Source organism: Anarhichas minor, unplaced genomic scaffold (genome assembly GCF_050575085.1).
Source record: "Anarhichas minor isolate MPS153535 unplaced genomic scaffold, ASM5057508v1 ptg000052l, whole genome shotgun sequence".
NCBI classification, from domain to species: Eukaryota; Metazoa; Chordata; class Actinopteri; order Perciformes; family Anarhichadidae; genus Anarhichas; species Anarhichas minor.
This window is the reverse complement of record NW_027466498.1, coordinates 3383776-3630000: the sequence shown is the minus strand read 5'-3', so window position 1 is coordinate 3630000 and position 246225 is coordinate 3383776. Positions and strand designations below refer to the sequence as shown.

The following is a 246225-nucleotide window of genomic DNA, read 5'->3' as shown; positions in this document are numbered from 1 at the left end:
CTCCTGGGGGAGCATGCCCCCCCCCCCAGCAGGGTTTCGGTGCTTGTCACCTTTTCACCTCTTATGAATTTGCAGGTATGTATAAACCTGTTTTAAATGTGAAATTGTTTTTGTTGATTTATGGTCAAAGATTTAGTTGCCAACTCAACATTTTGTTAAAATTTACACTACAAAAGGGAAGGCAATATGTGCACTAGCTGGATGCTACTACCTACTAAAGCTCTTATTGATGTCAGTGTTATGAATTCCTGTCAACCAGAGTATATTTATAAATGTTTATTCTTTTAATCAAACTATTGTCTCTCATTCATTTGTGTCATTTAAGGTATACTGTATGCTTTGGAATTCTCATTGTTAGTTTAAATACTACATTTTCTCACTTTTTCATGTATACACCGAGATTTCACAAAATGTTTGGTCATGGAAATTTGGTGAAAAGTCATGGAAATCCATTGGTCAAATTGTGTATGAACCCTGGGCTCTTACAGTGCCATTGCTAACAAAAAAAACAATGCACCAGTACCATAGCTGCAAGACAGCGAACACGTACATCAAAAGGATGCATTGAGTGAATATAATACCCAATGTCTCACAAAAACAAGCCCCTATGTCCAGGGTTCACAAAAGTGTTAATAAAAACAGTCCAACACACTTTTTTCAGCTTACAACATATTCTTAAGCTGCATTTCCGTTTCACGAAACGCCCACTGACCAATCACAGCACACGCTGTACCTCACTGCAGAGCTGCACATGGAAACTGAGCTGCACGTAATGCTGACGCAGCTATAGGCCGGCTAGCAGGCGCTGACACGTCAAAGAATACGTCCAACATGTCAAACTAAAGATCTGATTGGTTGAACACTATGACAATCAACAATATCGTCCCCATTCACTGAAACTGCACATGGATTCACTTGTGAGTCTGCAGGCCTCGGGCCTCTCTTCTTACCTAGAGACACAGAGGTGAAATCTGATTGGATAAAAGCTCTACTTAAAACAAGCTGCACTGGAAGCAGAGCAACTGAGGAAGACAGTCTATACAATGAGAAAATAAGCTAATGGGAAAAGAAATTACAATACATGTAGTGTATTTATGAAAAGTTATAAAATTATAAAATAGCTATAACTTTATGATTCTGTCTAGGCCAGCAGAGAAGGCCTTGCTGGCCCTGACGGCCCACCACTGGTGTACAGTATGCGGAATCTTTGACATTATCTTACAGATGATGATAATTGCTCCACAGATGACCACGAGTGTCTCCTCTGTGCTGAAGAGAGCAGACAGCGCTGATGAAATGTTAAGCAACATTTGATTTTGAGGTTTGAGTTGGTTAAAATCTTGTACAATTGAAATGTGCTTATAGTTATGGCTCACGAGTACAAGCACAAATAGCAATGCTGGTTTGAATATTTATAATAAAGAGGATATATAATTGCAAAGTAACTTGTGATATAAAGTGAAATTAAATGTGTGAGAGGCGTCATTATACCTGTCATGATGCCTCTCATATTTAGTTTCTACAGTCTGGCTTCAATTCACCACCTCACCCCAGGGGTCTCATTTTGAGCCCTGTTAATGTGTGACATTAAACGTAACATGTCCTCCAGGTTTACAGTATTTTCACCAGACTAAGCTTCCAGGTTGTGTGGACTGGCTGTGATTCACAGAGATGATTTTAAATTTTCCCACTACTCACTTGGAACTTTTTCCTCATTTGAATCACTTGTTTAAATCACAAGCCCCCTTTTACTTTGTGTTATAATCTACCGACCCCAAAATCTAACTGCTTTAAAAATTCAAGAATTCTCTTATCTTTCAGATTTTATTATGCCTTGTTTTGGTGATTTTAACATACACGATGCCCCTCTGCTTCCGCTATATTCTAATATTGCTCAGTCACTTAAAGGGACACACCGTGGACATTGTTCTCTCCTCTGGTTTGACTCTTGAAAGTGAGGTAAGACGTCCTTATGTCTTTTCAAAACCACTTTTTCTTGACCTCGATAGCAAACACTATGAGGTCAAGGAAAGGTGTTAAGGAGAATTCATAAGGATCTAGGAAGAGACAACTGCGGTGCCCAGAGAATGAACTCTCATCAAGCTACGTAATTATGATGCGACAGTAGATGCTGCTGACGTGGGTCTGCTTTCTCTTTAAACATCCATGGGCTCTGCCATGGTGAAACTGAGCGCTTAGTTCAATTTGTGACCTGTCAGCGATGACATGTTAGGTGCAATTCTTTCCATTCAATTTCTTCTATACTGTAAATGGTACTTATTAATTTGTGTTAAATATGAGTGGAAAACATTTTAAAACTCTTATTTCTGTCTGACATTAGTCATACAGAGTTAACCCAGGTGTTTTTACTGCTCTTTGGGAAATATCTGACTGATGGATATTATCAAGACTGTAACGTTATAGCTGGAGCTTTATAGTTCTCCCAATGTCAAACTATAAGTTAATTGAAATTATAACGTTACACTAATTTATATTGCTGTGAGTTAACCAGCGTTCATGCTGTTTAATTCAGCTCTTGGCTGTGTGCTATCATCGCTAACACACCACTGTTGGCCGGTGCCCATTTCATATCACAGTAGATAATGTTATCTGTATCGTATAAACATATCTTCCATGATTATTCATGTAGAGCCAAGAAATAAATGTCATCAATATGCATGTAATTCAACTGTCCAGTGAAGTTGTAATGTATCGAGTTAGCACTGCGCTGGGACCTTTTAAATGTTACTTTTCTTGTTAGCAACCAGCTTTCTTCATAAACATTATAATTTCCTATTCTTTTTTATGATCTTCAAGTATTTACTGCAGTATTCTGCTGATGTTAATTTTTTTCTGTTTAGATGGAACATCCTACCTTTAGGAGGGCCTCTATTGGGACCGTTCTGCTCAAGGCCTCTCCGGCAGGTAGCCGGAGGCCAAGCTCCTTACAGGGCAAAGAAGCCAGAGGAGGTGGATACGAAGGCCTGGGCCCTCCAAGTGTGGCGACCCTCAGTATCAGGGCAAGACTTTCCACTGGCTCTTGGAGAATGACGTGGTGACCGTTTTAACCTCACTTTGTGAACTTGCAGTACACCTTCACCCGGGAAGGCAGTGAGGTTCCACCAGGCATTTAAGGAGGCGAGGGTGAAGTCCCTCCAGCCCGGTCGTTGAATAAAAAACGATCTGATGTCTGCCTGATGCACATCTCAGATCACTAACCCACCTGCCAGCCAATCCCCTGTAAAAACATTACTAATGTGTGCATCTGTAGAGTAACATTTTCTTCACCATGCTTTCCCTAGTCACCTGAGTAACACTGCTTCCTCACTCAACATGTCTAATCTGTTGTTATCATCATGCTGTCTCATCCTCACCTTCTCTCTTCAAAACCACCTTCTGTGCTCCTGTAGTTTTTATATGCAGCTTGGCTGATTGTGTGCCTCTCACTCATGGGGCCACACTGGACCAAGACAACCCCCAGCAGCACTCGTCATGGACCAGCCTGCAGAGTCGCCGGCTCCCTACTGCTGCCTGCAGCGTGTCAGGTCCTCGCCTTGGAGGAACAGGAGGACTTGCCCGGTCCAGCCTTCCTCCCTCCCCCACCACCTGCTGACAGTATTGAGGTATGGCTGTCTGTCAAACATATGAGCCGCAGGTGTCACTGCTACCCTCCCTCATCAACTGCTGTCCGCAGTTATTAAAATGTCCTGTGTGTTTGTGTTGTTGTCTCACCAACTGCTGCCTGAGTCCTGGCAGGCAGCTCTCACTGTCGAGCAGCAACAATGGATCGATCGGGTGCTGTTTTCAAGGGAGATAAGGTGGTCTAGGCTAATCGGTGAGCTGAATCTCTGTCGGTACCCCCCCCACCAATCCATATTGATGAGGCGGCACCGACTCACCGGGGTACCTTCCCCCCCAGCTGATCTATGTGGACCGCAACTGCTGCGACAGAGACAACGTTTCGAAAACAGCTACCTTGTTTCAGGTGTGAAACTGAGACTGTTAATATTAAAACTGTAACAGTAAACAGTATTTATTTATTGTTAAGTTGAAGTGTAACAACATTGCTTCTGTTTCAGTGCCATTAATGATTGTTTTATTTTGTTCAATAATAGATTTAGATTTTATGTATAAACATGGTTCACATTTTTGGCATTTGGAGTTTTTGTTTGTGTGGTGGAGAGATGCCAGTGTGATGGGGCTATTGAATTTGATGCTTATTTTTTTGTCGTAGTCTACATGATAGAGATGATAGTTTTGTGCAGTTGCTTTCACAAAACAACAAACACTTGGACTCATTTTATAGACAAAAGAATGAATCAAGAAAATAATCAGCAGATTCATTGATAATGCGAATGATTCTTAGTTGCAGTAGAAAACTAAGTGTTGCTAGAAAAATTAAGATAAACAAGAGAATTTGTTTCTTAAGAAATATTCAAACTTAACTTCATAGTTTCACATCAACGAACATGAAAGCTATAGCCTTCTTACCTTTACTTTACCTATATAACTATATTACCTATACTCCTGTTCCTCTATGGGCATGCCTGCTGTTTGTTCTTTTGTTTGAAGTTGAAACCTTTATTTCTTGGGGTTTTACTCATTTTCCACAAAATGGACAGCATACCTATTTAAGTATTTTTTAAGACCTAATTGAGTATTATTTTTACTCCTACTATATTATAGTCCATAACGCGATTCTTACATTTTTGTTTATGAAATTAATTATTTTATGAGACAATATAATGTATGTTTGATGATTAACGAATGCTTACGTTATTCATTTAATTAATCAGCATTGAAAGAGCATTAAGTTTAAATTGTGAAACTGTATTTTTCTCTGACAGTTGTGTCTCATGAAAGGGGTTTGTAATGGAATTGGAAATATTTGAAAATGCATTGATTGTAGCATCCAGACGTCCAAAAAAAAAAAAGTCCACTGGAGCCCTGGGGTTTACAGGAAGTTGTAGCTGCCATGTCTAGCTGCTTTGTTGTAGATCCCTTGTAGGTTTCCTGCAGATTTTAGCCTAAGTGTTGCAATGGAACCGAGCTGGAGTACGTTTTTATTCCAAGTAAGTAGCACGATGCCACAGTAGTCTGAGAAACTGCACACTTGTTTTCGAAATGCCGTAAATGTTGTTGCCAGATATTTTCATTTCACTTTTTGAAATGAATTAGTTAGCCAAGCAAAACAAAGGTGTTAGCATTAGCTGCTAGCTAGCCTCGCTGTGTGGGTTGCTGTAGCAAACTGCTAACTAGCTTTATCGAACCCAAGACCTCCGGCTGTGTCTGATCTACGGAGAATACCCGAGGTCATAGTGGTTTCGGTTAAATGTTCTGGACTCTGTATCACTACACAGTGCGATGTTTGTCTCTATTCACTTAAAATTGACGTGAAGCTAATTTCTACTGTTGATGCGCGCGCGTTAGCAAATTAGCTAGTGGGTCGAGCTACTACTGTTGCATTTCGGTTTGCTAAGCTAATTGGCTAACCCGGGTACTTTTCTTGTCTGTCTTACAGCAATCGTCGCCTCAAAGGCAGTGACTTATTGTGAGTCCCAAACTTAATTATGAAGATTGAGTAAGGTAACTGCAGGGTTTTTAATGGCGTTAACATTACACCATAATGTCTCACCCGTCTATTAACTAGAAATTGGCTAACGCTAACACTGTGAATGTGAGGGTTCCTAGCACGCGGACAGCAGCGACTATAAACTACACTAAAGACTGCAAGCGTTTGGCTACAGTTTGCAAATTAGGTTAACGTTTAAGTCACCATTGACCCGACACTTCTTTACGCCAGCCACCATGTGAACTTAAACGTTTGATAGGAGGGCCTTTTGTTTTTAACATTGTTTAGGATGTGCAACTTGTCTTAAGAACTTTTCTAAATCGTGGGAAGTCACTCATTTGATCGACACACATCCTGTAAACCAAGTACGTTATCTTAGATGTTGCATTCATGGCTTTGCATTACGATTGGTGTGCAAGTAACGAAACACTGTGAAGTGTGCAAGGAGCGGAGGCTTTATGAGAATATAGAGCTGCTAAGTAGTGAACGTAATATATGAAACTATAGGTAGAGGTTACGAGACCTACTCGAATATTTATGTATTCGGTAAGTAAGTCATTCTTTTAGTTTTCATTTGTGTTAATACAGTTTTTAGTTATTGAAGTGCTGCTCCTGACGTTCAGTAACGTTAGCTGCTCTCTATATCGACAATATAGTATAACTTATTACATCTATTGCATAGCCGAGGCTGTTGTGCAGTACAAGAGTATCTATCACCAACTGACTGGGAAATGTATCTGCAATCTTGATTTATTTTTTTTGTCAAATTTGAACACAATTTTACTTCCACATATTTGATATTGTGATTACAGCATGTAGCAATTGTGTGTTGCAGTTCCCTGGATGTCATACACATCTTAGTGCTAAGAATTGTGTTGTGAGATCCGAGTTCTAGCATGGTTTACAATGTGTCATTGCTGCAGTGGGACAAAAAAACATTGCACCAGAGCCAATGAGCATCAACATAGTCTCAGTATCCAGTGTATTAATTCAAATAACATCTAGCCTAACCTCACTGGTAGCATTTTGTACTCAATCTTGCAGCTTTGACGGGCACTACTACTATTGACATTATTAGGAATAACAGGCTGTTGGTTTTTTTTAATACAGATATCTTCTGCTTTTGTTTGGAGATCCATTTAATAGGTTACATTACAATTGGTGAGATAACTATTTTTTGTAAGCCTGATCACATCTAAAGTTAAATGTCATAAGTAAGGTGAGACTTTTATTTTGAGGAAACAGTGAATCATTTGCCTTGTACAAATACCAAAATGTGATGGCCTTAAATATGTTGTCTTAATCTTAAGGATTTGACTGTCTCACTGTTGTCACAACTATCTTGTTGGTTAATCTTAAATGATGATGGCTTGTTTGACCTTTTTAAAGTCAATGCAATACATCACTTGCTGACATAATACACAAATGTGACAGCAAGTCAACAGAAATGTTATTAACCTGGTTTCTACTTGTGATTACTCACTTATGTTTCTTGTCCTGTCTAGTGTTGGAAATGATCCACTGGCCATTCCCTATTCTATCAAAAATAGGGCTCTTGATATCGTTTACAACCCATTCCCAAAGTATTTTTCCAGTAACTATCTGAAATTGAAAAAAAGTGTGATTTTTGCACTTCTGAGTGCGGGACACTGGTTTACAGCCCATAGACACTCTCAGTCAGCGTCGGAAATACACGAGGGCAAAGGGCAAAACTGCCCCTAAGAAATATAATTTTGCCCCTGATATCACTAGGAGAGGGGCAAAAAATGCCCCCGAACTTTCTAAACGAATAAATAAATGGAGCGCTTCTTAATCAGACCTCTGACTGCGAGACTGCGGTCAACTCAGCAGACACTTACATTTTAGTGCACCTATATGCTGAAATTCACGGTAAACTCATTCAAACGGCACAGATCGGGAGCGAGCGAAGGACTTTGAAAGTCAATGGAAAGATTAACGTGAGACAACATCCGGTTTCTTCAGACGAACATCCGGTTTTCATAATAAGATGCCAACAAAGTATACATATTGCATAATGGAAATTAGATTAAATGAATTATATTCACATTAAGTATAAAACATGCTACCTGCATCTCGTGAGTTAAAGGGAAAATACACCTAAATTGTGCGTAAAGTGTCTTTATTCTTTGATTTGAGGGTTGCTAATGAATAATACCTGACTGACAGTCAATTAAGATATTTTACTAAGCAAAAACTCTGAACTGAATTTGTACATTCAAATGGCACATTTTTGAAATTTTGAAGGTGCTATAAAAATATTTTTCTCAAAAATTCCACACAATGACTAATGCATAAGTTCAGGACAAAAATGGGTAATATCACAATACTTGAGGTGCTACAAAAATATCTTTCTCAATAATTCCATACAATGACTGATGTATATGTAATCAAGGCATCGTTGACTTAATAATTGTTAATAGTTGTTTAAAAAATTTAATAACAACAATAAATAACCACAAAGAAATAAGAATAAAATTGAATATGATTGTCTGATTTATGTTAGTTTTTTGTTAAAAAAATCTAAGAAAACACTTTGAATCTGTAGACTACTGCCTAATATCTTATTATTGCCATTTGATGACAATTGCTCATATATTGTAAGCCTAAATAAGTATATTTACCCAATTGCCCCCAATTTTTTGAAAATGCCCCTGGATTTCCCCCAAAAAATATGTAAATTTCCTACCCTGCTCTCAGTGGTTGATATCAGGATGCTTCAGTTGCCATGGTATTTGTGATACTTGTATAACAAAGCTAACCATACAGTTTTTAGTTCTTCTTCAATGCTAACTTGCTCCACTGCTAAAGAGGTACGGCTGGTACTGGTTACTGTTTGTGATCAGGACAGTTTGGTTTAATGGCAGACGAGGCCAGAGTACCTGGAGGTAGTGTGTAAGAGACAAGGAGACTATTTAGAGGTTTATTATGAAAGGTCCACTTGGTTCACCTCATGTGATGAAGCATATAATGAGGCAGCATTGTAATGAACTTGTTATTGTTCTCTAAGCATTGTAATGATTTTGGCGGTTTGAAGGGGTTGGACTTCCTGTCATGCTGCACTCTGAGGAAGGCCCAGTTTATATCCTAACTCCTGCCATATTCTAAGATACTTTAGTAGAGTTGTGATTATTTCTGTTTTGTGCCCTTTTTATATTCATAACAAACATATTTGGCAGCACAGTAATAGCTAAGCAATAGACTAAAGAAATCTCATGGAACAAGAAATCTAAAGCAAATTGAATTTAGTGTTTAGAAAGAAGTGGCATCATCTGAGATTTGTATGGAGATGATTAAAAGGCAGTATAATACGGCATCACTCATTTACAGACATGGTAGCATTCTATTAAATGGGACTCTGTCATGGTAAAACCATACCCTGCCTTCATTGTGGAAAAAACAAACAATGACTTGTTTAGCTTTATTTCTACTATTTCTTGTTCATTTTCATCCCCTCACTTTTTCGGTACTTTTTATCGTGGAAGGGACCTCATCCTTCAAAACAGATTTGTATCAAAATCATCAGAGCAGCGTGATAGAACAGCAGGCTGTTCTTGCTGAGAAAGAGAGGGAGCATTTGGCTGTCTTTGACTTGCATACACATATGGTAGGAGAAATGCTAATTGCAGTAATGACTGTAGTCTGAGTGCTGCTACGTGTGGCGAGTCGACACCCTGTGACGGCCCCCCAGCTAAAACACATAGCGTGGCTGCCTTCACTAAGTAGGGACAGGGCCGGCAGCAGCTTCCCCCCCCCCCCCCCCCCAAAATAGTGCATCAGTGCTTGGATGCGTGTCATTCATAAAAGAACACAGTGGGGGGAAAAGCAGCACTTGGGATCCTGGCTCCCTCAGACCACAACCCCCCCCCCCTCCTGGCTGACCGAGTTGGGATGCTTGGCTGAACCTGAAAAGCCTTGGGTCAGGTCTTTAACCCGGCCCAATGGTGATTACAGAAAAGAACAAGGCGGTCTCAATCACCACATCTCTGGGTTGACCTGTTGTAAAGTTGGTGTTTACAATGTGAGTCTCTGCTTTCTCCTTGGCCAAAATATTCATACAAGCCCCCACCTTCTGTTCGTCCTATCCCATTGGGGATCTGCCATGACCAATTGGACAATGCCTGCCAGCAGCTGCAGGCTTAAGATGTCCTCCCGACACATTTTTTTTTTTCTGCTCTTGGGTTACGTTTTCTGTGGCTGTCATTGCTCTATATTACTTCAATTACTGATTGTACATACTAATTTCCCCCTGGGGATGAATACAGTTTCTATCTATCTATTCTCTACATCATTTTTGTTTTGGCTTTTCAAACTTTCAGATGCACAATTTTCTAAATTGATGTATCCTGCAGAACACCTGCTCCACCATCCTTCACCAAACCAATTTAGTTTAGTTTGAAATTAATCTACAAGGATGAAAGCACGCTGAATCCAATGCTGAGCTGCTTCCTATGGGTTGAGACTTAATACTCTAAGCATGTTTAATGGTTATAATCTGCTAATGTACTGTATGTTTTTAAAAATGTCGTATGATGTAATGAGTTACTGCTGTATTAGGTACACCTGTTAGACATGGGCCGATATGAAAATTTAATGTCTCAATTATTCTGGCCAAAAATAATTGCGATTCCCAATATTATGCCACTAATCATCAAATAATGGTTAAAACTCAAAATAGCACTAAAACATAATTGAAATCCCTATACCTTACATTTGGATTAGAAACAAATATTTATAATTTTATAAATGAAAAAATATTGTGAGCTTGTGCTTTCTTTTAGGGTAATTCTTGTATTTATAAAAAATCGGACTATTTTTTCCACGTATGTAGTGCCAGACAGCTTTTTCAAGTCACCCGTTATGATATTCATGATTATACCAAAAATGGAAATTTCCCATGATCAACGTATTGAGTGTTTTTAATCCTTTATCGTCCCATTCAATTAGAATTGACCTCCGACAAACCCTACATTGCTGAAGCTGTTTTTAGTTTTTTTTTACATTTATTAGCATATTTATTACCAAACGATGACCCTTTCCCCTGAGAACGTATCCCATCAGGGTTTGACTTTAGGCTTTTTTTCGGGCAAGTTGCTGAGATGTTTTAGTCGATAGCCAAACTTACTTTTGAAATAGAAAAATGAAATGCAATCAAGTATAACATTTTGATCTTTTGACAGTCTACACCAGGGGTATTCAATTGAAATTCCAAAAGGTCCAGGTTGAGAGTCTCCTCGGGCAAAGGTCCGGAACATTACAATAATATCTAACTTGCGCTATTTAGTGCTATATGTATGTATGTATGTATGTATGTATGTACAGTTGTGTGAAAAAGTGTTTGCCCCCTTCCTGATTTCTTATTTTTTTGCATGTTTGTCACACTTAAATGTTTCAGATCATCAAACAAATTTAAATATTAGACAAAGATAACACAAGTAAACACAAAATGCAGTTTTTAAATGAAGGTTTTTATTATTAAGGGGGAAAAAAAATCCAAACCTACATGGCCCTGTGTGAAAAAGTGATTGCCCCCCCCCCCCCCTGTTAAAACAAATTAACTGTGGTTTATCACATCTTTGGAAAGCTGAGTTCAATTTCTTTAGCCACACCCAGGCCTGATTACTGCCACACCTGTTCTCAATCAAGAAATCACTTAAATAGGACCTGCCTGACAAAGTGAGGTAGACCAAAAGATCCTCAAAAGCTAGACATCATGCTGCGATCCAAAGAAATTCAGGAACAAATGAGAAACAAAGTAATTGAGATCTATCAGTCTGGAAAAGGTTACAAAGCCATTTCTAAAGCTTTGGGACTCCAGCGAACCACAGTGAGAGCCATTATCCACAAATGGCGAAAACATGGAACAGTGGTGAACCTTCCCAGGAGTTGCCGGCCGACCAAAATTACCCCAAGAGCGCAGCGACGACTCATCCAAGAGGTCACAAAAGACCCCAGAACAACATCCAAAGAACTGCAGGCCTCACTTGCCTCAATTAAGGTCAGTGTTCATGACTCCACCATAAGAAAGAGACTGGGCAAAAATGGCCTGCATGGCAGAGTTCCAAGACGAAAACCACTGCTGAGCAAAAAGAACATAAAGGCTCGTCTCAATTTTGCCAGAAAACATCTTGATGATCCCCAAGACTTTTGGGAAAATACTCTGTGGACTGACGAGACAAAAGTTGAACTTTTTGGAAGGTGTATGTCCCATTACATCTGGTGTAAAAGTAACACGGCATTTCAGAAAAGGAACATCATACCAACAGTAAAATATGGTGGTGGTAGTGTGATGGTCTGGGGCTGTTTTGCTGCTTCAGGACCGGGAAGACTTGCTGTGGTAAATGGAACCATGAATTCTGCTGTCTACCAAAAAATCCAGAAGGAGAATGTCCGGCCATCTGTTCGTGACCTCAAGCTGAAGCGCACTTGGGTTCTGCAGCAGGACAATGATCCAAAACACACCAGCAAGTCCACCTCTGAATGGCTTAAGAAAAACAAAATGAAGACTTTGGAGTGGCCTTGTCAAAGTCCCGACCTGAATCCGATTGAGATGCTGTGGCATGACCTTAAAAAGGCGGTTCATGCTCGAAAACCCTCCAATGTGGCTGAATTACAACAATTCTGCAAAGATGAGTGGGCCAAAATTCCTCTACAGCGCTGTAAAAGACTCATTGCCAGTTATCGCAAACGCTTGATTGCAGTTGTTGCTGCTAAGGGTGGCCCAACCAGTTATTAGGTTTAGGGGGCAATCACTTTTTCACACAGGGCCATGTAGGTTTGGATTTTTTCCCCCCTTAATAATAAAAACCTTCATTTAAAAACTGCATTTTGTGTTCACTTGTTATCTTTGTCTAATATTTAAATTTGTTTGATGATCTGAAACATTTAAGTGTGACAAACATGCAAAAAAATAAGAAATCAGGAAGGGGGCAAACACTTTTTCACACAACTGTATGTATGTATATATGTATATATATGTGTGTATATATATATATGTATATATAAACAATTTTTAATCGCATGATTTTTTTGCGATTAATCGTGATTCTGCACTACTCGGTGTGCTGACTTTATTTGAAACGTTCCACTGCTGTGCAACATGAATAAAATGTTTCAGCACATTTCAGCTAAATGTCAGTGTTCTGTTGTCATGACAGTAAGAGCATGTGAATGCAGCTCTACTGTTCATCAATATAATGCTGTAACTCCGAGGTGATGATGGTTACCCAGCGTTGTCCAGTAGTCTCTCCAGTGAGAGCAGCAGCTGGTGCACGTTGTAACGCCGTCGCTTTTGTAGTCCTCTCCTTTTCATCCAACTCGTGTATTCTTCTTGTGATGGTGCGTCTTGAGGCTCATACGTACCGTCATTCGTTGTGATCCTAAAGGTGCGTTCACACCAAACGCGACGCAAACGCACCTTGAGAACGTTCCTCAGACCGACATCTTCCACAATACTAATCAGCTGCAGTTTGTATCCACTTCGCTGTGGCATTTGTTAGCTTGTCTTGCTTTAGTTTATCTATACTTCTCCCACACGCTGCATCCAACGCAGTCTCACAAAGACTTTCCCCACCGTTGCCAGTGAGCAACGCACTTTCAAAATAATAATTTTAAAAAATGCGTTAACGCGCGATAAAATAATTGTTGCCGTTAATTAATTAATGCGTTAACTTGCCCAGCACTAATATATATATATATATATATATATATATATATATATATATATATATATATATATATATATATATATATATATATATATATATATATATAATTTTTATTTTTTTTTTTATTTTTTTTTTTGGAGAACTAATAAATATATATATTTATTTATTCAAGAAGCCTAGTTTCAGTAACAAACGTCTCTGTGTAGTCAACAACTGTCAAATCAAATAAAGAAAGAACACATCAATTATTATTCTCAGTTTTCAAATTTAACTGGATGGATTATAAATAATATATATAAATACATAAATAAATGTTCTCATTTCAAGTAAAATAATGTCTGGATTAAAGAATAACTGACATAACAAAAAGCTTTTGAAAAATGTGCATCTTAAAATAAAGTAATTCATTTTAGAAAAATGTATTTCACTGAATTGTCCTGCAGCTTTAAATTCAGTTCATTCAGGTGTGAAGTGATGTCAATAAAAAAAGCCACGATATTATATTTTTCTCATAAGATAAATTTGTGTGCAGGGACTTTATCTGTGGTTATTAAACCACTTGCTTCAGCTCTATTCTCTATGTTAACATCATTGTTGGACAGTGAATTAATGTGTTAGGATTCTGATCATATTGAGCTCTTAGGTTTATTTTCTGTGACTTCATTTCAGATGTGAGTGGATGCGTTTGCTCAAAAGAGTTGTGCTTTGTCTCGTAGTGTCGCTTCATATCACCACTTTTAATAATCGTCACGGTCTCTGAACATGTGAAACCTACTGGTTTTAAACTGTCCGTGTGAAGAATTAACCTATAAGAGTCTGTTCATTCTTGGTTAAAGACTCTGGTCCCTCTGGTCTCGCGGACCACTTTTCTCTCTTTGGAGAACGTCATGTGAAATAACTTCTCTGACTCACGTAATTATTCTCCTACTCTTCGTTCTCTCTCCTCGTCTCTCCCCCATGTGTTTACATCTCACTCGAATCAGGAAACTTGTCAGAATACCCATATTTGATTGGCTGAGCTGCATCACGTGATGTGATTTGCTCCGCTGAACAAGTGCCGTAAAGGCTAAAAAAGCTGTGCCGGTTAAAATAGAAGCACTCCGTCAAAATTTAATAATTCTCAATTATCTATTAGGTCCTGGCTGGGTCGTAATTAGAGACCCCTGTTCTTACGGGTGCCTTAAACCGGCCCTGCCATCTATTAAGCATACTTAAAGCTTTGTCTATACTGTAGCGCGAGCCTCCGCAGATGGCGCACAAGCTCCGAGTGTGCACCGAGGTGTTTATGCTCAATGCACTGTTCGTTGCATTATTCTCCGAAACTCGGAAGGGCGTACAAACTAAATGAACTGTGAAGAATGAAAAATGCACGCATAGATATGCCCAATGACTGTAGGTGTAACTGGCAAAAAGCCATAAACAAACCTCCACAATGCTGAGGAGGTTTTTATTGATTAAATGCACTATAAAGAAACAAAGAAGAATATCCTGTAAACATTTGATTTGGCTGCAAAAAACTCAAATATAGATTTTAAGTATTTCAAAATGAAGTGGCGTATTGCATACATGTACATGGTGCTTTTATCAGTTAACTATTTGTGAGAGTCATGTGATCGTGCATGCCGTGCACAAAAAGTTAAACAAATTCAGAGGTGCAGGACCACGCACTGGCCGTGATTACGTCATTTTGTGGCCCGCATGCCTCGCACCGGCTTGACTACGTCGAGTATAAACAAAGCTTTAGTGAACCCATGGTGTGAATAGTCTGCTGGTAAAATCCTACTTAATCATTCATTTGATAGCCAGTATGCAGTACATACTGATTAAGTATGCAATGGTGGCTTGTTGGAGCTAGAATGTTATCAGGGCTTGACATTACGCTTTGTCAGCTAGTTGCCCTTCTGACAAATAGCTGAGGTGTTTAACTTACTACTTACTTACTTGTCCGAAATAGAAAATATGGGCCTATTGATGAACAATTCGACCACGAAAACGTCAGAAATTCAAAATGTTGTCCTTAAACGTTGTTACTGTCATCTATAGTGTTATTTTGCATAAAATACACAATTCAAAGGATTAGGAAATGCATGATTATATTTTTCTTTAAATATTGGCTTTGATAAAAAATGTAGTATTTTTTTAATGTATTATAAGCTGCTTATAACTATTGTCAAATGTTGCATAATTCCCTCTCTATCTATTTTATGTTGCTGTGAAAACAACTGGATTTATACGTTTTTCACCAAAAACTACATTCTATAAGATTACATTTGAACATATTAAGAAAATGTTGTGTTTTACCTTTGTCCAATACTAATTTTTACAGTTTGGAGCTTGAAGCCCCCATTAGCTCTGTTATTTAGCCAAGCAGGAGAGTGCTGCTAACAGGGATGGTATCGTTAGGAATTTATCCATACTTATCAATACTTCTTATCGGTTTGCTTCTTTAATCGAGGCTCTTATAGGTTCTTTTTCATTTCTAAATAATTTCTTATGAATGTATTATTCAAAAATAATTAAATAGAGAACAGGATTGGGATGTATTTACATCTTAGATGTAACTAAATGTTTCTAGAGCAGCAACAGTAATGTTTACAACAGCAAAGTCACTTTATGAAGTCATTATTATCTCACTGGAAACAAATGACATGTCAATAAGATAATTCATTTTACTGAGTGAAGTCTATAAAGAATGAAGAGCACAGACATGAACCAGTGTCCTCCCTCTGTGATTCACTGTCTGCAGGTACCGCTGGTAGAGTTTGTCTCTGCCAGCAGATACGTTTACAACAATTATAAGATTTGCAGCAGACTAAGCCTAACAGTTGGACTACATATAGACAGCTGTTATTTTAGCTTGTTGCTGTGCTTGTGTAAACAGTGGCGGTGGATGAGAGACTTCAGACAGAGCCCATTGAAATATCGCTTTTCTTCATGTTCACATTATTTTTATGCATGTTGAACAGGTGTATTGATAAAATACTGACTTTTTAGTCTGGAATGTTTTATTGCACTTCCAGTAACGAGAGTAGTTGTCATAGTTATCTTTACTTAAAGTGGTTCACTTCGCCGTCTCCATCACGTCGTTGTAGCTCTGCTGTTTGCTGGCTCACAGAGAGCTCAGGCAGAGACTGCAGCGTGATAATGCTTAACACCAAAATGCTAGAAACGACCGAAAACAGAACCAATAACATAGCAGATTATCAATACTTCAATTTAATTTATTTTTTATACCCCAAAATCACAAATTTGCCTCAGAGGGCTTTACAATCTGTACACATATGACATCCTCTGTCCCAGGACCCTCACATTGGAACAGGAAAAACTCCCCCAAAAACCCTTTAACAGGGAAGGAAGATATCTTAGGGAGAGCAACAGAGGCGGGATCCCTCTACCAGGATGGACAGAAGTGCAATAGATGTCATGTGTAATTCAATTTATTATTAATGAAAACTCCACGTACAAGCACAATTTGGAAACCTTTTTTATCCAATTTCTCCTCTCCAAACATCTTAGTTTGCACATATTTAGATAAGAGAAGTATTTTTCTGGTGGTGTGCTCACGAACCCCTTTAATAAGTTCAGTGTTTGGACCGCTGTTATTATAGAATCCTGCTTACGTCCGTGGTTGCCAGTAAGTGGCGCTATGAGTTAATCAGTGGTGGGCCGTCAGGGCCTGCAAGGCCTTCTCTGCTGGCCTAAACAGAATCACAAAGCTATATCTATTTTAGAATTTAATAATTTTTCTTAAATACACACTACATGTATAATAATTTATAAAAATATTTTTCCCATCTTATTTTCTCATTGCACAGCTACTGTCTTCCTCAGTTGCTCTGCTTCCAGTGCAGCTTGTTTAAGTAGAGCTTTTATCCAATCAGATTTCATCTCTGTGTCTCTAGGTAAGAAGAGAGGCCCGAGGCCTGCAGACTCACAAGTGAATCCATGTGCAGTTTAAGTGAATTGGGACGATATTGTTGATTGTCATAGTGTTCAACCAATCAGATCTTTAGTTTGAGATGTTGGGCGTATTCTTTGACGTGCCAGAGCCTGCTAGCTGGCCTAAGTACGTCAGCATTATGTGCAGCTCAGTTTCCAAGTGCAGCTCTGCAGTGAGGTACAGCGTGTGCTGTGATTGGTCAGTGGGCGAGCACGTGACTATCGTGAAACGAAACTTAACAGCAGAGGCTTAGTCAGTGTTGTGAATCACATCACGTGATGCAGCTCAGCCAATTAAATATGGGCATTCTGACAAGTTTCCTGACTCGAGTGAGATGTACCACACACCGTGACACATGGGGGAGAGACGAGGAAAGACATTGCAGAGCAGTACGTTTAATGTTCAAGTTGTGAAAGTAAAATCATAAGACATCTCTTTGTGCCGCGGCTTGTCATTAATGAATGATGGTGGGTCCCACAGCCAGACCAGCTGAGAACCACTGTCAAAATGCAGAAGCTTAACTTCAGGAAAATATAATGTTTTCCACATTGGAAAACATTATATTTTCCTGAAGTTAAGCTTCTGCATTTTCCAAATGCTCTAGTACTATTCAAACGTATTGTAAGCCTCGTACTGAACGGTCTAATATGAATACGTACATAGTTACAGCCTTAGAAATGAAAAATAAGTGTGGCGCAATCATGTGGTTATAAGGTGGTAGTTCAGCTGCAGGACAGCAGTGAAGGCCTAGGTATAAAATGCACAGCCCGCCACTGGAGTTAATATTGGCATGCAGACACTCATCAAGCATGTCAAGTTTGGGACAGTTTTGGCAAAGTACAGTCGAGTTACAACAGCTTGATGTATGATGGCGAACCATGTAAAATGGCCGGCACACCAAGTCCACGTCGTTCGATGAAACCTCAAGCTTTTAGTAAGTTTTAATCGCTAACAGCTGTTTGTGTGGCGTCTCTTCCTGTTTCCTTCACCTACATTCCCCTGTCCCTCCATGTACAGCTTCTTATCGCCCTCTATGTACCAACATACATTTATAACAAATACCACACATATTACAGTTACAATCAATGTTGCATATATGTGTGTATATATATATGTATGTGTATGCATACATGTGTATGTATGTATTGTGGCAACCCGGGGGACGTGGAGGCAAAATTCAGAGATAAAACAGGAGACTCGGAGACAGTAACCATAGAACAAAAAGTGTCCTTTAATAAACAGGGTAGGGTAAAGCGGGATAGGGTCGCTCAACAAAAGATTCCTCCCGGTCGGGGTCTTTGGCCTTCGGTCTACACCCAGTGTGAGACGATTCCTCCGTCCTGTTTGGGCAGAGCAGAGGAGATAGGTGAGTCCGCTGAATTACCTCCGGTCTGCTGTCTCCTCTCCAGAGGTTCAGGAGATCCTTGTATCCTCTGCCCAGTCTGTCTGCCGCTCCTGCTTCACAGCCCTGGGAACATATGCTCATTCTAATTAGCTCGTGGGCTGCAGGTGTGACCACTGACACGTGCCTAGTGGCTGCAGCACCTGCACCGGATTGTATACTCCCTCTATCACCTCCCCCAACCTGAGCTTGGGGATCCGCCTCCTGTGCTGTGTCTGCTCGGCTTTTCCCCCTGGTTTGCCACACACCCCTCCACCAGCTCCAGGTGGGGGCTAGAAGCATCGAGAATTGTCTAATCAACCAAAAATTTCGCGGATCCCCTCCAGTACCTGGGGGGCCGTGGACCCCCTGTTGAAGACCTCTGGTTTAGAGCATAGACCCCTAAGACTTTTTTTAAGTCTACATGTGATACATCTGCTAACCAAATTTTATACATCTAGGTAGTGCTGGGCGGTATATCAGACTGCAATTTTCGCCACGACTGCCTTGCTTGCCAAATTCCAAGATCTTACCAGTACCCCAAGCACCTCCTTTTCGCGATGAGAGACGTACGATAATAATAATAAACATTAGAATAACAATAGGTCCTCCGCTCTGACTACGTCGGTGCTCGGGCCCTAATTAGACTTGCAAATAAAAATATCCCCATGGTTGAAATTATAAGATAGAAAGTAGAAATTACGAGATAGAAAGTCAGAACTACGAGATAGAAAGTATGACTTTTAATATCATATATATATATTATATATATTATATATATATTATATATATATATATTATATATATTATATATATATTATATATATATATATTATATATATTATATATATATATATATATATATATATAGAAAGTCTAAATTCTAAGATACTTTAACACAACAGTCATAGAAGCAGCTCTTCATAGGTTACCCTACATTTGACATAGAAATGCATTGTGAGTACATTGAAGACTACTTTAAACGTGGATTTACAACACATGAAATACTTCACGTGGGGTTGTACTCGGCAAACGCACCCTTGAAAGGATTTTAAGCAAGAAGCAGCTCTGGCGTAGAAAGAATAAAACCGATGTGGCTGAGGTAGCAACCTTCCTTGAACAACAACTGGAAACATCTGGTCAGTGTCATTGTTACAGATGGATGCACCAAACGTGCCATGGGAATGTTTTTGTTGTCAAGTCTAACTTTTCATCTTTTTTTGTAAATAAAAATGTTGCTGCCAGAAATGGGCTTCCATATAAAAGGCATGATTGTCTTAAAATTGAAGTCTATGCTGCTTTACAGTGTACAGTGACCATAAACTACATCTCCCACAATGCATGTAGACTTTGTGACCTGCAAAATGACGGCATCCTGCCGCTAGACGAGATTTATATTATAATAACAAATGTGCGTAAATATATTTTTACATTTATATAACTGCATGTACAATATTTTTACACTTGAATAAACAATAATCAAATGCAGAGTTATTTAACAATATGTTAGGAAGTAGTTACATTTATATAGTCTTACAGTTACAACGGCCCTTTGACGGCAACCATAATGCTGATGTGGCCCTGAGTGAAAATGAGTTTGACACCCCTGTCCTCTATAACTGCTGTTGCTAACGTTGCTAGCTCTCCTGCTGACTTCAACACGGATCTGTTGCTCATAATGTGTCATTATCAGACTAGCGGCTAGAAAGCCATAATGCCGATCTCCAGATATTTTTACTGAATATTCTGCAGTAAAACTTTTATTACACTCAGATGGTTAAATCCATGGACTCCCTGGCCATTTTATATCCAAAATGCTCCCACTGCCAATTAACAGCACTTTAATAAGGCTGGAGTGTTGGTTCCCTCTGAAATGTTTACAAGTCTTCAGGTGAGTGGCACGACTCCCACACATACACACAATGTGTTTCAATGCAGGAATCAGGACACCATGGATATCACAGCCTCTTCATTTGTATCGTTATTAAACTGGGATTTACATATTCCCAGTTATTACAAAATGGTTAATCCCAACATCCCTAATTGAAATACAAAAGGATATAGTTCATGTAATATATTTTTGATAATTGGCGTTCATGTATCGATGCAATATTGCCCCATATAACGACATTTATCACGGTTATCTGGTAATTCAATAAATAGTCTATGAAATAACTTCATGGTAAAGCCTATTTATGTATACTCCTGTGTGCTTTGAAAAACTTGACAAACAAAAAGTACTCAGTATTCAGAACTTCAGTGCAAAATTAACTAATTAAATAAATCTAGGCCTCACCTACATCTCATCTAAATAAAAATGTGTAACAAATGTAATTCAGGTGATAAATGCAGCATTTTACAGGACAGGTAGCTAACATCAAGGCCCATATTAATGGATACACTCCATGGTCCGAATCAACTTCATGTAAGTCCTACATAACCCTGCTGATTAAGATATTGAGTTGGTTATGATAACAGAGGTTAGCTGTGGAGAGAAATTTTGTTCTACTTTTAGACCTGCTTTGTTCACATTCGGTGTAAAAGCAATATACAAGTGATGGCCATGTAGTGTGCAAACATCAACCATTCATTTACATGTCTGTTGTCTGGGTGTGTGCGCTGCTTCTCCATAGATTTGATTTATCCGTTAACCGTTGTATGTAGTACAACAGAGGTACTGTTTCTACATGTGGCCAAATACACTGTTAACACTTTTCTGTATTCTGTCATCGGCCCCCGCTCTAAATATGCTTGTAGTGGGGGCCGATGTGTGGCAAACTTTGCAGAACATGGTTTTCTGGTCCGTGTCTGACTTTGATACGAGCTCTCCTTGGTTTGGAGCATGCTGTGCTCTCTCGAAGCAAAACAGCTGTTCTCTCCAGCTTCGCTGCGCTCTAGCTCCTACATGCAAAGAACGTAAAGAATCGACCAAATTACCTACATTTTGCTGACATCACGATAGAAACGTTATCGAACAAAAACACAAAAGACATTTTTATTTCATTTGACAGTATATCGTCATATCGCCCAGCCCTACTGTATAAAACATCAATTGATATGCTCTCCTCAAAACCACAAGACTTCATTGCCAGACTCTGCAATTTTACCTCATGAATCATTGTAAAACGCACCTCATTCAAACTCGGAAGGAATCTCATCAAAACTGTTGAACAGTGGAAAGACTAACCAAGACAATCAACAAGTCTACAGAAGCTTGGCATTAGTAGTTTTAATGATGTATTATGAGCTGCTTCGAGCTAGTGTGAGGAAGTTAAACGGGTCGTAATTCCCTCTCCAATATCTATTTCATATTGCTGTGAATACGCAGTGTTTCCCATTATTACCTAGACTCTTGAGGACCACCAAGTCTATTCTGTCCTGCCACAGTTTCATAATGAACGGAAAATAGTTCTACACTCAATGGATAGGCTGGTTTGGCTCTCCCCATGCGCGTTTCCTCCACAGTGGACAGTGACCGGCTCCAGTTGGGCTCTGAAAATGAAAGTGGCTCGTGTCAGCGTTACAGCTCTCTGTCTGCGGGGAGCGACGGGAGTTCCGTTTTCCTGGCGTGACTGTCCTCGGTACCGTCTTAAAACATGGAGCCCGTCTCATTTACAGTGCTTCGTGAGTGTAACTTCTTTGCTGTGTCATCATCATTCATATTTATGCAACCTATACACAACCAATGTGTTTATGATTAAGTTATTTTCTAGAACTCAGAATAAAGTAAAAGTCCTGCATTCAAAATGTAGCTTAAGTAGAAGTACAAAATTATTGGCATTCAATTTTTTTACTAAAAGTATACTCATTATGTAGATGCCCATATCCAATAATATATTTATGGTAGGCCTAGATCACTGATGTACTAATATGATAATCACTTTTAATGTCGCAGCTGGTAAAGGTGGAGCTCATTCAATTTTATTTTAGAAAGCATTAATGCCGATTTGTCAATCGCACATTTTTTACTGATTAACAGCTGATAATGTTGAGTACCGCGAATAGATCACATTTCATTTTCACCTCCCCGATCAAACAACTGCATGAGGCATTCCACCTGCCCGAGCACAGAGTTTACTTGCCCCAGGCAAGCGTTAATGTTGAGTAAAGTCTGCATCACAGCTTTCATTTGTTCATTATTTCATATAGTGTCAGTGTTTTGTATATCTGTGGAGAGTAGGGCTTTCCTCAATCAAAGAAATTCTTTGACTCTCTAACAACACTCACTTGATTTTATCGACAGACTTTAAAAATTTGTGGAGTTTCTCCTCAAATAATCATGCAAAAGCACCACTTTAAATCTTCTGATTACTAAAGATGGGCTCATTTGTTTCTTGGAAATAAGTAATTCAACATGAAAAGAGCCTAAAGAACAACTAATGGACTAGAGAGATCTTAGTCGACCTAGACCAAAACGACCTATTAGTTGACGAATTGACTAAATGTTGGTGGATAGAGGAGTATGTTGGAGTATGTTGAAACCAAGAGACTTCCATATACTTTATCTGCTCTCCTGATAGCCAATATTTTACTCTTTTTGAGCAGAAACACTCCCTCCTTCCCGCTCTATTGGTCCTTAACTTTAAATGTGGTTTGAGGATGTGTATTAACATAATTTTACATGGCTCCATCTTTCTCATTACAGCAGGCCAATGAGGCTCTGCATCACCAGCACCAAGTAGCCGGGAACAGCCTCTTGCCCTTGCTCAGTTCTGGAACGGAACCACCTGATCAGAAACCAGTGCTGCCCATTCCCTTGGACCAGAAACCCCCCGTCAGTGCTGCAGAACTTCTTAAAGACAATGTGGCTAGTGGGACTGGGGGAGGAGGTGGTGGGGGGCCTCTAGTTGCTGTGGTCAAAAAGGAGCCTAAATCAAAGACACCCTTCATCTGTGGCTACTGCAACAAGGCTTTCCGGGACAGCTACCACCTCCGGCGGCACGAGTCTTGCCACACTGGGATTAAGATGGTTTCGCGGCCTAAGAAGACACAAACAGCCCCCACCATGGTGCCGCTCATATCCACTGTACCACGTGAGAACAGTGGAAACCCTTCATACATTACTACTATAGCTGGTATCCTGACTACAGCTACCACATCCACATCCACATCCACAGGCACCAGCATCATGACGCCAATGCAACACCAACAGCAGCAGAGCATCCCTAAGAAACCCCCCAAACCAGTGAAAAAGAATCACGGTTGCGACATGTGTGGTAAGGCCTTCAGAGATGTTTACCACCTCAACCGCCACAAGCTGTCGCACTCTGATGAGAAGCCGTTTGAGTGTCCCATCTGCCAGCAGAGGTTTAAGAGGAAGGATCGCATGACATACCATGTCCGTTCCCATGATGGTGGAGTTCACAAGCCTTACATCTGCTCTGTCTGTGGGAAGGGCTTCTCCAGGTATGTGGACATAATTTATTTTAACCTGACTGCTGATCTTTGCTAATAGAATGAGAGGAGTGTAGCAAATCAGTGTAATGTTGTTTTCACTTATTTTGACTCTGTGTCCTAAATGCAACACTATCAGGTTGAGGTGGACAAAGAATGGATCAGTTTTCGATCAGCTTCTTTTCAGCCGATACTTATCCGTTAATGTAAAATTTGTTTAAATCTAAAATAATTCATTGTGTCTATTCAGCAAATTATTTTACAATAAAGTCTGGAAGTCTGGTCTGAAATTAGTTTCCTGTAAAATGGTGTTGTTTGATTATCAATCTTGCTGTTGAAAGAACTCACTGATAGTTTGTGTGGAATTTGAATTGATTGTTTTTCTGACCAATAGTTAGACATATTTTTAATGCTTGGACATGTTGTACATACTATGAATTTGTTTTTTTCTTCATATCCTCTTTAGTTACAATCCTGTATTTTTTTTTTTTTCATTTTTTGACCATTGACGCTAGAAATAATGTAGTGCAAATATTCCACCAGTTCCTGTATCCACTATGTGGCGCAAGAGAACACGTGAAGAGAAAACATGCATTATGTTGCTCTATATCAAGTATAGACCACCTCATTTAAATGTCATGTAAATCGGATTCCGTTTGTCACATAACGCTGTCTTCTTGTTGCCAGTAGGTGGCGCTATGACTTTGAGTGACAATTGGCTTGTAGACCTCCTCAGGCCATGACTGTTATCAAGTATGGCAAATTTGGGACAGATTTGAGCAAGTCCAGTGGAGTTACATCAGCTTGTTTTTTAATCGCGAATCACGTACAATGGGTACACGGGTACGCCATTCCATCAAACGTAAAGCATTGAGTAACTTTTAATTGCAAAGGTCTTTAGATTATACTGACCAAATTTGAAGTGGACCTGACAAAGTCCCTAGGAGGAGTTCGTTAAAGTATAGTGACTAGAAATCATGGGAAAATTCACACAAAAATCAAAATGGCCGACTTCCCGTTAATTTTAGAGCATTGTCCCAAGACACTTTTCTTTAAGTCTCCATGTGATACATGTGCCTACCAAAATTCATACATGTAGGTCAAATGTAGCGCTGGGGCTGCGTTTTTGAATATTTGTAGGGGGCGCTATCGAGTCAATTTGAAAGGGTCAAGCCAAAAAGCCATATGAAATATTTATTTCCATAACCTATGACACCTGTGCAAAGTCCCAAGGCCTGTTGAGCATCCTAAGCCAGAGAAAAATAAGCTTCATTTTTCATGGCGAATGACGCATTGCCACGGCAAAATAGTCCACCGCTTCCTGTATCCGCTGTGTGGCTCTACAAACACGCACCAACATGCATTATGTTGCTCTATATCAAGGATAAATCACATTGTGTAAAAGTCATGTAAATCAAATGCTGTTTGTCAGAAAACGCAGATTTCCTTGGCCAGCAGGTGGCGCTGTGAGTATTAGGGGAAATTAGCTTGTAGACATTCTCAGGACATGAGTGTTATCAAGCACGGGAAGTTTGGGACAAGTCCAGCTGAGTTGCATCAGCTTTTTTCATGGGGCTTAGCCCGCTACGGCTAAGCCGGAATGGCTAAGCCATTCCATCAAACGTAAAGCTTTTGATAACTTTTAATCACAACGGTCTTGACATTGTACTGACCAAATTTAAAGTGGATCTGACAAAGTCCCTAGGAGGAGTTCGTTAAAGTATAGCGACTAGAAATAGGACAAGAATCTATGGAAAAATGACACAAACATCGAATTGGCCGACATGCGGTATAGTTTGGAGCATAGTCCCAAGAGACTTTTTTTAAGTTTTAAACATGTCCCTACCAAGTTTCATACATGTACCTGAAACGCAGCACTGGGGCTACTCTTTTGAAATATTGTAGTGGGTGCTATGGAGACAATTTACAACAACCAAGCCAAAAACCCATGCAAAATAGGTCTTCCCATCACTTACAACACATGTACAAAGTTCCATGAGTTTTTGAGCATCCCAAGCCACTGAACCATCAGCTTCTTTTTCATGGCGAATGATGCGTTGTCACAGCAACAGCGTTCAATGAAAACTCACAATATTCATGATGAAGCATCTTCAATGTCTTAAGGCTTTCCTTACCAAATTTGAGACTGATCTGGTCAACTTTCTAGGAGGAGTAAATAAAAGTATAAAATGTGACATTTCCTTTTGCCAGTAGGTGGCGCTATGAGTTATTGAAAATGTTGACATGGATGTATGCTCAGACTTGAAGTAGCATCATGCAAATGTAATTTTTTGCAGATTGAATAATGTACCTTTGAGTTATAACAACTCTATTGTTCATGCCGAATGAGGCCGCCACACCAGGTCAAGGTTCTTCCATGAAAACTCATGAATTTGATGACTTTTCATCACAAAGTTCTGAAGAGCATCCTGGCAAAATTTGAAGTCGATCCCATTAATTCTGTAGGAGTTCGTTAAAGTACAAAGGCTGAAAAATACAAAAAGTGACAAAAAAAAGCACATCGCGGGTTTACTGTAGCGCCCCCTAGTGGTTGAATGAAATAAAAATGTTAGGGTGTGTTACAGGATGCGATGTGCACATATGCTGCAAATTTGTTGATTTTAGGACAAATGGTTGAGAAGTTATAGAAGTTACTGATATATAAGCCACGCCCCTAAGATGTTTATTGTCTTCTAAGCACAAAGATATATCAAAAAGTCTTTGATAACTTTTGATGTAGATCAAATAATGATTCAGAGCAAATTTGGTAGCGTTTGCAAAAATGTGTTTTTCACAAAATTCAAAATGGCGGAAAATGTAAGTAGGCGGAGCTAAGGGTCTGAGATGCTTTTTTGGTAGAGCTAGCGGCCATTTTGAATTTCAATCCTTCGCCATGAACAAATAAACTGATGTAACTCGACTGAGTTACATCAGTTTATTTGTTCATGGCGAAGGATTGAAATTCGCCGAGCTGCCACGTCGCCGCATTTAACAATGTCTTACAATCTTCACAATGAAGCATTATCAACGTCTTAAGGCTTTTCTGACAACATTTGAGAGGGATCTGATTAATCTGTGAGGAGCAGGATGTAAAAGTATACAACCTACAACTTCCTGTCGCCACTAGGTGACACTATTACTATGACTCTAAATTGTCCCATAGATGTGTTCAGGGTCAGGATGTTATGACATGAGAGATTTGCCGCAGATTAGACAATTTACGGCCGAGTTACAACTTCCTGTTTTATTTTGCAGATTGAATAATGTACCTTTGAGTTATAACAACTGCCCTAATCTCTTATGTCAATGAAATAATGCCACGAGTAAAGCCAAAGGATTTCCATTTTCTTCCTTGTCTTCATCTCACCCTGCAGACCGGATCACCTAAGCTGTCATGTCAAGCATGTCCATTCCTCAGAGAGGCCATTTAAGTGCCAAGTAACGGTAAGAGTCATCACTGTCCTCTCTGCAAAAAGCAAAAATGCTCACCTATATGCACATTTTGATATTTCACTCTAGTCTTTTCCTGCATGTGCTTTTGTCTGTATCGGAAAGCATCAATAAATGTTTTACTTTTTTACAAGCAAGGAGCTTACTTTTGTCTGTTGTTGATGAAAGTTGTTGATAGTCACATGGTCATGTGTTAAGAGTAAAAAAACGATATTCACTGGTTTCTGTCCCAGGCCTGTACCTCTGCCTTCGCTACCAAAGACCGTCTGCGCTCCCACATGATCAGGCATGAAGGCAAAGTGACCTGCAACATCTGTGGCAAAATGCTAAGCGCTGCCTACATCACAAGTCACCTCAAGACGCACGGCCAGGCCAGCTTCAGCAACCCATGTAACAATAAAGGTAGGCAAGAGTGTCCTTTTACTTCTCGTAAAGCTCCTCACTACTTACTCCACCTTTTCACTTAACACTTAATCACTGGCAAAACCCAGCCCATCCACACATATGGAGACTTCCCAAACCATTGACATATTGGATACATTATTTGTCATGATACTGATTGGGGGTTTCTGTCAATATACCCCACTCGTTCAGCTGTGATTTAATGTACAGTGGACCTGGGCTACACACTATCAATGGCTGCTCCAGAAGTCAATTGTTCCTTCAGTTAGTGCCCTAACTGATCTGACATCAGCTTACAAGTTGAAATGTGGTTTTTAAGTTTTAAACCTGTAAAAGCATTTTTTCTGCTTGCAGTTTGTGTAGTAGAACTGCAGTCTTCACCCTTTTTTATGAGGAGCAGGCTTCTCAAAAACTGTTCAGGGCGTGGTGACCATTCCAATTACCCAATAGTTATGACTTTCTAAGTGTCCTGTCACCCTTACTGAATACAAGTCAGATACAGCTGCTGGATACAAGTGTACTTTTCAGGCAGAGTGTGTTGAGAGAACTCTGCTGCCGTTGCGTTTTTTCATGCGGAGCATCCTGTTGCAACCATTGGGTTTGAGCTCCGTAATTCATCCCCATGCACGATGCTTAGAGTAATCAGTGTCTCTCCATAGGAGTCCTGCCTATTACAGTGCAAATAGCTAATGTGTGCATGTTCCATTCACTTACATTACGGTGCATTCAACCTCTAAACCAGAGGTCTTCAACAGGGGGTCCACGACCCCTAGGGGTACTGCAGGGGGGTCGTGACATTTTTGGTAGATTAGACAATTTTTCATATTTCTTTTATTTAAAAAAAAATAAACATTTTTTTTCCCCAAACATGAATCTGTCCATTATTTTAATAGTTCAGTATTGTATGAAAGATAACAGGTATCTTTATGCATGGGAGTGGCACTAATATGCCTTCACTCATTTTTTGTTTTTTTGAGTTCGTAGCCTGTGTGCTGCTGTCGTTTTCCTGCTAAGCTAGTTTAGCATAGCCTCCCAGAACACACCCGGTGCCTCAGCTGTGTTTTGTTTTGGGGTTTTTTTGTTCCGGGTTCAGCCCGCACACAGCCCGTTGTCTCCTACGTGAGCGCAGTCTACCGAAAACATTATATTTCCCACAATTTAAGCTTCTGCATTTTCCAAATTATTATTATTCAAATGTATTGTTCGGTTCATAAGCCTCATACCGAACGGTTTAATATGAATACGTGTATTGTTACACCCCTAGAAACGAATAATAACCGTAGCTGTGGCGCCATCATGAGGTGATTAGGAGGTGGTTCAACTGTAGGAAGACGGCACAGAAGGCCCAGGTATAAAATGCACGGCCCGCCTCTGATATATAGTACGGGGTCCCTGCTCCATCTCTCTATCAGTTTGGGGGTCCTTGGCCTGAAAAACGTTGAAGACCCCTGCTCTAAACAGTAAAAATGAGCATTGGGCAAAGGTACATTACCTAATCATGATGTGTTCAATTTAATTTTGTGAAATTAAGTATTTGATAAACTTGAATTAATCCAGTTGTTTGAGGGAGAGTTTCTCACAGCAATATAAATAAGAAATTCAAGCTCTAAGCAGCTCATTTGAATTGTGTTTATGCAAATACCCAGCATAGATCATAGTAACAGTCATGTTTAACATTTCAAATTTTGGCTTTTTTTTGTCAAATTCTCCATTGATTTTTAAAAATCTATTTATGCCTACATTTTCCATTTCAGACAAGTAAGTTTAGCTATTGTACATGTAGAACAAGTGTAATGTCAAACCTGGGGGTGTGGAATCTGAAAGGTGTGGGTGTTAAAGACGTTATTCAGCTGCATTACAGGAATTGTATGATTCAGCAATTTTGGAGCTTGACCCAGGGACAACAAGTCTGTCTCTGCTGCTACCATTGTAACCAATTTTTTTTATCTGTCTTTTGTATATCCCCAACTTAATGAAAGTGGCCTACCACTTAAAAGGAGAAGATGTGTTAGATGTCAGGAATAAGCTACGATAAACTAATTAATGGTGTATGTATGTATATATGAAGCCCCTGATAAAATGTTAAGTATTTAACACCCCATTCCCATGCCACATACACACAAGTTAACCATGCCAACTGTTGAAGCTGACTCCCAGATGATGGCACTGCTGCCCTGTGCTCTTGTAACCCTATGTCTGTATTTCTGAATAGGCATAAGTGACTGGCAGTGGAACCACTCAGGGCCACGAAAAGGTAATCCAGTAGCTAGTAGCAGAAACCCCGAAGTACTGAATTCTAACCTCTGCAAAACATAAGTGGCCAGTTTTTCTTCACGCACCATGTCACACAAGTACAGAAGCATTTCTTTTCTCTGAGGACTGTTGTAATTAAGGTTCTTAATTCTGCTAATATAAGGTTAAATTTCATGAAGCAGGATCAGTAGATCATTTAAATGAACCACACACTGGACCATAAACACTACCTGACCATCAGAGGTCATCTTGCACTACTCGGCTGTCCATTCTGTCCTGACTTTGACCAGATTGAACAGCTTTTTATTTACCTACTCTTCAAATGGAACAATAATAATAACAAAAATGATGATATCCCAGTTGAAATAGGGTCATAACTGACCCAGCTGCGAGCTAGCCACCTCACAGCATAGGTGAGACAAGTTGATGATGACCCTGTGATGTACTGGCCCTGAACTCAGCCGGGATGGTCAAATTGGCAGCCCTGCAGTATAGTGTGCATCCAGCCTTAGGCATACACAGAGCTTAAGTTGTCCTTCATAATGTGTTACTGTTTCAAATGAAATTTCTGAATTCAAACTAATGGACAGTTAGCTGGTTAGTCTATTGATCCTGCTTTTTGAATTTACCCCTCAGGTGAGTTGACGGTAGGAGAGATTTTAAATAACTCCTTCCAAGTCCTAATTGACAACTCTCACAAAGGTAGGTTTCTTCAACAATATTATTACAGTTGACATAATGCATTAATGGTGTATTGACATTTTCAGTGACCGAGCTTAACAGCCAAGGAGCTGAGAGGGCTGTTGACTTTCCCTGTTTTGGAGGGGTAGTATATTTCCACGAGGTTGACCAGCCATAACTCTACCCTTATCTGTCTTTGTTTTAAACAGATGGCAACACTGTGCACAACATCTCGGCCACTACGACGCCGGTCACCAATGCGGCAGCAATAACCTCGGCCCTGAATCGCGGTGGCATTGCCAGCAATCCCGTCACCATCGCTGCTCAGATGAACATCGGCACCAGTACGGTCAACATCACGTCACAGGTCAACCTGCAGCACCCCATCACCATCACTGGCCCTGTGAACCTGGCCTCCGTCAACATCCCCACAACGGCACACATGAATATCGTCCACCCGGTGGCCATCACCACTCCCATGGCCATGAATATCACCGGGCCACTCAACATTACCATGAGGTCCATGGAGAGCATGCCTTTTCTATCCCAAGTTCTGCCTTCCTCCCCTCCTTGGTAGAGCTTCTCGTAGTCTATGTAAGAGCCGATAATGTTTTAACTGCCTAATAATGGATGAGCCTGTCACATCTTAGTAAAACTGCCCTTTTGATGGGTTGATAGTGTTAAACTTGAAAAGGTAATAACTGATGTAATTCAACCACATAGATAGTAACCAATGATTGTTACTTGCAGGAGTGATTACTGCATAATTTGTGAATTTTGAATTTTGTTTGTATTTATAGGAGAAAACATATTTCAAGTATCCGTAATCATGATAGAAAAATAATAGTTTTGAGTGCTTACAGTCATTCATTGCAGAGTATTAGCCAACATACAACATAGTAAAGTGAGATACGTTTTAGAGTCTGTCAGATGAATGGTCACTTTTAGGGATGGGCAACATGGATACACCTGTCAATCATAGTACGAGTTTGATCTTATTTTGTTTTAGATATTGTAATATAGGACATTTCTAGAAATCTAATAGAGAAAGGTTTCATTGATACCAGATGGGACTTTCTGTTCTTAGCTAACCCAGTGAATTTATTTCTTGACAAATCAAGGTACTTCATCACATTGATGCAAAACTTCTGTAAATCAAAATATTACCATAAAGCAGTCCTGCTCATAGATATGCGACATTGCCCACACTGGCCTAATATACCAAAATGGAGGGATACCTCAGTGTAAACGGTAACATTTCTAACAAATATCAAGTTATTGTCATCTCAAATGTATCATATGGCTCAGCCCGAATCCACGTTGTTACTCACTGCCGTAGTTTGTTGTGTCGGTCAAGTCTTTCTCATTCCTACTAGTTGGGTTTCTGAGGGCCATGTCATTCTCAAATATGAACAGATAAACTGGTTTGACAAAAAATGTCATAACTTCATTCATTTTTCTCTGTTATCAACCACATTTCAGTGTTCATCAGGTCTAGAGCTGTCAATGCGTGATCCAAGAATGGAACTCCAGTTGTGTGATAACAGGAGATCCTATGGGGGGAGGAGAATTAACACCACTTCACGCATGCGAGTGGCCTCCAATCTCCACCAGCTGACAAAGACCATGAAATATAGTTGAAAGCGCTGAAAAATAGCCAGCAAATGGTCCTGAGGTCCAGATTACTTCTTCAAGGTGAAGCGTCTTCAGGCTCGGATAAACCTCATTTTGTGCAGATATTCCGTGTACATAATATTTTATGCCAAAGATTTTCTAAGTATCGTGTTTTCCCCTAAATGTTATATTTTAAAAGATAAGGGGAAAACCTTTAAACGGCATTTGGACCATCATAGGACACTTCAATTCTCCTCTTGGAAACCCAGAGTAATGAAATTGGCGCCTCAGGTGGGGCTGTCTTCCCCCTGTCTGCCTGACTCATGTTCTATCAGAAGCCAACAATACCCATTATCATTGCAATAATAATTCTCCTATTTTTAATATGTGATAATGTGTATATTAATGTTAAATTGTTGGCATTACTAGTAGTACACAGGAACAAGTTTCATTATACTCTTTAACCAAAAGAGTATTTGCTTCCACTTTGGTGTAAAATTATTTGGCAGTTATTACAACACCAGCTGCTGCATTGTCGCCCGTGTTTTGTTTTTTAATCCTTTGCGCCCCCCCCCCCCCCCCCCCCCCCCCCCCTTCACACTAGGGTAGTTTGCTGTATGGTGACAGATAGCTGAGGGTGAGCCAGCTCGTTGTGCAGCAGTGTTGGCCTTAAACACATAATATGCCTTGGAGAGGCAGCTTTCAGAGCCCTGCTCCACAATTCTTTCAGCTCTATTCAGCTGCTGAAGGACGAGCCTCTTAAAAGCGGCCACTTAACGATTTCTTCAACTGGGCATCTGACTTCAAATCTGGGTGAAATGTGAGGCCTTACTTGACCTTTAGGCTTTGGTAAACAGCTCCTTGAGTTAGTGTATTGCCATATTCTTACATGCTTCCTCTTAAGGCATATTTTGTAAGGTTTTTTTCTGTTATTTTAGTAGACTTATCAGTATTTGATAGTTTATGTATTTTAAAGTTTCATCGCAAAATACAAAGGAGAGAGAGTGAGTTTAGCCTCTGTTTACCCCCCCATGTCTGTGTTTTAAACTTGCAGTCAGTCGACACTGCTGGCTACTCTACACAAGTCTATCGGTCACAGCTGTTTGAGAATGTTTGTATGTATTTATACCATGCCAGTTGAAGGTACAGCTAAGAGGAAACATCTCGTACTGAAAGCATGTCCCTTAAAATGGCAGTATTATCAAAGGTCAAATAATCAGAAATGTTGATTACTGAAGACATTTGAACTCGAGGTCCCAGTGGTATGTTTACTTTAGCAGGTATAGGATCCCCGTCACTGTCACGTAGACTCAGGAAGGTTACTGAGAATAGTCTTTTAAACCATGTTCAGCTTTTCACACACTGGTCATTTCTTTGTAAATATGAAACACTTATTTTATTGCCTATTACCTGTGTGAGAGGGAGCATCTCTACTTACCATAGGCTAGCAATGCAAGAACTATATCACCACTGAAGTGGCCATCCAAGGAGAGAGAACCCATCAGAGACTAATTAACTGATAAGGCTTGTGTTGCTTTAAGTTGTCAACAAATCCCATAAAAAGGCCAAAAAGCTACTAATATTACTAACTAATATCTGTGTAGCTACGGTTTGACACAGCTTATGCCGCCAATACCATAGAATTCTATTGTTATCCAACAACAATTGAAAACGCATTGAGGAGCCATACCATCTTCATTGACGTGACCACTGAGTGCAGTTGATTCCTGTCCTCTGCCCCACACGGTGCGCCTCCTCTGAGACTAAACCTGAAGCCACGGGGTTCTTTGAGGATCAGCGGTGCTCTGTTCTCATTGAAGGAACATGTCAGTCAGCGCAGCAGCAGGCCTCTTGTTTATATTTTTATTAGCTTTTGGAAAACAGTTTAGTGGCACAGTGTTGGCAATATCCGATTATGTCCCAGGGTTCCCTGGTGGAGTGAGTCTTGAGGAACACAAGTGAATTAGTTAGTAGATGTGAAGCCTGTTTGTAGTTCAGGGACTTTTTCAGTGCAGGAACTCTGAACACTGGCAGCAGACTGTAGGCTGTGCACACTACAGAAGAGTGGTACTTAGAGGGGCATTTCACTTTGGTGGAATGAGTCAATGATCATAGTTCACCTGGCCACATCTTCACATTGGCTGCCCAGATGTTTGGCCCCTTAGTTTCATTGTGTGCATGCCACACAGTCCACCAAGGGAGATGTTCTCATGTGTAATGGCATTATGATCTTGAAATTTGATTAATTTCCCATCTGTACTTTTTATTTTATTTGTGTCAATGTTGCGTGTGGATGACTGAGCTTGTCCAGTGTAGGTTTGAGTTCAACAACCATTATTAGAAGGCTAGTGACTTTTTATGAAAACAAAACACTAAAAAAAAATTAGGATGAAAGAAGGTGTGTGATGTCATTTGTCCTTCTCCAGTTGCCGTAAACAAGTGTGCCTGAAATATTTTTGCAAGACTTTTCCACACGTTGACGCTTCCTCCTGTAGATGTGCTGTGTGATGGAACAGTGTGAGGGAAGCCTTCAGAGGGCCCAAACTATGTTGTGATGAGTTCATTCTTTCTAAACCTGCGGAGAGAAGTTCTGCTACTTCAGGAACAACTTTTTATTTGGGTCAAGGTCGTGTAGATGTATCAATGACATTTAACTATTTAGTTTCATTTTTTTTTTTTTTTCTTTTTACTCCAACCGTATGTGAAAAACATTATTTGGCCAAATAATGATTTGGAAGATTCTTTTTATTTTTCTGTGAAGTTTGTATGATGAATTTGGCAGATGTGAAGGCAAATGAATGTATATCTTTGTACAAAGCATTTAGTTCAGAGGACATGTTAGTTATGACAGACACATGCAAGACAAAATAACCTTTTATAAATCTTTTTGTATTAGAACATTAACAATGGTAAGTTTTGTATATACGAAGGCTAGGCTTTCTGATTAGCAGAAAGGTAAAACATTCCTACATTTTTTTTAAATGTATGTCCATTGAGAATAATTATGTAAAGATATGCGCATTGTTTTATGTGCCTTTTTATTTGGGTTTGTCTAAATAAAAGAAAACAATAAAGCATGATTTTGGACTGTCCATGCTGAGTCTCAGAGGAAAGTCAATCCTCTCCATCTCAGCTGAATCTCTGGAGCGACTCCCCTGCACTCAAGACACTCCCCTCGATCAGGAGAGCGTTACTCCTTTCTGCTTTTAGTTGCTTTTCCTGGCTTTAGTCGAGGCTTCTGGGAGGCTGAGGTGGTTGCTGAAGTCCCCGGTCTTTCTGGATGTTTCTTATCTCCAGACTCCTCAGTGTCTTCACCGGCTCACTGGCTCACAGTTGGCCTGCTCATGATGAAAGTGCCTCTGTGACTTTGCTTGTTGGAGTGGATTGTGGGGGATTTTGTGCCAAACCATGGTCTGTATGTGACGACAAAAACATTTTGGTGTTTTTTTTCATTCTTTAACTATTAAACTTGGAAAATGTGATGTGCTGTGTGAAGTGTCTTTGTTTGACATTCAGTGGTTAACTGACACCTGAATGAGCAAAGATCTGATGCTGTACAATGTAAAGGAATAAAGGAATCTAGTTTACTGTCACCATTCTGTATTGTGTGTGGACCTAATTCTCCACATGCTTGTCTGTTTTTTTCTGATTTGGGTTCGGTCCCTAAGCTAGCGTTTACTGTTTAAACATGCCTTTGCACAAAGAACGGTCCATGAATAAGTGATTTTCCCAGTTTGGTGTGGAAGAACTTGATTGTCCTGCTCGGAGGCCGACCTCAACCCCATCCAACACCTGTGGCAGGAAGTGGATTACCGACAGAGCTGGGCCTGATCACATAGTTTTGGCCATGTAGGGTAACAGTTTAAAGAATAAAAGCACAGTAAGCTTATTTTCTTTCTTTTTTATTGATATTAGGCATCAATTAAGCATTTACAAATGTCTTTCAGACAATGTGCATGTGCAGATTTTCAGATGCTAATTTTTGTTATACACGTATAGAACAAGGAACAAAAGAAAACTAACTAGGGAGTGAACTATTACATTCATTGATTTATGAAAATACAATCGGGTCTATGGGGTGTCCTGTATGTAACCCATTTTTCCCAATACGACAAAAATTGTTCCAGTTTGTAGTTGACAGATGCTGTTATCTTCTCCATTTTGTAAATGTCCATTGTAATGTCCATCCATGTGTTCAGAGTGGGACTCTCTTGTGACAACCATTTCCTGGTAAGAGTCTTTTTGCTGGCCACCTGGTACATTCATTAAATATTTGTCTCTTTTTGACAGTGTTTCAGGTAAATATCCAAGATACATGGTCTTACTTTCTAGAGGTATTTCACCTTCAAAAATGTTTTGTAGGGCCATGTGTGTCCCTCTCCAATAGTCTGTGATAACAGGGCAATCCCAAAACATATGGTGATGGTTTGCACATCCTCTCCAGCAAACAGGAGGGTTACTATCATAGTGGCATTTCTGAGAGGGTGTAATAAAATACCTGATCACATGTTTCCACCCAAACTCTCTGCGAGCTGGTACACTTCCATTGAGTTTTCCATATTACTGTCCATTCTTCTTCAGATATAGTTATTCCTCCCTCCTGCTCCCATTTAGTTTTAATATAGGTTAAATGTGTTTTAAAGTTTAACAGACATTTGAGATGATTTTACTGCCTATATCTGAGTTATAAGCTTTTCTAAACAGTTCTATCAGGTGTGTACTCTTAGTCATGTTTTTCGTCTTCATATTCACATAATGCGATCTGCAAGTATCAATAGAAGTCCTGTTTTTCTAGTGAGTCTGGGCCTGATCACATAGCGAAACTTTAAGAGTTTCAAAACTTAGCAGTGTGTCTCCTTTCATTATGTTGCATATGGCTGTTATTCCTGTAGCTGTCCAATCCCTAAATCTAGCATCACATTTATTTGGTGTGAAGTCAGAATCATATGCACACCATTTAAGTGTTACCATATCTCCCTCTAGTTTGTGTTCTCTTATAATGGTTTTCCATACTTCAGCCATGAAGTATGGAAAACCAATAAAGTAGTATTTATGTGGCCTTGTAGATTATCAGCTAGCATTGCCTGTATGGGGGTGGAAGTTATTTTCTCTTCAATGTTTTTCCATTGAGCCCATTATAAGATGGGTTGCACCAGCATATTACCGCTCTCATCTGTGCTGCTATAAATAGTAAATAGTAATCTCTAAGAGAAGGTAGGCCCCATCCTCCCTGTTCTTTAGGTAGTTGTAAGGTTTTGAGACGGACCCTGGGTCTTTTACCTGTCCAAATATATCTAGATAACATCTTGTCCCATTCATTAAATTGGTTTTGGTTAATCTCTATTGGTAGAGTTTGAAATAGATAAAGTACTCTGGGCGGTATATTCATCTTAATGGATTCAATCCTTGCCGTGAAATTTAGGAAAGGAATTGTGTTCCATCTGGCTATGTCTTCCTTAATTTTTCTTATTAGTGGATCATAGTTATAGTCTGCAAGTTTTGTAAGATCTTTTGTAATATTGATGCCCAGATATTTGAAGGATGTTTGCCATGCAAAGGATATTTATTTTCAATTTCTCTTGGTGGGCTATGAGAGTAACTGGGTTTTGCCCACGTTAATCTTGTACCCTGATAGTTTACCATACTGTTCAAATGACTGCATCAGTTTAGGTAAAGGAACTAATAATATAACCTTGCTCCTTGGGGGTGTATGTGTGTGCATTAGCTCACAAACAATCCCTTCAGGGTTTAAAGGTGTACTTTTTACAATTGTATATCTCACTTTAATAAAGAGAGCACTCAAAAGAAACCATTTCATTAAAAGAATGGTTTAAATGAAATAACAGAGTCCAAGTCAACAGACTTATAGTTCCTGGTATGGTAAAAAGCTCTATAAACAATGGATCCTACTTTTCCCATAATGCAACTTGATATAAGATATAACACTTCTATAAGCGTCCTTTGGCATTTATGTGTTGTCATCACATAAAGAATGGTTCATGCATCACACATTCCTCCTGCAGCTGACACTGAATAATATCAATGCAGCAGGACCGCAGGAACAAACTCACAACTGGGTCACACTTGAGAGTCTGGTTGATTCAGTTGAGCCTTTTTCAAGCTCAATTCAAGCATCCACAATGACATGGTTTGTGAATCTGAATAGGCCCTGCAGAATTATGCCGACTAATCTCAAGGATGTCAATTCACATGGAACTAATTCTACATGGGGTTTGTACTGACTATTTTGCAGTTCATCAAAGAAATGGATTTTTGCTGAGTAAGCATGGCAGATATAGGCAGGAGAGTCCCAGTAACAATTATGTACTGTTCTCTCTATGTGTTTTACTTCCTAAGTGTTAACATAGATAAACAGCCAGCCAAACTCCTTTTCAAGAGCCAGGAATGCGAGCGTGCTTGCTCCTTTATTGATTTCGTACATCTTAAATCAGGTTGACAACGTTGAATCGGAGTGAAACTAGAAAAGAAAATACAAAACATCTTAATTGAATGCAATATGAATAACTGATAAATATAAACAGCCTTATGTTCACATTTACTTAACAAAAGTCACCATTTTTACTCAGTCAACACATGAAGAACATAAAACACTTACAGCCATTGCTTTCTGAGGAATTCAGATGAAGGATTACTGTGGATTAAACATGGGATACCACACAGCTACCATGCTCCCTGCAGTTTACAGCTCTCAACTTCCTACTTCCTGCTTCTCACTTCCTGCTTCATTACGGGTGTCAAAATAAAAGCGCTACACCCATTTATGCATGAAACAATGTAAACACATTTCAACAGTTAACTTATTCAGGACAGAACAAATTACATTACTCCATTTCCAACTGTACAACTAATCCCATCAAGAAACGGTGAAACGGTAGCCAACAAACAGCAGTTTGACTGTTTGGCTGAACTATGCAGAGTGTAAGTGGAGTAAGAATGGACCTTTCAATGCATATAAATGATACAACTGCTCTACTCTACTGAATCAGGCACAGATTAAAGTCAAACTTATTATAAAGCTGAAGATTGTGTTTAACTTGGAAACAGTGACAGGGTGACTGCTTGCGGGTGCAGAGTGGTAGGCAGCCTGTTGCAGCAGCTCTCTCACTACCATTCCTTGTTTTTGGACTTTGGTTAACTTTACGTCTTGTAAATCATGAGATCTTGTGTAAGCTTGTTTGCTCTAGAGAGTTTTGTCATGTGGTACAAAAACAAGAATCAGTTTCCTCAGTGTGTATAACAGGCTTCTGAAGTCTGTAGTAGCGTGTACTGGTGAGGCCAGCAGTCTCTACAAGCTCTGTGCTCCAGATACCAGAGGCAATAGAAAGCCTATAGTAGGTGTTGCTCACACCTAAAGAAAGATCTCCTATGCATGGTAAAGATAAATGAATGAAATATGAGAATTTCTATTCTGTTAAAGAAACAAACATGAAAAACAATCAATGTAAGAGCCAAATTCAATTTACATGTTTAACTCTAATCACATCTGTTTGTCACTTACGTGTATTTCTTACCATAACAAATGACAACAAAATCCTTGTAACATTCAAAGTACAGACTGCCGTCACTTTAAGGACACTTTGCGACAGTTAGTTACGTTTATCTGGAGCAGAATGGAGCCGCACAGTTTTCCGACCGTGTTATATGGAACGTGCTATGTGGATTATGTTGTGGAACAATGTGTGGATTAACCTGTGGATCTTTAAAGTGTGTCGAGGTAATCGGCGTACTTTTAGGAAGAAAGGAAGTTGTTTCACTAACTTGTACGAGAGAAATCGGATCAATAAAACACGTGTTTCACCTACGAGCGGTGTCGGTGCATAGGACCAGAAACACGCGTCAATTTAAGGTTTACACTGTACTAAAGGTTTGGACACTACAATCAAGATTGTTGAAAGTGTAAATATTTGCTAATTGATTCTTTTGACCTCCATGGCCATACTCTCTGCAAATCTAAAAAACCTTAGTCTAGCAAACAAACATTACATAATGTAAAACAAAGTCATTATTTCTCCCATTGAAAAAATAACAAGACTGTTCATACAAATGCGAAGCAAAGTTTTTTGTGTGCATCAGAAGTATATTTGTGAATCTCAGTGTATGTGTGTATTCTGTTTACATAATGATACATTGTGGAGAATAATTTATTATAATGTGAACACAAAATGTGAACCCTTATGTTGGAGAGTGATCTGACCACATACTGGTTTTACAACCTCTAGTGCTGCTTGAAAGGCTGTTTCACCAAAAAAGTCAAGGGCCCCTTACTAGCACTACTGTTACAGAGCTTTCAACTGATAACAAGTTGTCTCCACGGCAAAAGAGAAAACTGCAGAAGAACAACCGCTGAAGGCTTCAAAAGCTGAACAGATGTTGAGTTAAGAATAATCATTGGATTTTTACAGTCCCCGACCACAATCAGCATAACACCACTCAGCTAACAGGAAGGAACTCTCAAGGTCAACTACAAACATGTCTCTGTTCACAGTTATTCCCACAAATAAAAATAGAGTTCTGAGAGACACACTTTAAAGGATAAGTGGATAGGAAGTAGGTCAGGCCCTTTTAACTATCATTTAAAAGGGCTTTATATATAATGTTGATCCATACCCTTAGTCTTCCTCAAAAGAAGACGAAAGCAGCAACACAAATAGATTCTTCGGCCTTGTCCACAGTTGCAGTGAACATGCTGTATTAACCTGTTCTTCATGGCACAATGAAGAACACACAATTTAGGTGGCACCTTCTAAGGACTGCTGAAAGCTTTGCTCCACTGAACCTACAAACACTGGATGGAATGGAAATGGATCCATGTGACTGACAAGTTTGGGGAGACTGATGAAAGAGGCAGACTCCAGGAACAGAGTCATTCAGTAAAACAGCAGCAGGACTCATTCATTTCTATAGGATCCATACTAATTCATTCATTCTCTGCTCATTCACATGTGGAGACAATTCTATTGGAAAGCACTACTTGTGATGTCAGGTAGTGGCTTCACCCAAGAGTCACACCTTCACCGCTTCTTTCAGTTGTCGTGATTTGTGGTCAAAAACAATGAAGCCCAGCTCAGTTCCAGATGTCATTTCTCCTCAGATCTGAGCTCCATGATCTTCTGTCTGTCTGTCTGTTTCTCCGTCTCTTGTTTACAAACACACACACACGCGAGTAAACCGTGCTTATAACAATAGCTTTCACATTCTTACCTGCATTTCGTAGTTTACAGTTCCTAAGCACGGACACGATGACCAGCAGGTTTCCCAGGGCGGTGGTGAAGATCAGCACGCTCGCTTGTCTTTTCCATTACCAGCCTGTGTAGTGGGAACGCCAGTCTCACTATGCACCTGCTACGACCCCTCACTTGTTTTTCTACAAGAGACTCTGATCCTTTCTTAAGGCAAACATAGGTATGCTGGTTAATAAAAAGATATAAATTTAAACTAGCCCTCTATAGAAGTGCGTGAAAACAGCAATGAGACCACAATATAGTCACACTAGTTCTCAATATGCTGATGTGAGTTTCAAACATTTAGACATATTTAAACAAATAGATATAGTTGATGGTGATATTATGATAAATCAAACTCCAACAAAAGTGAGTCACAAAATGAGTTTTAATAACCTGAGAAGTGGGAGGCTCAGATGATGAACCAGAGTGAGCCTCTCCATGAACTGCATTATATCGAGACAATGTGATGGTCTTCTTGGAATTTCGTGCCCCCACAGAATGGCTGCCATGGCGAGTGACTACATTTCGGAGATCTAGAGAGGAGTAAGGCTGAGAACCACCTGCCAATGGAGAAGCTGCTGAAGCTGTGTCTGTGAGAAGCTGGATGTTTTGCTGTTTGAGTTTGATGTCAATTCGTATCAATTCCCTGGGGATGTGAAAATTACATGTGAATGAGTAAATTAATTTCAGTTTCAGCACTTTTACTACTTATCTTCCTCCTCCTAAAATTTTCAATGTAGAAACAGGAGGAAACTAATATTTTTTGCAGATGACTCCATCGTGGAGCCCTGCCATTGAAGCAGTATGTGGCATCCAATATCAAGGTGGGAGGAGAAAAGGTGGGACAGGAAAGGTAGAAGCAACAGAAGAGGAAAGGATGCTCGGATGAAGGGATGCTTGTGCATGGATTTTTAGTGACGTCTGGGGAAAAATAATCGCTGTATGAGATGTCTAATTTCTGGAACAGAAAGAGCTTGAAGAGAGTGAAAGGGCTTATGTGTATGGCTGGGCTTCTCTGACCGTGGGATGTGCCATGACTACACGAGGCTCGGATAGTGAGAGGTGTTTTGCTGTGAGATTGTGAACAATGAAACGTTTTCCTTTTTTATCAGACTGATGGAAAGGGACATTGTGAGTCACACTCAGTTTTGTAGTCAATCCTGCGGTGTAGGCTGCTAGTCCTTGTTAAGAAAGAGTTTTCCATTTGTTGTGGGGACATTTTCAGTAAAAAATAAAGTGAATGCAATGGATCTTCACATCCTGTCCATCCTGGACAAGGAAGCAAGCCTGACTGGTTCTTTGGTACAAATATATTCAGAGATTTGGAGAAAAAGGAGAGCAGATGGTCTTTTCTCATACGTTGGGGGTCTCCAGAGACACCGGGGACACGTTTATGATGAAAAGCCATTAAAAAGTGCATTTTGCATAGAATGTGAACTTTTACAGTATGCTTTAGTCTCACAGATGTTTAGTCAGTCTATAATGGGACCATGTTATTTAACTGTCAGAGCTTTACACTTAGGATCTTGTTGGCATTCTCCAGCAGTTTATTCTCACAATAACCAGTTTCCATACATCACCAAACTCATCTCTATTAAGCATCAAGGGGTATTCAAAATGACAACCAGTGAACAGCTGTGATGATCTGTCAGGATGGATTCTTCTCAGAATTGAAGACAAATGACATGGTGCATAAGAACCTTTTTATTTTCTGCACTGAATTGGAAAAAACCCAGTAAAACAAAACCCACTCACTTTCTGCAGAAAGGGGACATAACGACACTGCTTAATGTCTTTGAACATTAGAAATTCATCAAAACATTAACAGATGAAAGAAATGTACAAAAAGATTCCCTCATTACATTAAAATTCTGGGATGTAAAGTTTGGATTTAATACAGTGCAAAATGTGTCTATATTAATAGAAATGGCATTCAGTCAGTCAGTGGCAGAGGAGGAATTATAATTGATATTCCATAAGTCAGTGTCGACATTTACGTCAAACAGTCCAACAGAAAAACTCAAAGGAAGTTCAGGATTGCAATTACATATCTACAAAATCTAGCTATGTACACTGTACAGAGATTTAAACATACATCTGTTACAAAGAGAAGAGGAGATTATAGTACAATACAGTGACTATCTGAAGCAGTCTGCCCTGTTGGCTAGATGTTCACTAAGCCATTCATGACCTGGATAAGGGTTTGACTTCTGTCTGCAGACATGGTGAACATGCTACAGAGTAACAGAAAACACCGGGATGCAGTGCCGCTAAAATGTGTCTGCTCAGCATGGCTTTTTCCCAAATAATGATGTCGCATTTAACAGATCAAAGAAATGGCGGTAAACCAGATCAAACGTGGAAAGCTAGCGCTTGTCAATTATTTTGCCAAAAGTTTTCAACTCTGTAGTGGCAGATAAAATGATTTAATCATTTAATAGTAATGGTCACTATATACATGTATGTGTCAACCACTATTGTTAACAGCAGCTGATAACATTTGGTAACGAGATAAGATGACAATCTTCATATTTATATCAAACTTCCACTTAAATTTGATCTCGCTCCGATAGAGTTGGCTGACCACCTCAAGACATTTTGGGGGTTACAAATGAAATATACTGTGAAAAAAAAAAAGTACTGTGCCTTATCTGTATATAAGATAATCATTTTCTTGGCTTGCGCACACAAATATAAAGCATGAAGGTCACATTGAACACTTTGGGCTAGTGAGATGATGGCTTGATGGGCGGTTTGATTTATTTTTGGGAAAGGAGCAAGCACATTCCACATTAAAACAAATAAATGGCTTTTTGAAATGTGGCCAGAACATTGTTTAATACTTATTCACCAGTAAGGTCATACTATTTTACAAAGTCTGTACAGGCTTGGAGTATTACAAAGTTTACAAATCCAAGGAGGACAATGGGAAAATGGGGATTTATGTCCTTTTTTATTATAAGAAAGAATTGGTCCAATGGGCTTCTGTGAAGGAGTAGGGAACCAAACAATCCTTTCACTTCTCCTTCTTCAAATTCTCTCGACTGCATCTGTACATTTCAATCTCTTTTGGATTAGTCTTTCTCATTCACATTCTCTATTCTATTCTTTTCACATTACAAATGACCCCTTTATGAACAGGAAGGATACTTTTGATGGATCTGCACAGCGGAGAGGACGGACAACACACTGAGTTTGTCGATCATGCTAAAACTCAACAGTCCCATTTCTGGACAGACTGTTCTAAGATCGTTGTTATAGTCTATGGTTGTAAACTATAACAATGCATTGCTGTATCTAGCATTGCTGACAAAGCATTTCTTCCTGTAATAACATCCAATTGTGCATCTCCTTTCATCTGTTTCGATGTTTGGCTCCTTCTCGTCAATTATACATCCCATACTGTACTGTACTGGTCAATCAATCACACCTCAGTCTGCTGCTGTGAGTCAGTGATGATAGTCACCCCTCGACGAAGCTCGTCCATACTGTCAAAGTCGCTGCCATGTTCAGAGTCACCCAGCCCGCAGGGCGCGGACATGTCCGAGGCTGATGATGCACCAACAGACAGTCGCATATTTAGAGACACAGAGTCATCAGTGTCCCCATTTCCTGGGCTTACGCCACTCATTGAAGAGCTGAAGTCCCCGTGGGGGGCCTCTCCAACGGGCAGCTGGTGGGGAGGCAAGTATTGACTGGGGTGGAAGTGTGGCCGGGCATGCTGACACCCGGTGCTGCCAGAGCTCAGGGTGCTTTCTTTGGAGACTGGTGGGTTGGTGGGCAGTGGCGTGTAGGGCTCAGCATAGTCCTCAACTGTGGGCAGCGGAGGTGGCAGCTGGTCTTGGCTCAAGAACTCTTCTTCGTGGGGAGGGGGGTAGTCGCTGTCAATGTCATAGCCTCCCAGGTAGTAGTCTGACTCCAGTTCACGGGTGCTTCCTCCAAGGCGGGGAGCTGAGCCTGCTACATCACTGGCAGGACCTGCCTCATAGCCTGGCACCTCTTCAATGTCTGACAACCTGGTGCTCGGCATCCAGTCAGATGTGTCCCAGTGATATGCTGGACAGTAGAAGGGGAGATGGTTAATAACAATCTAGACAGTGGAAAAAGACAATAACAAGGTAGTCTCCGCAATGTAGAGCTTTGCAGCAGAGAAGCCTTATTATGCACCAGGAATACAAACAATACACAGGTGTTGAAGGTTAGGTACATGACAAGGCAAACCTGTTCCGAAAAACATGTTAGGTCTTTGTGTCATGCACAACAGGAGCCTTTGAGGGTCGGGGTCACAGCATGCTGAGGTATATGAAGACTTGCAGCACTCAAGCCATGTTGACAGGTTCAAGAAACACAGCAACATTGGATTCGGGATGTTGACAGGATACTTCAAATACCTGGTACATGTTCCTATTGGTCAATGTACCAACAATCATCAGTGGATTGTTGGTTCCGATGCACCCTGTACCACTTAAAAACTCCATGCAAATACTTAAACATGTAGTATGAATACAAAGATAAAGTTTATATTTAGTCAGCTTAGTAGCTGTGTCACATTGCAGCAGCGAGACTACCATCACCACAATACTCACATGCTGTGTTTTTCTTTCTAATTTCAACATTTGCTTTCCTGAGAAGTGACCGATTGCAGATAATGACTGGTCAGTCTCAGAAGCAAAAGCAGAAGTAGTGTGATATTGTTATTGCGCCAGAAAAACTTAGAGGTAGGAGGCTGTGGTGGAAGATCTGGGTGTCTAATTGTGACATAGGTGACTGCAGACCACAATCTTACCCTAACTTTATCTACAGTGTTTTACTGCCTGATCAACTTCACTAAACTACAACCGGTCGTAGATAAGACAACAGTCATATCAATCATTTTTGGCTATTTTGGGTTGTTTTGCAAAGCATTGACTAACAATTATTGGACATGTCATTCTGCCATGCAGTCAGATCAGAAAATGCTCATATGGCTCATTTTGGAAGAAGACAAACTAGGTTGTAATACTAATGTGTGCTGTCAAATCAACCATCAGGCAGTTGCACTCAAATAGCCCATAGAACTACTATTTTTATATCATAAGTCTTTATGCAACGTATATGCGACTGCAAAACTCATCATGTTCAGACTGCAAACAGCCAACTATGCGTGGTGTAAATGACTTACATTTAATTGGTCCCGCTTTTGCGAAGCATCTACTGATGTCCACCAAAATGCAAAAGAAATAGTAAATACAGAGCATCACATGATTTTCTGACTTTGCAGGTTGATGAAGGCAGCATAAGAAGAGACAAGCAAGTCGTTTGGGGATCCTACATTCTAACATTACAAAACATTGGTTTTCTCCTCCAAGCAAAGCCAGCTTGCATTTCTTATTTGTCTGCAATGGGACTCAGTTGGGGTCTGCTAAGGTGTTAGCATTGAGCACTGCAGCCAACAATCTACTGACATAGCATAAATGCTGTATCTCTGACCAAAAGGACAATGTACCAACAACTCTGCAGATTAATTAAACTGAAGGCAAAGTTCATTTAAGAGCAAATGGTGAGTGAAGCAATGACAAATCAAACCAAAAGACATCCATGCATGAAAGCAGAACACAAACCAGGGTAAGACTGAGGCTGTGCAAACTTCATCTCGCAACAACTGGTACAGTACCATCACTGAGCTGGAAGTAAAAATCCAAACAAAGTGACATGGTGGGATGCAGTAAGATGAGAGTTGCAGGCAAACAGTTGTTGGGGAGGGGGTAGAGTGACATCCCTGGGCTGCACAACACAATGAGTGGCAAAGAAGCTGTGGGAGGGGTGGGAAATCACATGAAATCACACATACGCACACAAACCTCCGACCCGGAGAGGGGGATGAGCAGTGGAATTAATCAATGACAGAGAAGTAGAAAGATACAGGGGGTAGACAAAATAATTTCAGTCAGGATAGTCTAGATAAGAGATGAAAAGTGCTGATTCCACATTTAATTTTCAAGCAGACTATCTGGGGTCACTGCTTGACTATAGTTGACCATCTGGTTGTAGATGGTGTTTTGATGCTACCGGTGGTGGGGCAAGGTGGAACTTGGATGTTGGTTTCTGTTTGCTTGGAGTAGTTGCAGGTGCAGCTAATGTGATATTAAGGGGCGATTGGCTTTCCTGCAGAAGGATGGGAGGAGTGGTAGCTTTAGGCCCAAACATGCCCTACAGAGTTTTCTGTAAACAAACTCAAAGCCTTGTGTGTATCCTTGAGGTCTAACAAATGTGTTGAATTCCTTCCTCATGAAATGAAGCCGATTTTTAAACAAATACAAACACCTGTACTGTTTATATCCATGTCTACCAGTTACAGGTTGTTTTCTTCGCTGCCTTTTTCTGGTGAAATACTACATTTCTCAACATATTACTGTCATGAAACCAAACGGTGAAAGTGGAGATTTTGACTTGATGCTGGCACTAGAAAACAGGTCAACAAAATTGAATGGAATGGAACTTAATGGAAATATGGTTGAGACATTTTGTTCTGGACCAAATATATATATAGACTGATCTACCAGCATCTTCATCATTAGGCCCTGGTGACAGTAGGCTAAAACAATGTGTTGAACACCGAAACATATACTAACTGTTTTGACAAAAAAACGACAACAAACACATACAGAGTTGAAAAATGCAGCTAATATGACTCATATTTTTAAGCAGTCTTTAAAATGTAGGTTCTGTTAAATCACTAACAAAGTTATTTTCATTGTGTGATTGTTATTTTGTCTACTCGCTGCAGATAGATAGAGATAGAGAAAAAGATAGATGGAAGTGGGTAGGTAGGGGGGGCTCTGGTAGTTCACCTCTGCTGTAGGTTTGACCATGGTCCATGACTGACACTGTCAGATGGAAGAACAACATAACATAGAGCCCTTTAGCATTGGATCATGAGTCTGCTTCTCGAAATGTAATTTTACAGGATAAAAGATCATTTAGGTTGGAGGTGCTGTGGGAATTTGGGTGAGTCTCTAAATTGCTTTTGTTTTGTTATCATTTTCAATCATAGCTCACATTTCCCCTAAAATATCCTTCCAGTTCTCTGCTTTGATTCTCAGAAACAGATGAAAACTGAATCAGAATCTGATTGGGAATTCAGAAGCAAAAGTGTGAACAAGCACCTCATCATTATACCCACATTGCTACTGTTCAACAACTACAACTCTTCTGAGCTCATGGGAGCTGTAGTTGTCATAGAGACTGTATCTGTGTGTGTGTGTGTGTGTGTGTGTGTGTGTGTGTGTGTGTGTGTGGGGAGAGACTGCCTGTGTGTGTCACAGCCACCACTAGGAACTCCAGTTCCTTCTATTAAGTTCCTCTGGAGTTTGTCCCTTTCTCTCTTGTCTTTGTATGTATCTTTGCCTAAGTTTGCAAAGAATGAATATGCACCTATAACAAATCTGCATCTGTTTGATGCACTTGCCTCTTTCCATTTACTTTGTTTGCATCTGTGCACTATTTAACATGTTCTTAGCTTTCTGTCAAAACATCCAATTGGTGAGGAGGCTGCATGGTTGACTTACTAAGTGTCTGACACCAGGGTTTGCCTCCCATAGTGATAAACAACCTATGTATGTTGTTTTTGGTATGAGGACTTAATATGGTTCAAATCATCAAGTGTTCAACTTTTACTTTCCAGCACAGTGGTAGAGGCTGAAGTAACAAAGCATACTGACAGACTGTAATGTTAAAGCTTTTCACAAAGAGCAATAAATGAAACCACCTGTGTCACGGATGGCCAACCATGAGCCGCCATGAGAAGCTTACATTCTGCAAGTTCTCATTCCAACCAAAGACTCCACTCAAGGATTTACTCCACTTGAGGGAGTGGAGTAAAATGGAAGCACTCGTCATTGAAATCACTTACTGAGGTCATCAGTGAAACATGGTTAGCAGCCACTGCTCTGTGGAGAAATAATGGAAGAAGAGCTAACCTGGAAGAGAGTTGGACTGACTAACCACTGACTGTGAGAAAGGAGAAAATAAATATAAATATAGGGAGCTAACTTATATGTACAGTGCCCATAAGAGTCCACTTACTACTGAAAGATACAGTATGTGTGTGTTTTTTGCTTTACAGTAACTGCAGACACCTCTGATGACCAGACTGAGACAAAAGAGTGAGAGGAGAGACACAGAGGGGATAAGACATGGTACCTTCACTTTCGATTGTGTCGACTGCATCATTGACCAGTCGAATGACGGTCACTATGGAGGCTTGTGGAGGAAGAAAAGGAGATAAGTTTTGAAATACAGTCATCCAAAGTGAAAAATGCTCTTCATGGCATTAGTGGCACCTGTGGCATTGCTTACAGCTTACAGCTGCATTGCTGTCCTGCCTGCAGAGGGGAGACCTGGTCTGCCACCGGCACAGTCAAGACTTCTTGCTGATTTTGATGTTTGGGGGCAATTTGCATACAACATTGTTCATATACTGTATATGGAGATACTTTAGGTTGAAATTAAATCAGCAAATAAAACTGCCAAACAAAGATAATTACCTTCAAAAATGTAAAGAAAACCACATGAGAAGAAAACAATAAAGACGATAAACACCAACAACACAACACTACGCAGACACTGGTGACACCAGTCAGACTTTAACAGGAATGAATATGGCAACAGTATCTATATGGCTAATTCATATAGTTAATCAATTGATGATTAGGGGCAAAAAAAACGTTTTTGAATGATGATCATTCTGAAAAGTAAAACAATGAATCTCATGGTTTGCAAACAAAATCTAGTGAGAACAGGACGATGCAATGAAAGTGAAACAGAAAATCAAATACACAGTTCCAGCACAAAGGCCACGACGACCAACACCACACTGTGAAGCGGTCTACACCCCTTAGCTTCTTCAAGGTTTATAATGATGCTGTTGTGATATCATTATGATTTGCAGTTGTGAGAAAACATTTGAGAATACATTCCCGCATGATTTTGCAGCAATAAGAGCAAATGGATAAAACATGCAAGCATAAATGTCTGAAACCTTTGGAGGCAGCAACACTCATTTCCACTCACAACATGTGGTTGCACAGAATCGACAACATATTGTCGATTCTGCTAATCTTCAAGTGTGTTAACGGATAATAAAAAAGGTCCTTGGCTAAAATCGCCCCAACTGAGGTAACCTAAACTTCCTATCTGACCTGAGGAAAGACCATGGGGTTATTAAAATCAGTTAAGGCTTGATGATGGTACCAGAGGAGATTCATCCTCTGGAAACAATGAATATCCACAGCAAAGTTTAAGTACCTCAAAGATACAAGCATACAAGCATTCATTCTATTGCTCTTTCAGTCTGCACGTAGCCAGGTACGCTGCTGCTCTGTTCTGTTCTAAAAACGTTATCTTGTCTCCAAATTTAGTCTTGAGATTTTTTTGAAAAGAAATCTACCATTTTGATTTTGAATGTGTTGTCAATTCATCAAAACAATGGCTACTTGAATGCTTTCAGAGACCCTCTAACTGGACAAGAGCTAACAGGCCATTTCCACTACTGGAACTACACATTACCTAAACTGTCGCCAATGTACACATTCTAATTTTGTTTCCACTGTACTCTCCTCTTTGGAGGTGAATAAATTTCAGCAGTGCTCAGAAGTGGTACTAAATCCAAGTTCTCAGGGGACGGAATGGTTAGATAGGTACTGCAAACAAATATACAGGCAATATTCTGATTCAGAATACCCAACATGTCGCCAGGTCTGAATTCTCCGAGTTTTTATCAAGTTTAGTCCTTAAAACAGAAAAAGGTTATTTTAATAGTCATGTGGATGTCGATAATGATAGCCTTAGATAGTGTTAATCTCATTATTAGATTTGACTGGCTTCTATCAGTGGATATGGTGCTCCACCAATCTGGAAAAATCTTAGTAAGGCCATGTCCACACTACTCCGTTTCCATTCAAGACGCATATGTTTTACTACGTTTACACTGAGCGTCCACACTACGCTGGCGTTTTCGAGCACCGAAAACGGAGGAGTTTGAAAATGCTCCCGAGGACGGATAAGTTTGAAAACTCCGGGGTTGCCTCTTCATGTGGACGGTCGAAAACGGATAAGTTTACAAACGATAAGTTTACAAACGAAACCACACCCACGTTCGCTACTTGATTGGTTCTTAGCAGTCACAACGTGTCCTTCCTTGATTCGTCACGCCCCTATCACGTGACCCTTTCCCGGAAGATCGCAAAAAACATTGATTACCGATCGACTACCAGGTTAATTCAACATGGACAACTGATTACAGGTGTTGTCTTTACTAGCAGCTGTTGTCCAGTTAAAGTCTGCATTATTACGGAGGAAGCAGCTGTTATTGGAGCGATCAGTGACCAGCGGCGTTATCAGACCTACGGAGCGACCGTCTGAAGTCACGGTTAGCGGCTTTAGGGAGGACGATGGACACTAAACGGAGGACTTTCCTTTTCTTATTAATGAAAATAATTGTTCTCCACATCTATTGTGAAGTCCACAGATAAAATGTAAAGGAACAAAACATGAATTGCTCTCCAGTAGACTTCAGCCACCAGCAGAGCTACGAGTGAGAACAGACTGTTGTCTACGAAACGGAGAGGAAACGAGTGAGAGACGTGTGTTGACCACATTTATGGACCCATAATCTAGTAAACCTTTATGTGTAAGTGTTGATTTTAAAGTAAATTTGATGTGAGAGAGAGAGAGAGAGAGCGCAAGACCTGCAGCGTTGTAACTAAGTCTGAAAAATAAAACTTCTAAAACTTTCCACGAAATGTGTCTGTCTGAGTTTATAGAGGAAGATTTTAGAGAAGATCTTAAGTATCAAGCACGACCTTTCATTATTAAAGACTACTTTATTACTCTGTCGTATTATTTTAACTAAGCAACCAATCTACTTCCTGTTTACACCGGCACCATCACGCATGCCCAGTGTACGTGAATAGTCACGTGATATTAATTTTCAGCCGTGTTAGTCTGGACGGAGATCATTTCGAAAACAATGCTGAAACGCCGTGTGGACGGAGATCATTTTCAAATGAAAACGGAGTAGTATGGATGAGCCTAAGTCTGGCGAGGTATTATATGTATAGTATAAACATATAAGAAGGCCCTCCGTAATGCCAGAGCAGCCTCATCATTAATAGACAAATAAGAACAACCCCAGGTTTCTCTTCAGCACTGTAGCCAGACTGACAGAGAGTCACAGCTCTGTTGAGCCGAGTATTCCTATAGACCTCAGTAGTAATGACTTCATGAACTTCTTCAATGATTTAAATTATTAGAGACAAGATTAATAATCTCCTGCCCTCAAACGGTACCAATTTATCTTTAAACAGGAACCCGAGAGACAGCAGCATGTGTACTAACCAAGACTAAGAAAACAGATCATATTACTGCCATATTAGCTTCTCTGCACTGGCTCCCTGTAAAATCCATTATAGAATTTAAATGCTGCAATCTCAATTACTCCAGATATTCATTGTTTTCTCACAAATGTATCACAACGCAGTCTTAAGGATAACACATGTTTTGCATGGATACTAATGAGTATAATTGGCAACAGAAGAGAGAGACACCCAGTGGAACCAAATAACAAACTAGCAGACAAAGCATTTCAAAATAACCACATTCAAAAGAAGAGAAACACCAAGAAACTGGGGTATTCTGAGAACCCTGAACCACTCTTGCTGCAGGTGCAAAGTGTGTGTCTTACCATTATCATCACAGGAGTCAGACTGGAAGGAGCTCAGTGATTGGACCTCAGAGTTACTGCTTTTGTTGCTCCCAGAAAAACACGTTACTTCTTCTGCCATGTCAACCATTTTACCTGATGGGAGAGGGGGGGGTCAGGAGGTACGAGGCCAAATACTTCTAATAACGTAGTCAAATTATTATCATTAGTCACGTTTCTGTTACTAATACTGCTACTATTACTGCTTTTATTCATATTTATTATAAAAATAAGTAAAAGTAGTAGTAATAATAGTATTTGTGCTACTACTACTTTTACTACTTTCATTAAATGAATTATTTCTGTCATATAGACTGACTATGTTGTAATTGTATTATGTTGTTCATTCTGTACACATGACATCTATCACACATCTGTCCATCCTGGGGGGGGGGGGTTGTATACTGTACAGATTGTAAAGCCTGATGAGGCAAATTTGTGATACTGGTCTTTACAAATGAAATGGATTTTAAGTAAATGGTAATAATTTAGCATCAATAAAGATTTGTGCTGGGCAACAATTAAAATCTTTAATCGTTGTCCAGCACTAATATATATACCCTTATACATATGTATATGGATATATATTAGTGCTGGGCACAATTTAAATGAATCATTGCTTTTTTGGTATTGTGGTCAGACACATATGCAACGCTGATTACCGTAATATGTGTGGTATTTGTTATGTACGTTGGTACATAGAGGGTGATAAGAAGCTGTACATGGAGGGACTTAGGACCCAGGGGAATGTAGGTGAAGCATGGAACCTGTAGTCTGTACCGTGGCAGTAACGTGCATGAGGAAGTTATGCTAATAAAGAGTTGCAGTTAAGAGCAGTTTGTTCTCACGTGCTTATATGTTCATTTAAAAACACGACAATATGTATTTTGATATTGTCACGTTTGATCCTGTAACGAGACGATCACGCGCGCGTGTGTGTGTGCGTGCGTGCGTGTGTGTGAGACAGGAGGGACCGACGGTGACGGAGTGAAGGGGGGTTCCGGACCGGGTATGTCACCGGGGGGGGGGCAGCAGCAGCAGGAAGTGACGCCACACAAACACAGCTGTTCACCGCTCGCTGCCCGGTTCTTGTGTTAAAAATGTCCGCTTAATAGTAAAAAAAAAAAACTGCGTTACAGCGCGATGAAATAATTGTCGCCGTTAATTAATAAATGCGTTAACGCGTTAACTTGCCCAGCAGTAATAAAAATACATCAAACCCAGTAAGTCTAAGGAGGAAAAAATAATTGTGCACAGGAAGTAGTAGCTTGTGCTTTTATATGAATCATTGGCATGCATAAATTAACAGAACATAATGTTGAACCATATTGTTTATTAGTAACAAAATAATGTAAGATCAAAGGGTCTCATCTCATGTTCAGAAATTCTTCAGAAACTTCTTTGTTTCTGAAGAATTCATTAATTACTCTCCCAAATCAAGCATGTTACAGCTGTTGTTTCAATGCACCAGAGACGTATTTAATCAGCATTGCATATCCGTCTTCAGCCATGTATTTAATTCCTTTTTCTTTGTATACGGAGCATCTTCAACAAGAGAAATCTTTGAGTTCTATCTTATCTCATTTCCACGGTGTAGCACTGGGCAGTATCACAAACTTACCCGTCATTGAAGGACTCGAATCAGGGCAGAACAACTTGATCAGGACTTCCACGCTCAATTTATTTACATTTTGACTTTTGTTAATTAAAACAACAAGTCTGAATTGTATCTGGTGCAAAAGTGCATGAAGTCCAAGCGTCACATTTAGATGACCCTGTCCATGCTTTAACATTTATTTTGCACTACATAAAGTTACACAGTGGCACCTAATGAACAAAGCTGTCCAAAGACATTTTGAATGAATGTGATAACAATTTTATCAATCAATATAATATTTAACTTCAGCAGCCTTCCAAATACCAAAGCAGAGCTGCTAGACTGCTGTCCCCCTAGAGGACACAAAAAACTGTCCCTGATTTACTAACTCTAACTTATTCTAATTGTATATTCTCACATCAGCAGGTAGTAAAAAGCACACACACGCACACACTCACCCTCATCATCCCATGGGCTCTTGCGTATGGAGTCACAGTCTGAGCGACAGGGCGACACTGGCGGCAGGTTGGGGGCCACACTGCACACCACCACCCCCCTCCTGGTGGTTCCCGACAGGATCCTTGGTGACTCTGGGTGAAAGGTGCTCATCTCGGTATGCTCCACACCGCGTCCGTCCACCATCTTCTCCAGCGTGGACCGCGGGTCTCCTTGGAAACAGGGCGTGTATGCCATGGGCCTCACAGGGACCTGTGGAGGTCCCACCATCCCACCCCCTCCCACTACAGTGGCCCCCAGCCCCGGCTCAGAGTACAGGTTGAGAGGGTCTCCTGGTGTGCAGTTAAATGGAACACCGTTGGCCTTGTTGAGGAGTGCTGCAGTGGCTGGGTCCTGGACCAGAGACAGGTTGTTCCGAGAGTAGCTCTTCTGGAAAACCTTCTTTCGGAAAGCGATGAAGAGGATGATGAGGGTGATGATGACCAAAAGCACCACAGCGATTCCGATCAGCTCCTCTTTACCGACCACAGTGTGACCGGCCTGCATGTCTGGGACGACAACGGGCCGAAGACCACAGCGCTGGCCCACGAAGCCCGCTGTGCAGTTACAGTAGAAGGAACCATAAGTGTTGACGCAGAGGCCACCGTTCTCACACTCACCCTCTGGATTGCTGCGGTCACATTCGTTCACATCTTCCTCACAGCTGCAGCATGGAGGGATGGGGAAGAAAGAGGAGAAAGATCTGGAGTGAGATGATAGTGCATGAATACCTTGTGACTGCTCAGTTACCTGCTCACAGATGGATTGCTTTATACCAGCCAGAGAGTGAGAGAGTAAGAGATGCACTGCGGATAGATTGGAGAAGAAGAAGTCCCTGTGTGGGCTCACAACACAATCCCGTGTTCTCTGTCCATTAAGCTGCTGTGTGCAGTTTCCAGTGCAATTTAGCTTTAAACTATTTTAAAGAGAGTGTAAGAGGGTAAATAATGTTGATGAAGAGTGTAGTTCTTGATTTTGGAAAGGACACTTGCTCATCCATCCAGTTTTATAAAAGATCTTAGCTTTTTTTAATTTACAAATCGGTGGCTCAGTCATTACAAACTCCCAAAGCCACAAACCTCCATTTCAAATTATATTAGAGTTCCCAAAGTTAACAAAGCCGTTAGGTTTGCTGTCTACATGTCAAAGTGTCCTCCTGCAAGATACTGAACCTGAACTGCTGTGCGTATGAATGTTTATGGCTGCTGATGAGCAGGTGGCACTTTGTATGGCAGCCTCTGCCACCAGAATGGGTAAATGCTGATTTGCGTTGTCGCTAAGGCCGGAAAATGTTTTATAAATGCAAACCATTTACCATTTCATTACCATGGGATTTCATGATTATTTTTAAACTTATATCTTTTTCCAGAATCAGTCTCCCTGTTTCTCTGGATAATTTCTTCTGCAGAAAGTAGTTCCAGACTCTTTCAATGAGCAGCACAATCTAACTTCCATTCACCCGTGTTGGAGACGGGAAGGAGACAGATATTTCCAAACCTGGACAAATAAAACCAAAAGTCATGTAACAAAATAGATTTGACTCAGAATGTGGGAGAATCAATCCTTTAAGGTCCTTAAGTTCAGCTTTGTGTGTTTGGACTGGAACTCACATCAGACCCTTGAAGCCCCTCCTGCAGCTGCAGAGGAAGGCGTTGCCGATGGGCTTACATATGCCACCGTTCTGACATGGGTTGGGAACACACGCCGTTATCTCCATCTCACAGCGCCCTCCGGTGTACAGGGGGTGACAGCTGCATGAGAACCCTGGCAGACAGACAGAAGATACACTTCATTAAGAATCCAGAGCAGTCAGTGCACTGTTCACAAGTCAAACACACACGGCCCTTTAAAAAGATCACATGAGTATACTCACACAGCATAATGAAGACACACACACACATGCTCACACGGGAATGGGTCTGACACACACCACTTTAAATCACAAAATACGCAAAAGAAAACGCTGAGGAATTAGCATTTTTCATTGTGTGAACACAATACATCTGAGTCAAACACTGCGCTGTGCAAAGGACAACAGTGGGCTGCTGCAATTCCCACGGTGCTTTGCTCATTACAGTGTAAATGAAGGAGCATGTGGCATGTGGGAGGTCTTCCAGCAGTGTTTAGTAAGGCTACTGTAACCTGTGCTGACATTTCTACCATCAGCTGTTGATCACAAGTCTTCCTTAATAACCTCTTGATGTCCTCTTCTCTCTCTCTTTGAGTGGCGATAGATGAGTCTGGATTTATATGCTCTGTATGAAAAGTGCCTGGCTTTGGTAACGTTTTTATCTTGTATATTGTTTATCGTTGTTGTTGTCCGCTGCTGCTGGCTGAGGGCTACCAAACGAAATTTTGTTGTATCACTACAATGACAATAAAAAACTCTTTATCTTATCAACTCTTATTCCAATTAAATAACATAATAAAAAATAATCACTTTCAATACTTACTACAGCTGTAGGAACCCAAAATAAACAATCTTACTGTGATTTAATTGCAATAAACGGATATACAGGATGTAGAAATAGCTACATAATGATGCAGATTTTCTTTTAAAGTCCGAATTGATGCAGTCGGGTCTGTCTACAAGACGACAGGCAAACAACTTTTAAAATGCTTGTTTTCTGAATGGAGCTGGATCAGTGCTGCTAACATCGTAGCTGCTCCATCAACACTCAAAATAACATCATACGGCAGCGTTGTTATTGTTTCTACCATATAGTTTGTACAAATGTATTTACACACATAGTTTGTTCCGGTCTCTACTAATATGAGGTGCCGTAGAGCTTTTACCTCCATTTCTGATTCAACAGCAGGACGTCAGGGATGACGAGAGGACAATCTCAGCGCTGATAGGCTTTCACAGCGTAGCGCGAATTTTTTGCTCGAGTTGAAATATTTCAACAACGCGAAAGAGGCGAATGGCGTAATGCGATTTCGCATCTCCTCGGGTCCATTCGCATCTTTGCATTGACTTTGTATGCAATCTCGTCGCGCAAACAATTAGCTTGGATTGTGCTTCCTGTTACTCACCCCCAGAAGGCAGGCTGGTGCAAGTGGCTCCATTGCGACAGGGCTGCTGCAGGCAGGCGTCGGGATAGAGGATGCAGCCCAGCTTCAGCTCCGTCAGTCCTACCACCTCCGCATAGCGCGAGCGTTTGTTCTGCAGCGGCAGCTCGTTGTTGTTCAACATGACCGAGTCTAGGCAGCCCTGGAAACCCTCAAGCACCCGCGGGTCCTTCTGGGAGTCCACGAGGCTGCGAGAGTTGGGGTGCTGCACCTGAGGAGAGAAGGGTCAGAGATGAATTCATGAACTTCCAAAGACAGCCTCAAGATGTGATGACTGACCACCTGTCATTCACAAGAAGAGAAGACAATGAACCAAAAACACAGACACACAGTATTTGTGAGAAATCTCAGGTAAGTCATGCATTTCCTTTCACTAAACATTCAACTTTGAAAATGTTCAGTGTAAATTCTGTGGTAGAATTAGTAGTTTGTAGGCTACATACTGCACACGCCTTTTAGTGAGGCTAATTATTAGGGAATATTAGGGCATAACTACCTCCTACCACTTTAGATAATTATTAAGCACAATGTGTAATACATGCTCGGTCTCAAATATGCAAAGCACATGGTAAATAGAAACAGCTGTAAATGGTCTCCTACATTTTTAGTTTGCAGACAGAAATGTGCATGTTGTAAATCAATGACGGAGTGTTAAATGCATTTAACAACCTGGTTCTTATTTTCATAGACATTACAACAACAGACCAGTTCCACAAACCAGTTATTTGGAAGTGAAAATAAAGATGCGTTTCAGCTAGAAAGTCATCTATCTTTTATTTATTTTTTAGATTTGTAGGTGTGCACGCTGCTGTTCTCCCTTATATGACCATCTGAAACCTCAGTGATAGCTGCAGCTCCTCAGGGACTGACCAGTGCTCCAAAGTAGATGGTTCTGTCTGGAGCAAGTGGTTGTATGAATGGTGGTCCACGTCGACGCTCAACGTAGCTGTCATCCAGCGCCAGGCTGCTGAAGTTGCGATTTAGCTCCAGTGCCACCGTGTGCCAGCTGCCATCATTGATACGACGGCCGGAGATGCCCAACATGTCGGGACTGTCGCCACCACCACTGCCAAGGCCACAGGCCAGCTGGAACCACAGCTTCCCCTCTTCCAGCTACACACACACACACACACACACACACACACACACACACACACACACACACACACACACACACACACACACACACACACACACACACACACACACACACACACACACACACACACACACACACACACACACACTCTGTCGTTGTCTGTTCTCACAGTATATCTGTGTAATCAGGCAGTTCATTTAATGACAGTTGTCTTTTTTGTCTTCTATCAAAGTAGAAGACAAAAAAAAGAAAGGTTTTATCAAATTTTGGAATGATCCTGTTAAATAATAAGTTTCACAGCACAGCAGTGATGTGTGTAGTGTGAGAGCTGGCAGCTCATTCAAACAGTTCAAATCCCTTGTTAGGATCACTTTCATAGCTAGTGTATATGCAAATTTCCATTAGCAGCTGTGCAGAACAAGCATGATTCTGCAGCTTTACAAAATGTTAACTGCAGAATTTGGTTAGTGTTCTGAAAAGTAACAAAAATGTCTGATTAATACCATACCGAATGACAAAACGGCATCCACCGTATACAAAAGGATCTTTATGGCAAATGTTTTAAACAGAAACAACTGCTGTCTAATCAAACAATGTTAATGTTCTACTGATATATTATTATTTCTTTACTTAGCCTGGCTACATCTCAACTGCTAAATCTCTCAGGAGTCATCTAGTTGTCTGACATATCTGTCAAATATATCTAATCATTACAACTAAATAGAAGTTGATAATTCAATTTGTAATAACTTTAACATTAATATAAGCCAATATTTCTGTCAATGTGTTTGTATTTTAAAGGATGAGCCCACAAAGAGCAGAGCAGTAGCTGTTGCTGTGTGTGTTGGTGTGTGTACCTTGAGCACAGTGCAGGGCTCAGTGTGTGTGTGTTGGTGTGTGTACCTTGAGCACAGTGCAGGGCTCAGTGTGTGTGTACATAATGATTCCTCTGCTTTGCAGTGTTCGGATCCTGAGGCTAACTTTCAGCTCCGGCTGCAGCCGCTCAGACAGTCTGTACTTGATGTAGCTGTTTCCTGAGAAACTCAGAGACGAATGGCCTGGACCCGCCCCCCACACAAACAGACACATGGGTTAATGAATCACATTCCAGAGCAGGTATTCATGACATCGCAAGCACATTTAAATGTTGTTGTTGCAAGTATTATTTTCACACATCAAAACTATTCACCCAGACTTGAAAATGTAGTGTGTTCCCTCTCTTTCTCACTCACCTGCACACTCTCCCAGTTTGCCTGGTGGACACTGACACGCGTAGCGCCCTCTGGTGGCCTCAACTGAAACACATTGCATGTCTGCTGGACACGGCTGGTCCTCGCACTGTTCGGACAGGACAGCACAGTTGGCATCTGTAAAAGCACGCACGCACACAAGGACAGAGATAAAATACACTTATCATACTGCCATAAAGAACACGAACTGAAAGAAAAACAGAGGAAACATTATCAACATGTAATATTGATCTGAAAACCGGCACTGAAATAGAATTAACTGAATGAATAGATAGATCAATAAACCATTTGAACCATTTCCTCAACTGGTTTAGAGAAACACCACCTATATGTATTAGGGGTGGGGGAAAAAATCGATACAGCATAGTATCGCGATATTGTACGGACGCCAAGTATCGATCTTTTATTATATAAACTATAAAAAAATATAAAAAAGAATTACTAGAAAAATCAAATCAATTGCTTTTTCAGTCCACTAGATGGTGCTGAGTTGTTTTCTGGTGAGGTCAGCAAAGGTCCCGGGTCAGCGTGATTGGTAGGAAGTTGGTCAAAACAAAGATAGAGACATCTGGCCTCACAACGGGGTAAAATCTACCAACAGTAGGCAGGCTCATGGGGAGAGTGCAGCGCATAACTGTCTCTCTGCCCTCGATGTCCACGCATCGCAAGTTATACTGAGTTATATAACTCTTATATCCTACTTATATAAGTTATAGTTCATATACTGAGTCCACACGTTTGCATTTAGTTAAGTTGGACTATGTAGTAATACAAACAGTTCAGTTTGTCAGGTTCATGCAACATTTATGACATTGTTGGTCAGTCTGTCTGTTTGACAATCCTATTTTGCTGCAATAAAATTGATTGAAGTGAGATGAACAGACTGAAAACTTTATCTTATTCGATAAAACATGTTGACACAGTTTTCCTTTGGGGACATAATTTGAAGTTGAAAAAAAGCAATAAATCGCAATATAGGCCTATGTTATCGCAATACTCAGAATATCGCAGTATCGTGATAATATCGTATCGTGACCCAAGTATCGTGATAATATCGTATCGCGGGACCTCTGGTGATTCCCACCCATAATATGTGTGTGTGTGTATATATATATATATATATATATATATATATATATATATATATATATATATATATATATATATATATATATATACACACACACACAGTTGTGTGAAAGTGTTTGCCCCCTTCCTGATTTCTTATTTTTTTGCATGTTTGTCACACTTAAATGTTTCAGATCATCAAACAAATTTAAATATTAGACAAAGATAACACAAGTAAACACAAAATGCAGTTTTTAAATGAAGGTTTTTATTATTAAGAAAAAAAAAAAATCCAAACCTACATGGCCCTGTGTGAAAAAGTGATTGCCCCCCCTGTTAAAACCTCTTTAGCCCGAGCGAAGCCCAATTGGGCTTCCAGTACCGGTACCTAGGTTCCGAATGGACTTTTCATCAAATAATATGAAAAATGGCCCAGACATGTAAAATACCGAAAAAAAAAAAATCATCATGCCGGTCTTTTTACGCAATTATACACAGTATACACAAACTAATTCAATACACTAGAAGATTTATCACAATATCAGGATTTTTCTGCAAAAAATCCGCCAACTATGCAGCAGAAATTCATCTTTCATCACAAAGCCGGCAGCGAAAATGGCCGAAGGAGACATGAAATCGCACGAGGGCTCGATGCGGCGTCGACCCAGCGTGTCCAAATAGACCTCCGGCAAAGCATTCAAAGGTCACAGGACAAACCCCAAGAAACCGCACACTGCTCTCGAGAAATAAAATTGAAAATCTACATACCTTTTGGCGATTTTCGTCCAGAAAAAAACAGTTAATCCATTGAAAGCTGCTGCAGCGCTGTAGTGCATTTCCTGCTCTGTCTGCCTGCATTGAAATGAACGTGCTGTGACCTGGCATGCGAAAATGGCCCGCATTCTTCGCCTGGAGCAACCTATTTTTCGCATGGGGGTCGAGCCCACCTTATCAAGATTTTTACTGACTAATGTCCCTCAGCATTCCAAATAACACCCCTGACGGCTTTCAATGGACTATTCCGGACCCAACGACGTGTCATATACCTAAATCGGCCAATCACAGGCCTTACAAATCTCACATACACACTGAGTCAGAGCAGGTTTTTTTCATGAATGACACATATGACATCTGGAAATAACTGAACATGGCTGAAAATTATTGCAAACTGCTTTATTATGATGTATTGAACACTCTTAGTGATAAAGCAAGTGAATATATAGTTAATATGTAGTTATATAGTATATAAAATGAGTATACAGCAATGCAACAGCTGGTTCCGAAAATCAAAATTTTGATTTTTATGACCATGTATGCTGGCCTGCTTCACTCAATCGAAGTAAAATATGTTGTGGGGACATGTAACACGTGTTGTTCTATGACTTTTGTGTGGTTTTAGGCCAAGTTAGGCATTATTTAAAAAAAAAAAGTTCAATAAAAGTGCTTTTTTTCAGGCGAAACTTGAACTTTTTTCAATTTCAGCTGTGCCATAAGTGTATCAGTTATTAACCAGTAACATATACACAATATTTCCACAATTTAACACATCTCACAAGTGTTACCAGTATTCTAGCATAAAAATTATTAAAATAGACCTTGTAGTTAGAGCTTGGACTCTCTATGGGTATGTGTATGCAATTTCTGAGCAGAGGGCTAAAAATAGGGCTAGGGCTTAAGAGGTTTTTAAAACATAAATTAACTGTGGTTTATCACATCTTTGGAAAGCTGAGTTCAATTTCTCTAGCCACACCCAGGCCTGATTACTGCCACACCTGTTCTCAATCAAGAAATCACTTAAATAGGACCTACCTGACAAAGTGAGGTAGACCAAAAGATCCTCAAAAGCTAGACATCATGCTGCGATCCAAAGAAATTCAGGAACAAATGAGAAACAAAGTAATTGAGATCTATCAGTCTGGAAAAGGTTACAAAGCCATTTCTAAAGCTTTGGGACTCCAGCGAACCACAATGAGAGCCATTATCCACAAATGGCGAAAACATGGAACAGTGGTGAACCTTCCCAGGAAGCTGGCCGACCAAAATTACCCCATGAGCGCAGCGACGACTCATCCAAGAGGTCACAAAAGACCCCAGAACAACATCCAAAGAACTGCAGGCCTCACTTGCCTCAATTAAGGTCAGTGTTCATAACGCCACCATAAGAAAGAGACTGGGCAAAAATGGCCTGCATGGCAGAGTTCCAAGACGAAAACCACTGCTGAGCAAAAAGAACATAAAGGCTCGTCTCAGTTTTGCCAGAAAACATCTTGATGATCCCCAAGACTTTTGGGAAAATACTCTGTGGACTGACGAGACAAAAGTTTAACTTTTTGGAAGGTGTATGTCCCATTACATCTGGCGTAAAAGTAACACGGCATTTCAGAAAAGGAACATCATACCAACAGTAAAATATGGTGGTGGTAGTGTGATGGTCTGGGGCTGTTTTGCTGCTTCAGGACCTGGAAGACTTGCTGTGGTAAATGGAACCATGAATTCTGCTGTCTACCAAAAAATCCTGAAGGAGAATGTCCGGCCTTCTGTTCGTGACCTCAAGCTGAAGCGCACTTGGGTTCTGCAGCAGGACAATGATCCAAAACACACCAGCAAGTCCACCTCTGAATGGCTTAAGAAAAACAAAATGAAGACTTTGGAGTGGCCTAGTCAAAGTCCCGACCTGAATCCGATTGAGATACTGTGGCATGACCTTAAAAAGGCGGTTCATGCTCGAAAACCCTCCAATGTGGCTGAATTACAACAATTCTGCAAAGATGAGTGGGCCAAAATTCCTCTACAGCGCTGTAAAAGACTCATTGCCAGTTATCGCAAACGCTTGATTGCAGTTGTTGCTGCTAAGGGTGGCCCAACCAGTTATTAGGTTTAGGGGGCAATCACTTTTTCACACAGGGCCATGTAGGTTTGGATTTTTTTCCCCCCTTAATAATAAAAACCTTCATTTAAAAACTGCATTTTGTGTTTACTTGTGTTATCTTTGTCTAATATTTAAATTTGTTTGATGATCTGAAACATTCAAGTGTGACAAACATGCAAAAAAATAAGAAATCAGGAAGGGGGCAAACACTTTTTCACACAACTGTATATGTGGTGGGCCGTCAGGGCCTGCAAGGCCTTCTCTGCTGGCCTAAACAGAATCACAAAGTTATAGCTATTTTATAATTTAATAATGTTTCTTAAATACACACTACATGTATTATAATTTATAAAAATATTTTTCCCATTATCTTATTTTCTCATTGCACAGCTACTGTCTTCCTCAGTTGCTCTGCTTCCAGTGCAGCTTGTTTTAAGTAGAGCTTTTATCCAATCAGATTTCACCTCTGTGTCTCTAGGTAAGAAGAGAGGCCCGAGGCCTGCAGACTCACAAGTGCATCCATGTGCAGTTTAAGTGAATGGGAACGATATTGTTGATTGTCATAGTGTTCAACCAATCAGATCTTTAGTTTGAGATGTTGGGCGTATTCTTTGACGTGCCAGAGCCTGCTAGCTGGCCTAAGTACGTCAGCATTACGTGTAGCTCAATTTTCAGGTGCAGCTCTGCAGTGAGGTGCAGAGTGTGCTGTGATTGGTCAGTGGGCGAGCACGTGACTATCTTGAAACAAAATTTAACAGCAGAGGCTTAGTCGGTGTAGTAAGAGTTCAAATTGAAAGCTATGGAAGAAATTATAACATTTTTTGCATGTTGCTTGGTGTAGATTCTTTATTTTTTTACCTAGCTTTGTTTTTTTAACACTCAATGGCTGAAGGAGGAGAAACGGATTGAGTTGGGATTTAACTGTGGGATTAAACTCTTTGTCAACAGAGAAAGGAGGATGGAGTTTGTCTTTAAGTGAACAGCATTTGGTAAGTCAACTGTGTTTGTTTTTTTACATCTAATATCTGAATGGCCCTTGAGTGTGTAGCAGAATGCGTGTTGCTGCTGCTGTTTTCCCATTAAGCTAGTTAGCGTAGACTCCCAGAACACTTGTGGAGCTCCAGCTGTTTTTTGTTGTGGTTTTTTTGTTCCGGTTCAAAGGTCACGCAGCCCGTTGTCTCCTACATGAGCGCAGAAAACATTCTATTTCCTACAATTTAAGCTTCTGCATTTTCCAAATGCACTAGTATTATTCAAACGTATTGTTCGGTTCGTAAGCCTCGTATCGAACGGTTTTATATGAGTACGTGTAGTTACACCCCTAGAAACGAATAATAACCGTAGCTGTGGCGCCATCATGAGGTTATAAGGTGGTATTTCAGCTGCAGGACAGCAGTGAAGGCCTAGGTATAATATGCACAGCCCGCCACTGAAACAACCCTCTTAACCCAGTGAGCCACGGTCGCCCCCAAAGATTATAGAGGACAATCTTAAGTATCAAGCACGACCTTTTAGTATTAAAGAGTATAGTAATACTTTCTGTAATCTACTGATTTTTAGGCCTGTTAATATGGGCGGAAATCATTTTGTTTTCGTCTGAAAACCCCGGGTTTAAACGGAAACATATTAATGTGGATGTGGAACACACTAAATAAAAAATACTATCACTCACCGTTGCACGTGCAGCGCGAGGTCCGGTGGAAGCGTGGTGAAACAAAGCTGACCCGTGGTGTACTGTACGTAGCCAGGCCGTGCGAGTCCAGGATGATGCTCTGTTCACACTGCGCCCCGCGACACTCCAGTCCAGAGCAGTTCTTATCTAGGATAGCCGACACTCTGAGGACCTCCTCTAGCTGCCGGCGTGATGCGCTCAGTTTCTGGGTGAGGTAAGCCGCCTTGTAGTACCCGCCCGCTGCTGTTTCCACAGCAATGAGCATGTCCAGTTGTTGCGTTCCGCCGACTGGCTGCAGACTGAGCAGGTGCAGCGTGTCCCACTGCTGCGATGCAGCGGCCTGCCGCAGAACCTTCAACACGCTCTTCAGGTGCAGCCCCACAAAGTCTTGTGGTGCCACGCTCTCAAAGCGCACAGTAACCGCCTCACGCAGCATCTCCGGTGTTGCCTGCTCCACGTGCACGCTCACAGGCACGGGTACGGCGAAGCGTCCATCACTAACGCTGGCGTTGAGGGAGTACCTGCCTGCGTCCAACCCGCCCAGGGCGATGATCTTACCATCACGAGGACTGATCTTAAAGAGACTACGCTGGGCTGGGGGGGCGTGGCCAAACGTCAGCACGTCATAGGGGTCAGCGTCGGTGGCATGCAGCTGGCCAATCACACCACCTGGAAACTCGTCCTCCATAGTGACGATATGAACCTCCAGTGGAAAGGCCACGGGCCGGTGAAGGCTCTCCTCAATCACCCTGACTGTTAGCATGGAGGAGGAGGACAGACGAGGCTTCCCCGAGTCTGTGACCTGGGAGGAGGAGGAGGAGGAACAGGGAGAGAAAAGCTGATTATTAGAAAAGATGGAGAAGATGCATTAAAAAGAAAATGGGGATAAGGAAATAAAAGATGACAGGATAAATGACTTACTTCAATGGTCAGGAAGTTCATTAAGACTGCATTCACACTAAACGCCAGTAAAAACACTGGGAAACACAAAGAGGGGATTCTATACAAAACAGACAGATTGTGGAAGATATCCACTTGATCTGTACTCAGACTGCTGAAACCTCACATTAGCATTTTTATACGGTACAATGCGGGTAATTATGTCGTCCCTAAGGAGATATTGTTTCACTGTCAATTCCACTCAAATCTGAAAGAGTATTGCCACAAAAAAGAATACAAAAGTTTCCATTATTCCAAAGTTTGACATTATGTAAATGTTACACACTGAATGATGACGATGTGCATTCAGTTTTCCAGATGATTGTATTATACTGTGAATACAACAAGACAGTCTCAGATGAATATCTGCTTCTGCGATCTCGACTGTCCTATCTGGTCTAGCTCGCTTATTTTAGACAAGAATTACAGTGCCAGTCAAACAAAACCCGCTACTGCCACCTATTGGCAAAAATGAGTATCGCCCTGCAGCTACTTTAGGTGAAAGTAGGTGAGTTTAAAAGTCACACAAAGCGTTTTAAAGGATAATAACCAGAAGATAATAGTGAGGGGGGGCAAGGTGATGAGACAAACTAATACAATAACAATTGTGCAAATAATTGTACCCATTCAAATGTCCAGGGTGCCACATAAAGAATCGGGAGAGCTTCCATTTGTCCACAATGAACAAGCCATGATAGTTCTTGCTAATTGGTCATTGTGAACAGCTTATTTAAACTTCTAATTATTTATTTTACAGCATTCACGGATTCACTATTCTTGAAACTGAAGTGATGCTAGAGAAGAGACGCAGTTTGCTCTACCTGGATCATAATAGCATATTCAGTTGCCAGGTCCCTCCTGAACACTTGATTGGCCACCAGCGTTCCATCTTTCTCCAGCACAAACTCTCCGCCTTTATTTCCTGACACGATGCGGAAGTCAAAGGGCTCGCCATTGTGTGAGGAGTCCTGATCGTTGACAGACAACTGCAGGATGCTGGTGCCGATTGGCTTGTTTTCCTGGGGGAGGGACACGCCATTAGAAAGACCTAACTGTTGGGGATACATTATGCATGGTCACAATATGATGTATCAAACTAAATGGTCATTTCATTTTTAGAACCTTGTTGAATTCTTAGCTCCTGGGCATATCATTGAGTCATTGGTATTGCCACCTGTCAGTCCCTCCAAGAAATCATGTTGGCAAGACAAATGGTCATGCAAATTAGTTGACTTCAATCAATTGTGCTCTGTTCTTGTAGTTTCCACTTGCACTTTCCTTGCACTTTGTGTTCCTTTCCCTCCACTACAGCTCAGCACACAAACCCTGTCCAGGGAATTTTGTCACTTTGGATGATGTCACCTTGATTTATCTAACTCAGACTCAGACGATTGAAGCATCACATTGGTTCCAAATCAACGTTGGCATACATTCTTTTCACAGAATGAGGGCTGTGGAATTTGAGTCCGAATTTGAGTCCGATATTTGTGTGATTATGATGGCCTATGTTCAGGGCCATGATTTGTGTGCTGCCACTGCAGTTGGGATTGTTTTTACCAAACAAAAAGAGCCACCAATGACTAGTGTCCATCTTGTCTTTATGTTTCAGTAAATATCATGTTAATCATGAGGTCTACCTGTATGACAGTAGTGAGGTTGGCCGGGGAGAACGTGGGCGGGTTGTCATTGATGTCAGAGATGTCTATGTTGACCATCACAGTGGAGGACATGGGTGGGATTCCACTGTCCAGAGCTCTGATGGCCAACGAGTAGCTGGGAACCTAGAAGGACAGACACAATGGAAGATATATAGAAGAGTAACACAAAATATAAAGGATGTCCCCCATGGGCTTCTGAAGGCAAATTTGAAAGCCTGGATTTCAGTTATCATGGCAGTTAGTTGAGCCAGAAAATACAGAGTTCTGAACTGGGGTTGGACGCACCGATAGCAACCACACAGTATATCCTCATGTGTGTGGAAAATGAGGCCGTAGAGGATCACATAAAAAATGCTGGACAACAACAGGATGATGATTTTACTATTCTTATAGACTTCCCTTGTGGTGAAAATGCACACTTTGTCCTGAGGGTGGAAGTAAAGGACAGGAAAATCTAACACTATTAATGTGCTCATGACATTGCCATACAGTCTTCCTTTTAGATTCATCTTGTGAATAAATGGGCTGATGTCTTTCTGTGACTGAGAATCCTCAACCACGGGCCTGCTGTAGCCAGAAGCCCAGGCTCCCTTTCACGTTCTGTCCGCACTGGAATTTACAAATGGTCAAAGTTCCTTTTACGGGACGATTCCAGTTCATTAGAGCTCAGCCTTATTGTTATCTTTATCATTTGAAATACACTCTAGGCTATAAGCCAATAGCTCTGAGATCTGGTGACACTGTCTATTTATCCATATAAGCTGAACCAGTTCTTCTGGAGGTCAAACTGAAAGTGACACACCTGCAATGTCACTAATAATCCCTCATTGCACAGGGAATCAGTGTGTACATATCCTAGGTGGAAGTGTGTACACTGTGATGATGTTTACCGTTGGTGGTTTGTCTAACCTGGAGATTGTTTCTAACCAGTCTGATCTTCTGACTGCAGAAAGACTTGTTTTATGATGTTGCTATTTTACCAAATCTTAGCAAATATAACTTGGAGAGTACGGTGTTGCATTGGATAGAAATGATGGAAAATAACTAGGACATATATGAGCTATATCATTATATATTAAAAGACGACACATGTCAATGTTGTGTTCACAGTTTGTTCCCAAAACGACGACTGTTGTTGCATTTATATACAGATATATACAGATATATATACAGACAGATTGCCAATGTTCCAGTGGTAATTTGTGATCATATTTAATCTCCGACGCTTAATCAAGTCGTCTGTCTACCATCACTTGGATACGTATTAAGAAAACAGCACTGAGATGAAGATAAAAGGCTTCTTGATAGGTTTGTGCTCCTCCCAAACTGATTCGACAATGTTTAAGTTCACACACTCTCAGTCTGCTCTAAACCCGCTGCAGGATATTTCTCCATATTGCTTTATAATAAAAAGCTAATGAAGCATGCTGAGGAGAAATGCCAAGGCAGCAAGAAAACATTATTCTGCTGCCTGAGACATATGAAGAAATAAATGTCAGTAGTAAACAACTCTGACCTGCTTAGCAGAGAGAGGGGGAGAAAATAGAAGAAGGAAAAAACACACCCATGCACATAGTAGTATTAACACACAGACATCAGCTCTGCACACAGTGACACAGAGAGAGAGAGAGCTGCTGCTCTCTGTGTGATAACCCCACACACACACTTCATCAGCCAAATGCTTTGATCCTACACACGCCCCTGCTCTCTCTGAGCACGTTCAGACAGCTCATCCACTGCACTCGTGAATACTTTATGATGGGCATATGAACACTTCTGAAGTTTTCAAGCACTGCGGAGGAGGAGACGAGGAAGAAAAGAGCTCAGAGGAGGAGGGGAGGCAGGCAGGGCTGCTCATGCCTTCCATCTTTATTCCTGCTGCATATTAAAGAGCTCATACTTAGAGCTGCTTTGTGCATGTGCTTCCTGTTCAAGTGTGATTAGTTGCCATCTGGTCAGGGATCAATTTTACAGCGTGAGCTCATCAGCTGCCAGCAGGCTCCTTCTTTACATCAAAGATGAGCAACCATGAGAGCTCACACCTAAGTAGCTCCTCTTATACACTGGCTGTTCATGGTCAGCTGATATAAACAGTCATCACATCATATCATCTGTTGCATAAAACACAAAGTAAGAAGCTAGATTCTCAGTATTCTCAGTATGTAGGTTATAACAGCTGAAATCCTGCATGAATAACGTGACCATTCGTCCTGGACTGCTGCCATTATTTCTAGATAACCTTAGTGTTGGCTGCTTATGGTTCCAGTTTAAGGTTGATATAATATCAAATTAAAAATATACATGTTCACTGAGCTACAAGATTGACAAATCTTGTATCATTTATTTGAATCTCTTGTCCCTTTTTTTGCATTAGCAAGGGGTACTGTGCAAAACATTCATGTAGAAGCTCTCCGTTGCTTCCACCTGTTCAAATTGCAGCTGTTGCCGGTTGCAGATTATATCATCTGTTACTAATAAACGTTAAGGCTGGAAGAAAACGAAGCTCTGCTTTGCTTTAGCTTGTTGCAGACACATGTACATTAGATGTTTTAAAATGAATAATCAACATAAATATCATGATATGCAATCAAGTGTTTTTACAGTTACACTTTTTTCAACTGCCAACGCACTGAAATGACACATAAAGCACAATTATTGAGACTGACCCTCAAATTAAAACCTCAGTCTCCAAAACTCTGAACTCATTTCCTGCTTTGTACCAAAAAGCAATTAAACATGTCACTTTCTCAACACAGGTCTCTACATCAGACGCAGGCATTTAGTGACTTGTTCGTCTTTCAAAGCAGTGCCATTCAAAATGCAACACCCATGGACCAACTGTCCAAAACAGGTGTCACCTGACCAAACACCTGACAGTTGGTCCATGGGTGTTGCATTTTGAATGGCACTGCTTTGAAAGACAAACAAGTCACTAAATTCCTGTGTCTGATGTAGAGAACTGTGTTGAGAAAGTGACATGTCAGTGTCAGTCTCAATTATTGTGCTGTATGTGTCATTTTAGTGTGTGAGCAATTGCAAATGTCTTTAACCAAGATTCCAGTGTGTTGCACTCATGGAACATAAGCTATAGCTGTTATTTTAGTTTAACATACATATTGCACTATATTTAACGCTAACAGTTGATCTCATGCTGACCTAACTATAGGTTACAAAGCTGTACTTTACTGCTACAATCAAGTGCGACTGTGATGCTATTTCTAGAGGTTAGAAGTGTGTGTATTTGTGTGTGTGTCCTCACTGTCTCACGGTCCAGTGGCTTGTTGACCTTGATGACCCCACGGAGGGGGTCAATGAAGAACTGGCTGTCTCGGTCTCCACTGACAACGGAGTAGAGAATGGCTCCATTCAGCTGACTATCAACGTCCTCTGCTACCAGCTGAAAACATACAAACATACACACACACACACACACACACACACACACACACACACACTTGCAGGCTGAGTGACTGTTTCACTGTCCTATACTGACACAAATGCTTTTAAAAAGCAAACTGGATGAAATATTTTTCATCCATATATTACAGATTCCTCATAAGCTGTATAGATACGAGCCTTCTCTGCCAGCACACAGCTATATATGGGCACGACACTGGAGTCCCTTATAAAGTCCGTTATGAAGCTCAGGTGATATTGGTTGGACTTGATCCAAACTTTACCAACCCAAACACACAGCTCTGAGGTGACTGGAATAGTTGTGAAGGGTAGAACAGACTAACAGAGTACAGTATGAGGCTGAACAGACATCAGCAGCACTTTACAGTGATGCTCGGGGACTAATAATCCAAGCTGCTGCTATGCTTCGTTGGTTTATTAATATAGAGGACCCTTCTGGAAACAACAGGCCTGGGTTTGCGCTGCATTTTGATGATTTCTATTACAATTCATGGCCAAATACATTTCACAGATATTACAGTATGTTGCAGTGCCTATTTATGCTGCTTTGTAGCATTAATTATGTATGTTTTAACCCATTTTCTGAAAATACCATTTTCTTTCCATCACTGCTGGCCATTTTCAATTTTCCATTTTCCAAAGCATGCTGTACTTTTCCTTCGCTACCTGTCAGGCAGCCATCAGAGTTAATTCATGTGAGAAGATTATAAAAATAAAAAAATTAGAGGAAGTTAAAACATGTTTAGGAAATGCATTTTTCGGCAATGCTACATTATCGTTGTGCAGTAAAGTAAAATGGGCTGCACGGTGTGTCGCTTCAAAGCAAGAGGGGCTGGGGTTCAATTCCCAGACTAGACGGGCCTTCTGTGTGGAGTTTGCATGTTCTCCCCGTGTCAGCGTGGGTTCTCTCCGGGTTCTCCGGACAATTGATGACTCTAAATTGCCCGTAGGTGTGAATGTGAGTGTGAATGGTTGTCTGTCTCTGTGTGTCAGCCCTGTGATAGTCTGGCAACCGGTCCAGGTGAACCCTGCCTTCAGAGCCGCATGTCGGCAGTAGTAGAATTACAAAATGCAGAATTTAACTCCACAACAACTGCTAGTATAGACAACAAGATCAGCAACGCTTGTAATCAGTTATCCATGTTGAATTAAAAACTGGTAGTCGATCAATAATCAAGGCTGTTGTTTGTGGTCTTCCACAAAAAGGGTGATAGGGGCGTGACGAATCAGGGAAGGACATGTCGTGACTGCTAAGAACCAATCAAGTAGCCAATGCGGATGTCTAAGTGTACTTCTCAAGTCTCTTAATTGCATCCCCGTTTCCCTCACTTGCGTCCTTTCCTTGCGTCTTAGTCCCTCCCACCAGGGATGCATGGAGGAAACCATGCGAGGAGAGAGGAACGAGGAGATATGTTTTAGGAGACATGAGACGTCCCTTCCTCATTTGCGTCACGTGAAGCGACGTCTGTTTCTGATGACGGTGCCGATGATCACAGCTGATCAGCTGTCAGTCGGCTTTAACAGCTGGAGAGACTTTTGATAAGTTTGTGTGTGTTCACATGATCACTGTACTTAATAACAGTAACTAATAATACTAATAACTAATAAAGATACACAGTGATCACCACTGTAGAGGTGTTTCTCTCTGTAGTCTGTTAACAAACTGTGTCCTGTGTTCTGTTTATAAGCACAGGATCCATTTCTACCGGCGGAATGCGATCGTCTTATTTATGAATTATTTGCGTCTGTACGTTTTGAAATTGTGACTGTGGCATCATTATTAAATAACCCAGAATATGATTATTGTTTCTCTTAAATGATAAAACTCATCAAACACTCAGGAATGATGTAAAAAGTGTTTCGTCTCTCCAGCTCTCTCTGACTTTAATTGTATTCATAATAAAAGTTATTGAGGGAAATATCAGATCATGAAAACACAAATCTTTCTAATAAATGTAGAAAGTTGTTTGTGGTCCTTTTGTTGTTCAGAGTACAATGAACATTTATTTAAACCAGACGGTGAATCAGAAACCTAATCAAACATAAACTAGAGTTTAATCTGTGATCCGTCTTCACTCTGGTATGAAACTCCAGTCAGTCAGTCCGATCGGCTGCAGCGTCCAATCACATAACTGATGAACAATGAGGGTGCGTGGAAGTCCTGGAAGTCTGTTCTCGTGGTTCCTCGCTCATGGCTCCTCCGAGGTCCATCCTCCATCCTCGCTCCTCAGAGCTACATTAGAGCTTTGGGATGGCCGTCAATATGGCGGCGCAGAAACAACTTCCGGTTCAAGCGAGGAGCGAGGTAACGACAATTAAGAGACTTGAGAAGTACCCTAAGTCATCGTTCCCAAACTGATGCATTTACGCCCGTCCACATTAACAGGTAACCCCGGAGTTTTCAAATTTATCGGGAGCGTTTTTAAACTGATCTGTTTTTGGTGCTCTAATACTCCGGCCTAGTGTGGAGGCTCAGTGTAACGTAGCAAAAGATATGCATTTTAAAATGGAAACGTAGTTGTGTGGACATGGCCTCAGGCATCCTCACATATATGCAGGCAAAACGTGACTCTGACTGGAACCTACCTGGACTACAGACTCTCCAGTGGTAGCATCCTCTGACACCACTGCAGCGTAGAGGTCACGGCTGAACATGGGTGCGTTGTCATTGACATCTGTCAGGTTTATGTTGACTGTCGTAATTGCACTCAATGGTGGCGTGCCGCCATCACAAGCCTCCACTGTTAGAAAGTAGTCCCTGCAGGTCTCATAGTCCAGGGGCTGGGCAACTAAAATGGCACCTGAACAAGGTGAGGAGAGAGAGGGAACAAAAATATGCATTTGAGTAAAGACAGAATTTATATCAAAATAGAATCTAAGAAAAGAAACATTTCTAAAGGTTGCAGTGTTCATATGTGCGACAATATGGAATGTGTTATAATGAACATCAAGTGTGAATAAAATGAGGGATGACAAGTGTAGAGCGGTGGTTAGCACACTCACCGGTCAGTGGGTGGATGTGGAACTTCCCATGCTCATTTCCTGATCGGATACTGTAAGTGATCTCAGCATTGGTCCCGATGTCCTTGCTGGCAGCATAAATTCTCAGGACCTCGGTGCCCACTCCCACATCCTCCGGCACTGTAGCAAGCTGATCACGGCGCTCAAACACAGGTGGGTTGTCATTGATGTCCAGCACAGTGATAGTGACATTGACCGATGAGGAGAGGGGCAAGGGTGAACCCTGGTCAGACGCATGGACTGTTATCTGATAAGCCGGCTGGACCTCGCGGTCGAGAATGCGTTCCAGGACCACGATGCCTGAGGACTTATCGATAGAGAAGGAGCCTCCTGCAGAGTCGGCCAGGGAGTAGACCACCATACGGCCTGGACCTGCTGTAAAGCCAGAAAAAGAGTGTCAGGTAGGTTTAAAGAGGTTTAAAGGCCTCAGAGTGCCTGAAACTGAATATTTGTTGGATCTTCTAACTGTGTCTTCCAATGACTGCTGCTTCTGACAAATGTTGTATATTATAACTCTATAGTGATTGGCCAGGTGGAGGTGTGAAAGTAGGCAGGGTTTGGCTCTTCTCTCTTAAGCCCTGTCTACACATTTACAGATTTTTTTTTTTTAAAGAAATATTTTCTTCTCCGTTTTAAAATAAAATTCTGTCCACACAACCTTGAGTTTACAAAATATCTCCGTCCAGACTAGAACGCAAAGAATGACTCCAAACGCTCGCCGGGCCAGTAGGTGGCAATAAAAGCTTTGTCAACGGTTAACTCAATTAACAGAGAAGAAGATTCCTGAGCATGCCCAGTGAGCTTATTCACCTTTGACGTTGTAAACAAATAGTAAACAATAGTAAAGCAGTAGCTTATTATCATTATTTGATTTGTACAAATGTTATTTACAGTGCTATGGCGAAACTACATCTCAGTGGCTGTTTGGCCATAAAGTGGTGCAGTGATATAAAGTTCAAATGTAAAGTAGTCATTAGACCAAGCAGTGCCAACAACACATAAACATTCCAGTGGTCGAGCGTCTCTGTTATCGTTTCTGGCGCATGCTCATTACACAAAGCAACAATGGGCATGCGCGAATTAGGGAGATGCCGTCGTTTCCCAAACGCTCCGTTTTACATGTCCACACACATACAAAGACGAAGACATTTTCTAAATATCCGTTTTAGTGACCTAAAAAATATCTGTTTCGATAACTATCTGTATATGTGTAGACAGGGCATACACCTCTTCTAAGAACTACTTCTGTCACTTTTCATGTGATAAACCAAGAATACACAATAAATGTTTTCAAAGAGAGCAAGGGTGCTCCGGGGTCCCCATCTGTACATTTAATTGAGTCAAGACTTTAAAGACACAGACAAACAATACATTATTATTTATATACACCTTTTTCTGTTCTCTCTGTACTTGGGCTCTCTTCTCTCTACTCTCTTTGTGTCTGCCTCTGCTTCCATTTTAACCCTAAAACATAGCATATTTTCATATTTGAAGCACAACTTGCAGCAGTGGTACCACCAGTAGTAGTAGCCGTAATAGTAGTAGTAGTGTCACCTTCATCAGGGTCTATGGCCTGAATGCGGGTGAGCAGGGCTTTGGTGGCGGTGTCTTCATAGACACTGGCAGTGTACTGTGACAGGGTGAAGATGGGTGGGTTGTCATTCACATCAGTTACTGCCAGTTGCACCTCAGCACGGCACCATCGTCCACCACCATCAGTTGCCTGGGCAACGAGCCAGTAGTAGGGTGTCATCTCATGATCAAGACTCATAGATGACTTGACCTCACCTGGACAGGTTAAAAACAACTTGTGAAACATTAAGAGATGGAGCCATACAGTGCCATGAGAGAGTCACAAATGGATGCTTACACAAATGTAAGCATCCAAAGGAATAACTGTGCGTTTAACTGCGTAAGCTGTGATAAGCTGGTGGCCTGGCTCCATTTCACTGCTGCAAGCTCTCTAAAAACTAATGCTCCAAGAGAAGCCATTCTGCATGCTTACCAGTGTCCGGGTCAATGCTGAAGTCCTGGGATCCAGGACCATGTAAGGAGTACTGGATCCAGGCACTGACGCCTACATCAGCATCTGTAGCTCCAATCCTCAGCAGCACACTGTTTACTGGGAGGTCCTCTGAAATGGAGGCAGTGTACACAGCCTGCAGACACACATGTACACACACAGCAAAGAAACAAAGAATACAGTTACACTGTGAAAAGTTGGTGCAGCTTCTACAATGGCTACATTTACAGTGAGCTAAGTCAAATAAAGGACAAGGCATCTCAAACAACAAATAAATAAAAAAGAACAACATGCGGTTCTATTCCTCACATGGTCACAGATGGGGCTGTTGTCATTGGTGTCTATCACTGTCACCTCCACCGTTGCCTGGGAAACAAAGAGTCCATCGCTAGCGGTGACATTGATGACGTAGAGGTTGCGTTCCTCCCTGTCCAGTGGCCACTTTACATACATCTTCCATTCACCCTGAACCAGACCGAGCGCAAACACACCACGATAGTTCCCACCTGGACAACACACAAGCAGACAGAGAGACAGGCACAGTGAGATCCAGGATCAGTGGAAAAGGTTTCAGACATGTAGGCATACATGGACTTTATGACCAGTTTCTCCACAAATTGCTGATCACTGTTCATTCTTTTTTTCAAGTGAGGTCTTAAGTCATCACATTCAGATTGTAGTCTGACTCAAGTCCTGGTCCGTGACTCCAGCTCACACCTCTGTTGTATTGTATGGTGTTAGTCTTATTCCATCCACACCTTTAAGTAAACTAGGGCAAACAGCTTCACACACAATCATATGATTAATGCCCACACATTTACAATAAAGACAATTTCTTGAACCACCGCACCCAAGGAAGTAACAGTTTGATAAAAAATCTGCTTGTGGCTGCTTTAAGTGGACGGCACAGGGAAATGAATGTTGCAGCAGTGGATAAAGGTTGGACCATAACACTGCGGATTTATCACCGTACTGGCCGGCTGCTGACCCATATATCTGGAATGTCAAGTTGAAGAGGCACAATACTCCACATAAACATGGTCTACAGTGTCTACAGGGTGACTATCACTGCAATGTGAGGAAAAGGAAGTTTTAGTAAATAAATCACAATAACAGGGACAATGACAAAGGAACATCAACTCAGTCAAATTCAAAACTAGTTTGAAAATTTTAAATTTTACTAATAAAGAATTAGTCATCTGCTTGTCAAGTGGAGAGAGAGTGCATCTTAATTTTCGGGTTAGAGATCTTTAAAGGTTTAATAAAACTAGGAGTATAGGATGTATGGAGGCCGAGGAGGCTCAATGTTTCAATTACGGGACCCAGACAGTACCTGGGTAAGGAGAGATGGGAGAGGTATGCACATGATTGAATAAGAGGAAATAAACAGAGGGAAGAGAGGGTCGAAGGTTAAGGTGTGGCCCTCCTCACAAACCTAAGTTAACTAGTTAACTTCTTGTCACTAGCAAGGACCCCACCACAAAAGATAGATATTAAAGGTTTAATGAAATGAACAGCGTCGCATATTGAAGATAGATGAATGGATGTGAGGAAGGGGATGAACGTGGTGGGAGGAGGTCGTCTATCTGTGACAGATGAATGAAGGTAAACCAACTGAAATCTCAAATCAAACTCCTCTCAATATTTCATCAGCGCTGTCTGAGGAGAGGGCTCGACCACCGACACTCGTGGTCAGCTCGGCACAGTGGTTGTAGAAATCCAAGACATCAAATATCATTAAAGAATTGCAGATCAGAACGTCAATACTTTTCAATAACAGCTTCTAATAATGTGCTTATGTAACTAAGTATGAGTTTTGTTTTTATATAGTTTATGCTTAAAATCACAGTAGTTAACATGACTTTATTTACTCATTTATGGTTTATTCAATAGGGATAGATACAGTCTACTGTATACAGACAACCTGAAAACAGCTATCTGATTAGCGTGCACTATGGTGACTGTCACACTCTGCCTTCTCCAGTCACCTCACCTGGCACATATTCACCACCTGCACATATGGATTGTGTAAATTACAAATGTGTGGAAATAAAGACAGCGACAGCTCCATATCCTCATTATGAGTCCTGATCATTAAGCTGGCCAAGTTCACCTTAACAAAACTTCTATAAATAAATAAATTGTGTCATCTACTTCCATTTTTTAATGATAACCAGGGTTGGGGATCCACTGATTGTCGAACATTTTTGAAACAGCCATGATTTCTATAAACATATACACACTGTGGTGACACTCATGTAATGCTGCATTATGGATGCACTGTCACTGCTAGAGGACTAAGTAAGTAAAGAAATTAAGGGGGAACGAGTGTTCAGGGACCACCTCAACCACAAACACCTCCATTTATGTGTCCGGAAAAATCTTTTTGTTGGTCATGAACAGATATTGTGGAAAGCAAGAACTATAAAAACATTGGCACTGGATGATAAAAAAAACTTAATTGGACAAAATCCAGGGTTTTGCAGAAATCCAGTGTCAATGTCTGCTGATACAGTTGCAGTGCAATAACAAATATTTACAGTGGTACTCACTAGTGATGTGGTAGCTGACTTGACGGTTAACGGCAGAGCTGTCATCATCTCTGGTGTTCAGCACAGCCACCACCTCGCCTGGCGGGTCACTCTCCTGAACTGAACCAAAGTAGCTTTGCTCCAGGAACCTGGGGGGGTTGTCATTGATGTCTGACACTGCTACGGTCACAGTGGTGGTACCGGAAAGAGATAGGGTCTCCCCAAGGTCTGAGGCTACTACCGTGAATATGTAAGATGGGTTGGTCTCATGGTCCAAGTCCTTGCGTGTGGAGATCCAGCCTGTGTTGCTGTCAATGCTAAAGGTGTCAACCAATGTATCTAAATCCCCATCTGACTGGATTAATGTCCCAAGACTGTATGTTACCTGGCCATTGGCCCCTGAGTCTGGGTCTAGTGCTTGGACTTTAATGATTCTGGTTCCAATTGACATTCCTTCCATAACTGTGGCCTCATAGGAGTTTGCCTCAAACGCTGGTTTGTTGTCATTTAGATCCAACACTTTGACTTCAACATTAACAGAAGTCACAGAATCCAGCTTAGCCTGTTGTACAGTGGCAGTGAGTTTCAAATGGTATTCTTTTATCACCTCATGGTCCAAAAGCTTATCAAGCTTGATCACACCTGTATCCTTATCCACCACAAACACCACATTTTCGTTGTTTTCTCCGGTCTCTCCGTTAACCAGGGCAAAAGTAGCAGAAAGCGAGGTATATCCAGGAGAAGTGTTGAGGCGCACAGTCCCTATGCCTGAACCTATGGGGGTGTCCTCTGGCATGCTAAATAAGTATTGATGTTGGCTGAAGGAAGGAATGAAGGCATCTGGAGAAAGTACATGGATGTAGACAGACACTAGAGAGTGCCGGACTGGATTTCCTCCATCCACAGCCTTTACAAAAAAAGATAATACAGAGTTCCTCAAGTGGCTGAAGCTGCCTTTAGTCACCATCCAACCGTTGTCTGGGTCTATCTCCAAAATGTCCACCACAGGGACATGAGCCTCACTGTAAAGTGAATATGTCACTTTGGCGTTAGTGCCATCATCAGGATCATAAGCCTGAATCTGTGTCACCAAAAAACCTTTAGCCACATCAGATTTGACTGAAGCTCTGTACTCTGTGGCACGGAAGCAAGGGACATTATCATTATCATCTGACAGAGTAACTTGTACTGTACAGTAAGAGACCCGTCCACCTGGGTCCTGGGCTGCCACTGTCAGAACAATGTCCTTATTGTCTGGGTCCTCACGATCAAGCTTTTCTACAGTGGTGATCTGTCCATTTGCATCAATGCTGAATTGGTCCTTGCCCACATCATTAACAAAGGAATAAATGATGTGACCCAACACTCCAGGGTCTGCATCTGTTGCCTTTACCTGAAATTAAAAAACGTTTTATAATACAGACACAAAAATGTATAGTTACGTACTATATTATCAATGTGCGAAATTATGCAAACACAAAAACATATTTGAATGAATTTCAATAGCACTTACTTGTATAACTTTGGTTCCCACAGCAGCATTCTCTTTTAACTCTGCCTCATACATATTCTGTCCAAACACTGGACTATACAGGTTGGCCCACAGCACCTTAACGTGAACCTGTGCAGTGCTGGTGAACACCCCATCAGACACTGAAACATTGAGGCTGAAGACAGGCTCCATTCTTTGCTTATGGTGGCTGGACAATGTGATGATTCCTGTACTTTTGTCCATCACAAAGTTCATTCTTTCATTTCCTGACAAAATGCTGTATTCCAACTTTTCAAAATCGGAGCTATCAGCATCTGAGGCATGGACACAGGTAACAAAGTGACCCTTTGGTGCTAACTCATTCACATAGGCCTCATACAGTAGCTGATTGAAAATGGGTGGATTGTCATTCATGTCATTCACTACAACTATGACTGATACTTCACTACTCAATGGTGGGAAGCCGTTATCGGTGGCCCTGACAATGAAGTCATACTTTTGGATAACTTCATGGTCTAGCATACGTGCTGTCAGGATTAATCCACTGCTACTATCAATGTGAAAGTAGTCTGTGCTGTTATGCACATCTGAGAATATCTGGTAATGGACAACATTGTTCTTCTCTGAGTCTTTGTCAGTCGCAATGACTTGAAGTGCTGGAGTTCCAATCATGGCTGTTTCAGACAAAACTACCCTGTAGGACATTTTCTGGAATATAGGTGGGTTATCATTTACATCCTGGACAACCACATCTACATCAACCTCAGCACGGGCACCAGTCAGATAGTCTGTGGCTCTGATGGTCAGGTGGTAAGATGCTGTGGCTTCATAGTCCAAAGAGTGGATGACACTTATAACTCCAGTATCAAAACCAATGTCAAACTGAAGAGATTGGTCTCCATCAACTATAGTATAGATCATGTTTTGACCTTCAGGACTAGTGGCATTGATGCCGATAATTGGTGTGTGCACAGCCACATCCTCATTCACAGAAACAGAATAAAATGATTTGTCAAAGACAGGCATGGCTTTGTTGACTACTGTGATGGGGAACTCTATAGTAGTTGAGAGAGGTGGATAACCACCATCTCTGGCATGGATCACCATCTGGTATTCCATATTGGACAAGTCTGACTCAAAAGCCCTCTTGAGGCTGAGACCACCTGTCTGCTGGTTAATCTCAAAGTGACCATGGTCATCCTTGAGATAGTAAGAAACCTCTCCATTAACCCCTTGGTCACCATCTACTGCCATGACCCTGAAAATGGGTGATCCTGGCTCAGCTTCTACTTGAACAGCTGCATAATAAGGAAGTCCAACAAACACAGGGGCGTTATCATTTATGTCCTCAACGTGGACTCGAACCATAACTCTGGCCACGTGCAGATGGTCGTGCTCCCTTCTTGCCTCAACAACCAGTTCGTAGAACTCACGCTCCTCACGGTCAAAGGGTATACCTGTGGTTTGAATTACACCAGAAGTTGGACGAATTCTGAAGCTCGTGCCAGCATTCAACAAGGTGTACTTCAATGGTTCATTGAGATGGTTTCCCACGGCATTGACCACAGCTACTTTGGTGATATTTGATACATTCTCTTGAATGGATGAAGAGTAAAGGTTATGAGTAAAGCTGAGACCAGAGTCCAGAGCCTCTCGAACAAGAATGGTCACCAGAGCTGTGCTGGAAAATTTCCCATCTGAAACTTTGACACTGAAGCGGAAACGTTCTTTGGAGAAGTTGTTGTGTTTGACTGTAATAACTCCACTGGAAGGTTTGATGGCAAAGTGCTGCAGTACTCCATCAGTCAGAGAGTAGGTGAGCTCTGTAGGGACATCTTTGTCCGGGTCTATGGCTGAAACCTGCAAAGCTTCTACTCCCATATAGGTGGGGAGTAGCAGAACTGTTTCATAGGCATTCTGGGTGAAGCGAGGCGGTGAATCATTTGTGTCAATCACTTGTATTGTGACCTCTGTTGGACTGTCTGCAGTCAACTGTGGCTTGCCATTGTCTCTCACATGAACGTGGAAGTGGAACGTGGCAAATGTCTCATGGTCTAGATTAGCAATGGTTCTGATGGAGCCAGTACCTGAGTCCACTGTGAAGAATATCTTTGCAGTGTCCTCAACAATCTGGTAGACTAACAGAGCATTTTGGTTGCGGTCCACATCAGTGGCCTTGATTACGAGAGGTGAGTCATCTGAGTTCAAGACCACGCTGTTGACTGGTGCTGCCTCGCTGATGCTGCCATGATAGCGAAGTTGCTGGAAAACTGGTGGGTTATCATTCTCATCCACTACCTGAATTAACAGAGTAGCATTAGAAGCCATGCCAGCCATGTTGGTAGCCTGGACTATCAAGGTGTAAGATGCTGTAGTCTCATAGTCTAAACGCTTTTGGGTAGAAATGACTCCACTGTACTGATTTAACTGAAAAACATGATCTGTGTTGCCCTGCTTGATATCATAAGTAAGGGTGGACTGGCTGACTGCACTGACTGTGGTAACGGAGGTCCCCATCACGGCCTTCTCTGTGATTTCAGCCTGGTATTCAGGCTGAGGGAACTTTGGGCCGGCATTGTCAGAGAGGGTGACAGCAATGCGCACTATAGTGGTGGTGGACAGGGGAGGGGAGCCATTGTCAGTGACTCTCACAGTGAGAACATAATGGCCTATGCTGGACAAGTCCAGGTCACAAGCAACAGTGATGATACCCAAAACTGGTTCAATATGGAATGCATTTCCAGTGTTTCCTGTTGGAAGATCAAATACAATTTAAACAATGTGGTAGTTCTTTTAAGGGTAAATATTTACCATTTCAAGTATTAAGCTGTCAGAGGTGCCTACCTGCTTCAATGGAGTAGTGTAGCTCTGCGTTCACGCCTTTGTCTTTGTCCAAGGCAGTCACCTGGACCACAGCTGATCCCACTGCTGCTGACTCATAGACTGAGCCTTCATACAGCGCACTGGTAAAGATGGGTACATGGTCATTTATATCCTCCACTTCTATTAGCACACGGGCCAGGTTCTTCCTGTATGGGAACTCTTGGTCTTTCACCTGTGGAGAAAACAGAAAGACAATCAAAAAAAGTCATCCCCCATGGTCACAATGAAAAGTAAGTAAAAGTAAAATCTGATAATTATGTAACTGTTAAATCTAAAATGTGCCCATTGTCCAAAGTATAACAAACACAAAAACAGAAATCCTACTCTTTCACTTTCCTTTCCCACACGTATTTGCCCAAATTTTACATTTTTGATATTAGTAGTTTACTACTGGATAAGCAGATCAGTATAAAAGTATCCTCTTTCCTCTCCTAATTAGTTGGAAAACAAATTGAAATGTATTAGCCCATTAAATTCCCCTGTGGAATTAGCCTGTTACACTGCAATCAGGTCTACATCTTGGCACATACTAAACATAAAATATCAAGTGCAAGTTCCTCCAGGAAACATTTGGACAGTTGTTGTTTGTCCTCGGGAATATGCAAGATTGTCTTTTGTACACCAACAATGCAGATAAGACTGGGACCCCTCCGTGGAAAGTGAGGGGATCAAAGAACCACAGCTGTTAGTACAAGACCCTAAATATCAGACATTGGCAGAGACAGTGACATAGACTTACAATGACAGTGAGGATGTGCTGGGCACAGGCCTCGTGGTCCAGCCTCTGAGCAGTGTAAATGATGCCTAGGGTGGGGTGGATGCGGAACAGACGCATGCTACTTGGGTCTATTGAGCTCTGCAGAGAATAGGTCAGCCGGTGATGCTCATCACGGTCCGATGCCAGAACCTGGACCACCTCAGTTTCAGGTGGAGTGTCTTCAGACATAGTGACATCATAGGTTGGTTGGGAGAAGATGGGAGCGTTGTCGTTGTTGTCCATAACAGTGATGTGAACCTGGAACACAAGGGGCATTGACATATAGAAAAGGAAGAGAAAGAGGAACGAAGACATCATTGACTGAGTTGTATTATCTGGCTCTTGATAGAAGTTTGTCATGCAGAATAGCTGATATTTTGCAGATATTCTCAATATGAATATTTATTGTCCGCAGTGCACATATTGCAGATATTTTGAATATAAATGTTTCCTCCTCATGCTGATAACATGAACCAATGTGGGCAAGATTACATTTCCTTCAAAACATGTTTGCTAATTCTGATTAGTTGTAGTGCTGGGCGGTATACCGGTATACCGGTTTTAATTTCCCGTATGATATTAATTTTCATATACCATCATACGCATATGCATAGCCGAAACAACTGCTGTAATATAATTTAATAATTTTTCATAAATACACTACATGTATTATAATTTTTTTTCGCATTAGCTTATTTTCTCATTGCACAGCTGTCTGGCTGACAGCGTAGCACATTTTATGGCTGGGAATGTGTTTCATTTTAACTGAGCATCTTGGTGTTTGGAGCTATGCTACGCTAACCTGAGGACGCCATAGCACGGCAGGACACTACGGTGCTTTTGAAAACTTTTCTCCACAACCGTGGTCCGTGCCGGGCGACGGAGGTGGGATCCCAGCCCCGCTGCGAACCGGCCGCCGTAGACTGGCGAAATACTGTCACTGGCGTCCATGAATCAAGAAGGACTTCTTACTGGAACTGAAATGATGTACTGGGATTAAACTCTTTGTCAACAAAGAATTTGGTAAGTGACAAACTGCGTTTGTTTTTTAACATCTGCAGTAACGTTTTTATGAATAATATTTGAATGGCTCGTGCTCTTGTGTGGTGGAATGCGTGGATCCGCTGCAGGTTTGCTGGATTGATGTGTCATGCTTTGTTGTCATATGAATATATGTTACTGATTCTTATGACTTTGTGGTTGTCATTGTGTTAATTACGTTGATTTGACTATGCATTGTCCGTTATTGACGCAGCGTCCCGTCATGCACGGATTTATGTATCTGCACCGTAGCTGTTCAACTGTAGTAGGACAGCACAGAAAGCCCAGCCATAAAATGCACAGCCCGCCACTGCCCACAACTAACGCTATTTAACAGGGCAAAACACCACGACACAACAGTTTGTGACACATAAACAATTTGTAACACTAATAATTGTTCATTTATAAAATTTCACCGCCAAATGGCATGCTGGGTACAGCTCGCTAGCTAGCCCGGTAGCACAACAGTCTGTTAACAGCGAGAGGCTCCGTTGCTACCGTAACGTTACATAATGAACAGAACAGAGCGATGCAGGATGAACAAAGACAGACCGGAGATGCACCGATAGAGTCTGTGCCCAAGAGAGGAGCTGTGTCTGCTGTTTGGAAGTGTTTTGGTTTTAAAAAATCCGACGTTTTGCGAGTTTCTCGAACCACTGTTGTTGCCGCTGGTGGTAACACCAGCAACTTACGCCATCACCTCAGCAGAAAACATGTGTATTGTGTTGGAATACCAAGAGTGTGATGACTCGAGGCCGTCAACCAGTAACGTTAACACGAGTGAAGCCGAAGGGTCAGACATCGCTTGAAGAGGCATTTGCTCGAGGCAGCATATGACAAGAAAAGCAAGCGGTGGAGCGACATTACGAACGCAATAACGATCCACCTCTGCAAGGACATGGTCCCGCTACAGAGAGTCGAGAAAGACTCAGAGCAATGATTAAAACACTGGATTCAAAGTATGTCTTACCTGGGCAAAATACTTTAGCCAAACTGCTATCCCAACATTATATGAACAAATGAGCACACCCTATAGTAAGCAAAGCCTTTATATGGTGGTTTCATATATGGGTCAACTTTGACACATAAATTAATGCTATTAAGGAATAGGCCTGTGATAGTCTGGCGACCTGTCCAGGATGAACCCTGCCTTCTCCTAATGGTAAATGGACTTCTACTTGTATAGCACTTTTCTCGTTTACCGACCACTCAAAGCGCTTTAACACTACATGTCATCATTCATAATATCAGCTGGAATCCACTCCAGCCCCACCATGAACAGGATAAGCGGTTTAAGATAATGGATGGAGGGATGTTAAGAAATAGAAGATTACTTGACAACATTATTTGTATAATTTTACTTAACAATCTTTCCTGTCAGTGGAATATGAAACAGAGTGTATGCTGAACAATAATGAACACAGATGAATGTGTGCCATGGTGCAGACTGCAGAGAAGTCATGCAACGTGTTTGTGGGGCGACTGTGGCTAAGTCCGACTGTGGCAAGGCCGTCCTTCAATCAGAGGGTCGGCGGTTCGATCCCCAGCTCCTCTAGTCGCATGTTGATGAGCAAGACACTTAACCCCAAATATTGCTCTCGTAGCTGTGCCTACGGTGTAGAATGTGATAGAATCTGAATTGTAAGTCGCTTTGGATAAAAGCGTCTGCTAAATGACTGTAATGTAATGTGGTTGGTGTAAGTCATGACTCATGGAAAGTTCGTGAGTCACAGATGACTGGTGATGAAGCCCAGTCATCTGTGAGTCAGGAAAACATAGGAGGAAAGGCAGACACAGTCTTAATGTTGACTTCACTGTCCTCAACCACCAGGAGCATCAGGAACTTAAAGGAGAAAACACAAGCAAAACTGACCAATCATAGCTGTTGTCCTCTTGCTAGCCGTCATGCATGCAGACTAAGGTGTAGATACAGCTGCTACTGTATGTAAGAAAGTCCTTTCTCTGTATTTGACACTGTAATGTGTAGTAAGTGTGCCTTTGTTCCAAGTTTCTTCCTCTATAGGTTCCCACAAAACATTTTTGAATTATTATTCTATTATATTCATTGGTAGGTTTCAAACAAAGCCTGTCAGATCCTTCAACATCTGAAACTCTCTAATTTTGCAACTCTGATCACAAAATGATTACATCCACTTTCTAAAGGGATTGGTTAGGTGAACAGTGGTGTCTTAACTTCTCTCTCTTGCCGGCTCTCTGGTTTCATTCTTCACACAACTACTCCTTCCATCACTATACGTGTTACCAGCCACAACATAAATGCCCCCGCGAAGAGAGAGTCTGAAACTGTGCTCCATTATCCAAATTTTTTCAGCTCATTGTGTCAACACTACAAAGACATAGAAACACAGTGTTCTGTGAGAGATCTGGGAGGCTGTCTGATGCAACCCGGAGGATGCTACATTGAAGCTTTTTGCCATGCACATTTGGAACGGGTAGAAATACTTTGACCTTTAGACATGGTTGGACAGCACGTTGTATGACCTAAATCATATGACCTAATAGTAAACAATTCAAGGTCCTGAAATACTCAAACAACTAAGGAAAGCAGGGTGGACAGTGGACGCACACGCAGCTCTTTTTCGTGTTCACACATGCGAGACGTACCATCCTCAGTATAGTCCCTGCGGTCCTAAATTTTGGGCAGCACACAGCCACCTGGCAAGGTATCTGGGTGAACCCAACAGACATGGGCAGATAACATAATTCCACACGGATCCTTGCAATTATGTGGACACAAAGTATAATTTGAGCTTTATATACTGTCTAATCTGTGAGTCTTTTGGTGAGGCAGGAAACAACAGGAATAAAGGTGGAAAGTTCCAAACACTTGGAGAAAACAAAAAATCAAGGAATAGATTGGCATCCAAGACCTTCTTCACCACTCAGCCACTGTCCTGACTATACCCCTGATAAAATAAAGCAACTGAACTCTGTAAGGATTACAAAGTATAAAATAGCAGCAGGAGTAGGACCTGGGGGGGGGGGGGGGGAGGAGAGTGATGTGCACTGTACACACCCAGAAAAAGGAGTCTGAGATTTGTACTGATTCCTATCCAGAGAAAACACAAAGAGAAGTGAAGGGAATCGTAGACAGGAGTTAAGTTGAGCACTGCCGGGCAAATAATCTAAATTTAAACCCTGGTGCAGCAGTCGGCCTTCTGTTGCTCAACTGTGGAGACATTCCCTGGCGGCATGACGCCATGCTGACTCTCCATCTGGGAGCCTTCTTCCCTTCTTATACAGTTGTGTGTGGTTCTGTATCTGTATGAGTGTGTGTGTGAGTAGGGAGTATGTGAACAAAAATATTGCAACCGCTATGTGAAGAATGAGTTCTGTTCGGTAAGGCTAAAAGGTAAAATTATAGAAAGCAGGGAGCTTTATAAGCCAGACACCAGTTGAAATACTATCTGTGTGAAGATTTCACGTAAGTCTTAACACTGTGTCGCAGAGGTGTCAATTAAGATTGCATCATATTGACAGTTTTATAGCAGTTTGATAATTACACACCTCAGACTATGGCATCAACAATGACTACAGCGTTGCATCAACACCTCTAACAAAGTGTCGAAAACATTATAGGCATTGTAAAATGGGATTTGTTAAAGATGAATATATTGGATTGAACTGTACAGGTTCAGCGAATAAAAGTGAATCAAGTTATTAACATGAGTGATTTTGGTTGACATATTTCTGTGGTCAAGCACTCCATGATTATTATTATAAGGGCCCAAGCACAAAAGTGCCAGGGGGCCCAACTGTGTCCTTGGTCATGGGATTAATAATGAATGTGATCCAATTTGATTGGTATAACCCTCTGGATTATGTGATGGTAAATTGGGAAGGAAACAAACAATGATGTCTTAGGTCATGTGACAATATGCTGTTTTAGGTAGGGTCTATGGAACTTATCTCCTTGAGGAGAGAACAGATCCATATCACATTTGATCAGCAGAATCTTAAGACCTTCACGATGCACCCCCTTGGTGACATCATACGCCACCATGGTCTCCATTTCCAGTGCTATGCTGATGAGACCCAGCTCTACATCTCCACCAAATCGATCACCCCCACCACCCACTCCACCATCACCAACTGCCTCACAGATAAAAAGACCTGGATGCAAGTCAACTTTCTCAAACTCAACAGCGACAAATCTGAAATCCTCATCATCAGCGTCACATCACTAAACAAATCCCACCACAACTTCTCCCTCTGCATCGATGGCACCACTGTTCCTGCTTCCACACATGTCCGTAACCTTGATATCATTTTCGATCAAACCCTCTTTTTTTAATGTCAATCACATCATAAAAACGTCCTTTCATCTCAAAAGCATTGCCTGTCTACGGCCCTCCCTCTCCTGCTCCTCCACACCTTCATCACCTCTCGACTGGACTACTGCAACAGTATCCTGTACGGCACATCCACCAAAATCATCAAAAAAATAGAATACATTCTAAACTCAGCTGCCTGTCTGCTCTCAAACTCATTTATTTAAATCTGCTTTTAACCTGTGATGCTAGTTATGTATGTTTTTGTTCCTTGCTGTTATGTCATTTCTTCTCTTTGTATTGTAATTCAGTGTGGCTTTGTAGCACAAAGGCAGTAAAACTGCCTGTGCCAAAGCACACTGTATATTATCCATTGGGCTTAATCATAATATTAACTAGAAAATTCCAAAAGAAATTTTGACAGTGTGGCTTCTACTGCCCGAAGAAATCGCAATATATACACAATGTTACCGGTAGTGTCATTCAGGTTCAATTGAGATAGCACTACTCTCTTTTCTGCATTTTAGATTAATACTCTTGGATTGAATCTTGTATTTGTGGGGCTATTATTTTGAAAGGGTGGGATTGGGTGGGTGAGAGAGGGGGAGAGGAGACAGAATCATAATGTTTGACACTAAAATGAGAGGCTTCATCACAAGCATTCCAGTTAGAATTCATTCTGTGGGGGCTTTTAATTTGAAATGGGGGGGTGGGGGGTGAGAGGGGAAAAGTCCTATAAAAATATCTAAGACCTGAATAACTGTATGATAGAGAGAGACACAGAGAGGGTGAGAGAGAGACAGACAGACAGAAAGATAGACAGAGAGGAGAGAGAGACAGAGAGAGTGAGTGAGTGAGTGAGACAGGCAGACAGACAGTTAGATGGACTGAGTGAGTGGGAGAGAGACGGTTATATGGACTGAGTGAGTGGGAGAGAGAGACAGGCAGACAGACAGATGGACTGAGTGAGTGGGGGAGAGAGACAGTTAGATGGACTGAGTTAGTGGGAGACTGAGTTAGTGGGAGAGACAGGCAGACAGACAGTCTAACGACAGTCTAACGCTCCCATCATTTCTGTATTCGAGATAAATACATTTGTTTGAGAAGCCTTTGGAAATTATGGGAGCTAACGCTCTTATCTTTCTCACGGTATCCATATTTTGCCACTCAGACTCCTGCTAATTTGTTAAAAGGAGTTAGGGGTTTTGTTCAAAATCACTGTTTACTGTAATGTTTCTTAATCAGTCTGCCTCTAACACCAGGTGCGTCCTCACCATGGCAACCAGTTACACACACACAAGCAGGCACGCTCTCTCTCTCTGTCTCTACGCAGGCACATGACAGGGAGATATTCAGTCAAAGGCATTGTTAAACCTCCTCTCTGTCTGTCTCTCTGCCTGTCTGTCTGTCTCTCTCTGTCTCTCTGTCTGTCTGTCTGTCTCTCTCTACACACATCCACACATGATATTCAAGGAAAGATCATTAGACCTCCTGTCTCACTCACTCATTCAATCCATCTAACTGTCTGTCTGCCTGTCTCACTCTCCCACTCACTCAGTCCATCTAACTGTCTGTCTGCCTGTCTCTCTCTCCCACTCACGCAGTCCATCTAACTGTCTGTCTGCCTGTCTCACTCACTCTGTCTCTCTCTCCTCTCTGTGTCTCTATCATACAGTCATTCAGGTCATAGATATTTTTAGAGGACTTTTCCCCTCTCACATTGGCATGTGTATATATTGCGATTTCTTCGGGCAGTAGAAGCCACACTGTCAAAATTTCTTTAGGAATTTTCTAGTTACTTTTATTGTTTCTGTTTTTACAATCTTCCTCTATAAACTCAAACACATTTCGTGGAAAGTTTTAGAAGTTTTATTTTTCAGACTTAGTTACAACACTGCGGCTCTCTCTCTCTCTCTCTCTCTCTCTCTCTCTCTCTCTCTCTCTCTCTCTCTCTCTCTCTCTCTCTCTCTCTCTCTCTCTCTCTCTCTCTCTCTCTCTCTCTCTCTCTCTTATCAAATTTACTTTAAAATCAACACTTACACATAAAGGTTTACTAGATTATGGGTCCATGAATTTGGTCAACACACGTCTCTCACTTGTTTCCTCTCCGTATCGTTGTTGTCTGTTCTCACTCGTAGCTCTGCTGGTGGCTGAAGTCCTTTATAGTTTGTGTGTGGACTTCACGATAGTTGTGCAGAACAGAATTAGCATTAATAAGGACAGGACAGTCCTCCGTTTAGTGTCCATCGTCCTCAAAGCCGCTAACCGTGACTTCAGACGGCCGTCACTCTGTAGGTCTGATAACGCCGCTCACTAATCGCTCCAATAACAGCTGTTTCCTCTGCAAAAATGCAGACTTTAACTGACCAATAGCTGCTAGTAAAGAAAACAAGGTCAGCAATGCCTGTAATCAGTTGTCCATGTTGAATTAACCTGGTAGTCGATCGATATTCAATGTTGTTGTTCGTGATCTTCCGGGAAAGGCTCACATGATAGGGGCGTGACGAATCAGGGAAGGACACGTCATGACTGTTAAGAACCAATCAAGTAGCGAACGCGGGTGTGGGTGTGATCGTTTCCAAACTTATCCGTTTTCGACCGTCCACACGACAAAGCAACTCCGGAGTTTTCAAACGTATCCGTCCTCGGGATCGTTTTCAAACTCCTCTGTTTTCGGTGCTCGAAAACGCCAGCGTAGTGTGGACGCTCAGTGTAAACGTAGCAAAACATATGAGTCTTCAAATGGAAACGGAGTAGCGTGGACATGGCCTTAGAAACACTTTTCATAGACTGCAAACCATTTTATTCACCGCAGGAGTTTTCCTCATTCATTCTGGCAGGTGTTTACATCCCACCTTAGGCCTGTGTGAGTGAGGCGCTCCAACACCTGGCTGAGCAAATCACCAACATGGAGCACAAACATCCAGATCAAGGTAGCTAAGAGGAGCTACACTGAGGCCCTGTCCACATTACTCTGCTTACGTTTGGAAACACATATCTTTTGCTACATTTACACTGAGCGGTCACACTACGCCGGAGTTTTGGAGCACCCTAAACGGAGGAGTTTGAAAACACCCCCGAGATTGGAGGTGTTTGAAAACTCCGGGGCTGCGTTTGAGTGTGGACGGTCGGAAACTGATGCGTTTAGAAAAAATGACACCCACACCCGTGTTCGCTACTGGATTGGTTCTTAGCAGCCATGACGTCTCCGTCCCTGATTCGTCACACTCACTATCACGTGACCCTGCTAAGCTTTCCTGCACGAAGCAGGAGCAGAATAGAGTGAGAGACGTGTGTTGACCACATTTATGGACCCATAATCTAGTAAACGTTTACGTGTAAGTGTTGATTTTAAAGTAAATTTGATGTGAGAGAGAGAGATAAAGACCCGCAGCGCTGTAACTGAGTCTGAAAAATAAAACTTTCCACGAACTGTCTGTTTGAGTTTATAGAGCACTATTTTAGAGGAAGATCTTAAGTATCAAATACAACCTTTCATTATTAAAGACTACTTTATAACTGTCGTATTTTTTTAAACTAAGCAACCAATCTACTTCCTGTTTACACCGTCACGCGTATGCCCAGTGTACGTTAATGGTCACGTGCTGTCCGTCTTCGAAGGTTGCCGTGTGGATGCAGATCAATTCGAAAATGATGCTGAAACGCCCGTGTGGACGGAGATCGTTTCTATTTGACAAATCTGCTTCCAAATAGAAACGGAGTAGTATGGATGTAGCCTGAATCACCAACTGGCTGATGACCTGAATGTTTTCTACTGCAGGTTTGATAAGCCCACTCTCACCCCCCCCAACTGCCCCATCATCAAACAACCACCTACACCCCCTGCCACCTCCTCACCTCTCCCAACCGACCCCCCACCGGCACTGAGGATCTGTGAAGAGGATGTGAGTCGGCTCTTTCACAGACAGAAGATTAGGAAGGCACCAGGCCCAGACGGTGTGTCCCCCCTTCTGCCTGAAAGTCAGTGCTGACCAGCTGGCCCCCATGGCAGATGTTCAACCGATCTCTGGAGCTGTGTGAAGTCCCCTCCTGCTTCAAACGCTCCACGATCATCTCGGTCCCCAAGAAATCCTCCATCACAGGATTAATGACTACAGGCCCGTCGCCCTGACGTCTGTGGTCATGAAATCCTTTGAGAGACTGGTGTTGACCCACCTGAAGCACATCACATGGACCCTGCTGGACCCCCTGCAGTTTGCCTACCGTGCAAACAGGTCGGTGGATGATGCAGTCAACATGGGACTGCACTACATGCTGCAACACCTCGACTCCCCAGGGTCATATGCAAGGGTTCTGTTTGTGGACTTCAGCTCAGCGTTCAAAACCATCATCCCGGAGGTACTTCAACCTAAACTTTCCCCGCTCACTGTGCCAGCCTCCACCTGTTGGTGGATCACAAACCTCCTGACAGACAGGACGCCGCCGGTGAGGCTGGGAAAAATCACATCCAGCACCCGGACTATCAGCACCGGCGCCCCCCAGGGATGTGTGCTCTCCCCACTGCTCTTCTCCCTCTACACCAACGACTGTACCTCAGAGGACCCAACTGTTAAACTCCTGAAGTTCGCAGATGACACAACGGTCATCGGCCTCATCAGGGACGGTGACGAGTCTGCGTACAAACGGGAGGTTGAACAGCTGGTCGTCTGGTGTGGTCAGAACAACCTGGAGCTGAATAAACTCAAAACTGTGGAGATGACAGTGGACTTTAGGAGGAGCCCCCCAACACTGCCCTCCCTCACCATACTCAACAACACTGTGTCTGCTGTGGAGAACTTCAGGTTTCTGGGATCCACAATCTCCAGGACCTGAAGTGGGCACCCAACATCAACACCATCAGGAAAAAGGCCCAGCAGAGGTTGTACTTCCTGCGCCAGCTCAGGAAGTTCAACCTGCCTCAATAGCTGCTGATTATGTTCTACTCCACTATCATCCAGTCTGTTCTCTGTTCCTCTATCACTGTGTGGTTTGGATCGGCCACCAAACAGGACAGAAACAGACTACAACGGACTGTCAGGTCTGCAGAGAGGATCATTGGTTCCAGCCTGCCCTCCATCCTGGACTTGTACACCTCCAGAGTCAGGAAACGGGCAGGCAAGGTCACTGTAGACCCATCACACCCTGGACACAAGCTGCTCTCCTCTGGTAGGTGCTACAGAGCTCTGTCAAAACCACCAGACACAGGAACAGCTTCTTTCTGCTGGCCGTCACTCGGATGAACAATGAATCAGTCATACATCACTGCTACCTCCATTCTGCACTATCACCTTAATTCCATTGACACTGTCGTTGCATTGTTGTATAGGGTTATGTTCATATATACAGTATATATATATACTAGTGCTGGGCAACGATTAAAATATTTAATCGCGATTAATCACATGGATTTTTTGCGATTAATCGCAAAAAATCCATTGTTATCCATTGTTATGGCAAAGTTCAATAATGAATTCAAAAGTAGTGTATTGCACACTTTTATTTTAAAAGTACTGCTATATGAACAAAAGGGCAATAACATTTGGGTCACGAGATGCAGGTAGCATGTTTTATACTTAATGTGAATATAATTCATACTTTGTTGGCATCTTATTCTGAAAACCGGATGTTCGTCTGAAGAAACCGGATGTTGTCTCACGTTAATCTGACTGACTATAGGATGTTTGCTGGCTTTTATCCCACTGTTCTTGTCATCCTCTTGTTGTTATGTCTATGTATTGTCTCTTGTCTTTCAATAAAAAAAATTATAATAAATTTAATAAATGCGTTAACGCGCGATAAAATAATTGTCGGCGTTAATTAATGAATGCGTTAACGCGAAATTAACGCGTTAACTTGCCCAGCACTAATATATACACTTTTTGAATATATATTTATATTGTACATGGTCATTAAATGTTTATGCTTACATCATTCCTGTTTATTGTAAATTCTGTGTATGTACTTAGAGAGCAACGAAAAACCGGAGTCAAATTCCTTGTATGCGTAAGCGTACAAGGCCAATAAAGCTGATTCTGATTCTTATATCTATAAGAATATTAAAGGCTTTCTCAACAGAAACAAGAGGGCTTTCATGGCAAGGGATCCTGAGTGACTCCAAGCTGTCTAAAACCATATTCTATGTGTTATACTGTTTTATTACGGACTATATTATATTTCCATATTCATAGTCATTATCCAACCATTATCTTTAGGGTCGTGGGGGGGGCTGGAGCCGATCCCAGCTGTTTGGGCGAAGGCAGGGTTCACCTGGACAGTTAGCCAGACTATCTCAGGGCTGACATGTAGAGACAGACAACCATTTAGAGTCATCAATTAACCTACGCTGCATGTCTTTGGACTGTGGGAGGAAGCTGGAGAACCCACGCTGACACGGGGAGAACATGCAGACTCCACAAAGACGGTGCACAGTACCCCCCCCGTTATCTTGAGATCACTCTTGGGGGAGACAGAATAAGGGTTGATTTAATATATGAACACATATTCATGATGTGCGCTTGCTGTTATTTTACTACTTATTTAGAAGATAAGGACTCTCCTCTTGGGAGAGTGCATGTGAAGTCTTTTATGGATCAGATATTTTGGGGGGCGATAGTTCAATGGGTGAGATATAATTAAAAATGAAGATTTTAGTGATTAAAAAATAAAAAGATTGTACACAATCTGCGTGTGCATGTCTCTCTCTAGACCAACCTGGAAATGACTTCTGGGAGCCTCATAATCTACCAGCATGAGCAGCAAGTTGCAACTCTCTGTATTTATTAGAAGTCTGAGGAAGAGCCTGGTTACATTACACGGCAATAAAATACACTTGGCCATGTGTTGCACTGGAACTTCTCTTTCTGTATTGTATATTGTTTTTCTCCTTTTCTTAACACATGTCGGGTCCACATGGGGAAGGTGGCTAAATTAGAGTAAAGTGCTGACCAATGTGCATATACATACATAATCCCTAAAAACCCTAGATAGAATAAGTACAGAACAAGTATTGTTATCTGTGCACTATATTTTATATTTTATTGTACATTTTAATATGTTTCTATTTTTTGCACTGTGTTGATTGTTTAATGTTATCCACAACCATGTAAAACTCCTAGAATGTGCAACATACTCTGGCAAAATAAACAATTCTGATTCTGATTCATAGCATGTAAAGCCCAATTTGTAATTGCAGTGGCTGTCTGTGTTCTTGATACTCTGCCACCCTTTGTTATCTGCTGTGATGTTTGTCCAGGCTGTTAGTCGTGGCATCTCTGAAGATAATCCTTGTGATTTGATCAGTAAACTGGAGTGTAAAACCACACCTTCTCTTCCATTACCACTATCTTTTCCCAGCTCAGATGCTATGGGCTGCTTGTGTGTCACTGAAGATACAAGAATCTGCCCTGCTCATTCTCTGTTCAGAGGACTCTTTGTATCTAATGTGATCCAGTCATTTTGGTTCATGGACTGTGTTTCAACATTATGTTTTATGTCTGTTAGGTAACGTATTGCTCAAATAACAATTCATTATGTAAACTCTTCCTTTGTGACATCTGGTGCATTAGCATTTTGAATTGCTCCAAAAACAGTAAGAAGGTATAACTGTAAACCAGCAAACAATGGTTGATGGAACAAAGGTTACCTGTGTGTATGCAGTGTTGGTGCCGTCGCTGGCCTGCACCGTCAGGTTGTAGAAGGAACGCTGCTCAGCATCCAGAGGCTTGGCGATGATGATGGTGCCCATGGCCTTCTCTACGTCAAACACGCTGTCGCTGTTCCCACCTGCTCCACGGGAGGAGGGAGGTTCAGACAGTGTCAGTCATACAGACATACATTTATTTACAGACCAATGGTTTTCATTCATGTGCAACCATGTGCTGAAATACCCAAACATTAGTTTGGATATGACATAAACAGCAGTACATTTTATGTTTTGCCTGTATACTCCGCCTGAGCAGCACATGACTGGAGACCATTGCTGCACATGCTCTTCATTGATTGTCTTCGGAGTGTGGGATGGTATAGATGAGGGAGGGATGGCTGCTGACAAGATTAAGCCCCACCCCCCACACACACACGCCCACAAACTCTTGCAAACCGACAGTCAAAAGCACGACATCACAGCAACAGTGAAGCATGAGCACTGGCCATGCAAGCTGCATGAACAACATGCAGTGTTGTTCATGTGTGTGTTTTCCTCTGCTCTGTACACATAGTGAATGGATTTAAAACATTCGGCCCACACAGGTTCAACATATGTGTTTGTGTTTGTCTGATCAGCTTCTGTTTGTTTTTTAATGAAACGTTTCATTTAGCTGCACTGGGTGTCCTCTGTAGAGAAAGAATCTGCCACAATCGGCTGTCTAAGTGGATGGCTATGTTGGTGCGTGTCTGTGATGATTGTGTGTGAGTATGTGTGTGTGCCCTGCACCATGTGCCTTTATGTCCTCTGACTGTCTGTTTGTCGAGCCCATTTGAAGACGCCCACAGCCCAGCTGTTCTTGCAGTGAAGCAGCTCCTCTGAAATGGCCTGGCCGATCCCTTTGATTCCCAGATCGATGGGGTAGTCTGCACACATCTATCCCATGTCTAGACAAAATGAATAGTGCACTGGACTGAAGTGGTAGACTCATTCAAGTACTTCAACTTCTTTAGCTGCTGTGAGTGGGGAGTCGTTTAGACCTACAATTGTCCGCAGGTCTGTGGTCTCAGGATGAGTGGCATGTTACTCGCACTACTGTATGCACATTCACAAAAATGGATTGGGGTTCAATAGCATCTTACATGGATGTGAATACTGTATTAAATCTGCTTATTGATTAATTTATACTAATTACTATGGGTTCAACTTTCAACACTTACAAGTAGCTCAAAGGGCCGGTTTGTAGCATTTCATGGATCTACTGGTTGAAATGGAATAAAAATGAATTAATAGGTTTTTATTAGTGTATGATCACAATCAAACTAGCGTTTCGTTAGCTCAGAATGAGTCCTTTGTATCTATATAGGAAGTCCTCCATGTTGCACGGCCATGATTCTAAAGTAGCCCAGAATGGACAAACCAAACATTGGAGCCCATAGCACCAGCACTAGCTGCATTCATAGTCTCTTCTCTGGTCAGTGTTCCTGTTCTCACAATGCACATGAAGACATCCGCAACCTCGCCATCATTTTTGATTTTTGTCTTGAAGCAAAGGAGACAAAAGTTGTTCAGCCCTGCTTTGCCCAACTAAGATCAGGTCATTCTTTTCCTCTGCACACTTAAAAATGCTCATCCATGCTTTTATCTCCTCCAGACTTGATTATTGCAACGTACTTTATTCTGGTATTCAGCAGGCGGAACATCCAAAAAGATCCAAAGTAAATAGAAAATGCTGCTGCCAGGTTTTTAACACGTACTAAGAGAAGCAACCACATCACCACAATCCTCGCTGCCTTTCACTGGTTTCCTGTGAGTTTTAGAATTGATTTTTAGATATTACGGCTTTTTTCTTTGCTAACTCCTTATGAACCTGATCCTCTAGCAGGGCCCTACTAGTGGTTCCAAAATCCCTTTAGCTGTCCTGGCCCCTCAGCTGTGGAACTCCATGCCTCAGTAACCTGTTTACATGTTTTTTTTTTCTTTATATCCTTATCGTGTTTACTTTTTGTGTATTGTGAAGAACTTTGTAACTTTGTTTTTGAAAGGTGCTATATAGGTAAAGGCAAGGCGAGGCGCAGGTTCTGAGAAATACCTCGGCATGACCACAGTTCTGCACTCTCCAGCTCACGTTACCGCAGCCTTGGAATGGGAGGAGTGAGCAGAGGGCTATTCGGTTGGTTGCAATCTGCAACACACCACTAAATCTTACACACTGCACTCATGTGTAATCTAATTCTTTTAGTTATATTCTGTACCCAGTTTTTGTTGGTTGCACATTTACAATGAATGTATAAAGAATATATTTGGTCTCAACAGCTAAATGTAAACCTATTAACAGGAGCCCATCTGCCATCCACAAGTTTAGCTGTTTAAAATGAAACCTAAGACATGACAGACATCAACAATAAACACAGGCTGATAATCTGGGCATTTAACCAGATGGTCAACAGTCCTGACCCTGGTGTCCTGAGACATGGTGTTAACAGGACAAAAGCTGCACTACTGTCAGACGGACCGGGGCGGATTCTGTACATAAATATGAAGAAGCCTTTGTGAGCACAATGGTGTTTAAACAGACACAAGAGTACATGTGGAAAATAATTGATGTTTTCCTAAATTGGAGTTCAAGCTGCTCTGTTCTAAAATTGGTTTCCTCTGCCTCTCTGAGCCAAGTTCATACAGGCTCAACTGGACAGTTGTCTCACTACAGAACATGGACTCAGACAAACATCTTTTTAAAATATCTTTAAGTAACAATATTTTCTTCCTTCTTGCCCAATCAGAATCAAGTATTCTCTGTGGCTGTCATGTAAGTAAGTGATAATAAACAATTAAGTGTCCTGATATGAGAAAATATTGGAAGAGGCAAATGCTAAAACACACCAACATAGGCAGCAACGCTATTTTCTCTGTAAAGACCATATTCAGATATGTAGACTGCAGGGGATCGAACCACCGACCTACTGATAACACCACTCCATCTCCTGAGCCTCAATGGTGGTGAGTCCTCTGACCCTCAGGACACCAGCAACGTCTTGACATCCATTACTTATCAGTCCCACAGAACACATGTGTTTACATTTTTACAAAAGTAACAATGTGAGAGAATTAACAAAGCTGTCACCCATTGTTGCCATGGGAGCATTGTAATGGTAATTTTTTATGTAGTATATATTTCTACTTACTTAGTATATATTTCTACTCAGTATATCGTATTCATGCATAAGTAATTTTGCTCTGAACTTTGTTGAACTTCACCGTGTCTCTGTTGTGCAGAGGAAGAGTTCTCCCTTGCCTGTTCACAGAGATAACTAACTGTGTTGTATGAGAATGTTCCAGCACCAAGGCCTTTGGGCCGCTTGTTTTGGTTGCTGACCGTTTGTTTTTGAATGTTGTTCCCATCAGTCTGAGACCAAAAGTCTGAGACTGAAATGTCTGTAACATTGGCCATCGGCCCCCACCTTTGCTCATTCTGTATAAAGAAAGCTTGTTCACTTTGTTCTTGGTTCTTCCTCACTGAGACTGTACGCATTCTGTTGTGATGATTGAACCTTCTCTGCGCAGAGAATAAATACTTAAAAAACAACCTGGTGTTTGGTATTTTGTATTTCAGCATGAAAAGACTCACACAAAGCGGGTATAGGAATTTTTTCCATTACAGCATATAAAAAGGTAGTGATATCTTTTTACCAAACCTTCATCCCATCAATGAACCTTGGCTGCAATTAAGTCCATAAATGTGAAAAACATACACACACATTGACACAGGATAAACATTAACACAGACTCAGACACACTCGTCTTCTCGGGTAAGCTTTGTGGTTCATTCCCCATCGGCTAACCGCCTCCAACCCACCAAACACAGGAATATGTCAGCAGCACCGATAAGAAGCACAGGGGGGGATGATGAGCATCAATGAAAAAGAAAAGGAAAACAAAGAAAGGGAAGTAGAGGGAAGACAGCTAACAGGGGTAGTGGAAGTTGGAAACGAGATACCTTCTGAGGAACAGTTCCTGCCACAAGCACTCTGCAGTATATAGAACATCTCACGGAAAGACCTGGGACCTTCCAGGCATGAAGCATTGAGGAGAGAGAGGAGAGAGAAGGTGAGACAGGCTGGGGGGGAGGAAGACAGGAGGATGGCGTAGTGAGCAAAGGAGGTGAGGAGACAGACTGATGAGACAAGACGGGGACAGCAACTGCTTCTGATGAGCTGAACCTCTGTCAAATGATTGGTACATGGGCTACTGAAAAACAACATTGTAAAGTCTGAATTACTAATATTGTCATATTAAGAAGTTAGTCCCAGGAAAAGATTGTTCTCGTACGATTTAAGTACACTAACGCTAATTTATGTGAATTTAAGTTCATGACAAACAATATCTAACATTTTACAACTCGTGCCAAAGGAAAGTGTTTAATTTGCAACACATTCTCAGTCAAATAACGCAGCTTGGTCAGTGGCATTAAGCTACAAACTGAGAATCCTTTTTTTTTACGGCATATAAATATACACTCGTCACATGCATTGTGTCTTTTCAAAGAAATATTCTGACTAAAGGCTGAATCAAAGTGTCATCGTTTACTTTTGGTCTTTCACAGTAAATGAACAGCGGTCTCCTGGATGACCCGTCCACCGCCCTCCCTGCGTGGACTCTCTCACCCTTTAAACTACGTCAGCTGCTCTGCCTGTGATGCTGCGGCTGGGTGCGTCGCATTCACACACTGACCAAGCTTGAAGCCTTGGGAGAGACCCGTCTTCTTTTCTTTGGACAGAGAGACCACTGATAAACATTATTTATAAAATGGACTTAGCTGTTATCACAAGCAACCTCTTTTGCAATTTTGACATTGACAAAAATGTTTCTTACAATCCAAACTAGTCATCTGCTGATAAGGAGACAAAGATCTCAGATCTCAGTTCTAAGATCTCAGAACAACAAATATTCAATGATGTCAAAATCAAAACCTGTCACAGCTCTTTCTCACGATAAATTATTTCCAGTTATTTTATACTTTATGCTTTGAGCTTTTTCTCAATACATACTCTAATGCTTCATCATGACCAAGCCACGATTATTGTTATTCTGATATGTTTAACTGTGTATATACACTTAATATTATATGTATATGTAGGCTTTACATTCATTATAAATGTCATTACATTAAATCAATCACATATTAATGTGATTGCATTTAGTATTCATAAATACAGATGTGTACATACATATATTTTTCATATTTACATGTCAATTTGATCTGCATATTGCATTATTGGTTTTGCACACACATAACATGTATGCACAGTGTTACGTGTTACAGTGTAATGCTAAATGGATCCTGGGAGGTTGACCAAATCAAAGCTTATTCATATTGCCTCATTTATGCAAAAATCAAATGCAGCTGTGATCCCACAGAAAGGCTGCAAAGGGATGGGCACAGGACAGTATGAAAGAGACAGAGAGAGAGAGAGAGAGAGAGAGAGAGAGAGAGATATGAGATGGACAGAGACAGTATGAATGACAGAGAGATGGACAGAGCTATGGAGAGCCAGAAGGTGTCTCCAGCTGGATACACACTGATTGTCACGGCTCAGTGACAACAAAAGGAAAGATGAATGGTGCATTGTGGGAACTGCAGTTGTTCATCTAGTGTGGGCTGATTTGAGCGCACAGTGCATGCATCACGGCTGGGGACCTGTCAGTGTACATATAGTATTGAATAGCATTATAAAACTAATGGAATTAGAATCAAAAGTACTGATTATTAGAATTATTAAATCACTTTTAACACATCAGAATCGTCACCATGCGTAATGCGTAAAAATTGAACTTAGAGCACTGGGCATGACATAATCTTGTTAAGCCGTTCAAGTGGGTGAAAGTGAATTTTGACGGCTCCAAGGGATTTAAGTGCTCAACGTAGGGCATTTACCATCTATAGGGGAATGTCACACTGGCTTTAAAATCTTTCTGAATGTTCTTTATTGAGAGCTAGCCAGTGTCTCCTCTAAGCAGAGACATTATGAAAGGAACTGAATAAGTCATGAATAATACTTATAAATAACATTTAATCTCTTAAAGGGAAAGTCTTTCTGACAAAAGAGTCTCAGGAAACATGAAGATACTTTTGTTTAGGTTTGATTCTGAATTCAATCCACAAGAGTTCTCTATAGACTGCCAACTGTTGTCATTTCCTTCAGGATATACAGACCTGACAGCTGGGGAAGCTGTCACCATGGTGACTGGGATGGGCAGAGCATAACAGATCATGCAGCAAGGCCACAGTGTCTGAGCTGCACCTCATACAAACACCAACACACACCCGACCTCACACAACAGTGAAAGAGGATAGGGAGATTTTACCTGTGACGTCAAACCACAAGGGGGCGGAGCTCTGCTGCAGGGACACCACACCCACAATCTCTGCCACCTTGTCATTCTCCATGACAGTGAAATTATAGAATGGCTCATCGAAGAGCACTGGGACAATTGAGGGAGGGGATCGACGAATCCACTCAATGTGCAGGCGAGCTGTGGAGGATTTCTGAGGACGCCCGTTGTCTGTCGCTTTGATCTGAAGAGCACAGTTAGATTGTAAAGTAAGCCACACTGAAATACCATACAGAAAAAAAAGATGCATGGATATTTCTGGGTATTGAAATTCCTGTTTTGATTCATCAGCCCCCCGACCTCTTCATCCTCACCGTCTGCCTCGTTACATAGAGGATGTTGGAATTGGCATGTAAGTTGTGAGGCTCTGAACTGTCCGTTATGATTGTTATTTGTAAGATACTGGGATGAATTTAGAGGTGGCCTGAATGCATACAGTCAACTTTTAACATAGGCAAAAAGACACTGAGTGATTTTTCAGGGCAGAAAGGTGGATCTGTTGAGTTGAAAATATCAATTTGACAAAAAGATTTGCATGATGCTATGATACTATGTAGTCCTGCCCCACCTCCTCCCACTCCGTTTGTTTTGTGATTTAGGCACATTCACTATTCAAGTACAGAACTGAAATAATGAAGGTCTTGAAACTAGATTGTGACTATTTAAGAATCAACATCAGGTAATTAAGCAGCACCCAACTTAATCTCCTTATCTTGATATTGTGCTTTAGTTGTGTGTATTCCCAAAATAAACATTTCAGTTCAATTACCACAAAGCAGTTGTCACACAATAACCCTGCAGCTTTCAGTGTTTCCTTCGAGTTATAGGGCCTTACATAGAAATCCAGAACCAAAATGCGTATCTTCTCATCAGGCAGGTTTCTTTCATGAACTGAACTGATATTAATGCCAAATATAAGGAGAAAACACAAAATCCACGCATTCCTAAGATGTAGAGGCATGAGGATTCAACAGACATTCTAGATGTCCGAAAACGTGTCGGCAGTCATGCCTAATAATTAATGAAGGTATGCATACAGTCAGAATGTCGTAGCTCCCTGCAGTGAAGGCCTTGCGTGAAGATACAACTGCAGTCTTGGGGTCGATAAAGAACTTCCCTTCCTCGTTTCCGTCCACGATGCTGTAGGAGAGGTCGCTGTTGGGCCCTTCATCACGGTCGTAGGCAAACACCCGATAGATGGGCTCGCCCTTCTTTCTACGCTCTCTCTCTGGAAGTTTGACCTGGTAGACCTTCTCAGGAAATGTGGGCTTGTTGTCGTTTTCATCCAGGACCTGAACCATCACCCACACTGTACTCTGCCTAGGACTAGGACCACCATCTGACACCAGCACCTGCAGGGGCATTGAGAGATTCAATTCAAACACATACAAAGAAAATGTGTTCTAATTCAGGGACTGGATCCTGGATCAGAAGACGCAAGGCCAGGTTGAATCCCAAATCAGGCAGTCTGACGACAGAGATTTAAATAATGGTGCTTTCAGGTGAAACAGAGTAAATGATCTTGACTTTCGACTATCTGAAGGTAAAAAATTGGTAAATCATGACATTTCCTGAAATTGACAGTTGATGTGGATCACTTGAAAGTAATGTTATCTGATTATGTTATGAATTTAAACAACTAGAACATCATGAACACTGTCTAGGTGGAGTACTGGTTACGGTGAGCATTCATTTGGTCAAAGTGGGATGCAGCCAGGAAGAAGTCTAGCTATTCAGAACAGGTAGAAACACCTTTGTTTTTAGATGTGTCTCATTTACATAAAAGTAGGACCAAATAAGCAGAGCTGAAACAATTATTGAAAGGATGAATTGGTAAACTGCCAGAAATGAATCTGCAACCATTTTGATAATGAATACATCTTTAGTTTTTCAAGCAGAGACTCAACACTTGTCTGGCTGCTTTCTTCTGGTTTATATAATTATAAACTGAACATCTTTGAGTTTCCAACAAGACATCTGAAGACATCCACTTAGAGAATGGGAAACCATTTACAACATTCATGACGGAAAGGAAAAAGAAGAAATAGAATGTAATGAAGCTCTAGCGTAAGTTCAGACAGGAAGACTATACTCTCGCATGCCTAAGCCCATAGTTTATCTCCCATACATCTGCCATCACTCCTCATGCAGGCACACAGTATTTCCTTGCTGTTATTGTTCGGGCTGTCAATCATGATATCAGCTGTCTAGATCAGCTGGTCTCTCTAGCCAATAGCACGACACAAGGACATCGTTAGCCTATCATCTTGCTGCTGTCTTTCTTTAAATATGATCGTCTCTCTACCTTCAGTTCGTTCAAGCTGCTGTTGCGCAACCCTCCACCTCCCCATCTCCGCCCAATCTTCGCAGATTCATCAACTCATCATTCTATCAACCTCATCAGCCGACATCACCACCAGTGTCTGGACTCCACGGGGGGATTTATATTGTTGCCGCTCAAGGAAGAGTTATCCCTAAAATGTCTCTCTCTGAAAAACATGTTTGTCTGCCTTTGATTCATGAAATATAATATTAAAAAAGTGATGCCCTTCACTCTGTAAAATGTTTTTTGGTGTGTAAGCTCCTTATGAAAGCAACCTCAGAGACTAAAAAACAGAGCCACAGTTCATTTTATTGCTTGAGTAATGAATTCAACACAGATGATGGCCACACACTCGACATCCAGACAAACTTGGCTGCAGTCCGTTAAGTGTGCTCTAGTCCTTGGTGAGCAGATCAATGTTTCATTACATAGCTGCTCACCTATGTCCTTCAAAACTCAAATTGTTTTGTTTCTAAATACTGTTTTGATCAACCATTTTACATCAAGTCAAGAAAAACATATTTACAAGTTCCAGCTATGGCTGCTGCTGATCATTGTATTAAAATGAGACACTGGCAACACAAATCACCTGCTGTTATTAAATCTATTTAAATATGTGGAAAAGATAACACAGTTTTGCCATAATAAACCCATCTATTGTCTCAGCTTCCTAACCTGCTAATGCAGAGAAGGAAAATGTCAGTAGACAATCTGTTCACAGGAAAGTCCAGTCATTTCATACACCTCTAAGTCTCCATAGCATCCTAGAAACATTTACAGTTTGCATTGTAGTTGTCTCTATATATATTTGTTGTCGAGCCAACACCAGCGGCCATACCTCAAGACTCTACTGTATTGCTGAAACCACAGAAAATGAAGAGGGTCTAAAGGACAGCCCATCAATTTAAAAAGAGCAGTGTTTAACCCCTGCTTTTTAGCTGTTACACTGAAAGGCTGTGACAGGGGGTTGATACAGACTGCATGGCGACCAGTAATAATCCCAGCAGTCAGAGGCTCATCTAGTGGGGCGATGTTAGTACACTCAAACTGTTGAGCCTGCATCCACAAACTGCTTGTCATGTGTGAACTTCACTGCATTTGTGTGTGGGTTTTTTGAGACTCCCTGACATGTGATTATCCTGATTATCTGTAACCAATCAGATATCACCTCTGTTTTCAACCAATCACATGAGACCGCCCCCAAGGGGGCACACTCTTGCGTAATACAGAGGTCGGGAACGGGGTGGAAAGAGAACCTAAAGTTAGCTTTTGTGGTCCAAACATTTGACTTGTGCATCCCAGCTAAGTGTTGAAACAATCAAACGTGGGCAGATAAGTCTGTAAGATCCCCAAAGAATCCAAACAAAGGGATGGAGGTTACATCCACGATGTTAAGGGAAAAAGAATGTCACCCAGCATGTTACTCTTTGACATTAGCTAAGTTGTTACTACTCCTGTAAAATTCGCCTAAAACGCCTATCCAAGGCATACCCAAAGTAAATTGAAAGCTGTTCTTGAACCATTTGGAGTACATGCATGGTTTTGGTCTCTTTTGAAAGGCAACACTGACATTTTTTCCCCAACAGTCAGAATCACTGTAAGTGCTACTGGTGTAGACTAATAGAAGTTGGAACACACTGAAATAGAAGGTTTTTATTTCCGCCTGAATATTTCTTTGCAAACAGATGCCTGCAGATGACTATAGCTGGGACTTATTAGCTGAAAAACACAATGGGACCATAGCATGAAGCCTTACCTAGTCAAAGTTCAAATTTGATAACAATACCACAAATAATTAATATTTTACACGTTTTACTAAGGGTATGTCTAGGCGCTTTCTAAAAAAGGACATTTGGGGACCCATGGTAACCATAGTAACATACCTAGGCTGTGTAGAAAAGTGTATTCATGATTCAAACTAAAGCTTATTTATGTCTAAATACAGTTATCTATAAGTTATTTCACCATTATTTACTTTCCTAAATTCTCCAAAACTCTCAAAAACCACGGCCACGGGACGAGCCATCGGAGTGGTAACAGGTCTCAAACTAAAGCTAGGCTAAGAGGAGACACGATCAGCCTGTATTAGTTTGATATATTAGTACTATGACAGCCGAGCGAAGTTCGTTAACGCTATCTCAGGCTTACCTTGCCTTCATCATCGTGGATGTAACCTTCAATCCAGTTGCTGTTTTGCTTTCTTTGAATTGTTTTTGGTATCCTTACAGACTTATCTGCCCACATTTAGTTGTTTTAACACAATTAGACCATTTTCCTGTGTTGTGAACGAAGAAGGAAAGATGGTGAAAACTGAAATGTGATAATAACAACGATGTCAAAAATTCTTTAACCTTAAAATCTTAACTAAAACTGCTCTCAGGACCCCTAGGTTACTAAGTCGTTGGACCCTCAATTCACCATGTGCCTGGATAGACTCACAGCAGATAAGACACAACAGCTTGGTGTCAGTCTTGACACTCAAACTGATTTATGAAGTATAAGACCCACATAAGGGCTGAGCCTACAAGGTTTTATGTCACCACCTCTCCTTTTTTACGAGCATCTACATTCCTGCAGGAAAACACAGAGACACATCTAATTGTTAACAAAAGACTTAACGAAGCTGAGTTTTGATGCAAAATAATAATAAATGTACCTACAATGATATGTTATGCTGAGCTAACATATGTTTAGTAATAGGAAGAGTGCGTTGACATAAACTAATTCCTTGAGATATAATCCACATCAGTGATTAACTTAGATTTCTATTTCACTGAAATTCAATTTACTTAAATACTCATGCTAAGCTGTAGATAAAGCCTTAAATATGACTATCCTTTTATATTAATAATTTAATAAGATCCTGTCACATAGGTATTTATTTTTTTTTTTTAAGTATGTTGATTGCCCCAGGTAGATCAGAATATCATCTGCGTAGCAGGCCAATTTGCGTTCCGTCACTTTAATAGTAATTCCTCTAATATCTTCATTCTTCTTTCGGAATAGCTGAAATTATTGCTTCTTTCCAGCTGGGTGGCGTTTGCGCCTGTTTTAAAGCCCAGTTCAGTGTGGGAAGTATCACAGGGATCAGCTCATTTTTTAATTCAGTGTGGCTTTGTAGCACAAAGGCAGTAAAACTGCCTGTGCCAAAGCACACTGACTGTAATCCTGCGGGCTTAATAATAATAATAATAATAACTAGAAAATGCATTTCCTGCTGAAAATGCGTTGGAATGCTGAAAGCTGAAATGAATCTCAAAAACATTGCTGAAAATAGCTATCCAATTTTAAAAAAATTGCAAAAAGCTTAATTCAAAAAGTTGAAAGATTACAAATATGAAGTCATATGTAGCTGAAAGTATGAGAAGAAGAAGGCTTTGAAAGTTGAAGAAGTTTAACAGGATTTGAAGATTTTCTCCATAGAGATCCCATTCAAAAGAAAACTGCAAATAGCTTAATAATTCAAAGAATTTAAAGATTACAAATATGAAAAGTCATATCACCCCTCTCCTGAAAGAGCTGAACATTTTGATATTCGAATGGTTTCTGTGGCTTAAAAAATGTCAGCAGTAGTGATATTTGTAGTAGTAGTACTAGAAGTTGTAGATGTAGTAGAAGTATCATTAGTAGTAGAAGTATTAGTATTTAGAAGTAGTAGTAGTAATAGCTGTAGTAGTGGTCGTAGTATATAATATAACAGTAGTAGTAATAGTAATGGCAGTATTTGAAAAAGTCTAATTTTGAGCTTAATGTTTACATACAGTTAATCCATGGGGCTTTTATTTTGAAAGGGTGGGGCTGGGTGGGGGGGGGGGAGACATAATCATAATGTTTGACACATAAACAGAGGTTATTAAATGACAGGCTTCATCACAAGCATTTCAGTTAGAATTCACTCTGTGGGGCTTTTATTTTGAAGTGGGGGGGGGGGGGGGGGGAGATGGACTAATAATGTTAGATAAACACAAACAGGTTATTAAATGTCAGGCTTCATCGTAAGCATTTCAGTTAGAAATCATTCTGTGGGGCTTTTATTTTAAAATGGGGTGTGTGTGGGGGGGGGATCCTCTAAAGATCTCTAAGAACCTGAATGACTGTATGAGAGAGACACACAGAGAGAGAGACATACAGAGATAGAGGGAGAGAGACATACAGAGAGAGAGAGAGAGGAGTGTGTGTGTCTGTGAGTCTGTGTGTTTATCAACATCACTAATTAGCTTGATCAGAAACACCTGTGTCCTTGCAGCCTTTTCATGGAGATTAAACAGGGAAACACCTCTCAAACAAATCCTCAAAACTCCCATAACCGTAGCTCCTATTGCTCCGATATTAATAAATGAGAGGAAGGATGAGTTGAAGAACAGATCCTGTAAAAATTGTGTCTGTAGTGTAAAAAATGTGGCTGAACTGGCGATTTAGAAATGGGGTACCGTGTTCTGTGGAAGATGTTTTTGAAGCAAAATTTAACATTGGTCTCTATGGAGCAGAAAGTTGGTTTTCCTCTCAATTACAGGCTTCTGTGCCAAATGTGTAAATCTGTGGGATTCCACAGTCATTTGTCTACGACAAGGACAAGATTAGCTACTTCTACATCCAGAAATTATGCATGAAGAGTGAAGATTGTGGACACAGTGGCAAAAGACAAATGTTTTTTTCACAAGAATCTCAAGCTGCTCTTCACTCTAGCGGTGACATCACGCACTCTAAGCTGCGCAATACACACCCATTATAAAAGCAGAAAAGGGCTGAAAAAATCATAAAAGTTAAACTGCTGCAGTTCAAAAAGTATAAAAGATATCAAAAAGCTGAATAATGCGGCAATAGATCAGGGTTTTCTCAACATTTTAAAGTTTAAATGGTGTCTGTAGCTGAAAGTATGAGGAAGTAGAAGGATTTGAAAGTTGAAGAGGATTTGAACATTTTCTCCATAGAAACCCATTCAAAAAAAAAATTGCAAAAAGCTTAATAATTCATAAAGTTTAAAGGTTAGAAATATGAAAAGTCATAGCACCCCTCTGCTGAAAGAGCTGAACATTTTGATAGTTGAACGGTTTCTGTAGCTTAAAATATGAAGGAGCAGAAGAGTTTCAAAAAGCGTACGGAAGAAATATAATTATAAAAATAAAATAAAGAAGAACTAGAAAATGCATTTCCTGCTGAAAATGCGTTGGAATGCTGAAAGCTGAAATTAATCTCAAAAACATTGCTGAAAATAGATATCCAATTTTAAAAAAATTGCAAAAAGCTTAATAATTCAAAAAGTTGAAAGATTACAAATATGAAGTCATATGTAGCTGAAAGTATGAGGAAGAAGAAGGCTTTGAAAGTTGAAGAAGTTTAACAGGATTTGAAGATTTTCTCCATAAAGATCCCATTCAAACGAAAATTGCAAATAGCTTAATATTTCAAAGAATTTAAAGATTACAAATATGAAAAGTCATATCACCCCTCTCCTGAAAGAGCTGAACATTTTGATATTCAAATGGTTTCTGTGGCTTAAAAAATTTCATCAGTGGTGATATTTGTAGTAGTAGAAGTTGTATCTTTGAATCTTTATTGTTGGAATGCTTAACAGCATTCCAACAATAAAGATTCGAAGAACAATAGTTGGAATGCTTAACAGCATTCCAACAATAAAGATTCGAAGAACAATAGTTGGAATGCTTAACAGCATTCCAACAATAAAGATTCAAAGAACAATAGTTGGAATGCTTAACAGCATTCCAACAATAATCTTTATCCAAAAGTTTGGCGCGCTTCTCCTCACACAGCATTGCCAACAGCGGCTTGAAAAATACATCGAAACGTGCGGCCTGATCGGGATAGTGTGGTATCTATTTTTCGGAGAGATTCGCCCACCGGTTTCCCCAAAAATCCCCAAAAACTGAGAAAAATTGCCCCATTGACTTGAATGGGATTCCGGCGTGAAGAGAGCAAAAAAAAACACTAAACTTTGGGCCCATATTGACGAGCCGTACATTAACGTAGAAACATGATTCAAAGTTTAAAACTTAGACAAAACGCTGCACTTTATTGAGCCAAAGGGACATTTTGATAGCTAGCACAGTTTTCATGAAGTCACAGATTAAGTTTCAGGAAAATTTTGGGTCTGTTTCAGATTTTATAATGGGTGTGTATTGCACGGCTCGTTAAGAGCTAAAGTGAGAGCATAACTGTCAGAGTGGAGCGGAGCTTGAAAATCTTCTGTGATTTTTCCAAACAAATTGCTCCAGCTCCCACAATTTTTACTCTTAATACACCATTTTGGCCAAAAAGCTTGGAAATGTTGTGCTGGTCGCAGTAAAGTATCTATGGAATCCAACGGACTTACACATTTGGCTCAAAGAGCCGCAGAGCGACATGAACTCCAACCAACTGCTCCATTAGACTCCATGTTAAATCTGACCACTAATTTCTCAAAGAAAGCAGACGGTACCAGTTTTGTCTATTGCTCTGGAGCTCACATTTTTAACACCACAAACATAAAAAACACATCAGTGCGTTTGCCAGAGTCTTATCTTTCTCACGGTATCCATATTTTGGCACTCAGACTCCTGCTAATTTGTTAAAAAGAGGCACGGGTTTTGTTCAAAATCACTGTTTACTGTAATGTTCCTTAATCAGTCTGCCTCTAACACCAGGTGCGTCCTCGCCATGGCAACCAGTTACACACACGCAGGCAGGCTCTCTCTCTCTCTCACCCAGTCCCACCCTTTCAAAATAAAAGCCCCACAAATACAAGATTCAATCCAAGAGTATGAATCTAAAATGCAGAAAAAAGAGTAGTGCTATCTCTATTGAACCTGAATGACACTACCGGTAACGTTGGCGTGTGTATATATTGCGATTTCTTCGGGCAGTAGAAGCCACACTGTCAAAATTTCTTGAGGAATTTTCTAGTTCCTTATACCACTCGTATATCCATCTGATCCTGGGGACTTGCTTAATTCTAACCTAATTACAGATCTTAGTTCATCTTCCGTTATATCTGCCGTCATCCTTCTTTTTTTTTTCTTCATTTAAAGTGGGCAACTTTAGAGAATTTAGATAGCTGTCAATTTGGGTTACATCTCCCTCTGGGACATTAGAGTATAGATTTTTGAATTTCACTTCGTCGATTTTTTTTATCACTTTTGTTCTTGGATCCTTAATTCTGTGAATTGTGTTTTCTGCCATCTTCTTTTTCCATTTCCATGCTCGTATTTTCATTGATTTGGATCCACTATCATAGTGTCTCTGTTTCAAAAGCATTAAGCATTCTTGATTTCTTGTGTAGTAAAACTGTTAATTTTGTTCCTAATTCTTCTAATTTCCCCTAATGTATCTTGCGCTAAACTCGTGCTAAATTTTTTCTAATTCCTTCAGTTTGTTGTACAACTCCTCAAGCATTTTATTCCTTGTTTTCTTCTTATATGAGGATATTGCTATAATTTTCCCTCTTAGGACAACCTTTAAATTATCCCACAGAATGGGAGGTGAAACTTCTCCATTGTCATTGAATTCTAGGTAAAGACTAATCTCTTTTCTAATTTGTTTCTTAACATCCAGATCATTGAGTAAACTTGAATTCAGTTTCTATGTAGTACTCTTTGTTCTCAAGTTAAGATCAACAGAGAGGTATATGGGTGCATGCTCATTTAGATATATTGTCCCAATCCCACAATTGTTTATTCTATCCATATCTATATCAGGTCTCTCCATATGTCAATTAAACCAACTTCCTCAAAAAGTGTGTTGACTTTCTTATATATGGACTTCCTTTCATGACTCTTCCTACTGGAGGAGTCTAAGGCCCTGTCCACATTACTCCGTTTTTACTCCGTATTTGCTACGTTTACACTGAGCGCCCACACTACGCCGGAGTTTTGGAGCACCCTAAACGGAGGAATCTGAAAACTCCGCCGAGGTTGGAGGTGTTTGAGAACTCCGGGGTTGCGTTTGCGTGTGGACGGTCGGATACGGATGTGCTTAGAGAAAAATTACGCCCACACCCGTGTTCGCTACTGGATTGGTTCTTGGCAACCATGACGTCTCCGTCCCTGATTCGTCACACTCACTATCACGTGACCCGTACCCGGAAGAAAACAAACTGGGCTACCAGCGATTCATTTCAACATGGATAACTAATTGCAAGCGTTGCTGCTAGCACAACAGCTACATGATGTTGCTGCTAACACAACAGCTAGCAGCAGTTAGCAGCTGTTGTGCAGTAAAAGTCTGCATTTCTGTGGAGGAAGCAGCTGTTATTGGAGTGATTAGCGAGCGGCGTGACCAGCATCAGCCCTATGGAGCAGCTCGTTGTTTTTAGATTCTAATGAGAAGACACGCTGCACTAACGTTTTACTTCTTCCGTTTGGTAGCCTTGAGAGACCTTAGTCTGTAAGTATGTCTTTATGAAGCATGAAAAGATGTACGTAGATATATTCTATTCGCGTGTTTAGTATAACATTTGTGTTGTATTAAATGCTAATCGCGGTTAGCATTTCTCCATTGGCGGTAATGTTAAAATTAGCTTAGAAGCTAGCTAGTCGGACATGATGTTCAGAGCTACTAGTGAGAACAGACATCAACAACACGGAGGAAACGAGTGAGAGACGTGTGTTGACCACATTGATGGACCCATAATCTAGTAAATGTTTATGTGTAAGTGTTGATGTTAAAGTAAATTTGGAGAGAGAGAGAGAGATAGACCCGCAGCGCTGTAACTACGTCTGAAAAATAAAACTTCTAAAACTTTCCACGAACTGTGTCTGTTTGAGTTTATAGAGGGAGATTTTAGAGGAAGATCTTAAGTATCAAATACAACCTTTCATTATTAAAGACTACTTTATTACTCTGTCGTATTTCTTTTTTTTTTAAACTAAGCAAGCAATCCACTTCCTGTTTACACCGTCACGCGCATGCCCAGTGTACGTTAATGGTCACGTGCTGTCCGCCTTCGAAGGCTGCCGTGTGGACGCAGATCAACTCGAGAATGATGCTGAAACTCCCGTGTGGACGGAGATCGTTTCTATTTGACAAATCTGCATCCAAGGAGAAACGGAGTAATGTGGACAGGGCCTAACTTTGGCTGTTGGTGTATATTTAAGTCCCCCCCCCCCCCATATCAAGAGTCCTTCTGTTTCTATTTCATGATATTGGTGTTGTTGGTGATTTTCTGGAAAAAACCTAGATCGCTCCTTGATCGCTTCCTGGGGGTGCATATATAGTATATTAAACAGAGTAACAGGATTCCCATCTATATACCCCCTTACCAAAATATATCTCCCCTCCTTGTCTCCCATTTGAAATAGTTTTTCAAAATTTTGTTTGCTTGAAATACATAGGTATTTTCATATATGCATCTTTTACATCCCCGGAGATCTTAAACCAAAATGTAAATGCACACTAATACCATGTCCTAGTAAATCCCTGTTTATTGGATTTATATTTTGTATCTACCTCAGTGTAACAACTGTGGTAGATCCACAATTGTTCTTAAAAAAAAACACTCAAAAAAAAACAACACATCAACAAACCTCTGAATAAACTTCCAGAATATAAATAGGAATGAATCTGGAAAGTTGTGTAAGTGCTACTGAAGTGGAGATTTCACTCTTAGAGTCTGAGAAAATTCTTATTTTGAGATATGTATTGTATTCTATACATTACAGGTAACTAGGGTAAAATAATTAACTAACTATAACTAACTATGCTCAGCAACCCACCGGTTCCCCCTCAGGCTAACACTGTGAGCTCTGTCTGTACTTTCAATGTAGTTTGCGCCAACAACATGTTGAGACTCGTTGAGAAGCAATTGAAATGCTCACTATCTCGGATCTTGCACTGAGTCTAGGTGGAATTCTCACCAACCACTCCATGTATCTCCATATACAATAAACTTATATTATGTTACAGTAGTTCCATACTTGGGTCACATGGTGAGCAAATCCCATTCCAATGGAAAATATATATGAACTTGCATGTACTAAATTTCAGATGTTGAATGTTGTCTAAACACAAGGAACTATATGACAACATAACGCAACATAAATAAGAGCATCAAATTGGTAAAATTCTCAAAGAAATGAGCAACTACCTGATCAAAGACGAGGTAAAGAAGACTGCCATTCACCACATGACATAGTACAGGACATATTTTGGTCAGTACCAAAAATGTGTTATTTTCGATAACCAGCTCTTGATGAATTTGGTGCTGGCACATAATCACAACACTGCAGACTTGAATACAAAATAGAAAATGCATTTCCTGCTGAAAATGCGTTGGAATGCTGAAAGCTGAAATGAATCTCAAAAACATTGCTGAAAATAGATATCCAATCCTCTTAAAATCTCTAAGACCTGAATGACTGTATGAGAGAGAGACACAGACAGAGAGAGAGAGAGGAGAGAGAATGCGTGAGAGAGAGAGAGAGAGAGAGAATGCGTGAGAGAGAGAGAGAGACTCTGATCTCTCTGGCAATCTTTCTCATTTGGAGATTGTCCTATGTTTTATCTTTTACAGCTTACATGACTATTGTCCTGCTCTGCCATGTCTTTCCTCGTCTCTCCCTCTTGTGTCGCGGTGTGTGTAAATGTCACTCGAATCAGGAAACTTATCAGAATACCCATATTTGATTAGCTGAGCTGCATCACGTATATCTCTAAATCGTGTGTGTGCGGCTTTTATTTTAAAATGGGGGGGGTCCTCTAAAAGTCTCCAAGACCTGAATGACTGTATGAGAGAGAGACACACAGAGAGAGAGCGAGAGAGAGAGAGAGAGAGACAGACAGAGAGATAGAGGGAGAGGAGTGTGTGTGTCTGTGAGTCTGTGTGTTTATCAACATCACTAATGAGCTCATATAAACACCTGTGTGCTTGGGTGCATGCTGGTGATTGGAGCACCTGTGAGTTAAAGGCTAATTAAGAGAGAGAGTGAACAGTGATTTTCAACAAAACTACCTGTCAAACATATGCCCTTTATACCAAAACCATGAGACTAATCAATAAAATATGGATACTGTGAGAGAGATAAGACTCTGGCAAACGCGGAGATGTGTTTTTTATGTTTGTGGTGTTAAAAATGAGAGCTCCAGCGCAATATGCAAAACTGGTACCGTCTGCTTTCTTTGAGAAATGAGTGGTCAGATTTAACATGGAGTCTAATGGAGCAGTTGGTTGGAGTTCATGTCGCTCTGCTGCTCCTTGAGCCAAATGTGTAAGTCTGTGGGATTCCACAGTCATTTGTCTATGACAAGGACAAGATTAGCTACTTCTCCATCAAAAAATATGCATGAAGAGTGAAGATTGTAGACACAATGGCAAAATACAAATGTTTTTTTCACAAGAATCTCAAGCTGCTCTTCACTCTAGCAGTGACATCACGCACTCTAAGCTGGAAATATGAGGACGTTGAAGGATTTGAAAGTTGAAGAAGTTTTGAACATTTTCTCCATTGGAATCCCATTCAAAATAAAAATTGCAAAAAGCTTAATAATTCATGAAGCATAAGAGATAGAAATATGAAAAGTCATAGCATAAATGTCATTAAAGAGCTGAACATTTTGATAGTTGAACGGTTTCTGTAGCTTAAAATATGAAGGAGCAGAAGAGGTGGGATGGAAGAAATATAATAACTAGAAAATGCATTTCCTGCTGAAAATGCGTTGGAATGCTGAAAGCTGAAATGAATCTCAAAAACATTGCTGAAAATAGATATCCAATTTAAAAAAAATTGCAAAAAGCTTAATAATTCAAATAGTTTAAAGATTACAACTAGAAAATGCATTTCCTGCTGAAAATGCGTTGGAATGCTGAAAGCTGAAATGAATCTCAAAAACATTGCTGAAAATAGATATCCAATTTAAAAAAAATTGCAAAAAGCTTAATAATTCAAAAAGTTGAAAGATTACAAATATGAAGTCATATGTAGCTGAAAGTATGAGAAGAAGAAGGCTTTGAAAGTTGAAGAAGTTTAACAGGATTTGAAGATTTTCTCCATAGAGATCCCATTCAAAAGAAAATTGCAAATAGCTTAATAATTCAAAGAATTTAAAGATTACAAATATGAAAAGTCATATCACCCCTCTCCTGAAAGAGCTGAACATTTTGATATTCGAATGGTTTCTGTGGCTTAAAAAATGTCAGCAGTAGTGATATTTGTAGTAGTAGTAGTAGAAGTTGTAGTTGTAGTAGAAGTATCATTAGTAGTAGAAGTATTAGTATTTAGAAGAAGTAGTAGAAGTAGTAGTAGTAATAGCTGTAGTAGTGGTCGTAGTATATAATATAACAGTAGTAGTAGTAGTAATAGTAATGGCAGTATTTGAAAAAGTCTAATTTTGAGCTTAATGTTTACATACAGTTAATCCATGGGGCTTTTATTTTGAAAGGGTTGGGGCTGGGTGGGGGGGAGAGGAGACATAATCATAATGTTTGACACAAACAGAGGTTATTAAATGACAGGCTTCATCACAAGCATTTCAGTTATATTTCACTCTGTGGGGCTTTTATTTTAAAATGGGGTGTGTGTGTGTGGGGGGGGATCCTCTAAAGATCTCTAAGAACCTGAATGACTGTATGAGAGAGAGACAGAGAGAGAGAGAGAGAGAGACACACAGAGAGATAGAGAGAGAGGAGTGCGTGTGTGTCTGTGAGTCTGTGTGTTTATCAACATCACTAATGAGCTTGATCAGAAACACCTGTGTCCTTGCAGCCTTTTCATGGAGATTAAACAGGGAAACACCTCTCAAACAAATCCTCAAAACTCCCATAACCGTAGCTCCTATTGCTCCGATATTAATAAATGAGAGGAAGGATGAGTTGAAGAACAGATCCTGTAAAAATTGTGTCTGTAGTGTAAAAAATGTGGCTGAACTGGCGATTTAGAAATGGGGTACCGTGTTCTGTGGAAGATGTTTTTGAAGCAAAATTTAACATTGGTCTCTATGGAGCAGAAAGTTGGTTTTCCTCTCAATTACAGGCTTCTGTGTCAAATGTGTAAATCTGTGGGATTCCACAGTCATTTGTCTACGACAAGGACAAGATTAGCTACTTCTACATCCAGAAATTATGCATGAAGAGTGAAGATTGTGGACACAGTGGCAAAAGACAAATGTTTTTTTCACAAGAATCTCAAGCTGCTCTTCACTCTAGCGGTGACATCACGCACTCTAAGCTGCGCAATACACACCCATTATAAAAGCAGAAAAGGGCTGAAAAATCATAAAAGTTAAACTGCTGCAGTTCAAAAAGTGTAAAATATATTACAATGCTGAATAAGGTGGCAATAGATCAGGGTTTTCTCAACATTTTAAAGGTGAAATGGTGTCTGTAGCTGAAAATATCAGGAAGTTGAAGGATTTGAAAGTTGAAGAAGTTTAAGAGGATTTGAACATTTTCTCCATTGAAATCCCATTCAAAATAAAAATTGCAAAAAGCTTAATAATTCATAAAGCATAAGACATAGAAATATGAAAAGTCATAGCATAAATGTCATTAAAGAGCTGAACATTTTGATAGTTGAACGGTTTCTGTAGCTTAAAATATGAAGGAGCAGAAGAGGTGGGACGGAAGAAATATAATAATAACTAGAAAATGCATTTCCTGCTGAAAATGCGTTGGAATGCTGAAAGCTGAAATGAATCTCTAAAACATTGCTGAAAATAGATATCCAATTTTTAAAAAATTGCAAAAAGCTTAATAAATCAAAAAGTTGAAAGATTACAAATATGAAGTCATATGTAGCTGAAAGTATGAGAAGAAGGCTTTGAAAGTTGAAGAAGTTTAACAGGATTTGAAGATTTTCTCCATAGAGATCCCATTCAAAAGAAAATTGCAAATAGCTTAATATTTCAAAGAATTTAATGATTACAAATATGAAAAGAGCTGAATATTTTGATTTTCGAACGGTTTCTGTGGCTTAAAAAATGTCAACAGTAGTGATATTTGTAGTAGTACTAGAAGTTGTAGTTGTAGTAGAAGTATTATTAGTAGTAGAAGTATTACTGGCATTAGAATAAGTACTAGTTAACGTTTAAATACAGTTAATCCATAGGGCTTTTATTTTGAAAGGGTGGGGCTGGGTGGGGGAGAGAGGAGGAGGAGACAGAATCAGAAAGTATGAAACACACATACAGAGGTTATTAAATGTCAGGCTTCATCACAAGCATTCCAGTTAGAATTCACTCTGTGGGGCTTTTATTTTAAAATGGAGTGGGGGGAGGGGAGTCCTGTAAAAAGCTGTCAGACCTGAATGACTGTATGAGAGACACACACAGAGAAAGAGAGACATACAGAGATAGAGGGAGAGAGACACACAGAGAGAGAGAGAGAGAGAGAGAGAGGAGTGTGTCTGTGAGTCTGTGAGTCTGTGTTTATCAACATCACTAATGAGCTTAATCAGAAACACCTGTGTCCTTGCAGCCTTTTCATGGAGATTAAACAGGGAAACACCTCTCAAACAAATCCTCAAAACTCCCATAACCGTAGCTCCTATTGCTCAGATATTAATAAATGAGAGGAAGGATGAGTTGAAGAACGGATCCTGTAAAAATTGTGTCTGTAGTGTAAAAAATGTGGCTGAACTGGCGATTTAGAAATGGGGTACCGTGTTCTGTAGAAGATGTTTTTGAAGCAAAATTTAACATTGGTCTCTATGGAGCAGAAAGTTGGTTTTCCTCTCAATTACAGGCTTCTGTGTCAAATGTGTAAATCTGTGGGATTCCACAGTCATTTGTCTACGACAAGGACAATATTAGCTACTTCTACATCCAGAAATTATGCATGAAGAGTGAAGATTGTGGACACAGTGGCAAAAGACAAATGTTTTTTTCACAAGAATCTCAAGCTGCTCTTCACTCTAGCGGTGACATCACGCACTCTAAGCTGCGCAATACACACCCATTATAAAGTCAGAAAAGGGCTGAAAAAATCATAAAAGTTAAACTGCTGCAGTTCAAAAAGTATAAAAGATATCAAAAAGCTGAATAATGCAGCAATAGATCAGGGTTTTCTCAACATTTTAAAGTTTAAATGGTGTCTGTAGCTGAAAGTATGAGGAAGTAGAAGGATTTGAAAGTTGAAGAGGATTTGAACATTTTCTCCATAGAAACCCATTCAAAAAAACAATTGCAAAAAGCTTAATAATTCATAAAGTTTAAAGGTTATGAATATGAAAAGTCATAGCACACATGAGCTGAAAGAGCTGAACATTTTGATATTTGAACGGTTTCTGTAGCTTAAAAAATGTGGAAGGAGATAGATAGCAAAATACGTACGGAAGAAATAGTTGAATAAAGAGAAACAGGATAACAATAGTTGGAATGCTTAACAGCATTCCAACAACTAGAAAATGCATTTCCTGCTGAAAATGCGTTGGAATGCTTAAAGCTGAAATTAATCTCAAAAACATTGCTGAAAATAGATATCCAATTTAAAAAGAAATTGCAAAAAGCTTAATAATTCAAAAAGTTGAAAGATTACAAATATGAAGCCATATGTAGCTGAAAGTATGAGAAGAAGAAGGCTTTGAAAGTTGAAGAAGTTTAACAGGATTTGAAGATTTTCTCCATAGAGATCCCATTCAAAAGAAAATTGCAAATAGCTTAATATTTGAAGGAATTTAAAGATTACAAATATGAAAAGTCTTATCACCCCTCTCCTGAAAGAGCTGAACATTTTGATATTCGAATGGTTTCTGTGGCTTAAAAAATGTCAGCAGTAGTGATATTTGTAGTAGTAGTACTAGAAGTTGTAGTTGTAGTGGAAGTATTATTAGTAGTAGAAGTATTAGTAGCATTATAATAAGTAGTAGCAGTAGTGATATTTGTAATAGTAGTCGTAGAAGTTGTAGTTGTAGTAGAAGTATCATTAGTAGTAAAAGTATTAGTATTTAGAAGAAGTAGTAGAAGTAGAAGTAGTAATAGCTGTAGTAGTGGTCGTAGTATATAATATAACAGTAGTAGTAATAGTAATGGCAGTATTTGAAAAAGTCTAATTTTGAGCTTAATGTTTACATACAGTTAATCCATGGGGCTTTTATTTTGAAAGGGTGGGGCTGGGTGGGGGGGAGAGGAGACATAATCATAATGTTTGACACATAAACAGAGGTTATTAAATGACAGGCTTCATCACAAGCATTTCAGTTATATTTCACTCTGTGGGGCTTTTATTTTGAAATGGGGTGTGGGGGGGAGAAGGGGAGAGGAGATGGACTCATATTGTTAGATTAACACAAACAGGTTATTAAATGACAGGCTTCATCACAAGCATTTCAGTTAGAATTCATTCTGTGGGGCTTTTATTTTGAAATGGGGTGTGGGGGGGGAGATAAGGGGAGAGGAGATGGACTCATAATGTTAGATAAACATAAACAGGTTATTAAATGTCAGGCTTCATCATAAGCATTTCAGTTAGAATTCATTCTGTGGGGCTTTTATTTTAAAATGGGGTGTGTGTGTGTGGGGGGGGGGGATCCTCTAAAGATCTCTAAGAACCTGAATGACTATGAGAGAGAGACACAGAGAGAGAGAGACACAGAGAGAGAGAGAGATAGAGGAGTGCGTGTGTGTCTGTGAGTCTGTGTGTTTATCAACATCACTAATGAGCTTAATCAGAAACACCTGTGTCCTTGCAGCCTTTTCATGGAGATTAAACAGGGAAACACCTCTCAAACAAATCCTCAAAACTCCCATAACCGTAGCTCCTATTGCTCCGATATTAATAAATGAGAGGAAGGAAGAGTTGAAGAACAGATCCTGTAAAAATTGTGTCTGTAGTGTAAAAAATGTGGCTGAACTGGCGATTTAGAAATGGGGTACCGTGTTCTGTGGAAGATGTTTTTGAAGCTAAATTTAACATTGGTCTCTATGGAGCAGAAAGTTGGTTTTCCTCTCAATTACAGGCTTCTGTGTCAAATGTGTAAATCTGTGGGATTCCACAGTCATTTGTCTACGACAAGGACAAGATTAGCTACTTCTACATCCAGAAATGATGCATGAAGAGTGAAGATTGTGGACACAGTGGCAAAAGACAAATGTTTTTTTCACAAGAATCTCAAGCTGCTCTTCACTCTAGCGGTGACATCACGCACTCTAAACTGCGCAATACACACCCATTATAAAGTCAGAAAAGGGCTGAAAAAATCATAAAAATTAAATTGCTGCAGTTCAAAAAGTATAAAAGATATCAAAAAGCTGAATAATGCGGCAATAGATCAGGGTTTTCTCAACATTTTAAAGTTTAAATGGTGTCTGTAGCTGAAAGTATGAGGAAGTAGAAGGATTTGAAAGATGAAGAGGATTTGAACATTTTCTCCATTGAAACCCATTCAAAGAAAAATGTGCAAAAAGCTTAATAATTCAAAAAGTTTAAAGATTATAATTATGAGAGCACCCCTCTCCTGAAAGAGCTGAACATTTTGATATTCGAACGGTTTCTGTAGCTTAAAATATGAAGGAGCAGAAGAGTTTGAAAAAACGTACAGAAGAAATGTAAAAATAAAATAAAGAAGAATAAAGAAACATGATAACAATAGTTGGAATGCTTAACAGCATTCCAACAATTATTTCAACCTCTCAGTGTTCTGCTGTCTGAAAATGAAAAGTCAGTCGATTCTACAAACTAGAGAGATACAAGCTTAATATTGAGTCATCGCTCATCACTTAAGTATTATCAATAAAATAATATATATTTTTACAATAATACCAATGCAAAACCCTTCAGAGCTGTGTCTATCATCTACCCTCTGCTGCCCCTATCACACTGATGTTTTCATTCTTTGTCCTGTATCGCTTATCACACACACACACACACACACACACACACACACACACACACACACACACACACATGTCCTCACCTCTAAAACGTGTTCTGTTTGTTGTTCACGGTCCAGTTTCCTGGAGGTTGTGGTGATCAGACCTGAGACAGAAAACAGTAGAGAAAACAATTAGATAAAAGACAAACACAGACACACAAACACACACACACACACTCCGTGGTGCCAGTAAGCCAAATGAGCAAAGTGACATTGTAATTAGTTGTAGGTGTCAGACACGATGGCTTTTTCTATTAACATTGAATGAGAGAAGGGGAGAGGAAGAAAGAGAGGGAGCCACAGATGCAGTTATTAGTGTTTTGAATGTTGGTACATGTTTGACTGACTGTGGGTTAGCTTGCTGCTTGAATAATAAAGAGGACTTTAAAAAAGGGAGAGGAGGGAGGCATGTTCTTTAGATCTTGCATAAGTTTAAATCACAGTATCATGATCATACACTTGGATGCTAACATCTGAACATACTTGAGGAAGATCATTAATATACATTCAAATAAGATTGGCCCTAAAATAGACCCTTGGGCGACCCCTATTGTACAACTAGCATATGAGGACCACGCATCACCGACTCTAGTACATTGTTATATGTACTAGAGCTTATTTTCAAGGATTTCATCCAGTACAGGGCATCAACAGATAAATAAAATGTAGACATTTGAAAGTAAAACATTAGGATTGATTGTGTCAAATCTAAAATCATGCTTCCAACAGCACCACTTTTATCAAGATAACTTTTGATATATTGAACAAAATCTATTTGCTGTCTATTAAATGATGCTTTTGGTGTAGAGAAAATTCACCTTCATTTAAATGACAGACTAAATGACATGTTAGAAGCTACAGGGAGGATACTATAATAAATACAAGCTTTATGGATAGATTTATCAGATGAGTTAAAGTTATAAACTTATATTTCTTAACAAATCAATATTAAAGACAACTATTGACTAAGATCAAGGACTTTTATTACTGCAGATTCTAAGACATTTTCAATTGTGAAAACTGTTTTTTTCAGGTTCAGACACTTAATCCCACACCAAAATTCTTGGCCAAATACTGTACCGAGTCTACAAGGATGAATTCAAGATTGTAGCTATTGGTTATTTATCTTCTATCACTTCAATGTTATGTCTCTGCTTCATTAACCTCCAATGATACTCATTTAACCAGGGTAGATTATATTTTTGACCTTTTGCAAAATACGGGTGAGGGAGTTAGGGCCGATGATGAGCATTTCAGATTTATTGCAGTTGAGTTTGAGAAAGTTCTGTTGCATCCATGATTTTATATGAGTGAGACAGGTGGTGAGAGTGGAGTGGGTGACGGAGGTGATGGTCTTGGAGGAGAAGTAGAGTTTATGTTACATTAGACATCAGACTGACATGCTAACAAGCCAGGAGCATCTGACTCCAGTTCCTGCATCTGTTAGTGTCAATTTATTAGCAGGATGTGACAGCACTCAACAACTACACAACACACACACACACACACACACACACACACGCACAGTGGGTCTATTAACTACTGTCTCTCTGTATGCATCCAGCTGCTGTGTCAGCATCAAAGTCACAAATGACAAAACACACATACCCGCAACATCTCACAGTTGTTGTTTTCACTCAGTAACACATACACACCCACACTCACTAATAAACACATCAAGACCTTAAGACATTACATTACAGTCATTTAGCAGACGCTTTTATCCAAAGCGACTTACAATTCAGATTCTATATTATTTCTACACCGTAGGCACAGCTACAGGAGCAATTTTGGGGTTAAGTGTCTTGCTCAAGGACACATCGACATGCGACTAGCAGAGCCGGAGTCGGGGATCGAACCGCCGACCCTCTGATTGAAGGACGGCCCTGCTATCCACTGGCCGCTAGCCACAGTCGCCCAGACATCAGTGCATGTTATTATAAAAACACCCACACACCGACACAGACATGCTTGCACTTCTATAATTAGATGCTGAAGAAAAGATTGCAAAATTTGAGTAAACTCACACACAATTCATTCACCTCACCACACAAAGACACACCATCTGTTGTGAAGTAACCCACCCTCCCCCCTTCTGACAGAAACCTAATTAACAAAAACCAACAACATTCCGGCATCATCATGTTGCATCATTGCATGTTATGAGTGTTTAGTTCTCAGCAGCTGTCCTGTCTGCATTAGCATTTCACTAGCTGGACTCCAATAAACACTAATTAGGACACGCACGTATACGTGCATGTGAGCATTTATTTATAGTCCCACATGTCTGTATGTATGTATGTACATCTGTGTTTGATTAGTACTACTCAGCCATGCAGACGCACATGTGTGCTTGCGTTTGACTCTTAACTAGGCTGACCTGAACCTTTGACAGTTAGTAACCAACATCAGGTCAGTATTTAAATAAAGCATTTTTTTATTAGATTATTACATTGTACCCCAAAAAGCACTCCATGATGTGAAAATAGTGATCCCACAGTATTCATTAAGCATCAATAATAAAGGTGAAGGCTGCAATTCTAATCCAATAAGCCTATGCTTCTTGTCAATGTATCCTATCATGAATTTGGATAAAGTGATTCATTTTATAAAATGAGTTGATGTTTTTCTTTAATAAATCAACTTTCTTTAATAAATATAAGTCATCAGTGCTGCTTCCTTTGGTGTGCGTGGAGGGAGAGCAAACATTTTTTTGACCGCAGTGAAAATGTTGAGGTTAAATGCTAACAAATATGGATTGAAGCAGAATATTTTGTTCGATAAAAACATGTGCATTTTTTCAAAAACTTTTAACTTTTGGACTTCACAACGCTGTGGAGTATTGGAAATCTTTGGATCAAACAAGTCAGGAAAAAGGTTGATATAGACTTCAAATGTCAATATTATAAAAGATGCTCTCAAAACATTAAATCATGCCAAAGTTATCTGGGATCCAAGATTTAAACCAAAAGCTCTGTTAGTGGGCCTAATATTAGAAGAAAAGTGGGCCCAGAAAGCAGGTTAAACAAATTAACCGGGAACTCTGAGTAAACTAACCCCGAACTCTGAGTAAACTAACCCCGAACTCTGAGTAAACTAACCCCGAACTCTGAGTAAACTAACCCCGAACTCTGAATAAACTAACCCTGAACTCTGAATAAACTAACCCTGAATCTGAGTAAACTAACCCCGAACTCTGAGTAAACTAACCCTGAACTCTGAATAAACCAGTGGCGGGCTGTGCATTTTATACCTGGGCCTTCACTGCTGTCCTGCAGCTGAAACACAGCTACGGTTATTATTTGTTTTGTGTAAAAATGAAGCCAACACCTATAAATACACTAACTGCAGAGAATACGCCGCGAGTGCGTCTCCTCTCTGCTCTGACTGCAGCTGGGACTGCTGCGCAAGGCTTCTGTGAGAGTACCCGCCTGTGAGTGCTTTGGGGCGGCTCACGGCAGCACCCGCTGCTCGTTCACGACAGTCAAAACACCAGAAAAGTCTCCAATAGCACCAGAAAAAGTCGCTATTGTCATTGATATTGTCGCTAGTAGCTTTTGACAAAAAAAGTCACCATGAGGGTTTGGAAAGTCGCCAGATTTAGCGAGCAAGTTGCCAACACAGGCACCGGCTAAATATGTCCCCAGAGCAACATTGGATGTAACAATGGTTCCTATCACATATAAAACCAAACAAAAATCCATCTTCATAAAAACAAGTTGGACAACTAATAATATATAAACAAGCATATTAAAGCTACTGTAGATGTAAAAACAAATGCATTTAACTTACCAAAGCTGCTGTTCACTATTTAAAGACAAAGTGCATCCTCCTTTCTTTGTTAACAAAGAGTTCAATCTCACGGTTGTTCAGTACATCCGTGCGTTTTAGTTCTAGTAAGAAGTCCTTCTGGATTCATGGACGCCAGTGAAGACAGTCGAGCCTCCCCAGTTCTATTTCTTGAATAGGTTTTAATGTGTTTGAGGGCTGAAAATGTCCGCTCGACAGAGGCAGCAGATATTGGGATTGTCACCGCCCAACATGTCACACTAGCCCACTGACCAATCACCTATGGCTAGGCCAGCTAGCAGGCTCTGGCATGTCAAAGAATACGCCCAACATGTCAAACTAAAGATCTGATTGGTTGAACACGATGACAATCAACAATATCGTCCCCATTCACTTAAACTGCAAAGGGATTCACTTGTGAGTCTGCAGGCCTCGGGCCTCTCTTCTTACTTCGAGACACAGAGGTGAAATCTGATTGGATAAAAGCTCTACTTAAAACAAGCTGCACTGGAAGCAGAGCAACTGAGGAAGACAGTAGCTGTGCAATGAGAAAATAAGATAATGGGAAAAATATTTTTATAAATTATAATACATGTAGTGTATTTAAGAAAAATTATAGAATTATAAAATAGCTATAACTTTGTGATTCTGTTTAGGCCAGCAGAGAAGGCTTTGCTGGCCCTGACGGCCCACCACTGGAATAAACTAACCCGGAACTCTGAATAAACTAACCCTGAATCAGTATTCTGCCCAGAATATGTTTATATGCTGAAGAAGTGTTTAAGTTAACTGTTAAAATGTGTTTACATTATTTCATGCATAAATGGGTGTAGCGGTTTTATTTTGACACCTGTAATGAAGCAGGAAGTGAGAAGCAGGAAGTAGGAAGTTGAGAGCTGTAAACTGCAGGGAGCATGGTCTCTGTGTGGCATCCCATGTTTAATCCACAGTAATCTTTTGTCTGTATTTCTCAGAAAGCAATGGCTGTAAGTGTTTTATTTTCTTCATGTGTTGAATGATTAAGAATAGTGACTTTTGTTCGGATTTCGAGGTAAATGTGAACATAAGGCTGTTGATATTACTAGAGCGAGAGCCACAGCTAAAGCTGCACGCACCAGAGTCGCATTTGCACAAAAGGAGCTGGAACTGAAAAAACAAAGCCAAATTAGATTTGGAAAAAGCTACACTAGAAGCAGACTTAGCAGCACTGGAACTTGAAAAAGCAGCTGCTGTTGGGAATGCAGAGGCAGAAGTTTTAGAGGCTGCTGCAGGTAGAGCATGTGAGGATATGCAAAGTGCTAGGAGCGGCATCTCACTAGAGACAATCAGACAGCAAACAGAGGCATATCTGCAACATCAGGCTCAGGAGGACTTCGACCTGACCACACCTCCTCCTGATACATCACTTCCTTTCCACATCAAAGTGTCACCACCATCAGTGAAACAGAAAGCGGCTGAATTAAATCCTGCATACAACCATAACGTCTTGCCCACAATGCCAAGGCCCACTCAGCGGACTGAGTACTTGTCAGCATCAGGATACCAGAGACACCTGCCAGATCATCCCATCTCACACCCTCTCTCCTCCAACAAGACCAATCAGGAGCAGGACTCCTCTTCATTCAGGCGCATTCAGGCACTGACGTGCCAGAGTCATCCAGCCTATTTTTCTAAGAACAACACACACGACTCTGCTATTACTCCAGCTGCTAACATCATAGACTTTGCCAAATATCTGGCCGACAGAGAGTTAGTAACCACAGGGCTCAGTAAATTCGATGATCGCCCCAAGAGCTTCAGAGCATGGCAGTCTTCCCTTTTCAATGCAACTCAAGGCTTAGAGCTAACAGCCAGTGAAGAGTTAGATCTGTTGGTAAAATGACTTGGAAAATAAATTTCTGAACACATTAAGAGAATTCGAGCCATCTACGTTACCAACCCACAAGCCGCACTTCAGTTGTCTTTGACTAGACTTCAAGAGTGCAATGCAACCCCTGAAGTGATCGAGAATGCAATATTTAAGCAGACAGCCTTCCTCGTCTCACGTCGAAGGAAAATATCAAACTAAGAGAACTTAGTGATTTACTCATGGAGCTCCTTTCTGCCAAAGAGGATGGTTACTTACCTGGTCTTAGTTACCTTGACACACCCCGTGGCATTAAACCAATCGTAGAAAAGTTGCCCCCCAATCTACAAGAAAAATGGCTTTCTGCTGGTTTGAGCTACAAAGAACGCTATAGTGTTTGCTTTCCACCATTCTCTTTCTTTGCTGACTTTCGACACAGTCAAGCCAAGGCCAGTAATGATGCGAGCTTTGTTTTAACAGAGAGCAGCCACACTCATTACCACAGTGAAAGACTGATAACCAGGCAAGATGGTATGAAGGCTGCTCTATCGGTCCATAAGACCGACGTGTCCACTACATGTAGGAAATTTGGGTTTAGAACTGTGTTTTAAGAAATTATAATAGAAGTGTTTAATGATTCATAAATAAGAAATCATAATTAGAAGTGTTTTGGAATACATAATTAGAAGATTCATAATTGTAGAAGTGTATCTTAGTAGCACCTTTATATTTGCTTGTGAAACTGAAGGTTTTTGCCAAAAGTTGCAAATCCTTATCTTTATATAGAATGTTTACCATAGAAGTGTTAAGCCATAAAAGACAGTCATTGAATGTTTTAAACTGTAAAGAATAGTATGTTGGGAGTAAGGGACAGATAGATTTCTAGACAGGCAATTACAGGTCATACCCGTGCGAGGGTCCTGCGAGGAGGAGGAGCCAGCTGGATTTAGCCAATAGGAACTACGGACATTATGGGATGTTTTTTGAACTATGTAAGGCGGGAGAGAAAGAAATTCCGGCCTCTTGCTCCTGTACCACTGGGTGGGTGGTAACGTTTTTTGGGGTGAGCAGGTCATATTCGGTGTAACTGTAAATAATGTACTCCACTATGCAATTGTTTTAGCATGAGAGGTATTAAAAGCTTTGTTTATAATTGAAACCGGCTCTCTTTGTGTAAGAGGCTGGATTACATGCGGTTTCCCCACAGTCTAGAGGTTCCTTGAACCTAACATACAGCAGAGTCAAGCTCAATGCATGGAGCTCAGACAACTAAAAATGGCAGTAACGATGCAGCCAAGTACTGCCCACTTCACAATAAGTCTCATCCCCTAGAAAAATGTAGAGCCTTTAAAATGAAGCCACTGGAAGAACACAAAAGGTTACTCAAGGAACACAGGCGATGTTTCAGGTGCTGCTCTACAACTCATATGGCCAGGGAATGCACAGTGGAGCTAAAATGCAATGAGTGTGAGAGTAACCGACACATCACAGCCATGCATCCGGAAACCACTTTCTCACCAGTGATGTCTCCTACAGCAGAGTCGGACATCGCGCAGCGAAGCAGCGACCCTCTAGAAGTGACGTCAAAGTGCACAGAGGTCTGCGGAGAAGGTCTTCATGCACGATCTTGCGCAAAGATAAGTTTGGTAGTGTTTTTCCACAAGGACAATGAGAGCACTCAGTGAAGATGTATGCCATCCTTGACGACCAGAGCAATCGTTCACTGGCCAGATCTGAGTTTTTCCAGCTTTTTGGTATTCAAGGTGGACTTTCTCCGTACCTGATGAGAACCTGTGCTGGGACCACTGAAATGGTTGGAGGGAAAGCAGTCGGTTTCCAGGTAGAGGCAATGAATGGAGAAGTGCGTTTTAACCTGGGTCACACAGCAGAAAAACAGGGACAGCATCTTCGCCCTCTATCAATTCTTTAGGGCATGGGGGAATTGCTCCATCTTTTAGGGCACAACTCTAGCTCTGAACATCATGTAACATGTCCGACTAGCTAGCTTCTAAACTAATTTTAACATTACCGCCAATGGGGAAATGCTAACCGCGATTAGCATTTAATACAACAAATGCTATTCTAAAAGAGCGAATATAATATATCTTCGTACATCTTTTCATGCTTCATACAGACATACTTACAGACTAAGGTCTCTCAAGGCTACCAAACGGAAGAAGTAAAACGAAGCAGCGTTTTTTCTTCTCATTAGAATCTAAAAACAACGTAGCTCACTCGTAGCTCTGAATAGCATTTACGGCTAACTGGCTTGGCCGCTCCATAGGGCTGATGACGCCGCTGGTCACGGCGCTCGCTAATTGCTCCAATAACAGCTGCTTCCTCCACAGAAATGCAGACTTTTACTGCACAACAGCTGCTAGCAACGCTTGAAATTAGTTATCCATGTTGAAATGAATCGCTGGTCGCCCTGCCTGTTTGTTTTCTTCCGGGTACAGGTCACGTGATAGTGAGTGTGACGAATCAGGGACGGAGACGTCATGGCTGCTAATAACCAATCCAGTAGCGAGCACGGGCTCATTTTTTCTAACACACATCCGTTTCCGACCATCCACACTCAACCAAAACCCCGGAGTTTTGAAATACCTCCAACCTCGGGGGAGTTTTCAGACTCCTCCGTTTAGGGTGCTCCAAAACTGCTGCGTAGTGTGACCGCTCAGTGTAAACGTAGCAAAAACGGAGTAATGTGGACATGGCCTAAGACTGCAAAAGGATCAGGCATTTAAGAGTGGGGACAAGGACTTGTATAAAGAGTCAAAGTACAGGTTTAGTAAGGCGGTGAGAGACGCTAAACGACTGTACTCTGAGAAACTGCAACACCAGCTCTCAGCAAATGACTCTGCTTCTGTCTGGAGAGGCCTCAGACAGATCACCAACTACAAGCCAAAAGCCTCACACTCCATGAACGACCTCCGCCTGGCAGACGAGCTGAACGAGTTCTACTGTCGCTTTGATAGACAATGGGACAGCCCTGACTCCATCCCCCACAGCTCCATAACCAGCCCCGGACCACCAGGTCCCCCTCCCCCAGCCCAGCAGGGGCCCATGCCTCTGTATCACCCATTCCATTCCATTCATTGTAGCCGATCCCTCTCACCCTGGACAAAAACTGTTCGTGCCCCTCCCATCTGGCAGGAGACTGAGGTCCATCAGGACCAAGACTTCACGCCACATAAACAGCTTCTTTCCATCCGCAGTCGAGCTCATTAACAGAGCCCGGGACCCCTACTGGGGTACTGGGATATTCATCCCCAGGACAAATTCCTACCGGTCACACACCTTTACACTACACTTACATCTCACTTGTTTATAGTCCTGTTATCTGTTCGTTTGTGCACTTTCTTATATTTCACTTTATTTGATATCTTACTTTATATCTCTGTAAATTTTAATATGTTTCTACTTTCACTGATTGTTTGCACCTCCCGTCATGTTAAATTCCTTGTATGTTCAACATACCATGGCAATAAACGGTTCTGATTCTGATTTACAGGACCAGACTTCCTTCACAAACCACTTCCGCCTGATACAGATGAGTCTATTGAGCTGGTGGATCCTGAAACAGATGTAGATGTGAGACCTCAACTGACCACCCTTGCTACTCACATAAGTGAAGGTAAACTTACTACAGAAAGGTTCCAACGCTTCTCCACTTCGGGACTCTTTGCTGACAGCAGTTTCCTTCTTGATCCATCAAACTCGTTCACACAAGTCGGACTTGACAGACGCATGCAAAAGATGGCATCAGTGCAACAAACCACTGTGGCAACCCGGGGGACGTGGAGGCAAGATTCATCGATAAATCAGGTGACTCAGAGACAGTAGCCATGTAACAAAAAGTGTCCTTTAATAAACAGGGTAGGGTAAAGCGGGATAGGGTCAAACTCAACAAAAGATTCCTCCCGGTCGGAGTCTTTGGCCTTCGGTCTACACCCAGTGTGAGACGATTCCTCCGTCCTGTTTGGGCAGAGCAGAGGAGAGAGGTGAGTCCGCTTAATTACCTCCGGTCTGCTGAAGCTCCTCTCCAGAGGTTCAGGGGATCCTTGTATCCTCTGCCCAGTCTGTCTGCCGCTCCTGCTTCACAGCCCTGGGAATATATGCTCCTTCCAATTAGCTCATGGGCTGCAGGTGTGACCACTGCCATGTGCCTAGTGGCTGCAGCACCTGCACCGGATAGTATACTCCCTCTATCACCTCCCCCAACCTGAGCTTGGGGATCCGCCTCCTGTGCTGTGTTGGCTCGGCTTTTCCCCCTGGTTTGCCACACCACGTACTCAAGAAGAGTTGACAAAAGCGAAGCTGGTTATACTCAAGTCTGTCCAAAAGGAGGCTTTCAAGGTAAATGTGAACATATGGCTGTTTATATTTATCCGTTATTCATATTGCAGTCAATTAAGATATTTTGTATTTTCTTTTCTAGTTTCACTCCGATTCAACGTTGTCAACCTGATTTAATCTGTATGTAGTCAATAAAGGAGCAAGCACGCTCGCATTCCTGGCTCTTGAAAAGGAGTTTGGCTGGCTGTTTAGCTATGTTAACACTTTGGAAGTAAAACACATAGAGAGAACAGTAAAATCAGAGTAAACTAATCCTGAACTCTAAGTAAACTGTTGGAAAACAGAAGCTCCGACTGGGCTAGTGGATGAAGTCTAAACTACTGCTCGAACACTTTGTCCTACTGTAATTTGCTTTTTAATTTCAATTTTTTAGGGCTGATAAAGCCGCTGGAAGTGCTGCTCACAAAGCTTTCAAATAATAGTTTTCCTCCTGGGCATTAAGCTAGTAGTAGAATAATAAGATGCAGAATTTAACTGCTCAACAGCTGCTAATTTAGACAACTAGGTCAGCAACACGTAGCAAAAGATATCGGTTTTAAAACAAAAACATAGTAGTGTGGATGTAGCCTTAGGACCCTCTGAAAACCTCAAGATCAAAATTTCGGGAGTTCCCTGGAAAGATCATTAAAAAATGTTTTGTCACCTTCATTTGTCTCTAAAAAGTCCTTTTAAAGCTTTCTAAAGGCGACCTTCTGCTGTAATGGGCAGTAACCAATAGACCATCACAAACAAAGCCTCAAACTGCCTCATGAGTAATAGCTCATTGGTTTACACTTAACACTGATGCCCCACTTTCTCATGACATGCATCAACATCATAAAACACAATTCATCATAATAATGAAGAAGTTATGGGAACTATAAGCATCTCCTAACATCTACTAACGGGTCCATATTATATTAATGTGGGTTTAATTGGGTCGAGTAAGCTCCCATTGTATTACTGCAGATCTCAGGTCTGTTTGTTAAAATGTCTAATACCTAAGTACATCTATGAAGACTCTCTATCAGCTCTGATCATGTAGTGCATGCAGCTAACCCAGCAAACATTTTCAGTCATTTAATTCATTCATTCATTATCCAAACCGCTTATCCTGTTCAGGGTCGCGGGGCGCTGGAGCCGATCCCAGCTGACATTGGGCGAAGGCAGGGTACACCCTGTACAGGTCGCCAGTTCATCGCAGGGCACATGTAGAGACAGACAAACATTCACGCTCACACCTACGGGCAATTTCGAGTCTCCGAATAACCTAAGCTGCATGTCTTTGGACTGTAGGAGGAAGTCGGAGAACCCGGAGGGAACCCACGCTGCAACAGGGAGAACATACAAACTCCACACAGAAGGACTACCCGGGATCGGGGATCGAACCCGGGCCCCTCTTGCTGTGAGGTGATAGTGCTAGCCACTACACCACCGTGCAGCCCATGTTGCACTATGTGGCTGAAATAAATGATGAGTAAGAACTCAATGTGAAGTGACATTAGATAAATAAAACATGTAAAAAAGGGAGTTGGTATGTTGAGGATTAAAAAAAGAGACAGCACATTGTTACATGATTTAGTTATTAGTACATGAGAAGACAGAAGAGATGAGGCACATGAAGAAGATGAGGGGAACAAGATATAGAGAAATGACTAGCAGTGATGAAGTGGGAATACTTAAATATATGGGAACACAAATCTCACACAATGGAACACATCAGTCAACGTGTGTGTGTGTGTGTGTGTGTTGATTACCATATAGATAGGATTACTGAAGCCTGTGTGAAGAATTAGGCTTAAGGCTTAAGGCTTCCGCAATACCGACAATTTACTTACAGAGTAAACATACACAGAGAGAGGAGGCGGGTTGACAGCAGAGGATTATAAAGGTCAATGACACAAAGCGATGGCCCAACTGGCTCAATTCACACCAACCACTTTCCGCTGTACAAGGTGTACAGCGGAATGTCGGGGATTTTGGGGATTCACCTTGTATATAAGTGTGAAGGCTTCAGGAAGAGCTGAGGTTCTGCCCAGATCCACCTGCTTCTGAAGAACCCTTTTATGAAGAAAGGGTTTTTCAAGGTTGTTTGTAAGATTAAGCTTCCCTCCCCCCCTACACCCTTTATGTTGGAGAGATCCAGGTGGAACCTTTATGAATGGTTTGAACAGGAACTAAAGTGGTTCTCCTATGGGGAAGTCGAAAACCCTATATGATTCTACTTAGCACCTTTATTTCCCAGAATGTAGAATATATGTAAATGTTCCATTCAGGAATTCCAGTAATCTTAGTTGTTGATGAAGGTTCCTTCCCTGTCTCCCAGCACAAGACCATCGTTTGGGAAATCAGGAAATTCTGCCATCCCACAGTTCTTTGCTCTACCACAGATTGAGAGCCCTGGCACTCTGAGCTATTTCTTCTTCAACCAGCTCAGAAAGGAAGTGAAGCTAGATTCAGTGATTGATTGATTATGATAACTTATTAATAAATCAGAAAGAGAGAGAGAGACGAGTAGTTGCTTTAGATGAATGGGTGGAATAGTTGCAAATTCTAAGCAAAGAGATCTTGACTAAAGAAAAGATAAAAATAGCAACAGCCAATTATATCTGCCCTCTCTCCACCCCACGACGTTTGTGCAGAACAAACTGTGTGAGGCAGCGGGCAGAGGGGATGTATAAGTTAATGTTCCCAGACCTTGTTGCAGTTGTTTCTCCCAGCATCCATCCGCCTTCTACTCCTTCTCTTCAGTCCCTCTTCATTCCACTCACACGATAGAAATGCTATTATTTCCAAGTCCCTCCAATTAGATGCATGTTCTGTGGTGTTATCACCCAACTGAATGCCAGTAATGAGGAAACATCAGAAAACTGGAACTGTTGATGGTCTTCAGGACTGTTAACATCACATGTGCAAATGAGAGGGATAATAATAAAAACTATACTAGGCAATGTACTGCTGGGATGTAGATATTATTTTATAGTCCTAATCTTCAGGTTTTAGTGTAGAACAACAGCTCTGAGGTCTCTCTCTGTACATCTTCTCATCCAAATAGCATTTTTTTTATCCCTCCGTTTCTTTCCCTTTTTATCGCGCAGTGCAGTGTAAGTTAGAGAGACAGACTTATTGATAAATGTCCATGTCTGATTTGGTACAGGAATATACTAGAATTTGTGTCCTCACAGGATTTCAACAGTTTGGCAGTCTGGCATAAACGTAGTGATAGAGTATCATTGTGTTCATTTCTGTTTCTACTCAGTAGTATATATATATTTTTTTTTTACCTTTTATTTAACGAGATAAGTCAATTGAGAACCGGTTCTCATATACAATGACGACCTGGCCAAAAAAGCAGCAACAGGAGGCAAGTCATTACAAACGGGGGCGACTGTGGCGAAGTGGATAGCAGGGCCGTCCTTCAATCAGAGGATCGGCAGTTTGATCCCCGGCTCAGGCTTGTTGCTTGTTGTGTCCTTGAGCAAGACACTTAATAACCCCAAATTTGCTCCTGTAGATAGCTGTGCCTACGGTGTAGAATTGTGATAGAATCTGAATTGTAAGGGACTTTGGATAAAAGCAACTGTAATGTAAAACATAGAAACATCTCAATCAATCTTATACAAAAATTACAACATCATAATATGTACAATATATAAAAACAGTGTTCAGGTAGAAGCAAACTCAGAAACAGTTGCAGTGATCAGAGACTATCGTTTGTAATTAGAATGAGGGTTTGGAGTTTCAGCTTCTTTTGCAACTCGTTCCAGTCGCTTCGAGCAGCAAACTGGAACAACAAACGGCCGAAGCTGCGGACTTTTGGAATGACCATATTGATGAAATTGCTAGAGCGTAAATTGCGGTTACTGTTACTGAGAGTGGGATTTTTACCAATCATAGTTTTATAGATGAACTGATACCAGTGGATTAATCTGCGGATATGGAGTGATGGCCAGTTGACTAAAGAGTACAGATGAGTTGCAGTGATGAGTGTTGAAAGGACACCGGTGACGAAGCAGATGGTGGTATGGTTTGGTCTTTGCAGAGTGGGTAAAGGAGGTTTTGCTATGGTACAAAAAAACTATTCCTGATCTAACTTTAGAAAGCGGTAAGTTTATGTCCATGTTAAAGGTGAGCGAACTGTCTAGCCCGGTGTTTTTCAGCCTTTTCTGAGCCGCGGTACATTTTTTACTAACCAAAAAAGTTACAAAATGACACATTGCAGCATAATACAGCAAATATATATATATGTATATATATATGTATGAATAGTTTTGAGGGTCAGAAAGAGATAATTTTGAGTGAGGCTTTACAGAGGTGCAGCAGAGAACAGAGGGATGGACAACTGACCAGCAGGTCACAGGAGGAGGAGTCCGGACGACTTCAACCAAACACTGAGATGATAACTGCCCGAAGCCAGGAGGGGCTATTGAATTTCGGCCAATCACAGAGGCTGATACTGGACATTTAAACTTTCGGACAGAGACTTTTAAATATAGGCTTAGTTCCAGAGGGTTTTGCCACAGTTCGCGCCGTTACCACTCTGGGTGACCAGCTGGGCTGTTATTTAGTGGGCCTTGTGAGAACTCTGCCCTGGGGACATATTGATATCGATAGAGTAATTCAGTTTGCAACTGTTATAGCTTCTCTTGTTTATTAAATACTTTTTGATTGTTAACCGGATCCAGTTAATTTTTGGTGCGACTTCGCTGCTGAAGGTTTGCAGCAGCGAAAGTCCCATCTGGGTCTCCCCTAAAAAGGTCTAGCCCTAACAGTAATATTGAGAAATTAGCAAGAAACGCTAGATTTTAAAAAGTATCCAACCAAAAATCCCAGTTCAGTGTTGCCAACTATTTTCCAATGAAAGTAGCTAGCAGCACTAGCTCCAACATGTAGAGAGAGAAAGTCTCCATGTCTTTATCACTGACAGCCTGTCCCTTCAGGCCTCCCTCCAAAGACACTTCCCAAAATTATCATTATGAATGAATGTGAACAACCAACATGGCTACTCACAGCTCTCTCTCAGAGCCAACACACCCCATGGGACTGACAAAGAATACATAACTTGGGTGCTGACTTTCAATGTCCCTTTCCCTTCCTTGTTATCTATTAGTGCTTCTCTGGTTAGTGAGAGAATTCGACGATTTTGTTGTGAACTTCTGACTCCACTTCGCAGTGAATAAAACTCATCTGAACAGGCCAGAGAATTGAACCTGAAATATGTTTTTGTCAATATAGCCACACAGTCACTTAGACTGAAACTACCATCTCCTATGTTAGCTACTTTGACCCGACACTCAATCTAAAAGGAGGACATACACACTATTACTCACCAGTGCGGGTGTTGACAGTGAAGAAGTTCTGTGGATTTCCACTGATGATGCGGTAGTTGAGCCTGTCAGCGGCTGCAGGGGGTGAGGCATCAGGGTCCTGGGCCTGGATCTGGATCACAGAAACATCCCGTGGAGAGTTCTCAGGGACTGAGGGCCGGTACAGTGGCTCTGAGGTCAGCGGGGCGTTATCATTAACGTCCTCCACCTGGACGAACACCTCAATAGTCTCAAACTGGGGAACAACACCGTGGTCGCTGGCATACACTGTTAACCAATAAGAGTCCTTGGTCTCGCGGTCCAACATATCCGTAGTGTAGATCACCCCTGGTGGAGGAAGAGACAAACGGAGCAATTACTTTCTGGGTATTTAACTCTGCTTCATTTCTCATTATCCAGACATGGCTTGGAGAGAGTAAGGGACTGTCTGTACTGTACGCACCCTTATCTCTATGGTTTTGCTCACAGTCAATCACTGCAAGCAGCTACGACCCATACAAGTCTGTCATTTCAGGTCCAGTCCCTCCCTCCAGGTTACCTCATTCCCTTCACCTAACTTTCCCCACCCAGACTCACCTGCATCCTATTCCCTCATGTGTCGCTCATATTTATACCGGTTCAGTTGCTTTCACTCTCGGCCAGATTGTCTAGTGTTTTTCTCCTAGTTTTCCAGCTTTCATTTCTGTATTCTTCTTTTGGATTCCTTTTGCCTGCCCCTTTGGATTTGTTTGCTACACAGACTGATTACTTGGTTTGACCCTTTGCTTTGATCTCAATATTGAAGTAAACCCCTTCTACCTGAACTTGAGTTTATGTGTTGTGCTTTTGGGTTCAAGTCGGCCTCCAGTTGTCACATTACAAGCGATTGAACTTAGGACGTTAAAAGTAGTAAAATGTTAATACAATGAAATAGAACGAAATAATTCATAATGATCAACATAAACGTTGATAACACAAAATAGATATAAAAATGGTAATATATCAATTGTAAATAATAATACTACAAAATGCTTCATAAAAGCCCGACTAAAAAGATGGGGTTTTATTTTACGTGGGATCAAACTACCGATCTTTTGATTGGAAGATGACCAGGTCTACCTCTGATCCACAACTGGAAGGTTGGAAAGCAGCGGCATGGAGTCTAATGACTATGAGTGGGTTATTACTCTCTTCAAATAGCATTTCTTTCCATGTGGAATCCTCATGGGCTTTCCCATGAATGCTGCAGGCTAATGCTAACACACACACGCAGGTATCTTTAGCATATAAGTGTGAAGCTTTTAGCCACTCCATTTGTCTCTATGCTTTAGTGGAGAAGCTCATAAGATATCTAGATTTAGAGTGTTGCTGCTGCAGCTTCCAGGATGACTCATGTCTTTGGACTGTGGGAGGAAGCCGGAGAACCCGGAGGTACAGTAAAGCTGTATTTGTGAATCAGATCATGTTAATCGCATCCCTAGAGATACAGAAGAATCTGACCTGTATACAGAGTATCTTTAGATAGTTCGACGTACAGCTCTGGCCTTTATATACAGTAATAGCTACATGAAGAGCTGCAACAATTATAAGAATACTAAGAAGTCTTTGTTTTATTCCTCGTTGTGAAAAATTCAGCTAACAATTTAAATATCCATCATTGATGAATGATAAATTGATAAAAATCGATTCAACTTTAGTTAATAGTTGGGCTGTACGGTGGTGTGGTTGCTAGCACTGTGGGCTCAGAGCACGAGGAACCCAGATTCAATCCCGGGCTCGACGGCGCTTTTGTGTAGAGTCTGTATGTTCTCCCCGTGTCAACGTGGGTTATCTCCGGGTTCTCTGTCTTACTCCCACAGTCCAAAGACATGCAGCTTCGTTTAATTGGTGAAGATGTAGATGTTGGTGTGAATGTGAGCGTGAATGGTTGTCTGTCTCTATGTGTCACTACTGTGACAGTCTTGAGACCTGTTCAGGTGAGTCCTGCCTGATGTGAATTAACAATTGTGATAGTAGTGTGTAATTTTAAGTCAAACTAATAAAACCTATTGCAAAGCTTGCACTTGTCTGTGTGTGTGTATATGTCTGTTTGTAAGTCTGTGTGTCTGCCTGTCTGTGTGAAATAAAGACCAAAAATGTACATAGAATAAGTAAATTTACAGCATTGTTATCAAATATGTAAGGGCAAATGTGTAGAATGAAACTTACAAAGAGAATAGCTGTGCTTTTGCTCTTAATATTCATATCTTGCTGCTTTTGTTTTGCACATTGGTGTAAGTTTTTCGCTGTCGTGTTTTCAAAATCTCATGATGTGTTTCTAATCGGTGGGATGCAAATCTCTGATGTCTTGATGACAGTTGGCAGGAAGTTCAAAAGTCAGTCAACAAACAAAAATATCCTTCACCATGGAGGCGGCTGTTCGTTCCCCATGTGAAACCAGAAATCAACGTTGATTTATTCGCCACGTAACTTCCATATTTTAGTAACGCCACTTCCATAATTATTTGAACCCAAACCACAATCTTTTCCAGAAATTAATAGTTTACGTTTTTGGTCAGAAATCATACGGATTGTTGTATGACGATATTTGCTTTGTGTATTTTATTTGATTCTCTCCAAGTCAAGTAGTTTTCTTTCTGTTTTCTTTTCATAAGGTTTAGTTTAATGGGGTTTCTGTCCCAGAACCTGCTGGCTGAGGACATCTGTCCAGAGTCTCTGTGGGTGAGGGCTTTGTTGTGGAGCATGTCAGGGTCACTTTCTTTTAGCTGGCTGTACATTTCAAAGCTCTCTTTTGAATTTGGATAACTAGAGGGTATCGTCCTAACTGTGCTCTGCAGAACTGTGGACAGGATCAAGGAGCCCTGCTTTAGTTGGAGAGAGGAGCACCAGATCATCTGACTTCAGTGTGTGTGTGCTGCTGCCAGGAGCTGTACACTGTTCTAATGCCCTCTCAAGGTCATTGATGTCCACACTGCAGAGGGTTGGACTCAAGCTGCATCCCTGTCTACCCTCCAGCTTTGGGCTGTTGACATTTTTTATTCGTGTACATTGACTTTATGTACACGAATAAAGGTTTTTCATCCACAACACCACAACAGCAGATACTATACAGTCAAATAAAATAGAAGCCTTTTTTTAAATCAACAAATAAGGAGAATAATTTGCTATTGTTGTGTTTATTTGGTTGTCAGTTTGTGTGCTGAGGATGAAAATGTAGTCTGTTGTACAATAGTTTGGTAAGAAGTCATTTGTGATTTGCAGGACACAGTAAGGACGTGTAAGACCTGTGGTTGAGGATCAGACAGAGGATTTTACAGAGGTTGCTGATCCCACTGTAGTTATTGGGGTCAAATTTGTCTCCACGTTTGTGGACTGATGGTATCAGTCCTCGGTTCCACATATTGGGGAAGGTCCCGTAGCTAAACATCAGGTTAAAGAGATTCAGAATAGTCAAGTTGAATATGAGGTCTGTGACTCTTATCATTTCATTTAGGATGTTGTCGACATCACAGGCCTTCTTGGTTTCCAGTGAGTTTATTTTGTCCTTAAGTTCTTCTTAGTTCGTTTCTACGCTGCTTTCCTTCCATATGTAGCATTTTTAATAGTATGTGGTTTAGTTGGCTTTAGTGTTCATGATTGGATGTTGGTCCGTTCAGGTGGACTGTGGTTGTCCTGTGGTCTGGCTGTTGAAAGACATCAGGCTGAGGTCAGTGATAATCGAATCTACTGTCCTGTTATGCAGAGATGATCCCGCTCTCAGCCTATCTGAGACTATGTTCAATTTAATTCAATTCAATTTATTTTTGTATAGCCCAAAATCACAAATCACAAATTTGCCTCAGAGGGCTTTACAATCTGTACACATATGACATCCTCTGTCCCAGGACCCTCACATCAGAACAGGAAAAACTCCCCAAAAACCCTTTAACAGGGAGAAAAGAGGGAGAGACCTTAGGGAGAGCAACAGAGGAGGGATCCCTCTATCAGGATGGACAGAAGTGTGATAGATGTCATGTGTACAGAATGAACAACATAACAGAGTTACAACACATTCAATGCATGTGACAGAACCACGGCAGGAGGCAAGACCAGGGTCCAGGTATAACCAGGATCCACACCGGCCGAGTGAATGACAGAGCTGTAAGGTGGTGTAGGTAGAGGTGTGGCCCAAGTTTGTTTGTTGCTTTGTTGTAGTTGTGTCTGGGGGGGGGGTCTCCCTCTGTGCTGAGAGTCGGGTTCTTGTCCTGTCCTGACATTGAGGTCCATGCAGACTACAATGTGGTCTCTGTGTGCATCTGTCTCGATATTCTGATACACATGCACTCACATGAGGATAAACTGCAGGATATGTTGTCACACACACATACACACACACACACACACACACACACACACACGGACAATGCTTCATTGTTTTTGGCCTGTGGGACATTAGAATGTTCAAGGTTAGCTGTAATGAATTCAGAGTTGTCCTGTGCTGTGTTCTCTCTGGCTCAGTGTTCATTCGTCTCTGCCTCCCTCTGGCCCGCTGACTGCACTACAATTACCAGCTTTGCACCATGCTACATCACCGCTTCTAGCCTAAGCTCCTGCTTACAAGCCTGCTCTCCAATTAGAGTGTGGAATTAACTACAAATGCCACAGGAGTGCTAGACATAAAACACACTGGAGAGCAGGGAGCAACCATCTGCATGGCTGTCCAATGAACTGCCTCTCAGCACAGAGCACAAACACTGCTGCAGCAAAACCACTGAAGGCTGAGCAAATATGGTGAGTATGTAACAGTCATGTCATTCATATACACAAACACTGACTGTCTCTGTTTGACTTTGTCTTCATTACAAACAAGCACACTGCATTTCAAATGCAGATCAATCAATATCACTCTGTATTTCAGATGATATTAACATTATTGATAAGTATCCCAGAACACCAACAGCTCAACAGCTGTTTCTACAAGTAATGTCATGTGGAAGTGACATTGGTTATAATGTAATGAATAAACCCAATGACACACAGTAAAGCTGTGAGATGAAGCATGCCTGTATTATGAACACGAAGCTAATTATATTTTTGAGAAATTCTCTCAAAAATAGTCATTTGGGATTTCTGTACTGTTATTTATTGGTCAATATATGCGGAGACAGCATAAATCTGTGATCTATAAAAAATAAACTGTATCATCCAGTTGTAAAATCCATCTCGTCAGGTTTCAACTTATGCGTTTGTGTCTGGACCAATCAGTGTGAGGATCTGGCAGCTAGGGGCGTGGCTTAGGTGTGTGTGATGAGACAGAGGCAACTGTTTGTTCTAAACGACAATGTCTCCTAAAGAGGTTAGCATAGATGCTACAATAGCATCAGTTCTATAAGAACTGGAGAGTATTTCTTCATTAAAAAGAAGAGAAAGAACAACACTGAAGGCTTTTCTCCATATACAAGATTGTATTGCTCTTCTCCCGACTGGCTTCAGAAAGAGTGATTGACAGATGGTTCATCCAATCACCTGCCAAGTATTTGTTGAAAGTGCTTTTTCCAAACTGTTTCTCATATGTCTGGTTAGCTGTATCAGTTCAACTGACAGTATGTTAACATTTGTATTCAATTCAAACATTAACATTCCTCATCTATTCACTATAAGTACTATCTGAGACAGGCAGTACCATGTTTTATTAGCCTCTCCAGTCTCTATCCTATTACAGCTGCTGCAGCAGAGACCAGCAGTCTCCTGTTCATCTCCTAGCTGGAACTCAGTTCCTAATTGTTACTTTATCGAACAATCTCAATGGATATAGTGTTACAGTAGTGTACTTGAGCAGAGCAACCTTCTGGTACTGTCTACAAAGTGAACAAGATGCCCTTTAGTGTGACCGGCCCCCAGCACAGGGTTCATTCAAGAACTCAGAGTTTGAGTGACCTCAAAGGCAAATGGGAATATTAGAATTTAGTGCTTCAGAACATGTTGTAAAATCTGTCATCATATTGTGGTTTCTATACAGACATAGTTCATGAGCACAGGTTTATCTGAATGCTTCAGACACTGACTAAGGCTTTCAGGTGGTGTAACCACCACAGACTATTTTCCTGTGGAACTGTGCTATCGGTCGATACTAACTTAGAGTTGAGGCTCAACTCATGCAAACTGGTATTACCCAGGTAAATAGCTCTATACCTATGGGATCCATGTACAAAGTGGATTGGTTGTTGATTGAATGATGACATTCAATTATTTTAGTTTTTAACTCAGACTTTCTTCTTCACCTAAAGCTGTTCTGGGACAAGACTCTAAACCAGTGATGTTGCCATAGAATTCCTGAGATGTGTATGCTGCAGACCTGCAATAGTTGAAGTGAGCAAACTTTGCATTAGAGATGACCAGCTCAAGACATATCACTTCAAAGGTAGCTTTGAAGCAGAAGTCCATCAAAATGACACATTGAGACCAATAAAGGAGACGAGCTCAGCCTCCTAACCCCTTATTCCTGCTGCAGTAAGGTGTGAGGCTCCGGAGCCTGACTGGCCTGACGGCGGCTGGGTATCTGGGGAAGTGCATTTCAACAAGCCAGGCAAAGTGAGTCTCAGGCTTAATTGGGAATTAGGAGAAGATTCATTAAAAAGCAGTGATTAACATTTGCTCGAATCCAAGGGAGAGGAGGCCCCTTGTAATTCATTAGGCAGGCACTCACTGTCTTTTATTGCTGCCTGCTGCATGCCGACTAAAGCATCCAATGTATCGCTGTGTGTGTGTGTGTGTGTGTGTGTGTGTGTGTGTGTGTGTGAGAGAGAAAGAGAGAGAGCCTTCAGAATGCATAGACTACTAGAATTGTTTCTGTAATCAGCCTTTAATAATGTCCAAATGAGTACCAGCCAAGCACATCCACTAAAAGTGTTTCTTCTGCTTCACTATTGAGGCGACTGTGGCTAAGTGGAGAGCAGGGTCGTCCTTCACTCAAAGGATCGGCAGTTCGATCCCCGGCTCCGCTGGTCGCATGTCGACGTGTCCTTGGGCAAGACACAGGCAAAATTGCCCATAGTTGTGCCTACGGAGTGTGTGTGAATGTTAGTTAGTCCTGATAGTAGGCAAATCGTGTGAAAGTGCTTCGATTGCTTGCAATAACTAGAAAAGCGCTATACAAGTACAGTCCAATTACTATTCCTCCACAGCTTTTAATGTACATGACTGTGATGTAGTGATGAAGCCAACAGTAAATGTTTACAAATGTCACTCTATCTGTATATATGTTACAAAGGACAGATTATCAGGGTGAGGAGGACCCTGCCTAAACTACCACTCCTTAACTGGTGGTCTATAAGTGAAGAAAAAACAGTTGATGAAATCAAATTGAATATGCAGGTCTTAAAGATAAATACATTTTAAACTTTCTTCCACGCCAACATTCAAACATTCAAGAGACACTGCAGACTTTTTTTTTTTGAGATTGTACAGGTCAATGCATATGCACACCACTTACACCGAACAGACCAGGCTACATTTTTATCATGCTTTCATTGGTTACCTTTGAATGTACATTGGTAGCACATTTTTAAGCAGGACATCTCAAGACGATTTTGTTGTAATACTAATGGAAACAAGTTCCAGGATTAACAAAATTCTAGCCTCAGTCAGTCAGGGCTCTGAGCCTATAGGTGAATCTTTTCTCTAGGACATTTATTGGCCAAATATATTGATTACATCACTTATACTACTGTTTCTTCTCTCACATTCAGGTGCTATATTGTTGATATTTGAGATTTCCACCCATGTGCCTTGGTGTTCAGCCCTAGCTGACCCAACAGTGTGGACCCTGGGCCCTTCAGTTGACCCAGATGACCATCCATCTTTGCTTTCACCTTTTAATAACCTTAGCGATTCAGCAGACTTGTAAGATAACTGTCCTTCACCACAGGAATTGTTTTTCATCACAATACTCTGCTGACCAGGTCAAACTAAGCCTTTTCTTCTGAACATTTCAATCTCACCGCACTGTTTCCTTGTCAGCAATAAAACAATCCCCAGTAGAGACAGGAAATGAAGAGTGACTGGGTAAGTGAAAGAGCACAAAGAAAGTGGCAGATCTGAATAAGAGTGAGACAGCATGTTGAGGTTGGACTTGGTCTGAAATCAGCGTATTCAACTTCAGAGATTACTGCATCAGTCCACAGAACTTGAGTCTAAGAGACTGAAAAGCATACAAACACGCAATACAATAACACTGCCTTCTACCACACCAAGGAGAGTCTTAGTCGTGACCAACATGACTGAGAGTCTCCTTGGTGTGGTAGAAGGCCTTGTGAAGTGTAGTTTATACTTGATGTAGTGAAGCCGGTGTGAGAAAATTACCTAATTAGGGCAAAGTGATCGAGGCACTTGGTGGTGGACTGCTGAATTTTTTTAACTAGACGCACGCTCTTCACATGTGACTGTCACAAATAGTTCACTGATAAAAGCACTATTAAAATGTCTGTGGATATTACAAAGATTTTACAATTTGTTTTTAGATGCTTGAGTTTAGAAACAGGAGGTCTTCAAAATTTACATTTGAATAAATATTTTGCAACCAAACGAAATTGTTTACAAGATATTCAACCTTTGTTTCATTGTTCAAGTTCTTTACAGGACTTGAACAAAGGCAATAAAGTAGCCCATGAATATGCGATATGAGTTTACACTTCCTCCTCGGCATTGAGGAGGTTGGTTTATGGTGTTTTGCTGGTTACACTAGTTACAGAGTCACTTGCTGAGAGCTGGTGTTGCAGTTTCTCAGAGTACAGTCGTTTAACGTCTCTTACCGCCTTGCTAAACCTGTATTTTGCCTCTTTATACATGTCCCTCTCCCCACTCCTAAATGCCTGATCCTTGTGCAGCCTTAGCTGTCTGAGTTCTGCTGTAAACCAGGGTTTGTCGTTGTTATAACTCACCCTGGTGCTTGTTGGAACACAGCTGTCCTCACAGAAGCTGATGTATGATGTCACAGCCTCTGTGTACTCATCCAGACTGTTGGTAGCAGTCCTGAAAACATCCCAATCTGTACAGTCTAAGCACGCCCGAAGATCCTCCATAGCTTCACTGGTCCACTGCTTGAATTTCCTCACCACAGGTTTACAGAGCTTTAATTGCTGCCTGTATGCAGGAATCACATGGACCATGACCTGGTAAGAGAGTCCCAGTGCAGCACAAGGGACGGCGTGATAGGCCCCCGCTATTCCATAGCAATCTGGCCTGTAATTGTAGACATATCTGATCTCGCTTCAGATATATTATGGTTTGGGCTCTACTGTACACATGAAGTGTCAACCATAGAAATAGAATAGGAGAGAACTGTTTGCCATGGTCATTTAACTGGGTCAAAAAGGGTTGATATGGAGACAGAAGTCAGCTGGCCGTAAAGTGAGTTGCTGAGCCGGCAGCCGAAGCAGAGATGAATCAACATCCCTTTTTTATCATTCAGTATAGATGACCAAATGTACACAATATGATAATCGTCAATTTCAATATGGTAGTGTACCGTTACAACCCTAACAAGGAAGTGAACCACTCTGATGATCCTGCTATGTCGAAGTGAATGGGAATGTCCATTGGACTCCTATTCCAACTCTATGTCCTCAACAGTCATGCTATACTTCTTTTTGTGTATTGTGGACTGAAAAGTCATTCAGGACAAATATGCAGGCTGTAGAGGGATTGCTTCAGCCTGTTTCACTTTCTCCCTACCACAGTCAGCTTTTTATTTATGCTACCTCATTCATCATTCAGGAAAGGCCAGAGGAGAGGGGCAGTGGAGGAGATAGAGAGGAAAAGAAAGAAAGGAGAAAGACAGCAGCTCCAGCATTAAACTTCAACAAACTGCAGGTCCTTCATCAGAGGTCAGAAGGTCCGACATGTCAGATTGTGAGAAGACTATTAGTGAGAAAAGAGCAGCAGGGAGCCCTTTATCAGACTCTTATTAAACTGGCCGGTCTAAGGGCTATAATGAGTCCTCGGCTAGTCCTTAAACCACAAGCAGGGATTAGCACCTGAGACCCTACAGGTAAAACCCTCATTAGTCCACTATCCTTACAGCGATTAAGTGTTGGGAAAAGGGGCAGTCTCTATCAGTATGAGGGAGAGGAACACAGCAGGTGAGTGAAGTTAAAGGTGGGTACATGAAATACACCTCCTTCTCTTGGTGCTCTGCAAAAATGGAGAGTGCAAATAACGAAGAAAGAACAATAAAAGTCAGCCAACTCAACAAAGGGACGGAGGAAAAGGGCACACCAGGTAACGAAAGGCATGATCTACCATAATGGCCCTGTGATGGTTTAAAGAAGCTTCTGCAGATGGGTCCAAATGTGAGGTGGCGGTAGCTCTGTTCATGAGAACTTGGCTAGAATATTTTTTGACCTCCATCTCTACTTTCTGAAGGGAAATGCCCTCATTGGTTTATATGATTTATATATTTATATATATTTATATTTATAGATTTTATATTATATTGGTTTCATGTTAATTATCTGTTGCCACGATTATTTGCGGTGTAGTTTGTGTGTGTGTGTGTGTGTGTGGGGGGGGGGGGGGGGGGTCAGTTGAATGACAGAAGAACATGAAAGAGTAATGCCGAGATGAACGCGTAATATGTTCTAACACAGGTATGAACATGTTGTAACACAGGGATGAATACGTTAATGTGCTGTAACAGAGGGATGAATACGTTAATGTGTTGTAACACAGGGATGAATACGTTAATGTGCTGTAACACAGGGATGAACACATAAATATGTTGTAACACAGGGATAAAGGGATACAAAGGAAACAAAATGAATGTTTTGGGTGTTTAGGTTAGTTTTTAAATTATTGATTGTTCAATGTAAAGCTAAGATCATTTTCCATTGCTGGTCTGAAATAATATGTGTTGTAATTGCTGTGTTAAGAAAACAGACAAATTTAGGGCATCGCTCCGATCTGGGTTTGTCACTTTCTAGTAGAATGTACTTCTTGCGAAATTTAAAGAGGTGAGACACAAGCAGAGAATGTGACTAACACTCTCAACTCAACTCAACGCTTTGTCCATGTTGACCTGTTGTTTTGATGCATTCGTTATAATATACATTTACACAACAATAAATGCATCAGTAGAATATGTCATTCTACAGTGCTGCTCTCACTTTCTATTTCCAACAGAAATATTTTCCTCATTCGTTAATAGATTCCAATGGCTTCTACTTTTCAGTTTTTCTTCATGGCTGTAAAGCTATCATCAACAATTCCTGCACCGGCGTTCACATTAAAAACTGTCCAGGAGCTCAAAGCAGGTTTTCAATTTGAAACAGGATCATTATTTCTGTGTGAGATGTTATCACCAATATGAGTGGTGGTCAAACTGAAAAAACATTGTAAGGAACCAGAATTATTCTTTAACACTGCGGAGGTGCGTATCAGTGCTAACTATCTGCAGCACTGATATGCACCACCCTCACGTCTGTCTAATCAGCTGCCCTCTGGAGCTTGTTTTCACCATTCTCAATGGAGTTGTCCCACAACATGAATAAACCTGAGGACTAGGTGGTAGGGCACACCCATGTTGCATTCACAGTATGAGTGACAAAGCAACAGACTAAATGACGGTGACACGTAGCTACAAACTGACGCCCAACAGTTGCTGCGTGAAACTCTAATAATCATTGTTGGCAAGCTGGCCTTATTTTTTTTTTTTAGTGCTCTGATGATGTGAAGTGTCAACAAATCATATGTTTTTGTCCATTCTTTCAGGTCCCCTTGTCTGTCCCATCTCAAAAAAATTCAATAAAAATGTATTCTTGCAGTTCCCAGTGCTTTTTAATGACATAACTATGTCAATGAGTGCTTGAGCAACAATTCAACGGCAACTCAGCGACAATGTAGCTGGCAATGCCTGGCTGTTTCTTAGAGATGGCAGAGCTACAGAGAACATTTAAGGGGGATGTAGAAGAGAAATGAGCATTTGTCCTGCATTTGATCCCTCTGTTTTAGAGCACAGATACAACTGGCTGGGCGCATTGATTATTCAGAGTGCAGAAAGTACAAGTGTTTTAGAATTTCCATTAGTGGAATTACAGAACCTCATCTAGAAATATTAAGTAAAACTGGTTTAATTTTCTGTTTTGATTCTGAGGCTTCCTTGCAGAAACCAATACCTGGCTCCTTTCCAGCTGAAGTGACAGTCAGCTTTAAATGATGATGGTAAAGCACACCTGTCCATATGTAGGGTCCTGGGCAGGGACTGGGACCTGTATATCCAACAAATATCCAACAAATCCATCGCAAGACCAACCCAAAGCTGGCTCAAAGTTTGCTGCAACACAACACAACTTCATCTGGCAAGATGTAGCATGGACAATGAAATATAAATATGTGCAAGTCCACATGCCTTTTACTGTAGATCACTTTGTTTAGTGACCACAGCCCATTCTACTGTTTTCCCTGCAGTACAAGATAGATACAATAGTTTGATTACTGTTTGCTAACTAGTAGTTTTGAAACTAATTTATGTGTTATTCAAAACTGAATTCCACGTCTCACTGACACCTTAAAGAACACAGACTGCCAGCATTATCGTCATCTACTGGCATACCTGAAGCAATATGTGCATTGTCTAAGACAGAGGTCTTCAACAGGGGGTCCGCGACTCCTAGGGGGTCCGCGGAGGTACTGCTGGGGGGTCGTGAAATTTTTGGTTGATTAGATTATTTTTCTCACATTTTTTCCCCCCCCAATGTTTTTCCGCGAATTTAGATGTCTTTAAATACACATTAACATTAATCCAACATATTGTACCGCATAGATAAATGGAGGCAGAAGATGTTATCTTTCAGTCAGAAATGCACACATTCAGCGACACACAGGAGCTCTCTCAAACTGGGCACCGGTTCACTCACAGCGCGAGACTAGCCTGGACCTGTCCCTTCAAGCCTCCTGCACACAAAGAGGAGGACCCGCCCCTATTGCTGCTGTGCCAATCACGAGGCTGCATGTTTCATGCTGGCTCTGTCAGGTTCCGCGTGATTGACTGAGAGCCTATTCAGTCCCCAGCTGACTAAGATCCCAGACACAAGGACGCACGCTGCAATATTATTTGAAAAGAAGATACCGTTGTAAAAAATAAATAAATGAAAAAACAACATTTACTTCACCCACGAATCCTTGTGCAATCATTTTTGCAAGATATTCCTGGCTAAAACACTGCAGCTCTTATCCACAATAGCCAACTACTGAGGCCAGTATATTATTATAAGTGTTTGGACATTGTTATGAGCAAAAATGGATCGTTTTGTAACTCGACTAAAAAACATGAATCTGTCCATTATTTGAATAGTTCAGTATTGTATGCAAGATAACAGGTATCTTTATGCATGGCAGTGGCACTAATAGGCCATCACTCATTTTTCATTTCCACATTTATGTTTAAAATGGAAACGTCAATTTGAATAGCTTGTATGCATGATTATCATGCAATTGACAGACAATGTTGATATTGGCATTGGTATCAGCTGACAAGGTATGTTTATAAATGGCAGTGGCACGACCACCCTACTCACTGTGCCTTACACATGTTTAAAATAAAAACATGAATATATGAACCTGTGTATTATTTGAATAGCTTAGTATTGAATGCACAATAACAAGGTATGTTTATACATGGCACTAGGTCCAGTTTAATATAAAACACAATTTTATACAATATATATAGTCGGGGGCCCCTGCTCCATCTCTCTATCAGTTTGGGGGTCCTTGTTCTGAAAAACGTTGAAGACCCCTGGTCTAAGAAGTTTAAGAAACGGATTACCTGTAGTTGCTTGTGGTGCCATCCCAAGTTTCGTCAAACAATTTTAATGTTTGAGTTCTTGACGTCAGTATAAAAAAAGAAGAGGGGCGGATTACTAAGGAGGTGTGACTGGGTGTGAAAACAATATTTATATTGAGAGAAAAATAAATAAATAATAACACTAATAACAACAATAATAACAATAATAATAATGAGATCTCCAGAAAGGGACTTATTGTTAAGCACGATGGCACCGTGCTAGTGGCCGCCTGTTGTGGCAGCCTGTTGCAGCAGCTTCCTGTGTGTGTTTTAATTTGTTATTTTTTTCACTTTTTTCCTCTCTTCTGTTTGTTTAAGTGACAGTCAGGCAATGGACCGTACATTCAACTTTTCTAGTGGCTTTTCTGTTACTTGTTTGCCTGTTGTTAACGGAGAACCACGCACAATGGACTGGGGGGGCATTGTGTACTCTCGCGATCAGCTGATTGTGCTGAGTGAACCGCTGCTGCTGCCCGGCGCGAGGGCTGAAATCCCGGAGAAACTGCGGAGAAGACGGCGGGGTTGCAGAGCTGGCGCTAAGTTGAAGGCGAAGAGGAGGAAATACAAACCTTTGGTACTGCGATTTTAATGGGGAACGTGAGGTCTTTGGCCAATAAGATGGACGAGCTCGGCGCGCTGGTAAAGTCCCAGAGAGAGTACCGTGAATGCAGCATCATGTGTTTCACCGAGACATGGCTTCACTCGCATTTCCAGGACCACAGTGCGGCCGTACCCGGCTTCAGGACTGTTCGGGCGGACAGAGACTTTGTTCAGATCAGTAAGAAGAAAGGTGGTGGGATTGCAATGTATGTGAACGAGAGGTGGTGCAATCCCGGCCATGTGTGCGTGAAGGAATGTTTCTGTAGACATTGAACTGTTGACCGTGGGGATGCGTCCGTATTATTTGCAGAGGGAGTTCTCATCCGCCATTGTTGTCGCTGTGTTTGTTCCTCCATCAGCTGATGCAGAGGCAGCAGTGGGAGGACATCAACAGCATGACGGACTGCATCACAGAATACATTAAATTCTGCGAACACACCACCATACCATCCTGGACTGTACACTGCTTCCCAACAACAAGCCATGGATCACCAGTGAAAGCTCTTCTTAATAAGAAGAAAGCAGCCTTCAGCCGCTGGCTCTGTGAGAATCACTTTCTTCTCCAGTGCATTCAACACCATCCACTGCTGCTGAGTGAGAAGCTGCGGGTGGTGGGGGTTAACACGTCCACCGTCTCCTGGATCACTGACTACCTCACAGGCAGACCACAGTTTGTCCGACTGGGCCGTGTGCTGTCTGATACGGTGGTCAGTGATACTGGAGCTCCACAGGGAACTGTTCTGTTTCACTTCCTGTTCACCGTATACACCACTGACTTCCAGTAGAACTCTGTGTCATGCCATCTGCAGAAGTTCTCTGATGGCTCTGCAGTGGTCGGGTGTATAAGGGATGGACGGGAGGAGGAGTACAGGGCAGTAGTGGATGACTTTGTGGAGTGGGCCGGTAGAAATCACCTGCGTCTGAACGTGGCCAAGACCAGAGAGATGGTGGTCGACTTCAGGAGGAAGACGATGGCTCCACAACCACTGAGAGTTCTGGGAGAGGATGTGGACATGGTGGAGTACCTGGTACAAGTACCTGGGTGTCTCCATCGACAACAGACTGAACTGGAAGACCAACATCAACGCTGTGTACAAGAAGAGTCGACTCTTTTTCTTGAGGAAACTTTGATCCTTCAACGTGTGCAGCAAGATGTTAGAGATGTTCTACCAGTCTGTTGTGGCCAGTGCACTGTACTTCGCCGTAGTCTGCTGGGGGAGCAGCATTGGAGCCGGAGACACAAACAGACTCAACAAACTGGTTAAGAAGGCCGGCTCCATCATTGGCTGCAAACTGGACAATCTGGAAGAGGTGGTGGAGAGGAGGACACTGAAGAAACTATCATCCATATTGGATAACCCGGACCACCCTCTCCACCACCTACTGCAGGGACAGAGGAGCACTTTCTCCAACAGACTGATCCAGCTCCGCTGTCACAAGGACAGATACAGGAGAACATTCCTGCCCTCTGCAATAAGACTTTATAAGAAATCACCTCTGACCAAATCATTCACACGACTATAACACCGTTACACTGTTCGTTTGTTGTTTGGTTAAATCTTTGCACTACTGTTTGCATCCTAAACAAGATGGCCTCACTATGCAGGAAGGAGGTAATATGAAAGTCACTGTGCTTGCTTTCTTTTCATCAAACTACCTATGTAATCCATCTTAGATATAACATGCATATATATGATGTGTGTATATGATGCTGTCCCAGAAACATGAGGACAGGAGATGCTATAACAAAATATTATAGAGGATGAAGTGCATAGATTTTTTTCCTGATCTCCATCAGTGGGGCCAAAGATCTGCCCTTTTGTTTTGTGGACAGTAAAATGGCATTTATATCGCGTCTTTCTGGTCGTCTGACCACTCAAAGCACTGCCGCCCATTCACATTCACCCACGCTGCCATACAAGGTGCCAGCTGCCCATCAGGATGTAATCTAATCATTCTGATGGACACACTAATGGCACAGCCTTCGGGAGTAATGTGGGGTTCAATGTCTTACTCAAGGCTACTTGGACATGCTGGAGGAGACACTGGAGGACCCAGGGATTGAACTGCCCATCTTCTGATTAGAGGATGACCCGCTCTACCTCTGAGTCACAGTGGGGAAGCTCCCAGCTACTAAAAATATGTGCTTCATTAGATCTCATACATAATGAGTTTACATGTCCAGAGGGTACAACGGGGCATTGAGTTTATTACTCATAATTTGTGTGTGTGTGTGTGTGTGTGTGCATGTATTAGAGGAAGAGAGGACAGTCAGTGAGACACATGCATCTTTGACTGATTAGTTGTCCTGCAAGTGAAGTGAGGACACAGTGTTGTAGGGCAGGAGTATTGATGCTAAAGTCTGAATGTACCTCTGTGTGTGTGTGTAGGTGTGCGTTGGCTGCCCCCGTAGAGAGAGCAACCGCAGGTTATCATTACCAATGTTATTTTTCTCCTCAGAGCAGGAAACCTAGCCTTCATTCTACTCTTTGCGAGTGTGTGTGTGTGTGTGTGTGTGTGTGTGGAGCTAGAGGCCCAACCCTGTTCTCCACAGGCTAGCCACAAGCAGGCCAACCTCAGCCCAAAAGAGGCAGGATATGCAGCCAACATAAAAAAGCATTGGTAAAAATAAAATATAAAATGGAGCCACTTCCTGGTTAAATATATATTATTAGATATATCTGACAATGAAATCAACACTGAAGTCAAATATGAAACCTTATTTAAGAAATCAAAGCAGTGCACTTAATTTACTGCCTTGGACCCGGATTACTGCTGGATTATTCTTCTGGTTATGTAGATCGCCGTACTCATAGGAATTAAATGCATATGGGTTATTGGATTATGGACGTCAAGTTGTTGGATGTATCTTCTTTTTATGCAGGACATCGATTAATGTTCACCTTTTTCTTAACCAGAACCATATCTTTCTCTAATCTTACCTATACTGTAGTTACCATACACAGATATTGTTGAAAGACAGAATATTAACAACAGTCACACTGAGCAGAATCAGGGTTGCTATGTCCATTTCATGTCCAGTTCAGCAATGCAGATTGCAGAGGCTCTTCATAAGCACTGAGATCAAGTGAGTCCACTTTGACTCAATTTGCAGCGGCAACCATTCCATTACCTACAGCGGTATACATTCTACATACAGTCCACACCATTATGAATTAGATATTAAATCTGATGCCCCTTTTGGCAGGACAACATGATTTATCATTGCCTTCTAAAATTAATATAGATATTCATATGAGAGTTTCCTGATCTGTCACCATTAAAGGTAAGGTTTAGGTTACCTTTAAAAGTTGATAAGGGTTAGATGAAGATGTGGTTCTTTAAAGTTCGAGAACAATCATGGTCGTGGTTAAGAAAACAGTGTTGACTGTTTGTAGGACACTTTAAAAAAAACAGTGGTCACCCATGTCAAAGTCTGATGCTTTTTCATCCTATCCTCCTAATATCAATATATATCAAAATATGGTAAATGTATCCATTGTAAACTACTATCTACTACTAAACAACTGTTATGTGTTACGTTACGTAACGTTAGTGAGTGTCCTGCTGATAGAGACTCTGGCCATGTCCACATTACTCCGTTTCCATTTGCAAACGCATATGTTTTGCTACGTTTACACTGAGCGTCCACACTACGCCGGAGTTTTCGAGCACCGAAAACAGAGGAGTTTGGAAACGCTCCCGAGGACAGATACGTTTGAAAACTCCGGAGTTGCTTTGTTGTGTGGAGGGCGTAAACGCATACATTTGGAAACGATCACGTGTTCACTACTTGATTGGTTCTTAGCAGTCACGAAGTGTCCTTCCCTGATTCGCCACGCCCCTATCACGTGACCCTTTCCCGGAAAATCACGAACAACAACAGTCTTGATTATCGATCAACTACCAGGTTAATTCAACATGGATAACTGATTACAGGCGTTGTTGACTGTGTTGTCTTTACTAGCAGCTGTTGTCCAGTTAAAGTCTGCATTTTTACGGAGGAAGCAGCTTTTATTGTAGAGATTAGTGAGCGGCGTTATCAGACCTACAGAGCGGCGGACGTCTGAAGTCCCGGTTAGAGGCTTTGAGGAGGACGGACACAAAACGGAGGACTTTCCTTTTCTTATTATTGTTTATTATTGTTATTATTTTTAAACTATCGTGAAGTCCACACACATAAACTATAATGGAACAAAACATGGATTGCTCTCCAGTACGACAGAGACTTCAGCCACCAGCAGAGCTACGAGTGAGAACAGACAACGAAACCGACGGAACGAGTGAGAGAATTGTGTTGACCACATTTATGGACCCATAATCTAGTAAACTAAATGTTAATATTAAAGTAAATTTGATGTGTGAGAGAGAGAGCAAGACCTGTAGGGTCCACGAAATGTGTCTGTTTGAGTTTATAGAGGAAGATTTTAGAGAAGATCTTAAGTATCAAACACGACTTTTCATTCTTAAAGACTACTTTATTACTCCGTCGTATTTTTTTTAACTAAGCAACCAATCTACTTCCTGTCTACACCGGCACCCACGCGCATGCCCAGTGTACGTCAATAGTCACGTGATATTCGTTTTCAGCCGTTTTAGTCTGGACGGAGATCATCTCAAAAACGATGCTGAAATACCCATGTGGAAGTTGAAGATGTTTTGAAGGCAATCACTGCTTCTCTCAAGATTTTTTTCCTTGAATTTAAAAGTAAATGAATATTGGCATTAATATTAAAATCAGCCAAACGCCCATATTGGTTTATTCCTGGTCAGTAAGCAACACGGCACCCAAATATCACTAATTCATGATGATTCCCAGCTGCTTACTCCACACAGACTCCACACAGACATAGACACAGACACACGCACACACACACACACACTGTTGTGTTCTAGCAGTGGTGGAATGTAACTAAGTTCATTTAGGCTACTCAAGTACTGTACTTGAGTGCAAATTTGAGGTAGCATTTCTATTTCATGTAACTTTATATTTTTTGTCCACTGCATCTCAGAGGGACATTAAAGTGATTAACATATTAATACATCAGTGATATAGGCCTACCATAAATATAATATTTAAAATGGGTCATTCTGCTTAATGAGTATACGTTTACCTTTGGTACTTTTAGTATAATTTGATTCCAATCATTTTGTTTTTATTTAAGTTTATTTAGGGCTAGTAAATAATGTAATCATAAACACATTGATTGTATATATATGAATGGTGATGAAACAACAAAAAAGTAAAAAACATAAAAACGTAAATGCGTTTCCTGGCAAGTCTGATGGGTTGCCGACATTGCTGCAGGTGCGCCGAGAGCAGGGGGCTCCATTCCCCACTTGCAGAGAAAAATATTTTTGGTTCATTATGAAACTGTGGTAGGACAAAATAGACTGGCTGGTTGCCATTCCGTCATTATTTTAAAATGGATTTATGAAGATTTATTCTCAACAGACATTAGAGACACTGATATCACTGAATATCCATTGATAGCAATTAAGCCGACAAAGATACATTCTTTATTGGTGCTATTGATAACATGGCTAAATTGATGTTTACAATGTTTTTTTTCAAACAATCCTTTTCCAGCAGATTGCTTTAAACAAGTGTAAGGGAAGCACTGGAATGCTATGAATGCTCGTTTTATCATCTCAAAAACATCTCCAAACTCCACCCCACTTTAACCCTGTCAGATGCAGAGAAGCTCGTCCACGCCTTTATCTCCTCAAGACTGGACTACTGTAACTCACTCTTCACTGGGATCACTGCCAAGAACATCCAGAAGCTGCAATACATCCAAAAGAGCGCTGCCAGGATCCTGATGAGAGTCCGGAAGTATGAGCACATAACACCCATTCTGCACTCACTACACTGGCTCCCTGTCTCATTCCGCATTGACTACAAAGTCCTACTACTCACACATAAATGCATAAATGGACATGCACCTCCCTACCTACAAGAACTCATCACACCCCAAATCTCCACCCGCACCCTCAGATCTTCAAACAGCTCGCTCCTCCGGGTCCCCAACACCAAGCTCCGCACCATGGGCGACCGGGCCTTTGGCTCGGCAGCTCCACGCCTATGGAACAGTCTCCCTGACCACCTAAGGGCAACACAGACTCTTTAAGTCTCTTTAAGACCGGCCTAAAAACCTTTCTATTCAGGAAGGCGTTTCTGACCTAAATCACTGTAAGTTATTTATTTTGTGTCTCTGTTCATTCACTGTTTTTTTTTATGCTTACTAGTTATTTTATTATAGTTTGTTTTTACTATGTTTTAAACTATGTTTTTACTATGTACTGGCTCTGTGGCACTCTGAGATATTTTTAAATGAAAGGTGCGTTACAAATAAAATGCATTATTATTATTATTATGAAAAGATCCCCAGGTCAGTCATTTTTGTATTTGGATTTACCTGATGTCACTCAGTAAGTGTGTGCATGTGTGTGTGTTTGCCCATGTCTATCTGCCTCTATGTTAACTCCTCGCTTCACATTTAAGGCTCCACAATGCTGGTTTTGTTGGAAAACAAAGCTGCGGGCCTCCCCGCCTGTTAGAAATGAATCACTGTAGAATTGGGAGCCATGAATTCTCCTTCACCTCCTCCTCCTCCTTTCTGTCTTTCTCTCCCAAAACACAGCAGTTCCCAGGGAGAAGTGACACTGTGATTAAGAGTCTTGACGTGAAGAGCTTCCTGCTGAACAGAGTGGCAGGAGAACGACATGGAAAGGTTAGGCTTTCAAGGTAAGTGTGTGTATGTGGGAAGTAAAGGTGGGTGTCTAATGATAAGCCAGCTACTGGCAGACTACAACACATCTATATTAACACACAACAACAGCATTAAACCGCCCACCGCCTCATTATTTTAGGTTATGAAACATCAGAGAAAAAAACACCTACACTGAGACACTACACACATGCAAAGTGCTAAATACACACTTAATAAAGAGACCCCTGCTCTTTCGCTCTAAAGTCAGGACAGCAGAGTCACTGTCTATTTTCCCAGCATTTACTCCACACCCCCATGCCCCATGACAAAAGTCTAATGTGTAATGTAAAGGCAATAACATGGCACTTCAAATTGCTGCAGAATGCCGTGATTTTCAACCTGCTGCAGTCACTGTGTGCTTTTGTTAGGATCCCTGTCTGCTCCTAGTTTGTGCTCCTCTGTTTTTCCCCCTGTCTGTTTTGTTATTGTGGGCCATGTGCTTATGTTTTGTTTTTGTGTCAGCCTACAGTTTCCACCCCCGTGTTCCGCCCACTTCATGCCTCTCTCCTCAGCTGTGGCTCATTCCAGTGATCGCCGCTGGCTGACTTAAATACCTCGGCGTTTCACCGGCGCGTCGTCAGTCCGTCCGGTTGCCAGTCTGGTCACGTAAGTCTGAACACCCATTTAAGTGAAGATCGTTACCTGTTTGTTTTCTGTTCCTTCAGTTTTGAGTGCGGTCGAGTTTCCCTCCCGATTCCGGAGGCTACCTGTCCCGGCGGTGGAGATTATAGGAGTGACTTTAATTTGCTGGACAGTTAGTCTTTGTTTTTTGTTTGTTCTTTCTGTGACTCCTCCTGCACAGTTAAATAAAGTCTTGGCTGGAGTAAACCTGCTGTGTGCGTGCGTTTGGGTCCACTAACTATACTACCACATAACAGCTTTATTAAAACAAAAATGACGATGTCTGCAGTACAGTCAGCTCACACAGAAACTTGATATATACTTGCTGGCCAATAAGAACTAGAACATTTTGCCAACTAAGACTTTTTTTAAAACGGTAAAACCTCACCTCCGTATCCATCAGTCCTCAGGACTATGGTATCTGTTGGACTTTAAAAGGATAACTAAAATGCAAGGACATTTATTTAAAATTCCTATTCATAGAATACTGATGTGACAATATTAAATAAACCCTTGTGAGTTTAAGGTGTGTGCTTGCTTGACAGCTGAATCAGTGTGTCATGGTGGTTTTCACTTGTTTGCTCCACCCTTTCCACCGAGGCCCCGTCCCTAAAAACCAAATTAAGACGTTCTCATTAAAATAAATGCTCAAAATTAGTGTGTGTGTGTGTGTGTGTGTGTGTGTGTGTGTAATAATTGAAGTTATAATTGTGTTTTGTCGTGTTTCTCAGCAGCCTGAGGCTGATTTATGGGGCTTGCCAAGGCTCAGCTAACAAGGGTCATAAATCCTCTCCTCCACTCTGCTCCTGTTCATCACCTTGGGACAACCACACCGTGTTAACGACTGTGTGTAAGAGTGTGTATCTGTGTTAGTGTTTGTTTGATATATAATGAGTCAAAATAGTGTATTGACCACTGTTGTCCTTTCGTGTGGGACAGGTGATGTATTCAGACTATAGCAAATATTCTAATATAGCATAACATAGGATACGTTGCCAATTCAACAAATTATGATTTTTTTTTTCCTCCATTGCGATTATGTGTTCAACTGTTAAATTCAGCGAATACCTCCTCACGGTCCACTAGCTGTCCATTCTGTGTGTGCTCGGGAAAAAAAAACCCATTCATACACAGCCCTGGCTCTGTAAACAGGACATCACATCGCACAAACCAACAATAGACATTTGCAGTCCGTCTATACAACTGATTATCACTTATAAATACACAACCACCTCCCTCAATAAAGCCGTACAAGTACTAACCAGAAAAGATGACAAAACTGACCAACAATAAAAGAGACGAGCATTATTAAGCTACATTAATTCAATTTGCGGGCACTTGAACATCAGAAAACAGCATCGCCCAGGCAGCCAACATAGAGATTGAAAGACAACGTAAACACCACAGCAGCAGCAGCCCACAAACACATTAGAGCAAAAACAGAGAGCCTGCCCAGTTTTCACACACTGTGTACTGCGACAAACACAAGGCTTAGTTTCTAGGAAACGCAGAGGTCGTTGTCATCCTCCTCTGTACAGTGAGTTATACAAATCCCTGAGTTTCTTGTAATCTGTCTGAATCTGTGAGTCTTGTGCATCCAAACACTCAGCCACTGAATGTACACCTATATTATATAGAATATTAGAATATTTTTTTATCTTTAACATGTCAGCTGAGTGCAGAGTGTCACCTCTCTGGATGTGGAGCTCTGCCCTCCTGTGACCACAGACACACCAGTAGCTTCTTCTCTGCCACCTTGCTTTTCTCCATTTTCACACAGTTTTCATGATTTTTTTTAATGTGGCTCTTGTTCTTTCTCTAACTGCAATTCGAAATTTTGCAAAGTACAATACTTGAGATTAAAAATAGTTAAGTACAAGTAGAATAACTTGTAAAAACTCAAAAAAAGTACACATACACAATAAATATAGCGAGAGTTAACTTAATTTGTGACTTTTAACCCTGGGTAAACAATTTTCAAAGAAACTCACCTGTCTCTTCATCAATGGCAAATCGTCCAAGTCCACTGCCATCATGAATGGAATACTGGATTTCTCCATCTCTGCCAGCATCATCATCGTTAGCAATGACTTGGAGGAGGGTAGTTCCAATCCGGGCATTCTCTTTAACTAATCCTGTCAAGGCAAAGTGGGAAAAGTATGGAGCGTAGAGATTTTCGTTCACATCTACGACCTCCACCTCTACAAAGGTGATAGAGAGAAGAGAAACAGGCCTTCCCTTGTCTTTGGCCTTCACAGTGAGGTTGTAGAACTGCTGGGTCTCGTAGTCTAGCTCTTTTGTCAGCCGAATAGCCCCGCTGGCCCTGTCTACCTCAAACCATCCATTGTAGTCGTTGGCTAGAGAGTACCGGACCTGGCCTCCCAACCCCAAATCTGGGTCCTGGGTTTCTAACCATGCCACAACAGTTCCTACTGGAAGATCCTCCAGAGCCCTGGCTTTGTACACATTGGGGATAAATAGTGGGGGACAGTCATTCACATCCTCTAATATGATTTTCAAAGTGATCACAGAAAACCTCTGGCCCCCTTTCTCTGCCTTGTCCCGGGCCTCAATCTTCAGGTTAAAAGCTGAAACAAACTCCCTGTCTAGTTGGCCAGCAACATACACTATCCCATTACTGCAGTTGATACCAAACTGTCTGGTGCTGGTCAAAACAGAGTATACAATCTCCCCATTAGGTCCAAGGTCTTTGTCAGTGGCCTCAACCTGGATGACATCAGTACCTATGGCAGTGTTTTCGGGTATGACAATTCTATAGCCTTCTTCTTGCAAAAACTGGGGTGCATTATCATTAGCATCCTCTATGTAGACAGTAAGCAAACGCCAGGCAGTTTTTTGTGGCAGGCCGAGGTCATAGATAGTTAGGTTGAGAAGATAACGATCCCTCTTTTCCCTGTCCATAGGGAGGAAGACACTGATAAGGCCAGTATCCATGTCAATGGTATAACAGCTGTCAGTGTTTCCATCTGAAATAGAGTATAGAATCTGACCGTTGAAACCTGTGTCACCATCGTAGGCATTGACCTTGAAAACACTCGAACCAATCTTTAGGTCTTCCCGTACAGCAATATCTGTGGGGAAAGCTTTGTCGAACTGGGGCGTTTGCCGATTGACAGAGAAAAGGTCAATAAAATCTTCCTCGATCTTGGGCTTGGTGCTAGCTTTGGACTTTTTGAGTAACTTCTCAGCTAACTTTTGGGCTACCCTTGTCTCTTTACAGTTGAAACTTTTGGGAGGAGATTTGCCATGAGCAACAGAGATGTTAACAAACATAGGATCAGAAAAGTTCTCACCATCTGTTGCAGTTATTTTAATACTAAAGACACCGTTCTTTGGACTGGCTGTGGCTAGGGAATGTTGCAGTGAAAGGACCCCTGAATCAGGGTTGAGGTCGAAGTAACCCCATTCGTTCCCTGAAATTATCTTATATTTTACTAGCTCCAACTCATCTATGTCAATCGCAGACATTGTGGTAATCACTTCATCCACAGGGAAATCCCTGGAGATCACACCCTGACACGCTACCTTCTCAAACAATGGCTGGTTGTCATTTACATTTTCCAGGTGGATTGTTACATTGACTTCACTCTCTCGCCTGTAAGGCGACCCCCAGTCAGATGCTCTTACAACAAATACAAAACTCTCTGATGAGGATTCAAAGTCCAACTCTTTAGTGGTGCTGATGATACCAGAAAACTGATTGATTTTGAAGGGTAATGGCTGAAGGCTGGAAATGCTGTAAGTTATGTATCCATTTTCTCCTTTATCCTCATCCACTGCAGAAACTGTCAATACATTGGTCCCAACAAGTACACTTTCATTGACCAAAACCTCATAAGAAGCCTGATCAAATGTTGGTGGGTTGTCATTGGCATCTTGAATGGTTACCCGCACTTTAACTTTGAGCTCACTATCTATTTCCAATACCTCCAGATTAAAGACATCCTGGGACACCTGAGTGAACCACTGAGTGGTGGATATTGTGCCTGTTAATGTGTTCATCTGAAAAAAAGCTGAATCTGCAGAAGGTGTCAAGATATATTCTGCATCATCCGGCTCTGGCCTGATTTTGACAGCCTCTACAATCGTGCCTGGTGGTGAAATTTCATTCAGACTAACATCATACAACTCCCGCTCAAACGCAGCTTCTGCTGTCTGCCGTTTCTTGACCATAATGTGAACAACCTTGACAGAAGAGAACTTCTGTGGGGCTCCCCTGTCTTTAGCCTGCAAAGTAAGGTTACATCCATCAGGGTAAGTTTCCCAATTTAATGACTCAGAGGCCTTTATAGCAAACTCACCTTCCACAGATCTTTCTACAAAAAACTGCTCTGAAGGGTCTCCACCAACAATGACCACTGAGTCTACTTCTCCATTTAAGCCTTCATCTAAGTCTTCAACAGTGACCATGGCATACACAGGGTTTTTATCAAGCCCCGAGGGGCTGTGGATGACCACATTCATGACTGGGGCATGCTCATTCACGCGCTCTACATGGACAAAAAGTTTGGCTGTGCTGCTGACCCCATTATTTCCATAGAGCTTCATGCCACGGTCTACCGCAAGGATTTCTAAGTCGTACCGGTTCTGCTCATCAACATTTAGCTTTCCACTGAGAGAAACCACTCCACTGGTTGGGTGTACAGCAAATAGCTCAATTTTCTCCTTGAAAAAATAGTAAAACTCCCCATTGGAGCCAATATCTGCATCTGTGGCGGTAACTTGTGCTATGCTAGTCCTGAGAGGGGTGCTCTCCGCTATGGTGACGGAGTAAGTAGTGGGTGAAAACAAGGGTCGCAGGTCATTCATATCCAAGACCTGGATGCTGACTTTAGTCCAGGTCTCAAGGAGGGTCTCTCCCTTGACAGAGGCTTTTACTGTCAATACATAATTATCCTGAATCTCTCGGTTCAAGATAGCTGCGTTGCCACCTTTAGTCCTTATGCGCAAGAAGCAGAAGTCGCCCAGCATGTACTCCTCTGCCTTGAAAAGTCCTTCATCATCACCTGATGTGATTCTGTAGCGGATCTCCCAGGAGCGCTGGGCCAGGTGGATGCCCATCTTAACTTTACTGTCGGCATAGGTGCGTGCTGCTGAGTTTTCGTAAACCATAGCGTGATAGACAGCCTGAGTGAAGCCAAAGTGAGGTTCATCCTGAAGGCCACCCTGGGTGTTCTGGCCGCAGCAGGGTGGTGGCTTGAAGAGCAGCAACGGCAGCATCAGGGCCAGGCCGAGGAGAGAGACTCGCATCCCTGCCCACTGGCTCATTTTCACATCCATCCCATCATCCCTCCATCCTGTAAAGAAAGAGACAGACAGAGACACGGGGACAGAATTGTTAGCTACACGGGGAATTTACAACATGTAGCATAGACTTATTTTATCCTTATTGTTATGTCTATTGGACTACAGAGATTGATTGGAAGTGGGGAGGGAAGGGGGTGTCTACAGTTACTGGGCAACCAAAAGAAAGGCTTACATCATCCTTGCGTGGCCTCAATCAGTCAATCAACAGTCAATTGCATGTTTAAGAAAAACCAGAGGTGGTTTGAGAAGGAACAAAATAATTGCATGGCTAGGATGAGAAGCGTAACATCACCATAACAAACACTAAAAATAATAAGTGCAGAGGGCAAAATGTCGGGCTGCCACACATGACCCTATTATAACCCATTTCCGGAAATACATGAAAACTCCAGCCCAAAACCATGTAATATCTCCAGATGCAAAACAGTTATGGTTGAAACAGTCAACTAGCTGCTGTGTTCAGATTTTGTTCTCTTTTTTAAGAAAAAAGTGTTCTATAAGTAGGCAGCCACAGATATGTGCCAATCTAGGCTCTGGGAGAAAAGCCAGATCCAGTGAAAGCCATGTTGTGGCCATAGGAGTGCCACAGTGGTCTGCAATTTGATGACTCGGCACTTTCCACCACAAGGGATGGAGAGATGGGGTGGGAAAAGACAGACGGTGTCTGAGCGCACTGATAATAACACACTGCTGAAGTGCAGAGCTAAATCTACACTATTTTCAACAATACACGCAGTTACACTCACAGACACACAGCTCCTGCAAGAGTACAACCTTTTTTTTGTTTCAAACAGGAACTGATCCAGTTTTCACTTCTGACTCACAGACAAAAAAACCAAACATTTGGCTTTGCGAGTGTGACCAAAAACGACCTTATCTGAAACAAAGCAAACCGATGCTTAAGCCTGCATCTAAATGCAATCCAACAGTCATTCAGGGAATAAAGGCTGGAATCCAAACGATTGAAATGCCAAAAACACTTGTGTCTGACCTTAAACTGTCATCTCAGTGTCAACTTCAGTCAGTGACGGCGGTTTAGAGGACTTTTACGTTGGGTGTCTGAGAGTCTCAGTCAGCTATACTGGGTCAGTACATCTCTCCTTTGAAAAACTAGCACTCGCAGGGAGGCCCAGTAATGATGCATCGACACTGCAGTAACCATTTGAATCCTGGCTGATTTCTTTCCATTTTCACTCTTCACTTACAGACTCATGGCACAGTCACTATATGTCTGGGACCTGAAATGATCTGGATTATTTGCCTGTATTTCCACTCTGCAGATGTGTGTATGTGAATGGATAGAGGACAGTGTTCCAGCGATATAACAACCTGAATTGTTTAACCTAAAGTTGAATAATATTATCTGCATTATAAATCTGCACTAGGTAAGGTCATGCTGCATTAGCAACTAGCGGTCCTGTCTGCACTGTAACCATTGATGGACACACAGCAATCCCGAGATTTGCTGCTAAAGAAACATCAAAAACAGATTTTAGACGTTTATGTTTTTTTAGGACATCAGAGATCCTGCTGATTCCACCACTATGTGTGTGTTCCAGTGGCGGGCCGTGCATTTTATACCTGGGCCGACAACAGTTCCACCTCCTAATAATCTCATTATGACACCACAGCTACGGTTATTATTTGTTTCTAGGGGTGTAACACTACACGTATTCGTATTAAACCGTTCGGTACGAGGCTTACGAACCGAACAATACGTTTGAATAATGCTAGTGCGATTGGAAAATGCAGAAGCTTAAATTAAGGGAAATATAATGTTTTCGGTGGACTTTGCTCAAACTGGCAACCCACATGACATGACGTAACGGACAGCTGTCTGACACTCCGACCCCGGAAGAAAACGCGACGCTAAACTAGCTTAGCAGGAACTCTCCCCACAGCGTTTAGCTGTTCTCTACTGATTCAAACAGGGCTAAAGCAATCGCCACACAATCCCCATTTCTCCAGACAATAATTCTTGCTTTGTAAAACAAAACAAAACCCCAAACAGAGAATCAAATGTCCGACCCTAACCCTGTGATGACGGGATGCTTCGTCATTAACGGACAAGTCAGAATCAATGTAATTAACACAATGACAAGAACCAGTCACATATATTTATATGACAACAAAGCATGACATATCAACCCAGCAACTCTGTGGCGCTAAAACAGTATTCCACCGCACACTAAAGAACACGAGCCGTTCAAATATTATTCACATCAGAGGGAACATCAACCGTATCATAAAAACGACACGATCAACAAATGAACACAGTAGTAACGCCTACTGCAGATTTAAAAACACAAAAGCACTTCACTTACCAAAGCTGCTGTTCACTTAAAGTCCATCCTCCTTTCTTTGATTACAAAGAGTTTAATACCGTGGTTGTACAGAACATTGGTTCAGTTCAGTTCCAGTCAGAGGTCCTCCTGCGAACGTGTTCGTTGAGTTGTAGATCCACTCGGGTCTCTCCGAAAGTTTTCAAAAGCACCGTAGCTTGTAAGTGTCCTGTCCTGCTATGGTGTCGTTTTGCTGCCTTGGTTAGAGTAGCGTAGCTCCAAACAGCTCCAAACACCAAGATGCTCAGTTGCAAATAAAACGCATTGCCAGCCATAGCTGAAATACCGTTCGTACAAATCCTTTTCCATGCTGGGTCAGGGCTGCTAGCTGTGGGGTTGACCGACCCTTTGATACGATGTCCAGCTTTTCCTGAAATGTCCTTCTTGAGAAATCGTTTCTCCTCCTTCAGCCATTGAGTGTTAAAAAAACAAAGCTAGGTAAAAAAAAAAAAGAATCTACACCAAGCAAAATGTAAAAAACGTCATGTCAATGTCATAACGTCTTACATATCTTTCAACTTGAACTGTTACTACTAATACTAACTTCTGCAAGCTGCTTCAGCTTCACAACAGTCACGCTAGCCCACTGACCAATCACGGCGCACGTTAATGCTGAGCCAGCTGCACGTTAATGCTGACGTACTTGTAGGCCAGCTAGCAGGCTCTGACATATCAAAGAATACGCCAAACATGTCAAACTAAAGATCTGATTGGTTGAACACTATGACTCACTATCAACAATATCGTCCCCATTCACTTAAACTGCACATGGATTCACTTGTGAGTCTGCAGGCCTCTGCCTCTCTTCTTAGAGACACAGAGGTGAAATCTGATTGGATAAAAGCTCTACTTAAAACAAGCTGCACTGGAAGCAGAGCAACTGAGGAAGACAGTAGCTGTGCAATGAGAAAATAAGATAATGGGAAAAATATTTTTATAAATTACAATACATGTAGTGTATTTAAGAAACATTATTAAATTATAAAATAGCTATAACTTTGTGATTCTGTTTAGACCAGCAGAGAAGGCTTTGCAGGCCCTGACGCCCCACCACTGTTGTGTTCCAATATCACCAGTTTATGACCCTGTAAATTGGGTTAGTTGGGTTCAAAGGCTTGATCTCCCTATATCTCATCGGTATTCATATGGGATACCAGGCCCTTGCCTGGGATACCAGGCAAGGGCCTGGGTTACATGAAGCAACCATCAGAGGTTGATGCCCTAACAGCTACTATGTGCTCACTTTCAAAATGTCCGGTATTGCTTAAGATGCAACCGACAAGATCAAACAACAAGTCGAAGTCCATTCATCCCTTTATGGTGCTTATTATTACTATTACTATTGAATGCTGGAGGAAATGGCATGTGAAAACATTCATGAGACTGTAGCAGCCTGTTTGGCCACTGCTGTTACAACCGTAGAGCTTGAATTTAGCCTGCTGTTATTTTAAATTGATACAATACAACATAATACCCAAGAGGCAGCCACATTTGGAAGTACCAAGAACACACATCTGGGCAAAGTGTCCTCTGATATGTTTGACACACACACACACACACACACACACACACACACACACACATGCTTGTGACCATCAGAGCTCATTCCTGTACTCCATAATGAGAGCTTTGCCCTTAGGGCTGGTTGGAGGGCAGTGTGCAGTGGGTTGACATTAAGCACAGGGACCAGATGTGCTGTTCTGCTGAGAATGGGGACAGCAGTGTTCACAAGGACTCTCTACCAGAGAGCCGAGCCATCGGCAGGATGGAGCTGCTTGGTCACACCCTGTGGCAAATTTGTGCTGCGGCCTGTGTTTTCTCTAAAGTGTGGCTGTAAACACATTTCTCTTTTTTAGGTTTTGGAAAGTCTGCGAGTGTGTGTGTGTGTGTGTGTGTGAGAGTTGTAAATGCATGTAGATAGAGGTGAGAAGCTAAACAGATTGTGGGAGCACAAGGGGGAATACATGAAGTTTTCATTTCGATATTTATGGCATTCTTTTAGACCACACTAGTACGTTTCCATATATTGAGCCATGTTCTATTAATCATATGTTCTCTATTCGGCTCATTTTCAAAGCACACCGTCATGTTGTCGATTTTTCTATGCATTTCTTTCTATTTGTCATGCAGTAAAGTGCAAGTTGTTTGTAAAAGAGCAGAGAAATTAAAGGAAACCAGTGCTAAAACATGTACAAGTATGTGTGGTTTGTAGTTCTCTGCATTCATTCACAACAGTAATTTTTGTGTTCTCAATTTTTATTTTCTTGAAATCGGGAAAACAACCTGCCAGTATGAGATTATTTCATTGGTTCCTTACAATTGAAGCAGTCCCATCCACTCTGTTAATCCTGCGTAATGCCTGACTCTTTCCAGTTTCAAGATGATGAAATCAAAAATGTGTAAAACACTGATCATTTCCAAGACATTGGCCTTTCGAATGGAATCCAAACACTGATAGTCTGTCGAGTGATGCAGTAAGGCGAGAGAAGCTCTAGAATATTTAGGGGCCAATTATATCCCTTTTATTGGATCAGGAAAGTGTTAAGATCAACATCTGTTCTCATACGTCTGGTAGAAATAAATGTGACATAACCAGATGAGACAAACCACCATACAGCATGAGAGAGAATCCAAGACATCACCAAGTAGAGTCTAAAGAAACCTAAGTATTCTATGACATGAGGCCTTGAATGTATCTCTTGTATAATCCTAATTTTTTTTATAATCCTAAATCTTAAATCCTTGCTAAATCACTTTTCAAGTAAGTTTTCTGGGTTTTCTTTAGTGTGGCCTTTACACAGGGGTGGAGGGGCGGGGGGCAACAGGAATATGCTAAATAGGCAGATTAAAACTGTTATTCATACATCATTCTACCAGGACCCAGGGCTACTTCCTGTAGCACGTCTGGCAGGCAGAGGACCAACACCCAGGATCCTAAGACTACATCCACACTAATACGTTTTTGTTTTAAAACTCCGATCTCCGTCCACACGGGCCTTTCAGCATCGTTTTCGAAATGATCTCCGTCCAGACTAAAACGCCTGAAAACGAATATCACGTGACTATTCACGTACACTGGGTATGGGGGTGGGTGCCGGTGTAGACAGGAAGTAGATTGGTTGCTTAGTTAAAAAAAATACGACAGAGTAATAAAGTAGTCTTTAAGAATTAAAGGTCGTGGTTTGTACTTAAAATCTTCCTCTATGAACTCAAAAAGACACATTTTATGGAAAGTTTTAGAAGTTTTATTTTTCAGACTTAGTTACAATGCTGCAGGTCTTGCTCTCTCTCTCTCTCACACACATCAAATTTACTTTAATATTAACACTTACACATAATAGTTTACTAGATTATGGGTTCATGAATTTGGTCAACACACGTCTCTCACTCGTTTCCTCTCCGTTTCGTTGTTGTCTGTTCTCACTCGTAGCTCTGCTGGTGGCTGAAGTCTCTGCCGTACTGGAGAGCAATTCATGTTTTGTTCCTTTGTAGTTTGTGTGTGTGGACTTCACGATAGTTGTGCAGAACAAAATAAGCAAGGACACATTGTGACTGCTAAGAACCAATCAAGTAGCCAACGCAGTTGTGGGCGTCATCGTTTCCAAACGTATGCGTTTACGGTGTCTACACGAAAAGGCAACCCCAGAGTTTTCAAACTTATCTGTTTTCGGTGCTCGGAAACTCAGCGTAAACATAGCAAAACATATGCGTTTTCAAATGGAAACGTAGTAGAGTAGACATGGCCTCAGACCAACGACCAGGATCCTAAGACCCAGAGAAGTGTCTGGCAGGCAGAGGACAAAGTAACAGGTTATATTAACCTAGAGCAGCATCTTGCAGGCAGAGGACCAACACCCAGGATCCTAAGACCCAGAGCAGCGTCTGGCAGGCAGAGGACCAACACCCAGGATCCTAAGACCCAGAGCAGCGTCTGGCAGGCAGAGGACCAGCTACCATTGATGTATAGCCTAAGGCACTGTTAGCTATTTTATTGAGTTTCCTTTTAGCCAAATGCTGTGAGTGAATTTGAGTTCCCTCTGGTTAAGAAGGTTTTCACTGTGAAAGATATGAACAGAAGGAATGAATCTGGACTACACTGCCTTTGTCCGGGTTGATAGGAGTAATACAGTTTGCTGTCTTGTCTTGTCTTGAGCCTCCGTGTTGGTGTTGTTGTACAATAAAGGGTACGCACAATGTGATTGGTTGACGAAAACGTTCTATTCCTTGCAAGAAACTGCAGACACCCTGGAAATAGAAATAATTTAAATGATCCTGCTTCTTCTTAAGTGCATAATTGCTATGATGTTTCTATACAAGGAAACCCCACAAGCCTGTGTCTGCTAAATGTTTGCCACACACACACCACAAGGGATAGCGACCCAGAAAAACACTATCATTCTCCACAGAGAAGCCCCACTTACTGTCAGCTCTAAACACTCTCTCATTAGCTTTTCATTGCAGGCTAATTGGCCCTGAATTATGTGGCAAACAGCAACCAGCAGCATCCACACCCCTGACACACCGCTGCTACCACTGGCTCTGACCCTGCAAATGTACAACTATAGGTTAACAGCTATTTTGCCTTAGCTACCTGCTCACACGCTGACAAAGTAACATGGACACACACATAGGGTGAGCTGACAGAATAATGTACTGAAAATACTTCTTTAACCACCAAACAACGTTTCTATAGTAGCCATTCCCACCGGTGGGTCGCAGGAGATTTTATTAGGGTCACCAAATAAATTAGCAGAACTTCTTCCATAGTCTTTAATTTAACATTTATATTTGCAGTTCACCTTTGAGCCACATGATGGAGCCTGAATGTTCATATTGTTCTGATAATTTTAACAGTCTTAAAACATTTGATCGAATATGAAACGCCAGCGCACATTCTGTTTGTTTGCCGGATGAGAGGAAAAAAAGAGATGCTGTTGACTCCTAAATGCATTTATTTGGTCTTATTTTAGAAGTATTTAACATGTGTGTATGTTTTCAATAACAAATACATAAAGCAAAGTATTGATTTATGGCTGGTTGACCTGTTCAAGATAATATAAGGTGATGTGAAAATGGCAGTATAGATTGCCAGGAACGTTCATTTATGCACAAATTCGCTCTTCTCACAGTTTAAAGATAAGGCCCCAAATGGCCTTATCTTTAAACTGTGAGAAGAGCGAATTGTTCATTTATAAAAAGTCGATCCCAAAAAATTTACTGTATGCATAAATATTGTACACTATCCGGAAACTCATAAATCCACAACAAACAACAACACCTTCCATCAAGATCATACACTCTTACACTCTTACATGCAGATTATGATGCTGGTGACTTTGCTGAAACTGCCTGGTTGGAAATATATTCACAAATCCATGGCTACAATAGTGTTGTGTAAAGACCTTACTAAATACTTTGTAACTACTGTTTTGTTTCCAATGACTGATTCACAAAATTGGGTTTCTCTGCCAAATTTTGTAGACAACCATTTTAGCCTGAAAATGCCCCCTTCACACTTTTAATGAGTGCATTCAAATAGGGCAGGAAGCAGTCCCTCTGATTCACTGCATAACGGTAGTGGTGCTAGTTCAGGTGGCTGAGCATCACTTTGGGCCTTTTTGGCCTTTTCATGGTCTACAGCAGTGGTCCCCAACCACGGGGCTGCGGACCGGTACCGCTCCGTGGGTCATTTGGTACCGGGCCGCACAAAAATAAATAAAAAACACAGCAAAAACAATAAATAACTTTTATTTTTTTCATTTGATTGATTATCAGTCTGAAAGATGTTTTATTTTGAAAAATGACCGGATTCTCTCCCAATGACATGCGCCTGTGCATCTTGACACATGTCAAGATGCTTTTCTCGGTCACGTGATACGTTACCTCAAAGATTAAGCCCAAAAGCTAGCGAAAATGAGTAAAAAACAAATGTCTTTGGAGAGCTTCTTTGCAAAAGGGAAAAGGCCCACTGAGGAGACAGAAGAAGAGCCTACAACTTACAAGAAAAAGAAAGCTTCATTTAACAGACAATATCAGGAGTCCTACTTAAAATACGGGTTTATCCCGACAGGTAATTCTCACGCGCCAAGCCCGCTCTGCGATAGCTAGCAAATGAGGCAATGAAGCCTTCAAAACTGCTTCGGCACATGGAGACCAAGCACCCTGCCTTAAAAGACAAGCCTTTGGAGGTTTTTGAAAGAAAAAAATGTGAACACGAACGACAGAAGCAATTACTGAGGGCCACCACATCAACAAATGCGAGTGCACTGAGAGCATCATACTTAGTGGCTAACCGTATTGCTAAGGCTAAGAAACCATTTAATATTGGTGAAGAATTGATCCTGCCCGCCGCTATGGACATTTGCCGTGAACCCTTAGGAGAGGCAGCAGTTAAAAAGATAGCGCAGGTGCCTCTTTCGGCTAGCACCGTCACTAGGCGTATTGAGGAAATAGCAGAGGACATTGAGACACAATTGTTGGAGAGGATTGAGAAGTCACCGTGGTACGCAATCCAGGTTGACGAGTCTACTGATATTGAAAACAAGGCAATACTACTTGTTTATGTGCGATATCTTCATCAGGAGGATGTGCATGAGGATATGTTATGTGCACTATTGTTGCCAACCAACACCACAGCCGCAGAACTATTCAAGTCTCTGAATGATTACATATCAGGAAAACTGAATTGTTCCTTTTGTGTCGGCGTATGCACGGATGGAGCTGCTGTCATGGCTGGACGGATTTCTGGTTTAACTACTCGGATTAAGGAGGTAGCACCTGAATGTAAGTCTACGCACTGTGTCATTCACAGGGAAATGCTGGCAAGCCGAAAAATGTCACGACAACTGTCTTCAAATTGGCAGATAAAGTAGCTGCATTCAAAGCCAAACTGGAATTGTGGGGTCGGCGAGTGGACAGAGGGGTATTTGACATGTTTCAAACATTAGCAGGGATTTTGGAAGAGACTGAGCCTGGACCTTCATTCCCCCAGCTGGTGCACGATCACCTGTCTTTGCTTTTAAAATAATTCGAGCGTTACTTCCCAACCACAAAAGACCCACGAACTGCGAAGGAATGGATCCGCGACCCATTTGTGAACAAACCAGGTGAATCGAGCTTATCTGTGCCAGAGGAAGATCAGCTGCTGGAGATTGCAAATGACGGCGGCCTTAACAGTATGTTTCAGACAACAACTCTGCTGGTGTTTTGGATTAAAACCCAGGCTGAATATCCTGAGATCGCCACAAAAGCACTGAAAACCCTGCTTCCATTTCCAACATTATATCTTTGTGAAAACAAAATTACGAAGTAGACTGGACATAAGGAAAACATTTTGCGTGTCATTGTCTCCCATTACCCCCAGATGGGGCCGTCTCGTTGCAGAGAAACAAGCTCAGGGCTCCCACTGATTCAGCGTTATGGTGAGTTGTGATTTGTATGCATTTTATATTTGTTTTCATGCCGGTCGTATCATTTTATTTAGTCGTGTTTATCCGCCAACCCTTGAAGGCCGGTCCGTGAAAATATTGTCTTACATGAAACCGGTCCGTGGCGCAAAAAATGTTGGGGACCGCTGGTCTACAGGACTACTCTGTTTTCTGTTTTCATATATTATAATAATGAACACTAAAGATTGGGACCTGGGTCACCTAATCGCGCAATAACTAACATATTAAGAAAGAAAACTGGATTCAGTGTGAAGTTAATCTTAAAATTTATGAGCAGGATCAACATTTAAAACCTAGATTGATGCACACAAATGCCATATGGAGCTGTGACTTTTTATAGCACCATAGCACCAAATGGTGTCTTTATTGAACATGGATGATCTGCAACACTGTCTAAATTACCACGTATCCATAGCTCCCCTCATTCCATACACCTAACAGCCATATATAGATGATTTAATTTGATTTAAAAGGCCTCACTGCCAAATCCTTCTATGCAGCAAAACACTGGGACTGCTTTTTCTGTCCTGCTGTGATTATTACTGCCTCATCTATGTGGAAGGAGTGTAGGAAGACAAACAGAAAGACAGACTGGCTGACGAGAGGGAATAGAGAGCATGAGAGGTTTAGTAGAAAACAAACAGCACAACAAGGCAGCAGGAGGAGACCGAGGAAGAGAGAAGGGGAGTGTGTATTATCTCATCCATACAGACAACTGCAGCACAATGGCGCCCACAATCGTGACTGTCAACTGTGGTTAAAACATCAATCAGCAGAAAGGCATCCATTGGGCCAGAAAAACTCAATTACCCACAATTCATACTTTGTCTTTCTGCTACAACTTCAAAAGACATTGCTTAAAAATGCATCAGACAACTCAAAACATAACCACTTCAGACAATATTTGGTGATGCAACGCAATAACTGTTAAAGGTATTGTTGGGGAGTTTTTACTTTTCAGATGTGAAGGTCCAAGGACAGAGAATGTGGTATGCCGTATTGGTTGTGAATTTACAGAGTGAGCCAAGTGTATAACTGGTGTTCAGGATGAAACTACATACAGTAGATGTAGTCGTACCGTCGTACACAGTATTTTTACCCTGGAGACCACTGTTCATGTCCTGCGTGAAACCAAGTTGAACTTTATGTATTTTACGTTTTACTTTGCTTAAGCCAGTTATGTAACAAACATACTTATTGTAACCTAAACTGGGATCTTTACCTAAAAATAACAAGTAGTTTTGTTGCTTAAACTAACCACATATTGTTGTTGCCTAATCCTAACAAAGTAGTTTTGTTGCTTCAACCCAACTAAATAGTTTTGTTGCCTAAATCTAACCTCATAGTTCTGCTGCATAAATATGACCAAGTAGTTTTGTTGCTACAGCACGGTCAGCTGGAGTCCATTCTGTGTGCTGTTCTGCTCTTGAAATGCACTATATACTGTAAGTTACATTATGGAAGACAACACAAAGAGGTCACTGTTCTCTTTTGTGATGTCTGGTGGAAGGAGTGAAAGGATGATAGAAAAATCACTTCAAAGCCCAGAGGGCACTCAATAAAGCACAGGAGGAGTTGTTCTTCAAATGCCAGTATAGACACTGTTGAAGTTAACCTGTCCTGTTTCCTTTGGCTTTGATATCTTATAAAAAACAATTAATAATGGGGAATGGTCAACTAAGGCCTAGCCCGACCACTCCATGGACAGGACCGATATTATTAGTGTCACAGATCAGTGTATATGCTGGCACATAAGTAAAGACAAACTGCAGTACTATAATGACAAAAGTTTGAAGGCATTTAGAAACGTCATTAAATGGTAAATGGACTGTACTTGTATAGTGTTTTTCTAGTCTTCTGACCACTCAAAGCTCTTTCACACTACATGTCATCATTCACCCATTCACACCCATTCATACACTGATGGCAGGGGCTACCATGCAAGGTGCCACCTGCCCATCAGAACTCTAACTAACACTTTACCCATTCATAAACCGTAGGCACAGCTACAGGAGCAATTTGGGGTCAAGTGTCTAGCTCAAGGACACATCGACATGGAGTAGCGGAGCCAGGGATCGAACCTCCGATCCTCTGATTGAAGGACGACCCTGCTCTACCACAGTCCTCATTACACAGTATTTAATAACTACTTTTAAGATTCTTATCAAAAATGTATTGTCATATTGTGTTTATGTTAAAAACGATTACCAATATGATATTATCAGAAATGTATAAACACTACTGGCATCGGCCTAACATTCCAGTACTTCATTAGTGCTCTAATGCTTTCTGAGCTAGCTTGGTACCAGAGAGAGGGGTGACAGTGAGCCTCCCTTCCTCCATTTTAGCAGAGTAGCAAACTCAGCCCAGTGTGTGCTCAGGGATGTGATACTACGTGTTTTAATGGCTTTTGGCCTCTGTGGTTTCAGGTAAATGACACCTTCTTAATGAGACTGGCAGTGGGCAACACACACTCAGCTCCTGCCTAATCAGCTGGAGATAGCCCTGGAGTAATGGTGACAAAAACAAGTGGTTGTATATAATAAATGAGAGAGCAGGATGCAGACCTGCACCATGATTATTAATGTCACACACACACACACATCCATTAAGCTGTTAATGCTCTCCAGTGTCCGTGGTGTGTATGTAATATGGCTCTGAGTAATGGATGAGCAATTAACAGTGAGGCGAGGAGAGCTTCCCTCCCATCACATAGTTGTCCTCAGCACAGTGGACACCAGTCTGGATATTCACTCTTCATTCATCTGAGAAACTCCCATTTTTCTGTTTCCACAAAAATGTAAGTATGCTCACAAACTACAAAACTGCTCTTTTCCAGATCAAATCATCCGATTCAGAACCACTGTGAATAACCACAGACCCATGCTCACTGCAGCCGCTACACAAGAACAACTTTCAGGCAATAGGGGAAATTGTTGGTATCATTTTCTCTGTTACTTGGACTACTGTCCAAGTAACTGCTGGTACAGTGAGAGAGACAAAAGAAGAATTCCTTCTGTCAACATTCTCTCTCACACACACACACACACACACACACACACGTTACTCTCTTGTATTGTCAGCTTTGTTCCATCACTTCTCCCTGCTCCTCACACGTTCCTTTCTTCTTTCTTTTCTTCCTTTATCCTTCCTCCTACCTTTTCTCACACAAAGCTCCACCTCCTCCTCCCTCCCCATCAAGTATTTCCTCCTCAGTCTTTCCCTTTCACCTTCTTTCATTTGCTCCTGTTATTCTCCTCTCCTGCTGCACTCACTCTTTCTCCTGTTTTTTGTCTCTATTCTTTACTGTTGGAAAAACTTAAATAATGTTTTGCTTAACCACTGAAATCTGGGCAGCTGCTTTTATATTGTCTGTGTCTTTGTGTGAACCTTTATTCACACAAGCCATCGCAGTGTGTTTTTCATTAGGTATCTTAGCTGTCTTTCTTAATGGCTATATCAGCTGTTTTTCTTAGCATCTGCTTGTGACGTCAAGGGACGATAGCAAATCTGTTGGGAACGTCAGTATTTACGTAGGCTGATTTGCAACCATGACGTCTTCCGAGATTAGGATGAGATGATCCTTGACAGAACGAATTATCAAAGAAACGGGTCCAAGCGATGTCCAGACTTTATGTAAATGATTCTGTTCCAACGCCTTTGTATGTGATATCTGCAGTATATATTTCAGAGACTCAGAGACAGACCTTTGAGCACCAACTTGACGCATAACCTGTTTGTGTATCAACCCTGCTCCTTCTTGCAAGAATAAATGTCCTGTTAATGATTTTACACCCGGTGTCGAGTAATATTTTTCCAACATTTACTTTTATCCATCCTCTCCTAATTACTCCCTTCATCCATACCTTTACTACTTTCCTCGTCTCTTCTCCCCTTCCTCTCCTCCTCCCCTAGTTTACCCCCCCTCCCCCCCGTGTGTGGTTATGAACTTCCACTGTGTGTGTGGAAACAGGTAATATGAACACATTATACAACTCTGTAGAGAAATCTAGATTTAAAGAGTCGAGGGCTCATCTTTCAGTTTCCCTCACTTTCCTCCCCCTTTCTCTCCAGCCTGTGGAAGTCCAGTCAATACTGAGCCCTAATGATTTTAATTGGCTCCTCTGTGTGGCGTCCGGGTATTTTTTCCTTCTTATCCTCGTCTCACACAAACACTTATTAAGGAACTACAGAGGGGCACAGAAATGAGTTGTGTGTGTGTGTGTTCTCGATTAGCATGAGTTAGCTCACCCTCTCTCCCCATTGAGGGCCGTTAGAGGCTTTACACAATCAATGGGATTGTTGAAAAGGAGGAGGGTCACATTTCCGGCTGCTCTCAAAACAACTGTGTGGACTGGAACTGCAACTGACAAACTGTACAGCTAACACTGATTCTCTGACACTGAACCCAATAGAGGGTAGTATTCTGGTGTTTCAACAATACAATCTGGTCATTATTCCTTTAGGTAATGACAACATTGTTCTCTGTGGGGCTGTAGCTGAATCAGACAGTTCCAAGTCAAATCTGATTGGCCAGTTTTGGCCCGATTTTGTGAATATCTGGAACAACTAGAGGACTGTGTCACATGGCTCTTTGCGTTTTTCTCAAAAGCAGCCTTCTTCCTCTTCACCATTATAATGAGGCTGGAAGATAATGTATGTCATTTTGAGACAAACCAATTATTAAAACCTGTTGATTTGAACTCAAATGAGTGCTTGTGTCACGGGGCATGATGAGGACTCAAGCGCAGACAGTCAGAGTAGGGGAAAAAAGGTATTTAATAGCTCACAAACAAAAACAGTTAATCCAAGGACAAGACAAAAGACGAGGGGGAAAATCCGGCAGGACAAGGCAGGGCAGACAGACTGGGAAACCGGGAACAGGATGAGCAAAACGGGCGGGTAGGTAGGAAACAAACAAAATGATCTGGCAGTGAGTGAGTGAAAGACAGGGGTTTAAATAGTGAACTAGGCAGAGTGAACAGGTGAGACTAATGAGCTGATGAGGTGAGTGTGACTGGCAGGTGCACTGAATGAACTGATTAGGTGAGTGAGGAGCTACAGAAAGAAACAAAGACACAGAACACACAGGGCAAAGCCTGATCGTGACAGTACCCCCCCTCCAAGGGACGGATTCCAGACGTCCAAAAGAAAAACAAAAAACAAAAACATGAACATCTTCCAAGGGAGGGCGGTGGGGGCCCGGAGGAGGGTTATCACTCCTCCGAGGCCGAGAGTCAGAGTCCACAACCGGGTGGGTGGAGGGGGTCCAGAGGAGGGATGGCCGGCCTGGCAGACTGGGGAGACAGAGGGTCCGGAGGACGGAGCTCTGGAGACAGAGGGTCCGGAGGACGGAGCTCTGGAGACTGAGGGTCCGGAGGACGGAGCTCTGGAGACTGAGGGTCCGGAGGACGGAGCTCTGGAGACTGAGGGTCCGGAGGACGGAACTCGAGAGACTGGGGGTCCGGGGGTCGGAACTCGAGAGACTGGGGGTCCGGGGGTCGGAACTCGAGAGACTGGGGGTCCGGGGGTCGGAACTCGAGAGACTGGGGGTCCGGGGGTCGGAACTCGAGAGACTGGGGGTCCGGGGAACTGCACTCGAGAGACTGGGAACCAGGAGGGGAACTGCACTCGAGAGACTGGGAACCAGGAGGGGAACTGCACTCGAGAGACTGGGAACCAGGAGGGGAACTGCACTCGAGAGACTGGGAACCAGGAGGGGAACTGCACTCGAGAGACTGGGAACCAGGAGGGGAACTGCACTCGAGAGACTGGGAACCAGGAGGGGAACTGCACTCGAGAGACTGGGAACCAGGAGGGGAACTGCACTCGAGAGACTGGGAACCAGGAGGGGAACTGCACTCGAGAGACTGGGAACCAGGAGGGGAACTGCACTCGAGAGACTGGGAACCAGGAGGGGAACTGCACTCGAGAGACTGGGAACCAGGAGGGGAACTGCACTCGAGAGACTGGGAACCGGACTGGGAACTGGGCTCCAGAGACTGGAGATCGGACTGGGAACAGGGCTCCAGAGACTGGAGATCGGACTGGGAACAGGGCTCCAGGGGCTGGAGATCGGACTGGGAACAGGGCTCCAGGGGCTGGAGATCGGACTGGGAACAGGGCTCCAGGGGCTGGAGATCAGATGGGGAACAGGGCTCCAGGGGCTGGAGATCAGACGGGGAACAGGGCTCCAGGGGCTGGAGATCAGACGGGGAACAGGGCTCCAGGGGCTGGAGATCAGACGGGGAACAGGGCTCCAGGGGCTGGAGATCAGACTGGGAACAGGGCTCCAGGGGCTGGAGATCAGACGGGGAACAGGGCTCCAGGGGCTGGAGATCAGACGGGGAACAGGGCTCCAGGGGCTGGAGATCAGACGGGGAACAGGGCTCCAGGGGCTGGAGATCAGACGGGGAACAGGGCTCCAGGGGCTGGAGATCAGACGGGGAACAGGGCTCCAGGGGCTGGAGATCAGACGGGGAACAGGGCTCCAGGGGCTGGAGATCAGACGGGGAACAGGGCTCCAGGGGCTGGAGATCAGACGGGGAACAGGGCTCCAGGTTCTGGAGATCAGACGGGGAACAGGTCTCCAGGTTCTGGAGATCAGACGGGGAACAGGTCTCCAGGGGCTGGAGATCAGACGGGGAACAGGTCTCCAGGGGCTGGAGATCAGACGGGGAACAGGTCTCCAGGGGCTGGAGATGAGGCTCCGGGCAACCGGAGTCCATAGACTGGGGCTCAGGGGGATAGACTGATGACCCAGCGGGGTAAAGGGCTGGAGGTCGTTGCAGCGCGGAGGCGGCAGCGGCCGGGACTGGAGGTCGCTGCGGTTCGGAGACGGCGGAGGCCGGGACTGGAGGTCGCTGCGGTTCGGCGGCGGCCGGGACTGGAGGTCGCTGCGGTTCGGAGACGGCGGCGGCCGGGACTGGAGGTCGCTGCGGTTCGGAGACGGCGGCGGCCGAGACTGGAGGTCGCTGCGGTTCGGCGGCGGCCGGGACTGGAGGTCGCTGCAGTTCGGCGGCGGCCGGGACTGGAGGTCGCTGCGGTTCGGGGACGGCGGCGGCCCGGACTGGAGGTCGCTGCGGTTCGGGGACGGCGGCGGCCCGGACTGGAGGTCGCTGCGGTTCGGAGACGGCCCGGACTGGAGGTCGCTGCGGTTCGGAGACGGCGGCGGCCCGGACTGGAGGTCGCTGCGGTTCGGAGACGGCGGCGGCCCGGACTGGAGGTCGCTGCGGTTCGGAGACGGCGGCGGCCCGGACTGGAGGTCGCTGCGGTCCGGAGACGGCGGCGGCCCGGACTGGAGGTCGCTGCGGTTCGGAGACGGCGGCGGCCCGGACTGGAGGTCGCTGCGGTTCGGAGACGGCGGCGGCCCGGACTGGAGGTCGCTGCGGTTCGGAGACGGCGGCGGCCCGGACTGGGGATAGCTGCTGCTCCGAGGCGACAGCTGGAGTCGGCTGGATCGCTGACCGGACACGGGGAGGTGGAGTCAGTCGGACCGCCGACAGGACACGGGGAGCTGGAGTTAGCTGCGGCCCAGCGGGAGCGGGGAATCGCTGCGGCCCAGCGGGGGCGGGGAATCGCTGCGGCCCAGCGGGAGCGGGGGATCGCTGCGGCCCAGCGGGGATGGAAGTCTGACCCTTCTTTCTCTGTCTCCTACGAGTGTTGAGCTGGCAGTCCATCAGGTCGCGGTTCGCCTTCTGGACACTCCGAGGCCCACCAAAGGCCAGGCGGGTTCCCATGAACTGCTCATACCACTCAGGGAGACGGCACTCCAACCCATGGTCTGCTGAGTCCATTGTAGGCCAGATCATTCTGTCACGGGGCATGATGAGGACTCAAGCGCAGACAGTCAGAGTAGGGGAAAAAAGGTATTTAATAGCTCACAAACAAAAACAGTTAATCCAAGGACAAGACAAAAGACGAGGGGGAAAATCCGGCAGGACAAGGCAGGGCAGACAGACTGGGAAACCGGGAACAGGATGAGCAAAACGGGCGGGTAGGTAGGAAACAAACAAAATGATCTGGCAGTGAGTGAGTGAAAGACAGGGGTTTAAATAGTGAACTAGGCAGAGTGAACAGGTGAGACTAATGAGCTGATGAGGTGAGTGTGACTGGCAGGTGCACTGAATGAACTGATTAGGTGAGTGAGGAGCTACAGAAAGAAACAAAGACACAGAACACACAGGGCAAAGCCTGATCGTGACAGCTTGACTGATGCTTGAAATGATCAACAGTTAGGGAGCAGCTTCTCATACTGCTGTCCAATGTGACTTCATCTGTCAGCAGCCGCACAGGTGAGACGCTCCGCTGTGTATTAGCATTATATTACTGAACTATGACCGGGATACAAACTTTTCATTTCTTTGACCGATGTGTTCCTATCAAAGGTAGTTTGACATTTGTTTGGTCTGACAGGTACAAAGTCACACTTCGTCTACACTGTCTTGTTTTTAAAAAAACATTTTCACATGAAAACAACTTGTGTCCACACCAGCGCTTCCACTTTTCAACAAACACCTGTCCACAGTGATGTTATAGGGAACACGGAACACCAAAAGTACCAAAGAAAATATTTTACAAATAACCCAAAAGGCAGTATTGCTACAAGAAACATGACATACAGACAGCCAACTGACCTCATCATGACTTTATAATCACAGCATGGTCATGGCTCATGAGCTCTATGGACATCTCAAATGATCCCAGAGAAAGCCAGAGTGACTGGCCAAGAGAGAGGAAGAAGCAGATTAAGGACATGGACCTGTGTCTGACACCTGGACACCAGAGGTGCTGATGATCAACTATCAGACAGAGAGGATGTCCAAGAACTGAGTTATATCAATGAAAATACTGGTTTATCAAATGAACATTTTAATTCTACAATTTAGAAAAGGAATGTTTAAGTAATTTACACCAAACAAGCACCTACACCCCCTCCCACCTCCTCAACCTCTCCCAACCGACCCCCCACCGGCACTGAGGATCTGTGAAGGGGATGTGAGTCGGCTCTTTCACAGACAGAAGATCAGGAAGGCACCAGGCCCAGACGGTGTGTCCCCCTCCACCCGAAAGTCTGTGCTGACCAGCTGGCCCCCATGGCAGATGTTCAACCGATCTCTGGAGCTGTGTGAAGTCCCCTCCTGCTTCAAACGCTCCACGATCATCCCGGTCCCCAAGAAATCCTCCATCACAAGATTAACGACTACAGGCCCGTCGCCCTGACGTCTGTGGTCATGAAATCCTTTGAGAGACTGGTGTTGACCCACCTGAAGGACATAACAGGGCCCCTGCTGGACAACCTGAAGCTGAACAAGCTCCTGAAGGTCTCTACTGTGTCTACTGTAGAGACCTTCAGGTTTCTGGGATCCACAATCTCCCAGGATCTAAAGTGGGCCTCCAACATCGACACTATCTTGAAAAAGGCCCAGCAGAGGTTGTACTTCCTGCGCCAGCTCAGGAAGTTCAACCTGCCTCAAGAGCTGCTGATTATGTTCTACTCCACTATCATCCAGTCTGTTCTCTGTTCCTCTATCACTGTGTGGTTTGGATCGGCCACAAAACAGGACAGAAACAGACTACAACGGACTGTCAGGTCTGCAGAGAGGATCATTGGTTCCAGCCTGCCCTCCATCCTGGAGTTGTACACCTCCAGAGTCAGGAAACGGGCAGGAAAGGTCACTGTAGACCCTTCACACCCTGGACACAAGCTGTTCAACTCCTCCCCTCTGGTAGGTGCTACAGAGCTCCGTATGCCAAAACCACCAGACACAGGAACAGCTTCTTTCTGCTGGCCGTCACTCTGATGAACAGAAACATTGCTCATACTGCACTATTACCTCCATTTGCACTATTACCTTAATTCCATTGTCATTGTTGTTGTTCTTTATGTTCATATATATACTTTTGGATATATATTGATATTGTACATTGTACATAGTAGTTACATGTTTATGCTTACCTCTGTTCTTTTGTTTATTTCTATATGCTGTGTGTGTACGTTGAGAGCAACGTAAAAACGGAGTCAAATTCCTTGTATGCCAATAAAGCTGATTCAGATTTATGATTCTGATTTATCAATCAAAATGGCCAAACATTTCAGCTTGTTCATACTTTCTCTGTTTTATCTCACTGTAACTTAATATATCTTGAAGACATTACATCGGGTTCTGGGAAACCAAATACTAAATACATTTTTTTAAATAATTCTGTGCAACTGAGAATCCTATAAATAAGCACCTTTTTGCTGAAAAAAGCAGGAATTGAGAACTAAACGTCAAACTCTGCATTCATTCACCAAATGATGAATATAAAATGGAGTGCTTTAAGTTCCATGCTGTTAGAGCCAAATATGGTGTTGTAAATATAACTGCATTTCTCTGTGTATACGTTGGGTGGCGCTGTATTAATGTCCTGAGCTCACGGTGGTTGTCAGGTGTTTGACCCCGGAAGGGCAAAGGGTTTTGACCGCTATACGCTATTGTGATGTGTAAATGCAATGGGTGCATTTACTGTGGGTGGAAATAATTGGACCTTTTATACGTTGTTCCACAACAAAGAAAATAAACTAACTATTTATCATTAAACAAACTTGTCTGTGATGATGTACCTAATGCAACGCACATCACAGGTAATCTAGACGTACAACAAGCGCGTCAACTAGGTCACTCCAGAGGGAAAGACACCTCAGGAGCTGGGCTTCTTTAACACATGCAATCATAATTTGATTGTGTATTGTAGAATCATCTTCCATTCATAAAAGTACTTCAGTCTTTGTGGCAACCAGTGTTCAGCTTACCAGCCAGAGAGAGGAGGTTACCAGGAGGTGTGTGTCAGAATTGCAGTCACAAACCACACCACTGCATCATGTGGGAAATACCACACACACACTATATTAATAGTGCTGCTACAAGGACAAAATGGCAGCAGAGAATGAAGCAGTGTTTCACACACTGTCTCTCCTCCCCCATCCAGCTGCCGTGAAACATGAGAACCCCGTTTCCCTGCAGAGCCTTCTGACAGAGAGAGAGATGGGAGAGAGGCGGATCAGAGGACAATGCTTTGGGAGGGGGGAGATGTAAAGAGAGAGGGCAGGTCTGCTCAGTCTCTCCTGCCCTGTAGCTATAGATTACAACAGGATGGTAACCTGCTCTCTCCGAACACACTACTGTAAACATGGGTTAATTCTTATGCATGACTAATTATAGAAAGTTTTATTTTATGGGTCAAGATCAATGCCATTTGATTCTAATGATATTGCAGAAGGATGGAGTAAATATTCATTCTTTATCTTCCATCCTAAATGTATTCTCCCTACATGTTGGCTGGGCTGGACCGGCTGACACAACTGGCCCATAAAACAGTTGGTTCAGTTTTTTTTCTCAACTGACACTGATATATCATATATGTCTGTATCATGCTCTATATCAGACCTGGGCATTGTACGGCCCGCGTGCCACGTCCGACCCGCGAGCTGTTGCCATCCGGCCCGCGGGAGGTCTTTGGGAAATTAGGAATAAAAGGTAAATAAGTATAGCCCTACATCATGCACGGAATAGAGCTGCATTGCTTTTATTTTGAAGGCGACTTTTGTTGGTTTTTTTCTTCTCAATTTACGTACGTTAGTGAATGTGTGTGAGCAGCAGCGTCACTGCAATGTGTTGGCGAACTGAGTTTACGGGAGATGTGAGTTAGCTGTTAGCCCTCAAAAATGTCAGCCTGTGTTAAAAAAAGAAGATTGACACAGAGTGTAGAGTTTTTAACAAAACATGGACTTTAAAGTATTTCTTTACTGAAGTCAAAGGTAAAGCCGTGTGCTTAGTTTGTGGAGAACAAGTCGCAGTGTTGAAGGATTACAATTTGAATCGTCACTACGAGACGAAACACGCGGAGAAATACGAAAACTTGACGGATGCAGAGCGGACACGGACGTCTGAGGCTTTGCTAGCTAAACTGCAAAAGCAACAAGGCCTTTTTACCAAGCTTCACACATCCAGAGATGCAGCCGCCAAGACCAGCTTTGTGATATCCCACAAAATTGCAAAAAACAGTAAGCCATTCTCTGATGGGGAGTTTATCAAAGAGTTTGGTGGACTCTGTTGCACTACTATGCCCCCAGAAAAAAGACTCATTCGAGAATGTGCCGCTCTCCAGGCGCACCCCCAGATAGCAGTCAGTTCTGGGCCGACTCTGGCCGACCTCTGCCAGTGTCAGCTGACTAACGGACAGATTATCTGTGTATATGCCAGAATTGACATATACACAGATAATATGCTACAGAAATGTAGCATTACAATATTTTGGTAGTAAAGCTATTACTGGGCCAAAGGTTGTTACATAGGTCATGGCCCAATACTATGTTGTTAGTTTTTGGCCCACAACACTGACTGAATGCAACTTGCTGTGAAGTATACATGTCGTTGCTGGGCCAGAACCGATTACACCAACATCACCCGGCATTTTTTTACGCAAGGTGCAACAGGAAAGATGACATTGTTTTACCTACAGCCTGTCCCGAATTGACGCACTCGTGTCTACATTTCACAAAATGCAATTGTCTTGTCCAACCAACTGCCAGTTAAATACACATTATAAAATAGCACATATACCTAGGTTTTATTCTATTAGTTTTTATTTAGTCAATCACAGTCGTAAAAGAAAGTAAAGATTATCGTGTGAAATCCTTCGGAGGACAACAGCAAACGCCACCGCCCGTGCGGGAGACCCTTGTGATTATACCAAGCGCTCCTCAAAACCTCGACGTGATTGCGAAACGACAATTTGCCTTCAGTGCACAGTGAATTTCATCATTTCTCAGTCCACTATCGGTGAGTACAAACACATTTGTTAAAAATATATATATTATTTCCCACAGTCAAAAGGTTGTCTGTTCGTAGTGTGTGTGTGTGTTTGAACTGCAGTTTCGATCCCTATTCTTTCTCAGCTGAAATTGTGAAATTGCTAGCTAGCTAGCTGAAATAGCGGCAGCTACTCTTGCTAGCTAGCTAGCGAGTTCAGTACTTAGCTACGTACACTACCTCATTAAAACCTGCCGGCGTCATGCCAAAATGTGAGCGTCCCCTGGCCGTCGTTTGAGACACCGGTTAGCTCACGATTATTTAGTTTGCCATCGGTAAAATTCAATACTTGTGAATCAGAAATGAAGGTTAAGGCATTAAGTAAGCAGAGGGCTACTTGGATTTGGTATGATATATTATAAAACGCTAACTTTTACATGATAATTACTTTATTTTCTTGGTTGAGGACATTGACAGATTTGGCGGCAAATGTACTTAAATCAAATGTAATCCTGCTGTAAGGGTGCAGGCCACATACGATGTACCGACAACGGCCCAGTAGTAAGTAACACAATGTGGGCCTGTTGTGGAAAGTTGGCATGAGAGGGAAAGACGTTCTGCCAGTGATTGTTTGTTATGGTTAGGAATAGGATTAGGGATATTTTTAACACCGATCAGTTACAGAAAATAAAATGCAGGTAGTTTAACTATTAATGTAATATGATAATTTTCCAGATAGTCAGAATATTTCATTGAAAGCTGTACATGTATAGTTAAATGTGTAAAAGTGTCTAGTCAATGAACTCAGCAGGCAGGCTACAAAAATGATCGCAGGACTTTCTCATATGATTTAAAACTTCATTAAACAAATTAAGTGCACATCTGCAATTTTGGTCATACATTTTTAACTAATTTGCATATACGGTATATTGTCTTTACAGATTCCTTTGTACTTTACGCCGACCCAGAGAGTTTGTAAACGTTTTGCTGTGTAAAGTACAAATTGCTGAGTCACTGAACCTGAGGATCCGATTGCGGACCGAGACAGACTGTTGGTGTGTTCCTGGTGAGAATTTCACTGCCGTGGCCGTCACCTCCGTTGTCGGCGTGGTTTTTTGGACGACATACTGTTTTTTCTCAAGGACTGACATTAAATTGTGATTTTGGATTTGCTGTGTAACTGTTTCTGCTGAGGACGAGGATTCGGGAGGCAGCACCGCACCCGAGCTACACAGGCCTGCAACGTGTTCTTATTGTAATGTGAGTGTGTGTGGGCCCATGAGTGTTTTAAAGTCAATTTGAGTATTCTGTCATACTGTAAGGTGTTATTGTTGTTTTGTTTTTCTTGTCCCCCGAAAGGATAATTATTATTTGAACATTTTCAAAAGCTGTCAGTAAACTTGTATTTATTTTTTCATCCCAATCAGTTGTCTGTGGTCAGTTATTTAATTATTGCTAAGTTTGACAGTTTCTTTGTTATTCGGAGGGTAATATAAATTCACAATAATCAGGTAAACCTTCGTGGTAACTACCTTAGGAGTTCAGAACCCAAACGCCCCATCATTCCAGTGTAGGTCTACTCTCTATAGGGTTGGGGTGGGGTTGGGGTGCTACATAAAATGGGTGCAACATATTTGTGTACCTATCAGGGGTAATTTGTGTTGCACTATCCTCTGTTCCTCAATGTGTTTTTTCTTTTTCTTTAGTCTCTTTGTGAAAAGCTGAAATATGATACTGGGTATTTTGGTATTTTCTTTATATTTTAAGCAAGATGCAATCTACAATGTATTAGCACTTGCTAATGTTTTTGTGTGAATATAAACGCATCATGGCAACATTTTAGCATTTAAAAACTGCAGCTCAGCGACATTGTATTAATATTATTAATTTACAGAAAAAAAGAGTATCATGTTTCAGCTTTTAAGACACATGATGAAAGAAATGCAAAAATACCCTGTGCAACAGAGGTTAGCCCAGAGGTGGGGTGGGATTTTAGGTCTCCATGGCAACAAGACAACCCATAATGCAGTACATAGGCCAGGTCTGGGCCAGCAGCACATTCGCAATCTGATATCAGTATGTGGGCCAGAGCTGGGCCAAAGCATTTTACAATATGTTTAAATGCATCAGGCCAGGCCAAGGCTTTCATGACAAAGTTGCAGTTTCTTTCAAGCCAGATGCAGGTAACACTCTCACCCACCTGCACACCCTGAAAGAAGCCTCATCAGTTGAACATCTCCACAGGTACTCATCCATGTTAGGGGCACTGCATGGTGAGTTTACAAGGCCATTTCAAGACTTCAAAACAGTTGAGTGAAATGCACATGATTTCTTCTCCCTTCACGTGCAGTGTGGATAATGCTCCCAGTGATGTTCAGTCTGGCAGAGCACTTTAAGTCAGTATCACTGCTGGATTTGTATTCTTCTCTCAAAGAGGAGAACGTTCCACACATGAGGAGGCATGCTCAGAAGATGTTGCTTCTCTTTGGATCTACCTACATCTGTGAACAAACATTCTCTGTGATGAAGTTGAACAGATCCAGATCCTCTCTCACTGACGATCAGCTGTCAGCTGTCGTTCACATCTCACCTCACACATTCAGCCTGACTTCAGTGCACTTGTTCAAGCCCAACAAAGACTAGATTTCCCGCACTGAACTGAAAAACAGAAAGAGGTCATTTGTATAGTAATAGTTATCGTAGTAAAAGTACTAATCTTGCAAAAACATGATCCCCGTCAGTGTTTTACTAGTATATATGGATATTACATATGTTGTTTGGATTATTCCTGCTGCAGATGTTTAAGGTGGAGCTCATTTTAACTCCTTTATACTCTGTTGTTCAGTTTAGGTTGTTAGGAAAGGTTTGAAAAATTATAATGTGCAAAGTAACTAGTAACTAAAGCTGTTAGACAAATGTAGTGGAGTAAAAAGTACAATATTTCCCTCTGAGATGTAGTACACAGTTGAATAAAATAGAAATACTCAAGCAAAGTACCTTGAATTTGTACATAAGTACAGTACTTAAGCAAATATACTAGTTACATTCCACCACTGATCATAATATTTACTCTAACCACTCACAGCTTTTTAAAATCATACAATGTACTGCTTTTTATAAAGAGGTGGAATAATATAGAGCAGGATCGAGTTCAGTCTATTGGTCCGGCCCTCCACAACAGTCCCTGTTTCTCATGCGGCCCCTTGGGAAAAATAATTGCCCACCCCTGCTCTATTTGAATGTGTGTGAGCTCAGCTGACAGGTTGTGTCCTGCCGAGTAGAGAGCAGAGGGTCGTCTTCCGTATTGGAAGTAAATATTAGATAAATAAAACACATAAAGAATCTGATTGATGCACAGACAGGGACATCCTCATTAGACGTGATACTTTGGGACAACTCTGTCTCCTTGTGGAAAGCCTGACTCATCACGATGGAGTATACAATTGTGCAATGCCACTTTTTTTAAGGTATCGATTATGTTTCCTCTCTCTTAATCGTCCCTGATTTCACACTAATTACATGACTTTAGTGTTTTTTAGGGAGAGGCATGTTGGTACTATAAACACAGGGCAGTGTGAAGATGGTGGTGTGATCGATTGTGACGGATGATTTTTTTGTTGTAGTCAACCCATGCATGTTGGGTTGTATTCTTGCTGAAATACACAGTTTTGTAGTTCTTTACAAAAACTGTTACCTTTCTTCTCTAGTTTGCACAGGCTGAGTAGTACTTTTAACGACGGGTGAACTTATCTGAATTTGTAAAATCAGAGGACTAGCCCTTTATAACAGAAATAGTCTGATAAAAGAAAAGTTGAATGGAAATGAAGTGAGATATTCAGTTGATCAATATCCTGCTCTAACGTTTCCCTTTGTACAGTAGAATCAGAGTCAGACTAGATCCACCAGGCTGCCATATTAGTTTTAAGGAGCTAATGCTAACTGACTGCTACATCATGGACCTACTAAGTAGACCACATATTTGCATGCTTTCATGTCCTGCGACATTAAAACATCCTTGTGAATTACTGAATCAGACATCCATCAAACCAAAAGTAACCCCCAGTGATTCATGAGGCTTGGTGGGAAAAGGCAGGAACTACAACAACTTTTAATGGGAAGGAAAAGGCAGGCCCACAGCTGCAAACTCTATACCATGTCACATGTGACACGTGGTTGATTACTTTTGCAGATTACAGTTTGAACGGTTAAAGTTAAGTAACTTAATAAGGGTTTCACTATAATGGGAACCCTTTTTTTCTAAATGTTGGGGAAAAGCCACACACTGTATTATTATAGTAAACTTCATGGTTACTCCAACAAATGCATCTACATCCTATCAAATGACTTATGAAGTAAAGACTGGATTATCTTCACAAGCTTTCATACTCAACATATTTGGTTGGTTGTATTTGTTTACTTGCAGGAGCCAAGTATTTTTGGGTGCTACAGAATATATTACTGTTCATTATAATTTCATTGATAGAAATATCCATCCATCCATTTTCCTCCGCTTATCCGGGGTCGGGTCACGGTGGCAACAGGCCAAGCAGGCTGACCCAGACTTCCCTCTCACCGGCAACATGTTCCAGCTCATTCTGGGGGATCCTGAGGCGTTCCCAGGCCAGCTGGGAGATGTAATCCCTCCAGCGTGTTCTGGGTCTTCCCCGGGGTCTCTTCCCAGTTGGACGTGCCTGGAAAACCTCCAGTGGGAGGCGTCCAGGAGGCATCCTAATTAAATGCCCGAACCACCTCAGCTGACTCCTTTCGACGCGAAGGAGTAGCGGCTCGACTCTAAGCTCCCTCCTGATGACCGAGCTCCTTACCCTATCTCTAAGGCTGAGCCCGGTCACCCTACGGAGGAAGCTCATTTCGGCCGCTTGTAGCCGCGACCTTGTCCTTTCGGTCACGACCCAGAGTTCGTGACCATAGGTGAGGGTAGGAACGTAGACCGAGTGGTAAATTGAGAGCTTTGCCTTCCGGCTCAGCTCCCTCTTCACCAAGACGGTCCGGTGCAGCGCCTGCTTTACTGCTGCAGCCGCACCGATCCGTCTGTCTATCTCCCGCTCCATCTTACCCTCACTCGTGAACAAGACCCCGAGATACTTGAACTCCTTCGCTTGAGGTAGGCACCGTCCCCACCTGGAGGGAGCAATCCACCGGTTTCCGGCAGAGCACCATGGCCTCAGATTTGGAGGTGCTAACTCTCATCCCCGCCGCTTCACACTCGGCTGCAAACCGCCCCAGTGAATGCTGGAGGTCACGATCCGAGGAGGCCAACAGGACCACATCATCTGCAAACAGCAGAGAGGCGAAGATAGAAATATCTCATAGTACAATACTAACAATATTACCACATGGTGCCACAAGACTTATGCCAGAAGTATACAGCTGCAACACACATTCATCATCATCATCATCACCTAACTAGCATGCTCTGTCTGATGCAGCTAAGTATTTGACAATTATTGATCAATCAATTAGGCAGAGCTGCTAGTCAAACACCAGACTGGAAAGTTAGTTTGATAATCACTAGCCAGCCCAGTGTGTCGTTGAAGTTAGTTTACAGTTAGATATTGACCAAGGTCTCATTTCCTAAAAGCTTCTTGAAGCTCAGTTGAAGATAAAATCCATCTTAAGGCCCTTCTTAAACTAAAGTGCTTTCCAAACACTAAAGACACTCTGAGAATTGACTGAAGATGAAGGAATCTGATATCTTTATCTGCGTTTATATAGCACTTCTCAAGCCTTAGCAACCACTCAAATCGCTTCACACGACATGTCAACATTCAACACACACATCAACACACACATTCACACACACATTCACACACTGATGACACAGCTTTTAGGAGTAATGAGGGGACACTTGGACATGCAGACTGCTGGTGTGAAGTGTGTGTATGTATAAATGCTTTTATTCAGCAGGTTTGACACAGAGATGATGACAAATTCAGATGTCGTGCATATTTATGAAACTAATGGGAACCATTGGATTTCAGAATTAATACAACTTACTTTCACCCAGGGACATGAATTATGAAGGGTGGCTAACTGAAAGCATGATTTTCATACTTAACATTACCACCTATTTTTTGTGTTGTTTAAAACACGCATAAGTTATGATTTATGTGTTTTTGATATATCTCACAAAAAGTTGAATATGCCAATTTCTAAAAATGTGTTCATCATCATCCTCAGCGCAGTTGACATTATGAAGCTCTTCAGTGCTGCTTTGGGAAGCGTGGTGAAAAGAATGCTGTAAACTTATGTTGGGATCTGACTCTATGGCTTCGACATGTGCTGTGGAACAAAGAGAGTCAGGCCTTCCCTTTTGCAAGCAACGGTTTCATCCTGATTGTAGTTTGATGAGCACCAAACCCCCCAACTCTGAAGAAATTCACATTAGGGTGTGAGTTTCGTCCCCCTAAAAACTGTGTTCCTGAAGTTACCTGAAAGCAGCGCTGCAATCTAATTGGCCGAGAGCCAAGACAACCCAGGACCCCTGTGGTTCAGCCACCTTTCTACAAAACAACCAGCAACCCCCACCTCAATGCTTTTTCCCTTCGACCTCCGTCGAGCTAGGGAGCACACCAACGTTGTTTCCCTTTTTAACAGTTTATATTCGCTGGCCGAATTCACCAAACTGTCTATTTTATCTTTGTTCGTATCCACGAAGTGAACCCCTTTTTGTTCCTGCAGTAGTGAAGAAGCAAGACTTCTTCAGACAGAGAGAGAGAACTTCCACTCTCCACTCTCCACGTTGGCTCCGGTCATAAGGACGCGAACGCCCCTTATCCAGACGAAGCGATTCTCTCCCACCGAGAGAACACCTCAGCGCCGCCTGAGCCCACCGAAGCTCAGAAGAACCCCTCAGAAGAACCCCCCTCAATCACGACGATTGCATCGTACCGTAAGGCGAAATAGATTCTGGGCAGAGTTAGAGAGAGTTTGATTTGTGTTTATTTTATCTTGTTTGTGTGCTTAAAGTACTGTTCATTTTTATAACGTGGTGTATGCTTTATGATCACCGACACTGGCGATCCCTGAAATTGCTAGTGTTGTGTAGAAGTTACCGTGTATTCTATGCTACCGTGATTCGTGTCGAGACAGCCGCAGTGAGATCGAAGTTGCTTCTCATCAGTTCAGGAGGTCAAAACCGCCGGCTGAGACAAAGAGTCGCGGTTCTTGCTCCCCTGGCTGAGAGAGCAATCTTCCGTACTCCCGCGCGGCGCGGAGGATCTTAATCTCTTGTTTTATTTCATTTCATTTTGTTCCTTTCCCTTCTCTTTTACTAATCCACACACACATATAGCTTTGAGCTAATGTAGCTACGTGCTAAACGGCTACCCGCACGTATAGACGCCGGGTCTGCTGTTGGCTATCCGCCATTTTGAGTCTCGCGCATGAGAGACGTCACCACGTCCCAACTACGTCATACGTCGCTGAGCTGTTCCCTCGCTCCTCCCCCTACGCGCACACACACACACACACACATACTACATGTACACACACACTCCCCCCCCCCCCCCCCCTCTTTTCCATAGTCTGTTGATTTTAGATAGCGTGCTCTTGAATGTATAGTTGTCGTTAGTTTAGATATTAGTTGACAAGATCATTAGTATTAGAACGTAATAAACTGTTATATTTTAAAGAGCAGCTGTCTGTGATTACTTTGTGCATGTATTGTGATAATAGCTGTATATGTGGTCTGTGCTCGAACTTAAACCTTCACTTTCACTCTGAATGTGTAATAGTACTCAGACTATTGACATTGTGAGTGAACACTAATTATGAGTTTATCGTTTGGTTATTGGTCCCTGTTCGCAGGGTGGTGCCCCATTATTAATAATCATTAATAATAGTTACTGACATTAATAATTCTATTGACGTCAAGAATTTAGTTTCTTAGATGCTGATAACCCAAACACGCTCCTTTACGTTCCCAACACTTAGGCCCTGTCCACATTACTCTAATGAGATGTTAATGAGATGTTCCTCCTACTCAGGACCACATGGTGCTTCCTACTCTAAGGCCCTGTCCACATTACTCCGTTTTTACTCCGTATTTGCTACGTTTACACTGAGCGCCCACACTACGCCGGAGTTTTGGAGCACCCTAAACGGAGGAATCTGAAAACTCCGCCGAGGTTGGAGGTATTTGAGAACTCCGGGGTTGCGTTTGCGTGTGGACGGTCGTATACGGATGTGCTTAGAAAAAATTACGCCCACACCCGTGTTCGCTACTGGATTGGTTCTTGGCAACCATGACGTCTCCGTCCCTGATTCGTCACACTCACTATCACGTGACCCGTACCCGGAAGAAAACAAACTGGGCTACCAGCGATTCATTTCAACATGGATAACTAATTGCAAGCGTTGCTGCTAGCACAACAGCTACATGATGTTGCTGCTAGCACAACAGCTAGCAGCAGCTAGCAGCTGTTGTGCAGTAAAAGTCTGCATTTCTGTGGAGGTAGCAGCTGTTATTGGAGTGATTAGCGAGCGGCGTGACCGGCATCAGCCCTATGGAGCAGCTCGTTTTTAGATTCTAATGAGAAGACACGCTGTTTTACTTCTTCCGTTTGGTAGCCTTGAGAGACCTTAGTCTGTAAGTATGTATTTATGAAGCATGAAAAGATGTACGTAGATATATTCTATTCGCGTGTTTAGTATAACATTTGTGTTGTATTAAATGCTAATCGCGGTTAGCATTTCTCCATTGGCAGTAATGTTAAAATTAGCTTAGAAGCTAGCTAGGTGGACATGTTACATGCTGGCTATATCATGGATTGTTGTTTTGTATTCATGTAATGTGTATAGGGACAGTTTGTAAAGCCATATTTCATATTGTGTTTCCACAGTTTTACAAATAAGAAAGATTCACACTGAAGTCTTGAAACTCTTCTATGGATTCCATGGTCTTTATTTCACGGATCTACTGTTAGCGATCTGCTAAGCTTTCCTGCACGAAGCAAGAGCAGAATAGAGTGAGAGACGTGTGTTGACTACATTGATGGACCCATATTCTAGTAAACGTTTACGTGTAAGTGTTGATTTTAAAGTAAATTTGATGTGAGAGAGAGAGATAGACCCGCACCGCTGTAATGCTAATCGCGGTTAGCATTTCTCCATTGGCGGTAATGTTAAAATTAGCTTAGAAGCTAGCTAGGCGGACATGATGTTCAGAGCTACTAGTGAGAACAGACATCAACAACACGGAGGAAACGAATGAGAGACCACATTGATGGACCCATAATCTAGTAAATGTTTACGTGTAAGTGTTGATGTTAAAGTAAATTTGATGTGAGAGAGAGCGAGAGACCCGCAGCTCTGTAACTACGTCTGAAAAATAAAACTTCTAAAACTTTCCACGAACTGTGTCTGTTTGAGTTTATAGAGGGAGATTTTAGAGGAAGATCTTAAGTATCAAATACAACCTTTCATTATTAAAGACTACTTTATTACTCTGTCGTATTATTTTTTTTTAACTAAGCAAGCAATCCACTTCCTGTTTACACCGTCACGCGCATGCCCAGTGTACGTTAATGGTCACGTGCTGTCCGTCTTCGAAGGCTGCCGTGTGGATGCAGATCAACTCGAGAATGATGCTGAAACTCCCGTGTGGACGGAGATCGTTTCTATTTGACAAATCTGCATCCAAGGAGAAACGGAGTAGTGTGGACAGGGCCTTAGAAGATACGTTGTTATCTGGACAGGAGGTGCAGCTCAATCATGTTGATGTGAGTAGGCCGGCTGGGATTAGTGTATACAGTATACACAGTTGATTTGAAACTCTGGTCCAATACACACGTATGAATGCTTGAGAAAAATGCCACAATGACTGTTGATAGTGTTGACAAATTGTCCCGTGACATGGATTTGAAAACAAAGGTGAACTGTCTTTTTTCATGTGATCGGCATTCACCGCAATCATTCTGACACACTTTCAGAGAAAATACTATTTGACTGAGGCAAAGCCCCTCACAGATAGCAGCTTAGAGATGGCCTCCTCTCTTTCTTCATCAAACACACATACACATAATGAAACCAAATGAGCAGCCATATCTGTGTCTCCAAGGCTTTGCTCTATGAGACAAGATACTTGAGCATCAAGGACAACCGCTGCTATCTCCTCAATACTTAATAGGATGAGTGGCTCCCTCTCTCACACACACACACATTTAACTGTGTGATATAAACATAGACACACACACACATATGCACATACTGAGTGAAATAGCAGCTTTGACCTTGACGCCGCCTGAAGAGGTGCCATGTGTGCTCACGGTCATCTGGCAGCTGGATAAGCAGCATCCCACACACACTCAGGCAATGTTCTGATCCATACATGTGTTGAATCAGAGAGAATCTGGCTCAGCCTTATACATATTCATGCTCTGCAGCTCCCTCTAACCAACACTGGCTCTGCTACTGTCTGTGTACATGGGATGGTTCACACTTGCCATGTTTCAGTGGTGCAGAAAGGATTCATTTTTCACCAGAGAGGCGTGGGTGCTGCTGCGATATGAGGAGATACGCTTTATCTAACACACCCACACCCACACACTTCAGAGTGGGTGCATTGCAGAGAAGCAGAAATAATTGCATAAGACTGACTTCGACAGACCATTTACTTCAGTGGCTCAGAAGAAAGGCAGGGGGACAGCTTGTGTGTGTGTGTGTGTGTGTGTGTGTGTGTGTGTGTGTGTGTGTGTGTGTGTGTGTGTGTGTGTGTGTGTGTGTGTGTCCTCAACTCAAGCACTAAAACAGTTGTGTGTTTCTCTGCTCCACCCCACACGATAGGAAACTAAATCCAATCAACCTGGCCTTTTTTCAGTGTGTGTGTGTCTGTGCGTTTGCTTCAGTGTGTCCCAGCAGAGCTGTATACACTATAAGCGTGAGAGCTCCAGCTCGCTCCAGACCTCCCCTCGCCTCTGCTTCTGTTCCTACCGGGCCCATTTGTTCTGCTCTGGAAGCTCTGATCCATTTAAGACTTGTGTGTGTGTGTGTGTGTGTGTGTGTGTGTGTGTGTGTGTGTGTGTGTGTGTGTGTGTGTGTGTGTGTGTGTGTGTGTGTGTGTGTGTGTGTGTGTGTGTGTGTGTGTCAGTTAAGGATTAGTTTTAGGCTCCCCGTGTAACATTATCCCCACCGTGTCCCTCCAAGTGTCCCCAGGGGTCTTGGGCAGCAGACACATAAAACAAGAAGGGGAGGATGAGGAGGTGAAACATGAGGAGGAGGGGGAGGAGGGATATTTGATGAAGTGTTTAGGCCTGAACAAAAGAACAGTTTAAGATTGAAGTTCCTGCATTTCCTCAAATGGGCGCTGGATCCTGGCTCCAAACTCTATATTCTAAAACAAAACTAGTCAAGTTCCTCTCTTGAAATACAAAGTGCTCACAGGACTGGTGGATGATAGAGGGGGCATTCATGAGCATTCATGTCATGACCCAAGTCAGCATGGCTGTATGCAGTGGTGGAACATTAATACCATCCTTAAGTCGAAAATACCAATTCAATACATCACTGTAACTATAGAGTCACTCCAAGTCCTGCATTCAAAATGAATACAAAAAGAAACTATTTGAGTATCAGAAGCACAAGCACAGTGATGTTTATATTATTAGGCTAAATATCAATAAATATGGATTCAATCTAAATATGTTGTTTGATAAAAACATGTTGTGCATTTTGTAAATGAGTACATCTTTTTTTAAATCAATTTTGACTTTTGGACTTTACAAAATAATGACATAATCGGATTACAGGAGTCAGATATAATCCTACGCAGCAAGCACTGCAATCTGACCGACAATGTTTTCTTCCCCTCTCCTCGCCTCTGCTGCACTCTGTGGAGTCTATGCCGCGGCCCCGATGCACTCTGTGACACACCACAATGTGAATATAGGAGAAACATTGATTCGTGTAGACTTGATGTGTTGATTTACACATGGATGTCAATGTTATGAATGAAGTGTGAAGTATAGCCCCTCTGAAGCCAAGCAGGTGATACACACACTGATACAGACTGAAGACCGCTGCTGACGTGGCTCCAGCAAAAGGGAAATAAAATGTTGAGCGTTCATGATGATGTCATTCTTTCTCAACCTGCCAATCAATTGTTCTTAAACTCAATGAATACAGAAAATATTTGACTTGAATTTCTCCCATGTGGACCGGAACACACATACACACACACACAGACAAAGACCAGGGGAGCACAATCCCTTGTTGACCAGTGTGGAGAAATGGCTTAAAATAGACCCCCTTCCAAAAATCCTGATGGGAGCAGCGTTAACTAACAGCTCGTCTAAGAAGCCTGGTCACAATATGTACGGCATATCACAGGATTTATATTTTACAGGGCTCAGATGAAGGCTGCCCCCACAGTGTGCAGTAACCTTCAGCAGTGCATTCAGCTTGGATTGGCTCAGTACACACTCATTGCCGGAGCTACTGTGTGTGTGTGTGTGTGTGTGTTTGGGGTTGGGGGTGCTAAACAGCCGTTGGTTTGCTTTATAGAACCATGTGTTCCCGCCTCCTGTGTATAGCTGACATTTTGGCTGTGCATACAGACACACACACACACACACACACACACACACACACACACACAGAGGTTAGCAGGTCAAAAGTTCACCTCCAACCTAATTAGCAATAAATTCTTCTTGCTGACATTCCAAAATGGCAGCAAACTTATTAAATCATGACCGACACCGACCGAGGCTGCAGTGTGTGTGTGTCTGTTCACTCTCAAATTGCAATTCATTTTGAAATCATTAACCAGTGACAAAGGTTATGTTAGCCGAGAAAGTTCCAAACTTTGTAAACGCTGTTGGATAATTCCTAATGCTAAAAATGTCAAGAAAGTGAGCAAAAGTATGATAATAAGGAGCCTTATGCAGAAGCAGCTTTAATTTAAATAATTAGCAGTGCTATTGTAACTATACCCAATAAAATATTAACCGTATCTTTACAAATCAAATTGGCAGCAACAAATAATATTTTCTAAAAATAATACTGTGTTCTGTTGAAAAGATAACAGACATATCATCTTGGTTTTAAGCTGTCGCCATGTTGTTTTTTTACAACCAGAAGTGACACGAGAAGGAGGAGCTAAGTAGAAATGAACGCAACCAAAATGCTACAATAACCAAGTGAGAGGAGTCACCCCCTGATGGACATTAGAGAGAATGCAGCTTTAAGACTTCAGCATTGACTTCACTTTTCAGAATTGGAAGTTGCTGCCTGCTCTTCACTAATGTGAAGAAAATAGGTCATATAAGTGAATAATATTGGTAAACATGAAAGTACATTAGCCCTAAGAGAGCCACTTAGACATATTTTTTGTCTTTATTAGGGGGGACAGGGGGTCTTTAATGGGAGATAGGTTAACATTGCATGCCGAAGAAAAGTGCCTAAGAACATCCGAAAGCTGGGAACCTGAAGATGAATTTGAGATACAGCTCAGCATTGTGTGTCAAGTGGTTCTAGTCATAAATAAAAATACATAAATGTATTAAAATCAATTGTGAATGTGTAAAGGGTTTAGAACATTATGATGGAAGTATATGATGCCATACTTATGTTTCATAAGACCACAGATTTAGTGATCAATTTAACAATGAATTACCATTTGAGAATTGATCAAAATGATCAAAAGTCCCTCCAAAATACCACATTTAGACAACAAGACCTTGAGAAACACAATAGAAGAAGGCATGCTCTGATTTCGTATCAAAAACTTTACAGATTTGGAGATTTCTGCTAGAATAGCATTTTTCCACGATTGGATGACAAGCACTTCTGTTCTGGAAGCTGCTCAACTTATATTATACCTAGGAAAGCCATACATATTCTGAATGTCCTCGGTCTGAAGTTTGTGGTTGTAAAGTTTCATGAGGCTGTGATCATCCAAGAGGTCACAGCAGCTCATTTTATAAATTGATGGTCAAGTTTTAAAAAAATGAATAACCATGTCAAATGGCCACTATGGGGACTCACATGAATACACGTGAATACAGTGGGGCTCATTGGATCCACAAGAGTCTCAGTAGGTCAGTCATATCCAATATATACAATTCTTAGACTGTTTAGGGTCCACAGTATGCAGAAATGTTCAAATACACCATTTTTAGAATAAATAAATAAACAACATTTCAACAGCATGCAAAAAACTGCATGGTATATATTGAGGTGAGAGGTCAAGAGACCCCTTCGAAAATCATCATGCCAGTTTACTCTCGCCAAAATGTAGCCTACCTTTGGAGCCTTTTAATGAGGCCCTTTCCCAACAAGCATGACATGGTTGATACCAATCGAGTCATCCGATCCTCTGGTTTCATAGGATACCAGTATCTTCACAAGCCTGCTACTGAGCCCGCTTCTCTTACAGACAGAGCCAAAGAGCAATTTCAACGATATCTGTCACAGTGACATATTATGATTAATTACAGTGCAACCCAAGAGCTGATACATGACTATAATACATCCTAATATTCTGTTTTGAGTGCAACCTGACACTTCCTGATAATGACAGTATACTTCTGAAGTGGATTATAAAATCATTCTATTGTTTTAGATAGAGAATGTTTGCTAAAATCAGTCCCCATATTTCTTAATGCCTTTATACTATTATACTGTGTGCACTATCATGCACCAACCACCAAGTAAAATTACTTGTATGTGCAAACATACCTCTCAATAAACCGCTGGTTAGTGTACCAACACAATGCCAATGGGTATGGAACATAACTGGCTGTCAATAGTAACAGCATGTCAGTCCAATGCTAATGTAGCATACTAACAAGACACACACACCACACTCATCTGACTGGTCAGTAGAGATTGTTTTTTCCAGTCTGCCAACCTGTGAATGGCATGGTTCACATAGGAGACAGTATTCAGGGTGAGATGGAGAAACCTAAAACTCAGCTGATGTCTCTTCTTCCTCTGAACCATAGAGCTCCAATAAAACAAATCAATGAGCCTCACTGTTGCACATGTTCCTTCATCAGCATGAATTCACACTGTGGTTTATTTTGAGACAATCCCACATGCACCGCCCTACTGATGTAAATACACACTGTGGATCAATCCGCCACTGAATATAGTCCCCCAAAAATGCACTATTTACTCCTGTTTGAGTAACATTTGATAAAAAACTACAGGAGCCAGCTGTTTTGAGAAATGACTTCAAATGAATTATAATTCCAAAACAGTCCGGCCAACTCCTGGAATTAAAGTTAATTACCCACAGCTGATAAAAACAAGTAAGGACAATTGTCATTTCAGCCGACAGAATCAACGCTCACCAGCTTTTTTTTTAAAGAGAAACAAACAAAGTCAATAGACCTTTGTAACTGCACACAGAAATATGTCTTTCTCTCTCACATACCCAGATGACTTCTCTCATCATGCATTGACAGATTAGAAATTAAAACTGGGGTAATCAGTTACAGGGTTTCCCCTGATAGGCCTTTTGTTTTTTCCAATGAACAATGTGCTGCTCAATAATTCATCTGTTCTGCCGGAGCATGGCAATGAAAGCAGGAGCTGGCTGAGACGTGCTGAATCTGACACTAAGACTTGAGACTGAATGGACGCTGCGCTGCTGCCAGATCAGGAGACCATGTCCACAATGAAATAAATACAGTTTACACTAATGGCATAAACACACTATACCAACTGTATCTGGAAATTGGCCAAAGAGAAATATCAGTGTACAGAGTGGAGAACATTTCTGAAATAAATTCAGGTTGATCATGATCAACATTTTATTGTAAATTTTAATATTTTTCTATTTCTAACTTACGTCTTGATTATTGCACTGTGTTCATTGTTTATTGTTATGCACCAGTCACCAAGTCAAATTCCTTGTATGTGTAACATACTTGGCAATAAACGGTTCTGATTCTGAACCAGAACAGCACAGTGACGACATTGTATGTGTATATATCTACACATATATGTGTGTGTTCTCATGTTTTTATGTTCACATTATATCCAGAGCTGCAGTCAAGAACAGTCGAATCCAAGCTATTTATGACAAGTCCAGGCTTGAGACAGAAAGACAACAGCCCTTCAACATTCCGTATGCTGTCTCTTCCTGTTATTCATGGTGAGACTGAAATGTGATTAAAGCACAGTGACTACATTGTATGTGGTGGACGTTCATAATGTTACAATATACTGGATCAGGGGAAGCAGGGAACTTGTACAATGGCTACATACACCTTTGCTTACCCTATTCCTACATCCAGGGTAGGAAATTTACATATTTTTTGGGGGGCAATTTTTGCCCCCACTGACTGAAATCCAGGGGCATTTTCAAAAAATTGGGGGCACTTTTTCAAACTTGTGAAATAACATTTAACCTTTGTTCAAAATAATAAATATACTTATTTAGGCTTACAGTATATGAACAATTGTTATCAAATGGCAATAATAAGACTATTAGGCAGTAGTCTACAGATTCAAAGTGTTTTCTTAGATTTTTTTTAACAAAAAACCAACATAAATCAGACAATCATATTCAATTTTATTCTTATTTCTTTGTGGTTATTTATTGTTATTATAAAAATGTTTTTAACAACTATTAACAATTATTAAGTCAACGATGCCTTGATTACATATACATCAGTCATTGTATGGAATTATTGAGAAAGATATTTTTGTAGCACCTCAAATATTGTGATATTACCCATTTTTGTCCTGAACTTATGCATTAGTCATTGTGTGGAATTTTTCAGAAAAACATTTTCATATAGCACCTTAAAAATAATTAATTGAATCTAATTTCCATTATGCAATATGTATACTTTGTTGGCATCTTATTCTGAAAACCGGATGTTCGTCTGAAGAAACCGGATGTTGTCTCACGTTAATCTTTCCTTTGACTTTCAAAGTCCTTCGCTCGCTCCCGATCTGTGCCGTTTGAATGCGTTTACCGTGAATTTCAGCATATAGGTGCACTAAAATTGAAGTGTCTGCTGAGTTGACCGCAGTCACAGGTCTGATTAAGAAGCGCTCCATTTATTTATTCGTTTAGAAAGTTCGGGGGCATTTTTTGCCCCTCTCCTAGTGATATCAGGGGCAAAATTATATTTCTTAGGGGCAGTTTTGCCCTTGTGTATTTCCGACGCTGCCTACATTATATATATATATATGTTACTATGGAAAATAAGTTCTATCTTTACTTGTATATTACACTAGAATGGTAAATGTTAAAAGTTATAAAATTGATTTTGACATGTAGAGGAGTCGAACCATGGATGAAACGCTCTACCTCTGAGCCCTCTGAACAGTGATGTGAGATTAAAGCATGGTGAACTGACAGCAAAGCAGAAGGCCAAGACCAAAGACTGTCACAGCCAAACTGATGGTTGAGACTGTGACGAGTCTGAATCAAAACACCTACAGGAACCAAACAGGTCCATCATAATACCAAAAAAGGTTTCTAGACGAGATTTAAACTGAACTCAGTACTTTAGTACGAAAGCAAACAGCAATGCACACATCTCAGAATGACTTCTGTACGCCATGAAGACCTTGTGATGCAGGACTTCCATTCTTAACAACAAACCTGTTTCCTCTGAGGTGACAGCCCATCATCTGTCAGTCAATTAATTTCTTACCATCCAGACCCAACATGTCTTTGTGTATCTGACCACATTTGAATCAGATGTCATGTCAAGTGTTAAACCTTGACGACTCCTGTGCTGTATGTTCATTTTTCTTTTTTTCTTCAAGTGTGTTCATCCATGCGGTCTAGCTTGGACTCTGTTACAGTAACAACTCCCAGCATGGCTCTCTGATTGGAGTGGATTTGGCCTTGAAAAGCAGAAGGGCTAATATTATTGAGCAGAGAAAGGTGTTGAGTCTTAGCTGAAGTAGGGAGAGGATTTATTTCTCCATGACTTAATTTGCATCTTTGTGCCATCTTATGTCATGAATAATGCATTCTGGGAGTCTGCCGCTCTGCTGTTAAGATGCCTCACAAACACAACACAAACACTATGGATATCAATTTAGGCATTGGAGACTGCACGCATAACAGATATGAGTGACACATACTGAGCAACAAACAAGAACACACCCACTCATGTATTTCCTATGCTAATCTTAAAATAGATTTATCTCTTTCTTTACCTTGAATCTTGCCAAATGACTAAATTACAAAATATGTCTCTCCAATATAACAGCAACAACAAGTGAAAGCTCAATAACATTATCTCAACTTGCAAACTCACTAGCCAAGCAATGTTCACGACAACTAGTGAATCTTATACCTAATGAGCTGGCAATAGCTTATCGGAGACAGCATGGTGTCACCAGATTACAATGTGCACAAGATGAGCATGCCATCATTACTACAGAGCCAAAATGTGCATCTATTTGAGGGAAGACTCGTCCAGCACTGTGCAGCCAGACATTATTTCCTGGTGTCAATACCTCCTGCTTGCTTGTGCATTCAGGGAGTCATTGGAGAGTTTGCAAGTTGGAAGCTAGTGGGAAGACTGTGAGAGAGCATATCCTTGTAGCTGGAGCAGAAACACATACTGGTTGATGATGGCATTTCTGATCATTGTTAACATTCACAATACGGTAAGAATATTCTAATTTTTTCTCCAGCCAGCAGTTTGAAAGAGGCAAGTAATGAGTGTGTTTGTGACTATTGAACTTGATATTATCTTACATGTCATATATGTTCGTCAGCTGAGGAGGTTATGTTTTGGGTTTGGTTTGTTCGTCTGTGTTAGTCTGTTTGTCAGCAGGATTACATGAAAAAATGACTGGCCTGATGTTCATGAAGCTTGGTGGAAGAATGCAGCATGGGCCGAAGAAGTCATCCTTGTTTTACGCTTATTTTGCTCGACTAATCGTGATTCAAAGACCTGATGGCAATCCCTCACAATACATGGAACTGCATTAAGTATCACCTCCTAAGCAGTGCCATCATTTAGTTCCAGGAACGAAGAGGAAGAGTGGAAACAAAAAAAGGAACCTGTAACAATAGTCAAATGTCACCTTTCCGTATATTCTTGCAGTGGAAATGGGCATAATGTTGACTGGTTATTGTGATCGAGAGGAGAACACTGATTGGCTGGAGTCCCCAGACAAACACTTGCACACACTCTCTACCGTCCCCATATTTCCTATGTCAAACACTGAATTAAAGCATGAAAGCCGGTAGTGTTTTAGAACTTAGAGGTACTGTACTGAATACTGTCAGACTTCACTGAGAAACTGCAGCTGCTCTCCACAGCATGAGAGGATTCAATGCCTATTTTAGTCCTGAGTGTGGGTGGAATTCTGACTGGGCTACTTGGTGAAGAAGAGAAGCCTGAAGCCATAGCAGCCACAATGTGTTAAGGTGAGACAAGACGAATGGGGCCAACCGGGACAAGCTGACAACTGACTGGATGCAAGATGGATGGAGTGAGTGAGAAGCCAGGAGGGGAAGAGAAGAACAAGTTATTGGTAGAGAACAGGATACTCTTGAGCCTGGTTCTTGATTAAAATGTTGATGACCGCCATCAGGTATTTAGAGCATATCTCAGGGTTCCAGATCTTCCTGGGTGTAAATTAGAGCCATCACCATAACTGCTGGCTGGGCAATAATGAGGGGTTGTCCCCGTGGTGCAGAGCCAAGGCTAAGGGCTTCAGACCAGGCCTCTGCAGAGGGAACACGAGCAGAATCAGGCAGGTCTGCTATCGTTAGGACCAAGCTCCTGTTTCTGAGTAATCGCCTGGGGTTGTACAGACATAATAATAAAACTTATATTCATCCATATGCGCTAGCACGCATACATTTACACACTGTAATTGTAAAAACAGCTGCTTTCTTAGAGGATAATTGAGCAGGAACATCTGGACAGGATAAAAAAAAAAGTTCGACCCCCATCTCAAGTGCCCTGTGTGTGTACATGTGTGTGTGTGTGTGTGTGTGTGCATCCATGTCATTTGCAAACAATGTGGCTCCTCCATCTCCCATAGATCATGTTTCCCACTCCGCAACAAGGTAACATGACACAAACAGATTCCAGATCAGAAAGACTCTCTTTGTTCTCAAACCTAAATGCAATCTGGAAGCATCTAGACCACAGCTATACAAAGTAACCACTAAATATAACAACATTAAACAGCGCATCAACACAAAGAAATGGCTCTTTGGTAATCCTCAGTCGCTCAACCACAGCACAACAAAACCAGCACACCATAAATCCCTGCTGTTCTCACTTTCACCTGAGCAGGCAGCCAGCAGGTTGGAGCAGAAAGAGGAAGAGGACTAGTGGCATCTGATAGGACCGCCTCTTTTCACTACACATAAATACTATGCCTTCTAACTGGTTAAGAGATTGACAGAGTATGGCCTGAGGAAATATGTAGGGGACACCAAATTGCAAGTAACATAACTTCCTGAAGCATGATTTTCTCTGTGTAACCTCTTTGACCATGCCGGATCCACCAGTGGGGTCCATCAGCACAAAAGCAAACACGGATGAGCACTGTTCAAACCCGCAGAGTGTTGAAACTCCAGATCTCAAAATTTCCAAAGAAAGCAAATAATGTCAGGCTCAATGTTATGGAATGTGGACACACTGATACGCGAGACTTCTAGAATATTTCCATTTGTAACGGTCCAGCCATAACAAAAATGGCATCTTGGATTTGAATACTTCCATTAATGTCAGCAGCACACAGAGCACATATGTGAAACTGTCAAACAGTGAGGAAAAATGTAAATGAATGACATGAGGGATCTGGGGTTATACGTGCTGTAGCTTCCTAGTGTTAATAAACTTTGTGAAAATGTAGCACATTGATAACTTCTCTGAGAGTCTAATCAAATCTCAGCTGTTTAGAATGAGGTTATGATAATGATCCTCCAGTGTGTCAAGTCAAGAAAATCCGCCCGTTTCCAAAGCTACATTACTGTTCATTCATTGGCAGATACTCTTATCCAAAGTAACTCAGATAGAGGTGATTAGAGGTTAGATCATAGACTATATGTTCTGTTATGTTAAAGGATCACATTTCTCTCCCTAACAATGAGGTTCACATTGTGTTCATTGTGCATCGCAGTCATAATACTTATCATTTTATTGAGTGAATTTTTTAGATACATTTGCATGACTTTGATCTATATGTACATGACACATGCCAGTTACTTTCCTGTTCCTATTCAGCTATTCATTACTTACTACTAGGAGTTTGACGTTTTTCTGAAAGCTGAAAAGTTGCATGCAAATGTAAAAAAACATGGATCTGAAATGTTTTATCATTATCCTATCATCCATAGAAAGAACCCTGTCCACTACTATGTTCCCACAGGACATGAAAGCAACACTACAGTTGCTGTAGCTTTCATTATGAACCTACAACCACCTGACAATGGTGGATGATTTCCGTGTCAATCTTTATCAGAACGTCCTGCTTTTCTCTGTGTCCATCTGCCGTGGTCACTGTCTTCTTGGAGGGCTTTCATGAACCATATATGCCCACTATGGTAACCTCACTGGTTACCATAACCTCACTGGTTCATTATTGTTCATCTCCATATATGGAGATGAACAATAATGAACCAGTGAGGCCATAGTATGTCTGTTAATCTATCATGGTTTCATGGCTCGCGACCATAGTCTTCCTCCAGGGGAGACTTTGGGAACTGGGAGGTAATTTCCAGCCTAGTTCCTGCTCTTGTTGCTGAGAAGCACTTCGGAGAGGAGAGAACAGGAAACGAGCTGAAGAGCATGGATGAGTGGCAGAGGAGTGGATGTCAGAGCTCCGAGCCAAATAATTCATTTGAGGAAATCTTCCTCTGCAGTTTTGACCTTTGCTTTGTTGAATTGCTTACAGCTATTATGAACACATGGCTTATTTATCCTTAGCTCATAACTTATTCATTTGTGTTTCCTATACAGCACAAGTAGGCAAGTTAAAAACTATTCCCTCTCTGGATGCCTTGTTAAGCACAGTTAAGCATTGGCTACTGGTCAGAGCTCCATGGGTCGCCCTTCTTTCCCAGTTGTAGCATTAAAATTCCAAAAGGTGAAGACGAAATCATTTCCAAAATTCCCCACATATTTGTATCTAATATTAGTTGGCATTAAGGCTTTAAATAGCTATTTTCACTGCAGTCAAAAAGTGTTTCCTCTGCTGCGCTCACCTGTTTTAACAGAGCGGTCCAGCAATAATCTGACAGCTCTAGTGCTGCCACTAATGACTCATTCTCCCATATTTCACCAATTAGTCCATGAGTGAATCTATCGATAGACTCCAGCTTTTTTTTACAAGGCAGCATTAACCGTGATGACACACCGGCTCTGTGTCCCTGTAGCGCAGACAGTAGCCCAAATGCAGAAGAACCTCAATGGCCTCAACACAACCTCATGTGGCCAAAGCATGGTCTCTCCCTAGCACAAATTTAATCTCAGAAAATGTAGTTTTTGAGGGGAAAGAAACCATAGCTTGTATATAAGAAGTGGACGTAGTCATCTTGACGTCTCTCATTGGTTTGACAATTTCGCCCTCCCCATCTTGGATTACAGCGGTCGCCATGTTGTTTTTTTGCAACCGATGAACGGAAGTTACCATATTTGGAATGCGGAGGAGTGACGTACAGACGCCGTAGCGGCAACGACCTGTCAATCACAGCAGCCCCGCCCTAAAGCATCCCCTGCTTTATGGTCTGTTTGTCATTTAATAAATGAACATCATGCTGCATTGAAGAAGACTTGAAACTAGAGATTGAGACCATAAACTCATGTTTACAATGTTTACTGAGGTAATAAATCAAGAGATAAGTAGAGTCATTTTCTCAAAGACTTCCATACAATCTGACTGTTTTTTGCAACCGGAGGACTCGCCCCCCGCTGGTCAGTAGAGAGAATGCCGGTATTAAGACACATTGGCTTCACTCGGCAGAACCAGAGGTTGCTGCCTGAAATAATCACAATAACAAAGTAAAAGTGTAATATTTGGTGCTTACACTGACTACAGGACAGTTGAAATTATTTTTTAGGATGTTGGTAAAAAAAAGTTAGTCTGGAGCCTTGCTGTCATTTATAGTTCTTAGAAACAAAATTAGAATCGGCAGGTCAGACTTTGGCAAAATCAGATATTGGAATCAGCCAAGATCATTTCAATCTGTGCTTTTCTAGATAAAAGTATGTATATTAGTCACACCACAGAGGGGAACGAGCTAGAATACTGGTGGAGCTGTGATGTATACATGTTCTACCACGACGCTAAGATTGATGCCCTGTCCACACTACTCCGTTTCTCCTTGGATGCAGATTTGTCAAATAGAAACGATCTCCGTCCACACGGGAGTTTCAGCATCATTCTCGAGTTGATCTGCGTCCACACGGCAGCCGTCGAAGGCGGACAGCACGTGACCATTAACTACACTGGGCATGCGCGTGACGGTGTAAACAGGAAGTGAATTGCTTGCTTAGTTAAAAAAAAAAAAAATACTCACTCTGTCTCTCTCTCCAAATTTACTTTAACATCAACACTTACACATAAACGTTTACTAGATTATGGGTCCATCAATGTGGTCTCTCACTCGTTTCCTCCGTGTTGTTGATGTCTGTTCTCACTAGTAGCTCTGAACGTCATGTCCGCCTAGCTAGCTTCTAAGCTAATTTTAACATTACCGCCAATGGAGAAATGCTAACCGCGATTAGCATTACAGCGGTGCGGGTCTATCTCTCTCACATCAAATTTACTTTAAAATCAACACTTACACGTAAACGTTTACTAGAATATGGGTCCATACATGTGGTCAACACACGTCTCTCACTCTATTCTGCTCTTCCTTCGTGCAGGAAAGCTTAGCAGATCGCTAACAGTAGATCCGTGAAATAAAGACCATGGAATCCATAGAAGAGTTTCAAGACTTCAGTGTGAATCTTTATTTGTAAAACTGTGGAAGCACAATATGAAATATGGCTTTACGAACTGTCCCTATACACATTACACGAATACAAAACAACAATCCATGATATAGCCAGCATGTAACATGTCCGCCTAGCTAGCTTCTAAGCTAATTTTAACATTACCGCCAATGGAGAAATGCTAACCGCGATTAGCATTTAATACAACACAAATGTTATACTAAACACGCGAATAGAATATATCTACGTACATATTTTCATGCTCCATAAATACATACTTACAGACTAAGGTCTCTCAAGGCTACCAAACGGAAGAAGTAAAACGTTAGAGCAGCATGTCTTCTCATTAGAATCTAAAAACAACGGGCTGATGCCGGTCACGCCGCTCGCTAATCACTCCAATAACAGCTGCTTCCTCCACAGAGATGCAGACTTTTACTGCATAGCTGCTGCTAGCTGTTGTGCTAGCAGCAACGCTTGCAATTAGTTATCCATGTTGAAATGAATCGCTGGTAGCCCAGTTTGTTTTCTTCCGGGTACGGGTCATGTGATAGTGAGTGTGACGAATCAGGGACGGAGACGTCATGGTTGCCAAGAACCAATCCAGTAGCGAACACGGGTGTGGGCGTAATTTTTTCTAAGCACATCCGTATCCGACCGTCCACACGCAAACGCAACCCCGGAGTTCTCAAACACCTCCAACCTCTCCGGAGTTTTCAGATCCCTCCGTTTAGGGTGCTCCAAAACTCCGGCGTAGTGTGGCTGCTCAGTGTAAACGTAGCAAATACGGAGTAAAAACGGAGTAGTGTGGACATGGCCTAAGTTGCTAATTTTGGATCCCTGAAAGGTCAACACTTTCCAGGCTTGCAACTGATCAATTGCAAATTGGTGTTGCATCCTTCTTCCTTACGATCCCCCATGTGGAGTTGGAAGAAGTCAGACGTCTGGGCTATCTCACTTAACTTGCTACTGAAAATGTATGATCAATGTTAGAAGTTTACCAAGATTGAACTCAAAATCCCTGCATGAATGTACTTCACCTATGTGAGCCAAATCACTGACTGCTGTGATTGAAACAGATTTTGAGATTTGTCCTTTATAAATGTTGATGTGACTGAGTTGCAACAACTGAACCGTCACGCTCTGATTCAAAACAATGGCTGTCTGGTATAGACACAGTAAATCCAGAGCAATCCTGTTTAGTCAGGCTTGTGCTGGTTCAAATGCTCCCTCGTCCTCTTCTCATGTCTGTGCTTCTTTCCATCCTGTCTGCAGACCTGCAGCTCCTCCACACCTCTGCTGTGTAGAGCTGCAGAAACACAGACGACTACACACCTAGTACACTCTCTCTCTCTGCTTATGACCCTCAGTCTGTGGTCACCTCCTCCTCTTTCTCCCCTACTCCACTCCCTTGCTGGAGTGAGCTCAGGGTTCAGGTCTAAAATTCATTAGTTCCAGCGCTTTATAATCCATTACAAACAAACAGGCAAACATCCAAGATTAATGGCAGTTCAGTGGCTGAGAAAAAGACTGCCTGAGATTTAGAGCTACCACACAGCTTCACACTGCATGCCCCTCCCCCCCGCCCCGCGCAGACACACACACCTCTGCCTCAGTGAAGTTTGAGCAGGACTACCAAACAGACCGTTATTTTACCGCTGTCTCCATCAGTTGTTCAACTTGTTCAGTCTCCTGTCTTTTTTTCCACCTTCTCTTCTATCCTCAGCTACAAATGGAGGTCTGACAAGGGGGGGGGGGGGGGGGGGGGGGTGTTACCATGGCAGCGGATGCCTGGGACCCTTTTGGCCAGAGACCACTGCCAAGCATTCCGGAATCCAAACACTACCCCTCTTGCCAACTGCAATAACAGTCAGTAACAGACAAAGGCTGACTGGACCCCCCCACCAGTTTACCATGTTAACGGTCTAGCAATGACATCATCATTCCACATCCAGTTCACACGAGTCAACAACAGTGTGTGTGTGTGTGTGTTGGGGGGGGGGATCACTGTGAGAGCCAGTTTGAATTTGAGCCCTTCAGCATTCTCTCAATCTGCACTTCTTCAAGGCCTTAGCGTTAGTTCTAGATTTAGGTTCAACACTGGAATTAAGATTACATTTCACTTCAAATGGAGGTTTATAACAAAAACAACTGCACTCCAAAATTCCTGGTACAATAATTGTGATCTGACCAAATTGTTATAATAACTTCTGTTCATAATCTTGTACCAAATATCGTTAACTTAAACTACTAGATTTCTAATAATGATTTAGTGTGAAAAGATTGTTTAATAAGGTTATAGATCATCCAGCAAAAAATTATGTTTTTTCTTCATTCTTAGTTGCTAAAAATGACACTTTAAAGACTTAAAGGTTGTAAAGTGACTTGTTCACTACTGTCACTACTGTCAAAATTAGAGAATGCTGCTAATGAAATCAGCCAGCAGTAAGCAAAGCACAAGAGGAAGAAGAGGAGGAACACATGGATAATCACTGAATCTGTGGCTGAATGTTCAGCTACATGTTACTGAGCTCATCCTACTGATGCATGGAGGCTGAGCTCACTGATTCTTCTGGTCCTCTGCCTGAAACAGCCACACCATGTTTTAGCACCAACATGGTGCTAAATGATCCTTCTGCAGGTTCACCTACGGAAACCTTGTTACGACTTTTACTTTCACTGACTGCCAACCGACACACTTGGTGGGGATAGGTCAATATGATTGATTGTGGGTAGTTATGAAGTTGATTTTCATATTGTTGTGAATGAACTGATGACACAGTTCGTTGAAAAATGAAACATGCAGTAGTTTGGACAAACTTCAATGACTCCCTAAGTCAGTTAACCAAAGTCAATACAGCATATAAGTTCGACTTTGTGAGAGGACTGAGAGAGGACCAGTGGAGCAGCGTGTCCTCCATGAGCCCCGTTATGACAAACAACCTGTTGCTGGCTCCCTTACCACAGCGCTCCTAAAGGTTAAACCCACGGAGACATTTACCAGGTGGCTGAAGAACATGAAGCCATCATGTTTGTGGTATTGACGGCTTCTCGCTATCTTGTTGGGGCTGAGTGTGAACACAGGCCTACAGGGTCCATGAGCACATCAGGCTGGGCAATAATGAGATGTTCCTCCTACTCAGGACCACATGGTGCTTCCTACTCTAAGGCCCTGTCCACATTACTCTGTTTTTACTCCGTATTTGCTACGTTTACACTGAGCGGCCACACTACGCCGGAGTTTTGGAGCACCCTAAACGGAGGAATCTGAAAACTCCGCCGAGGTTGGAGGTGTTTGAGAACTCCGGGGTTGCGTTTGCGTGTGGACGGTCGGATACGGATGTACTTAGAAAAAATTATGCCCACACCCGTGTTCGCTACTGGATTGGTTCTTGGCAACCATGACGTCTCCGTCCCTGATTCGTCACACTCACTATCACGTGACCCGTACCCGGAAGAAAACAAACTGGGCTACCAGCGATTCATTTCAACATGGATAACTAATTGCAAGCGTTGCTGCTAGCACAACAGCTACATGATGTTGCTGCTAGCACAACAGCTAGCAGCAGCTATGCAGTAAAAGTCTGCATTTCTGTGGAGGAAGCAGCTGTTATTGGAGTGATTAGCGAGCGGCGTGACCGGCATCAGCCCTATGGAGCAGCTCGTTGTTTTTAGATTCTACTGAGAAGACACGCTGCACTAACGTTTTACTTCTTCCGTTTGGTAGCCTTGAGAGACCTTAGTCTGTAAGTATGTATTTATGGAGCATGAAAAGATGTACGTAGATATATTCTATTCGCGTGTTTAGTATATAACATTTGTGTTGTATTAAATGGTAATCGCGGTTAGCATTTCTCCATTGGCGGTAATGTTAAAATTAGCTTAGAAGCTAGCTAGGCGGACATGACGTTCAGAGCTACTAGTGAGAACAGACAACAACACGGAGGAAACGAGTGAGAGACGTGTGTTGACCACATTGATGGACCCATAATCTAGTAAACGTTTATGTGTAAGTGTTGATGTTAAAGTAAATTTGGAGAGAGAGAGAGAGAAAGACCCGCAACGCTGTAACTACGTCTGAAAAATAAAACTTCTAAAACTTTCCACGAACTGTGTCTGTTTGAGTTTATAGAGGGAGATTTTAGAGGAAGATCTTAAGTATCAAATACAACCTTTCATTATTAAAGACTACTTTATTACTCTGTCGTATTATTTTTTTTTAACTAAGCAAGCAATCCACTTCCTGTTTACACCGTCACGCGCATGCCCAGTGTAGTTAATGGTCACGTGCTGTCCGCCTTCGACGGCTGCCGTGTGGACGCAGATCAACTCGAGAATGATGCTGAAACTCCCGTGTGGACGGAGATCGTTTCTATTTGACAAATCTGCATCCAAGGAGAAACGGAGTAGTGTGGACAGGGCCTAAATCACATAGTGCTGACAGGGTCGGAGTGCTCTCATAATGTAATGGACTAATAGACACCACTTATGTAAACCTAGTTAGAGCTGCTGTTGCTGGCCTTTGTCCCGGCAAGAACACACTTTTGTTCTGTTAAATGTAAAGTTCAGCTTGACCTGGTTATTATCACAGCAGAGCTCTGTGCTTCACTGTCCCTCTGACACACGTACAGCAGTGAAACAACGCAATGTCTGACAGAATTCCACCGCACAGTTCATCCTCTGAGGCCAGCCATGGTGTTACAACATTCACAAACAAATGTTTAGTTATGTCACTCATAAAGCACAAAGCACAGATAAATGCAGTTATTTGGTATCTGTGCCTCTAATTTACAACTCTGTTATCATTTATACATAAACACAAACAGCTGTACAAATACATTTTTACTAAAACATCCCCATTTGCATGGTCTAATAACATCACAATCACAATTCTTATCTTCATTTGTGAATTGTTAACTTTGCATTTGAAAGTAGAATTGTGTCCTTTTGAGGTTGTTTGGTGATTTACTAAAACCTCTCGCACTCTTGCACTGATCGCTGTCTTTGGGCGGTTGTGAATTCATCTCAGGGAGAAATGGAAGTCGTAATAATAATAGAAGCTAACATCCTGTGAACACGATCCAAAACAAACCGAAGGAAAAACAAAGGGCTTTCTATGAAAGTCAGCAAGCTGAGAGAGTTTATTTGCAAAGGTTCTTCCCGTCACTTGGATACCTGTCTGGATCCTAACTCCCTGTTCACACATATGCAGATGCAACAGGATACTGTTGTTTGTGAACTGAACCTCCATCCTCCACTACAAGAGACAAAGACACAATGATGTGGGAAACGTTATGCAAATATACTCTCTGAAAGCTAAACAGAACCACAGGGTTGTTTCTACTCCACTCAACTACATAAAAGCATATTTCAAACAAAGTGGAGGAACAGTTAGGACAGGGGTCATGGTCTGGCTCCTAGACGTACCACCGATAGATAGAGAATCATAAAACCTTTATGGAGCGCTTCTATTTTAACCTGCGCAGCTTTTCTAGCCTTTACGGCACTCATTCAGCAGTCCAGGAAACACACTGACCAATTACATGCGTTGTAAATCACATCACGTGATGCTACTCAGCCAATCAAATATGTGTATTCTGATAAACTTCCCGACTCAAGTGAGATTTACACACACAGGAGAGACGGGCGACAAACCGAGTAGTCGGAGAATAATACGTGAGTCAGAGAATGTCACATGACGTTTTCCAAAAAGAGAAATGTGGTCAGCGAGACCAGAGCCTTTAACCAAGAATGGACAGACTTATGTTCATTCGTCACACGGGCAGTTCAAAACAGAATCAGATCAGAATCCTAACACATGTATTCACTGCCCAGCAATGCTTCTACCAGAGAGGAATAGAGCTGAAACAAAGAGTCTTCTTGGTTGACATCACTCCACACCTTTTTCTAAAATGAATTTCTTTATTTAAAGAGTCACATTTTTCAAAAGCTTTCTGTATTTTATTCTTTAATCCAGCCCTTAAGAACCTTTATTTATTATTAGAGTATGTATTATTTATAATTCATCCAGTTCAATTAGAAAACCAGAGTCATTATTCAATTAAACTTTCTTTATCTGATTTGACAGTCAGTTGTTGACTACGTACAGACGTCAATACAACTGTTGGCTACTTCAATATATACAGGACTAAATCATAGTGCAAGTTAGACATTATTGTCATGTTCCGGACCTTTGCATGAGGAAATTCTCTCTAAATGGACCTTGTTGAATTATAATTGAATACCCCTGTGCTAGGAGTTGGGGTTGAAACCCTCAATTAGATTCCCAGTTCTTCCAGAACCTGCAGAACCCGGGACGGTCCTAAGTTTAAGTACCAAAATGGTATTCGAGGAGAAAAAGTCAAATCATCTGCATCTCAACTGAACACAACACGACACAAAGCAGTTCAAAGAGTTCTATGTTGAAAAGCTGAGGAACATAAAGGCTCTATTGTATTTTTGAGTGCAAGTTCATTGATATTGGAATCAGCATTTGATCGAGAGAACGTGTTTTCAATCAAAGTGCATGTGGGGAGGACGTCAGAGTGGATGTGTGTGTCAAATACAGGACTTTCACTAAGGAGACGTTGACTCATTTTAATTTACTCTTAACTTATTAAAATCAAAACATGAGTCAAACCATGATGTTTTACTAAACCGGACCAAGACATTTTTTTTTTTTTTTCAAATGACAACATCAATCACACATTTCAATCTAGGACCGTGATTCAGGAGAAAATGTCTTTCCCTCCAAACCCCATTGAGAAGGCACTTTCTTTTGGCTTTCCTGCAGACCCTGGTAAGGATCCTAACTGGAGAAAAGGTGACCTGTGGTGCACAGACAGCAGTGAAGGATGACAGTGTTTAGTATGCATAGCCACGCTCCTGACTGTGGCACGGTAGCAGAGTGTTGATTCACATCAAAGTTCACTGCTCAGCTCCATTCACTCACTCAGTCCCACTGCAGAGCTTGCATCCTAACAGCCTTCAGGCCCCGATCTCTGCTGAAGGAAGGACACGGCTGTAGCTTCAGCTCATATCTCACACCCACTCTGTGTCTGCTCCTTCTCATTCCACAGAGTCACTGCTGCTGTACTGCTGGTTTGCACGCTTTTGTCTCAACAAAGAGCAGGAAGCTTCTACATGAAGACTGTGTCCCTCCACTCGTCCACAGCGGTGCACTTCTCCTCATCTGCTGCCATCAGCTCAGAATCAATCTCAACCGAGCCCGGTGACGGTTGGGATCACTGGTTGGTAGAAGGTTAGGCCAAAACAGAGCTTGTCTGTATACTGTATGTTGTGTCAAATGTATAGTAGCAAACAGAGGTGAGCTACTGCTAGTCAGTCAGCTAAGCTTGTCAAAGTGCCATGAATTCTGAGATAAAACCCAGTCGTGAAATTATCGTAGTAACAAATACAGAACACAACAAGGAAAGGGAAACAGGAAGTCTCTTGTTTCTCAAATGTTTGACTTTTAATGTGAAACGTTTGCACAGGAAGTGTTGCGTTTCATTGTTGGAATCTCAACGGCGATGAAAAATAGATCAGCAGAAATGATGGACATTTGTGCTCAATAGAGAAGGTGAAAGCAGCAGATACGAGTTGACTCTGTACTGATGAAGCTAGTGCTGTGGAAATGGACATGCTCACAAATTCATCAAGACAACAGTTACACATGGAAGAATGAAATGAAAACCATCATCTCACTAAACTACAGAAATCACAGCTCGAAGACACGTTTCAGAAATGACAGCATTAGATTCATGAGGCAAGTCAAAAGTGGTGAAATTTGGTTAAAACAGAGAGTTTTAGATGTGCAGTTGAATGTTTCAAAAGTTTTATAATGAACTGTACTTCTATGTGTAGATAGGACCTGCTTCACGGTGAACTACAGCCTATTAACAAGGGTTATGGAGACATCTTTCAGACATCTAGATGTAGTTTGACCAGCAGATTATGGAATGATATCTGCACTGGATCATTATGGGAATGTGATCCATAGATAGGCTAAACCGAATTTGCATGTCCAGCCAGCCTCTCGGGGTAAATATTCACACCACATGAGGCAACAGACAGACAGCTTCTCACACCGCCTGATGAACTCTCTGCAGAGGACAGTGCAGCTGGACCCTCATCTGATGAGGTCCACTGTTCAGCTCTGCTGCTTTCTTTCCATTAAAACCCTGCTATTTCCTTTGTCCATATCTTAACTGTCATAGCAATCTGAAAGCCTACTTGAGATCAAATGATACACGTGACACCAGCTTCTTGAGACGGACTATTTTCTCTTGTTTGTTGGGGGCAGCACAGAGACTGTGTCCTACTGGTCCACACAGACATAATCCATTGGTTTTATCAAAATCATGATTTGAAAGAGTGACATTTTCAAAAGATGAATTATTAATTATAGTTGGCTTCATCAATGTCCTAACAAGCTGTTAGTCACTCACAAATGCACTGTAGCAATTAATGCAAATTCTGTGAGTTGGCCAGAGAAGAAAAAAACAAATGTTGGCGTCTGTCTGGATCATAAAATGATGCTCTCTGAAAAAGAAAAGCAGAATGCATCACTGGGTTCTATTCAGACAGGTAGCTAAGTAACCGCAGTGACCTGTAATCGGACTGTTTCATCCACTTTGAGTTATAAACATCATCAGTCAGTCAGTGAAGCTCACAAAGAGAAATGACGTATAGTAGTTCGTTTAGAGCAGGGGTCTCAAACTCATCTTCACTCTGGGCCACATCAGCATCATGTTTCCCTCAAAGGGCCGGTTGTAAATGAAAGACTGTGTAAATGTAACTTCTCCTAACATATTGGTAAATAACTGTCTCTGCTTTTGATTATTGTTTATTCAAGTGTAAAAATATTGTACATGCAGTTATATAAATGTAAATATATATTTAAGCACATTTCTGTTTTTATAACTTAAATCCTTTTAATTTAGGGTTAAGAAACCCACATTATTCTATCAAAGATCAAACTATTAAAGAAAATATCAAAGACAAATATCAAACACAAGTTATTACAATAACTTTGTTCAATGCTTAAAATCCTTTCAAGGGTGCGTTTGCACAACCCCACGTGAAGTATTTCATGTGTTGTAAAGTAGTCTTCAATGTACTCACAATACATTTACATTTCAAATGTAGGGTAACCAGCCAAAGAGCTGCTTTCTATGACTTTCTATCTCATAATTTCGACTATGGGGATATTTTTATTATCAAGTTTAACTTAAATGTTTTTTGTTTTTTTTTGATTTTGCTGGCGGATTCGCGGGCCACATAAAATGACGTGGCAGGCCGGATTTGGCCCGCGGGCCGGGAGTTTGAGACCCCTGGTTTAGAGGGTTTACAGCAGCCGTTGTTATCAATATCACTTTTTTTAAAGGAGTCTTGGAAGACCCAAACAACAAGCAGCTGCATCTTTGGTGATTGTTTTCATGTAGAAGCAATATCAATCAATCTACCACACTAGCTTGCATCAGGAACTAGGCAACACTGAAACCATTCCCATTCACTTGGCCTCTGTCTCCGCACTGCATAATTCATGGCCCTGGTGCTAATCCATTCCTGTTTGGTGGTGTGGTGAGGCTTTAGACGAGAGAGGCCCAGTCTGTCAGCCGGCTCTCTTGCTCTGCTGGGAGCGTCTCGGTTGCTAAGTGGCTGTTTTAACATCCACGACAAGCTGGAGAGACGCGACGCACCGCAGCACCCTGTCAATATTCATGCAGCGCTGAGTGAGCCGACATTTACAATGTGAGCAAACATAAAAGCACTGCCAAGTGATGCTAGCACTCCTGAGCTGCACGCACACTGATACACGGCAGAGTCCTTTCTAATCTCACACCATGTCTTCTGTTTCATACAGCCCAATCACAGTCCTAAATACACACACACACGCACAGAGACTCTCTCATTGGCTATATGGAGGTCAGAGGTCATGGCTCCTCCTCATCAGACAGCTTCTGGCCCCCCGTGATCCTCCAAGATTGATTAGAAACAGCTTCTATGAAGTGACTGTTTGCTAGCAGCCCTGATCTGTCATCATCAGCCAGGAGGCAGCGCCTCTTTCGTAGTTTGTCATCTCCTTCCTCCTCCTGTTACACCTGATCCTCTCCTGCCAGTTCTGCTGGACAGTGAGGCATCACACCAGGGCAAGAGAGCATCTCATGCTCCACACAGAGAGAGGAGAGCCCACGGAATGGAGAGAGATTGGGGGAGACTGCCGGGGGAGTGAAGAAGGGAGATAAGAGCAGAGGACATAAGCAGGGCTCTCCCTGCCTATCTAAAACTAAAGTGGTTATTTCGACCGCCTAAAAAGTTGATGAGAAAATAGCAGAAGAAGCAACAGAATGAAAAATGTGAAACGAGCATAAACCTTGTTAGAATGCTGCTAAAGCCAGTTAACATATTGCTACAGAGCAAAATAGAAGCACTGACAGTTGACATCAAATGTCTGGTCAGATTTATGATCTTCTTGATGAGATAGCTCCAAAACTAAAACTAAATTTAAGTCACTTTTACACCTAGAGTTCAGTTGACTTTGTCCGCACCAAGGACATAATAGGATAAGTATTAAAGTTCGAAGAGGTAGTGCTGAGGAGCTGATGCGTGTCTGAGCATAACTCTCACGAGACGGTGCGAGACCCAAGATGGCGGCCCCCAGCTACTAGACTACTATCGAAACAAACTTTCTCATCGGACTTAAAACTCTTTATTTTCCCCGTCACCCATTATCTATTTCAATCAAAACTGGACTACAATATCAATCGAACTGGATCATCTGGAGGAATATATTGACGAGTGCTTCAACCGAATCTACATCATGGAAGATGACAAGACCGGCGACACAGAAGAAACACCCATTTCATACAGCAAAAGACCCCGTCCTGATTCACACTCCAGCACAGGTACAACTCCATCCACCTCACCAAAACCTCCATGCTGCTCCGAGGTAAGCGACATACTCATGTCCATTGAAAATAAACTTTCCGGCTTTGACTCCAGACTCTCGCTCATCGAAGTCCTACACCGGGAATTCCAGGCTCTGCGCCACAGCCTGGAATTCAGTCAGAACCAAATCGACACACTCACTCAGGACAACAAGTCACTTCATCATTCTGTCAAAACGATAACCACCCAGCTCACCTCTGTTACTGCCGACACCAAAGCTATGAAAGAAACCATCCTGGATTTACAAGCACGCAGTATGAGAGACAATCTAGTTTTCACCGGCATTAGCGAACAAACCACAGAAGACCCCGAAAAATCAATCAAAGAATTCATGTCCAAACAACTCAAACTACCCGCAGAGACCGTCAACAACATCACATTCCACCGCGTAGACCGTCTGGGACCAAGGAACAACAATAACCGACCACGGCCAATCATCGCTAAGTTTGAACACTACAAACAAAAAGATCAGGTCAGACAACAAGGCAGGCAGCTCAAAGGAACGGACTATGGACTCAACCATCAATATCCCAAAGAAATCATGCAGCGACGCAAAGTTTTGTTTCCAATCTTTAAACACATGATGAAAGAAAGCAATAATATCACTGGACAAACTATACATAGATGGACAATTGTACCGCGATAAGGACGTCACCCCCTGGCTTTTCTAGACTCTCTCTCTCTCTCTCGCTCTCTCTCTCTCTCTCTCGCCACTACGGCTCCGCATACACGCACACACATGATCAACCCCCTCCGTAGTTTAGGTATGCCCCTTCTCTTTTCTCTGCATTTGCACTGTTTCGATTATTATACTGTATAGTATTGCACCTACATCTCAATGTGCCAGACAGTATGAAACCCTATCTGGACCACACACTCCTTTGTATTTTTGTTTTGTGTATTGTTTTACTTACTTTGTTGTGTTCATGTTTCTATATGTGTTTGTTTCTCCCTGATTCAGTGTCTGCAGGTCCTGCTGTGACATTTACTCACTCACTCTCTCTCTCTCACACACACACACACACACACACACACACACACACACACACACACACACACACTTATCAACATTAATGTTCAGTCTATATTAACCCAGTCAACATGTCATCTATCAAATTCTTAACCTGGAATATCCCTGGAATTGGTTCTCAGGCAAAAAAAATAAAAGTTTTGAATCATCTGGCTAAACTGCAAGCAGATATATGCTTAATACAAGAAACACACCTCTCAGAATCAGACCACAACAAATTTAAATCACCACAATTCACTCACTCATTCTCGGCTCACTATAACACAAAACAAAGAGGGGTGTGTATTTTAATTAACAAAAAAGTTTCTTTTGTCCATAACTCCACCATCACCGATCCTGAAGGCCGTTTTATCATTATAAACATATCCATCAACAATAGTCCAGTCACAATCTGTAATGTTTATGGCCCAAACACTGATGACCCATCCTTTTTTCATAATTTTTTTTCATCCTTCTCAAACATTTGTAACTGCCCAGTCATAATAGGAGGCGATTTCAACACAGTTATCGACCCATCAGTAGACAGATCTAAAAATCCAAATAATAAGCGTACCTGGCAATCCACAGACACGATAAAACAGTTCATGAGTGATTTTGGTCTTGGCGATATTTGGTGATTACAACACCCAAACTCAAGAGAATACTCATTCTTCTCACCAGTTCACCACTCATACTCACGCATTGACTTCTTCCTCAACAGCAATTCAATCATATCTAATATTTCAGACTCGAAAATCCATCCTATCATTATTAGCGACCATGCTCCCGTAACATTTATATGGAACAGTTACCCTACATAAACCTATCACTAGATGGCGCTTCAATACATCTCTTCTCAAAGACCCTCAGTTTGACAGTCTTATTAAAAAAGAGTGGGCATCCTTCTTAGAAATAAATTATTCCCCAGAGTCATCACCAACCCTTCTGTGGGAAACATGGAAAGCAGTTTTAAGAGGAATAATCATTTCATTCTCCGTTTACAAAAAAAAGAAAGAAAAACAACAAGAAGCTGAACTGGAACAACAAATCAACCGACTCAAAACCATTAATGCAAGTAACCCAACAACGGAAACCCAGAACGAATTAAGAAAGTACAAATTCCAAATAAATGAAATTATAAATAATAAAACTCAATTCCTCATACACAGACTTAGACAAGAACATTTTCACCATAGCAATAAATCCGGTAAATATTTGGCAAATCAAATTAAACTAAATAAAGAAAAAACAACAATCTCAATCATCTGCAGGGAAGCCCACAAATTCACCCGATGAAATAAATAAAATCTTCAGAAGTTTTTATGCCAATCTATATTCATCTAAAAATAACCCAAATCAAGAAGACATCAACTCATTTCTCAACAGCATTGATCTACCACAGCTTAACAAAGAACAAATCAACATACTTGACTCACCATTAACACAGGACGAACTTTTTACTGCACTCAATCTTATGCCCAATAACAAAGCACCAGGTCCCGATGGCTTCCCTGCTGAGTTCTATAAACACTTCTGGTTCATTCTAGCTCCACTCTTTAACAAAATGTTAACTGAAATAAAAGAAAATTTGCAATTTCCAGCCAACATGAACACAGCCAGTATATCACTCCTCCTCAAACCAAACAAAGATCCAACTCTTCCTTCTAGTTACCGTCCCATTTCTCTTCTCAATGTAGATATTAAAATCATCACTAAAGCACTAACTCACAGATTAGACAAAGTCACTCCATCCATAATTCATCCAGATCAAACCGGCTTTATCAAAGGTAGACATTCATCCACTAACACACGCAGACTGTTTAATTTAATCAATTACTCAACATTACAACAAACTGGTACTATCATAGCCTCCCTAGATGCAGAAAAAGCTTTCGACAGAGTAAACTGGACATTTCTCACAAGCACATTAAAGAGATTTGGCTTTGGGGAATCATTTATTAACTGGGTTAAAATTCTGTACACTTCACCTTCAGCCACTGTCATCACCAATGGACAAACTTCACAAAGTTTCACACTGCACAGGGGGACTAGGCAAGGATGCCCACTCTCTCCCTCACTTCTCACCATTTTCATTAAACCGTTAGCTGCAGCCATTCATCAGAATATCTACATAAAAGGAATTCAAACACTCAACACCCATCACAAGATTAGTCTCTATGCAGATGATATATTGCTCTTCCTACAAAACCCCTACTCATCACTACAGGAAACTATTAAAGTCATGGAATCATTCTCCAATATCTCCGACTACTCCATTAACTGGAGTAAATCATCCATCCTTCCATTAGATAGTAACAGTTGGGATGGGGCAGCCCAAAAAAAAAGGGATAGGTGGGACACCACCTATCCCTTTTTGCACAGGTGCCATCACGTATTTGGGAATACATATTTCCCCCAGGCTGTCAGAGCTGTTCACACTCAACTTCACTCCATTACTTAAAACAATAAATGACGACCTCCTCCGCTGGATGAACCTACCATTATCACTCATGGGCAGAATAGCTACAGTTAAAATGACAATACTTCCTAAAATAAATTACCTATTCACAATGATACCATCTCAACCCACTTACTCCTGGTTCAAATCACTTGACTCAATCATTACTCAATTCTACTGGAAAAATAAAACACCAAGAATTAAACTGGCCACTCTACAAAAACCAAAAACACGAGGACTTGAAGCTCCACATTTTTTTCACTACTCTCTAGCAAATAAACTTCAATACATTCTTAAATGGATCCACCCCAACCAATCAGACAACACATGGTTAGATATAGAACAGACAGTTTGTAAGGACATTCAGATTTCTGACCTACCATTTTTAAGCCAATCTATCAAATGCCATCCTTGTTTCAAAACACTAACAATAGCAGAAACTCTGACAGCCTGGTGGAAATTCCACAAAATCACTAACATCACTTTTGCACCTTCAAATTTTACTCCCATATGGAACAATCCTGATTTTCTAAGTCACAAGACACCTCTTAATCTCCACACATGGTCCGCTAAAGGCATCACTCATCTGAAACATATCTTCAATAATAACACCATGGTTTCATTCCCCCACTTGGTTCAGAAGTACGGCATCAGGAGCAACCAATTTTTGGAATATCTGCAACTCAAATCATCCGTTCAATCCAAACTTAACACTAAGGCCACTAACCTAGAACTACCCCCCTCAACCTCAGAATTAATTAATATCCCCTCCTCAAAAAAGTTAATCTCAAAAATATGTAGAGTAATATCACAGTCTGACAAAGCATCATCCATACCATCAAGAAAATGGGAATCAGACCTGTCTATCACTCCTGATGCTGATTTCTGGAACCAAATCTGCAATAACATCTACTTCATGACTAAAAATGCCAATTTACAACTAATACAGTATAAAATACTTCACAGAATTCATTACACTGGGCAAAAAATGTTTAAAATGGGATTCACGTCAGATATCTGTCCACATTGCACTCAAAACAGCCCGGATAGCTTTGTTCACGCCACCTGGCTCTACACACCAGTTAATCACTTTTGGAAAGAAATAACTGAGTCACTGTCTGTCTTCCTGGGCTGCCTCGTCCCATTATCCCCTTCACTATGCTTACTAGGAGACATCTCAACAATAAATCTGAGTAAAACAAATCGCAAATTACTCCTCGTGGCCCTAACTATCGCCAAGAAAACTATCCTCATGAACTGGAAATCAAGAAATAACACACACATCACACACTGGAGAAACTTAATGATAGAATATATTTCAATGGACAATCTAACCTCGTCCATCATATACAATACAACAGAACACCACTCCACCTGGTCATCCCTCACTATGTTTCTGCAAACGTGACATCACCCATCCTATTAATATTAAAATTTGTATAGTATATATCTATTTTTTTTATGTATTTATTGCTATTATTGATTTTTGTTTTGTTGTTTTTCTTGCCTGACAACCAATTGAAACTCACGTACATGCATACATGAACATCCATATGCACACATACTTTGTTGTTTTTTAATTATTATTATTTATTTTTTTCTCCTTCCATCTCAAAAGGCTCAAGGACATTCTCACACACACGCACGCGCGCGCGCGCGCGCACACACACACACACACACACACACACATACACACACACTGACTATATGATGTTTGCTAGCTTTTATCCCACTGTTCTTGTCATCCTCTTGTTATGTCTATGTATTGTCTAATATTGTCTCTTGTCTTTCAATAAAAAAAAAAAAAAAAAAAAAGTATTAAAGTTCTTGTTTCATCACATATCCTGATCTAAAACAAACTGAAGCTCAAGTATCATGACGGCACTCGCATCCTAAACTACATAGTGATGACTAAACTACATAGTGATGACTCAAATGCTTCGAAGCTTCTACCGTCGCAATGGTAATTGACATCCAGTCTAGAAGTCCATCAATGTTTGAATGCATCTGGGTTTTTTTAAATATTTTTTATATGCATTAGGCCCAAACTCCCAAAAAGCCCATGAAATTAATGTTATATGTTGGCATTGGCTCCAGTCTGTGTATATATTCATTTGTTTATTGGCCGACATATGAGCAAGTTTGTTGTTCTGCGATATCACTGTCATGTATTTATTGTGATTATTGCACATTTTGTGGCCGTTTTCATTTCAATAAAAAGGAAAATCCCTAAAGTCAGATTGTTGTCCCGATCTCTCATTAGAGGGTTTTACTCAACACACTCTGCCTGAAAAGAACACTTTTATCCAGCAGCTGTATCTGACTGAGGCTACATCCACACTAATACGTTTAAAACGATCTCCGTCCACACGGCGTTTCAGCATCGTTTTCGAAATGATCTCCGTCCAGACTAACACGCCTGTTCTGCCCCCACATTTCTGTGTTGTAGAATGTAATTGCCTTTTCATGCTCGTATTCATCCCTCCTCTCTTGCCGTAGTTAGGGCCTCGTTTTTGTATTCTAATGAAAGGACATGCTGCACTAACGTTTCACCTCTTCTGTTTGGTACCCTTGAGAGACCTTAGTCTGTTAGTATTTCGGTATGAAGCATGAGAAGATATATTCTATTCTATTTGCTCTTTTAGTAGTCCTATAGCATTTGCGTTGTATTAAATGCTAATCGTGGTTAGCATTTCTGCATTAACGGTAATGTTAATATTAGCTTAGAAGCTAGCTAGTCGAACATTCTTACATGTTGGCTATATGCTGGATTGTTATGTATTCATGTATGTGTATATGGACAGTATGTAAGGTCATATTTCATATTGTGTTTCCACAGTTTTACAAAATTAAGAAAGATTCTAACTAAAGCCCTGAAACTCTTCGATGGATGCCTGGGTCTTTATTTCATGGATCTACTGTTAGCTATCTGCTAAGCTTTCCTACACAAAGCAAGAGCAGAATAACGCCTGAAAATGAATATCACGTGACTATTCACGTACACTGGGCATGCGTGATGGTGCCGGTGTAGACAGGAAGTAGATTGTCGTATTATTTCAACTAAGCAACCAGAGTAATAAAGTAGTCTTTAATAATGAAAGGTCGTGTTTGATACTTAAGATCTTCTCTAAAATCTTCCTCTATAAACTCAGACACATTTTGTGGAAAGTTTTAGAAGTTTTATTTTTCAGACTTAGTTACAACGCTGCAGGTCTTGCTCTCTCACTCTCTCTCTCTCTCTCTCTCTCTCACATCAAATTTACTTTAAAATCAACACTTACACATAAAGGTTTACTAGATTATGGGTCCATGAATTTGGTCAACACACGTCTCTCACTTATTTCCTCTCCGTTTCGTTGTTGTCTGCTCTCACTCGTAGCTCTGCTGAAGGCTGAAGTCTGTCGTACCGGAGAGCAATTACTGCTTTTGTTCCTTTACATTTTATCTGCGGACTTCACAATAGATGTGCAGAACAAAATAAGCATTAATCAGGAAAGGAAAGTCCTCCGTTTTGTGTCCATCACCCTCCCTAAAGCCGCTAACCGTGACTTCAGACGGCCGCCGGTCTGTAGGTCTGATAACGCCGCTCACTAATCTCTACAATAAAAGCTGCTTCCTCTGCAGAAATTCAGACGTTTATCTGAACAGCTGCTAGTAAAGACAACAAGGTCAGCAACACCTGTAATCAGTTGTCCATGTTGAATTAACCTGGTAGTCGATCGGTATTCTATGTTGTTGTTTGCGATCTTCCGGGAAAGGGTCACGTGATAGGGGCGTGACGAATCAAGGAAGGACACGTTGTGACTGCTAAGAACCAATCAAGTAGCGAACGTGGGTGTGGGCGTGATCATTTCTAAACTTATCCGTTTTCGACCGTCCACATGAAGAGGCAACCCCGGAGTTTTCAAACTTATCCGTCCTCGGGAGCATTTTCAAACTCCTCCGTTTTCGGTGCTCGAAAACGCCGGCGTAGTGTGGACGCTCAGTGTAAACGTAGCAAAACATATGCGTCTTCAAATGGAAACGGAGTCGTGTGGACATGGCCTTAGATCTGTTGCTCTTACTGACTGACAGAGGGACAGAGTGAGAGGTGACTGAGGCCGGTAAAGAGGAGGTTCTCTCTTCTCCTCTGTGTATGTAAACGTTTTAAGTTGTTTCTCGAACTTAAACATTATGCGGCCCGTTATTCATTCCCGAGCACTGCTGCTGAATTTCACCCGCTCATCATTAATATCCTGTGGTGTTTCACTGAGTGCAGGCGTAGTCTTTCCACACAGAGCCGAGCAGAGGACATACAGGTGAAGTAAAGATAAGGTTGGCAGCGGTTACAAACAGGCTTGGTAGTAAACGACACGCTAACGTGCTGACGGATTCTGGGTTTTTATCTGAGCTATTGTTTTCCGTGAAACTAGCTGGAAGGGGTGTAATGAAACCCCGGTCCGTCTCATGTGCACCAGACTGTTTAAAAAATAGCCTTTTAAATGCTATACTGTAAGTGGTGATATGATACTTAGATTGATTTGGTATGCAGTGAACACGAGAGGTGTGAATCTTCACTGGCCTCACGATTCGAGTACCATTCACATGTCAACGGTCCAAATGCACAATCCTTTATGCCGATGTGAAGAAAGGTACTAGATTAATATATAAGATAGTGTAAAGAGTAACATTTCCGGTGGAGTGTTTAACTGGGTTAGTGGACCAGGGAAAATGACTTCATGATTGCAAAACTTGCTGTATCCTCATAAAGCATTTTTGTTCTCAGAGCGTGTATTTATGGCACTCACATTCTCACATGTACAATTTAGAGCTGGATATCTGGTAAGTCACATGATCCCTGAAACAAGGGTCCCCCAACCTGCACAATAAAACAGGTCTTCTGTCATTGTCCTCCTAATCAACATGGGTTGTCTGATCTGGCAACCTCACAGTAAGGGTGACATTGTTCATACATGCCTTCCAAAATGCATATGAGCATTGTAAAAATGATGAGCATGTTCTGATCTTCAACCTATATGGTGAAGGTTTAGTCAAACTACTCGCTTGATGTTAGAGAAACATTGTAATTATGTTAAAAAGAAACCACTGTTGATATGAGACTCAAGCAGTGGTCTCCGGTGTCCACCGGCCTCCTCCCTTAAGGGTCCTGCAGGTGCTACAATATCACACTACTTCCATAGTCGCTACTTTCAAAGTCATTATTTGCATGAACACAAAAGGTCCAACAAGCCACACACCAAGGCTTCCAATGAGAAATGAAATGGGTATTGGTAGTGACACACTCTAAATTAAGTGTTAAACTCATAACAGGCCTCTCAGTATCCCCCCTCCTCTTCTTGTGACTCTTACCCTGTGATAGCCAGCAGCTTCAGCCTTCATATTAGCTAGATGTGACAGCCTAAATCTGCAAATCCGATCTCCAAATCAATGTTTCCTCCAGAGATGGTAGCCTAGACCTGTGTTACTCTGCTGGGACTGTGGAGCCAATAAAAGAGTCCAAATAGACTTCTATTTCGATTATGTACATATGTTCTTCACTTTGTCCTGTTATTCCACAAGAATCTCTGCTGAGAAATTGCCAATTTATCCAATTCACCAAGTCCCACTCTTTATCTTCTATCTATCTTCTTCTCTTCCTGAATGTGCACCCAAAGCCTCAGACCAGCCATCACACCTTCCTCCCAACAGACTTCTACATGCGGTCAGTGGATGTGGCCGTCAGAACCAATTAGCAGCGGCATGCTGGGAAACATACTGACAAAATACACACTGATGTGATCAAATCACATCTGTGTGTGCTGATATAGTGTGTAAACTAGCAGGAGGCTGTTTCAGGCCCTCTGGATGCTCATCAGGATGAACTGTGCTGCTGTTGAGAGAGGAGAGAGAGAACTGTGAGCTGTTAGTCTGGTGGAGTTAGTTAGTAACTAGAAGTGATGATGAACATATATGTAAATGCCAAACTTTGAGAGTTTAACCATCACATGATAATATGTAAGCAGCACCACAGAGAGACGGAGGACCAGCTGGTAAACTGGGCAATACACTGAAGGACACACAGAGCCTCCTCAGTGCACAAGTAAAATGGAACACAGGGAGTTTGGATGAGCGTGTAGAGGAGCCAACCATCTACGAGAAGAGGAGGGGCTCTTTTTAGAAATTCATATGTAGGTTCCATTCCTCATACGCTGATAAATCTTGGGCCAACTAATTTCAAGGATAACACCCATAGCTTCTGAGAACTTGAGGTGGGCATTTGTCCTTATTTTGGGAAATGTTCAGACCTGGTCCCCTCTTTGTAAACTCCCCCGCACTAACAACTAAGAATCTGAGCCTGTAGGCAGGGTGAGCAGCCTCTTAAACTCTCCAAGGCTGTGAGCAGCACCACGCTGCCCTTTAGTTGCCCCATCAGCTTTTTTGCAGTTTGCTGCGTCTTTTCTTTAAATTGTCGTTAGGCAACCACTGAATGAGTGCCAACGTTAGCTTAACATATGTACTGTACGCTACCTGATTGCCTTACTAGTAAAGCTAATATAAATGTAGCGCTCCAGTTTTCCTCCAGGCCTGCTGTTTCCTGTTAAGATCAGGGGAACTGGTTTATTAGTCATAGAGCAGAGGCTCCGCTTATCCAGCAGAATTCCCCCCAATGAGGAAAAAAAGCTTATGACGTTGGGTACTTTTTCGCTCTGAGTTGAATTGTTTTTAATTTTGAGAGGTTCAGGCCACTTCAGTAAAAAGCCCAACAAAGCTCTTCACTTTTTTATTGAAAACAAATGTAAAAATCTGTTAAAACGCTCTCTGTCTGATCTCTTTACACATCTTATTGTATAGTGTGTCCCACATACATTACATGGGTAAGAGTCTGTGAACGCTGCCCTTTTCTTTACTTCTGGCTGTTTAGGTCTTTAGTTTGAATAAAGGGACTACATTCCTTTGGCCAGAAGGTATTGTGAGTGAATGCCCGTGGTTTCAGAATGAGAAGTTCAACAGATGTAGGTGTAAGGTTCGGGTGGCCACATGTCTCTAAGGAAACCATCCACTGAGTTTCCACTAGTCCTACAGGCTTTCACATGCTTTTACCTGTTCCGAAGGGGCTTGGTGTCTAGCTCCAAGCACCTAGCCATGTAGACTTTGTGTTCTCATTACTTCTACATGCTTGTTTTGTCACCACTAGAATAATTACAAAGGTCACAGCTTGTTGCTTGTATTACTTTCCTTGTTTGATATCATTCTTGCTGACCTACCTGTTAGCTAGGTAGTGTGATTTCTATGTGCCTCTGAATCGCTTTGTCATGTATCCATGATGTTGTCCAATCAAACATGAATTTGAGTGCTGGACAATACTTTTTTTGTCTAGCAGATGGTTTTGTCATTGTCACAGATAACTAGCAAATCATAAACAACAGTGCAATGTACAGACATTTCCAGCAGCTCCAGTGGAGATTAGTGGTAGACAAGTGTAAAACAGAGAGGACAGGAACTCTCCCTGCAGTGTTGTTCAACTGCCTGTCAGACACTCAGCCCATGGTTACCATCAGGCTACATGTGTGTGCGTGTGTGTGTGTAATTGCGCTAAAAGGAGTGAGAGAGGGGCAGTGAAATGTTAATGAGGGCATTGGGATGTGAACAAACAGCTTCCAGCTTGATGAATCCACTCAGACAGAGATGGAGGCACAGAGACACAGAGACAGGGCTGTTTCAGGGGGATCTTCAGGGTTCAAACACTCCAATTTGAATATAAATGACACGGATGACCCAGCAGCTTAGTGTTGTGTGTGTGTGTGTGTATATCCCTGGCAGTAATTTTAGCACACCTTATACACCTTGTGCTCATTCATCCCATGGTTCCATCACACAGGAAGGACATACCCGGCCTGTGGGCTCTTTCCTAGGAAGACTTATACACACACACACTTTGTTTGGACTAAATGGAGGAAGACGTGAGCCTAAGAAAGCAACAGCAGCTACATCATCTCAACCTTCATCATGAGAGGGACACATTACCAAGGTCCAGTTAGAGATCATTTCCTTATGCAAAGGTCCGTACATCATAATAATGTAACTATGATTTAGTGCCATATTTGTTGAAGTAGCCTAGTAGATATCGGTATGTAGTCAACAACTGACTGTCAAATCAAATAAAGAAAGTTCAATTGAACAATATTTACTGTCAGATTTCAAATTGAACTGGATCAGTGGGAGCAAGCTTCTTGACAGGGAACAGTGATGACTGTAGGAGAGAGAGGAGCATCCCAGCAGTGATCTTAGGACACATGGTTGCCATGTGGTTAATAGTCACAACCATCTTCTACTAAACATCTTCATATGCTACAAATTTGCTTGGCAGGAGGAAACATAAATGCAGCCTGGATCATGTTAGAGGGAGGCATAGGACTTTGACACCAGAGACCAAGGTTACATTTCTCCATCCTATTACCCATCATGTGACATTGACAGTCTGAGTGCTGATGTCCACTGGACACTGAGCAGCATGTCAGGGACAAAACATGTCATAGTTTATCCCAACACACAGACTCAAAGGTGGTGTCCAACATAGCGGGGAGATGCGCCACACTTTATATTTGGGGATAACAAAGACAATCATAGTGATGTACTTGTCCGTTCACAAGTAGTGTAATGGCTCAGAACCTGTGGCTCTTCTCGCCGCTTCACTGGACAAGAGTTGCACTGCTACACCACTGTGGGTTAGGATAAGAAAAGATGGGAGTTCATATTGAAAAGAAGTCACAACTCCTGTCTTGCATGTCAGGTTTCCCTTTTCAATATTCAACCAAGACCACTGTCGTTCCCAAGAGCTTTGAGTCTTATTTAAAGATGCTGGGGTTGACAGGATGAAACAGTTGGATATGTTTAGTAGAAATGTGTTGTGTTTCTGGCATTATGCAAATTAGATGAAGATGAATGCCATTTGTAAGAGACAGGGTTGTAGAGGCGAGATGAAGTTAGTGGTTGAGTTGAACTTAAATTACATTTTAGTTTAATTGTGAAGTGAATCACCTCCGGTGCTGTGTTTTCTTCCAGATGGAACCTGTGTTCCACCTCTAGCTGGGCAGATGTTTGGCTTGATCAACTCTACTCATTAGAACTTTAGAGCTGGGCTCACTATCCTTTACATCCTGCCAGTTTAGCTGCTGTTTAGAACTCACCCTGTTCAGCTGTAGCTCCTCTTTCTCCGCATTTAAAGATAGACTCTTCTTCTTTACAGCTTCTCAAACCTCTGCGCTCACATGACAGGCCTTTTATAATTACACACACACACCCACACCTATCTCAAAAAACACAAAGATATGTCAAATATTACTATCTGAAGGTGTAGTGAGACTGAAAAGTCTCCCCCGCCTATCATTGCCCCTAAACTATTTTCATTTCCATTTCCTTGACTGTATGACGGCCCTTATCTCTGTTCCCCAAAGACATTCAAAATCACCAAAGCACAGACAGAAATGGATGAATATAAAGAGAAAAGAAAATCCTCTTTTCTCCTGGTCAGAGGTCTGGACAGATACAGAGCACAAGCCGAGAGCTGCAAAGGATTCATTGTCCTCTTAAGAACACTTAAGAACCCGGGTTCTGTGTGTCATGGCTAATATAATAATATATAATATATTAGGCATAGAAAAGATCTCAAACGGAGTCCGATCTGTCTTGTATAATCAGATCCTGAGTCAGCCCTGTTGCGGTTAAGTGATGTTTAACAGCACTGCTTCTGATTAATATGTGCATGTTACCACATTCCTAGATCTCAGCAACTAACTTGATGAGTAGAATGTTATTACTATCGATAGAAATGATGACCCAAATATGTTTTTTTTAGCTTTATGGTGCTCACTTTGTTTATTGGTCATTACTAAATAATCAAACTTTCAAGCAAATTTTACAACCAGCCTGATTATTTAATAAACCAAAAGTATTAATATGCTAAATGTTTGCAAGGTTACCAAATCCATCCCCTGTGAAACACGAATATCTGCAGCAAGTTTCATGACAATCTGTCTCATCCAGATGTTTTTTCTTTCTGTAGACCGAAGAACCACTGACTTTCTTTTGGGGCCGAAGGCTGGAATAGCACCCAGGTAACACAAGCCCGAGGGACCTAATGCAGACTCAATACGGAGTTAACTTTACCTAGTATTAGAGTGTTTTGACTTTGGGCTGGTGTTATTTTTTTCTTATTAGACTCATTTACCCCAAATAAAGTATGGTTATTTTGAATTTAAAACTGTAATGCAAAGTTGTGCTGAACCAAATGACCACAAACTGACTGGTTCACTGTACTGGCTTGTCTCTGAGCAAATAATCAAGCCACGAGTAGTCTGCAGTTACCGCTACAATTTGTTGGAACTTGGAAGCTACAAGGTGCATATAAAATGCATAGGAAGTTTGGAGTCAATAGGGGCCCAACATCAAATGTTTGCCCAATAGAAATAGACTACGAGTAAAACAGACATTGAACTGTTGTCCGTGGTCATTTGACTAGTACAGGGGTCGGCAACCCGCGGCTCCGGAGCCGCATGCGGCTCTTCAGCCCCTCTGTTGCGGCTCCCTGAGGCTTTGACAAAAAATAACATGGAAATAAACGGTTATTTAAATAAATTTTTTTGCACAGTGGATAATCTTTCAAAGGGAACACCTCTTATCTTGGAGTTTGAGGTGATACTGTGTCACTGAATGCAAAAAATGTTTTAATATTTTGTCAACTAAAATGTGCGTCACATCCTATTACGTCGCTGTCAAGCGCTTTTCCCTGCAGGTGGCTAATCATGATTTGCAGACCCCCACCCTCGGTGAACTATCGATGGATAAATCCAAAAAAATAAAAGTCACGGAGGAAAATAGAGTTTAATTCTGTGTGGACGTATTCATTTGTTTCACTGCCAACAATGCTGGCTTACCTGTATGCTTGATGTGGCGAGAAATTAGCAAACAACAAAAAATTGAATGTTGAAAGACACTTCCAGAACAAGCACACAGCATTTGCTGAAAAGTACCACGCTGGAGATGAGTGAAAAAGAGCGATTTCTCAACTGCTGCATTGATGAAGAATACACATGGTGGCCAGACCTCCTAACCCAGGGGTCGGCAACCTTTACTATCCAAAGAGCCATTTTGCCCTATTTTCCACCAAATAAACTTCGTCTGGAGCCGCAAAATTATTAACATATAAGATTCTGTTCATTCTTGCTTAGAAATTATATTCTCTCTGAACACGTTTCTCTTTTTGGAGAACGTCATGTGAGATAACTTCTTCGATTAGCGCAATTTCCCTGCTCTTCTTTCTATTTCCTCGTCTCAGCCCCGTGTGTCACGTGTGTGTAAACCTCGCTCGAGTCAGGAAACTTGTCAGAATGCCCATATTGGCTGAGCTGCATCACGTGATGTGATTTGCAATGCATTGGTCAGTGTGTTTCCTCCACCGCCGGACAAGTGCCGTAACGGCTGAATAAGAAGCGCTGGGAGATCCAGATTGGCTGGAAAAGTTGCACTTCATATGACAAGTCACTTAAACATGCTGAACAAAAGTCTCCAGGGAAAGGGAGGCAGATGCTGGAGGATGTTTTGACGTTTGAGCGCAAGATGACAGTGTTTGCCAGAGAGGTACAAAGAGCCACGCTCTTTCACTTCCCCTCCCTGAGAGAGTTCAGAGAAAAAAATAAATCACATAAATTGTGAGTATTTACAGCGTGCAATTATCGGAATGCAAACTGCATTTGGGGAAAGATTCAGCGAGGGAAAAAAGCACATTATCCTTCCCCGTCACACCCCTGGACATCAACCCGTCCCAGCTGAACATGTCCGCATTCCTGGGTCAACCTGAGTCAACCTGATCTGGAAATTGAACTGGCGGAAATAGCTGATAAAGACATATGGGTGTCCAAGTTCAAAAGCCTGACAGCTGATCTCGAAGATGTCGCCCGTCAAAAGGCCATCCTTGCTAGAGAGCACGAATGGAGCGATATTGAAAACCTCAAACCCGACAAACTTGGACATGAACATGAAGAAGTATGCATTTGGAGTCCTGTCCATCTTTGGATCAATGTACTTATGCGAACAGGTTTTCTGAAGCATGAACTACATAAAATCGAAATATCGCTCCCGCCTCACAGATGACAGCCTGCAGTCCTGTGCGAAGCTCAAAGTCACATCTTTCAGCCCTGATATAGAGAAACTCTTCAGCGATTCAGAAACAGAAATCACATTAAACAGGTGAGAACATTATCATTTAATAGGCTATTATTTATTACATTTTTTTCATCATATTTAAATATTTATTTTAGATCCTGAACTGATGTAGTTGTATTTTTATGTTCAGATGAGACGGTTGATGGCTGTAAGTGGCTGAGGAAAAAAAAGAAGAGGATGACAGCACACTGAAATGGACTTTAGTCTTACTTTAATACAAACTGGCCTATTTTTTATGTTTACTCTTTTTAAGATATTAGGCTGCAGCTATATGTTATATTTATTTCAAAGTAGGCTACTTTTTATTTTATATATTTTCCACAAACTTGGGGGGGACCCAAATAGACCTGCATTGTGCTGTGTTTGATTCACTTCTGCAGCTATATGTTATATTTTTTTCAAAGTTATTTTCCACTAATATAGGAAGGACTCAAGGCCTGCATAGTTCTGTGTTTAATTGACCTCAATGTAGGCCTACACATGCCGGTGTATTTTTTTTTCTTCTCTTCTTTAGAGTTTGATATTGTTATAACAGGTAAAGTAGCAATAAATTGTCAAGAATTGTCTTTATTCTTGTTCTATAATTTCATAAATACAACAAACTATAGTTTTTGTATATAACTATATACAAAACTTTATAAGCTATGATATCAAATAGCTTTTGCAGCTCCAGACAAATTTTATTTGGTGGAAAAGAGGACAAAATTGCTCTTTGGATAGTAAAGGTTGCCGGCCCCTGGACTAGTACATTGAAAATGGCGATTGTTGTTACAACAGTCAGTGGGGCCGTAAAGCGTTGTTGCAGCTTGCCGGGAAGAGAGCGGACGCAGCTCCAGGGACAGATGGCTGGCTAGTTAGCTTGGTAGCTTGTCCGTCTCCAGAGCGGAAGAAGCGTTAGAACCAGCAATGCCGCTATTCGGCTCTTTTCTGTAACCAGTGTAGCATTAAAGACTTCTTTTTTTAGTGAGCAAGCTATTTAAGCTTCCGCTAGTTAACTTATCTTGCTAATTCCACCATGCTTTAATGCTACACTGCTTACAGACAGATAAAAAGAGCCGAACAAAGTTGTCACTCATCTGTTGATATCAATATTCTTTCCTACGTTGTGACACAATTATGTGGATGAAACATTAAGTTCTTCAATCTGACCTATTTACTCTGCTCTCTACACTTTGTAACGTTACTGCTCCACTGCTGATTTTAGTCCTTACGATAAAACCTCACCTCAGTGAGTCCGCGACTTGCCCTAAGTCGGTTTAGTTTATACTGAAGTCAGCCTGCTACCCGTTCTATTTATATGGCCCTCCAACAAGATCATTCTGCAGAATGTGGGGCACAGAAGATACTGTGTCTACACCTGTCCGTCTGTAATAATGGCCAAAGAATGCAACAGAGATAAAGTTCCCTAAAAGTCGAGGCTAGATCGATGAAGAACTTTGTGCTTTGGTAAACAATCTAATCATAAACACATTGGTTGTATGGATATGACTGGGGAGGATGCGGCAAAAAAGTCCCACCCACAAAGCAAATGAGACGAGGTCTGTGTTTCAAGACGGGTCGGGTGGGTTGCTGACATTACTGCAGTCCCCTGCACTGAGGACATTCCAACCAGCTGACATCCGCGACAGGAGCCCTGTTCCTCCCTGCAGGGAGAGAGGGCGCAGCGAGCACTAAGTTCACGGACCGGGGAAGCAGCGAGGTCTGGGCGAGGGGTGCTATAAACCTCAGAGTGGGAGACACGAGCCACCTTCACGCTTGGAGTAACCAAGTCAACCTAGAGCGTTGCTGAGGATGATCACGAAGGAAATGGGCCCAGCGAGGGCCAGCGACCTGGGGAGAAATCCCAAGAGAGAATCCTGAGCGGCAGTCTCTGACGTGCCGAGTTGAAACCCTGCGTGGATGGCCACCTGAAGTGTAAAAACGTTTTCAGTTCATTATGAAACTATGGCAGCATGATGTTCATTGAGTAAATTATGGTCCATTTAAGGTCAAACAGACCATAAAGCATGGTATGCTTTAAGGTGGGGCTACCTTGTGATAGACAGGTCTCTACCACTACCAGAGCCGTATATGGCATCTCCACCTCACTCCTCCGCCGTCCAAATATGGTCACTTCTGTTCACTGTTTGCAAAAAATCCAAGATTGTGATGGCCAAATCACCAAATTTGAGGCTTCAAAACGTCCACAAATCAATGGTTGGCGTCATGACGACTACGTCCACTTCTTATATGTCAATTGTCAATACAGTGTCATTTTAATATTAAAAGCAATAAACCACATGGGGAAGTTTCACTGATCCTAAGCACTTTTAAATTTAATGAAAATTTCATTTTTGTGACAGGCCCAGTCACTGTAGACCAATTACAGTGTTTTTACACAAATCTAAAGGTTTGGTCTGCTGGCCCTATTTCAGCCAGAGTAGAAAATGGAAAAAGGGTCGGAGAAAAAGCTTAATACTGTGTGTGCGAGAGAGAGAGAGAGAGAGAGTTTGTGTTGTCCAGAGGCAGCCAATAGCGAAGTCGAGCACATAGTATGTACAGAATCCAAAACTGGGTAATTACTGTTATCAGAGCCCAGCCACGCAAAAGTCACATATCCAGTCCCTGGAGCCTGGTTACAGCTTCAATCGGGTCTCATCCACACACACACACACACACACACACAACACACACACGCAGTAGTAATCCATCACACCTAGTGATGTAGTGCAGCAAGAGAAAACCTCATGCTGCTTGTGTCTGTAGAAGGATGAGGACCCACTGAGGAGAGGTGCACTGATGCAAGGCAGCTGAAAACTGAGACACTACCAGCAGGCCTTTTAACATCAACTAGCTCCCTGCTTCACATTCACACAGCTCTACACACACACACACACAGAGAAAATGGCAGGTCTTGGGTCTCCTGCTCTCAAGCCTCTCTGATCTGTGGGCAGCTGCTGTCCCACATGATCACATCCAGAGAGAAAGGAAAGGACATCACAGCCTTCAGGCTACACAGCCACAGAGGCAGGTTGCAGGGCTGCACAGATTCATGACTCACTCACAGTTTACACACAAAAGCAACCAAATTCATGAGGAAAACAAAAGCACCTGCGAACTGCTCACATAAAGCAAAGTATTCCTTCAACTCCACTGATGTATGTCTGTGGTAAAAGATACTAATCCAGCAGTACTTGTTAGAATAACTAGCTCCCTGTAACACAGCCGAGTACATGTAAACAGTGTTTAAACTTAAACATGTGAACAGTCTTTAAACATTTAAACATGTGAACAGTCTTTAAAGTTAAACATGTGAACAGTGTTTAAACATTTAAACTTAAACATGTGAATAGTCTTTAAAGTTAAACATGTGAACAGTGTTTAAACATTTAAACTTTAACTTTAAAGACTGTTCACATGTTTAACATGTGAACAGTGTTTAAACATTTAAACTTAAACATGTGAACAGTCTTTAAAGTTAAACATGTAAACAGTGTTTAAACGTTTAAACTTAAACATGTGAACAGTATTTAAACTTAAAACGTGAACAGTGTTTAAACCTTTTGGGAGACAGAGGGAAAAGGCCTGTCGCGTCTTCCTGTGGAGTGTTTTTTATATCGGTTTACAAAACTTCAAATAAAAACACTTGCTTAGGTTTAGGCATCAAAACCACTTAGTGAGGTTTAGTTGGTTCTTAAAAGAAGGATGTAATCTAAGTAAAAACAACGTAACATAAATGCGGAAAACAGATAACTTCAAAATAACTCAACACTTTGGGACATGAACACTGGCCTCCTGGTTGAAAGTCCTGTATCAAGGTTCACATTGTAGTTAAGTGAAAGCCTGCTGCGTCTCATGCAGACACTAAAGGATGTCTTATGTGTTGGCATCAGACACAGAGCGCCGTGACAACGCGTTATATTGGACACCCTGTGAATGAGAACGAGCTGCGTCTCTTCACCCCAAAACTCTAGAAAACAAACACAATGAGCGTCTCTTCACGCTCGTTGTTTGAGAGGTGAAAGTAGTTTGAAGAAAACTTGCTGTATGTCTTTCACACATTGATAAGTTATGGTTGTTTCTGTGTATAATAATAAAGCAATGATCACATCTAATTCAGTCACTGGTCTCTCTAGTCTCAGGCAGCAGCCTTCCATCTCCACCAGCAGCAGCCACAGCTGGAACTTCTTTGGTTAGTGGACTGAACAGCTGTTGATTCAACTTCATATCTCGATTATCATATCTAGAATATCTATAACATGTCCACACCTCATGACAGGACAGCTGAAACATTGACAGAGAACACTGTCACTGTAAAACACATGATTTTTACAAACTACAATCTCAACCGAATAAGTATTTGACTTGTGGTCAAATCCAACACCAAGGAGATATACTGTATATTGATTTCTCAGAAAAAAGAATTACATTTTCAATTAGTCTTGAAAAGCCACAAAGACCTATACCATCCACGTGACACACACACACACACACACACACACACACACACACACACTATTAACTAGGTATAACAACACACCACACTGCCCCGACTACTCACTTTATTATTGAACTTGTTCTCTCCATATTCCATTTTTTAGCTCTTTCATACACATACGTTCCAAACCAAGAACAATGAGCAGCTAGAAAAGAGTCAATATCACATAAAAGAAGGAGCGAGGTAGAACAATGTATAAAATCGAAATACAATCAAAACAAGAACAAAGTCAAATCACTGCAGAACAATAACAAGAGCAAAGTCAGATCAAACTAAAGTCAAAATACAGACTGGCTGAGAGAGGAAGGAGTGAGAGGAAAGAAAGATAAAAAGGAGGTTCGGTTGTTCTGAAAAACAGAGAGAAGAAGGAAAAACACTGACGGGCCACTGAACAATAAAGGCCATCGGACGTCAAGCTAAACCCTTTTTACTTCCATTACTGCAAGTGCCATGATGGATGTGAGCCTGCATGTGTGTGTGTGTGTGTGCCATCCGTCTTACTTACTGCTTACTAATGCCTGTTTGTCATCATTTGGTGTGTGCTCGTCAGCACAGAGATAAATAGAAGTATTTTTCCCCATTACAAACATCCACACACAAGCAACTCATGTTGAAATACAGGAGTTGGTCAAAATAAGAGAAACGCCAGTTTACCACATAACATAGTTCCTGCTCCAACTTGTGAAGGAGCTTGTGGTGAGCCAGGAACCATGACCGTAGGACATTATCCTTGGGTTGAAAACAGAATTCCTGACTAAAACTGAGCACTACTTTTTATATAGAATGAAGTATTTCAAAAACCAGAGAAACCCACCACTTACTCCTCCCTGTCCTTTATATCCTCCCTTTCCTCGGGTTGTGTTCCCATAGCAGTGTATGGCATACGCTGAACCATCAATCTCTTAAAGACTACTGTGCAAAACATTCAGGTAGCAGGCTTCTTATTCTTAGATGGCCCTTTCCGTCCTTTCCCACTGACATGACAAACCTCACCAGCGGCAGATTATATCAGCTGTGGATAATTAATGTTCATTTCTCAGGTAACTTGACCAATGACCAAAGATTTCTGGTTATTGTGCTCTCTGCAAGATGGTGTCAGGCTGCAGCTGCACTCTTTTGTAGTTATTGTGAAAATGATCAGCTGTTTCAATGTAACATGTCAGAATCTCTAAGTTTAATTTTTTTTTATGCTGATCAACTAAATAAAGAGCTTCAGTAACACCCACCAAAGCCCAGCGCACGGTAAGAGTTACGCGTGGGGCAAAAGGCTTCCGATCTCCTAGCTCCCTTTCTTTTAGTTGGGACACTGTCTGAAACCTGAATTCCAGGGTGGGAAGGGAGTATGGACAATCAAACAGTCAGTGAAAGGTCACTGATCTCAACACTCAAGAGTGAAAGGAGCTGACTAGGCAATCTCTACTCCTCAGGTTTGGTCACACACATACACCAATGAACTCTATGGTTGAGTGAAGAGAAGACATGCTTTAACAATCACTGCAATTGTTTATTTCTTCTGATTTTGTCAAGAAGTAAAAAACAAATG

The 246225-nt window shown here is 41.7% G+C and overlaps 2 protein-coding genes and 1 long non-coding RNA gene across 8 annotated transcripts; 1 reads left to right on the top strand and 2 right to left on the bottom strand.

Annotated features, from left to right (window-relative positions):
- Positions 1-4959: 4959 nt before the first annotated feature.
- On the top strand, positions 4960-35965 carry LOC142931521 (vascular endothelial zinc finger 1-like). 5 transcript variants are annotated; one of them, XM_076075480.1, is made up of 8 exons: positions 5025-5072; positions 22044-22202; positions 23224-23984; positions 27347-27416; positions 27656-27824; positions 30037-30078; positions 30714-30779; positions 30968-35965. In XM_076075480.1, exons 1-8 carry the CDS (start codon positions 5040-5042, stop codon positions 31333-31335), a joined length of 1668 nt encoding a protein of 555 aa, XP_075931595.1. In that variant the 5' UTR covers positions 5025-5039; the 3' UTR covers positions 31336-35965. The 5 variants fall into 5 exon arrangements, with proteins under 5 accessions (XP_075931598.1, XP_075931595.1, XP_075931597.1 ...); XM_076075482.1 differs by lacking the exon at positions 5025-5072 and adding an exon at positions 18157-18563; XM_076075483.1 differs by lacking the exon at positions 22044-22202 and having other exon boundaries at positions 4960-5072.
- LOC142931523 (uncharacterized) lies at positions 35097-39100 on the bottom strand. The gene is made up of 2 exons (XR_012947360.1): positions 38989-39100; positions 35097-38850 (listed from the first exon to the last, which is right to left on the bottom strand). It is a non-coding gene; the product is annotated as an uncharacterized LOC142931523 (long non-coding RNA).
- A 5941-nt stretch (positions 39101-45041) lies between these two features.
- LOC142931500 (protocadherin Fat 3-like) lies at positions 45042-167073 on the bottom strand. 2 transcript variants are annotated; one of them, XM_076075448.1, is made up of 30 exons: positions 163764-167073; positions 139987-140310; positions 124729-124790; positions 105606-105920; positions 104542-104752; positions 102173-102241; positions 98176-98318; positions 85183-85458; positions 84405-84615; positions 81582-84310; positions 80090-81461; positions 77847-78043; positions 77520-77673; positions 77069-77302; positions 75497-75889; positions 75080-75294; positions 72336-72473; positions 69056-69199; positions 68240-68437; positions 66480-67281; positions 60853-60987; positions 60524-60678; positions 59392-59634; positions 58486-58732; positions 57060-57213; positions 55413-56113; positions 53340-53453; positions 49799-49858; positions 48448-48483; positions 45042-45673 (listed from the first exon to the last, which is right to left on the bottom strand). In XM_076075448.1, the coding sequence occupies exons 1-30, from the start codon at positions 167071-167073 to the stop codon at positions 45042-45044; spliced, it is 13974 nt and encodes a 4657-aa protein (XP_075931563.1). The 2 variants fall into 2 exon arrangements, with proteins under 2 accessions (XP_075931563.1, XP_075931564.1); XM_076075449.1 differs by having other exon boundaries at positions 98176-98315.
- Between the last annotated feature and the right edge of the window lie 79152 nt (positions 167074-246225).

Excerpts from the sequence above, each read along its gene's own strand:
- LOC142931500 (XM_076075448.1), bottom strand. The coding sequence starts at position 167,073 with ATGGATGTGAAAATGAGCCAGTGGGCAGGGATGCGAGTCTCTCTCCTC. Across the intron at positions 78,044-80,089 it reads AGTCAGCTACCACATCACTA|GTGGGAACTATCGTGGTGTG; the intron begins GTGAGTACCACT and ends TGTGTTGTCCAG. Across the intron at positions 69,200-72,335 it reads AGCCACTGGACCGTGAGACA|GTTCCCAGCTACTCGTTGGC; the intron begins GTGAGGACACAC and ends CTGTCCTTCTAG.
- LOC142931521 (XM_076075479.1), top strand. The coding sequence starts at position 21,999 with ATGGATAGGCTGGTTTGGCTCTCCCCATGCGCGTTTCCTCCACAGTGG. Across the intron at positions 22,203-23,223 it reads CGTCTCATTTACAGTGCTTC|CAGGCCAATGAGGCTCTGCA; the intron begins GTGAGTGTAACT and ends TTCTCATTACAG. Across the intron at positions 27,417-27,655 it reads CATTTAAGTGCCAAGTAACG|GCCTGTACCTCTGCCTTCGC; the intron begins GTAAGAGTCATC and ends TTTCTGTCCCAG.